Source organism: Chiloscyllium plagiosum, unplaced genomic scaffold (genome assembly GCF_037043375.1).
Source record: "Chiloscyllium plagiosum isolate Xiang-an unplaced genomic scaffold, Cpla_swu_hap1 HiC_scaffold_30, whole genome shotgun sequence".
Classification (NCBI taxonomy): domain Eukaryota; kingdom Metazoa; phylum Chordata; class Chondrichthyes; order Orectolobiformes; family Hemiscylliidae; genus Chiloscyllium; species Chiloscyllium plagiosum.
Window position 1 is genome coordinate 45,938,970 of NW_028270168.1, and position 229,803 is coordinate 46,168,772.

The following is a 229,803-nucleotide window of genomic DNA, read 5'->3' on the forward strand; positions in this document are numbered from 1 at the left end:
CAATTAGTGAAGGGTAATTTTGGCTAGGACTGATTAGTCCTCCAATTCTTGTCTTTTGTCAATCCCCCAACTTTCTTCTCTATCAGCTGTCCATGCCCCAAGCTCTGCAATTCCTTTCCCAAAACACTGACACCCACCTACAAAACCTTCCTTTTTTTTTTTAAACACTCTTTAGGCCACCTGTTACATTTGTCTCCATTTCAGTTTTTGTTTGATTACACATCTATTGAGTTTTCTCCTTTAAATATTCTGAATAATGCAAAACTTTATTGTATTTGCAGCAATATAGTGAATAGAGATAACATCCTACATTTGATTCAACATTTGAAAATTGTACAACTCTCATTGCTTACTCTGTTGAATGTCAAGTGCAGTGATACATATACATTCTGTTTTTGATATATAGTAACATTCCTGTATTTTTTCAAATCTGGTAAGATGCATTTTTTCCCATTTGACCACTGAGCAGTTGCCATTGCTCACAGAAGGTGTCAAACCAGTGACAAAGATAGAGTGCTGTTAAGCATAAAATGTATTTGCATGATCTACTACTGTTGGCTAGCTTACTGTGAAGAGCAACAGTGTGTGCGAGCCTCTCCTGCTAGATTATAACCTCTGCATACCAATACCAACTGCAGTGCTTCCTCATGGCGTAAGAAGGTAACCAGACACCCTGCGTCCTTGGCAGAAAGGCAGAGAATCTTGGAGAAACCTTGGTCCCAGACATGAGATATGCATGTCCCCTGGCATGTGGCATAACCTGGAATGTGGAGGAGGTGCCGGCTGTGGATGAAATTGGAGCCACTCCCACGTAGGTCAAGTTTGAGAGAGTCAAAGGCCAGGTGTGAGTCCTATAAGTGGCTGTATTCCAGTAGCCTCCAGATGCTCGGCAGATCTCTGTCTCCAATCCTGTCCAGTCTGTGTAGCCAAATCACAGATTTCCCTTCTTCCTAACCTACTACTGACCATCCCCTCACCTTTTCATACAGCATGAACAAATCAGATTTCTACTTCTCGAGGTTCCAAGGAATATAGAACTCAAAATATTTTTTTCTTTTTCCACAGATAGTGCCAGATCTGCTGAGCTTTTGCAATTTCTATTTCATTTCCAGATCACGAGCATCCACAGTAGCTTACTTAAGAAATTAAAGGACATCAACCAACAGCAATTTTCAAAGCCGTGACCCCTATTACGGAGAAGGTGGCATTATCATGATATGAAATGGACTATTGATTTTCAAATTTCGTCATCTGACTTTAGTGTCTGGGTCATCCACGGACTGAAATTAAGTTAAAAATAAATAGATACTGACTTAAAATGGCCACAGCAATCAACTGGTTAGCTAACCACTGTGAAATCATTGAGGAGTAAGCAACATCATCTGAGCTGAAATTTAATTTTAAACAATGACACTGAAACTAGTCCATCCAGTCAGCTGAGAAGAATCATAAAATCCCTACAGTGCAGATAGAGGCCACTCAGCCCATTGAATCTGCACTGCCCCTCCAAAGGGCATCCCACCCTATACCTGTAACCCGCCATTACCATAGTTAACCCACCTAGCCTGCATATCCCTGAATATTTGCAGATCAATTTAGAATGGCCAAGGGACCTAACTGCCACATCTTTGGACTGTGTGAGGAAACTGGAGCACCTGGCGGATATCTATACAGACCGTTGCCTGAGACTGTTCTGGTCACCCTATTATAGGAAAGATGTGGATGCTTTGGAGAGGGTTCAGAGGAAGTTTACCAGGATGCTGCCTGGAATGGAGGGCTTATTTTACGAAGAGAGGTTGACTGAGCTCAGACTTTTTCATTGGAAAAAAGGAAGAGAGGGGACCTAATTGAGGTGTACAAGATAATGAGAGGCATAGATAGAGTTGATAGCCAGAGACTTTTTTCCAGGGCAGAAATTGTTAACACGAGGGGTCATAGTTTTAAGCTGTTTGGCAGAAAGTATAGAGGGATGTCAGAGGCGGGTTCTTTATGCAGAGAGTTGTGGGAGCATGGAATGCGTTGCCAGCAGCAGTTGTGGAAGTGAGGTCATTGGGGATATTTAGGAGACTGCTGGACATGCATATGGTCACAGAAATTTGAGGGTTCATACATTAGGTTTACCTTACATGAGGATCAATGGTCGGCACAACATCGTGGGCTGAAAGGTCTGTTCTGTGCTGTACTGTTCTATGTTCTATGTCTATGTTCGATGAACCTGGGTCCCTGCTAACAACTGTGCCACCATGCAGCCGTGAAGATTAGTTTCACAATTATCAATGTTGCAAACACTAAACTCAGACATTGGAATAAAGTAAGCATCTTTATTTCAGGAAGCTCTTTTGGCCGAGCAGGGGAAATATATTTATAACTTCATCCAGCTGGAGAAAATGGTCTCTTGGCCCCTCAAGAAAGAATCATGCCTAGTGACATAACTGATAAAAAAAAGAAACATCTGAACAAGGAGAACTCAAGGGACAACTGAAGTATTCACTACTGCTGAGGCTACAAGATATAAATTAAACATGGTCTCAGATTAAACTGTATATCTCAAGGCCACCTTGAGGACTGTAAACCGTATTCCTTTTGCCCTGAACATGATCCCTTTTTAACTCTGGGCTTGTGTATCCATGTCTTTCTTAACATTTTCAGTGTTGGCAAAACATTAAACTGCTTTTTCTGTCACTGAAGAGACCCTTATAACTGGCTTCTTACTGATACACCCTTCTTCACTTGGTTGTAAGCTCATGAATAAGGGCAGGTGCACAATAACATCACGATCTGTAAGTTCTTCAAGCCACACATCCTGACTTTGAACCGTAATTGCTGGTTGGTCACGGCGCTGGATTAAACTCCTGGAACTCCCTTCCTGTTAGCACTGACAGTACACCTATTACCCAAGGACGATAGTGTTTTAAGAAGCAGCAGCTTAGCATAACCTTCTCCAGAACGATTAAGAATGGACAATAAACACTAACCTAGCATGTGATGCTCACATCTCATGAATGAACCAAAATGATTTGGTAGATGATCTACAAAAGGTGTAAGGTTACTCTCACTGAATGGTCACTGAATCATACAATACAGAGGACGCCATTTGGCCAAGTGGGTCTGCAAAATTAACAGTGTTTATCCATAGCAACTGCAAATGTATTAAGCCAAAGTCCATCCTGGAAAGTATTTATAAAGTTGTTATCTTTGTCTGTTCAGATTCCTTTCCAGACAACTTTTACTTTCGGACAGTGGGCCAGTTGAAAGCTTATTTAATATTTTTGCCTTTTGTTTGGTTAAATTAACAGGTGACAAAATTTGAAATCGAGAAACATTATGCTTCCCTGCCAAACTGCAGATGGGATAGAGCAGTTTCTAAAACCAGATAGAAAAGATGCATTTCATCCCAGTCAAATTCTAAAGGTCATACTGAGGGTAAATTGCATCACAATAGCAACCAATCCATGTGATATTTATGCTCCACTCAAGCTTCCTTCCATCATTCCTTATGGAAATCTATTATCATAACTGTTTATGATCATCCTCCCGATGTGCTTATCCAGCTTCCCCAACGTCTGTCCTGTTTCCTTCAGTCACTCTCTGGAGTAGTGAATTCTATTCTGTATGATGAAGAGACTTAGTCTGAATTCTCAGTTGGATTTACTGGTGACTTTTGTATTCCTGGCCTACAGTAATGGTCCGCCCAATGTGGCAACTTTTTATTTCTATCCATGCCATCAAAAAATTTCAGGACTTATGAATTATGTCATTCTTCCACCTTTGCTGAAGAGAAAGGGGACACAATTTTTCAATATTTTCCTGATATGTTTACCCATGAATTTCTGGTATCATCCTTGTAAAAGTTTTCTGCACCTTGCAGTGCCTCTGTATGCATTTTGAAAATTACTGATCTAGCATGATGTCAAGTTTAATGCCCTCTGCTAAGGTGTATTTGGTAGAGGACTCCTTTAATCAGTTGGCAGGGTGATGAGTAGGTGCTCTGCTGCCTTCCCATTTGCACCTATGATAGGAAGGCTGGTGGATGTCCTTCTCACCATTGAAGGCCAAAAGCAGACAATACCAAGCTGAGAGCATCAACCAGTTTCTCTGGTATTCATCCAGCAGCAGGTTAGGAATTGCTATGAGGGCAGCATGACAAGTAAGCCGAATTGGGATTGCTTGCAGGTTCCTAGGGGCTGGGGTTTTGGGCCTGGTACAAAAGCTTAAGTGCTTAATTGAGGGATCCAATTAAGGGGGATGTGGGAGGGCATGGAGAACAACCTCCAATCTCCATCCTGCCCTCTCCCACCTGTGGTCTGGAATCCATAATGATGCGAGGCGTTGTGTGGTATTACATGAGAAAAGTCTGTCAGCTGGGTGCCCTTCCTCCCCTCTACTCCCATCTTACCGTAGTCCAGTTAAATGATTGAGTGGCATTTAATTTAACAGCCTTCCTGAAAAGAGACAATACAGACTCCTGATGGTGTCCAAGACCCCTGCTGCTTCTGTTAAATTCTGTCCCGTGTTTGTTGAATGAAAGTGATTAAATGGCTGATGGTGGTAAAAGTTGGATTGGTGATGAGGGACAAAACAAAAACAGATAAAACATGCAATTGTTTAATACTTAATGTTAGGTTTCACCTCAAACCTCAAGACTATAATCACCAAAATGTGCTTACAGAGCAAAATAATGCATAACATCAGGATACCTGTGTTTATTCAAGTTGTGATGTTGACAAGTTATATAGTATTAAAAATGATGAAGCCTTCTATCAATGTATAAATAATTTTAATAAATCACATACATACAAAAGTAACAATTTTGCACTACATAACAGATTATTAAATAGTTGGTCCAGCAATGTGCTAGGTCTTGCTGACATACACATTGTTATGCAATGATTCATTTTGATACATACTGCATCATAAATTTTCAGCATAGACAGAAAGGATGGCCAAACATAATCATGACAACAAAATCAGCAAAAGGTATGGTGTTTCTACAAGATTTTTGCTGCTGAAATTTCTTCAAATTGCACATACTTTGATAGGAGTTTAAATAATTAAGCACCTCCTGCTTACCCCATGCTTTTATTTTCCACGCAGTAAAGGGGTGCAATGGCCTCTGCAACAGGTCTCTCTATTAATGTTGACAGATAAGACAAGTCACATTGTTAACCCTTCTACCCCTTTCCTTGACAGATGAAGCACTGTGCTTTGTGAACACATACTCGAGTCCATCAGTTACAGCTAATACAAGCCTTACCTAGAAAGTGATGCTCGAGTACCCAATGGGTTGCTTGGTCAACATTTGCTCTACAGAATTACTTTGAATGTCACTTTAAAATCCTAGATGCTGCTGGATTGAAAAGGCTGCTCGTGATGTTCTCATGCTGCCTGGAGCTTGGGGTCTGTTTATTCTGGCCTCACTCCATATTATGATTAACTACAAGGGAGAAATCTTTGCTCTTTATTTTAAACAGTACCATACCTGTATCCTTTCTTCACTGTGGTGGTCGGTATTTCAGCCCATACATCACCATATCAGTTTCATACAATAATAAACTATTAATATGTATGCTCTGGAGGGATTCCTGATTTATCCTGAATGTTGATTATTTTTGAGCATAGAGATGCCCAATTAATTAAAATTTGTGTCACTGCCTGTGGTCAGGGCGTGTTATGCTGAATTGGATGTAAATGTGAAAGTCTGCATCGCAACTGCGATCGTGACACTGCCAACTGAGGTAAAGAACATGCAAAATATTAATGTGTCTCAGTCAATGACTTAGCACTAGTTTCCAAGATAGCTTTAACTATGCTAAAATGCAATACCTTCTGAGTTGTTCTGAAGCTTACAAATGATCATTATGCATGGTAAGGTTTATAGTTTCAAGAGATAATTTCAAAGATGGGAGGAGCAGGTTCAACAGTATTTCTATAGTCGAGTAGTGGTATACTTTTAAGGGCATAATGTTACACATACAGGAAAAATATATACACACAACCACCAGCTGTACCCCTATATAGATCAGAATCCAATTAACTAAAATGGAGCCAAGATGATGGAAACCAATAACAGGGCTAAAACAGGTGGATGCACAGGATTCAAGATCCAGTGAAATGGAGAGATTATAGAGTATGGGTATTGTAGAAGTTGAGCAGTTGCATCCAGACAGGGTTTAATTGTATTGATATGAATTTTAAACTGAAGGCATTAGGGTCATGCGAACTGTGATCAGTCAGTAAAGGCAGATGTAGTCATAAGCAGAACTTGATATAGGAAAATTCAGGGAAGATCCAGGCCACAAACATAGTTAACTTTGTTTTGAGGATGAGACATCCCAAGTAGACTGAGGTAGGCCACAAGCAAGACTATCAGTTTAGCTCAAAGCTGCAAGAATTCTGGGTAAATTTACAGATCACGTGTGTAAACAAGTAAATGCTTGTGCACTACCAGGAATGTTTCTTCTTACAAAGAATTTCTAATTTTCATAAAGAGGAGTGGAGGCAAAAATACCACAACTAATGACAAATAAACTGGACAATGGAATAAATGGACTTATGGTTCAGTCTGGATAAACTAAGATAATCCAAATTGCTTTCATGTTGCCTGGAATTGTTTAATGATGCCATTGAATCAGTATTCAAACTCAAATCTATTATTTGAATATTTTTACATTCCAACTCTGAGCTATCAAGCCAGAATCTGTTCCACCATACCGCCTGCTGTTACAGCATGGATTCAAAGACTGCAGTTGAAAATAACTATTATGTGAAATAGATGCTTTATGAAATTTAAATACTTTCAGCACCATGTTAGAATTCTCAAATAACAAATGCACTACCAAAATATGAACCTGGAAATCCAAGACATCTGTATATTAAAAGACAGACTGCACACAACCTAAAATCAACCAAATTTCCAGTTGACTCAATTGGTGACCAGTTTATTTAAAGTGTGCGTGTTTAAGCTGAGTGGAAACACTCAGCAATTAGCATCAGCCCTCTGTCAAAGTGGAAGAGTGGAAAGATTGTTTTTCATATCGCCGTACAGTTTTAAAGAAGTACAGTTGAGGTGTAGTGTAGGGACGTTACTTCAAGCCTCAAATGCTACTCAGTGCCCCTTCTCTGTGATGTTGCTGTGGGAAGCTGTTCAGCTACTCCATGAGAGAAAGAGAAAGAAATGGGAGAAACTATATAACGAGTAAGGAGTTATATTGTAGCCACTGTGAGATGTCTCCTGACAGCTTGTCAAGAGCAATATTGTATCAGTAGCTTGGGAGTGGGCATCATTTGATATCCTCACTGCTCTACTGGCTTCAGGAGCTAATGGTTCTCAAGTGAGTCCTGAGGAGATATGGTTAGCAAGGGGCAAAAGTGTTAACTTCCCTCAGCCGGATAACAAAATGGAATAGGACAACAGTAAAGAACAATATCTTGGAGGAATCCCCTGAGTTTTGGCCAACATGTAAAATCAGTCAATACCAGAAAAGACTTATTATACAATAAATGCTTCAAACTTCTGTTCACGGGAAAGACTGAAATTACTTGACACTGTAAAGCATGCACAATGGCTTGATTCTGCTTTTGTGTAGATGAATTGGTTTTGAGTGAGTTAAAATTTGGCCCATAAATTGGAAAAATAAAATGGAAATTACACCATCAAACTAATTAAAAGGGGTAAAAAAAATGGACTGGCATGGAAAGATAGTGTAATAATAAGAGTTATTACAGTGAATTTAAGATTTAAGAATACACATGAACCAAACATGAAATGGAATAAATCAACTCAATCCTGCCACATGCAAGTTCAGTACAAGATTAACAAATTCACCCAAACATACAGATTTAATGCTAGGATAACCACTGCACCTGATGACACCAGAATTTAGGTGTTGAATTACAAGTATTTAAAATACCTTATCTTTTATTCAGTGCTTATTAGCTCTGACAGTAGTTGCTATGTTACAAAGATAAATAAGTTTATCCAGGAGTCCTGATCTAACTCATCTTAGCAAACCTTTGATCAGGACTAAGGAAAGAAAAGCTTTCGTATATACACAAATCCCTTTTATAACTCTTAACTCTAAAAGAATCAATGAAACACATTTTGTGGCCTGAGATCTGTGAATGCTCCATATTACTCCATCAGTTTCTCTTTCAGTCACTGAGAAATTCTCTGCTCTGATTATTCACTTTGTTTAAACACAGAAAATGTTTTGCATAAGTCTGGTTCCATTTTTCACTCTGTGAATGGGTCTGTGTACTTGGATAGACATATTGTCAAATGAATTCTACCCTGGTATTAGTAGCTTGAAATAACATCTATCATTGCAGTATTTTGTCAACTCATAAGGTAACAAATCATATTTGTTGCATGGGGGCAACTTCTTCTGGCTGACATTCAATCCACAAAGACTATCATTCTGTTAACTTTGTAAATATCTTACAAATGTGAATTGTCCACCAAATGCAGTAACCAGTACACTGGGTTAGACCAATTTTATGCAAATTTTTGACAACTTCAGAAATTAAAACTGAACATTTTTGTTCGTCAAGTTCTGTCATCAGATACCTAATCCTTCTATCTTTCTTACAGAGATGCTTCTGGGAAATAATTGTCAGAAAGCAGCTCCTTGAAGGCAGTCTCCCAATTCTCTCCCTCTCACAGTCAAAATTGGCTTTTGTTCATCTGAAGAGCACTCCCTAAACTCTATATTGCTATATTTATCTGCTACCTTTAGAAAATACACCTGGCTACAGACTATGCAAGATGAGAGGTTTTAATTACATCATGAAGGAAGAGCAGAATAGAACAGAGTAGGCAGTGGTTTGGTCACTTCATCACTACAGACAGCGTTGTTGATACAACTCCAGATTCAGTCAGCTCGACAAGTTGAGACTGCCTGAAAAGACTAAATGATAGGCAATTACATTTGAACTATATAGGAAGCAGTTACTTGAATTCCCCAAATACTTTCTGTGCTTAAATAAGTTAAGTACTGCCTTTGTAATGAGAACATATAGCAAATGGCATGCACTATTTGCCTCATATGGGCAGGGACAGACTAAGTGGTGAGCACAAAGCAGAGTCAACACTTTGTGCTCTGAAAAAGGGTCGCTGGACCCAAAAAGTTAACTCTGATTTCTCTCCACAGATGCTGCCAGACCTGCTGAGCTTTTTCAGCAATTTCTGTTTTTGTTTCTGATTTCCAGCAGTTCTGGGTTTTCTTGGAATTTTTTGTTAAATAGTGACTGTGTTTCCAAAAAATAAAAAAAACTGTGTGCTCGCAAAATTGTCAGTTCCCTGAACCTGATGCAAGACAAAATACAATATCTAAAGCACTGTAGCTATAAAATGGAGGTGACAAGAATGACTCCAGCTTTGAATCTTTAACCACACGAAGATAATTAGATTACAAGTACGTAGAATCTTCTTAAAATTGCTTGTATAACTCTTAAGATATTTACCTTTATACAAAAATACTCTTGACTGAAATTGTACAATTTTATTGAAAAGTATAAAATAAACACTATGTTGGCTGGGTCAGGCTGCTTCAGTTAACAATCCTTCCATGTCATCAAATGTGCAATGAACAACTGTGCTGCCTTCTTATTCTCAATAACATTATCCTGATTTGTGGCATTGGGAGGTGGTCTCAGCAAGAGTGTTCCAAAGATGCTTGCTGTGAAGAGAGGAAAAAGGAGCGTGTGAAGTTCCAATTACAAACTGGAATCCTGAATCTTAACATCATGTGAAGAGTGCAGCACAGAATCCAGAGGTACCTTTTTAAAAACTGTAAATTACTTATATACAAAAAGATATTCATCTATATCTGATGCATTCTAACATTTCCTAAAGATCTTTTATTCCTATCATTCAGTCTCTCTCAGGTGGATGAAAAAGATCCCATTTTACTATTCTGATAAAGGGCAGGAGGACTGAAGTTGCTACAATGTCCCGGCCAATATTTATCCCTCAATTAACATTAAAAGGATACATTATCTGGTCATTATGACAGTGCAGTTTTCTAAGTTATAACAGTGACCGCATTTCAAAAGTATTTTATGTGATGTCCTGAATAACATGCTATATAAATATAACAAACATGGAGCATGCTGGAAACATCTGTGGAAAGATAAATACTGTTAACATTTCAAGTCTGGTTTGATTCTACTTCAGAACATATAAACGCAAGCCTTTTGTTTCTTTTACAGCATCCACTGTACTGCTCCAGGATCTGGTGCACACTTCAGTGCTGGAACTGCAAACGTGAAATTTAATAGATATTTCCTTCACTTAAATATTGCAAAGTCTGAAGCCATTGTTTTTGGTTCCCACTCAACTCCATTCTCTTGTCCCAACCTTGATGTCACATTTGATTCTGAGCTGAGCTTCTGACCTCATGAGCAGCATCTCTAGGATGGGTTATTTCCACCTCTGTTGCATCTTGACTTCACCTGCCTCAACTCATCCAATGCAGGAACCCTCATTCATGCTGCTGTGACCTCCAGCTCAACTATTCCAACACAATCCAGGCTGGTCTCTGACATTGTACACTCAATAAACATGAGGTCATCCAAAATTTTTGTTGGCCATGTACTAACTCACAGCAAGTCCTGTTCTCCTGTTGCCTCTATGTTTGCTAATCTACAATGGTTCCCACTTAACTGTTCCAATCCCATTTTCCAACAGTTATGCCACAACCTTGTATGCCTTGGCTTTGTAAATGCACATCTAAATATTTCTAAATTGTTGAGGGTTTTTGCCTCTCTCAGCCTTTCAGGCAGAGGATTCCAGATTCCCACCACCCTCTGGGAGAACAAGTTTTCCTCACATCTCCCATAAACCTCTGCCCCTCACCTTATATCTATGCCCCCTGAACAAAGATCCCTCCATCAAGGGGAAAAGTTTCTTCCTGTCTACTCTGTCTAAACTCGTTAATTTTACTCGGTCACGTCCCCTCTCATGTTGTAGCACCTAAGACAAATAACAAAGGAAATCTATGTAGTCTTTACACACAAGTTGTGAATCAACCTAATGCATGAAGCAAATGAAATGTCTTTGGTTTGTATAAACACAAAGCTGCGGATGCTGGAAATCTGAAAAAACAGTGATTGCTGGAGAAAAAGAACGGGTCTGGCAGCACGGGTAAAGAAAGAAAAGTTAACATTTCAAGTTACATATCAAAATATTAACGCTGCTTTTTCTCTTTAGATGCTGCCAGACCTGCTGTGCTTCTCCAGCACTCTGCTCTTGTCTTTGACAACAAGGCATTATACAAATCAATGTCAGGAACGACTTTACACACTGTAACAAGAACAGTACAGCACAGGAACAGGACCTTCAGCCCACCTACCCTGCACCAACACAGGATGCTCTTCCAAATTAAAAACCCCATGTCTCTGTGAGGTCCATATCTCTCTATTTCCTGCCTTATCTGCCTTAACCACCTCTTCTAGCAGCAGATTCCAGGCACTTACCACTGTCTGTGTTAAAAAAAAATGCCTCTCACATCTTCTTTATACTTTCCCCATTTTACCTTAAACCTATGACCCCAAGTAATTGACATTTCTACACTGGGGAAAAAGACTCCCACTATCCATTCTACTCATGCCTCTCATAATCTTGTAAACTTCCATCAGACCACCCCTGAGCCTCCAACATTCAAGTGAAAACAAACCAAGTTTGTCCAATCTCTCCTCACAGCCAGGCAACATCCTGGCAAACTTTTTTCCGTACCTCTCCAAAGTGTCCACATCCTTCTGGTAGTGTGGTGACCAGAACCGTGTCCAATATTCCCAACTGTGACCTGATTAAAATTCTATACAGCTGCAACATGACTTGCCAATCTGTGCCTTGACCGATGAAGGTAAGCATGCCATGAGCCTTACTGACCACCTTAGCTGATTGTGAACTTCAGTGATTCAGTGCCAGTGTTGCTTTGCAAGCAAGATAAAGTTATGTGTCATAACAACACCTTTAATGAAATGTTATGAATGCTTCACAGGAGTGTTACAGGACAAAGTATGACACTGAGTCACAGAAAGAAATATTAAGTCAGATTATCCAAAATCTGATTAAAGGGATGTTTTAAAGTGTGTCTTAAAGGAGGAATCTACTAGACAGACTAAGATTTGCAATGAAGGAATTTCAAAACTTGTGGTCTAAACAGTTAAAATCATGGCCATCAATGTTGGAGCAATGATGAATGGGAATATGCGAGAGGTCAGAATGAGACAATCACAGATATGTTGGTAGGTTGTAGGCCTGTCCAAGATAGGGAGGGATGAGATCATGCTGCTATTTGTAAACAATGAGAATTTTCGAATCAAGGGCCTTTTTTCCTGTGCTGCAGGTCTCTATGACTCTATATCAATTGATCAATGCCCCAATGGCTGTCAAAATTTCACATTCAATATCTCTTCACTTTATAACTTTCTCTGACCTTAATTTATTTAATTTGTATCACGTGTCCTTTGCAAAATTCCCCAGCACAACTACTAGTTACTGTCTTCAATGAAAGGATCACCCTGAGGATTTTGAAGAGGCATTTGATTTCACTGATATGTAACATGTCAGAACTGGGCTTGTCCAACAAACAGGCTAGCTTTTAAAAAGATATTAGTTATACAATGGAAGCCAAATTTACCAGAGAAGAATGACAATAGAAACAACTTTAAAGAGGTGTTGATTTACGTGGGCAATATCATATTTCTGAAGATAGAGATCCCATATTATATAGAGGCTTCACAAACTCCAGATCGTGATCCCTACTAGGTATTTGAGTCAAGATGTTTGTGTTTTGAGCTGTATAGCAGTAATGACAGAAGTGGCCTAAAAGGCAGATCTGTAAAGATTCTGCAAATAAAGCCTGTGAAATGTAGATGCTCATTTCTACTGGTCAAAACATCTGCAGTTTAAACAATTCTCACCACACTGAGCTCCTCCTCCAGCTGCAGAGACTAACTTACTTTCATCCCCAGCTGCTGAACTGCACTACACCCGCTCAGGTCACAGTCTAAGGTATTTAAACGAGGTCATGTTTTGAAAAAGTTTGGGATGCCCTGCATTACAGATCACAGCAAGATGGGACAAGAAACATGGTGGCTAATTGCTCTCACTGTTCCAAGTGTCACAATTTCATTGCTTCAAATTTTATAGATTACTTTGAAGTGCACTTTTCATTATGACAACACAGTCATCTTTTAGGCAGATTTATATAACACGGGTCCAACTCATCCATGCCAACCAGATATCCCAAACTGCTCTAGTCCCATATCCCTCCAAACCTTTCCTATCCATATACCCATCCATGCCTTTTAAATGATACAATTGTACTAGCTTCCACCACTTCCTCTGGCCACTCATTCCATGAGAGAAAGTGAGGGCTGCAGATGCTGGAGATCAGAGCTGAAAATGTGTTGCTGGAAAAGCGCAGCAGGTCAGGCAGCATCCAAGGAACAGAAGAATCGACTTATGCCCGAAACTTCGATTCTCCTGTTCCATGGATGCTGCCTGACCTGCTGCGCTTTTCCAGCAACACATTTTCAGCACCCTCTCATTCCATACACACATCACCCACTGCATGAAAAAGTTACCCCTCAGATCCCTTTTAAATCTTTCCCCTCTCACCCTAAATCTAAGCCCTTTCAGTTTGGACTTCCCTAACCTAGTAAAAAGACCTTGACTATTTATCCAATCTATGCTCCTAATGCCTTCTATAAGGTCACCCCTCAGCCTACAGAGAAAACAGCCCCAACCTATTCAGCCTCTCCCTATAACTCAAACCCTCCAATCTTGCCAACATCCTTGTAAATCTTTTCTGAATCTTTTCAAGTTTAACAACATCTTTCTGATAGTAGGGAAACCAGAATTGAACACAATATTCTAAAAGTAGCCAAACCAATGCATCATAAACATTAACCTGGACACTGATGGGAGCTGCCTGTACCTTGCTAAACATCCTGATGAAATAGATCAAGTGGGCAGGGTTTCAGTTCAAAGGGTGCTAACATTTTGAAGAGGTCTGATACTTGGAAAGGAGGAAATTATTTCTGCCCATTGCAGAGTCAATGACAAACTGGCACTAAGAGTAAGGAGAGGAATTCGGAGAAATTGTAGCGGGTGTAGTGCAGTTCAGCAACTGGGGATGAGGGTAAGTTAGTCTCTGCAGCTGGAGGAGGAGCTCAGTGTGGTGAGAATTGTTTAAACTGCAGATTTTTTGTCCAGTAGAAATAAGCATCTACATTTCACAGGCTTTATTTACAGAAACTTTACAGAATTATCTTTTAGGCCACTTCTGTCATTACTGCCATTGAGCATTTTTGCCACAGCCAAGTGATTGAGGCAGATTCCAATTCATTAGATTAGATTTCCTACAGTGTGGAAACAGGCCTTCGGCCCAACCAGTCCACACCGAACATCCGAAGAATAACCCACCCAGATCCATTTCCATCTGACTAACACACCTAACACTATGGGCAATTTAGCATGGCCAATTCACCTGACCTGCACATTTTTGGACTGTGGGAGGAAACTGGAGCACCTGGAGGAAGCCCACGCAGACACGGGAAGAATGTGCAAACTCCACACAGATAGTCGCCTGAGGGTGGAATTGAACCTGGGATCCTGGTGTTGTGAGGCTGCAGTGCTAACCACTGAGCCACCGTGCCGCCCTAGATATGTATCTGAAAAATCAACTTATATTTATACAGTGTCTTTAACAGAGGACAATATCCCAAAGTACTTCACAGGAGCATAATGAGACAGAAACTAACACTGCAACATGTACTAGTAACGGACTAGTATTCCACAGACCAAGGTCTGGCAACATTCAAATTCCACTGGGAGTGGCTGGGAAAATCGGAATTCAATGAATCACTACTTTTTAATGGAAAATTTCCCAAGTAGTCAGCAGTAGGTTTTAGCTCAGTCTCACTTTATCAGTCACCATTCATTCAAGTATTTTACTACAAATGAAACTCACAGAGGTCCTCCTGAGAAGCTTACTCAAATACTAGATGAATGCAGGCATTTTATCTTTTTTTGGAATTCTCACTTCCTTTCAAATAAGATTGAACTGACTCAATTTCAAGTATTATATCTGTCATTTCGAGAATTGAGTGTTCCCTTTTTGTGCCATTAAGATGTCACTTTTAAATATTAAGAAGCACTGTGCAGTTGGATAGAATATAAAATTCTAGTGGATAACATACAAGTTAGTGTCAGTGTTAAAGCATCACTCAACAGAGACCTACATTAGATCTTGATAAGTCAAATAAAAGTGAACTGAAGGAAAATGCATCTCAAGGGCAGATTGAGAAAACGTTCAGATGCCATGATATTCAGATAAACTTTATGACTTACAAATTGCATATCATTTCCGGAAACACACTTTTATTGCTGATATAGGCACTTTAAATTTGTGATCGAAACCACTCTATACTTGTGTTTCTTGTTCATTTACAGAAAATAATACACTGACTAATACGTATACAATTAGAAATCAAAATGACACCAAGATCAGCTAGACCAGCAAGTCAAAAAGTCCCTTCAGTCGAAGGTCAGTAACATCTTAGCAGACCCCAGAATCAATTATATGTTCACTGTTCAGTAAAATCTATCTGGAATCTAAAACCATTAGAAAAATGTTGCCCCTCAAAATTCAATGCTGTATCCATTTTTCATGCTTCAACCAACAAATAAACTTAAAATTCTGCAGCCAGGAAATGTGCAGACATTTCTGGCATCAAATGCACTGCACATGAATAGGGAGGTTTGGAGGGATATGGCCCAGGAGCAGGCAGGTGGGATTAGTTTAGTTTGGGATTATGATTGGCGTGGACTGGTTAGATCAAAAGACCCGTTTCCATGCTGTATGACTCTATAACTCTGTACTGGATAAGGGACATATACATTTGACTGGTATGCACATAGGGGACATTTGTTGTTCTGATGAAGGGCATATGCCCGAAATGTCGCTTCTTCTGCTCCTCGGATGCTGCCTGACCTGCTGTACTTTTCCAGCACCACACTCTCGACTCTGATCTCCAGCATCTGCAGTCCTCATTTCCTCCCTTCCGACATTTGTGGTTCTGCCATCTCAAATTGGAGTGTTATGCAGGATCTACTTTCAATTTTGGAAGGCCTCTGCATTTTACACCCCATATGACAAACTCAAAGCACAAGTTATAGATTTGGAGAATCATACAACATGTCCATGCCAACCAAGTTTTCCAAACAAAATTAGTCACATTTGCCTGCATTTGGCCCGTTTCCCGTCAAACCTTTCCTATTAATGTAACTGTTCAAATGTCTTTTAAATGTTGTAATTGTACCTGCATTTACCACTTGGATCTCTGGTGCTGTGAGGCAGCAGTGCTAACCAAGTCCCAGAAACATTCTTGGAAATCTTTTCTGAACTCTCTCCAATTTAATAATATCTTTTCTATAGCAGGGCAACCAGAACTACACACAGTTCCTGATCAATGTTCCGTACGTCATCAACAGGACAATGCGCTGACCAGCAGGAAGGGACTGTTGATGACCAGAATTGAAAGAACACACATTGCTCCCCACAGGCAATGATTACCTCCTTCTTTAGAGGCCGCAATTTCCCTTCCCACGTGGTTAAAGATGCCCTCCAACACATCTCGTCCACATCCCGCACCTGCGCCCTCAGACCCCGCCCCTACAACCGTAACAAGGACAGAACGCCCCTGGTGCTCACCTTCCACCCTACCAACCTTCGCATAAACCAAATCATCCACTGACATTTCCGCCACCTCCAAACAGACCCCAGGGATATATTTCTCTCCCCACACCTTTCCGCCCTCAGCAAAGACCATTCCCTCCGTGACTACCTGGTCAGGTCCATGCCCCCCTACAACCCACCCTCCCATCCTGGCACCTTCCCCTGCCACCGCAGGAATTGCAAAACCTGCGCCCACACCTCCTCCCTCACCTCCATCCAAGGCCCTAAAGGAGCCTTCCACATCCATCAAAGTTTTACCTGCACACCCACCGATCTCATTTATTGTATCCGATGCTCCCGATTGGGGAGACTGGACGCCTCCTAGCAGAGCGCTTTAGGGAACATCTCCAGGACACCCTCACCAATCAACCACACCGCTCTGTGGCCCAACATTTCAACTCCCCCTCCCACTCTGCCGAGGACATGGAGGTCCAGGGCCTCCTTCACCGCTGCTCCCTCACCACCAGATGCCTGGAGGAAGAACGCCTCATCTTCCCCCTCGGAACACTTCAACTCCAGGGCATCAATGTGGACTTCAACAGTTTCCTCATTTCCCCTTCCCCCACCTCACCCCAGTTCCAAACTTCCAGCTCAGCACTGTCCCCATGACTTGTCCTACCTGCCTATCTTCTTTTCCACCTACCCACTCCACCTTCCCCCTCCCGACCTAACACCTTCATCCCCTCCCCCACTCACCTATTGTACTCTATGCTACTTTCTCCCCCCCCCCCCCCCCCCCTCACTTATCTTCGGGGTCTCTGTCTGTATTCCTGATGAAGGACGTTTGCCCGAAATGTCGATTTTACTGCTCCTCGGATGCTGCCTGAACTGCTGTGCTCTTCCAGCACCACTAATCCAGAATCCGGTTTCCAGCATCTACAGTCATTGTTTTTACCTCCTACCCTCCCACACCTATCTGAGATTTATTGAATGGCCAGCAGGGGGCACAATCCACATTTCGATTTCCTGTCAATTCTGTGCAGCCTCAAGAAAATGAGGCAAGAAGTTCAAAAATGGGAACACGTCAGTTGTCAATATTTAGATGCAGTTATCTTTCCAAATACAGTAATTTCACAGTCAATACATCCGTTTGATTCTCAACATTTAATTCTCCAATTCTGATTTGATCAGTTTTCCCCTGGGAACTTATAGCAATTGATCTTGAGAGGAACCTTTTCACTTACCAAGTGTAGGCACATCAAGGTTGTTGTGAACAGCATTTTTCAGAAGGTCTTGGAGGAAAGCCATTAAGTAATTGAACACATTCTTATGGACTTGAGGTAGCATGGCAACAACCTTCAGGAGGAAAAGGTAAAGAAATGTAGAACAAAGATGATGGGTATAATGCACTCACAGTTTACCAAAAGTACAAAATTATTCTTTGCGATCAGTTTACAGATGGAAGATTAATGCATCAACAATAAAAATGCATTTATAGAGCCCGCGCAACATTGAAAAGCATTCCTAGGTGTGTGTGCGTTTGGTGGTGGTGGGGGCCAAATGTGGATGCCAATATTTACAGGATAGTTAGAAGAGATTGGGGAAAATTTAGTAAGATGACTGTGCAATTCCACTACTAAGGTTTTAAAGAGAAAAATATTCATGCTTCTGCTTCAAAAATTTTTAAATTGAAAAACTTAAGTTAAATTTGAAAAATCCCTTAAACATGAAAATCACAGCAGACGGTCTCTTATGCTGGGCTGGTTCAAAGCCTAACAATTTTATTAACAATTGGACAATGAGTTATTTTGAACGGTGAGAATTCAAATCTTCTCGGAAAATAAGAGACAGAAAAGCACATCCACAAAATTAACTTATTTGGTTAGGCAATAGCCCAACATGATTTAGCACAGCAGCCATTTTGTTTTGGTTGTGATAAAGGCAAGTTGTGAAAATCATTTTGTGCATAACCCTCAAAGAAGTTCTCAGACAGCATCAGAGGAGTTTTTGGCCAAGGGAGCTCAAGGAACAAGGCCTTCAAGAATAACTGCTGTTCAGATGGAAGAGTCCAGGCAATCTGCAAGTGCCATAATCACAGAAACAGTGAAGAATAATAAAACCTTTTCTCTCTTACCCCAAATCCTGCTGAATTCACCTGTATAGCCAAATGCTGACTACTCAACTACAGAGGTCAATGTATCTTCAGAATATGAATTCAGGTTTAAATGTGTTTGCTTCAGAAAGGGAAACTTGAACAAGTAACAGGCCTTCAATGTTCTTCAAAACTAACCTTGCTTTTATTTCTAAAGTATCCTTTATCATTACCTCCCTTTCATCTTTCAATGTGTACATTTAGTTAATAATTTTATTACGTTTAAGTGAATAACAATAGCAATTATTTTGTAATAAATTAATCTTCATCTTGTTGAATACTAAAACTTTTTCGCTTGTTATTTCTACATTGAACCACTCAAAAATTTAAAAGGGATGACAAATGAACTTTTTATAATTCTTTGCTCATGAAATACTGTTAGGATATGTCTGGTTTATTATTGTGACATTAATAAAAGGATGGATATTGACAATATTTCGGAAGCAGGAGAGAAAGCTAAGAGATGCAAGAACTTTATAATGAACTCTGAGATAGCGTGGCAGAGGCAAATGAATGCAGTAAGGGCAAAAGCTGGTGAAGGGATGCCCAGAAACCAAAGTCTAAGCACTGGGAGTATTCAGGGTGTTACACTTGAAGAGCTGATGGAGATAGGTCAGAAAAGGCTGTGGAGGGGAAAACAATTACTTAAAATTCAATCTTAGGTTATGAGAAACTAGTGTAAGGTATCAAAGTCGAGGGTGATGATTCAGTGAGCAGAAAATGGGACAGGGAAGTTTTGAACAATTTTACTTCTTTTTTTGTCCCTACAGTGTGGAAACAGGCCCTTCAGCCAAACAAGTTCACACTGACCCTCCAAAGAGTCAACCCAAACCCATTCCCTTATCCAGTACTCTACATTTACCCCTAACTAATGCACATAACCAACAAATCCCTGAACACTTTTGGCAATTTAGCATGGCCAATTCACCTAACCTGCACATCTTTGGATTGTAGGAGGAAATCCACACAGACATGGGGAGAATATGCAAACTCCACACAGACATTTGCCCGAGGCTAGAATTGAACCTGGCTCCCTGGCACTGTTAGGCAGCAGTACCAACCACTGAGCCACCATATGAGTGATCTTGCTCGAAATTGTGGCATTACATCCTTTTTGTTCTCGGCGTTCTACCACAGGAAGTAAATTTTGTCTACATACCCGATTAAATCCTTTAATCACATTGTTTACAATTCAACAATGTGGAAAATTGCACATTTACTGACGAAACATTTACTATCTCTCTGTATGTGCCAAGTGAAACTCCAACTATTACCCTTCAGCTGATTACAATAAAACACAATCAATATACAATAAAGCTGTAGGCACACAGCCACCTCTAAGCCATACCATTTGGACTTGGAAATGATTAATGTTCTTTCATTGCCCATTGTTCAAAATCCCGAAACTCGTCCCTAACAGAATAGTGCATTCATCACAGGGGACTGAAGCAGTTCAAGGAGGTGGCTCACCACCACTTTTGAAAGGGAATTAGAGATGGTTAATAAATGCTGGCCTTGACAACAATAGCCACATTCCATAAACAAATAAAAATACTTCCATAGATTCATCCCTTGTACTTCAATATTCATGTGAACATAGGACTCACCTATGCCACAGCCCTCATTACTTCATCATTTTAGCCCCAGTATCATTCCTGTGAATCTATATTGCAGCCTCTTCATGGTCAATATAAAGTTTTAATGAAGTCCAGTGTCCAGAACTGAAACAGTACTCTGAACAGGATAAAAAAAAACAGTTCTGTATAACTACGATTTCAAGCCCCCTGCATTGCAGTCTTCTTCAGTTAAACAGCAATGTGCCATTCACCTTTTTAATTCTTTTTTTTCCTCTCGACTTGTTTGTGTTATCGGTACTTTAATCCAGAAATCTCTCTGGTCCCCCACAGCAGCTCAGAACCGAGTACACATTTCATTTTAAACTCTCTTTCCCACAGTTCTGCCCATTCACATAGTCTATCAAAGTCCCCTTCTGTACTGTGTATGTTTAAGAAAGGAAATGGAACTTGAGACCCAGATTGTCTACTAAAGGATCCTAACTGAAAGAAGTCTCCAGAAGGCCAAGAAGATATTTGTCTGTTTTATAGATTTCGAGAAAGTTTTTGACAGAGTACCCTATGATAATTCAGATTTTTAAAGACAGATGAGATACCAAGGTAAGATACCAGAATTATTGGAATTTTGTGTTGGGAATACTGAACAGAAATGAATGCATAACAAACAGGAGCAAGTTTAGACCAGACAGCTCCCTGAGTCTCTTTGACCATTTAATACAATCACAACCGTTCACGGACATTCTCTCCTTTCTTTTCACATTGCCCATATCCTTTGATACCCAAATTGAATAAAAATCCATTAACCTTCGCATTAAATATATTCAATTGTGGAGCATCCACAACCGTTGGGAATAAAGAATTCCAAAGATTCACAATGCTTGAAGTGTCCTACATGATACACAACTTCACAACCTCCTTGCTTTTATACACTATTTATAAAAGATCCTGTGCGCCTTGGAACTACTTTTGCAACTTGCCTGCCATCCACAATTCACTGCAATGTCAGATGCAAGTTGTTAGAGGGAATCCTGAGGGAAAGGATTTATATGTATTTGGAAAGGCAAGGACTGATTAGGGATAGTCAACATGGCTTTGTGCGTGAGAAATCATGTCTCACAAACTTGATTTGAGTTTTTTTAAAGAAGTAACAGAGGATAAATGAGGGCAGAGTGGTGGACCTGATCTATATGGACTTCCGTAAGATTCCTCATGCTAGACTGATTAGCAAGGTTAGATCACATGGAATACAGGGAGAACTAGCCATTTGGATACAGAACTGCTCTAAGGTAGAAGACAGAGCGTAGTGGTAGAGAGTTGCTTTGCAGACTGAAGGCCTGTGACCAGTGGTGTGTCACAAGGATGGGTGCTGGTCCACTGCTTTTCATCACTTATATAAATGATTTGGATGTGAGCATAAGAGGTTTAGTTAGTAAGTTTACGAATTACACCAAAAAGTGGAGGTGTAGTGGACTGCATAGAAGGTTACCTCAGAGTACAACAGGATCTTGATCAGATGGGCCAATGGGCTGAGGAGTGGCAGATGGAGTTTAATTTAGATAAATGTGAGGTGCTGCATTTTGGAAAGGCAAATCAGGGCAGGACTTATACACTTAATGGTAAGGTCGTGGGAAGTGTTGCTGAACAAAGAGACCTTACACTGCAGGCTCTTAGTTCCTTGAAAATGGAGTCTCAGGATAGGATAGTGGAGAAAGCATTCAGCATGCTTTCCTTTATTGGTCATAGCATTGAGTATCATAGTATCATAGATCGTAGAATCCCTACACTGTGGAAATAGACCCTTCGGCCTAGCAAGTCCACACCAACCCTTTGAAGAGTAACTCACCCAGACCTACTCCCTCACATTCCCCCTGACTATTGACCTAACCTACACATCCCTGAATATTATGGACAATTCAGCATGGCTAATTCAACAAACCTGCACATCTCTGGGAGGAAACCCACGCAGACACAGGACGAATGTGCAAACCCCACACAGTCACCCAAGGCTGGAATCGAACCTGGGTCCCTGGCGCTGTGAGGCAGCAGTGCTAACCACTGAGCCACTGTGTCATCCCTTTTTTTTTGAACAATTTATTTTTTCCATTGGTCACAGTTATTACATTTAATAATAAAGAGCCCAGATCCCAGCCTTTGGTACAATTTAAGACAAATCACTGTTTCTCTTTCCTCCTGCTACTGTAGGAAAAATAGGCAAGATACAATTATTAACAGCACCAAACTAAACTTGCTCCCTGCTATCAGTTCAGTTGCTCTCCCCCAGGGTGAGCCTGTCAAACAGGTACTCTCCCAGGCCATTTTCAGGGGCTCCCAGGCTCTTCAGGTTGGTGATGTGATTTCCCAGCTTCTCGATCATCTTCACTTGCTCATCCCAGTAGTGCCTCTCCAGCAAGTCACAAAGGTGAGGGTCCATGTGGTCAGAGAAGAGTTTGTGCAGATCCAACAGACTGTGGGTCACATCCTCCTCCGTCTGCTGAGCTCTCAAAAGTTCTGAGTATAGTTCAGTTCAGTTCTAGAGTACAGGAGTTGGGAGGTCATGTTGCAGCTGTACAGAACGTTGGTTAGGCCAGTTTTGGAATATTGTGTGCAATTCTGGTCTCCTTCCTATTGGAAGAATGTTGTGAAACTTGAAAGGGTTCAGAAAAGATTCACAAGGATGTTGGCAAGGTCGGGGGGTTTGAGATATACGGAGAAGCTGAATAGGGTGGTGCTGTTTTCCCTGGAGCATCAGAAGCTGAGGTGTGACCTTATAGAGGTTTATAAAATCATGAGGGGCATGGATAGGGTAAATAGACAAGGTCCTTTTCCTGGGTTGGGAGAGTCCAGAACTAGAGGGCATAAGTTTAGGGTGAGAAGGGAAAAGATTTAAAATGGACCTAAGGGGCAAGTTTTTCACGCAAAAGGTGGTGCATGTATGGAATGAGCTGCCAGAGAAAGCGCTGGAAGTTGGTACAATTACAACATTTCAAAGATATCTGGATGGGAACATGAATAGGAAGGCTTTAGAGGGATATAGACCATCTGCTGGCAAATGGGAAGAAATTAATTTGGGATATCTGGCTGGCATGGACAAGTTGGACCAAAGGATCTTTTTCTGTGCTATATATTTCTATGATTCTATCTGTATAGGAGGTTTATGTGATTGCAATCCTCTGATTTTCATAGAATTACCTCAAATAATCACACTGGGAATACAAGCAATCTGATTGTGCCTTAAAGCAATGGATTATGCTCTTTACCTGTTTGCTGAGAGTGTAGTTGCACGAACTCTCCAAACATTTCTTGTAGAATTTGTAAGGGATGACTGGTTCTGGAAGGGCATCCAGAAAGAGCAATAGTGCTTCAGTTACAGAATGGTTACTGCCAGCTGTAAACACAAGTTAAAGAAAAATGCAAAGTACTTTCTTCTACACAGAAAAATATATTCATCAGCTCACTGCAGGAATGATGTTAAGCAGGGAAAGGGGAAGTTAAAAAGTATCACTGTAAGAAAATGACTGGATTTCCTTCCAATCTAATAGTACAAACAGAAGTTAAACATGAACTGATCCAGGATTTTCACCAGTAAGTTTGCACTGGTGTCTCTTCATTGCATTTTGTTACTAAAAATGCTGGAATTGCAATTGTTTTTTGTGCAATGGTCATCCTGAAGGTCTACTCAAGCAGCATTATGCGTAATGATCATCGCCACATATCCCTCCCACAACCCCTCGAAAGGAGATGAATATTATGAAGAATACTCCTCCCTTCCACACATACCTCACTCTGTATTTTGTGTTAATGGAGTACAGAACATAACCAATATTATTCTAACATGAACTCTTAAATGTGCTTGTACGAAATTGCTCTATAGACTTCTTTTTTAAATAAAAGCTGTAACTAATCTAAAATAATGCAGTTCAAGACTGGCTTTAGGTAGCGTGAAGTGGAATTTACTACAAGTGTGCTGAACAGTGATGGTCAGATAAGTATAAACTAATTGCAAAGTAAGCAATTCTAATGAAATATTTTGTATTTCTCCTCAAGGCATCTCAATGCACCTCACAACTAATAATTAGTTTTGAAGACTAATTATTAGTTTTGAAGCTGTTTCATGACAAAACAAAGGTCCTGAATCTCCAGATCTGTGCTACACTTCCAAGAGATCTCGATATGCAGCTTTCATGGTTCATGTGCTGTCTGATTCTCTGAAAACCAGAAAATCTGGCCTGCTCTGCCTGTGTATAAACACAAATATGCTGCTTTTGTCAAAGTCAGATGCTGACAGCAGCGAAGCAAAACAGCTGCTGTCTTGTCATAGAGCGATACACAAGTTTCAAGTTGGAAGTGATCATTCAAGCCATCGTGCCTTGGCTGGTTCTTTGCTCGAGTACAGGAACTGGTGTGAGAAACCGCATGCACGATGGTATTGAAGCTCAGAGACATGAAAAAATTAATCTGTTCAAAGAGAGTTTTGTGGCAGCATTCCTCTTGGATCATTAACAAATTACAGATCATATTCGGTTATCATGAGATACATAAAGTTAATTTTCATTAGTTCTGTTTTTTTCAACTGCCTCATGATTTGCGACTAATTCTGATAGAGAAGTACAGAATAAGACAGCACAAAAAGAAAAAAAAAATTGTTTGGAAGAGTTACCCACTTTGTCTCTCTTTCTAAACTTTCTCTTTAAGTATTTACCCAATTTCCTCTTCAAATTTAGAAGTGAATTTTCTACTGCCTTTTCAGGCAATGCATTTCAGAATGGAGCAACTTTTTAAAAAAATCTCATCTCATTTCTAGTTCTTCAGTGTTCAATCTGCATCAACTATCACCAAACCTTCTGCAAAGGAAAAGATCTCTTGAATTGCTCCATAAATACTATTCATGTTGTGAACATTTTTACTAAATCTTCCTAGGGTTAACCAAAATATATCAACTTGGGCTGAGCTAATGATTACTCAATGTTTTGCACAACCCCTCTTTTAAGCTAAGTACCCTGCACAATTTTTCAAACTTCTTTACAAACTTTCCTTATTGCATTCATGTTTTGTGTACTAACAAGCCCTGGTTTCTCTGCTTCTGAACTCTGTTTAAAATCATATCATTGACAGTCATTATGAGGCACAATTTATAATTCAGTTACAATTTAGCAAGGATACGGAGAAAGTCTGGGATTCCAGTATCTAAACAGTCTCGTATTTCCTCAAATTCTGACTTCAGTCCTGGCTGTTGGAACAGATCATCCTGCAAATAACAAATCCATGAAGAGCAGGGTGAAAAGGGGCAGGGAAATAGAGACTGAGACTCATAGTTTGGAATTGGTTACTATTGCTATAAACATGTTTTTCTGACAAGACCTGGAGTGAAGCATTTCGGTGCAAGTGGTCAACCAACATCCAGAGTTCTTTAGGCATGTCAAATGGCTCCTCATTTGCAAAGATATCAAAAGATCTATTCTCCTTGACCATTCTTTCCTGCAAAGTAAACAAATTCATGTTAAAAATTTAACACTATGGAGATAAAGTACATTTTTCATCTACCCAGGAATAATGGCATTTTCTCTCTTTTTCGGATATGGCAAAAAGCAGCTTTCATCATTCACTGTAAGATTTGGCTGGTATACAGCACACGTGGTGTGCTACCCTTATACTGCTCTCATCGGCTGACATAACTTAAGATAACAAAACCATTCTTTTTTCCAGTTAAAATATCTTCTTAAATCCTTTTCCTTTATCTCCTCCATCTTTACCTCCAACAGTAACTCTGAGGGCCTCATAGATAGCCATCTTTGTTACGTTGCTCCTTTCCACGAGCACAACTGGCCAAAATTTCCTGAAAGCTCCCCACTGTCCTAGCTTTGACCTTGCATCTTTCTCTTGGTTATTGCTCATCTGCCCTCATGCCCTCTCCCAGCTCATCCTTAAAATGTGTAGTCACCTCCCAAACTCAGTCTAATCTTTCCTGGAACTCCACTTTGTATCTCACCAATCAGGTTTCCACTGTCCCTCACTACATGGATACAGCTCTAACAAATTAATAATGACATTCTGTTTGTGATTTTCAACCAGTTTGCTATGGTAGGCTGTTTTACTGTGAGATCTGTCCAAGAGTGCTGTGGAATTTTGTTCAAAGGTAATGAAAATCAATGTAAACAAACATCGTTTCATCTGAAACAATATTCTATCTAATTAAAATTATAAAACATAAAATCCATGAAAATTAACATATTTTTCTAATCAACCTGTTCAGAGATGTTATTACACACCTCCAAAGCTGGTAGGACTTGAACCTGCGTCTTCCCGTCCAGCCTTAGGGACACTACGCCACATGATGATCCCAGATAAGGGACATAGTGTCAGAGAGACGTACACCTTGGAAATAGACCTTTCGGTCCAACTCACCCATGCCGACCAGATATCCTAGCCTAATCTAGTTCCATTTGCCAGCACTTGGCCCATATCCCTCTAAACCCTTCCTATTCATGTACCCATCCAGATGCCTTTTAAATAGAGTCATAGAGATGTACAGCATAGAAACAGACCTTTCGGTCCAACCTGTCCATGCCGACCAGATATCCCAACCCAGTCTAGTCCCACCTGCCAGTACCTGGCCCATATACCTGCAAACCCTTCCTATTCATATACCCATTCAAATACCTCTTAGATGTTGCAATTGTACCAGCCTCCACCACTTCCTCTGGCAGCTCACTCCATGCACGTACCACCCTCTGGGTGAAAAGGTTGCCCCTTAGGTCTCTTTTATATCTTTCCCCTCTCACCATAAACCATTGCCCTCTAGTTCTGGACTCCCCAACCTTAGAGAAAAGATTTTGTCTATTTACCCTATCCATGCACCTCATAATTTTGTAAACCTCTATAAGGTCACCCCCTCAGCCTCCAACGCTCCAGGGAAAACAGCCCCAGCCTGTTCAGCATCTCCCTATAGCTCAAATCCTTCCTCCCTGGCAACATCCTTGTAAATCTTTTCTGAACCTTTTCAAGTTTCACAACATCTTTCCGATAGGAAGGAGACCAGAACTGCACGCAATATTCCAACAGTGGTCTAACCAATGTCCTGTACAGCCGCAACATGACCTCCCAACTCTTGTACTCAATACTCTGACCAATAAAAGAAAGCATACCAAACGCCTTCTTCGCTATCCTATCTACCTGTGACTCCACTTTCAAGGAGCTATGAACCTGCACTCCAAGGTCTCTTTGTTCAGCTCCCTAGGACCTTACCATTAAGTGTATAAGTCCTGCTAAGATTTGCTTTCCCAAAATGCAGCACCTTGCATTTATCTGAATTAAACTCCATCCGCCACTTTTCAGCCCATTGGCCCATCTGGTCCAGATCCTGTTGTAATCTGAGGTCCAATACACCTCCAATTTTGGTGTCACTTGCAAACTTACTAACTCTATTCCTGTTGAAGGGCTTTTGCCGAAACGTCGATTTTTCTGCTCCTCGGATGCTGCCTAACCTGCTGTGCTTTTCCAGGTACTAACTGTACCTCTTATTCTTGCATCTAAATCATTTATGTAAATGACAAAAAGTAGGGGACGCAGCACCAATCCTTGTGACACTCCACTGGTCACAGGCCTCCAGTCTGAAAAACAACCCTCCACCACCACTCTGTCTTCTACCAGTACTGTATCCACATGGATAGTTCTCCCTGTATTCCGTGAGATCTAACCTTGCTAATCAGTCTCCCATGGGGAACCTTGTTGAACGTCTTACTGAAGTCCATATAGATCACATCTACTGCTCTGCCCTCATCAATCCTCTTTGTTACTTCTTCAAAAAACTCAATCAAGTTCGTGAGACTTGATTTCCCATGCACAAAGCCATGTTGACTATCCCTAATCAGTCCTTGCCTTTCCAAATACATTTCCACTCTGTCCCTTAGGATTTCCTCCAACAACTTGCCCACCACCGACATCAGGCTCACTGGTCTATAGTTCCCTGGCTTGTCCGTACCACCCTTCTTAAACAGTGGCACCATGTTAGCCAACCTCCAATATTCCGGCACCTCACCTGTGACTATCGATGATACAAATATCTCAGCAAGAGGCCCAGCAATCACTTCTCTAGCTTCCCACAGAGTTCTAGGATACACCTGATCAGGTCTTGGGGATTTATCCACGTTTATGCATTTCAAGACATCCAGCACTTCCTCCTCTGTAATACGGACATTTTGCAAGGTGTCACCATCTATTTCCCTACAGTCTATATCTTCCATATCCATTTCCATAGTAAATACTGATGCAAAATATTCGTTTATCATTTCCCCCATTTTCCATGACTCCACACAAAGGCCCTCCCCCAAGTCCCTCCTCCCTACCTTTTATCTTAGCCTGCTGGACAAACTTTCCTCATTCCTGAAGAAGGGCTTATGCCCGAAACGTCGATTCTCCTGTTCCCTGGATGCTGCCTGACCTGCTGCGCTTTTCCAGCAACACATTTCCAGCTCTGATCTCCAGCATCTGCAGACCTCATTTTCTCCTCCACACAAAGACAGCCTAGCTGATCTTTGAGGGGCCCTATTCTCTCCCTAGTTACCCTTTTGCTCTTAATGTATTTGTAAAAACCCTTTGGATTCTCCTTAATTCTATTTGCCAAAGCTATCTTTATGTCCCCTCTTTGCCCTCCTGACTTCCCTTTTAAGTATATTCCTAGTTCCTTTATACTCTTCTAAGGATTCACTCGATCTATCCTGTCTATACCTGACATATGCTTCCTTCTTTTTCTTAACCAAACCCTCAATTTCTTTAGTCATCCAGCATTCCCTATACCTACTAGCCTTTCCTTTCACCCTGACAGGAATATACTTTCTCTGGATTCTTGTTATCTTATTTCTGAAGGCTTTCCATTTTCCAGCCGTCCCTTTACCTGTGAACATCTGCCCCAAATCAGCTTTCAAAAGTTCTTGCCTAATACCGTCAAAATTTGCCTTTCTCCAATTTAGAACTTCAACTTTTAGATCTGGTCTATCCTTTTCCATCACTATTTTAAATCTAATAGAATTACGGTCGCTGGCCCCAAAGTGCTCCCCCACTGACACCTCAGTCACCTGCACTGCAATTGTACCAGCCTCCACCACATCCTCTGGCAGCTCATTCCATATATGTACCACCCTCTGCATGAAGAGGTTGCCCTATAAGTCTCTTTTATATCTCTCCCCCTCACCCTAAACCTAAGCCCTCTAGGTGTGGATTGCCCCCAACCCAGGGAAAAGACTTTGTCCATTTACCCTATCCATGCTCATGATTTAATAAACCTATATAAGGTCACCCCTCAGCCTCCGAAGCTCCAGGGAAAACAGCCCCAGCCTAATCAGCCTCTCTCTGTAGCTCAAATCCTCCAACCCTGGCAACATCCTTGTAAATCTTTTCTGAACCCTTTCAAGTTTGACAACATCCTTCTGAAAGGAAGGAGACCAGAACTGCAGGCAACATTCCAAAAGTGGCCTAACCAATGACCTGTACAGCCACAACATGACCTCCCAAATCCTGTTTTCAATACTCTGACCAATAAAGAAAAGCATACCAAATGCCTTCTTCACTATCCTATTTACACACGTCACTATTTTCAAAGAACTATAAACCTGCACTCCGAGGTCTCTTTGTTACAGCAACATTCCCTAGGACCTTACCATTAAGTGTATATCCTGCTAAGATTTTGCTTTTCCAAAATGTAGCACCTCGCATTTATCTAAATTAAACTCTATCGGCACTCCTCAGCCCATTGGCCCATCTGATCAAGATCTTGCTGTACTGTGAGGTAACCTTCTTCGCTGTCCACTACACCTCCAATTTAGGTGTCATCTGCAAACTTACTAACTATAGCCCCTATATTCACATCCAAATCATTTATATAAATGATGAAAAGTAGAGGACCCAGCACTGACCCTTGTGGCACTCCACTGGTCATAGGCCTACAGTCTGACATTACAAAAATTACTATTTTTCAAAAAGTACTATATTGAGTACAAAGTAGTATGAAACACCCTTACCGCCCAATATCACCTTTCTCCTGTAGTTTGTCAACACGGAGGTAAATGGGACTCACTAGCTGTAATACAGGACACTGTGTGATGTGAAACCTCTAGAAGGTAGGTTTTTATACAAAGGCAATTCAATCCAGACTTCTGTTTCTGGCAGTTCTGGAAGTTCCAATTTTACTGCAGTTTGTTTTTATCTTCCTAATTTCTGCCATATAATGCTGACCCATATCTCAGTAATTCAGAAATAAAGCTGTTCAGATGATAGAAGAAACTATTAATATTAATAGATAATACCAAAATAAACCTTTTTCGACTGAATTTTGCTAGCCGTATGTTGATACTGAAGCTGTTGAGTTACCAGCCCACTTGAATCCAGCAGCTCATGACGGCAAGCTACTTTATAAATTGTTGGCCATGCTGCCACCTACCATACGCTGAGGTAGGTCTCTTTTTGGTTGCAGGACTTCCAGGTTGCAAGATTCAGCCCAAAGTTTCTGAATATTTTACTCTGCATCCTCACACTTCCTTTTCCTTTTTTTTCCTGTTTGCCCAAATTAAATCTTAATTCTGAGAAACACAACATAATTTAGCTTTTCCATAACCTCTTTCTTGATGTTTGGCCCTTTGAAACTATACTTACTTCTTTGCCTGACTGTACATTAAACTTACAGGCACTAACCATATTGTGGAAGACCACCTCTGGTGGTCAGGTTTTAGCAAATTAAGGTTCAGGAAGTGAATTATTGGTGTAGCCAGTTAAAAGTCAGACTATTATAATTTCTGAGAGACCAAGATGAAAGCATGCTCTCTGAATTAAAGAAATGAAACTGCAAGAATAACAAAATATCTGGCCCAAGCGTTTCTATAATTATCGTGCTTACAAAGTGCTTTTCATGTCCTAAGAACAACTAAGACACCTCACAATCATTGTGACACTGTTCTCATTTGGCTATAAATTCTGTGTCTTATGATCTTATTCTCCACAACCACCTGATGAAGGAGCAGTGCTCCGAAAGCTAATGTTTCCAAGTAAGCCTGTTGGACCGTAACCTGGTGTTGTGTGATTTTTAATTTTGTCCACCCCAGTCCAACACTGGCACCTCCAAGTCATCACAATTATTAAAGTACTTTTAAAATGCTTTTTGTGTCACTATGTAATGAAATATGTCAGCTGATGTGAAGGGCAAGGACCCGCATAAACCAATCGTAATAAATAATATTATTATTTATAATAAGATATCGACTGCTCCATTCTCCACAATCAAACCATAAAGTTGTGCTCCTTCTCCCAGCTTACAAGCATACACTGAAGTGTAAGGATCTGGTACAGAAAATTGTATAGTGCTGGTCTGAGGTAATGGATGAGCTCCTACGTGACTGCTTTGTGTGGATGGACTGGTACAGGTTCAAGAACACTGTGGCCAATCTAAAAGAGTATCCCACTACCACCACAGACTTCATCATTAAGTGTGTAGAGGACTGCATACTGAAGAAGTTAATCCAAGTGTTCCCCAACCGGAAACCACGGATGAGCCGAAAGAACCTTCCCTACGGAAGTCCAGGTCTGAGGCATTCAAGTCAAGTAACCCTGACCTATACAGGAAATCTAGGTATGGTCTTCACAAAACCATCAGGTACGCCAACAAATAGTACCAGACTAAACTAGGGTCCCAGGTTAACTAGTGAGAGAAAGTGAGGGCTGCAGATGCTGGAGATCAGAGCTGAAAATGTGTTGCTGGAAAAGCGCAACAGGTCAGACAGCATCCAAGGAACAGGAGAATCGACGTTTCGGGCATAAGCCCTTCTTCAGGCTTATGCCCGAAACGTCGATTCTCCTGTTCCTTGGATGCTGCCTGACCTGCTGCGCTTTTCCAGCAACACATTTTCATCCCAGGTTAACTACACAAAGTAGCAGCCTGAAAACAATACATCCCTTCCCATTGGGCTCGATGTATTCTTTGCTTGTTTTGAACAGAAGGTCAGTGAAATGATGTCACCTGCCCTGATGGCCTCAGGTGCACCTGTACCCACAATCACTGCCACAGATGCCAGGTTGACCTTCTTGAGAATGAACCCATGGAAAGCAACTAGCCTGGATAGAGTCCCCAGTCAATGCATCAGATCCTGCACAGATCAACTGGTGGTAGTATATGCAGACAACTTTAACCTCTCCTTACTATGATGTGAGGTTCCCACCTGCTTTAAAAAGGCCACTATCATCCCGGTGCTAAAAACAAAGGCACACATCAACTCCAGCCTCCAAGATTGCCTTGATCCACTACAATTTGCCAACCATTACAAAAGGTCCATGGCATATGCCATCTCCCTGGCTCTACACTCATCCCTGGAACAGCCAGATAACAATCTGTCCCTCAATGTCAGCAAATAAAGGAGTTGACTGCAGGAAGCAGAGTGGAGGACATGGCCCTATCTGTATCAATGGTGTTGAGGTGGAGGTAGTTGAAAGCTTTAAGTTCCTTGGAGTAAATGTCCCCAACTGTCCTGGTCCCTCCATATCAATGTTAAAGTTAAGAAAGAACACAAAATACTTCTACTCCCTCAGAAGGCTAAGGAAATTCAGCAGGTCCCCAGTGACTCTGACCAATTTTTATAGATGAACCATATAAAGCATCCTATCCACATGCATCATAGCTTGGTATGGCAACTGCTCTGTGCAAGACTGCAAAAAATTACACAGCATTGTGAACACAGCCCAGTCCAACATGAAAGACAGCTGACCTTCCATTGACTCCATCTGTACTTACTTCTGTTCGGGAAAGCAGCCAACATCATCAAAGACCCCTCCCAGCCCAATTATACTTTCTCCCACCCTCTTCCCTCAGGCAGAAGATTTAAAAATTTGAAAACACGTACCAATTTAAGAATAGCTGCTTCCTCACTGTTATCAGATTTATGAATGGACTTCTCATATATTAGAGTTGATCTTTGCACCTTCTCTGTAGCTGTAACACTATTTTCTGGATTCTGTTCTATTACCCTGATGTACTTATGTTGTAAGATTTGTCTGGTTAGCACACAAAACAATGCTTTTCACTATTTCTCAGTGTGTGACAATCATAAATCAAATTATGTTATTTATTTTGGCAATGTACTGGTTAAAGATTAAGTGTTAAGAGTGTTATGCTGTTCTTCAAGTAATTATGCAGAATCGTGTCCATCCACCTCAAGGAAGGTTAATGAGTGTCTAACTTTGTTTCATTTCACAAATATACCATATACATTAAAAAAAACTTTATACATAAACATAGTCACTGAAGCAGGAGAAAGTGAGGACTGCAGATGCTGGGGATCAGAACTTAAAAATGTGTTGCTGGAAAAGCGCGGGTCAGGCAGCATCAAAGGAGAAGGAGAATCGACGTTTCGGGCATAAGCCCTTCTTGAAGGGCTTATGCCCGAAACGTCGATTCTCCTTCTCCTTTGATGCTGCCTGACCTGTGCTTTTCCAGCAACACATTTTTAAGCATAGTAACTGAAGCAGCTCAGTTCTGCACAGTCTTTGCATATGGAGAAAAAAACAAATATTAGAATTTTACTTGCCTGACAGTTCCACAAACTCAAAGGCATTTCTGACTTACGCAAGATAGTATTTACATATATTTGAGGCACTGGGAGGGTCCGATAACTGAACAAAGCCCCATTGTACCTTAGCCAAAAGACCTTAGATGGTAGTCATAGAGTCCTTATAGCACAGAGACAGGCCCTTTGGCCCAAACGTGTCCATGCCGACAAAAATGTATATTCACGCTAACCCATCTCCCCACACTTGGTCCATGTCCTTCTAAACACTTCCTATCCATGCATTTGTCCAAATACCTTTGAAATATTGTTAAGGTACCTGCCTCAACTACTTCCATTGGCAGCTCATTCCATATGTGTACCATCCTTTGTAAAAAAATTGCCCCATAGGCCCCCTTTTATTCTTTCCACTCTAACTTTAAACTGACGCCCTCCAGTCCTCAATTCCCCATTCCTGGGAAAAAGATTGAATGCATTAACCCTTTCCATGCCTCTCATGATCTTATATACCTCTGTAAGGTTGCCCCTCAGTCTCCAATGCCCTAAAGAAACAGGCCCTACCTTGTGCAACCTCTCCCTATAACTCAGACCATTGAGTCCTGGCAATATCCTTTTAAATTTCTTCTGCACTCTCTCCAATTTAATAACATCCTTCCTATAACAAAGTGATCAAAACTGAACACAATATTCCAAGTGCAGCCTCATCAACATCCTGTATAGCTGTGTCATAACTTCCCAACTTCTATACTCAAGTGCCCTGATGGATGAAGGCCAGTGTGCCTAAAGACTTCTTCACTGCTCTGTCTACCTGTGACTCTACATTTAGAGAACTGTGAACATGAACTCCAAGATTTCTCTGTTCCAGTACACTCCCAAAGGCCTTACCATTCATCATGAAACTCCTACCTTGATTTGACTTTCCAAAATGCAACACCTCACACTTATTTATATTAAACTTCATTTGCCATTTCTCTGCCCACTTGTTTCTGATAGTCTGCTCAGGGAGCCACCCAACAGGATCCCTCAGTTCCTCCTCGCAGGATCTTGTTGCGATTTCTGATAATCTTCCCTACTGTCCAAAATACCGCCTATTTTAGTGTCATCAGCAAACTTGAAACTTTATTGCTGGAACAGCACAGCAGGTCAGGCAGCATCCAGGGAACAGGAGATTCGACGTTTCGGGCACAGGCCCTTCTTCAGGAATGAGCAGAGAGTGTTCAGCAGGAGAAGATAAAAGGTAGGGAGGAGGGACTTGGAGGAGGGGCGTTGGAAATGTGATAGGTGGAAAGAGGTCAAGGTGAGGGTGATAGGTCGGAGTAGGATGGAGGCGGAGAGGTCAAGAAGAAGACTGCAGGTCAGGAAGGCGGTGCCGAGCTGGAGGGATTCGGCTGAGACAAGGTGGGGGGAGGGGGGATGAAGAAACTGGTGAAGTCCAAGTTCATCCCCTGTGGTTGGAGGGTTCCCAGTCGGAAGATAAGATGCTCCTCCTCCGACCGTCGCGTTGTTGTGGTTTGGCGGTGGATGAGTCCAATGACCTGCATATCCTCGGTGGAGTGGGAGGGGGAGTTGAAATGCTGTGCTACAGGGTGGTTGGGTTGGTTCGTCCGGGTGGCCCAGAGGTGCTCTCTGAATCGCTCCGCAAGTAGGCGGCCTGTCTCCCCAATATAGAGGAGGCCACACCGGCTGCAGCGGATGCAGTAGATGATGTGGGTGGAGGTGCAGGTGAATCTGTGGCGGATATGGAAGTTTCCTCCTCATCAGCAAACTTACCAATCATACCTTGCACATTCTCATCCAAATCATTGACATAGATAACAAACAGTACTGGGCCCAAAACTGACCCCTGAAGCACTCCACTAGTCACAGGCCTCCAGTCCAACAAGCATCCTTCCACTATTACCCTCTGCTTCCTACCAGCAAGCCAATTTTGTATTCAATTTGCTAGCTCACCCTAGATTTTATGTGATCTAACCTTCCAGAGCAGCCTACCATGGGGAACCTTATCAAAGGCCGTACTGAAATCTATATACACTAAGTTTATGGTCCTGCCCTCATCAACCTTCTTGGTCACTTCATTAAAGAACTCTTAACAAAGAGTCAGGTATGATCTCGCACCCACAAAGCCACACTGACTACTCCTAATCAAACCCTGTCTTTCCAAATGTATGTATATCTTATTCCTGAGAATCTTTTCAAATAACTTACCCACTACAGATGTTAGGATTATTGGTCTATAGTTCTCAGGATTTTCTTTGCAGTACTTCTTGAATATTGGCACAACATTCGCTACTCTCCAGTCTTCCGGGACCTCAACCATGGCTAACGATGATGCAAAAATATCAGCCAGAGCCCCCACAATTTCTTCTCTAGCCTCTTGCAGTGGTCTTTCCCAACTTTCCACTAGTGGCAGCTGTCCCAAGTTTTAGTGCGTCCCTCAGCACATAGTCCTTGACTTCGGAATGTGCAACACTGAGTCAAGGTCAATCCCTTGCACAGGAAAACCAACAAATGTTGGGCAGACCAAAGACCGTCTTTCACCAAATTGACGGTCCTCCAGGCGCAGTCTATTTTTGTCTCAGTGTGTCCCAGGGAACAGACTATAGAGCACTGAGTTGTGCATCACAGACTTTATCAGGACGAACATTGCATTTCTCTTCAGACTTCCTTTACAAAGGTATATTCCAGCAGAACATGTGTGACATTCTCTACCTTCCCTCAGCTGCTTTGAGGGCAGTATGCGGTGGCAAAGAGAGTCCAGGCATGCATGAAGGATCTCACACGTTATGCCTTTCTCATCACCAGCCAACCTATGTCTTGGTGCTTGTTGGGAAGTTCTAGTGATGAAGTATTCTGTCAAATGTTTCTGACAGTCTGCTCAGGGAGCCACCCAACAGGATCCCTCTGTTCCTCCTCGCAGGATCTCAAGGACGCTATGGGTGTCCTGATGGACTTGTGGTCAAAGGTGTTTTTCTTTGCAAGTTTCTCCATGAAGGACAGATGACACAGAATGATCCAACTATTTGGAGTGTTTCGCAGTGCTGAGGCCACTCCCATCCTTCACAACACTAAGGATCGGTAGAATCTCAGTACGTAATGACACTTGGTGTTTGTGTACCAAGTTCCTACTCACAGCTTGATGCAGCCACACACAAAGGTGGCCATTAGGATGACAGCGATATTGGGTACATCTTCTCCCCCTTCCTTATCCAGAGCTTTGATGCTCTCAAACAGCATAGCATTCACTCAAGTGAGTGTCATCCAAAAATACATACCCCAATCCTGGAGTACTACTTGACTCAAAAACCTCATGGGTGTGGAAACAACGAGAGCCTATCACAGATATTAAAACAGAGCAAACAAGTAAATATCGTGCCACTTTCCATAACAGTTTTAGAAGCAAAGCGACTTCCATCACTGTAGTTGCTTTAGAATAACAAGCTCATTTTCTCACCAGCTCCTCTATTCTTTCAGGTTTCACTTCTCGGATTGGCTCCTTCATGTAACAAAGTGCTTGTAACGAGGATCCAAAGCAACTTGGGAGGTAATTCCCACAAATGGCCACGAAGTAGTCCTTTCCTCGTTGCAGATGCAAGATTAAAATATCGTCAATGCGGTCGGTTCCCATATTTAATGAGAGTGCAGTAAATTTATTCACATACACTTCTAATTCAATTTCTACTCTTTCCCCTGCAAAGAAATGTAAAACCATGTTGATCAGTTGTTTCAAACCAACCCAAAACCAAATAATCTTCATCTGATTACTACAAGAAATGACTCATTTAATTTGAAGAGAATTTCAAGACAACATTCTTCTGTACCTTTGTAACAAATTGAATTATTGTGGCTGTTATCGACAAAAATTGAATTACAAATATATTTCAACTGAGGAAATTAGGGAACAAGTGCTGATTTGTGACAATGATGAGATAAGTGACTCTTAAGCAACTGTATGTCCAAGGATTGAATGAATTCAATCCTATAATTAAGAAAGGGAACTGTATTTAAAAGTTGAAAAGGAAGATGTTGCAGGCCCATGATTAAGAGCCAGGAAATTGCTGACTGGTTACATCTCTCAAAAGAGTCACCACAGACTAAACATCTTCTTTCTATACTGTATCATTCTAATCTCAACTCTCTCCTTTCTGGATTTCCAGGAAATACGCATGTGCTTTTTTCATATGTTTAATGTGGTAGTCTCACTATTAAGCAACTTATCCTGCCCACGGCATATTACGGCTGTGGAGCTGGTTGTTTTAGTGGAAGCTAATTTCTGGCAATCCCCTTGTAAAATGTAGCCCATGATTTCACACTAATTGTATGTATGATTCATTCTACTGAGTGTGAGAACTTGCCTCATACCCTGCCTTGAAAATCAACGTGAAACAACAACAGGTTAATTCAGTCTGGTACACAGTAGCAAATATTTTTCATTTTTTAAGTTTTTCTCATAAATATGAAATAAAATATGGCTCAACGTTCAAAAGGGATGCATCAAAAGACAGGACTTACCCTCACTCAAAATCCCCTTATTCGGTGTAGCACTGAACCATGGTTTGCAGTACGAAGGCTCATCCAGCTTGGTGATGAATTCAAACTGACAGGGAACTAGTCCAGTGTTTGCAACTGTGAGTGTTTGAACCTGAAGCTGCATGAACTTCACATTCTCAAAATGAAACTGAGAAAAAGAAAACATCACAATATGCTGTAAACAAGAACGGAATCTTATATCATCTTTAGTTTTTGTAAATACTGTATACATGTCTATCAGATTTCATTAAAGTCGTAATGAGACAAAACGAACAGTAAAAACACTAATGTGAAAAGACAATGTTAGTCTTAACCTGCTCCATGCAAGATATCTGATCTCTGGCATCCAAACATTCCAGGGAAAGGTAATATTACCCACCCCAATAGGAAGTGAATCTCATTGTCTTGACAGTCAGGGTATGATCCCCAGAGTGAAATGTATTATGATGTGGAAGAATATGAACTCAGCTCCTCCTTCAACACACGCTTACCCATTCAAGAGTCATTCAGATTTTCAGAAGAGAGAAAACCTGGAAGGTGAGTGGTGTCCATCAACCAGTTTCTTCCTAAAATCTAGGTGGAAAATTGCCAGACTCTCAAAAAATCTGGTTCCTTTGTCTGTTTCCTGTGGTCAATGCTGTTTTTCTCACAGTTCTCCTGAACAACTTTTAAGATACAGTGTAAGACCAGGAGAAATTCCAAGTCAACATTTTACTATTTGCACACTTTTTGTAAACATCAGTGAAACAAATCTGCTTTACTTTTTGTATTTGGACAGCAAATGTGATCAGATTCCAGAATTTATGAAAAATGAACGATCAGGTTTGATGTTGATGGCTCTCCAAGATTCCAGGCTCACGATCCACCTGTTCCAGAGGTGTGCATTAACATCTCTGAACAGGTTGATTAGAAAATGTCTTTATGGGCTCCAGCAGTTCAAGATGGCAGCTCACCACCACTTTCTCAAGGGCATCTCGAATAGGTAATAAATGCTGGACCAGCCAGAAACATCCTGTGAATGAATAAAAATTAAGTGCTGGGCCCTATAAATCATGAATGGTTTGATTTCAGTCCTTGATCTGTCCTATGTCGTAGAGCTCAGTCAAAGAGACTATGGATAAGCTTTAAAGCAGGGGATAGGATTTCAAAATAAGCGGGCTCCTATTTAAGTCAGAAATAAAGAGGAATTGCTTCTTTGAAAGGGTCGCTCATCTTTGGAATTCTCTTCTCCAAAACACAAAGTCTTTGGACATAATAACGGCCAAGTTGGACAAATTTCTGAATAACGAGGATCTCAATGCACGGTGGCTCAGTGATTAGCACTGCTGTCTCACAGCACCGGGGTCCCAGTTTAGATTCCAACCTCGGGCAACTTTTGTCTACTAACTCTATCCATGCCATTCATGATTTTATATATCTCTATAAAAGGTCACCCTCTCAGCCTCCGATGCTCCAGGGAAAACAGCCCAAGTCTATTCAGTCTCCCCTGCAGCTCAAACCCTTCAACCATGGCAATATCCTTATAAGTCTTTTCTGAACCATTTCAAGCTTCACAACATCGTTCCTATACTGGTGCTACATTTCATTAATATATACCTGACTTAATCACAACAGCCACTGATCACTGAAATTACACTCATTGTAACACTTGGAAGAAATAACGTGCAACCTGTTAACTGGCTGCTCACCATGAAGGAGATCTCCATTTGTCAGCTACTATGGTTATGAAGGTTGGACAAAAGGAAGGCCAGCCAGGAAAGCACAGCTGTAATCAGGTTTACAGATGACCGAGGTGGATGGCACGGTGGCACAGTGGTTAGCACTGCTGCCTCACAGCGCCAGAGACCCGGGTTCAATTCCCGCCACAGGCGACTCTGTGTGGAGTTTGCACATTCTCCCAGTGTCTGCGTGGGTTTCCTCTGGGCGCTCTGGTTTCCTCCCACAGTCCAAAGATGTGCAGGTTAGGTGGTTTGGGGGGGGGTTCGTCTTCGGAGGGTCGGTGTGGACTTGTTGGGCTGAAGAGCCTGTTTGCACACTGTAGGTAATCTAATCTAATCAATGATCAAGGTGGAGAGGTTGAAAAGTGGAGTTGAGGCCACAATCAGATCTGCCATAATGGAGGAGCAAACTTGAGGGAGTGGCTTGGTCGTATTTCTTACCTGCCTTATTAGTAAATTCAAAGACACTTCAGTCAAATGCTCAGAATGAGTCCCAAAACCCTCACTTCAGGAGATATCCTCCAACAGCATCTTGGTTTCTCACAAGCAGGTGATTCAGTGCCATTCCGGAAGAATTACATCAAATTCAAAATGCCATAAATCACAGCACGGTGGCTCAGTGGTTAGCACTGCCACCTCACTGCGCCAGGGACCCAGGTTCAATTTCATCCTCAGGCGACTGTCCATGTGGAATTTGCACATTCTCCCAGTGTCTGCGTGTGTTTCCTCCTTGTGCTTCGGTTTCTCCCACAATTCAAAGATGTGGAGGTTAGGTGGATTGGTCATGCTAATTTGCCAGTTGTATCCAGGGATGGGCAAATTAGGTGGGTTAGCCATCAGTATTGCAGGGTTACAAGGTTAGGGAGGGAGGTGGATCTACGTGGGATGCTTTTTGGAGTGTCAACGTGAGCTTGAGGGGCTGAATAGCCTGCTCTCACACTGTTAGCTACTTTAAAGCTAGTCGGCAGTGGTCCATCTCAATTTGGCTGTTCTGATTAAAGAAAAAAAGACTTCAACTATATTTGGCTAGTTAAGTGCAAGTTTGGTGCAAATGAAAAGGGTGATCAAATCTACGATCAAATTTGTTTGGCAGTAACACAAGTTTGTTCGAAGTAACAATATTTAAATGTTACATTGGAAAATTATGATGTCATTAAGTTGTCTACGAAGCCTGCAGTTTCACCTCATGGACAGATCCTTGATTCCTGTAGCAAGCAATTACTGCCCAAGGTGAACTGAAATGACAATTGCACATCATGGTGGATTCAGAAAGATGTATGACTCTAACAGATAACAGAACGTCTTACCTCTGTTTTGGACAAGGATACTGAAGGAATAGAATCATTCTCCATCCTGTCTAAATGACGAACAATATTTTCATATGTCTTTTTGAATAATTCTTCATTGACCACCTTTATCTGTAATTAAAAAAGACTGTGCTTAAGATCCAAACACCAGAAAGTTCTACTTTAAAAGAACCTGGAAATTTGCTTATATCAAAGCAAAACAATGTGCGATACTGAACATCTGATGCGAAAACAAATAGAAAACGTTGGAAAGAACTTAGTAGGTCAGGCAACAAAGTTAATGTTTCGAGGCAATGCCCTGCCATCACATCTGATGAAACAATGCTTTGATATTAATCAGTCGATGACGAGTGGAATAGGTTGTGAGGAGTGGACAGAATTGATAAATGAAAAACAGGGGAATGCAGTCACAATCTATATCTTTCATTGATGTTTTTATGGCACTGGATCGTAAACCATGTGAGCATCCTACCGTTCACAAAGGACATTCATCAATATGATTAAATAAGGTTCCAAAAGCACATTTGGGAGTCTGATCTAAATTTAATAGTTGTCAAATGTATTTTCAAGGATGATGGCTAGGGGCACTGCTGATTCCGGATGTAAAGTACCATTTGCAGCATAGCCAGGCGAACAGGAGCAAGAGCATCTCAACCCCCTCAGGAAACCGTCGGACTCACTTCTTTTGAAAACAAGCTCCCTTCCGCAATCACTGACCCTCATGCTCAATCTGTAGCTCTCTTCCCTCTGGATTATGGGACCATACCCATCTCTGCTCTCAGCATTTGCAGCTTTTAATTGTAAACTATTCCTGCTTAATCATTGCTGAAAGCTACTCCAAAATTATAAATATCCATAATAGAAATCACAATTAATAAGAAGGGCTTGATTCAATGCTGTGGCAGAGAATGGATTCAATTAACGTGGCAACATCAAACGTGACTTAATTGGAGTGATGGGCGGTTCCTCATCTACTACTCTCTTACTCAGTTAAGTAACCCTCAACCTCCTAATAGGCTTTGGGGAAAGGCATTATGTTCTAATCAGAGTGACAAGGTGAAGGAATGTTATTCCCATTCATGACTGCATTATTTATGATATTCCCTTCAACATCGTGACCCCTACCATTTTCTCAGGATATATACTAATTTGAAAACAAAGGCTGCACCTCAGGTTGCAATCAGACAGTATCTTGACCACACTGCTTAGTTCCTGACAAATCACAAATCTAGCCATCTGAATGAGGGATAGCGTTTTGTTTGTACTAACATGTCCCACAACAGTTTGAAATGCTATTGTCTTTGAAAGCAAAAATCAAATCTCTACAATGTAAAATTTAAAGTGAGGTTCTAAAGTAGGGTTGGAGATCTAAAGAATCCCTAAAATGTTTGTTAACCAGGTTTCACACAGTATTCAATGTCTACGCCGCATATTGTCTAATGCCAGTATGCTGTCCTCCTCCTGTGTGCAATCTCAATCTACATCTGTTTATTCCTGTTGCACTAGTCTGGGTTGGTGCTGTGAATTTAGTGTTGGGAAGACGTAGAAGAAATCACTTCAAACTGCCACACTGTGAGAACTTTGAGAAACAGTGAAACCCAATTGATATCAGCAATAATGCAAACAAGATCAATTTAGCATTATTCCTTTCACGCCAGCAAGTTCAGCAGCTCCATTTTTAAGTTTTCTTTTTAATTCCAAAATGCTTGGAGTTTCAGTTCACTCTGTCTAATTAATTTAGACAACCATTGAGTCTTATAATGCTTGATCATTTAAAAAGACTATTTGACATTTAAGCAAGCATGCAACTCCATCTGACAATTTCTCTTTACACAGATAACCAAGAACTAGGTCTGAACAAGATTAAGTGTATTAAAATGTTTCCATACCCCAGCTAGAAAGATTGCGCTAACTGGTTTATGGTCACTGATTTTCAAAGCCATGTGACTGCGATATTCCAATTGCTTGATGTTGTTTCCTTTCCAAAGGATTCGATCGCACCATGCGGGAACTCGACATTTCTCACTAAGTAGTAAATAAGACAACATATTGGTATAAAGCATTACAGACACTCTGCCTGTCCCTGAGTAGCCTTTTCACATACACACAAAACTGATGATGCATTCAGTTAAGCCCTAGAAGTAATTAATTATTGATTCATAGCCTCACCTGAATTTGTTGATCTGAGTCAAGTATTTAGAATAATCGAGTTATAGCAGTCATTCACAAGAAAGGAGAGAAATTGATAAGGCTACTCTGTCCTGATTGTATTTATTCATTTTATTTAGTGGTATGTGGGTGGGGTAACTTATGTTAGGGATTCACGTTTGCTCCTTTCAAATCTCATCTACCTCATAAAACATCCAGACAGAATGATTAAAAAATACTCCAAAAGAACAGCAGACAAGTCAATTAGCCTCGTGGTTAGTATGGTGTTATTCTGAACTACATCAGTGTGAATATGATTCCTATTTCAACTGAGATGGACTTGTGATCTGCCTCCTTGCTCTGCCCCAACAGTGGAAGGCAATGGCAATCCAACACTGAGAAACTGATACAGGGTGAAGCATTAGCAGATAATGAGGTTTCTTTTCCAGCCTGAGCCAAAAGCCTGCTCAGACAGTGAGTCAAGAACCTGCCTTTGTGGCAGGCCATTGAGGGAATGAAGTACATCTGAACTCTATCTCCTTGACATAATCACAACCTGTTAAGTAGGAACACACTGAAACTATCCTGTTGGATTGGGAGCTGTGCATTTATAGTCTGTATCTTTGTAAAAATATAAGCTTTATAAAGAGGTATAAAGATGATCTCCAATCTATCCTTTACCATCTGGCTTTCTGGAGTATAAAACTAAGCAGCATCAAGTAACTCCAGTGAAATATCCATATAGACATGTCATGCAAGAATGAGATTGGAATCAATTATCATGCTTTCCACGGTTGAATGTTACATTTACCAGCTTGCCAACAACCAAAATTTAGGTTCTTTTGCTTCTTTACTTCTTCAACCTCCGTGAAAAGTCTACTCAAAATTCAACTTTTAGACTGATCTTTAGCCACCACTGCTGAACCCTGTCAGCTTCTCTTCCTCTTACTGTTCCTTTGTAATGTGTCATGAAATAACGTGTTGTGTTGTTGGTGCTCTATAAGTGCAATTATTTAATTGTTCTCGAATCATAAAATCATAGAGTCATTCAGCACAGAAACTGACCCTTCAGTCCAACCAGTCAATGCCAAACATAATCCCAAATTAAACTAGTCCCACCTGTCTGCTCCTGGCCCATATTCCTCCAAACCTTTCCCATTCGTGTATCTATCCTAGTGGCTTTTAAACTTTGTAATTGTACTCGCGTTCACCACTTCCTCAGGAAGTTAATTCCACACGCGAACCACCTACTGCGTAAAAATATTTGCCTCATGTCTTTTTTAAATCTCTCTCCTCTCACCTTAATAATGTATCCCCTAGTCTTGAAATCCCCCATCCTAGAGAAAAGACAACTATCATTAACTCTATCCATACTTCTCATTATTTTATAAACTTCTATCAGATCAACTCTCAACCTCCTACACTCTAGCGAAAAAAAGTCACAGCCTTTCTTTATAACTTAAACATTCCATATTCGGCAACATCCTGGTGAATCTCTTCTGAACATGTTCAAGCTTGCTAGTATCCTTCCTATAATTGAGCAAATAGAACTGGACACAATATTCCAGAAGAGGCCTCATCAAAATGTCCTGTACAACCTCAACATAACTTCCCAACTCCTACATTCAAAGGACTGAGTAATGAAGGTAAGTGTGCCAAACACGTTTTTTCACCATGTTGTCAAGAATGTGATGCAAACTTCAAAGAATAATGTACCTGAAGCCCTAGGTCCTCCTGTTCTACAACACTAACCAAGGCCCTTTCATTGCATAGGCCCTACACTGTTTGTTGTACCAAAATGCAATATGTTGCATTTATCACAACTCCATCTGCCATTTTTCAGCTCATTGACCCATTTGATCAAGATCCCTTTGAAATTTTAGAAAACCTTCTTCGCTATTTACAATGTCACCAATTTTGGTATCATCCACAAACTTACTATAAATGCCCTCTGTATTCTCATCCAAATCATTTACATGAAGGATGCAGTAAAGTCAGGAGTGGACAGCATTTATTGTGGAATTGTATCCCAAGAGAAACTGGTAATCTGTATTTATAACTATCTAGTTGACCGTGATTGGACAATGTTTCAAGAAAACATCTGCCAGATCCAACATTGAAAAATTATTCATAATAAAAAGCCCAAGGGGCCAGTTACCTTGTGTCCCAATTATCAGAGCCAATATCGTATTTGTAGGTTGGCTGAAAGTTGATAGGTCCTTCCATGAATCCTTGAAATACACCCGATTCCTCCATATGTTTTGATAGCTATGCAACAATAGTTGAAGTGCTTATTGGTTCAATATTTACTGCTGCGTGACAACAACTGCACAATGTGTTATATCATAAATTAGTATTTTTGTTACATCACCTAATTTTCATTTATGAACTTTAGGTCTTGATTAATCACCCTGATTCAGCCGCTAAAACAGAATTCAAATATGATGGGTTAGACCATAAGTAGGCCCTTTAGTTCATTGAGTCAGCTCTGCCATCCAATGAGATAATATTCAACTCCACTTTCCTGCCTTTTCCCCTTTGATTCCTCTAATTACAAATTTGTCCTTCTCAGCTTTGAATATGCCTGATGAGCCAACCTCAACAGCCCTCTGCAGAAAAGAATTCTACAGATTCATTACATTCTAAGACAAATTCTACTGCATCCCTGTCATAAATGGATGACCTCTTTGTCGGAGATTATACCCTTCGGTCACAGACTTCCACACAACTGCAATCAACCTTTCCACATCTATCCTGTCAAGCCCCTGAAGAACCTTGTACGTTTCAACAAGTTCATCTGTTATTCTTCCACATCGCAATGAGCACAGGCCTAATCGACTCAACTGTTCTTCATAAACAATCCCTTAATGCTTGATACCAATCTAGTGAACATTCTCCAGACTGCCTCCTGTGCCACTATATCCTATCCTTAGATCAAAGGAGCAAATCTGTTCATACTACTGCAACTATGGTCTGACTAGCACCTTGTATAGTGTTAGCAAAACCTCTCCACTTTATACATCATTCCACTTGAAATAAAAGCGAACATCCCCTATTATCCACAGAACTTGGATGCTACTTTTCTGCAATTTATGGACACGGACTCTCAATTCCATCTGTTCCAAGCATTCTGCAGTATTTCACCATTTAAATAATACTCAGATCCTCTACTATTCGAGCTAAAATGCACAACCTGAAATTTCCCCGCATTATATTCCATCGGCCAAGTTTTTGTCCACTCACAACCTGTCTCCTCGAAATATGGAGTGATATATTGTGAGATTTTGTTTAAGTGAATCTTGGAAGAATGAGAGGGGAAAAGGTATGAAATAAGTCAAAGCTACCAGACCCTACCAAATCTACTTCTGCCATGACCATCTACAAGCTATCATCAGCTGAAGCAATCATCTTAACCTTATTAGTTTTTGTGATCTGCTCCCAAGTATTGGTCAAACCTTGCAACATAGATAATCATTTCCTCATATGCTCTTGATGCATCTTACTTTAACTAGAATGACTATGGAGTCAAGAGGTGTTTGTACCATGAGAATAGATTGCTTGCAAGTGGCAATAGATTACAGGTTGGCACCATGCAGTGCCCACCAGAATTAACCAGGTAGGTTAACTTTAATTGAGTTAAAATTTAAAAATAATGATGCTTTGCACATGTAAACATAGTATTTTTTTGTCAACTCTTTTTTAAACAGGCAATTTGCGACAGTGCACTTGTACCATTAGAGTGCTGACTGTTTCTCTCTGCATGAAATGTTCTACATTAATTTCCCCTAATCTCCAAGTCTCCCTAACATTCATCCCATAAGTAACTGTTTACCACATTCATCTGATCATTTTGGTCTACACTTGTCCAATAAAATTTCCAAACTCATTTTCAACAAAATATATAACAAAGTGGTTTTTGAATGACTATTGCTGACAATCTGTTACACATTCACTATTCTGCAGGGTGGAGGGAGAGGTATACTTCTTGTAATTTGTAGTTTTGCTGGAAATTGGTTTTGAATGTATGGCCTCCGGTATTGTGCTTCTAGCACAAAACATTAGTATTTACATCCAAACCTTTCAACATTTTGAAGAACACTCCACCCTGCTCCTTCTCAGGCACCTGGATAAATTGACAAGTTCAGTTTTACGAATGACTCCACATAGCCTCAAGCACGAATCTTGCAATTATCCTAGTTGCTTTTCTTAAAACTAAATAATTTGTTAACTGACAGCAGGCAAGCATTTCCCTTTTAATGGTAATTTCTGTCTTTTTGGATCTGAGCTAAACAGCAATAGAAACCTATGGAGACAACATTCTTCCAGTGGGTCAGAAGTTATTACAGTCCTAGGAGTGATAAGTCAATGTAATTTTTATCTTACCTGATCATACTTGAAGAGTTTCTGATAATCCTTCAATGCTATTAGCTTTTTAATTACTTCTACGTCTGGATGACATATTCTGTAGTTCAGATCTCCAAGCCAAATTATCATGCTTTACATAAAGAGATGGAAGAGAAAAAAGTAGTAAACATGACATAATTTATATTTTAAAATCTTCTTTTTCCCAAATCATAGTTTCGTTTAGAGCAAGGTTCTTTTAGTACAGACTTCAAGATACTTACCCTGTCAGTTCAACACAGAAATTTGATTATCAATGCAAATGTCCAAGTGCCAGAAGGGTACTTGATGATGGAAAAGATGGCTGATGTTATCATCAACATTGCCATGGGGACTGTCTAGTGGGGCTAACTGATTTATCATAACAAGGGAATTAATTAAGTACAGACTCAATGTCCCACTACTTTTTGTCCCTTCAAGAATTTTCAGGTAAGGCGAAGCTCCCTCCATTTTGCTTCACCCTTAAGTAATAAAAGGACGAATATAAAAAATGGTTATTCCCCATGTTAACAATTTCAAGCTTACATTCTACAAAGGACCAAATCTTCTGAGAGAAATACACAGCTCTAGTGGGTTTTTACATCACCAGTAATTCAAAGGTTTGGACTAATGATATAATGACAGATGGGAGAGGGGTCCTTGTGGTGCACTTGTGGTGCTCCTACCTCTGAGCCTGAAAACCTGGATTCAAGTTCCATTTGCTCCAGAAGTGTGTAATAACATTTCTAAAATGGTTAATTAATAATATCATTCTTCTTAAAAAGTAAGTACAAATAAACTATTTTGTTTAGTCCCAAACCCAGTAAATTCACGGCACGTTTGTTGTTGCAAGACCGGATGATACTGAATGTTCTATCCCGGCTGGGAATGAAGGGAATTTAATTGGGGTAGTGAATGGTGGGTGGTGATACTGACACCTTCCCACCTTTGCCCCAATTAAGTCCGAGCACGGAAGGATCATGGATGGCCTTATCGCACTGAAACCCTTAACTGGGCAATTAGTTCATATTGCTGCCTTTGGTATTCAACCAGTAGCTGGCAGGGCGCTTGCTATGTGGAAACTACTGGGAGCTACTTAAAGTAGGGTTACTATTCCTGCTTTCTTACTCAAATGTGCATTTCTCCATGTATCAAACTATCAGCCAGGGCGTTCCAGGTTTCCACAACTTCGGATGAAACAATTTCACTTCAAACTGAATCTATGCTGCCCAGGATATTGAGTTCTTGAAACATGCCTTTCTCATCCACCTTGTCTTAGCACCCAAAAATTTTACAACATTGAATTAAATCTCTCAACAACCTCCTTTGTTCCAAAGAAAACAACCGAACTCTATATGATCTCTTCACCGCTAATATTCTCTTCTCCAGACAAGATACTCATAAATCTCCTCAATACTCATCCTTCCTGTAATTGAGCAGCTTCTTATGAGCAGATCTGGCCGCTGCACCTTAGGAAGGACATAATGGCACTGCAGGGAGTACAATGTAGATTTACAAAGATTTGGGCTTCAGGGGTTATGAGGAGGGATTATACAAATTAGGCCTGTTTTCTCTAGAATTGACAAGGTTAAGGGGTGATCTAATTGAAGTCTTCAAGGTATTAACAAAAAAAGACAGGGTAGATAAAGATAAAATATTTCCAATTGTTGGAGATTCCAGAACTAGCAATCATAGTCTGAGAATTATGGCGAGAGCATTCAGGAGAGATGTTAAGAAGCGCTTCAGCACACAAAGGTTTGGAGATATTTGGAACTCTCTTCCACATACAACAGTAGATGCTAGATCATTCGTTAATTTTAAATCTGAGATCGAAAAAGCTTTGTTAAGAAAGTATTAGGGGTTATGAGTCAAAGAAAGGTATATGGATCTAAGTCACAGATCAGTCATGATCCTATTGAATGGTAGAACAGACTTGTGGGCTGAATGGCCTACTTCTAATCCTATGTTCTTATAATAGGCTGACAGAACTGGATGCAGTATTCTCGCTGTAGCCCATCTTGCTGTCTATGCCTGGGCTAATAAAGAAAAGGTATCTGTATTGCCTTCTTAATCACCTTGTCCATCTGCCCTGCCTTCTCAAGGGATCTGTGCATACCAGTATTCAACCACTTATTCAGTTTTACTCTGCCACGTTTACCAAAATACCTTTGTCACTATACTTCAGACTGAGTTTCATCTGCTACTTTACTGCCCACTTGATCAGTCCATGATATCTTGACACTGACTAACTTTTTCTTCAACATTATGAACTGTATAGCCAATTGTGAGTCACTCAAAAATTTAATAATTCCTCCAACATATCAGTTTAAGTCATTCATATGTACCACAAAAAGCATGGGACCTGGAACTGAACCCTCTGGAAGCTAGGCAGAAATAGCCCTCCAACCCAAAAACACCTGTTAGCCCTTGTTTCCTCTCACACAGCCGTATTTGCAGTCAACATGCCATTTGTGTTGGATTCCATGACTTACTTTTCTGACCAGTGTGAGCTTGTCAAAAGGCTCGTTAAAATTCAGGTACATGTATCAAATGTACTATTTTCCATCAGACCTTCCTGGTACCTCCTCAATCAAATTAGTCAAATACATCCTTTCCTTAACCTCTGAGGTAAGGTGACCAGTCTTTACTTCCTTTGTAAACAACCATACAACTGGGCAACATTAACAGCTCCTTCAGCACCATGACTGCAGCTATAGATGATTGGAAAATGCTGATCAGAGCCTCTAAAATTCCTTCTACTTTTCTTTGTAGGGTTTGATAGGTGTTTTATCTACTTTCAAATAAACTGCTTCCTCTTTTATTATGTTTACTCCTTATAACATTTCACATTCTCTTCAACTACAACATATGCTTCATTCTCCTCTTTTCTGAAGACAGATGCAAAGTATTCACTGAGAACCGCACCATATCTTCCATCTCCACATACAGGCCTTACGTCCTGTCTTCTATTATTCTCTGATAAAAGATTTTTGGTGTTTACTTCAATTTAATTGCAAATATTTTTTATTGCTCTTTTATAGGTTTCCTGATTGTCTTTCCAACTTTCTCTGCACTTTCAATACTCTTCTAGTACAGTAACTCACTGCGCGCCTTGGAGAAGGAAGTAGTAAGTGGGTGGTCAGGAAAGGAATACAATCAGGAATAGCAAGTGAAGGCTATATAGTGAAAACCTCAGTAAAGATATTTTTCACCGAAAACTGCACAGAAAAGTTTTAAAAGAAAGCTGCATAAGTTCCAGTGCAAAATAACCCTAAAAATGTAAATCCAAATACAGCGAGCAGGCCAGCCTAGTTATATCCATGAAGTCAAAGTGGAATCACATTGAATTAAGCAATTTAAAATGGGGAGCTTATTGTATTGAGTTGTTGACATTTGACAAGAATTCCACCTTTGTGTCTTTTCCTATTTTCTAGGTTCTTCAACATCAAACAGATCTAGATTTGGAATCCAATCCTTCTTTTTTCTGGGGCCACATTTGTTCTGAAAACTATTTCCTTTCACAGCTCTGACAATGATTTATGTTCCAGTAGCTGTTTCTACTAGCTGTATCTTACAGGTACTGGAAGGAAATTGGCATTTCCCAGTGAAATTGGCTTTTCCCAAATGGCATCTTAATCCTAGTTTATCTTTGTCCTTTTACATAATAAAAATGCTCTCTCAAACACCTATTTCATATGCCGAGTTTCAATCCTAAAAACTAAATCCAGAACTGTTCTTCACACAATGGCGGTATATATTGGTGCAAAATAGCTCCCCAGAAAATATTTTAGGAATTTTACGTCTTCGTCCCTTTTTACACTGGGTTATCTCTGTTGGTATTAAAGCGATTGAAAACTCCCTCCAATTACTGTCTATGTACTAGTTCTTCTATCTCTCTCTGGTTATTTAAGAGTCAACAGGGTAATGTATTTATGGTTTCGCTACGAACTTCAGATAAAGAAACTCTCTCTTGGGGTATGTGCTCTGAATGCATTTCCCATAAGCCTAAGGGGATTTGATCAATTAAAATGCCATCAACTGAGTACAGCAAAGTACAGTGGATACTGGAGATCTGACATAAAAACAGCAAGCGTTGTTGAAACTCAGCAGATTTCGCAGCATCTATGGAGAGAGAAGTCTGATATGACTTCTTCAGAAGCATTCGAGCACTGCCAATGCAGTCCTTCTTCAGATTAATAAAGTCAACACGGATTTTATTGAATGTGCCATATTCCTGGTTTTTACAAATCATTTCCACATCAATTGGTATAAAAAAACCTCAGACCCATAAACTGGACGGGCTGATTGTTATCGTCGGGTGTGTGGTGCTGGAAAAGCACAGCTGGTCAGGCAGCATCTGAAGAGTAGGAAAATCGATGTTTCGGGCAAAAACCCTTCCTGATGAAGGGATTTTGCCCAAAATGTCGATTTTCCTGCTCCTCGGATGATGCCTGACCTGCAGTGCTTTTCAGGCACCACACTCTCAACTCTAACAGAAAATGGGGGAGATACTAAATGAATATTTTGCATCAGTATTTACTGTGGAAAAGGATATGGAAGATATAGACTGTAGGGAAATAGATGGTGACATCTTGCAAAATGTCCAGATTACAGAGGAGGAAGTGCTGGATGTCTTGAAACGGTTAAAGGTAGATAAATCCCCAGGACCTGATCAGGTGTACCCGAGAACTCTGTGGGAAGCTAGAGAAGTGATTGCTGGGCCTCTTGCTGAGATATTTGTATTATTGATAGTCACAGGTGAGGTGCCGGAAGACTGGAGGTTGGCAAACGTGGTACCACTGTTTAAGAAGGGCGGTAAGGACAAGTCAGGGAACTATAGACCGGTGAGCCTGACCTCAGTGGTGGGCAAGTTGTAGAGGGAATCCTGAGGGACAGGATGTACATGCATTTGGAAAGGCAAGAACTGATTAGGGATAGTTAACATGGCTTTGTGTGTGGGAAATCATGTCTCACAAACTTGATTGAGTTTTTTGAAGAAGTAACAAAGAAGATTAATGAGGGCAGAGCAGTAGATGTGATCTATATGGACTTCAGTAAGGCGTTCGACAAGGTTCCCCATGGGAGACTGATTAGCAAGGTTAGATCTCATGGAATACAGGGAGAACTAGCCATTTGGATACAGAACTGGCTCAAAGGTAGAAGACAGAGGGTGGTGGTGGAGGGTTGTTTTTCAGACTGGAGGCCTGTGACCAGTGGAGTGCCACAAGGATCGGTGCTGGGCCCTCTACTTTTTGTCATTTACATAAATGATTTGGATGCGAGCATAAGAGGTACAGTTAGTAAGTTTGCAGATGACACCAAAATTGGAGGTGTAGTGGACAGTGAAGAGGGTTACCTCAGATTACAACAGGATCTGGACCAGATGGGCCAATGGAGATGGAGTTTAATTCAGATAAATGCAAGGTGCTGCATTTTGGGAAAGCAAATCTTAGAAGGACTTATATACTTAATGGTAAGGTCCTAGGGAGTGTTGCTGAACAAAGAGACCTTGGAGTGCAGGTTCATAGCTCCTTGAAAGTGGAGTCGCAGGTTGATAGCATAGTGAAGAAGGCGTTTGGTATGCTTTCCTTTATTGGTCAGAGCATTCAGTACAGGAATTGGGAGGTCATGTTGCGGCTGTACAGGACATTGGTTAGGCCACTGTTGGAATATCACGTGCAATTCTGGTCTCCTTCCTATCGGAAAGATGTTGTGAAACTTGAAAGGGTTCAGAAAAGATTTACAAGGATGTTGCCAGGGTTGGAGGATTTGAGCTACAGGGAGAGGCTGAACAGGCTGGGGCTGTTTTCCCTGGAGCGTCGGAGGCTGAGGGGTGACCTTATAGAGGTTTACAAAATTATGAGGGGCACGGATAGGATAAATAGACAAAGTCTTTTCCCTGTGGTCTGGGAGTCCAGAACTGGAGGGCATATGTTTAGGGTGAGACAGGCAAGATATTAAAGAGACCCAAGGGGCAACTTTTTCACGCAGAGAGTTGCATGTGTATGGAATGAGCTGCCAGAGTAAGTGGTGGAGGCTGGTACAATTGCAACATTTAAGAGGCATTTGGATGGGTATATGAATAGGAAGGGTTTGGAGGGATATGGGCCGGGTGCTGGCAGGTGGGACTAGATTGAGTTGGGATATCTGGTCGGCATGGATGGGTTGGACCAAAGGGTCTGTTTCCGTGCTGTACGTTTCTATGACTCTATGACTCTAATCTCCAGCATCTGCAGTGCTCACTTTCGCTGGGCTGATTGTTATGTCAAAGACAGTCATATAAAGCAATGCTTGATAGATAAACAGGCTCCTTGAGAACAATTGCAAAGTATAAGGTATTTCAGGCAGCAGCTGCTTAAAGAACTACATCCTATGCAAAGTTTCAGAAGTATAACCCACCGATACTGGAGACTTACTCATGTTTCAAGATTGTGAGAGAGGTTAGTGGCAGAGTGGATTGAATAAAACGCATTCTGGTACAGATGTCTTTGTAATCTTGATTCCGCCTATCACATTCTTCAGTATGAGCTGCAAGGTGTGAGTTAACGATACACAAGGTGGTGTTATGAAATTGAAACCTTATGCTTACTCCGCCTTTGTTACCCTAGGAGGGAAAAACAGGAAGACAACTTTTATGAGAAAGTTTAAGAAACATTAAACAAAAAATCACACAGGACTTCACTAAGGATCAGAATTGTTGGAGAAATGTGTTAATGGTATATACTGTCATTAATGTCCAAATTTGAGAGATTCAGGGCTATACTGTGAGTTTCTAATAACCAAGTTCCTGGTCAATTTGTGCTTGATCTATCATCTGTTTCACACAAATGGAATGCGACTTTATCCTCTGGATTATTTTCTTATTGGAAACATAATGGATCTGCCATTGTACTCACCATTGAAAGATATCTTTCAGTAATAGAACACGTCTCATCAGTAATAGAACACGTATCTTCTTAGTATTGTGATAATTGTTAATGTCAATCAAACTGCTGTACATCTCGATGACTCTATGACCTCATAAATTGTTCTAAGATGTTAAGTATAGTATCGAACTTTACATTACATTCTTACATTTCCTCTCACTCTTATCTATATGAATCCAATCTTCCTTAGCCTCTACTTCTCTTGTTGTAGAGAGTTAAACTTTTGCCACCATATTTCTTTCTGTTAATCCTGTTTCTCAATCCTTAAATGTCAGTGGATAGTTAAATAGATTATTGTTCACCAAGGTCTCGGAGACTCCATTGGCCTTGAACAGCATGGAAGACTGATGTTCCCATGCAAGTTGACCTCGTTAAAATTACCGTATGTACACAGCTGAGCAAAAAATTTCAATTTACATAATTCGCCTGAACATAAGCAAAAAGGAATCAAAGGACTACTGTCCTCACTGCAGCATTATCAGCTGGCATATCCATCAAGTTTTACAGGGCAAATTTATCAAGCCAGAAGATTCAGAACTAAAAATGGCAGGCCGCAAAATGTTCCACTCCAGCATAATCTGGTAGCATTTCTGAGATCATCATTCCTGCCTGTTCTTTGTCTTTCAATTCACAGTCAGAGTACCATCAAACTTCAATGATCTGCACTTATCCATGAGACTCCGTGTTGATGGTGGGAGGTCAGCTCAGAGCTATTACCTCTTTCATTCTCACTTCTGGCAGAAGTAAGGATCCTTTCCTTCAGATGAAAAGAGCAAAAGTATTCATTATTAAACATACTTTGCTATCCCAATGTCTCAAGGGCATTGATTCAGTGACAAGCTGAGTTGATGTAGACTAGGACACTGAGATTTGATTCTCAGTCTGCGCTGAGGTGCTTCCTATCATTGGCTTGTTATGGAATTGGCACCATAACAAAACTCTCTGCTGTTTCCACTCTTAATCACTACTCACTGTTTTTGTTGGGTGCAGACGCAAGTGAATATTTTCTAAGTAATGACCAGTGTGATGTCTATTTGTAACTGAATAACCATCTGACAATCGCCATCAAACCCAACACATCAGTTGCCAATTTGGGGAGTCCCTGGCCCATCTAGCCATTCCCCAATAAAGTCAGCTTTGAGGGGAGAATGAGGCATATCAGAAGACAAAATTGGTGAGCAATTAATTTATATCAGAGATTGGTAGCACCATTATAGTGGCCACTGAAATCAAGGGGTAACAGGTAGCATGAGCTCTTACAGTTCCAGAGTTAGTGCAGCAACCTCCTTGAGCTGGTTAGTGCTTATGCCTGAAACGTCTGCACCTTGGATGCTGCCTGACCTGCTGTGTTTTTCCAGCACCACACAGTTGATTCTGATCTCCAGCATCTGCAGTCCTCACTTTCTCCTACAACAAATACTGTTAAAAGGTATACCATTTACTCCAAATAACTGAGCACAGCCACTGGAGATTTACATACATATAAATGTGACAAAAAAATAAATAAATGCTGATATCATTATTTGCATATGAGAACATAAGAACTAGGAGCAGAAGTAGGCCATCCAACCCTTCGAGCCTGCTCCACCATTCAATACGATCATGGCTAAACTTTTCGTGGCTTCAGCTCCACTTACCTGTGCTCTCACAGTAACCCTTAATTCCTTTATTTTTCAAAAAAAAACTAACTTAGCTTTAAAAGCATTTACTGAAGTAGCATCAACTACCTCACTGGGCAAGGAATTCCACAGAGAAACAACCCTCTGGGTGAAGTAGTTGCTTCTCAATTCAGTCCTAAATCTGCTCCCCCTAATTTTGAGGCAATGCCCTCTTATCCTAGCTTCACCTGCCAGTGGAAACATCCTCTCCAATTCTATCTTATCCACTCCCTTCATAATTTTATATGTTTCTACAAGATCCCCCTCATTCTTCTGAATTTCAATGAATGAAATCCCAATCTATTCAGTTTCTCCTCATAAGCCAACCCCCTCAACTCCTGAATCAACCTCCTCTGCACCCCCTCCAGTGCCAGTACATCCTTTCTCAAGTAAGGAGACCAAAACTGCACACAGTAGTCCTGGTGTGGCCTCGCCAGCACCTTGTACAGCCGCAACGTAACCTCCTTGCTTTTAAACTGCATTCCTTTAGCAATGAAGGACAAAATTCCATTTGCCGTCCAAATTACTTGTTGTACCTGCATACCAACCTTCTGTGATTCATGCACAAGGACACCAGGTCCCTCCGCATAGCAGCATGCTGCAACTTTTTACCGTTCAAGTGATTATCAAGTAATAATCTTTTTTATTGTTACTCCGACCTAAATGTATGACTCCACATTTATTAATATTGTATTCCATCTGCCAGACCTTTACCCACTCACTCAACGTATCTATGTTCCTCTGCAAAGTTTCTCAGTCCTCTGCACACTTTGCTCTGCCACTCATCTTAGTGTCATCTGCAAACTTCGACACTGTACACGTGGTCCCCAAACTCCAAATCATCGAAATAAATTGTAAATAATTGCGGTCCCACCACTGTTCCTTGAGGCACACCACTAGTCACTGATTCCCAGCCAGAATAGCACTCATTTATCTCCACTCTTTGCTTCCCGTTAGTCAACCAATCCTCTATCCATGCTAATACTCTACCCCTAACTCAATGCATTCTTATCTTATGCAGCAGCATTTTGTACGGTGCCCTGTTCAAGGCCTTTTCAAAATCTATGTCCAATTGAGTTTTCATATTTTATTCTACAACTACTGTACATGAAGGCACAGTACAGTAGACCAATGTAGATCTTCTCATGTTGAAACTTTATTGCTGGAACAGCACAGCAGGTCAGGCAGCATCCAGGGAACAGGAGATTCGACGTTTCTGGCACAGGCCCTTCTTCAGGAATCATTCCTGAAGAAGGGCCTGTGCCCGAAACGTCGAATCTCCTGTTCCCTGGATGCTGCCTGACCTGCTGTGCTGTTCCAGCAATAAAGTTTCAACTTTGATCTCCAGCATCTGCAGACCTCACTTTCTCCTCCTAGATCTTCTCATGACCAACATCTGAGGTGCCTGAATGTCGATTCTCCTGCTCCTTGGATGCTGCCTGACCTGCTGCGCCTTTCCAGCAACACATTTTCAGCTCTGATCTCCAGCATCTGCAGTCCTCACTTTCTCCTAGAAGATTTTAACCTACTGCGAATCCTCTTACAAGGATGCCTTCCTTGAAGAAGCTCTCTTCCTCCCTCAGATGAAATGCATCCAATGATAGTGAAGGAAATAAGAGTGGAAATTGCAGAGGCACTGAACATAATAAGATGATAAGACAGAGGAGCAGAGGTATGTCTTCCAATCTTCCTTGGATTCACAGATGGTGTCAGAGAATTGCAAACATTAGGCCCTTGTTGGGGGAAAAGAAAAAGTTTGTGGGCACAGGGGCCCAAGTGGAGATCAGGCATTTTAACAGATGTGTTGTACGTGGACTTCCAAAAGATATTCAATACTGTGCCACCTAACAGACCTGTGAGGGTAGTGTTTCATGCACAAGAACACCCAGTTATATCTTTCCAACCTGAAAAGACCCATTAATCCTGACTTTCTGTCTTCTTTGTGGTAATCTATCTTCAATCCCATGGACGAGTTGGACCAAAGGGTCTGTTTCCATGCTGTACATCTCTATATTCTATGACCACATCCACTGGGTCCCCACTGTCCACCTTGCTCGAAATGTCTGCTTCAAATTCCAAAAGATTTGTCAAGGATGATCTGCCCTTCATGAACCCATGCTGCATCTGTCCAACAGGACAATTTTTGTGAGATGCCTTGCTATTTCTTCCTTGATAATAGACTTAAGCATCTTCTCCACTACAGACGTTAAGCTAACTGGTCTATAATTCCCTATCTTTTGTCTACCTCCCTTTTTAAACAGTGGCATCACATTTGCTGTTTTTCAAATTGCTGAGACTGCTCCAGTATCCAGCGAATTTTGGAAAATTACTGCCAGTGCACCTGCTATTTCTCCTGCCATTTCTTTTAATACCCTGGGATGCATTCCATCAGGGCCAGGAGACTTACCAATCCTTAGCTCCATTAGCTTTCCCAACACTAGTTTTTCCGTAATAATGATTGTTTCCAGGTCCTCACCTACCTTCGCCTCTTTGTCACTTACTGGCATGTTATTAGAGTCCTCCACTGTGAAGACTGACACAAAATACCTGTTCAATGCCACGGCCATTTCATCATATCCCAGAACTAAATGCCCCTTCTCATTCTCAAAAGGACTAACATTTACTTTAGCCACTCTTTGTCATTTCATATACTGATAGAAACGTTTGCTATCTGTCTTTATATTCTGCACTAGTTTTTTTCTCATGTTCTATCTGACTTTTCTTTATAGCTCTTTTTGTGGCTTTCTATTGACCTTCAAAGTTTTCCCAATCTTCTAGTTTCATGCTGTTTTTGGCCACTTCGTATGCTTTCTCTTTCAATTTGATAGCCTCTCTTATTTCCTTAGACACCCATGGCAGATTACCCCTTTTCTTACAGTTCTTCCTTTTCACTGGAATATATTTTGGCCGAGCACTTTGAAAAAATTCTTTGAAAGTCCTCCACTGTTCGTTAACTGTCCCACCATAAAATCTTTGTTTCCAGTCTACTTTAGCCAAGTCATCCCTCATCCTATTGTAGTCCCCCTTGTTCAAGCACAGGACCGTGGTATTGGATTTTATCTTCACATTCTCTTTCTGTATTCTAAATCCAACCATACGGTGATCACTCCTTCCAACAGGATCCCTAACTATAAGGTCATTAATTATTCCTGTCTCATTATACAGGACCAGATCTAGGATAGCTTGCTCCCTTGTCGGTTCCGTTACATACTGTTCAAGAAAACTATCATGGATACGCTCAACAAACTTCCCCTCAAGAATACCCTGACTGAGCTGATTCGACTAATCTACATGTAGATTAAAACTCCCCTATAATAATAGCTGTACTATTTTTACAGGCAATAGTTATTTCTTTTCTATTGCCCGTCCCAATGTGATATTATTATTTGGTGGCTGATAGACTACGCTTATCAATGACTTTTTCTTCTTAGAATTTCTAACTTCCACCCAAATGGATTCAATCTTATTCTCCATAGTACCTCTATCAGCCTCGCACTGAAGTGGTCCTTGAATATCAGCTACACCACTTCCCTTACCTTTCTGTCTGTTCTTCTGAATAGTATGATACCCCTGGATATTTAACTCCCAGTTGTGACCATTCTATAACCATGTCTCAGTAATGACTACTAAATCATATTCATTCACGATGATTTGTGCCGTTAACTCATCAACCTTGCGACAAAAGGAATGAGCATTCAGGTAAAGTGCCTTTATGCTAGCTTTCTTACCGTCATGATTCACAACATCTCTAATATCTCCTGAGTTATCCTTCCTTTTTACTTCTTTCATATTCTGCCTTGAACTTAAACCCTCCTCCATACATGCTAACCTGCTGCTGACTTTTTATTTATCATATTTCCTGTCGCTTTCCTTTCCCCCCCCCCCCCCCCCCCGACTAAGAGCAGTACTAGCAGAGTTCCAGATTTCAGGCGAGTCCTGGGGATTGTACATGGAAATAGAGAATTTAATCTCAGTTTTAATAGTGTCCAAATCACCCTCTACCATGAAAATCTGGCCCAGGAAGGACAATCATTTAGCTAAATGGATTGTATACCCCTCAGTTAACAAGTAGATATTTATTACTGCCTCACATATATTAAATAAAGGTATAGAACTGCTAGAGTAACAGACAACTGCTGAACCAGGAGTAGCAGAATACTGGAAAATATGATTTTAGGGTTGTTGTGGTTCTGTTCGCCGAGCTGGAAGTTTTTGTTGCAAACGTTTCGTCCCCTGGCTAGGCGACATCATCAGTGCTTGGGAGCCTCCTGCGAAGCGCTTCTTTGATGTTTCCTCCGGTGTTTATAGTGGTCTGTCCACTATAAACACCGGAGGAAACATCAAAGAAGCGCTTCGCATGAGGCTCCCAAGCACTGATGATGTCGCCTAGCCAGGGGACGAAACGTTTGCAACAAAAACTTCCAGCTCGGCGAACAGAACCACAACAACGAGCACCCGAGCTACAAATCTTCGCACAAACTTTGATGATTTTAGGGTGGCCATCATGCGTTTTGAATGACTGAGGATCAAATCACTCACAACCTACACCACACAGTAAGTTAATTCTCTTTCATCATTTCTACACTCCTTTGAAGTTGTATTATTAAATTCAGAGGCAATAGAAAGTAAAATTAGCAAAATTATCACTACAAACTATAAAGCAACTATAAAACAAGCAACAAAAAATTCGAAAGCAAGGACTAAAAATGGATCATATTTCAGCCTTCATTCACTTTAGAGTTTATTATAATAGAGCTATGAACGTCAATGAAACAAATAAATAGTTACACAATAATTATGCTGTACAAAACAGCAAAAAAGTTCTTTTTAAAAATAAAGCTAATTTAAATCAAGTGCAACTTATAAATCTGAGTTATGAGTCAACAAAAAAGGGGAAATTGGAGTCTGTTTTAATTTATACATTTCACATTAATATCACAGGAACAAATACACCCAGCAAGGAATGCTGTATCTAAATGAGAAGTCTACCACTCCATGAAACAGCCTGAAATTGTATTAGTGTAGTGTAGCTTTAAACCCAGGCAAGAATTGATTTCCCTGGAGGGCAAGGATCATTACAAGTTGCAATCTGCAAAGCCTGAATGGATTTCTTCAAAATCAATGGGACTAACAACGTGGGCTGCACAGGCAACAGTCTACGGCTGTGGCAATGGCAGCATCTACCCACTGGCCTATCACAGGAATCAAAGCAGTCAGTCAATGTAGTAATGCTGTGAAGTAGCACAGGTAAACGATCCTTTATCTGAAGTTCCAAAATCCAAAAAGCTCCGAAATCCGAAGATTTTTTGTCAAGTTGTTTTTCTCATTAACAAGGTTGTTTGGTGTGCAAACAGTTAACCCAAGTCGACACCCATTCGAAGTGTGTCACTCAGATGCGATGTCGGGGGGGGGGGGGGGGGCGTGGCCCAGCCATGGCAGACCTGGATTCTCTCTCAAGACCTGTTTCACTTTGTGAGTCATGCTCTTCCGGTAAGGCTGTTAAAAGTTTCACCATCAAACTGTCACTTATTCTGAAATTCGAAAAATTCCGAATTCCGAAAAACAGCTGGTCCTGACGATTTCGGATAAAGGATCACCTGTATTATACAAGTAGTTAGCCTAATTAATGTAACTTTGTTCAATCTGTGGCATTTCTTATTTCCAGCCACACTTAAGAAATCCCTGAATAACAGACACCCTGAAGCATACCCACTATCAACATTCCTTTAGTTTGAGCAAGGGAAAGCGGAGTGGAATGATTCATCTGCAGAGGACCCATTCACTGTTGTTTGTCATTTATAAAAACAATTTGGATGGGAATATCGGAGGCATGGTTAATAAGTTTGCAGAGAACACCAAAACTGGACAGTGAAGAAGGTTATCTAAGACTACAAAGAGACATTGATCAACTGCGTCAATGGGCTGAGGAGTGGCAGATAGAGTTTAATTTAGATAAATGTGAGATGTTACATTTCGGTAAGATAAACCAGTTAATGGTAGGGCCCTGGGGAGGGTTGTCGAATACAGAAATTTAAGGGCTCAGGTACACTATTCCTTGAAAGTGGTGTCACGGGTAGACAGGGTGGTGAAGAAGACATTTGGCACACTTGTCTTCATTGATCAGAGCATTAAGTATCAGAGGTGGGATATCATGTTGCAGCTGTAAGGCACTGGTGAGGCCACTTTTCGAATAATGTGTATACTTCTGGTCACCCTGCTTTAAGAAGGATGTTATTAAAATGGATCTGGCGCAGAAAAGATTTACAAGGATGTTACCACGACTGAAGGGTTGGAGTTATAAGAGGCTGGAGAGGCTGGAACTTTGTTCTCTGTAGCATAGAAAGTTGAGGGATGACCCTTATTGAGAGACATCGATAAGGTGAATAGCCAAGGTCTTCTCATTAGGGTAACAGAGTCCAAAACTAGAGGGTACTGGTTTAAGGTGAGAGGAGAAAGATTTAAAAGGGACTTGTATACACAGGGTGTTGCGTATATGGAATGAACTTGCCAGAGGAAGTGGTAGAGGTTGGTACAATTACATTTAAAAGCCATTTGGACAGGAACACGAATAGAAAATGGGCCTAAAGCAAGCAAATGGGACTAGTTTAGTTTGGGAAACCTGGTTGGCATGAGCGAGTTGGACTGAAGGGTCTGTTTCAGTGCTACATGACTCTATGGCTGGAAAGAAATGGTAGAGACCATTATGTCCATTGTTCCCCTTGTTTTTTGGCTTCCCTGGGAGGGTCTATTCAGCCCCATGTCTTTAATAATGTCAGGTTTCTCCCTGAATGAGGTGGGAGGAGTATTCCTGACCTCCTATCTCTTTTATTACCCATTCCTAACCAGTCACCCAAGACAGATGGGCAGCTCGTGGTCAATGTGGTTTGACATCCTGTATCTGTGTGCAGAATTAGATTCTTCATTCATCAATGTACTCATAATAACTGAGACATCCATCAACTGGTGAGAAGATTCCAATGCTATACAGCTTCAGGGGAAGGGCAGGTAAACTAGTCTTGACATTATACATAATCTATTCTGCAAAGGAGCGTCTTCGCTAATATTAATGTAAATCATTCAATTGATATTCTAAATGAGTACACAAAGCAATATAAGCTTCTAATTAAAACTAAAAATGCATATTAATATATTATCCAATTAAAGGTACATTTGAAATTTCAAACATTTTTTTCTGCATCAGTTCATTTGCAGTTCTGCTGTGAAATAAAAAAAATACCAGATTGACAGATAAATTATTAGCCATGTTATACTGCATCATGTGACTGTGAAGCAGGTATGGCATTTTCCTGTACCAGCCACAAATAAACCTGCCTTCTACATCTGAAAGGCAGTGGACAGCCTGTTTCTCACTGCCACCTGCTGGCAGGAAGAGTTACAGGTTCTACTCCTGCAAGCAAATACTTTTCACTGAGTGTCCTGCAGTTTCTAAAAGACTGTTATCACCATTATTTTTTATCTTCATACAACAATGCCTGTAAAGTTAAAGTAAATAAGTGGAACTTCCTGTTATATGTCTCTAAATATTACATTGGCACGATAACTGAACTGCAATGTTGTTAAAGCACGATGAATAAAGCACTACTTATAACCATGTCCACCTGAGCAGGGCAACAAATATGTACCGTGCTTTTGTTAACTGGTCTTATTGTGCTAAAATATACTTCCGCTTTACATTTCCGAGGAATAGTAAGAACAGGAAGTTTCATAATTGTTAAGGCCCAGAGTACTTTTCGTTTTAAAAAGAAACCCCGAAGAACTCCAGATGCTGGAAACCAGAAACAGTAACAGAAATTGCTGAGAAAACTCAGCAGGTCTGGCAACATCTACGGAGAGAAAGCAGATTCAGTGTTTCAGGTCCTGTGAGTCTTCAGAACTGAAAAACTCCAGTTCCGAAGGGTCATTAGACCCGAAACTCTGCTCTCTCTCTCTCCACTGATGCTGCCAGGCCTGCTGAGTTTTCCCTGCAATTTCTGTGTTTATTTCTTAACTTGCATTATTTTCTCTACATGACTGTCTGTAACTTGACTAGTCTCAACACTCCCAATAGTGAACAGTTAAAATATATTCAGCACTTATAGGCCTTGATACAGAGAAACACAACTAGAGGTAACACAGTGTATCCCTTGACACAAGAATAGGCTCTACTTGAGTGAAATTATATGTAAGATGCACAATTGGACATTGCTATAATGGTGATACTCTAGTTTCTTAAAAATAATCATGTTCATTATGAAATTATATTTTTCCTCTGACAACTTATTTTCAGACTTCTCTCCTGTAGAACTGCCCTGCCCATGGAAACAAATCTTTTCAAAACTCACTACCATGGAAACAAGCTAAAAACTGGTCTCAAGCTTCGGGTCAAGATTATAGGATCAAGAGAAGGCTGTTCACTCTTCTAACCTGTTAATCAGTTGGTGGTTAATTTGAATATCAATCTCAATTATGTTCCATATCCCTTGAACAAAGATCTATTGATCTCAACTCTGAAAATCTCAATTCTTCTTCAGCCGCATACATCCACCTACCAGAGTTCTGGATTTCCACAAGTCTCTCTGAGAAAAAGTGTTTCTTGATATCTCACCTCAATGATTCGCAATTATTCCCCACTGCTCATAGTTCTTCTACAAGAGGAAATAGTTTATCTGTATCTGCTCTCTTCAATTCTTTCATTATTGTAAAGACCTTGATTAGTGGTGCATCTTAGCCTTCTGAACTCAAAGGAATCATAGAATCCCTACAGTGCGGAAAGAGGCTATTTGGCCCATTGTGTCTACACCGACACTCCGAAGAGCATCCCACCCAGACCCAGCTCCCACCCTATCCCTGTAACCCCACGTAACATCATGTTAACAAAAATGATTATGAGAACAGATTGCCAAAAATTAAGTCCAGGTATCATTCTAGCAAATTTGTGCTGTATCCTCCTCAAAGTCAATATATCTTTTTTGATATTTGGAGCCCAAAACTAAAAACATTTCCAGGGAAGTATATGCTTGCACTGGAGGTGTTAGAGTGAAGGTTCAAGGATGAGTGGTTATCCTATGAAGAAAGGATGAGTAAATTGTGCCTGTGTACTCTTTGGAATATAGAAGAATGAGAGGTAATTTCATTAAAACATACAGGATTATGAATGGGTTAAAGGTCAACTTAAAAGTTGTTTTCCCAGCTGGGAAATGTCAAACACAGCATCTTGGTCAAGGGGACTAAGACAAGGAAAAACAAGCTCAAATTTTGAGGATTGTGAATGTTTGTAATTCTCTATCTCAGGTATTATTGATGCTTCGTCGTTGTATACATTTAAGAATAAAAGAAAAGACCTCCATTTTCACTTTTCTCGGGTCTGACCAAAGTTCTGTATAACTGAATACAGTACCCCATTGTATACTAATTACCTTTAACAAAGGTCTGACATCTACAATTTTGGCAAATTGTGTTTTACATGAAGAATTGTTACCCTCACAATCTACTTGAGTTCTGAGAAATTGTACCACTCATTCACCGAAAAGACAATAAACTGTCCTAGCATTTTTTTCAGTCTTCCTTACCATTCTTCCCATGATGCCTGTTCCCACTGTCTCCACTTCTACTTCAGTTACATAGGCAGCATGTTCTTTCTTCACAAGCAACATGAGCATCATTCCAACCAACCGGACAAGCTTGATCTGAAATTAAAATTCTCTTTTACAGGGGTTTCAAATGTAGACATTTATGATGCTGAGCATAAGGACAAGGTAAAACACAGCAGGGCGTATGGCTACTATTTAACTGCTTCACCAGAATGCAGGCCTTTATATGTCATATTTGTCAAACCTAGAGTTTAATTAAATCCCTTTTAGCTGTTCTCAGCAATGCTTGTGTCACGAGGCCGCAGGAGTAGAAACTAACTCCATTATATTTCACGATTGTAATTATTACTGCTGCAAGTGCGCCTAAGGACAGTAAAGAACTAGGTAGGGATTGGGCTGAATAAGGGTTCCACTGTTTATTTTATATCAATATAGTGTAGTGCAGATTTTTTTTAACATGTAATCTGAAGCCCTGGACTATTAGAAAAAGAAGACGCATTCATAATGTTTCACAACTACCAGTTTGCTCAAACTGTTCTGCCAACAGTTAAGTATCTTTTGAAGTGTAGTCGCTGCTCTTAAGATAATATAGGAAACATGGTCAATAAGTGCTCAGCAAAATTCCACAAATGTTTTTATTACCAGATAACCTGTTTTATTAATGCTAATTCATAAAAGTCATAGAATCCTTCAGTGTAGAAACAGACCATTTGGCCTATGAAGTCCACACCGACCCTCTGAAGAGTAACCCAACCAGGCCCATTCCCTGACCCTATTATTCTACATTTACCCCTGACTAATGCACCTCATCCACACATCCCTGAATACTATGGATAATTTAGCATGACCAATTCACTAACCGACACATCTTTGGATTGTGGGAGGAAACCGGAGCACCCGGAGGAAGCCCACACAGACACGGGGAGAATGTGCAAACTCCACACAGACATTCGCCCGAGGATGGAACTGAACCCGGGTCCCTGGCGCTGTGAAGCAGCAATGCTAACCACTAGGCCACCCAAAAATAAGGGCTCACCTGGGGTTAAGTATTGGGGAATACACCAGGGATAAATCCCATTCTCCAAAATAGAGCCATTGGATTGTGTTACATCCATCCAAGCAGGATGATGAAAAATGGCATTTCTAATACTGTTTCTTTGGTATAGCACTGGAACATCAGTTTTGACTCTTGTGCCCAAGCCCTGGAGGGTAGCTTAAACCCTGAACTGCATAATTTAGACACATCAACTGAACAACAGCTGACACAACAATTATAGAGAAAATAAATTAAAATTTGGCCATGAATGTTTGAAAACTTGCATCCAGTTTAAAATACATGGAATTCAATGAAAACTGGCTAAGTGACTATCGGATTATTATAAAAACTCAGGATGATTCAATAATACCCTGGAAGAACTTACCATTCTTACCATCTGACTCCGGTTCCACATCAACATGGTTGACTAAAAATTACCCTTCAAAGTAGTTTAGCAAGCCCTTACTGAAGAAGTGTCATACTGAACTTAGAACATAGAACAATACAGCACAGAACAGGCCCTTCGGCCCACGATGTTGTGCTGAACATTTGTCCGAGCTTAAGCACCCATCCATGTACCTATCCAATTGCCGCTTAAAGGTCACCAAAGATTCTGACTCTACCATTCCCACAGGCAGCGCATTCCATGCCCCCACCACTCTCTGGGTAAAGAACCCACCCCTGACATCTCCCCTATACCTTCCACCCTTCACCTTAAATTTATGTCCCCTTGTAACACTCTGTTGTACCCGGGGAAAAAGTTTCTGACTGTCTACTCTATCTATTCCTCTGATCATCTTATAAACCTCTATCAAGTCACCTCTCATCCTTCGCCGTTCCAACGAGAAAAGGCCTAGCACTCTCAACCTATCCTCGTACGACCTATTCTCCATTCCAGGCAACATCCTGGTAAATCTTCTCTGCACCCTCTCCAAAGCTTCCACATCTTTCCTAAAGTGGGGTGACCAGAATTGCACACAGTACTCCAAATGTGGCCTAACCAAAGTCCTGTACAGTTGCAACATCACTTCACGACTCTTGAATTCAATCCCTCTGCTAATGAACGCTAATACACCATAGGCCTTCTTACAAGCTCTATCCACCTGAGTGGCAACTTTCAAAGATCTATGAACATAGACCCCAAGATCCCTCTGTTCCTCCACCTCACTAAGAACCCTACCGTTAACCCTGTATTCCGCATTCTTATTTGTCTTTCCAAAATGGACAACCTCACACTTGGCAGGGTTGAACTCCATCTGCCACTCCTCAGCCCAGCTCTGCATCATATCTAAGTCCCTTCGTAGCCGACAACAGCCCTCCTCACTATCCACAACTCCACCAATCTTTGTATCATCTGCAAATTTACTGACCCACCCTTCGACTCCCTCATCCAAACTTGAAATGCTAAATTTGTTTCCCTCTCTACAAATGCTGTCAGACCTGTTGGTTTTCTTCGGCTTTCTTTGTGTTTGTTAGCAGAGGAACACCACATCTTCACAACTGCACCCCCATTAACACTCCCCAGCTACAGGATTCTGATCAGGGAAATATGTTAAAAATCAGTTATTTCCTTTCAGGTTGTCATGGCAAAAGCTTCAGACCCTATCAGTTTTCCTTCGAAGTTGAAACAAAATGCTTGCAGTTCCCAAGTCCTCAAATTGTATATCAGACTTAAAATTGAGGTAACCAAGTACAGTTCTCTATTGTTTCAGGCATTTCATTACCATCAGCATATGGCTGATGTTATAAAAATATTGGAGCTTAAATTGTGATAAAGTAATCAAGACTTTTAGGAAGAGATGGAGTGCTGGCTCAACCATATCAAGCAAAGAATATTGAAACCAATTCTCTATTACCAAATACAAAACAAAACAATAGTAACATTAGGGCACTATATTAGGAGGGTTAAAAGCCTTTGGCAAACAGGATTAGGGAAAATCCCAAGATGTTTTATACATACATAAAGAATAAGAAAAGGTAGGTCCACTCAAGGACAAAGGAAGGAATTTATACGTGGAGTCAAAGGAAGTGGGTCAAAGGATATTCACAAAGGAGAAGGACTGCAGGAGGGGTATGTTGATATTATTGGGCATGTCAATATAAAAAAAAGGTGTCAGGTGTTTTAAAATGATTAAGGTAAACAAGTCCTGAGGATATAATGGGATCTCTAAGATCTGAGAATGCTGAGGCAGATAAGTGAGAAAATTGTTGGGGCCTTGTATGAAATCTTTAATCACAGATCATAGAAATCATCTTGTATCCTCTTTAGTCACAGGAGAGGTCCCAGATAACTGGAGAAGAGCCAATGTTGTTCTTTTTTTTAATGAAGGGCAACAGGCATAATCCAGGAAATCACAGGCTGGTGACCCTTCTGTCAATGTTAGGGAAATTATTGAGAAGATTCTCAGGGATAAGAATTACTCAGATTTGGAAAAATATGGACTTATTAATGACAGGCAACATGGCTTTCTGTCAGAAAGATAGTGTCTCATAACCTTGGTTGAGTTTTTTGTGGAAGTGACAAAGATGATTGATAAGGGCAGGACATAAATGCTGTCTATATGGACTTCAGCAAGGCCTCTGACAAGATCCCTCATGGCAGGCGAATACAAGAGGTGAAGTCACATGGGATTTGCGATGAACTGGTAAGATGGATATAGAACTGGCTTAGTCATAGAAGAAAGAGTAGCGGTGGAACGGTACTTTTCTGACAGGAGATCTATGAATAGTGGTGTTGTGCAGGGATCAGTGCTGGGTCCCCTATTGTTTGTAATATATATAAATGATCTGGAGGAGAATGTGAGGCGGTCTGATTCGTAAGTTTGCAAATGACACAAAGGTTGGAGCTGCAGATAGTGAAGAGGATTGACAGAGAATACAACAGGATATAGAAAGGTTGGAAACTTGGGTGGAGAAATTGCAGATGCAGTTTAATCTGGACAAATGCAAGGTGATGCATTTTGGAAGACCTAATGACAGGAGGGAAGTGTACTGTAAATGGCAGAACCCTTAGTAGCATCAACAAAGAGAGGGATGCAGGCAAACAGGTCCACATTTTCCTGGAAGTGGCAACACAAGTGGATAAGTTGGTCAAGAAGCATATGGCATGCTTGCCTTCACCGTTCGAGATATAAATATGGGCAAGTCATATTGCAGCTGTATAGAACTTTAGTTGGGCCACTTTTGGAATATAATGCAGAGTTCTGGTTAACACACTATAAGAAGGATGTGGTGACCTTAGAGAAGGTACAGAAATGGTTAACAGGATGTTGCCTGATTTGGAAGGTATTAGCTATGAGGAGAAATTGGACAAGCTTGCTTTGTTTTCACTTCAATGTCAAAGGATGAAGGTGACCTGATACAAGTTTACAAAATCATGAGAAGCATGGATAGACTGCCAAGTTGGAGTCTTTTTCCCAGGATAGAAATGTCCTAGCTACTATCAATTCTGAGGAAGGGTCACCGGACCAAAACGTTAACTCTGATTTCACAGATGCTGCCAGACCTGTCGAGCCTTTCCAACAACTTCTGTTTTTATTTCTGATTTACAGCATCCGCAGTTGTTTCGGTCTTTATTAATAAACAACAATTACGAGGAGAAATAGGTTTATGGTAAAAGAGGGTAGGTTTAAAAGAGATATGAGAAACAATTTTTTTTGTACAGAGGGCACTAAGTGCCTGAAATGCACTGCAGAGGAAAACGCAATCCAATAGTACAAGACTTCTTGAAAGAAAATGAATAGGTAGGGAATAGAGAGATACGGACTGCATACAAGCAAAAGGCTTTTGGTTTAGAAAAGCATCATGTGTCACCAGCACAGTCTTGGTGGGCTGAAGGGCCTTCTCCTGTGTTGTACTGATCTTTGCTCTTATAACAAGGAGGCTGTGATGTAAATACTCTTACCCTGTAACAAGTGCAGTACCATTGTAGCAAAAAAAAATACAGGAAAGAATTTAAAGATGGGAATAAGGCACAAGCATAGGCGGACTCAGTAGCTCTAACATCATGATTTGGGGAAAGACATACTATACATTAGATTTAAGGCAATCTTATCCTCCTGCACACACATTTAATTTTGTTTCTTATTTCCTGAAGCTGCACTTAATTCAATATTGTTTGCAGCCTTCCAGTGCATTTTTCACTGGTGAGCCTTGACAAAATGACCAGGATTTTCCACGTCACAATGGTCAGATGATCATGGTTGGGGAAAAGCAATTTCTCAAAGTGTGCTTTTGGCAAGCCACAGAAGCAGTAAAATATATGCGAGCTGTCTGACCAAGGGGCCATTATCACCAGATCAAATCCTGTTCTCACCCAATATCCGCTTATTTTGCTGTTGGACTGGGAGTAAGAAGTCTTTAATAATTTTGTTTCTCAATCCTGGTTCACAGTTTAATTCTGCTGTCTCAAAATTGCCCTGGGTGACACCAACTAACTGAAAAGAATTCAAGATCAAACCTATACAATTTAATGCTGGTTAGATCACTTTAAGAGGGATGCAACAAAAATGCAATATACTTACCTTTGCATATGCAGCTGAAGGATGAAGACTTTCAGAAACTGCTATGAACCACTCCTCCTCCCTTGGTGTCTCATTAAAAAGGAATGTTTCTTTACTGAGGTCAATTTCCTGAAAACTTTTAAAAGCAAATAAATTTTGATTAGCCTGCTCTTAATCAGAAGTACGTCTGGAAATACAATTCAGACACAATTATTTGAAATGGATTTGGATCGTAAACTATTAACAAGGCTTCAATTTTCATGAGCTTATAATTCTTCAATTATAGCTGAGATGCAAATATCATTATGAGTTCACATGTTCTGGGCTTGCTACATTTGAGTTTTTAAAGCGATGCCGATAATGCTTGTAAAACAGCACTGTGCATGGAAGCAGCATTCATACAACAGTACACGGCAAATTGGCATACTTCAGAGAGTTGCAGGTGCTGAGTCAATTGATTATATTCAAGACTGACAACGTTTCTGGATACCAAGGGAATCAAGGGATATTGGGAAAGTGTTTGAAGTGTAGCTAATCAGCAACGATCTTAATGAATGTTGGGATTGGCCCAAGGGGCCAACTGTTCCCACAACTATTTTTAGTGTTCTTAAAAACTGTTCATGTTAGTGCAAAGTTTTGGAGTTGAGGTGATTCACAGCTTTCAGCAACAAGACAATATCAACTATCAATATTGCATTATTTTGAGTTGCTTGAACAGAATTCACTCTTTTAAAAAAAAAGTTATTTTTGACTCATAGTACACAGGAAGTCATTCAGCTACCACATGTGTGCGTTCTCTACAAGAGCCACTTCCCTGTTTTCTTCTCTATATAATCCAGTAAAAACCTATCCTTTTTAAATATATAACGAATTCGCAAGAGGCTCTTGTGGCACAATGGTAGTGTCCCTGTCTCTGAGCCAGGAGAATTGTGCTCACATTCTCCAAACGTGAGAGACAACATGTCTGAACTAGTTGAGTAAAGATATTTATAACTAGTTCACTTTTGTTTCCACCACCCCTTCAGGGAGTGCACTCCAGTTCTTCATGCAAGCAAAAGGAAATGCTTCTCTTGCAGTGCCTGTTTAGCAACTAGTTCTGTGCACATTGATTCTAAGTCAATGTTTCTAGTATATGTATTAAAATTCAGCAGGCAAAAATTCTTCATCCACCGTCTTTCCAAGTCTGGACAATTTAGACTAGTTTGGAGCAGTGTGTCATTTACACTTCAATAATGGTATTTTGTTTATATACTGAATGATTTAAAAATAAGGAGAAGTGACTCCAAGTTCTCACATTTATTACTAAACATAGTATGAACAAACATTGAGTTGTGTTGTCAGAGACGTACCCAACACAGTAGATATCAGGTGGTTCAGAATCAGAGCTCAGCCAAGGCCTCAGATCCTCCTTAGGAGACTTGCCATTCACATTGTACGTCCCTGCAAAAATCCTACATGACATAAAATACTGTTTTTCAATATGAAATGCAGAATTAGAGCAATGCAAAAGGTGCAGACATAATTTCTAGTCTATTTTATTGTTGCATAATTCATTTGTTGGTTGGGCAAAATGATGCCAATTCCCCAAACGGAAGGAAATCAGTTGTAAGTAATGTAACTTACAGCTTGTCATTGTCAACACACAAGACATATACCTTACTCTATAATTAGTCTTAAATGCATACATTTTTAAAAATGCACACCTAATGCATGAGGTACACTCTGGTAGACCTATTTTGGAAGGCTCCAGCTTAAGCAGTACATGGCTTGTCCCTGCTTTTTCCTTGAGCTTGCTTAGTGGAATGAGTGGCATATGTCGGAAACTCAATGAATCTGGTTGTGTACATCGAGAGCTCACATAAGTAACAGTAATGATATCTCAGCTTCAAGGTCAAAACCAAGTGAAGGTGCAGATAAATTGAAGAAAACAGTGATCTTCTAGTTTCCTCATCAGTCTCAATTTTTTATAAACTGACTGACATTTGATAAGCACATAAATACTGGATGAGCTACAGCTCGTGCTGTGGACTTAAGATGCATACAGTTTAGGGGGGATTAAAAAAGATGCTTCATTTGAAAAAGCTGCCCTTGAGTGATCGACAAGCTGATTTTCTAACTGTTGCTTGATAATGCAAGTGTTTGGAAATAGACTGACCCACTATAGGGATAAGGAGTAATGATCCCCACAACTAGGACAAGTGATTGGCATGAGAAGATTGGAAAGGGACTGCGCTCATAGCGAGGGCTGGAAACCCCAAGACAGAGAATGGTTGAGGTGAAGATTGCAGATTTGCATCTGTTTGGTGCTGTAGGGTATTTACAATCAACATTTAAAGAGCTTATGCTGTGCTCCTATTTCTCGAGATAAAACTGGTTCCAACAATATAGTTGTGCATTTAAACTAACCTGTAGTTTCTGATGTAAGTGTATTTCTCTTCTTGCTTCAGCAACTCTGATTTGATCAGATTGTCCCGCAGGCCAAATTGTGGCATCGTGAGGATTTGGGCTTTGCTTGTTGGCAAGATGTCAGCTTTGCGGATCTTGTCATCAGTTATGTCAGGTTTCATTTTCTCAGGCCTTGAAACACAAATAAAATACTTTTGCCCTCTTATGTACATCAAGGCACGGCAAATTAACATTGAAGTGCAATGATGAATCTACACAGAGCCTATGAAACCACAGTTGGAATTCTTGTACCATTCCAGACTCCACACTATTGGAACTAAGTTGTGATAAGAGAGAAAATACAGCATATAAAGATGTTCTGTGATATGGGGAAATACAGATTTAACAAAATATTTGAAAGATTGAGGCTTTTAACTTGAACAGCGGAAATGAGGGGCTGGCACAGAGTAGGTACAAATGGGCTATTCTCAGTCATGGAACAAGGTTATGAAATTTAATTGCAACAGATTACAGCTGGGGACTGAAGAATTATTTTGCATACACAACATTGTGAGATGGTGAAATGAATGCTAAATCAAGGTGGGAAAGTTTCCTAAAAGAAAAAAGGGAACAAAGGGACATAGAAGCACAAGAGGCTCATGGAATTATTAATACGGAACAGAAACATCACCACAGCCTGGCTGGCCTGCTTGCACATTGGAATTCCATTTAATCTCCTCTAGCAATAGCAATGGATAAACAGATGGATGATAATGGAATAGTCTCGGTTAGATGGGCTCTAGATTGTTGCGCCAATCTGTAAAACCATCGAGAGCCGAAGAGCCTGTACTGTGCTGTACTGTTCTATGTCCTATACATCTCTTGCCTCTCATGAGTTCATTCCTGATGATCACATGATGGCTGTGACTGAGATATGGGAAAAGAGGCAATGACAACTTTCCTATAATTGGAGAAAAGCCCTTCTCAAACTGCTGTGTTAGTGTAGCACTCATCTGGGAATCACATCTTCATCCGTCTCCTTACACCTTAGACAACTTTCCATCTTATTCCACTCTTCACAACTTGCATTTAAAATACTTGTTTCATCTTGCCAATGCAAATACTCCAAATTCCTCCAAGATGCTTTGTCTCCACTGCCTCTGTACTGCATGACTTTGTGTTGTCTGTGATTTCAAGCCATCATCTTAATTCTCTGGTTCTCACTCTAACTTTAGCACTCTTCTTTCCTCCCTAAACCGCTCCTTTTATATAAAAGTCTCCCATCCCTTCAAACTCATCACCTCACACCTCATTACCCTTACCATAAATACTGCTATAATTAACTTTCTGATCGTTCATTGGATCACCTTCCACTCAATTTCCCCTGCCCAGCCCATTTCTTTTCTGTGTCCCACCCTGGAAAAATCAGTCAGAAAGTTTTTCTTTCAAGTAAACCTCTACATAGAAAGAAATGGTTTTTGCCCTGAGGTGAGTGAGTGAGTAACTGCTTTGAATTATTTAGAGGGATAAATATTTTGACTTCAATATTAGTGATTACTATGTTAACCAGTTATTGCATACTCACTGGATATGCCTTGCTTTGACAATAAACCAATGATTACATTAGAGAATAGAGATTCGAGGAATAGGGAGAGAGAACAATTAAATGCGTGGCTTCAGGGATGGTGCAGGAGGGAGGGGTTCCAGTTTTTGGATAACTGGGGTTCTTTCTGGGGACGGTGGGACCTCTATAAACAGGATGGTCTACACCTGAACCTGAGGGGAACCAGTATCCTTGGGGGGAGGTTTGCTAGTGCTCTTGGGGGGGGTTTAAACTAACTCGGCAGGGGCATGGGAACCCAGATTGTAGCTTCAGGGTGCAGGGCCTGGAGTGTAGGGAGGTGAGGAACATGGCATCAATTTCCAAGGAGGGTGCCTGTAAACAGGGAAGTGGCTTGAAGTGTGTATACTTCAATGCAAGAAGTATACGAAATAAGGTAGGTGAACTTGCAGCGTTGGTTGGTACCTGGGACTTCGATGTTGTGGCTATTACGGAGACATGGCTAGAACAGGGACAGGATTGGCTGTTGCAGGTTCCGGGATTTAAATGTTTTAGTAGGGTCAGAGGTGGGGGTAAAAGAGGGGGAGGTGTGGCATTGCTTGTCAAAGATAGTATTACAGCGGTGGAAAGGACGATGGATGAGGACTTGCCATCTGAGGTAGTTTGGGCTGAGGTTAGGAACAGGAAAGGTGAGGTCACCCTGTTAGGAGTCTTTTACAGGCCTCCTAATAGTCCTAGAATCATTGAAGAAAGGATTGGGAAGGTGATTCAGGAGATGAGTGACAGTAATAGGGTGGTTGTTATGGGGGACTTTAACTTTCCTGATATTGATTGGGAAAGCTATAGCTCAAGTTCGTTAGATGGGTCAGTGTTTGTTCAATGTGTGCAGGAGAGTTTCCTGACACAATATGTAGACAGGCCAACAAGAGGTGAGGCCATACTGGATTTGGTTCTGGGTAACGAACCAGGCCAGGTGTTAGAATTAGAGGTAGGTGAGCACTTTGGGGATAGTGACCATAATTCGGTGATTTTTACACTCGTGATGGAGAGGGATAAGTGTGTACTACAGGGCAAGAATTATAGCTGGGGTAAGGGAAATTATGATGCGGTGAGGCATGACTTAGGATGTGTGGCTTGGAAAAGTAGACTCCAAGGCAAGAGTGTAAATGATATGTGGAACTTGTTCAAGGGGCAACTATTGAGTGTCCTTGATAATTATGTACCTGTCAGGCAGGAAGGAAAGGGTCGTGCGAGGGAGCCGTGGTTTAATAAGGAATTGGAATCCCTTGTTAAATGGAAGAGGGCAGCCTATCTCAAGATGAGACGTGAAGGTTCAATTGGGGCGATTGAGAGTTATAGGGTAGCCAGGAAGGACCTGAAGAGAGAGCTAAAAGCAGCAAGGAGGGGACATGAAAGGTCCTTAGTAGATAGGATTAGGGAAAACCCTAAGGCTTTCTATAGGTATGTTAGGAATAAAAGAATGACTAGGGTAGGAATAGGTCCAGTCAAGGATAGTAGGGGGAAGTTGCGTGTGGAGGCGGAAGAGATTGGGGAGACACTGAATGAATACTTTTCTTCAGTATTCACTCAGGAACAGGGCATTGTTGTCGATGAGAATACTGAGGCACAAATAAGTAGAATGGATGGCTTTGAGGTATGTAGAGAAGAGGTGTTGGAAATCCTGGAAAAGGTGAAAATAGATAAGTCCCCTGGGCCTGATGGCATTTATCCTAGGATTCTCTGGGAAGCAAGGGAGGAGATTGCAGAGCCATTGGCCTTGATTTTTATGTCCTCTTTGTCTACAGGAGTAGTCCCAGAAGACTGGAGGATAGCAAATGTGGTTCCCTTGTTCAAAAAGGGGAGTAGGGATAGCCCTAGTAACTATAGGCCGGTGAGTCTCACTTCTGTTGTGGGCAAAGTCTTAGAGAGAATTGTAAGGGATAGGATTTATGCACATCTAGATAGGAATAATGTGATCAAGGATAGTCAGCATGGTTTTGTGAAGGGCAAGTCGTGCCTCACAAACCTTATTGAATTCTTTGAAAAGGTGACGAAGGAGGTTGATGAGGGGAAAGCGGTAGATGTGGTATATATGGATTTTAGTAAGGCGTTTGATAAGGTTCCCCATGGTAGGCTACTGCAGAAAATACGGAGATATGGCATTGAGGGTGAGTTGGAGGTTTGGATTAGGAATTGGCTGGATGGAAGAAGACAGAGGGTAGTAGTTGATGGCAAAGTTTCTTCATGGAGTGCCGTCACTAGCGGTGTTCCGCAAGGATCTGTTTTGGGACCATTGCTGTTTGTCATTTTTATAAATGACCTGGAAGAGGGGTTAGAAGGTTGGGTGAGCAAGTTTGCGGATGATACGAAAGTCGGAGGAGTTGTTGACAGTGAGGAAGCATGTGGCAGGTTACAGCAGGATATAGAGAAGCTGCAGAGCTGGGCAGAAAGGTGGCAGATGGAATTCAATGTAGCTAAGTGCGAGGTGATTCACTTTGGGAAGAATAACAAAAAGATGGGGTACTGGGCTAATGGTCGGATACTTGGTAGTGTGGATGAGCAGAGGGATCTTGGTGTCCATGTACACAGATCTCTGAAAGTTGCCACCCAGGTAAATAGTGCGGTGAGGAAGGCATATGGCGTACTGGCTTTTATTGGTAGAGGAATTGAGTTCCGGAGTCCTGAGGTCATGATGCAGTTGTATAAGACTCTGGTACGGCCGCATCTGGAATATTGTGTGCAGTTTTGGTCGCCATACTATAGGAAGGATGTGGAGGCATTGGAACGGGTGCAGAGGAGGTTTACCAGGATGTTGCCTGGTATGGAAGGAAAATCGTATGAGGAAAGACTGAGGCACTTGGGGCTGTTTTCACTAGAGAAAAGAAGGTTTAGGGGTGACTTGATTGAGGTGTACAAGATGATTAGGGGGTTAGATAGGGTCGACAGTATGAACCTTTTCCCGCGTATTGAGTCGGGTATTACAAGGGGGCATAGCTTTAAATTAAGGGGGCGTAGATATAGGACTGATGTTAGGGGTAGGTTCTTCACTCAGCGAGTCGTTAGTTCATGGAATGCCCTGCCAGTAACAGTGGTGGACTCTCCCTCTTTATGGGCATTTAAGAGGGCATTGGATAGGTATATGGAGGATAGTGGGTTAGTGTAGTTTAGGTGGGCTTGGATCGGCGCAACATCGAGGGCCCAAGGGCCTGTACTGCGCTGTATTCTTCTATGTTCTATGTTCTATGTAGAACTGGTTGACAGACCTTTTTATTCAAAACTTGAGATAGAAAATGGATTTAATTGGCCAAAATGGACATGTAGAAACAATAATTTTATCTTGTGATGTGTGAAGTAGTGGGCGAATGCAACAGAGCATTCCTCTAGCCTTAGTCATAACAACATGCCTTGCTAAACTCCCATATTCTACCCTCTGCAAACTTGATACACAAATTTTTACTGCTCGGACCCTGCATACTCACCACTCTTGTGTTTGCCAACTACATGGAAGTGTTGCTTAAATATGAACCAGTTACAGAATTAATTTTGATGTTTTCAAATCACTTCAAGGCCTCACCCCTCTATGTGCCTGGAACCTCCTTCCTCCTGAACCTCCAATCTGTGAACTTTGCAAATTCCAACCTACTGCGCATTTTCATTTTTAATCACTGTTGACAGACATGCCTAGACCCTAAGCTCTGGAATGGCCTCTTGTCTTACTGTCTCCTTTTTCCTCATTTAAGACACTTCATAAAACCTGACCACTTTTGATCATCGAACCTAATATTTCCTTGCATGACTCAATTTTGTTGAATCATGTACTTTGAATCATCTGGGGTTGTTTTATTAGGTGCTGTATAAATGAAATTCTTCTTGTCAAAAGCAAGTAAATGGGACTGGTAAAAATTAAGGTAAGACCATGATTCAGACCTTAGTCTTGTAATAATACTAGTAATTGAACCGCAGAATATATGAAAGACCATCTTATTCGTATAATAACTTGGTAACTTTCTCCAAGGTCACGTCAAAGCGAAAGGCAATTGAAGGATAATTTGAATACATTACTTGTTAAAAGTAATGTGTCAGTGAATGCAGTAACTGATGTAACAGGCTTTCAGGAACACTCATAGACCTCACTGTAGACAACTTTAAAGGTCCATCATGCCACTTTGGTAGAGGGAAGGAATTGCAGTTATGTGCCTTTCACAATCTCACAAAGTCATTACAGCTAATTAAGTACTTTTGAAATCTCACCCATGTCGCAACAAAGAAAAATGCACCAGCCAATCTAAGGACAGAAAATCCCACAAACAGTAATAAGATAATCACCATGTAAAGCTGCTTGTTGAGTAATAAACTGTCTAAAGAAGTATCATTTGGTTTCAAAAACCTGCTCCTTTCAAATAACAAAAATAGTCTATTCAAACTGTAGGATATACCCAACCTATTTGTCATAGGTGAAAGCTCTACAAATATTTTCATTTGCCAAATGCAAGTCAATCCCTGAATATTCAGTCATTTCTACACTTCAGTGACTCAATAGCCCAGTAGGCGCCTATGCTGAAATCCAAGCAAATAATTGATTTAAAGCACTCATAATGGGTACCTATCGGGTTCATTTTTAAAACACAGGTTAAAAACTACTGTGAAAACATTGCAAGCTGTCTTCATTATGAAAAGAAAGCAAAAGATTATCAGGCCATTTCCTGTAGTGTGTGGGGCACAGTACTAAAAGTGAAAATCAGTTAAATTAGTATTGTCAATACACATTTCACGATACACTAATCATTTGAATAACATGTTGCACATTTCTGCCACACGTACATATATAAGTTGCAGATAAATTTTAATGAAACAAGCTTTGATGTGCAATCTTTCAGTAAAATGATGTTAAACATTTACCTGTTGTTACCAGTTAGAATTCCCTGACAAAATCTTCTACAAGAAATGCCTTCTTTAATATTCCCCGAAAGAATATTTGCCTCTGCAAAGGCTGAGAACTTAGCTATTTCAAAATGGGAAGCCCCGCCTTGTCTGGAATATCTTCATCAGCATTGCCAGTGCAGAGTAGGTTATAGAACAGGACAACTTTGCAATATTTAAATTGACACAGCAGATGTGACCAAAAGAGAGTTGCAATGCAGGTTTTTGTATGTTGTTTTTAACTTCTGCCATACATGGCAAGGTGACACCCTCAACTGTCATCCTTCCTTGCACAATTTTTACAAAAAATAAACAGGAAGAAAAAGTACTAAATGGAGAAAAAAACACCTCACTGCAATTACAATATGTCAAGTAAACAAATCAGATCAGTATTTCAGAACAAGTTAAAAATTAAACTTTCAAGAGAAAGCAACATAAATATCTTAATCATATTCAAACCCACAGACTCTTATTTGTTCTTACATACTTTGTTGCAGGAGGATGTGCAGAGCAACTAGTGGAGGCATCAGAGCATGTTTCTAGGTCAGAGGAATATCTATGAAGAGCAGTAAAATGCAATTAAAATAATGCATTTGCTTAATGTTACAGCTCACACTTTACAAAATACGGAATACTGTACAATGCTGATCATAATTGTATTAAATTAATTATTTTGTTTACAGGTTAACCATGGCATTATCCAATTTGGTTACCATTAAAACATATAAAGTATCAATATGCCAATACCCTAACAAGCTAACCTCTGGACATAGATATTCAAAAAATCTGCCCTCTTACCAAAGAGAAAGAGAGAGAGAGACAGAAAAAGAGAGAAAATGAGAGACAGAAAGAGAGAGAGAGAGAGAGATGATGAATGGTCCTTTCCATCCTGCTGCCCTTAGCATAGAGTCATAGAAATGTACAGCATGGAAACTTCGGTCCAATGCCGACCAGATATCCCATCCTAATCTAGTTCCATTTGCCACCACTTGGTCCATATCCCTCTCAATCCTTCCTATTCATATACCCATCCAGATGCCTTTTAAATGCTGTAATTGTACCAGCCTCCAGCACTTTATGTATTTTAACACACTGCAGCTCAAAAAATGAAAGGGCTGTTATCAGGGTCAATTTCCTGAACTTAAGAGATTTTCTGTGCCATTAAGTCACAAATATAGTATTTCCCTATTTACGAATGTCTGACAAATGCAAACTCATATAGGGGTATAATGTTAAAGATCTGTTACTAATGTTAAAGGTCTATAATTATAGCCAAACACTTTATATTGCCCTGCATTGTGTTCTGACTAGTGTACAAAATTGACTTGCATATTACTTCAAGAATAGAACCTGTTCACAACTTGGGGACTGCCCGTACTCTATCTTGCTGCTTCAAGAAGCAACAGTGCCTTGCACAGCTCAACAACTTGCATCAGTTAACTTTCAAGTTTCAAAACACTCCTGGTTTTTCAGAAATAGCAATCCAACTTCTATTTGAGAGTATAATATGCATGCTCTCTTCCACAATTATACTAATTCAATAATCATAGTGTACAGTATCACATATCTTACTTTTCTGCAGTTGAGTCACAGCCATCTTCATACATGCAACTGTCCCTTTCTTTACCGCCATGTTTGATTGCTAGCAGATCAGAATCGCCTGGAATCAAACATAAAATGCATGGTGACATAAAAAAAAGCAAATAGAATGGTTCAGTAAGTTGTGACTGACTGAGCTAGCCGAGTCCTAAGTAAATGGTTGCTGAACTAAATTTGCAGCAGGTATTCAGGAATTCAACTGGAGGGGAAAACCCCAACTGACCTCACCCTCAGTAATCTACCTTTCCCAGATGCATTTGTCCATGACAACAGCAGTAAGGCATAACACTACACACTCCATGTGGAGATAAGGTGCCATCTTCACATTGAGGGCACCCTCCATTATGTTGTGTGATGATATGACTATGCTCAATGTAACAGCCTTTGAACAGATCAAGCAACTCAAAGCCAGGCATCCACAAGATGCTGTAGGCTATCAGCAACAAGAGAATTGTATTCAGTTGCAATTTGTAACGTCATGGTCTGGCATTTTCGCCACTCTGACAGTACTATCAAATAGGGAGATCAATCCTATTTCAATGTAAAATGCAGAACGGCATGTCAGGAACAGCTGTAGATATACTTATAAATGAGGTGTATACCTGAGAAAGGTACAATATAGACGAAGAAATATGAAATAGATTTAAGTGATTCCACAACAACAGAACAGATCTAATTACTTGTGGTTAAACTGAAGTCTTGCTACATCCAGTCATAAATGGCAGTGTACAATTAACAACTCACGGGAGGAGGAGGCTCCACAAATAGCAAGGGTGAAGCATTTGCATCTACCTTCAACCAGAAGGCAAATAGATGATCTATCTCAGCCTCCTCCAGAGGTCAGCTTCACAGATGCCTGTTATTAGCCAATTTGATTCATTCACGTGACATCAAGAAATGGGTGGAGGCAATGGATACTGAAAAGATCCCTGACAACAGTCTGGTATTAGTACTAATGACTCTAGCCACACTGCTCCAGTACAGTTTCAACACTGGCATCAATCCGACAATGTGGAAAGTTTTTTTTTAGATTAGATTAGATTACTTACAGTGTGGAAACAGGCCCTTCGGTCCAACAAGTCCACACCGACCCGCCGAAGCGTATACCACCCAGACCCATACTCCTACACTTACCCCTAACCCCTAACACTACGGGCAATTTAGCATGGTCAATTCACCTAACCTGCACATTTTTGGATTGTGGGAGGAAACCGGAGCACCCGGAGGAAACCTACGCAGAGAATGTGCAAACTCCACACAGAGTCGCCTGAGGCGAGAATTGAACCCGGGTCTCTGGCGCTGTGAGGCAGCAGTGCCAACCACTGTGCCACCGTGCCGCCCACAATTATTGAGGTACATTCAGTACACAAAATGTCAGACAAATCCAACCCTATCAATTACTGCCCTCTCAGTCTACTCTTGATCATCAACAATGAGTTGGAAAGGATCATTGATATTGTTATCAAGCAGAAATTCTAAAGGAATAATCTGCCCAATTAGTTTGAGGTCTATCAGAGTCACTCACTCCTGACCTCATTTACAGCCACGGTCCAAATACAGACAAAAGTGAATTCCAGCGCTAAGGTGAGAGTGACTGCACTGGGCATCAAAGCTGCATTTATCCTATCAAAACAGGATACAAAGGGAATTGAGGGGGAAAAAATACATGCAACAGTTGAAGTCATACTGAGCACAAAGGGAGATGGATGTGATTGTGGTCAATCATCTCTCCAGGACATCTCTCCAGGAATTCCACAAAAGTTGTGCTCTGGGTCCAATCACCATAGCCTTCCCTTCATCATAAGGTCAGAAGTGGAGCTACTGAAGCAAGCTAATCCCGTATGCAAGATGTAGACAATATCCAGATGCTGAGACACAGCAATTAACACTACTGCCACACAATTGCCAGGTAATGATAATTTCCAACAAAGAGAATCTAACCCTCATCCTTGATATTCAATGGCATTATCAAGACTGAATACCATATCATCATCTTGACCAGAAACTGAACTGGACCAGTCATTTTTTTTTAGATTAGATTACTTACAGTGTGGAAACAGGCCCTTCAGCGCAACAAGTCCACACCGACCCTCTGAAAAGCAACCCACCCAGACCCATTCCCCTACATTTACCCTTTCACCTAACACTATGGACAATTTAGCATGGCCAATTCACCTAACCTGCACATCTTTGGACTGTGGGAGGAAACCGGAGCACCCGGAGGAAACCCATGCAGACACAGGGAGGATGTGCAAACTCCACACAGACAGTTGCCGAGGCGGAAATTGAACCTGGGTCTTTGGTGCTGTGAGGCAGCAGTGCTAACCACTGTGCCACCGTGCCGCCCATTTCATTGCAATAGCTACCAAAGCAGGTTGTAGGCTCGGAATTCTGAGTGAGTAACTTGCTTCCTGTGCCCCCCAATGCATGCACAACATCTACAAGACAAAAGTCAGGAGTGATGGACTACATTCCATATGCTTGAACAGGGGCAACTCAGACCACACTCATGAAGCTGGACATATACAGAACAAAGCAGCCCACCTGAAAGGTATCCCACCCACAAACTTCACCATTCATTCTCTTCATCACTGACACACTATGGTTGCAATGTCTACCATGTACAAGATGCATTATAACTACACACCTCTGCTCATTTGACAGCACTTTCTAAAACACAAGGTGAAGGGTAACAGCTGCATTGGGAAACGAACTGGAAGTTCCCCTCCAGTCCACACACCATGGAACTACGTCACTGATCCTTCACGTCACTGGGCCAACATTCTGAAACTCCCCTTCCAACAGTACTGTTGGAGTTCCCACACCTTATGGACTCAGTGGTTCAAGAAGGCAGCTCATCACCACCTTTTCCAGCGAAACTAGGGGTGGGCAACAAATGCTATGCCCACATCCCATTAATGAATTAAACAAACAGTGTTAGCAATTGCTTCAATTCTTCAGAGACACATCGGAAAATTTATAATGGGTGCAGCAGAAGGGAAAACAAAAAGTGATTACAACAGCACTGGCAATATGGAACAAGTAGCTGAGAAACTCAAATGAGGAACCTGCTATGGAACCCTGATATTAATAAACAAGCAGGGGATGCTGAACTGCAAAAGGCATCAGTAGCCACCTTCACCCTGTTCTCATCTGGCATTCTCACAACATTCTGCATACCCAAATCAATTGTTGGCCATCAGAAAGGGACACTGGAATCCTCTCCAAGTCCAGGACACTGAAATGTATGGGACAAATGCATAAACCTCACCAGAGGGAGCTCTGAAAATAAATGCATCTTATTTGAATATTTGTAAATTAGAAGCAGGAAAAACAAATCAATGAACAAGAAAGCTATTGGATTATTGTAAAAATGTAAACAGTTCTCTTAAACCCTTCAGGGAAGTGAACCTTCTAAAGGACAACACAGATGGCCTCCTTCTTCAAGGACTGCAATTTCCCCCGCGACGTGGTCGACGGTGCCCTCCACCGCATCTCCTCCACTTCCCGCTCCTCCGCCCTTGAGCCCCGCCCCTCCAACCGCCACCAGGACAGAACCCCACTGGTCCTCACCTACCACCCCACCAATCTCCATGTACAGCGCATCATCCGCCGTCACTTCCGCCACCTCCAAACAGACCCCAGCACCAAGGATATACTTCCCTCCCCTCCCCTATCAGCTTTCCGTAGAGACCACTCCCTCCGCGACTCCCTTGTCAGATCCACACCCCCCACCGACCCAACCTCCACTCCCGGCACCTTTCCTTGCAACCGCAGGAGGTGCAACACTTGCGCCCACACCTCCCCCCTAACTTCTCTCCAAGGCCCCAAAGGAAACTTCCATATCCGCCACAGATTCACCTGCACCTCCACCCACATCATCTACTGCATCCGCTGCAGCCGGTGTGGCCTCCTCTATATTGGGGAGACAGGCCGCCTACTTGCGGAGCGATTCAGAGAGCACCTCTGGGCCACCCGGACGAACCAACCCAACCACCCTGTAGCACAGCATTTCAACTCCCCCTCCCACTCCACCGAGGATATGCAGGTCATTGGACTCATCCACCGCCAAACCACAACAACGCGACGGTCGGAGGAGGAGCGTCTTATCTTCCGACTGGGAACCCTCCAACCACAGGGGATGAACTTGGACTTCACCAGTTTCTTCATCCCCCCTCCCCCCACCTTGGCTCAGCCGAATCCCTCCAGCCCGGCACCGCCTTCCTGACCTGCTGTCTTCTTCTTGACCTCTCCGCCTCCATCCTACTCCGACCTATCACCCTCACCTTGACCTCTTTCCACCTATCACATTTCCAACCCCCCTCCTCCAAGTCCCTCCTCCCTACCTTTTATCTTCTCCTGCTGAACACTCTCTGCTCATTCCTGAAGAAGGGCCTGTGCCCGAAACGTCGAATCTCCTGTTCCCTGGATGCTGCCTGACCTGCTGTGCTGTTCCAGCAATAAAGTTTCAACTTTGATCTCCAGCATCTGCAGACCTCACTTTCCCTTCTAAAGGATTGGAAATGATTGCAAAATGGAATGCTATTTCACTCAAGTGGCCATTTAGTACCACAGACATTGACTAATTTAACAAGTTCAAAGACAATAGAGCAAAATTAAATCAATGACTCAGGCTAATGAAGTAACTTAGGACAGGAATAAACAAAAACAAAATTTTCAGCAGCTCAGTACTTACTGGGAGCAGCAATGGCAGCAATGGCGGTGATGGCAGCAGCAGCAGCAGTGGCAGCAACACCAGCAGAAAAATACGTACAAAGTATTGTTGAATGAATAGGTGGCGCACAGGCAGGGCTAGATAGCAGTAGGAAAGCACTATTATTAGTTAAGGACCGGGAGTGACCCGCCAACACAGGAGTAAAGCTATTTCTATGCAAAATGATAGCAAGGGGAATATTAGAAGCTCAGATGTAACATATAATGCTATATTTTGCAGAATGCATCACTACTAAATATATTACAGTACTGATACGTATGGTCTATTGAATATTAATTTCCAACATCTGGTTGTTAGACTTTATACTTTTCTGGAACTAAAATGGTTTCAAAAGGAAAATAACATAAATCTAAAATGGCCACAATGGTCCTCTGAGTACAGATTGAGGCAAACATTGGATGACCACGATGGAATAAATGGAGCTATCCACACTAGAAGTACCATTTTCATTGAAAGACACTGAAAGCAGGCATCTGAGTTACCATCAAGAAGCTTGCATGTCTTATTTAGCTCACACTTGTATGATAATTTTACATGTTGAGAAATGAAAGATTTACCTTCCAATTCACCAACTTGCAAAGACAATGGTGGGAGATTCTGAAATACACAGGAAACTGTATTTCAGCAGCTGCTTTTGAGCAGCAGAACAGAAAGAAACATGAAATTGTGCCAAGAACTGGAACTCTCGCCCTATATCTCTCATTATCTTGGAATTCGGCAACTGGTGAAATAATAACCTTGGAAAACAACCAATCACCAACAACTCAATCACATCTACAGATTCCCCTACTGCTGAGGACACAGGTCAACTATTAACATAGAACATAACAGCGCAGTACAGGCCCTTCGGCCCTCGATGTTGCACCGCCCTGTCATACTAATCTGAAGCCCATCCCACCTACACTATTCCATGTACATCCATATGCCTGTCCAATGACGACTTAAATGCACTTAAACTTGGCGAATCTACTACCGTTGCAGGCAAAGCATTCCATACCCATACTACTTTGAGTAAAGAAACTACCTCTGACATCTGTCTTATACCCATCTCCTCTCACTTTAAAGTTGTGTCCCCTCCTGTTTGCCGTCCCCATACTTGGAAAAAGCTCTCCCTGTCCACCCTATCTAACCCTCTGATTATCTTGTATGTCTCTATTAAGTCACCTCTCAATCTTCTTCTCTCTAACGAGAACAGCCTCAAGGCCCTCAGCCTTTCCTCATAAGACGTTCCTTCCATACCAGGCAACATCCTAGTAAATCTCCTCTGCACCCTTTCCAAAGCTTCCACATCCTTCTGATAATGCAGTGACCAGAACTATACACAATGCTCCAAGTGTGGCCATACCAGAGCTTTGTACAGCTGCAGCATAACCTCCTGGTTCTGGAACTCAATCCCTCTATTAATAAAGGCCAAAACACTGTATGCCTTCTTAACAACCCTGTCAATCTGGGTGGCAACTTTCAGGGATCTGTGTACATGGATACCGAGATGTCTCTGCTCATCTGCACTCCCAAGAATCTTACCGTTAGCCCAGTACTTTGCATTCCGATTACTCCGTCCAAAGTGTATCACCTCACACTTGTCCACATTAAACTCCATTTGACACCTCTCAGCCCAGCACTGCATTCTATCTATGTCTCTCTATAACCTACTACATCCTTCGTCGCTATCCACAACTCCACCGACCTTAGTGTCGTCCGCAAATTTATTAGCCCACCCTTCTAAGCCCTCATCCAGGTCATTTATAAAAATGACAAACAGAAGTGGACCCAACACCGACCCTTGCGGTACGCCGCTAGTAACTGGACACCAAGATGAACATGTACCATCAACTACAACCCTCTGTTTTCTTTCAGCAAGCCAATTACTGATCCAAACTGTTATCCCTTTCCTCTGCATTTTGTATAATAGCCTACTGTGGGGAACCTTATCAAACACCTTGCTGAAATCCATATACACCACATCAACCGGTTTACTCTCATCTATCTGTTTGGTCACTTTGTTAAAAAACTCAATAAGATTCGTTAGGCACGACCTACCCTTCACAGAACCGTGCTGACTGTCCCTGATCAGATTATTCTTTTTTAGATGGTTATAAATCCTATCTCTTATAACCTTTTCCAACACTTTACCAACAACTGAAGTGAGACTCACTGGTCTGTAATTACCAGGGCTGTCTCTACTACCTGTTTTGAACAAGGGAACCACATTTGCTATCCTCCAGTCCTCAGGCGCTATTCCTGTAGACAATGATGATTTGAAGATCAATGCCAAAGGCTCAGCAATCTCCTCCCTGGCTTCCCAGAGGATCGTCGGATAGATCCCATCCGGCCCAAGGGACTTGTCTATTTTCACACTCTGCAGTATTTCTAATACCTCTTCCTTGTGAACCTCAATCTCTTCTAGTCTAGATGCAAGTATCTCTGTATCTTCCTCACCAACATTTTCATTTTCTATAGTGAACACTGTTGAAAAATATTTATTTAGTGCTTTCCCCTATCTCCTCTGACTCCACACACAACTTCCCACTATTATCTTTGATTGGCCCTAATTTAACTCTCGTCATTCTTTTATTCCTGACATACCTATGGAAAGCCTTAGGGTTAACCCTGATCCTATCCGCCAACAACTTCTCATGTCTCCTCCTGGCTCTTCTGAGCTCTCTTTTTAGATCTTTCCTGACGTCCTTGTAACCCTCAAGCACCCTGAGTTTTCACATTTTGTCCTAACATAAGCCTCCTTCTTCTTGTTGACCAGGGATTCCACTTCCTTAGTAAACCACGGCTCACGGATTCTATATCTTCCTCTCTGCCTGACAGGTACATATCTAGGACATGTACCTGTCCTATCTAGGACACACAGGAGCATTTCCTTGAATAAGCTCCACATTTTTAATGTGCTCATCCCCTGCAGTTTCCTTCCCCATTCTACGCTTCCTAAATCTTTCCTAACTGCATCGTAATTTCCCTTCCCCCAGCTGTAACCCTTGCTCGGTGGAGTACACCTATCCCTTTCCATCACTAAAGTAAACCTGACAGAATTGTGATCGCTGTCTCCAAAGTGCTCACCTACTTCCAAATCTAACACCTGGCCAGGCTCGTTACCCAGTACTAAATCTAAAGTGGCTTCGCCCCTTGTAGGCCTGTCTACATACTGTGTCAGGAAGCCCTCCTGCACACACTGGACAAAAACTGACCCATCTATAGTACTTGTACTGTAGTGATCCCAGTCAATATTTGGATAGCTAAGTCCCCATGACAACTACCCTGCCTCTCTCACTCCTATCGAGAATCATCTTTGCTATCCATTCCTCTACATCTCTGGGACTATTCGGAGGCCTATAGAAAACTCCCAGCATGGTGACTTTTTCTTTCCTGTTTCTAACCTCAGCCCATACTACCTCAGTTAACGAGTCCCCAAACATCCTTTCTACAACTGCAATATTGTCACTGATCAACAATGCCACACCTCCCCCTCTTTTACCATCTTCTCTGTTCTTACTGAAACATCTGAATCCCGGAACCTGCAACAGCCTAATCTATCCATGTCTCTGTATTGGCCACAACATCGAAGTCCCATATTAAATATTGTAGTCTCAGGTTATGAATGGAACAACTTAAGGGCTCCAAAGACTTAAACTGTGTAAACATTATTCCCCCTAGCTAGAGCAGACATTTTCCCTTTTAACCTCATTTGTGCTTGTGTGTGCCCAATTTTTAAATATTTTTAAAATTTTTATTATTATTTCTCAGGTAGTAACAAAACTAAACTTCCTCTTTCTTTCACTCAAGGGAACCTTGGTAATTGGCTTCTCCATTTTCTAGCAAACTACATTTTAATGAAGTGTGATAAATCGATGCTAAATGGAAATATTTGTGTGACCGATCAAGAAGTATTAAAAAGGGAACAAAATCCCTCTCCTCAGCTAGTTGTGACAGATTCTTCAACAGTGAATATTAATGGATTGGTTGCATTTGGGCGCAATAAACACAAGAATTTGTGTATGGCTGATCAATCCTTGTTTCGGAACTGCGCAGCAAAATTTTTCAACAAACTCGATATAGAAATTAAAACCTCATCAATATTGCTGATACTAAAAATAGTGACATTAACAGTTTAGCAGAGGGATAAATTTTGCAACTGAGTTTGCATCAATTTAAAAAAAAGAGTGCTTGTGTGTAAAGCCAGAAGACAAGTATGCAGAGGTTACATTACAGCTTTTAAAATGGATTGGTTAGACCGCACTGGGAATGCTACATTTAACTCTGGTCACCACAACATGGTAAGACCTGTGGTGCACGAGCAAACAGTTAATAGCTAGCAGCAATGTTGCCCTAATCAGTATAAATGTGCAAACTGCTCTTGGCCTGTGGGCTGAAGTGAGAATCACAACCACCTCTTTCCTCCCCCAATGGACATTGTAAAATTTGTTCGTAACTAAACAATAAAATGCAAGTTTACATAATTAACATCCTGGAAAATTCTTTAACATTCTGTATAGTCATTTCCTGTGTCAAAAGCATTGCTATAATTCTTAATCCGTCCCTCCCATATATCCTCTTGATCCATAAAAATTCCAGAATTTTGACCTTAGTATTTTCCATATCACTTTATATTCACATACATCAACCGTTCAAGACCCGCCAAATTATGCATTTGCATCTGAAAGTTTGGAGAATTCCTTGTTATATTGTAAAACTGAGGAATTGGTATAAACTGAAAAGCAGAAAAATCGCCTAATTCATCATTTAGAATATTTACAGCAACATTCTATTTGAGATGATCACACTATTTCAGGTGATCACCAGGAAACAATGCGTCCTTGCCGAATAATTAAATCACTTCAGAAATATGGTGAATGGAAACAACAGGACTCACCCACTCCCACAGGAGAAAGTAAACATCATGATTATTAAAAACAAGTTTCTGAAAATTCAAATCCAATTACTAAACAAAACAGCTGGTGGGTTTATATGATTTCATTCTTATCCACCCTCTGTCTGATCTCAGTATTACTGGGCTCAGGTGCAGCAGATGACGCTAGCCTGTAGAGTTCAAACTAATTCCAAGTACCTCTTTCTAGGAAGTGACTGTATCCAGGCAACTATATAAATGACCCTGCTTTTCACAGTCTTGTTGTCTGGAAGAGGTTTACTTGCATCCTTCAACTCACACCTGCAGAGAGAACGTGGAGCAGATTCCAAATCAAAGTGTTTAATGCTGTGTCGATCAATGCTATTAGTGACACAGTCTGCTGTAGATCAGATCACCACATGCTGTGAGGCACATTAACATTAGACATTAACATTTGGAAGGCCCACCAGTGAAGGATGAATAGCATACATGTAATTAGAAAGATGTTCCACTGTTCCTCTTAATTTTTCACTAGGAGAAAAAGGGTGCAGAAGACCTTGGCAGAGCCTTTCTTTCCATGGTGAATGGGGTCATGTCAGAGTAGAGTGATTAGAATCCGAGATTAATGGGAGAAGGGTAAAAATTACAAAGGCTCAGGCCATAGTGATCCTTGGATCTGGAACGCCGGAGGTTTGCAAATAAAAAGGAATGGAATAAACCTAACAGCTACAGGCTCATCAATTTATTCTGAGGTTGGAAGACTTTTTAAGAGACAATACTCCAGTACAAAATTGCTCAACACTTGGAAAATTATGGACAGATAAATGAAGATCACTCTGAATCTGTAAAACATAAACCATGTTTGACTAACATTTTCAGAATTTAATGTAAATGCACGCATTGATTTTGATAGCATGACTATTATTTAAAACCACATTCAACATGCCAACAAAGCGCAATTTTCGCAGCAGTGGCGGGGGCGGTGAGAGTGAGAACGGGGGGTTGCCAGGAAGGTAAATTAATCCTTTAAAAACTTACCTTGTGAAAAGGCAAAGCACATGCTGAGCAAGACCAGACATGGGACACTGAGTCAGTAAGGTAATATATTTGGACAGTTGCTTTATCCAAAACACTACTTAGGTAGTGTCTCTCACCCATCTTCCTCCTCTAACCAAAGAAAAAGGTTCAATGTGCCAACTCGATAAGGTTACTGGTCTTTTTTCCAATAGTCTCTTTGGGAATTTAGAACAGTGGGATTGGATGTTATAGCAGTTGCATGCTCCTCCTGTAGAATGTGGGAGTTAAGGGTCACCACTAGTGTCCCTGCTGACTTCATCTGCAGGAAGTACACCCAACTCCAGCTCCTCGGAAACCGCATTAAGGAACTGGAGCTGGAGCTGGATGAACTTTGGATCATTCGGGAGGCTGAGGGGATAATTGAGAGGAGTTATAGGGAGGTAGGTACACCTCAGGTACAGGAAAAAGGTGGATGGGTTACAGTCAGCGGACGGAAAGGGAACAGGCAGACGGTGCAGGGATCCCCTGTGGCCGTTTCCCCCCAATAATAAGTGTATTGTTTTGGATACTGTTGGGGGAAGCGGCGGGGGGAGCCTACAGGGGAAAGCCATAGTAGCCAGGTCTCTGGCACTGAGCCTTGTTCTGTGGCTCACAAAGGAAGTGGGGGAAAATAGAAAAGTGCTAGTGTCAGAAATTCAATTGTTAGAGGAACGGACAGGAGATTCTGTGGTCACGAACGGGACTCCCGGAAGGTATGTTGCCTCCCAGATGCCAGGGTCCGGGATGTCTCTGATCACATCTGCAAGATTCTGAAGGGGGAGAGTGAGCAGCCAGAAATCGCGGTGCACATTGGCAGCAATGACATAGCCAGAAAAAGGGATGAGGATCTAAAAAGTGATTTCAGGGAGTTAGTTTGGAAGCTAAAAAGCAGGAAAAGCAGAGGAGTAATTTCAGGATTACTACCAGTGCCACGTGCATGTGAGGCGAGGAACAGGGAGCGAGTGCAGCTAAACGCATGGCTACAGAGCTGATGCAGGAGGGAGGGCTTCAGGTACGTAGATCATTGGGGTACCTTCTGGGCAAGGTAGGACCTGTAGGTGAAGGATAGGTTGCACTTAAACTGGAGGGGCACTAATGTCCTGGGCGGGTGATTTCCTAGAGCACTCATTTGGCAGGGGGATGGCAACCAGAGCTACAGATCAGAGGAGAGGGTAGATGTTGAATAGGCAGAAATAAAATGCAGAGAGTCTGTCAGGAAGGATACACAGTTGATAGGGCAAAGGCATGCGTTAAAGTATATCTGTTTCAATGCAAGGAGTATCAGGAATAAGAGTGATGATCTTAGAACTACGATGTTGTTGTCATAATGGAGATACAGATTTCACAGGGCCAGGAATAATTGCTGGATGTTCCAGGGTTTAGATCTTTTAAAAAGAACAAGGAGGGGAGGAAAGAGAAAATGTGAGAGTGCATCATAGCTGCAAAAAAGGTTGTTGAGGAGGGTTTGTCTACTGAGTCAATGTGGGTGGAAATCAGTAACAGGAAAGGAGCAGTCACTTTATTAGGTGTTTTCTATAGACTCCCAATAGCAGCAGAGAGATGGAAGAACAGATTGGACAGCAGATGTAACAGAGTTGTTGTTATGGGTGACTTCAACTTCCCCAATATTGATTGGAACCTCCTTTACGCAGATGGTCTGGATGGAGCCGATTTTGTCAGGTGCATCCAGGAAGGATTCCTGACTCAATATGTATGTAGGCCAGCTAGGGGTGTGTGGCCATATTGGATTTGGTGCGAGGCAACGAGCCAGGCCAGGTTCAGATCTCCCAGTAGGAGAGCATTTTGGTGACAGTGACCACAACTGCCTCCACAGTCATGGAGAGAGATAGGAGCAGACAGTATGGGAGTGTATTTAATTGGGGGAGGGGAAATCATACTGCTATTAGAAAGGAGCTGGGAACAACTGTTCTACGGGAAATGCACAACAGAAATGTGGAGGCTGTTTAAGGAGCACTTGTTGCGAGTGTTGGATAACTTTGACCCACTGAGACAGGCAAGGAATGGTAATGTGAAGGAGCCTTGGATGACAAGCGCAGAGGAGCTTCTTGTCAAGACGAAGAAGGAAGCTTACTTAGTGTTGAAGAAGCAAGGATCTAGCACAATTTAGAGGATTACAGGGCAGCTAGGAAAGAACATAAAAATGGACTAAGGAGAGCTAGGAGGGGGCACAAAAAAAACCTTGGTGGGAAGGATTAGAAAAAACACAAAGACATTCTACACTTACGTGAGGAATTAGAGAACGATCAGAGAGAGGGTAGGCCGATTAGGGATAGTGAAGTCTGAAGAGGTTAGGGAGGCCCTAAATGGGTTTTTTGCTTCAGTATTCACTAGAGATGGGGACCTTGTTGATAGTGAGAACACCGTGGACCAGGTTAATAGGCTTGAACAGATTCATATTAAGAAAGTGGGTGTGCTCGAAATTCTGAGAAGCATCAAGATAGATAAGGTCGCAGGGCAAGACCAGATATATTCAAAGTTACTATGGGAAGCGAGGAATGAGATTGCTGCGCCTCTGATGGTGATCTTTGCATCCTCACTTGCCACAGGAGTAGTACTGGATGATTGGAGAGAGACAAATATTGTTCCTCTGTTCAAGAAAGGGAATAGGGAAATCCCTGGGAATTACAGACCAGTTAGTCTGACATCTGTGATAAGCAAGGTACTGGAAAGGATTCTGAGAGATAGGATTTATGACTATTTGGGAAAACATAGCTGGTTAAAGATAGTCAGCATGGCTTTGCGAGGGACAGGTCATGAATGGATCCAAGGAGCAGGAGAATCGACGTTTCGGGCATGAGCCCTTCTTCAGGCTCTGCAGTCCTCACTTTCTCCGAGGGACAGGTCATGCCTCACAAGCCTTACCGAGTTCTTCAGGGACGTGACAAGACAAATTGACAAAGGTTGAGCAGTGGATGTGGTGTATATGGATTACAGTAAGGCATTTGATAAGTTTCCCATGGTAGGTTCATTCAGAAAATTAGGAGGTATGGGACACAGGGAAATTTGGCTGTCTGAAAGAAGACACGAGCAGTTGTGGATGGAAAGTATTCCGCCTGGAGATCGGTGACCAGTGGTGTCCCGGAGGAATCTGTTCTTGGGCCTCTGCTCTTCGTAGTTTTTGTAAGTGTACTCGGATGAAGAAGTGGAAGGGTGGATTAGTAAGTTTGCCAATGACACAAAGGTCAGTGGTGTTGTAGACAGTGTTGAGGGCTGTTGCAGCCTGCAACATGACATTGACAGGATGCAGAACTGGGCTGAGAAGTGGCAGATGGAGTTCAACCTGGATAAATGCAAAATTATTCATTTTGGAAGGTTGAATTAGAATGCTGAATAAAAGGTTAAAGACAGGATTCTTGACAGTGTGGAGGAACAGTGGCATCGTGAGGTCCATGTACATCAATCCCTCAAAGTTGCCACCCAAGCTGATAGGGTGGTTAAGAAGGCATATGGTATTTTGACTTTCATTAACAGGGGGACTGAGTTTAAGTGCTGCGAGGTTTTTCTGCAGCTCTATAAAACCCTGGTTAGACCGCACTTGGAATATTGTGTCCAGTTCTGGTCACCTCATTATACGAAGGATGTAGATGCTTCAGAGAGGATGCAGAGGAGGCTTACCAGGATGCTGCCTGGATTGGAGAGTTTGTCTTATGAAGAGCGGTTGAGTGAGCTCAGACTTTTCACACTTGAGAGAAGAAGGAAGAGACGTGACTTGATAGAGGTGTACAAGGTAATGAGAGGCATAGGTAGAGTAGATCGCCAGAGACTTTTCCCCAGGGCAGAAATGACTGTCACGGGGGGTCATAATTTTAAAGTGATTGGAGGAAGGTATAGGGGAGATGTCAGAGGTAGGTTCTTTATACAGAATGGTGGGTTCATGGAATGCACTGCCAGCAGTGGTAGTAGAGTCAGAGACATTAGGGACATTGAAGCAACTGCTGGACAAGCACATGGACAGAAGTAAATTGAGAGGTGTGTAGATTAGGTTGATCTTAGAATAAGATAAATGCTAGGCACAACATCGTGGGCTAAAGAGCCTGTACTGTGCTGTTCTGTTCTATGTTCAATGTTCTAAAGATGATTGCTATAATCACGGAAATAGATTTAGTAACTTTCCAGAAACTTCTCAAAAGTCACAGTCAGCTAACTGGACGAACCAACTCTTCAGATAACTCCTGATAGGACTGAAGAGCAAACTACAGTTATGAAATGTGATAGAAAAAGCCTCCAAAAAAAAGATTTAGAAATTCAACTTAACCCTATCCTGTAAGAAGCATTAATGACTTCCCACTTAAACCTCTGGTGTGTGCTACTTATCCCGAATGCAGGATTTTGTCTCAATGGCAACACGTTCCAAACCCTCCTACTCCTTCCAAGGAGGCTTGGTCACTTAACTCCCAATGTGCTGAACCCAACTGTCTTTTAACCATACAGTTTGTAACAGCAGTCAGTTGAGGGGTAAAAATTGGTTATGTACAACATCTACTGACAATATGAAAATGACTAACTCTGGTTTACAAAGGAAAATACTTTTTGCTTGTAAAAAGCAGCCACCAAACTTTAAAACATTTTAGCAACATTCCTCATACGGCCCTTTAAAGAAATTGTAAAGAGGAGAAACTGTCCATAACTCCTCAATTGCCAATTGGCCAATTCCAGACTGCTAACCAGAGACAGGAATAATAGTAAAAAAAAGCTTAGGGCTCTTTATCTGAATGCACACAGCATTTGTCACAAGAATATGAGTTGATGGCACAAATATAAATAAATTAATATGACTTGCTTGTTATTTTGGATACATGCTTACTGTACAACCAAAATGGTTAACTCAATATTCAAGGCTATTCAATATTCCAGCTGGAAATGTGTTGCTGGAAAAGCGCAGCAGGTCAGGCAGCATCCAGGGAACAGGAGAATCGACGTTTCGGGCTTATGCCCGAAACGTCGATTCTCCTGTTCCCTGGATGCTGCCTGACCTGCTGCGCTTTTCCAGCAACACATTTCCAGCTCTGATCTCCAGTATCTGCAGACCTCACTTTCTCCTATTCAATATTCCAGAAGAATAGGCAAAAGGAGAAAGAATTGTATAGTTTTGTAAATAAGGAGTTTATCAATACAACAGTGAATAATGCTATCGGTAAAAGAGATCATTATGTGGAATGTTATGGGAAAGAAGTCATGGGTGGGAGTTGGCTATTGGTCGACAAAGAATTGCCTCACTGCTGGACAAAGTTTAATTCAGGAAAGAATGGAGGTAGGTAAGAACAGCACTGCAATTGTCATAGGTGATTTTAATCTGGATACTGACTGGACAAATCAGTTGGGCAAAGCTGATGTGAAAAAAAAACTAGAATGCATCAAGGATTGCTTCTTAGAGCATTATGTTGCAGAACCTACTTGGGAACACGCTACCTTAGACTCAGTAATGTGTAATTAGGATTAATTAAAGATCCCAAAGATAAGGATCTTCTGGGGCGGTGGGGGGGGGGGGGGGGCAGTTTGCAAATACAACGTAGTTGAATGTCAAATTCAGTTTCAGGGACTGCAACTTAGTTTCAAACCAAAATCCTCAACTTTAATAAGGCAATTACAGATAAATGAAGAAACATTCTAAACTGAGCTAGAAAACAGACTAAAAACAAAGTCTGCAAAGGAGCATTCTTCAGCAGATATTTCATAATGGTTAGCAAAATTGTATTTCAGTCAAAAAGAACTCAGTCAGAAGGATGAAACATGCATGGTTGACAAAGGCAATCAAGTCGAGTATCCAAACAAAAGTAAAGCATACAAATCGGCACAAATTGGTACTGGACTAGAGGATTGGGATTTTATTTTCGGAATCAGCAGTGGATGACTAAAATGTAACAAAGGGGAGAATGCTGATTATGAAAGTGAATTGTCAAGAAATATAACAAATAACAAGTGCTAACATGAGTATAAAAAAAGAAAGTAGCTAAATTAAGTGCGACACCCTTGGGAGGATGTAACTGGAGAATTAATAATGGTACACAGGGAAATGGCAGATAATTTAAGCCAACATTTTACATGCTCTTTACAATGGAGAAAAGTATGAATGTCCCAAAGAGGCTAGCAAAGTGCTAATGGGAGGGAAAATCTCTATCACAAGGGACAAACTATTTGACAAACTAATGAAACTGGAAAAAGACAAGTTGTCAGGACCTTCTGGTCTGCACCCAAGGGTTTTAAAGGCTAGTGGAGGCATTAATTGAAATATTCCAAACCTCACTGGATTCTGGGAGGATTCCAGCAGATTAGAAAACTGCTAATGTGATGCTCTTGAAGGGACGGAGACAGAAAGTAGGAAACTCAACATCAGTTAGCTCAACATCTGTCATTGGGGATAATTAAGGAAGAAATAGTAGGCCATTTAGCAAAGCTTAACACAATCAAACAGAATCAACATGGTTTAATAAAAGGGAAAGTTTAGGACTTGGTCTGTGTGTGTGGCTTTCCTGTATACTCTTGTAGTGAATTCTCCGTCTGGTGTTCTCTGTACCATCACGTCTAGGAATGGGAGTTGGCTATCCTTTTCTTCTTCTCTCGTGAATCGGATTCCTGTGAGTGTGGCGTTGATGATCCGGTGTGTTTTTTCTATTTCCGTGTATTTAATGATTACAAACGTGTCATCGACATATCTGACCCAGAGTTTGGGTTGAACTATGAAAGTAACCACCCCAACACACACAAACGAAGCTGCATCAGGACACTATTCAAAAGGGCCACAACACACTGCAGTACACCAGGACTGCAAAAAGAAGAGGAACACCTAGATAAGGTATTCGCCAAAAACGGATACCTGCGCAACTTCATCAGCAGATGCCTAAGAGAAAGACCACGGAACGAGGACATACCACAACCAAAAGGACTAGCCACACTACCATACATCAGGAGCATCTCGGAACTGACTGCCAGACTACTGCGACCCCTAGGACTCATAACGGCACACAAACCAACAGCCACGCTCAGACAACAACTCACCAGAACGAAGGACCCGATATCCAACATGAGCAAGACGAATGTAGTGTACAAAATACCATGCAAGGACTGCACTAAACACTATATAGGACAAACAGGAAGACAGCTAACAATCCGCATACATGAACATCAACTAGCCACGAAACGACACGACCAGCTATCCTTAGTAGCCACACACGCAGACAACAAGCAACATGAATTCGACTGGGACAACACTACTATCATAGGGCAAGCCAGACAGAGAACAGCCAGGGAATTCCTAGAGGCATGGCATTCATCTACAAACTCCATCAACAAACACATCGACCTGGACCCAATATACCGGCCACTACAGCGGACAGCTGAAACTGACAACCGGAAGCGGCAGGGACAGACCACTATAAACACCGGAGGAAACATCAAAGAAGCGCTTCGCAGGAGGCTCCCAAGCACTGATGATGTCACCTAGCCAGGGGACGAAACGTTTGCAACAAAAACTTCCAGCACGGCGAACAGAACCACAACAACGAGCACCCGAGCTACAAATCTTCGCACAAACTTTGAATATTTGGATTTTCAGAGGACATTTGATAAGGTGCTGCTCAAAAGATTATTGCTCAAGATAGGAGCTCACAGTATTGGGGATAATGTTCAGCATGAATTGAGGATCGGTTGATACACAGAAGACGGAAGTGGGATGAATGGGAATTTTTCAGGTTAAAAAGTGTCAACTAGCACAGTGTCAAAAGGATATGTTCCAGGGCCACATTTATTTACTGTACATATTAATGACATGGAGGAGGGGCCAGAATACAACGCATCCAAATTTTCTGAAGATACAAAAACAAGGCATGTTGTGATGAAAAGGAATCTGCAAAGGGATACAGAGAGTTTGACTGAGTGGACTTGGCAGATAGAGTTTAATCCAGGACAGTATGAAGTCATGCATTTTGCTGGGAAGAATTAAAAGGCAGACTATTACTTAAATAAGGAGACTGCAAACAGAAAGTGCACCACAGAGGGTGTTCTTGTGTATATAACACAAAAAGGTTAATATGGAGGTGCAGCAAGTAATTAAGGTGTCAAATGGAATTTTAGCCTTTAGTGTTGAGAGGTTGGAGTTTAAAAATGGGGAAATCTTGTGATAACTGTACATGGCATTAGTGGCACTGCATTTGGCTTAATGTATCAAGGTTTGGCCATTGTATTTAAAAGAAGGATATACTGACATTGGAGGTTGTTCAAAAGAGATTCACTAGGCTAGTTCCTGGGATGAAGAGTTTGACTTATCAGGAATGGCAAAACAGCTTAGGATAAGGAGTGATTCTTGGAGCAGGGGGGGAAGGATTACCAGCGTAAATGTAGAGAAATTGTTTCCACCGGTGAGCTATAGTTACAGAATAAGGGGATACTCATTTAAAACTCAGGTTGGAAGAATTTTTTTCTCCAACAGTGTAGTGAATGTCTCGAATTCTCTACACAGAAAATTGGGAAGGCGAGATCACTGAACTATTTAAAGAGGAGGTAGACAGATTTTTGAAATATCAATTTAAAAACGGCTATGCTGAGCTGGCACAAAAGAGGAGATGAGGCCTGGTAGATCATTCATGATGGAATTTTCTTCCATACTCAAATCCTTTTGAAATGAATACAAATTTACAGGTCTCATTTGCTTGTTGCCATTTGTGCTAGCTTTCAGTCATTCACAGACAAGGACATCCAGATCCCTTTGGACGCTTATACTTTGCAACTTTTCATTATTTCAAAATTATTCTAACTTTCGGTTTCCTTTTTGACTAAAATGAATAACATCACACTTATTCACATATATTCCAATTACCATGTTTTAGCCCATTCACTTCGCCTAACCAAGCGGATCCCTCTTGAATCCTCCTTGCACCTTCCTCACAACTTATGTTCCCATTGTGGCCAGATGGGCGGCACAAAATGATGGATTTCAATAAATGACACATGCTGGGAAATTGAAACAAGCATTGGCCAAAAATGTGACTGTGCTCAAAAACTCTGGAATAACATGCTGTAGAATCCAGTCAGGCTGCAGTTACAGACAGACACTACACAACTGATCAGCAGCTACAAAGAGTACAATATACATTTGAATTTGAATGGAATGGAATAGACCTGAATGCCATCTCCAGGACAATCGGATACATCAAGTTGTTTACCAGAACACTGGGGAACCTCATACCCTTATTTGGAGAGGGCTACCTGACCTACCTGTGCCGAACATCTTTAGGAATGGAGGCCCAAGGACCACCCTGCCATCGACATGACAACGCCTAGTTGGGTCCAATTAATCAGGGTGATTGAGACCTGATTGATCTATTGGTGGATACTGAAGGCCCTCTCAAAAGGGCATGAAAACATCTACGCAGAAGAATCGCCACAACCGTACCCTCATGGGCAGTAACGCGAGACCAACCACTGTGAAGAGACCACTGGGAGAAGACGATCAGACAATCATCGCTACATGGATCAAGGCCAAGGTCTAGTGTGGTGGTATATGATCATTCAGAGTTAAATTGAAGTACAAGATAGTTGATTAGATTTAGTGTAAATTGTTAGTTTGTAGAGTCTTTTGTTATCATAATATTAATTGTGTTAAGTAAATAAATATTATTGCTTATTACTATTAAGAGTCGACTCAGTTTCTTTGCTAGATGCAAGAGTTAAAACACACTGTGTGGTAGGTGTAACAGCAACAAGTTTGACCAACATGATTTCCCTTTAACAAATTCATGTTTACTTTGTCCAATTTTTAATTATTTTTCTGTATGTCCAATTATCAAACATTTCTAATACATTCCAACATTTTTCCTAATATGGACATGAAAGCAAAAAGTCTGCAAGTCCTCGGCTCTCCCTATTTCTCCCTTTTTAATTAGTGAGATTGCATTTGAAATCTGAAAAGCAAGGACATTGATAAACTTATATCCCTCAATTGTTTTGTACTTAGTTTGTCGGTAATTTAGTAATCTCTTTAGCCTATTCAATTTGCTCTCTCCTCGTATTCTTTTGCAAGTGACTGTGGTGCAAAATATCCCTCTATCAAACATGTCCAAGTGTGTGAAAATAAAACCTACGTCTGGTTTAACATTGCAATAGTGCTGTTGTAGTTTTTGCGAAGTCAGAGTCCACAATTCGAAGGGGTGAGAAACCCATGCAGACACATGGCGAATGTGCAAACTCCACACAGACTGTTGCCCGAGGCTGGAATCGAACCAGAGTCCCTGGCGCTGCTAACCACTGAGCCAAATGCCGGCCATTTCCTTTCTCTTTAGCGGTTTTCCCACCACCAAATCACCGTGACTGTTTTTAAAAACTACTAAACATCACTTTCGCTTTGTTTAAAACACTCTATACTACTCTTTTCACCTGAGTTTTTTCACCAAACTATTAGTTTAAACCACTACTCTTTTCACCAAACTATTAGTTTAAACTCCTGGGGACCACTCTCCCCTTTCCTTTAATGGTGTTGGTCATAGGTTGGTTCAGGTGAAATCCATCCAAACAGCATAGGTCCTCCTGTCCCAATATTGATAACACTGCCTGATGAAACGGTGACAGTTTCCCATAGCGCTCTTCAACCACACATTCAATTCCTTACTCTGTTTATTGCTACTCCAATTATCATGTGGGTTTCAGTTATAAACCAGATATCGTAACACTTATGATGTTGTGCTTTAAGTTAGCTCCTGGTTCCTAGCATTCCCAAGCCTGGACCATTTTCCTCTTCTTTCCAAAGTCATTGAGCCCAAAACAGACCATCAGAACTGGATTCTCTCCTTCCCACTCAAAATTTTCCTCTGGACACAAGGAAAATCCTGAAACTACCAAACTGGAAGCAGAATCTTAGGAATAACTTGATTTGATGCAAAAAGAAAATCTACATCCCTATCTATTCTGTCTCAAACCTCCACCACATCACTATTCACTCCCAGCCAATCCCCCAAATTTGAATGGCCTCCTGTATTATAGTGAGGAGAAAGTGAGGTCTGCAGATGCTGGAGATCAGAGCTGAAAATGTGTTGCTGGAACAGCGCAGCAGGTCAGGAGATTTCCTGTTCCCTGGATGCTGCCTGACCTGCTGCGCTGTTCCAGCAACACATTTTCAGCTCCTGTATTATAGTGCCTGGGGCGAGTCCATGTAAAAAGTTATATCCAAACAGATTTAGATAATAAGAACCCAATCCTGGGTTCCTCAATCAGGCATTAATTAACCAGCTTCCCCTTCACAACTCAGAGTTCAATCTGACAGAGGTTGGGCTTCCCATGTGGCAAGTGCCCTGCCAGCAGCAGTGATGTGAACTAATTGCCCGGTTCAGGGTTTCAATTGTTGGCAGTGCAGTAAGGCTGTCCATAATCCTTCCTTGCTAGGACTTAATCAGGGCAGGAAGTTGACAGGGGTCACTATCCACCATACACTGTTCCACCTTCATTCCCACCTTGGGTAGAGCATTCACTATCATCCTGTCTTGCAACAACATACATGCACCATGAACCAAATGAGTTTGAGGATAGAAAAAATAGTTTACTTACACTTCCATTTTTTAACAAGGGTGATTTCAAGATTGTGTATCTGGTGCAGGAAACAGCCAATAATCTTGTTTGTCTAGCAAAACCAATCTGTTTTTTTCCAGCACAATGTGAGAAGAGACATCAAGAGAAACTGAGCTAAAAGAATCCAAGGCTCTTGGCAATCACTTAAAATTAACCCCTCCACCTCAGAAAAGTCATCACTCAGCTCTATCATTAATCAAAGAACTTATGCTAACAAGACAGTTTTGAAGTTAGCTTGGTCAAAAGCCAAATCATTATATTTGGCTAATAATCTTTATGGTAGTGTGAATATTCTTCGAGCTTGACAGCATAATGTGTTTTTCCTAAACATCTTAGAGAGCCTGGGAAAAGACAGAAAGAGATAGCTTGCTCCTTTCCATTCAAAGATAAGCCACACAGCTGCAGAGTGTGACCTTGGATGGGAGAAATTTGCACATAAACTCACATCTTGGATAAGACCAGTATTACATTGAAAAATGTTTGTCAAAAAGGTCAACGTGTGGAGAAGGTGGTCAAGATAGTCAAAGAAAAAGAGGTTAATGATGTTAAAAGCCTACAATTTGAAGATTACCTGCTCTATATCCCACCATTTCCTCTCCCACACCTTACCCTAGTTCCAACCTGCCAGCTCAGCACCATCCTCATGACCTGTACCACCTGTCAATCTTCCTTCGCACCTATCTGCTCCATCCTCCTCTCTGACATCACTTTTACCACCACCTCCATCCACCTATTGCACTCTCAGCTACCTTCTCCCCAGCCCCACCCCCTCCTCCCATTTATCTTTCCACCTCGATGGCTCCCAGCCTCGTTCCTGATGAAAGGCTCCGGCCTGAAACGTCAATTTTCCTGCTCCTTGGATGCTGCCTGACCTGCTGTGCTTTTCCAGCAACACACTCTGAACTCTGATCTCCAGCATCTGCAGACCTTACTGTCACCTGCTCCACTTTCTACCTCAGTGAAGAATTCTGTCATGTTACGGCCATATTTTCCTACAGGATCTCTCAACAAGATTGTTAATTAACCCTCTCTCACTGCACAAAACACAATCTGAGTTGTGAGGGAGTTGAACATCATATCTTCTATACACTGGCTTTAAAAACCTGGGCCTGTGCCCGAAACGTCGAATCTCCTGTTCACTGGATGCTGCCTGACCTGCTGTGCTGTTCCAGCAATAAAGTTTCAACTTTGATCTCCAGCATCTGCAGACCTCACTTTCTCCTTTAAAAACCTGTCTTGTTTACACTCCAGGAATGTATGTGCCTCAGTATGGTAGTGGTAAGCATGGTATGCCAAGATTCAATTCAGATTAAAGTTATACCATGATTAGTGCAGCAGACCTGTTGCACTCATCTCTAATTTCCTGTTTAATGCCAACCCTACCTCACCACATCTGATTGCTGGTCTATAAACAACCCTCACCCCTGTGTTTTCTTAGCTCCACCTAGACTGATTCTTTTGCCAATATCCTTTTTTACAATTACACTGATTTAATTTTTTCCTAACCTCACCTCCCATTCTGCTTTTCTGTCCTTCCTAAAGAATGAATACGCTTGGATGTTCATTTCCCAGCCTTGGTCATTCCCATAACCATGTGTCTGTAATCGCGATCAAGTATTGATTGTATATTGTGTATTTATGTGCACTGTTAATTTGTCTGCCTTATTCAAAATACTCAGTGATTTCAGATATAGTACCATTAGATTTGCGTTTTTCATATTATTACAACTTTTTTATAGCCCAGCCCTATTTGCAGATAGCCCTTGTTTCCTTTGCCTTTCACTTTTGCTTTCTACTTTTCTATCTTTCATTTCCATTTTTGTTCCCTCACTGTTGTCTCGCACTTAGGTTCCCAACCTGTCAGTCTGGTTTAAAACCTTCCCCCCATTACACCACAGAAGAGCCCTACAAGAATATTGGTCCAAGTCAGATTTGAGTTCAACCCATCCAGCTTCTACAGGACCATTTTCACAAGAACTGGTCCTAATGCTCAAGAATCTAAATCCCTCCCACCTATATCATCCATCCAGCCACAGGTCTATTCAGTGTATTCTCTTATTCATGATCTCACTAGTATGTGTCACTGGCAGTAATCCTGAGATTCTTACAATTGAGGTCCTCTTTTTAATTTATTTCCTGGCTCCCAAATTCTCTTTGCAGGAGCCCATCCCTATTTTAACATGTACCATTGGTACCTCCCTCTCTCTTTCGAATATTGTGAAGATGCTGAGTGACATCCTTCACCCTGGCACCAAGGAGGCAAAAGCACACCCAGTTCTGTTTCCTAATGATCAAATTCCCCATCGCCTATTGCTATCCCACTCTTTTCTTTCTCTTCACCCTCCTCCCCAGTGCAGTTTTGCCATCCCTGATGCTATGGACTTGACTTGCACTGCATTCCCCTGATAAACCACTTCCCTTAACAATATCCAAAACTGAAGATGTGGAGGTGTCGGTGTTGGACTGGGGTGGACAAAGTTAAAACATCACACATCAGGTCATAGTCCAACAGGTTTATTTGGAAGTACTAGCTTTCAGAGCACTGCACCTTCATCAGGTACCTTTGTCCAAAACTGAAGAGAGAGATAGCCCTAGGGTACTCCTCCATTACCTGCCTGGAGCTTTTACTATATGGTGGTCACTCGTTCCATTTCTGCCTGTGCAATTTCTAAGCTGTGATGTGACCACCTCACTGTAAACTGCACTGTCCACAAAGATCTCAACTTGCAGATATTCCTTAATGACTCCAGGCACTGCTCAAGATTCGATATGCGGAGTTCCAGTAGTCTCAACTGAAGAAGCCCCTTGTATATGTGGTCACCCTGGTCAATAGAGCATCCTACACATCCTACACAGGAAAAGCATTCTACTGGGTCAAGCTGCCTTGTCATGAATGACTCCAAAATTATTCCATTTTCATTTACTTTCTCAAGTTTTAGGAATATTAACCAAATACCAGGAATCTTTCCTTTACCCTCGATCATGGGGTCCACACCTCACCTTTTCCTCTCCTAAGCAGCAACTGCACTGATGTCAAAACATAATCCTCCTGGAAGCACCACCACATAAATTTCATCTTTGCTTCTTCATACTCATTGTTTGATGTGCTGTAACTGACTGCATTTTTGTTCAAATAGATTCATAAGAGTATTAGAGATAGGAGTATGGAGCCTCTTAAACCTGCTTTGCCATTCAACATGATTATATCTGATCATCTCCTTCATCTCCACTTTCCATTTCCACTCTCATTACCTCTGGATTTCCTGGGAGATCAAAATGTTGTCTATCTCAGCCTCAAAGTTATACAATGATAGAACATCCAAGACATTCTGGGGCTGATAAGTTAAAAGGTTCCTAACCTTTGAAGGAAGGCATTTCTCCTCATCTCAGCCTTCAATGATCAACACCTTATCTGAAGGCTCACTCCCATGTACAAGATTCTGCAGCCAAGGGAAACAATGTGTTGAAAAAAAAATTAATTCAGGGAATCAGAGCATTGCTGGCTAGGTCAGCATTTATTGCCTATTCCAAAAGGGCAGTTAAGAGTCAACCACATTGTTGAGAGTCACATGTAGGCCTGCCCAAGTATGGATTGCTGTCTCCTTCTCTTAAAAAAAAATTTAGTGAACCAGATGGGTTTTTCCAACAATGGAATCATGGCCATCATTAAACTCTTACTTCCAAACCTTTCTTTTCCATCTGCCATGGTGGGATTCAAACTGGGTTCCCAAAATATTAGCTGGATCTCTGGAATTAGTCCAGAATTAGTACCACTAGTCCACTGCCTCTCCTTGAAGTGAAAGCCCTTCAGAATTTGAATATTTTAAATAAGATCATCTCTCATTCTTCTGAACTTTCTTCTGAACAATTTATTCAGCCTGCAATCACAGCTCAAGCCTCTCTTCCCAGAACCCAAGCCAGTTAGTATTTGCTGTATTACTTCAAGTCAAATGTATCCTTCCTTGCACAGAGTACTCCAGGTTTGTCTCACCAAAGCTCCATACAAATACAGCAAGACTTACTTTTCCTTGTATTCCTACACTCATGGAATAAAAGCCAATGTACCAGACAAAGGATATTTTATATTTTCCTATTGTCAGAGGCATACACAAGGCACAAACTTGAAACAGGAAGCCACGTGTTGGAGGATGAAAAGGAAAGGTAGATGTTGATGAACATTGGGGCATGGATATCTTGCAGAAGGGTTACAAAAGGAAATGGTGTCCAAATAATTAATAAAATCTTTTATTCTGTTCTGAATCGATACAGGCATTGTGCAGTTAGAATGCAACCATGAATCACAACCAGATCATGGGAGACAATTGATTTAAAATGGAAGTTTGGGGTACTCTGACACTGAACATGCTGACAATACTGGGTGCCTTGGCAATTCCCATGCTCAAATTTCTGTACCATCATATCATTTACATTCTAAAGTCTTTGAATTCATAAAATACATTTGACTGTTTTGTTCTCTCTTGAACTCTCCAGAATTCCAAGTCAACTAATTATTTCTAACATAGGGCTGTTTCAAAGATAAGTTTCCTTAAAATGTGAATGATCTTCTAATGATCCTTACTAGATTGGGATAAACTATCCATTCATAAAAATGACCTGCAAAATATAAATAATCCACACAAAAGGCATCTTAGAAATAATTTAGTCATATTTAGACCTTCCTCATGCCAAAGGTCTAAATATTTCTTATGTTTTAAGAAATATAAGAAAATGAAGCTGCCGGCTTAAGCACAACGGAATTCCACAAACAACCATGATGCTAGTCATCAGATAACCTGCTTATGTCGGGTGAAGTCCAAAAGGAAAACAGAAGAACTGCTCTGCTCTTCTTTAGTTTTACATCTCACCTGACAATGGCACACACAGAACTGCATGAGCTACCATCCCAGATAATATGTTCAAGTCTGTGCAATGGAACTTGATGCGCTGACTCCTTCCTATCAGAAAGATGTGAAACTTGAAAGGGTTCAGAAATGATTTGCAAGGATGTTGCCAGGGTTGGAGGATTTGAGCTATAGGGAGAGGCTGAACAGGCTGGGGCTGTTTTCCCTGGAGTGTCGGAGGCTGGGAGTGACCTTATGGAGGTTTACAAAATTATAAGGGGCATGGATAGAATAAATAGACAAAGTCTTTTCCCTGGGGTGGGAGGGTCGAACTAGAGGGCATAGGTTTAGGGTGAGAGGGAAAAGATATAAAAGAGACCTAAGGGGCAACATTTTCACACAGAGGGTGGTATGTGTAAGGAATGAACTGCCAGAGGAAGTGGTAGAGACTGGTACAATTGCAACATTTAAGAGGCACTTGGATGGATATATGAATGGGAAGGGTTTGGAGGGAAATGGGCTGTGTGCTGGCAGGCAGGACTAGATTGGGTTGGGACATCTGGTCGGCATGGACGGGTTGGATTGAAGGGTCTGTTTCTGTGCTGTACATCTCTATGACTCAAAAGCAAGAGTACTATCATTCAGCAAAGTCTAGATTTTCATTGTGTACACATTTGCTATTCCTATGTGTCATTTTACAGAAGATCTGTCATTATGAACTAACTAGGATGAGAAGGCTTGTCAGTTAGTAAATGAAATGGGATGGGGCCTGATGGTCTACATCCCAGGGTACTGAAGGAGGTGGCTCGAGAAATCGTGGATGCGTTGGTGATTATTTTCCACAGTTCGATAGATTCGGGATCAGTTCCTGCGGATTGGAGGGTGGCTAACGTTGTACCACTTTTTAAGAAAGGTGGGAGAGAGAAAGCAGGAAATTATAGACCAGTTAGTCTGACCTCAGTGGTGGGAAAGATGCTGGAGTCTATTATAAAGGATGAAATTACGCCACATCTGGATAGTAGTAACAGGATAGGTCAGAGTCAGCATGGATTTAAGAAGGGGAAATCATGCTTGACTAATCTTCTGGAATTTTTTTGAGGATGTAACTCTGAAGATGGATGAGGGAGATCCAGTAGATGTAGTGTACCTGGACTTTCAGAAAAATTTTGATAAAGTCCCACATAGGAGGTTAGTGAGCAAAATTAGGGCACATGGTATCGGGGGCAAAGTACTAACTTGGATTGAAAGTTGGTTGGCTGATAGGAAACAAAGAGTAGTGATAAACGGCTCCCTTTCGGAATGGCAGGCAGTGACCAGTGGGGTACCACAGGGATCAGTACTGGGACCGCAGATTTTTACAATATATATTAATGATATAGAAGATGGTATTAATAGTAACATTAGCAAATTTGCTGATGATACGAAGCTGGGTGGCAGGGTGAAATGTGAGGAGGATGTTAGGAGATTACAGGGTGACCTGGACAAGTTGGGTGAGTGCTCAGATGCATGGCAGATGCAGTTTAATGTGGATAAATGTATGGTTATCCACTTTGGTGGCAAGAACAGGAAGGCAGATTACTACCTAAATGGAATCAATTTAGGTAAAGGGGCAGTACAGAGAGATCTGGGTGTTCTTGTACACCAGTCAATGAAGGTAAGCATGCAGGTACAGCAGGTAGTGAAGAAGGCTAATAGCATGCTGGCCTTCATAACAAGAGGGATTGAGTATAGAAGCAAAGGGGTTCTTTCTGCAGCTGTACAGGGCCCTGGTGAGACCACACCTGAAGTACTGTGTGCAGCTCTTGTCTCCAAATTTGAGGAAAGACATTTTGGCTATTGAGGGAGTGCAGCGTAGGTTCACGAGGTCAATTCCTGGAATGGCGGGACTACCTTACGCTGAAAGACTGGAGCGACTGGGCTTGTATACCCTTGAGTTTAGAAGACTGAGAGGGGATCTGATTGAGACATATAAGATTATTAAAGGATTGGACACTCTGGAGGCAGGAAACATGTTTCCGCTGATGGGTGAGTGCCGAACCACAGGACACAACTTAAAAATACGGGGTAGACCATTTAGGACAGAGATGAGGAGAAACTTCTTCACCCAGAGAGTGGTGGCTGTGTGGAATGCTCTGCCTCAGAGGGCAGTGGAGGCCCAGTCTCTGGATTCATTTAAGAAAGAGTTGGATAGCGCTCTCAAGGATTGTGGAATCAAGGGTTATGGAGATGGCAGGAACAGGATACTGATTAAGGATAATCAGCCATTATCATATTGAATGGTGGTGCAGGCTCGAAGGGCAAAATGGACTACTCCTGTATCTATTGTCTATTGCCAAAGTACTTATGTTCCTAAGAATGTTTACGTTCCTGACTACCATTTCAGAGTTCAGTAAGGCCTTAACAAGTCAATTACAGGATAATAATCCCTTGCTTCAAAATGATGAGAGCATTTTCACTTGAAAGTACCCAGCACAAATGTTAAAAACAGAATGACTCATGATTGGTTTATATCTGTTAAGACATAGGAGCAGCATTCAACCACTCATGTCTGCTCTGGTTGATCCCAGTCCTTTTTAAAAGGAAAATGGGGACTAACTAACTATTGTATTTTGTCTGCACATGCTGACATCCTCCTTCTTGGGCAAGAAGGCTCTTACCTGGCTTAATGCTAAACGTAAATGACATTTCCAGAGTAGTTTTGTTACTTAGCTAATGAATCATTGAATTGAGTAAACAGTCCAGTGGATTTCCGTTTTCACATGTATATGAAAAATGTGAAACTGGAACCATTCAAGCAGTATGCATGGAAAGTTTCTTTGTGAATACCAATAGAAAGAGTAAACATCTCAGGAAATGAGCTCAGATATCGCAGCATAAATCAACCACAGAAACAAACTGGAAGCAAGTGAGATATCCTGCATTTAGCATAAATATTAAGTTTTATGATCAACTTTATGGAAGCAATCATCAAAAAACTTTGGTGCAGCTATCAATTATTTTCCCTTTGCTCTTGAGCACAGCATAAAGTCTGAATGACTCAACAATAACTGATACTCAAGCAGATTATAGAGAAAAGGAAATTGACCACAGATAAATTCAGAGTTTAAGCACACTGTTGCAACATTACTCAGTCACAAGAGTCCTTGATGCAGAGCCCCGATTGCAAAAAATGTTCTATCTCTGACACTAGCCATTTAACAGGTATTGGTAAGGGGTCTTCATTTGGTGCACATTGCTGATGGGTGTTGAGGCTAATCCTTGACAGGTAGGTTCTGACATACTTCTAAGCTCACTGCTTAACTAAGTATAGTTTTATCAGGTGAAAATGTGTTATGCATACCAACTCCCTTCATAGGCAGTTACCCAGAGAAACGTCAAAAATGTACACAACTGAAGACTACTTCTTCAAATAGAAGGCACACTCCTTCAAAAAGACCAGGAGCAGCTGATCAAGCAGAAACATCAAGTATTCAGAGGATAGAGGCAGCAAATTTGAACATTGGTCAATGTTGTAAAATTTAGTCCAAAGATGTGTAGATTAGGGTGAATTGGCCATGCTAAATTGCCCATGGTATTCAGGGATATGTAGGTTAGGTACATTTGTCAGGGATAAATGTCGGGGAGTAGGCCTGGGTGGGTTACTCTTCAGAGGGTCGGTGTGGACTTGTTGGGCCGAAGGGCCTGTTTCCACACTGTAGGGATTCTGATTCTAATTCTAATTCTAAATAATTGTAAAAAGGTTCAGTTGTAATACAGCCTTACTCAAATTATTCTTGTATACCTGTAAATGGTAAAGGAATTATAGCTCATAGATCTCGAATGTCTAATCATGTTGATATTGCCTGACTATAGTCTATCCGAAAATCTACATAGAAGTCCCAGAATTCTAACCATTCTATACACTATAATATGAGGCGTGTTGCAGTTCACCTGCCTGACTGTATAATAAACTCCATCAAGAAACTTGGAGCAAAGATCTGTCATGTGTCTGCACATGTACAGTTTATAAGGCTGTAGCAATCACTCAATTTGAGAGTCTGATAGTGGTAGAAACCAGTTTGCATTCATTTAGCAGCTGACTTTAAGCATGTAGCTGCAATTTGGCATTACTACAATTATGCAAAAACTCTACATTTGCCTGGTGACGTAAGCTTCAATTCCAGTTTCCACATAAATGTTTTGAGTGAAGATTGCCACACACAGCACGAATGAAACTGCTGTGGTTTCTAAAGTATCCAACAATTCCAACAAACACCAAGAACCTTTTTTTTAAGGTTAATGCGATGCTAATACTGCAGCCAAGATTTAGGATGCATTGCCTCCACCACCAATGCTCAGTAGCAGCCATGTGTACTATTTGCAAGATGCACTGCAGGAATTCACCAAAGGTCATTAGACAGCACCTTCCTAACCCATGACCACTTCCATCCAGAAGGACAAGGGCAGCAGATACAGGGCCACCTACAACACCACCATCTATAAGTTGCCCTCCAAGCAACTCAGCATTCTGATTTAGAAAGATACCGCCATTCCTTCACTGTTGCTGGGTTAAAATCCTGCAATTTCTTCCCTAACAGCATTGTGAGTTAACCCACAGTGCATGGATTGCAGCAGTTCAAGAAAGTAGCTCAGCACCACCTTCTGAAGGGCAACTGGGGACAGGCAATAAATTCTGGCCAGCCAGCAATAACCATGTCTCAGAAGGGAATTAAATAATTATATGCAAAGCAACCTGTCCAATGCTTATAAGATCAGAACTCAATTCTGATCAGAACCCGATTCCGCTCATTATCATTGATGAAAAAATGATATAATAATTGAACTGCTAAAAATATTTGCCAATTTATATAAAGAGTCTGGAAATATTCTGCATAAGACCAACCCTAGGTTACACCACATTCCAATGCTATCAGTCACTTAATACAAGTTCTGGATGAAAATGTGACGAACTTTTGGAACACCAACTTCACCTCACTGCCAAAGAGATTTAAGCTAGTGCCAGCTACAAGTACCCCACCCTTCCCTAGATGTCTTGGAGCAATGTAGAGAAGAGACAACAGACATGGTAATTTGCATCAGAGGCCCAAATGCTACTCAAGGTTTAAAAGAGGAAAATTAATCTGAGTTTTAAACCTAAATGGAATTGTTTGTCCCTCTAATCCACAGATAAAGCTGGCTTCATGCAATGGCCAAACGCTCAAGGATTTAAGGTTTCAGTGTGTTTGGAGGAGGGGGATCTGCAGTGGAATTGAAGTGTAATGATACTAAAGTTCAACAATTTGCTGGTCTGATATTTGCTTGTAAAATTGAGTATACTTTATACTTAAACCCTGATATAATTTAGAAGAGAAGCCATTGTATGACTGCATTAATTTGAAGATGATTAAATGATACTATGTTATCATTCAAACATCCCAAATATTATTGAATATCAATTAGACTAGATTCCCTACAGAGTGGAAACAGGCCCTTCGGCCCAACAAGTCCAAACCAACCCTCCGAAGAGTAACCCATCCAGACCCATTTCCCTCCAACTAATGCACCTAACACTATGAGCAATTTAGCATGGCCAATTCACCTGACCTGCACATCTTTGGACGATGTGAGGAAACTGGAGCACCCGGAGGAAACCCACACAGACACAGGGAGAATGTACAAACTCCACACAGTTGCCCAAGGCTGGAATCGAACCTGAGACCCTGGTGCTGAGAGGCAGCAGTGCTAACCACTGAGCAACCGTGACGCCCCTTTAAATTATTTAAATTTTTCTTGCATGTAAATGTAATCACACTCTAATCAGAATGATCTAATGTAATCATTTGGACAATTAATTCACACATGGTCAATACATGAAATTAATCAATTCACAGAAGATTGTAAATCATCGCAGAAAATGCTTTAGTTGGCTTAGCCAAGGAGGTTGCCTCACACACACAAAATATACAGTACAAAATAATTTCAGATTGTCAGCTTAAGTGTGACAGATTGGTGAGATGCAAATCTGCTTTATGACCGGTGCAGAGACCCACACTGTACTTTGGAATTAGTGCCTTGCTAGATTAATGTCCTTCTTCAAAAGCTTCCAAAAGAAACCAAATATCTTCACATTATTTCTTCTTAATCATTGCAAGCTCCTCCATGGTGGGTTAACTGAAACGCTGGGTGTGATTGGGATGGAGATATGAAAAGTTCCATGTTTGTAGTAGTATTAGGAGCCTAGCTCTTGCCCTTCCCCATGAGCACAGCCTCACAGGATGGTCAAAGGCTCTTGACCAACAAAAACATTTTGAAAAACTGAGCACAGGATTGAAATATCACATTTCTATTCAAAGTTCATTAATGGGATATAGGTGTCACTGGCTAGATCAGTATTTATTGCCCATCCATAACTGTCCAGTGCTGTTACATTTACATAAATGTGTTGTCACCAGCAGCATCTCCTTTGTACAAATACTGAACTGAGTGAAGTCGCATCCACGTGGAACAAAAGATTTCAGCAGAAATATTGTTTAATGCTGGTGATGGAGGTGGTTGGGGAGTAGGGTGGGGGTGTGCAGCTCATTCAGTTCATTTGATGGTCAGTGTGTGGATCACATTAATGACAACAACATGGGATTTAATCTCGCGATTCCACCACCACATCCCATGCAGGCTGGAGCCTACTTTCCACCTTATAAAACACATCAATTTATATTTCAAGTTAATGAGCAAGCTCTATAAATGTACATCCCCCAACTTCACTCTTATGCTTTAGCTCAGTAGGAGGCTTGAAATTTATGAGGCAGCCAGGCCTTTTAGGAAAGGTAAGACTACATTATCTCCAACTGATGCCAATTAGAAAATGTTGTCTGCAGTTGTTTTTCAAATTAGGGGGTTTATCATTCTTTGTGGCCTTCGAAATATCAGCTTACTTTGAACAAACTGGGACTTGTGCTTTCAAGAGCTTAGGTCCACCTATGGTCCAAAAGGCATTCCTTAAAAGGGTTTGCTGTGTTAAAATGATATCCAGTCAGTCAATTAGTTAAGCATGAAACTAGACTTGAACACTTTTCTTAACAATAGTCTTAATTTCTCAATGCAGCATCACATATGCCAGCTTTCAACTGAATATCCTTTTGTTTTCAGTAGTTCTGCCTTCACAGGTTCTCAATTGGAAATGCTCTTTGCTTGCGTAGCTTAACTGCAGAATTTATCATACCATGAACAAACAACAGGCCACAAAGAATTAGATACACAAATATAAAGGAGTTGAATTTTTGAAGGTAAAGTCATTATAGCTAAAGCAATAGGAGTCCAATGTTCGTTGTGTAGGTGTTAAGTTTCTTTGCCGGAAACAATCAAAAATAGCACCCCCAGCAAACCACACAAGCAAAACATACTTTAAATGAAAAGGAAATGCTTGCATTTGGGTGGTTACTAGTGTTTTTTGAGAGATAATTCAACAGTCTCCACATCAAGATACTTTCAAAATGCAGCAAATGTCCTTCGGCAGCAATAGTGACCACATTTATATACAAAACTTCCAGCAACAGCTCCTAAAACAAACTAATGAGTGATTAGTCCTTGGTGATTTTGGTTGACAGGCCAATGCCTTTCACAATGAAATAATGCAATGAAGAACTTGCAGTCCATCCGAAAATGTGCCACTTCTTCCAAAGACTGATGTCTGCAACAATGCAACACTCTTCACATGTCCTAGTATAGAGTTAAAACCTTCACTATGGGACTTAGTACAACCAATTAAACCAAGTTAAAACTGTTCCAAAATAATAGATAAATTAACAACTTAAAAGATTACCTAAATTCCTTCCCAGGAGCAGAAGTTGACATAAAGCCTGTTTTGTCACTCAGCAAGATCATGGTTGGTCTTTTCACATTTTCCCTCCTTGAAGGGAAAAATCCACCCCCAATATCAGAATTCTCACACAGTAGTGAAGCAAAACCTCTTCAAGAAAGTGTGAGCAATGAAAGTATTACCTGACTTTTCAGGACATATTCTCTAGTCCTGGGACATGCAAGGCAATTATCCACAGCAAAAACTCCACCTCTTCAATTCATACTTCACAATTCCTCTCTCCTCTCTCTCTGCTCCCTGAAATAACACCATCGCATGTAGTCAAGGAGAATGGTACAAGTACATTTAAGGAGGAAGATAAGGCCATTTTATTTGATTTGCTGCACTTTCATCATCTCACATAATTGGAAGAATACTGATGATGATGCAAGCTCAAGACAGAGAAATGAATAAAAAAATGTTGATAGGGTTAAATGAAGTGTGGCAAAAGGAGGCACAAAGCGACAAATAGTCACTTAGGAAAAGGAAACGAAAGAATGGCACGAAAGATGAACCATGTTTAGGAATTTAGATGAGCCATTTCCTGTCAATCTTTCTGCAAACTGATGGGAAGGGAAGGCCTCTGAAGCCTAATGACTCAAGCAATATCAAAATCAATAGCTAAAAATCAGATGCCAATTTGAACAAATATTCATAGTTAAATAAATGAAAAACATTGCTCATTAGGCCTCAGCAATATCTCACAGGGCCAAAGGATTTAATTGGTTATTAATTTCTGTGCAGCTTACGGAATTTCAATGAGAAGATGAGTTAAGCGTTGCCACCAAATGACCATATAACTTGACCATATAACCATATAATTGTATCAATTTTACATGCTTTCAGGTAATAAACACTAAATAAATGCCAGATGTAAATTAATTTCAATGCAACTGTAGAAATGCTTTTCCAAGTGTAGAAATTCTATTTTCACTGAAGTCTTCCTTTGTGTGTCATCACAAGCACTGTCAAATCTTTATCTGTGTCAAAATATCTACATTTTCAACTCTATTCTCAAAGAGTTGGAGACAACAAACCAAACTATAATAGATATCATCTACAAGGACAAAGAGAAAGTTATTTCTTACATTCTGTTGATCCTAATATCATCCATTTCTATTTATGTGCAAATGAATTCCAAAATAAAAACCTGCAGCTGATGTCAAAGTGCAGTCCCTGCCTACAGATTGCCAATAACCCACAAGATAAACAAAAGCCTTCCACAGCTAAAGTTGCTGTTTCTTCAATGCACTCTGACAGAACAAGGTTCCACCATTGACAATTAATAGCAGATGGGACATCTCAAGACTGAACCTTACTGATGATGAGATACAAAGAATTACACAGAATGAGCCATCTTGAGTGTATTGTTCACAACACAAAAATCAGCCAATAGTGAGTGTAAATCAAAAATAAAATTAGGATTTTGATGTTGTTTGGCTTAGAAAAGATGAAGAGCAGTCTGTCTTTCTCATCCTCATTAATGATGAATCTGAATGTAGTCATGTCTCCACACATATTTTCGTGTTGTTAAAGTGTGTACCATAATGGCTTTATTAGAACCTCTTCTAAGATGTGACACCTTGCTGGGAACTGGTGTTGTGACTAAAAGCAGAAAATGACTGCAGGGAGAAAGGATTCCAGTTTGCAACAAAGTGTCATTTAGTTCCACTGAGGAATAAGTAACTCACCAGGAGTAAATATTTTTCCACACAGCTCCTCACCTGAGAACTTAGAGTAGGTATGTGCTTAACATCACTTTCTGGAACATAAAGGTTGCTTGCAAACTGCAAGAAGTATGAAACTGTTTTTATTAGGAAAATCAAATGACTGAGAAGTAAAATAAAAACAGTGAATGGAAGGTGTAATTTGAAGGCTGTATCCCAATGTATGCACAAATATGAAGAAAGTTCAGTATCATCCTTAATTCTTATTTATTCACTCATAGGACGTGGGTAATGTTGATTGATGTGGTTCCAATCAAGCAGGCTACTTTGAATGGTATTAAGCTTCTTGATTGAGGTTGGAGCTGCGCTTATCCAGGCAAGAGGGAAGTATTCCATCACACTCCTCACTCATGCCTTGTAGATGATGGATAGGCTTTGGGGAGTCAGGAGGTAAGATATTTCCTGGAGTATTCCTGGCCTCTGACCTGCTCATGTACCACTGTGTTTATGTGGCGACTCCAGATGAGTTTCTGGTTAATGGTAATCCCCAGGGTGTTGATAGTGGGGGATTCAGAGATGGCAATGCCACTGAATATCAAGGCACAGTGGTAAGATTGTCTCTTACTGATGATAGTTACTGCCTGGCATTTGTGTATGAACATCACTTGCCACTCTTCATCCTAGCCTGGATATTTTCCAGGTCTTTTTGCATTTGAATATGACTGCTTCAGAACCTTCAGAGGAGTCATGAGTGGTGCTGAACATGTGATTAATCAATGAACATCCCCACTTCTAATCTTATGTTGGAAGGAAGGTCATTGATGAAGCAACTGAAGATGGTTGTGCCTAGGAGAATTCCCTGAGGAACTCCTTTGTAGGATGACTTACCTCGAACAAACACGACCATCTTCCTAGGTACCAGGTATAATTCCATACAGCAGTGTTTTCTCTCTGATTTCTATGGATTCCAATTTAGCCAGGGCTCTTTGATGCCAGACTTGTCAAATGTCAAGTCTCATCTCATCTCACCTCTGGAACTCAACTCTTTTGTGCATGTTTGAACCAACGCTGTAATGAGGATATGAGCTAACTGGCCATGGCGGAACCCAAACTGGATGCCAGTGAGCAAGTTATTGCTGAGCAAATGCCATTTCATAGCATTGTTGATGACACTCCCTCACTTTACTGATGATCGAGAGGAGCCTGACAGAGAGGTAATTGACTAGATTGGATTTGTATTGCTTTTTGTGGACAGCACATATCTGGGCAATTTGCCACAATACAGGGCGGATGACAGTGTTGTAGCTGTGGAACAGCTTGGCAAAGGGTGCAGGAGAAGTCTTTAGTACTACTGCTGGAATGTGTCAGGACCCAAAAGTTTTGCAGTTTCCAGGTGTACCTAGCTACTTCCTGATATTGTGAAAGAATTAACTTGCTCTGCTGACCCGCAGGAAATTGGATGTCCCAAGGCTCGGGTGGGATGCCTCTGACTTAGATAAATTTTAAGAAATTACATGCCATTTCCTTACTATTCAGAGCTATTTACATTTCCATCCCCTATTCAAAAATTAATAAGAACATTACAGTTGGAATTCCACTACTTCCCTATCGTTACAAAAAAAAATTCATATTAGATCTGGCCATTAAGGAATGATTTGCATTACACTGTTTTTGGAATGTGGTCAGTGCATTGTCTTGACTAGCATGTGATTGTGAGGGAGTTGCTGGGGGTTGTCTTGAGTGGCATGTGACTGTGAGGGGGATGGCTGGGAGCTTTCTTGTGGGCATTACTTACTGTGACATAAAGATTGTGTATAAAGGAAGGATTGTTTCCTTTGTTCAGAGAGTTTCCATGGACATGCTTCCCAACCATAGCGAAGTGTGTTCAGGGTTCTCTAAAGCTTGTGTTGTACTGTAATGAATAAAATTTTGCTTGTTCACAGAGGTTGGTGTGTTGCAGTTGCATCAAGTGTATAAGGAGCTCAGTGTAAAAAGAACTTAACAATATCACTTGGAGTGAAACAAATTGGCTGAAGACTGGCACCTGTGACATTTGGGTTCACTGGAGGGTAACGAGATGATTCATCCACTCAGCACTTCTGGCTGAAGATTCACAAGTGATTTGTATCCTGATATGTGGAGAATACATATAGTGAATACAAGACATTAGAAAGTGGGCCTATGTATTGATCAGGTTTCAGTTCGATGGTACGAGTATGAGAAACATTCATTCAGGCATCAAGCAACCGATGCGATCTGTGTCTTCCTGATGAATGTAAAGACTTACATATTAAATGACGTCATTTTAGCAGCCTCCAAAATGGCTGCAATATGATAGACAAGATATGCATACATATAACAAGCTTGCTGTCTGTTGTTGTGGTTGTAACAAGGTCAGCCAACTATCACAGAATAGGAGTTCCCTGATTGGGGCTGTTAACCTGGTCCAACTAGGGAGTCCTGGCTGACTGACATAAACAGAAGTGTCAGACATCTTGTTCACTCTGAGAGCTGGCTCTGAGGGAGCTGGATCAGTGACAAGGACTCTCTACATGTAAATAAAGGGTGACTGGGTGATGGGATATCTACCTCTGTCGAGTTATTTCATGTCATCTGTCATATTGGCAGCCAAACATTTTTAATAATTAGTCTACTGGACCCCATGCAAGAAATAGATATTTGGCCTTTTACATTTGCAAATCAGGGCTAAAAAATTAGTTAGCCTTGAGATAGTTCGCACTCAATCATCTCATGAGATGCCACCATTACCTCTCAGACTAGTTGCCTCACCCAATCATTCCCGCTCCCTCATGCTTCAAATGTGAGCAGGTAACAGATGTTTTGGAAATGGCCCTGTACAAAACTGGCCAACAGACACAGAGCAAATGTTTGCCTGTCAAGCATGAGAAAACAGGCAGCAAGAACATACCAGTCTGTTTTATGGATATAATAGAACACAGGGAATGTTTAAAGTCCAACTGCTGCTTTCTATTCATCCCACTGCAATAAAATAAATCTCATGCTAAAGAAACATTAAACAACCATACAACTGAACAGGTAACAGGTTAAATTTCATAATAATGTTATCACTGGAGAGTGGTAGACAAGTGAACAAAATAGATAAATGTCAAAAGCACTAAATTCTCTCTTATTTAAATCACAAATTTTAATCGTCCTGCAGTATAGCTAATACACAGGAAAGTACAAACTTATATAACACTCATGTTTTAACTCATGTTTCACATGAGTAAAAACACTGCAAAAGAAAAAGCAGCAAAAGGCACTAGACCTCGTTGAAATTAATTGTAAGTTTTCATTTCAGTTTGTTGAAACCATCACACATTTTTGACTAAGCTGTTCTTTCTTCAGAGAGTGCTTTGGAAATGTTTAATCTGATTTCTGTGAAGTATCATCTATGAAAATTCAAATCATAAAGAATTTATTTTAGCCAGCATTAACATTCATTCTCCAAGAGTTTGAAAGTGATCCTTACTTGCCCATTTTCAGGGGTTTGGAAAATGGGGAAAGTGGGTGAGGGCATTATGAATTTGCACTTACATTTACTGCAATAGCAAATGAAACTTTTTAGGTGTCATGTAATCACCCTGAGACTGAAGTTTTCCAACTTTTTAGTATATTCTGCAGAAACAGGCTTGAACATTTTAAAAAAATTCCTTCTAGAAAGCCCCATTCAATTAGAGGCAATGCTCATGAATAGAGTTTCCCTATCACGAAACTAACATTAGATACTGTGTGCTCAATGAGCAAATCACTTGATAACTTGAAACCTCAGAAGTACAAACCATGATACCGGCTCTGTAAAAAGGGGAAACGTTTCTACCTGAAAGTGGTGCAGTTTCCCTGGACATTTCACAGGTCTGATTGCATTCTGCCGTCAGCTCCTTAACAAGTTCCTGCTTATACAAAGGCTCTATGACATCACTGCATTCATTTTACAGGCGATACTAGTCAATCACTGAGCCACTCATCTACCTCAATCCCAAGTGCACAAGACAAAATCAAACACACACACACTTAATTAAATGAGGCAAGTTATTGGAAATTGATCATTTTCAAACTCTGCCTTCTTTTTGCTAACACAACTTAAGAACTTAGTCAAATAGTGAATTAATCTCCAATACTCCCTTTCAGATAATGGGAATGTAAGTTTTATGCTTACAAATGCATAATATATCATACTTAAACACCCACTACTGTCACTACATTCAGACACTGCTGACAAGGAGATTTTTTAACACAGAGATATCAAGATCAGACAGATGGAAAGATCATTCTGAGTTCATAAGGAAGCAAAGGAAAACCTTGACTTTGTCTAAGTACCCATGACAGATCCACAGCAAGTGTGAGATGCCTTTGAGAGAAAAGAGAAGAAATAGGAATGGAGGTAATTATTTGTCAATTGTGATCTTATCTCTCTTCATCAGCTCCCTGACAACAGAGCTCTAATCCTGCTGTCAGAATAAAGAAAGCTAGTTTTAGCAACAAAAGTTACCAAGGACCTATTGTGATACATCCTAGGATATTAAAAATAGCTACAGAAATAGCAGATGCACTGATAGATATCTCCCAAGGCAAATGGACTGTAGCCCTTTATGACTAAGATCATAGAGTACAAAAATAGGGAGGTCTTGCTAATACAATCAAAAACACTCGTCAGACCACACCTGGAACACTGTAAACAGCTTTGGCATACCAATATTGACCAAAGAAGGATCACTAGGATGATCCCAAGTATGAGGGAATTTGTTTATGAGAAGATTGGGCTTGCACTCAGCAGGAATTTAGATGAATGAGAGGAGACTTTATTGAAACATGCAAGATTCTTAGGGAGATTGGTGGGTTGTTTCCTTCTGTGGGAGAGTCTGGACCAGATGGTAGAATCATGGAGACGAGGAGGACTTTTTTCCTCTCTCAAAGGATAGTGAATTTGTGGAATTCTTTCCTGCAGAGGCCTGTTGAGGCTGAGTTATTAAGAATATTCAAGGCTAAGAAAGACAGATTAACAGTAAGGGCATCAAGGGTTATGGGATAAAGGCAGGAAAATGGAGTTGAGGATTATCAGGTCATGATCTCATTGATAGCTGAGCGGAGTCCATGGTTTAAATGAGCTACCTTTGCTCCTTTTACAGTTTTATATCAGTTTACCCTGGAAAGCACTACACTGAATGATTTAAGTGAAATTTGATTAAGTACTTAATGCAGAGATAAAGACATTTAAAATCTTTCATTCAAATGTTGGAAATAAATCAAAACATTGAGTATACGAGTTGGGATATCATGTTGCAGCTGTACAAGACATTGATGGGAGCACTTTTAGAACACTGGGTACAATTCTGGTCACCCTGCTAGAGGAAGAATGTTGTTAAACTGGAAAGTGTACAGAAAATATTTACAACGATATTGCCGGGACTGGAAAGTTTGAGTTATAACGAGAGACTGGATAGGCTGGAACCTTTTTCCCTGGAGCACTGAAAATTGAGGGGTGATCTTATCAAAGTTCATAAAATCATGAAAGGCACAGATGAGGTAAGTAGCCAAGGTCTTTTACCCAGTGTAGGGGGGTCCAAAATTAGAGGCCGAAGGTTAAAGGTGAGAGGAGAAAGATTTAAAAGGGAACCCAAGGGGTTTTTCTATATTCTGTAATTTTCTGTACTATTTATCCAGGTTTCCAGCAGCTTTAGTATTTTGCTTTTTTATCCATTATGGGAAGTCTACACTCAAGATTCAGTCCTTCAGTTTTTTCATCAATAGAGTAGCACTTGGAGAGTTGCAATGTCTCTAATGCAAATGCTGATTGGCGATTTATTTTAATATGTCAGTCAACGTTAGTTTATTACATACAGGAGAAAGTGAGGACTGCAGATGCTGGAGATCAGAGCTGAAAATGTGTTGCTGGAAAAACACAGCAGGTCAGGCAGCAGCCAAGGAAAGGAGAATCGACGTTTCGGGCATAAGCCCGAAGAAGGGCTTGAAGAAGGGCTGAAGAACATTCCTGAAGAAAGGCTTATGCCCGAAACGTCGATTCTCCGGTTCCTTGGATGCTGCCTGACCTGCTGCGCTTTTCCAGCAACACATTTTCAGCTTTATTACATCCAAACCATTTGAACTTTAAACAGCATATACACTATCCTTCTTAGGCTGCCTCATAAATTATACTGCTGGAAACTGCTTAAAGACTTCACATATGTATCAAATACATAGGTGAAAAAGTCCTTAAGATAAAGAACTCAAAAGGGGAGAGTGAAGTTTTTACAAATGGTAAAATATTTCTTCAGGGACAAACATGCCAAAGAGGGTACCTTTAATTTTAAACAAAATACTCCAAGCTGAACACAAGGCCTGATTTCTGTCAAGGTACTCATCACTGCAATAAAAGCATTTTCATGGCTCAAGAAACTAAATGAAAATTATGAAAATATTCTTAAACTAACTTTTGAGTACTTTATACTTTACTTAGCTGCATTCTGTTGTGCTGTTGATGGACTTCAGTAATCTTCACATACACTTTCATTTTTCTTAAATCACTGTCTTTCATCTAGTCTTCTGTTATATTTTCCATCACCTATGTCTTAACATAATTCCTTTCCTAAGTCCTCCATTTATTGCGAGCTCATGTATCTCTGTTACCATTTCTAAATGCTTTTTTAAAGTATGAGAGCTTGTCAATTTGTTGGCAGTCTTAAACTTGGCTACCAGCCTTAAATTTCAGCCATTTCCAGAATAAATGCTTAACACTAATTTAGGGCACATCATTAACATAGTAGGCTATCACTTTTTTTTTTCTAAAACTGACTGTGAAAGATTATTACATATAGGTATTAGATTCACCCTTGTCAATATAAATACGGTATAAATTGGATAACCATAGATTTTGGACAGATCAAATAGCTGCACCTACACCTAAATGAAACTCCAAAGACTATGTAGCAAATGCAGTAAAGTTAAACTTGTAATCTGATCCACATAAGAACATCTGCACATCACTCTGTTGGATTAGTCCTCCCTTGCTAATTGGGGTTAATTGACTGTACATGCATATAAATCATCTGTTTATAGGATAAAGTAACTGGGATAGAACTTGACTTTGTCCAAGAGTGCGAAATGGGTAATTACTGGTCAGCAGTCTTTATAAATCTCTACCTCTAAACAACATAAAAAGCAAGCGAGATGCCAAACAATCTGCTGCCTTGCTTTCATAAATATTTCAGATTAATGCACTAAGTCAAGATCAAATCCAGTAAAATAAAATAAATTTATATTCTGCCAGAAAAACAACAGCCTAATTATTTGATATTTCTTTCAATTTGCTCAGGTCTTGACACAAAAGACACACAAAAACACGAAAGCACAGGACTTGGGTGCAGGAGTAAGCAATTTGTTCCTTTGAGCCTACACTGCCATAATTTGGTAAAATATTGGTTAACAGTTGAGAGTTCTAAAATGGAAATGATCGAGTAAAAAAAGGAGAGAATCAGCCATTACAAAACTAACGAGGAAAATTGCAAAACTCCACTAGCAAAACAAAATGTATCTGCTTTTAAAATTAGACATAACATTGTGGAAATTGGGATTTACAAGTCACTAACAGCTTTACAAATAAAAAGAATTCCTTAATAGGGTAACTTGTAGTTCAGTTATTTGCTTCACCTTTACCTGAATGGATAGCTGAAGAGCATCTTCAACTTTGATTTGAGAATAGGTAGCTTGAATGAGCATTATATGATGCTATAAAGTCACAATGATGGTATGTGATATCATAATGGTGTCCAACACATTGCCAGGGAGACAAAAGGTACCATCAAGTGTGTTGGATGTACAAATTTAAAAAGTATCATAATTTTAAAATAATGTAATCCAATCACTGTAACAATACTCAGTGCCTGGATTTGACAATGCCACACTGTTCCAAGTTCCAGTCCAAGAAATCCACAAAAGTAGACAGACTGTGGAATTCACAGCCACAAAAACATTGTTGAACAATAAGTGTTCTTTTAAAATTGAATTAGATAATTGGTTTAAGCAAAAAGAAATATCTAAGGGTGTGCAGACAGTAGTCAGCATGTGCAAAAAGAGTAACATTGCAGATGCGATGTATCAAGCAGCAGAATTCTGTGAAGTAACCTTCTATTATTCTAATACTTCCAGACTCAATGCATCTTCCATAATCCAAACACAAGCCTTCCTCCATGAAATACAGAAACTAACTGATCTCAGCTGTTTGATCAAGTGTCCTCAATTTCATATAGTATGTATTTGATTTGTCGTGTCAGATTTACTCTGAAAATATGTAACTATAATTCAATACTAAGCATCACTGAATGTCATCAACTAGTACAATTCTGGGCAGCAAAACATAATTCAGCATACAGCTCAGGAAACTCTCAAATCCAATCCTTAATCCAAGTTAAAAGATTTCAGCTAGAAATGGTATTCAGAGAACTCTAATCAACAACAGAATCTCTAGGTTATGTGGAGTTATGTCAGCTGGAGCTTAAATTCCTGATTATATCAGGGAACAGGATAATCAAAGTTGATGCTCTCCTGCACTTGAAAAACCTATTTACTCGGAATCTAGACTCAATGTACCCATTCACAATGGGATGATACTGGAAACACAATCAGCCCTTTCAAAATAGGATGCGGGAAAGTTAGCAGAAACATAGTAAAGTTTGAAAGGACTTTTCCGCTTATTTTATGGATAATCTTCTTACCTTTTTGGCTAGTCGAGGATGAAGGACAATTTGCATGTTCCATCCGCAGGGATCTGTGCAACTGGAAACCTTTCTTTTGTCTATACTTCGATAGCCATAAAAATTGAGGTGGGAATCCTCCAGATACAGCTTGATTGAGTAACTCTATAAGAAACAAACACCTGAGTAAAGCACTGGACATTCTTTCAGTCTCTATTGTTAGGCATTTTGTCTCATAAAAGTGAAATTTTATATTCTACAATATACCCTGCACACCTCCATCAGTACTTAGCAATAATTTGAAGGTTGTATTTCTGGGTTAGTAGAAATACAGATGAATGGTTTAATGATCTGGAAAGAAGTGTTTAATTTCCATCAAAACATCTGGGGAATTTAAATTCAATTAATTAAATAAAAAGCTCATATCAGTCATAGTGCCAAGATTGCTGTAAAAATACACCAAGTTTATGGCCAATCGTTACATTTTATGGTTGAGGGCAGAGCAGTACAATGGCAGAATATGAAACTGGATAATGAGGCAGTAACTGACTACTATCCTGGACTTCTGATTGCAATACTAATTGATAACAAACACGTATTTTCTTGCTTCTCAGAAGGAATTTATTTTCATTTGCTTTTTGGTGCAATCCAAAACATTAAAAACTTTTTATTTCTTTGTTCATGGCACCACTAATATTGAAGATCTGTCTTTTTAAAAACACATTAATTGTCTAAGACTAAAAATCAGCACAGACAACATCTGCTGATTGCAGAAATCTGTCATTGGAGATTGGGTTCTCCTTGTTCAAAGACAACTAGTCTAAATGAAATAGTTTCACAAATGGTGGCCAGACTCTGCAACTGAGTCAAGAAAGTAAACTATTTGAAAACTGCACCAATACAGTTGAGTTGATAATACCTGCATTTGAATATCACACACATGCATTTTCAAGCAGAAAACCTCTGGATGAAAATCAGGAGCAAGAATCACAGCAAATTTCTTGCGACCCATGAAAAAGATGTTATCTACTTGGACTTCAAGAAGACCGTTGACAAAGTGCCACACAGGAGGCTACAGAGTACGATAAGAGCCTATGATGTCAGAGGCAAGGTACTAGCATGGATAGAAGCTTGGCTGTCTGGCAGAAGGCTGAGAGTGGGAATAAAAGGATCCTTCTCAGGATGGCAGATGGTGACAAGTGGTGTTCTGCGAGGCTCAGTGTTGGGTCAACTTTTCACTTTACACATTAATGCATTGAGGTCATTCTGGCTAGGTTTGCAGATGTTACAAAGATAGAGAGAGGGTCAGGTAGCATTGAGGAGGCAGGGAGGCTACTAAAGGATTTGGACAGGTTAGGAGAGTGGTCAAAGAAGTGGCAGATGGAGTACAATGTGGGAAAGTGTGAGGTCATGCACTTTGGTAGGAAGAATAGAGGCAGAGACTATTTTCTAAATGGGGAGAAAATTCAGAAGTCTGAAGTCAAAGCAACTCGGAAGTTCTAGTGCAGGATTCTGTCAAGGTAAACTTGCAGGTTGAGTCAGGAGTTAGGAAGGTAAATGCAATGTTGGCATTTATTTTGAGAGGACTAGATATAAAAGCAGGGATGTATTTCCGAGGGTCTCTAAGGCTCTGGTCAGACCGCATTTGGACTATTGTGTACAGTTTCGAACCCCATATCTCAGGAAGGATGCGCTGGCCCCAGTGCATGTTCAGTGGAGGTTCACAAGAATGGTCCGAGGAATTTAAAGCTTAACATATGAGGAACGTTTGAGGACTCTGGGTTAATAATTGATGGAGTTTGGAAGGATGAGGGAGGGAATCTAATTCAAACATACAGAATACAGAATGGCCTGGACAGAGTGGTTGATGGGAAGATGTTTCCATTGGTAGGAGAGTCTAGGACCTGAGAGCACAGCCTTAGATTAAAGGGAAGACCTTTTAGAACAGAGAGAAGGAAAAACTTCTTCAGGCAGACAGTGATGAATCCATGGAATTCATTGGAGGCCAGGTCATTGAGTATATTTAAGACCGAGATAGATAGGTTCTTGAGTATCAAGGGGATCAATAGTTATGGAGAGAAAGTGAGAGAATGGGGTTGAGAAACAAATCAGCCATTATTGAATGGCAGAGCAGACCCAACGGGCTGAATGGCCTAATTTCTACTCCTATGTCTTATGGTCGTAATACTGAGGCCAACTGTTAATGATGGTATCAAAATCTTCAGCAGCGAGCTGGAAATACATCAAGACAGAGGATGGGAAAAAGTTGTGGCTGTGAAGAGATGTTCCTTTTTTGAGGTATTAGAGGTGTGGCAGGTGATTTCCTGCAGTAATTACTGTTTTATAAGCTGTTGCATTGCTTTGGAATTTTAGGGAAAAAAGATCAAATCATCAGCACTTTAAAAAGGAGGAAGAGAGACAAAGGCAGTGACCACATGGTCAGAGAAAGAAACTGACACTGTTGTCTGACACAGCAGTGAATATGGCGCAAAAACAATGACTGCAGATGCTGGAAACCAGATTCTGGATTAGTTGTGCTGGAAGAGCACAGCAGTTCAGGCAGCATCCAAGGAGCTTCGAAATCGACGTTTCAGGCAAAAGCCCTTCATCAGAAATAAAGGCAGTGAGCCTGGAGCATGGAGAGATAGGCTAGAGGAGGGTGGGGGTGGGGGTGGGGAGAAAGTACCATAGAGTACAATGGGTGAGTGGGGGAGGGGATGAAGGTGATAGGTCAGGGAGGAGAGGGTGGAGTGGATAGGTGGAAAAGGAGATAGGCAGGTAGGACAAGTCCGGACAAGTCATGGGGACAGTGGTGAGCTGGAAGTTTAGAACTAGGGTGAGGTGGGGGAAGGGGAAATGAGGAAACTGTTGAAGTCCACATTGATGTCCTGGGGTTGAAGTGTTCCGAGGCGGAAGATAAGGCGTTCTTCCTCCAGGTGTCTGGTGGTGAGGGAGCGGCGGTGAAGGAGGCCCAGGACCTCCATGTCCTCGGCAGAGTGGGAGGGGGAGTTGAAATGTTGGGCCACGGGGCGGTGTGGTTGATTGGTGCAGGTTTCCGGAGATGTTCCCTAAAGCGCTCTGCTAGGAGGCGCCCAGTCACTGTTGAGAATTCATACTCTCAACAAACAGTATTTCAATTCCATCTCAAACATCAAAAACTGTAAATACAACAAACTTTTATCCATCCCCCTCCATAACCAGCACTCCTCAAACACTCCAGAAGATTCCCCTGGCCTCGGAACCTATTCCGCCATTAGCCATGCGGATGATGCAGCTGATTGATGATATCACTTCCGCCCCCATCATGGCCACTCCCACAACCACTTCCACCCCTCACAATTCCTCATGCATCACACGTGACATCACTTCCACCCCTCACATCATCGCTGATGCCACATGCTCAGTGACGTCCGACACCCCAACTGCCGTTGTCACCACCACTTCCGCCCCCACCAGCGCCACTCACCTACATTCTGCTTACTTGCCCCCCATAGACCCCACTGTCACTATCCCCACCTCCCAGAACCCCGAGGGGAATACTACCCCTGCTCATGACTCCATCCCCATTCCCCCCACCATCACACCCACTCCAGTTCCAGGTTCCGCCCCCACTCCCAGCTCTACACCCACACCAGATCCCAGCTCCCAGCCCTGCCGGGTTTTCACCATCCCTCCAGAACTTCCCCTCACTGAGGACGAACGATCAGTCCTCAGCAAAGGACTCACCTTCATCCCCCTCCGTCCACGCATCAATGAATTTAATACATGCATTGACGTCGAACAATTCTTCCTTCGCCTCCGCCTCCGAGCTTACTTTCACAATCAGGACTCCCGCCCACTTTCCGAGGACCCCTTCGCCCACCTCCAACACACTGCATCCACCTGGACACCCCACGCTGACCTATTACCTGCCCTTGACCTCTTCATTTCCAACTGCCGCCGGGACATTAACCGCCTCAACCTGTCTACCTCCCTCCCCCACTCCAATCTCTCACCCTCACAACGCGCAGCCCTCCAATCCCTCTGCCACAATCCCAATCTCACCATCAAGTCAGCGGATAAAGGAGGCGCAGTGGTAGTCTGGCGCACTGACCTCTACACCGCTGAAGCCAAACGTCAACTCGAGGACACCTCTTCCTACTGCCCCCTCAACCATGACCCCACCCCCCATCACCAATCCATCATCTCCCAGACCATACAGAACCTCATCACCTCAGGAGATCTCCCACCCACAGCTTCCAACCTCATAGTCCAGGAACCCCGCACTGCCCGGTTCTACCTCCTTCCCAAGATCCACAAGCCTGACCCCCTGGCCAACCCATTGCCTCAGCATGCTCCTGCCCCACTGAACTCAGCTCTACCTACCTCGACACTGTCCTATCCCCCCTAGTCCAGGAACTCCCCACATACGTTCGAGACACCACCCATGCCCTCCACCTCCTCCAAGACTTCCGTTTCCCCGGCCCCCAACGCCTCATCTTCACCATGGATATCCAATCCCTCTACACCTCCATCCGCCATGACCAGGGCCTCCAAGCCCTCCGTTTTTTCCTCTCCAGACGTCCCCAACAATAACCTTCCACCGACACTCTCATTCGTTTGGCTGAACTGGTCCTCACCCTTAACAATTTCTCCTTTGAATCCTCCCACTTCCTCCAGACCAAAGGGGTAGCCATGGGCACATGTATGGGCCCCAGCTATGCCTGTCTCTTTGTTGGCTACGTAGAGCAGTCGATCTTCCGTAATTACACCAGCACCACTCCCCACCTCTTCCTCCGCTAAATTGATGATTGCATTGGCGCCACCTCGTGCTCCCGCGAGGAGGTTGAGCAATTCATCAACTTCACCAACACATTCCACCCTGACCTTAAATTTACCCTGACTTTAAATCTGACACCTCCCTCCCCTTCCTGGAACTCTCCATCTCCATTAATGATGACCGACTTGACACTGACATTTTCTATAAACCTCATCACCTCCCACAGCTACCTGGATTACACCTCTTCCCACCCTACCTCTTGCAAAAATGCCATCCCGTATTCCCAATTCCTCCGCCTCCGCCGGATCTGCTCCCAGGAGGACCAGTTCCACCACAGAACACACCAGATGGCCTCCTTCTTTAGAGACCGCAATTTCCCTTCCCACGTGGTTAAAGATGCCCTCCAACGCATCTCATCTACATCCCACACCTCCGCCCTCAGACCCCACCCCTCCAACCGTAACAAGGACAGAACGCCCCTGGTGCTCACCTTCGCATAAACCAAATTATCTGCCAACATTTCCGCCACCTCCAAACAGACTCCACCACCAGGGATATATTTCCCTCCCCACCCCTTTCCACCTTCCGCAAAGACCGTTCCCTACATGACTACCTGGTCAGGTCCACGCCCCCCTACAACCCACCCTCCCATCCTGGCACTTTCCCCTGCCACCGCAGGAACTGTAAAACCTGCGCCCACACCTCCTCCCTCACCTCTATCCAAGGCCCTAAAGGAGCCTTCCACATCCAAAGTTTTACCTGCACATCCACTAATATCATTTATTGTATCCGTTGCTCCCAATGCGGTCTCCTCTACATTGGGGAGACTGGGCGCCTCCTAACAGAGCGCTTAAGGGAACATCTCCGTACACCCGCACCAATCAACCACACCACCCCGTGGCCCAACATTTCAACTCCCCCTCCCACTCTGCCGAGGACATGGAGGTCCTGGGCCTCCTTCACCGCCGCTCCCTCACCACCGGACGCCTGGAGGAAGAACGCCTTATCTTCCGCCTCGGAACACTTCAACCCTAGGGCATCAATGTGGACTTCAACAGTTTCTTCATTTCCCCTTTCCCCCACCTCACCCTAGTTCTAAACTTGCAGCTCACCGCTGTCCCCATGACTTGTCTGGACTTGTCCTACCTGCCTATCTCCTTTTCCACCTATCCACTCCACCCTCTCCTCCCTGACCTATCACCTTCATCCCCTCCCCCACTTACCCATTGTACTCTATGCTACTTTCTCCCCACCCCCACCCTCCTCTAGCCTATCTCTCCACGCTCCAGGTTCACTGCCTTTGTTCCTGATGAAGGGCTTTTGCCTGAAACGTCGATTTCGAAGCTCCTTGGATGCTGCCTGAACTGCTGTGCTCTTCCAGCACCACTAATCCAGCAGCAGTGAATATGCACAGCTATTGCCTTTGCTGTCAGAGTTCAAGTATCTCTATCAAGTATCAAATTGCATGGATCGGTTGGAGCGGCAGTTACATGCAAGGAGGAATTTACAGGAACTAGGGAGTGTGATGGATGGCATTTATTGGAAGGGAGAAAAACCAAAGATACAATCAGATAGATGGGTTACCACCAGGAAAGGTAGGACAAGGAGGCAGATTAGATTAGATTAGATTAGATTACTTACAGTGTGGAAACAGGCCCTTCGGCCCAACAAGTCCACACCGACCCGCCGAAGCGCAACCCACCCATACCCCTATATTTACCCCTTTACCTAACACTACGGGCAATTTAGCATGGCCAATTCACCTGACCCGCACATCTTTGGACTGTGGGAGGAAACCGGAGCACCCGGAGGAAACCCACGCAGACACGGGGAGAACGTGCAAACTCCACACAGTCAGTCGCCTGAGTCGGGAACTGAACCCGGGTCTCTGGCGCTGTGAGGCAGCAGTGCAGGAGTCTCCTGTGACTATCCCCATTTCAAACAAGTACGCTGTTTTTGGAAAATATAGGGGGTGATGGACTCTCAGGGAATGTTGCACAAACAGCCAAGTCTCTGATATAGAGACTGGCCTTAATGTAACGAAGGATATGTCAGGTTCCACACGATCATTTGTGATAGGGGACTCTCTCGTCAGAGGCACAGACAGACCTTTCATCGGCTGACAGTGAAAAATCACAATGGTGTGCTGCCTCCCTGGTGCCAGGATCAAGGATATCTCGGAAGGTGTGCAGAATATTCTCAAAGGTCATTGTACACCACATTGGAACTAATGACATAGGAAGGGAAAAGGATGATATTCTAAAGGGAGAATATAGAAAGTTAGACAGGAATTTGGAAAAAAGGTCTTCAAGGGTAGTAATATCTGGATTCCTTCCTGGTACGACAAGCTAGTGAGGGTCGGAATAGGAGGATAGAGCAGGTGAATTCGTGGCTGAGGAGTTGGTGCAAGGGAGAAGGATTCACATTTTTGGATCATTGGAATCTCTTCTGGGATAAAAGTGACCTGTGTAAGAAGAACGAATTGCACCTGAATTTGAAGGGGACTATTTACTGGCAGGGAGATTTGTTAGAGCTACTTGGGAGATAGCAAGGAAAGAGATCAGTCTGAGGCTGATACAATTGAGAAAGGGAGCAAGTCGAACTGTCAGGGCAGTTAGGAACAAAGCAGAGAATGAGGAAGGACTGATAAATTAAAATACATTTATTTCAAAGCAAGAGGCCTGACAGGGAAGACCCCTTGTTAGGAACATGGGACTGAGATATCATAGCAATTACAGAAACATGGCTCAGGGATGGACAGGACTGGCAGCTGGTACAATGCTACACGAAGGATAGAAAGGGGAGCAAGAGAGGAGGGGATGTGACATTTCTGGTAAGGGATAGCGATACAGTTGTACTAAGGGAGGATATTCCCGAAAATTCCCAGGGAAGTTATTTGGGTGGAACTGAGAAATAAGAAAAGGATAATCACCTTATTGGGCTTATAGAACCCCCCCCCTCCACCCCAGTCCTCCTCCAACAGTCAATGGGAAATTGAGAAACAAACCTGTAAGATCTCAGTTATCTGTAAGAATAACAGAGTGGTTAGGTAGGGGATTTAACTTTCCAAAGAGTAGACTTGGACTGCCGCAATGCTAAGGGTTTAAACGGAGAAGAATTTGTTAGGTGTGTACAAGAAAATTTTCTCATGCAGTATGTGGATGTACCTACAAGAGAAGGTGCAAAACTTGACCTACTCTTGGGAAATAAGTAAGGCAAGTCACCGAGGTGTCAGTGGGGGAGCAATTAGGGGCCAGCGACCATAATTCTAGTAGTTTGAAAATAGTGATGTAAAAGGACAGAACGGATCTAAAAGTTAAAGCTTTAAATTGGAGAAAGGCCAATTTTGGCGGTCTTAGACAAGAACTTTCAAAACTTGATTGGGACTGGATGTTCACAGGTAAAGGGTCAGCTGGAAAATGGGAAGCCTTCAAAAATGAGATAATAAGAGTCCAGAGACAGTATGTTCCTGTTAGGGTGAAAGGCAAGGCTGGTAGGTACAGGGAATGCTGCATGACTAGAGAAATTGGGATTTTGGTCAAGAAAATGAAGGATGCTTATGTCAGATATAGACAACAAAGAGCGAGTGAATTTGTAAAAGAGTATAAAGGCAGTAGGAGTATACTTAAGAGAGAAAGCAGGAGGGCAAAAACAGGCATCGAGATAGCTTTGGTAAATAGAATTAAGGGGAATCCAAAGTGATTTTATGAATATTTTAAGGACAAAAGGGTAACCAGGGAGAGAATAGGGCTGCTCAAAGATCAACAGACAGCCTATGTTAGAACCGCAGGTGAGGGGGAGATACTAAATGAGTATTTTGCATCAGTGTATACTGTGGAGAAGGATATGGAAGATATAGAATGTGGGGAATAGATGGTGACATCTTGAAAATTGTCCACATTATAGAGGCAGTGGTGCTAGATGTCGTAAAATACATAAAGGTGGATAAATCCCCAAGACCTGATCAGATGTACCCTAGAACTCTGTGGGAAGCTAGGGAAGTGATTGTTGGTCCCTTGCTGAGGTATTTGTAGCATTGATAATCACAGGTAAGTTGCTGGAAAACTGGAGGTTGGCTAACGGGCTACCACTATTTAAGAAAGATGGTGAGGAAAAGCCAGGGAACTATAGACTGGTGAGCCTGACATCGGAGGTGGGCAAGTTGTTGGAGGGAATCCTGAGGGACAGGATGTACATGTATTTTGGAAAGGCACGGACTGATTAGGGATAGTCATGTGCATGGGAAATCATGTGTCACTAACTGGATTCAGTTTTCTGAAGAAGTAATGAAGAGAACTGATGAGGAAAGAGCAGTGGACATGTTCTATATGGACTTCAGTAAGGCTTTTGACAAGGTTTCTCATAGTAGACTGGTTAGCAAGGTTAGAGCACATGGAGTACAGGTAGACCTAGCCATTTGGATTCGCAATTGGCTCAAAGGTAGAAGACAGAGGACGGAGGATGGAGGATTGCCCTTCAGACTGGAGGCCTGTGATCAGTGGTGCGCCATAAAGATCAGTGCTGTATCCAATGGTTTTCATCACTTATGTAAATGGTTTGGATGTGAACATAGGAGGTATAGTTACTAAGTTTGCAGAGAACACTAAAATTGGAGGTGCAGTGGACAGCAAAGAAGGTTACCTCAAAGTGCAACAGGATCTTGACCAAATGGGCTAATGAGCTGAGAAGTGGCAGATGGTGTTTCATCAAGATAAATGCGAGGTGCTACATTTGAAAGGCAATTCAGGGCAGGACTTATACACTGAATGGTAAGGTCCAGGGGAGTGTTGCTGAACAAAGAGACCTTGGACTGCAGATTGATAGTTCCTTGAAAGTGGAGTCACGTTAGATAGAATAGTCAAGAAGATGTTTGCTATGCTCTCCTGTATTGGTCAGTGCAATGAGAAGAGGAGTTGGGAGATCATGTTGCACCCGTACAGGACATTGGTAAAGCCACTTATGAAATGTTGTGTGCAATTCTGTTCTCCCTGGTAAAAAAGAATGTTGTGAAACTTGAAAGCGTTCAGAAAAGATTTACAAGGATGTTGCTCGAGTTGGAAGGTTTGACCTTTAGGAAGAGGCTGAATAGGCTGGAACTATTTTCCCTAGAGTATCTGAGGCTGAGGGGTGGACTTCGAGATTTATAACATCATGACGGCCATGGATTGGTACAATTACAGCACTTAAAAGGCATCTGGATGGGTATATGAATAGGGTTTAGAAGGATATAGGCCAAGTACTGGCAAATGGGACTAAATTAGGTTGGGATAGCTGGTCAGCATGGACGAGTTGGACCGAAGGGTGTTTCTGACTCTTTATCTACAACTTTCCTTGTATTTGCACATTACCAATCATATCAAATTCTAAGGTTCTTGAGAGAAGCACTATAAAATAAATCCAAATTAATTCAAGCAGTTTTTCTTGAATTTCATGAACCACTGGATACCAGACAACATCTATTGTTGATATGTTTCACCAACATATTTCCCTCAGTCTGTATGATAGAGATCACAACCCAGATCTTAGAATGCTGCATCAGCGGTAACTACTATCAACGTAGCTATACAAATGTAGACTACAAGAGCAGGTTAGAGGTTAGGAATCCCGTGACAATTAATTCAACTCTTTACTTCTCAAATCCCACACCACTATCCACAAAGTACATGTCAGGAGGATGATGGAAACTCATGACTTGCCTGGATGGTGAACTTCAAGAACTCTCAAGAAGTTTGATACTATCCAAGATAAAGCAGTCCACTTGGCTGGCATCCCATTCATCACCTTCACCCCCTCTGCCAGTACATGCAATGGCAACAATGTGTAAGATATACAAGGCTTCTTTAACAGCATCTTCCAAAACATAAACTTTACCACAAATAAATAGGCAGCAGAAGTTTGGGAACTTTCCAAGCCACACACCATCCTGACTTGGAACAATGTCATTCACTGTCAATGCATCAAAATTCTGAAACACCATTCAGCACCATGTAGACTGTGGAGGTTCAAAGATTACCAAAGGCAATTAGCGCTGGGCAACAAATGCTAGCTTACCAGCAGTATTTACATCCATCTTTTTAACATTTTTGAAAATATGCCTGCAGACACATTCAATTTGCCTTTGAAGGCAGTAGTAGCAGATATTGTCAACTGTTCATGCATTATCATCTGTGAACTATAATAAGTTACAAGTTATTTGACAATGCTGGGAAAGGAGGTATAGCTTAAAACTATTTATCCATACATGCACTATTTCCAGTACCCCAACTGTGATTAGGATATTGTTCCTTCCACAATTAAGTTTAACAGTAGTGTCCCCAAACTCTATCCAAAAATACAGATAAGCAACCAGCTGACCATGGTAAAACCTTGCGCTTTTATTATCCACTTGAGCAAGTATCACAACGAACAACACATTTATCGTTAAGCTGTGGAACATTAGAAGAGGTGGTGAACATTTAGCCCTTTTGCAATTCAACAAAAGATCATGATTATCTGTCACCTAATTCCATATACCGATTTTGTCCCAAATTCCTTAATACATGTGGTTAACAAAAATCAACCAATGACAGATTCAAAACGAACAAGTGATCATGCCTCAACTACTGTTTGTGGCAAATACAGTGTAAAGGGCACTGTGTATAACAGGAACACAATTGCTCAAGAATCTCTGAGTTACTGACAGTGCCTCTGATGTGTTAATTCAGTTCCCTCACAGTGGCCAACCACAAAGCAGAAACATACTGGCTATATGTGACCAAAGACATTTGCTACAAATCAGCCCCAAAGCATCCACAAAAGCATCGAATTCAACTGCTAGTCTTATTGTTGATAGATCGGTGTACACTGGGTACATTCTCCAAATGATTGCTCCACATAATGCTACCTGTGCCACAAATAAACATGCTGCATTTCAAACTAGTTAATACCAATACTCACCACTGCCATTTCTGTGTTCCTTATACATTTGAGAGCCTTTCGGTCCAATTTAACAATTCTTAGCCAACAGAGTGGCTCCTTGTTTGGTTAGCTAGAGGCTCAGAAAAGAATGCACAGCTGGGTACAAGTTGAGAAAATCATCTGTGCTTAAATAAGCATGAGAAATATCACCAGTATGATACTACCACAGACGCCGTGAGAGCTGTGAAAATCTAACTGGCTGCAGCACGCAACTGCATAACTTAATTTCAGCAGAACTCTCTCCGGGGGGAGGGGAGAAGGAAGTGCAAACTTATTACAATCATAATTCAAGTTACTTCAGACCCTTGCTCTGAACAAGGAACTGAATTCAATATTCTAAACAAAAAATACACAAAAGAGATAAAGTATACTGTCCTAATCTTGGTCACTTTACATCTATGATTAATTTGAACTAAAATATGCAGAACAAACTTCTTCGATATTACATTTTAAAAAGAGCCAGTTTTTGTACTAGGTCTTGTTTAAACTGAACCAAGCTTTTGTGAGCTAATTTCTGGTGAATACACTTGGAAATTACAAATAATCCTGTTGACTATGACACTAAACAAGGAGCCCATTTGTGATGGGAACTGTTGGCAAGGTTTCCCAGTAGTTAACCGAGAGAAAGTTTGACCTATCTAATAGATGTTTAGAGGTTTATTCAATTATAACCTGGAAAGGGTGGATTAACACATGAGAAGTTGGACAGACAAGGCTTGCAACTGCTCGAGTTTGGAAGACTGAGAGGCAACTTGATTGAAATGTTTCAGATTCCAAAGGGTCTTGACAGGGTGGATGTGGAAAGGATGTTTCCTCTTGTGGAAGAATCAAACTCAGGGCTCACTGTTGACAAATAAGGAGTTGCCTATTTAAAGCAGTGATGAGGAGAATCTTTTTCTGACAAAGAATTGCAAAGTCTTTGGAGCTTTCTCCCTCAAAAGGCATTGGAAATATTTTTAGTATTGATCATTTTTAGCATATTTTCTTAATAAGGGGGTGAACGGTTACAAGGATTGGCAGGAACATGCAGTAATGATATCAACCCTGACCCTTCTGAATGGCAGACCAGGTTTGAGGGAGAGAGTGGCCTACAACTGTTCCCAATTCACATGCCTGTACGTACTGGATTAGGCAAGCAGTATGACAAGTTTGAAAAGGGATCAGAAGAAGCAGTTATGAGATAGAAATGGATTTCATCAATATACATGTGGAAAAGAACACTGTATTTTTGGATATTGCCAAGAGGCAGAATGCAGATGAGATATGAGGAAGTCCAAGATAAATCCCTGGAGGGTCATAGCAGAAAGAGAAGTCAGTGTTGTTGATTATAGTAAAAATTTAACTTGTTTAATTTATGCCTTTGTAACACTAGACATGACTATTCCAATGTGCCACTGGCTATCCTGCAACATTCTACCATCTATAAACTAGTGCAAAGTTTTTCTGCCAGTGTCCTTGCTCCTGCCAAGTCCCATTCACCATTTATCCCTGTGTGCTTGACATACACTAACTTCTTGTCAAGCAATTCTTGGATTTTCAAATTCTCATCTTCAATTTCCAATTCATGCCTGGCCTGGCCCATCCTTACCGCTTGTTGTCTCCACCAAGTTAACAACGCTCCAAGATAGGTGCACACCTCTGATTCTGGCTGCTTGATCATCTTTGAAATTATTATTCCAATGACCACGCTGAAGGGTAAAAGGAAGTTCCTTCTTTAAGCCTCTCCACTTCTTAAGACCGTCATTCAAACCGAGCACACTGACGGATCTTTTTGCCAACTTCCCTAATATCGTCTTCTGCAGCTTCGTGACAAATTTTGCTTCATAACACTCCTGTAACGGGACTTGAGAGGTCTTATCCTATTATAAATGTTTTATAGATCCAAAGCTACTGTTCATTTCAAATATTTGTTTGAGAAGGCAATGTGCCACCCTTGCAGATCTGGGCTATATGGGACTCCAACTCCACACAAATGGTTGACAATTAACATCTTAGCAAATGACTTCAATTATAACCACTGAGAAATTTCAACAACCAGGAAAACTTAACCAAGTCATGCACCAATTTAGGGTGTAGGTTTGCTCGCTGAGCTGTAGGTTTGATATCCAGACGTTTCATTACCTGGCTAGGTAACATCATCAGTGGCAACCTCCAAGTGAAGCGAAGCTATTGTCTCCTGCTTTCTATTTATATCTTTCTCCTGGATGGGGTTCCTGGGGTTTGTGGTGATGTCATTTCCTGTTCATTTTCTGAGGGGTTGATAGATTGCATCTAGATCTATGTGTTTGTTTATGGCGCTGTGGTTGGAGTGCCAGGCCTCTAGGAATTCTCTGGCATACACCAATCTGCATTAAGATCAAAAAGCAAGCAAGAACAGAGCATAAAGCTCAATGTTCAATTCTCAACTCGTGTTCAGTTACCCAATTCCAAGAATAGCAAAACTAAATACACCAATGCCTAAGATTTGAAATAAGATCAGAAAACATCAGCAAGTCAGGCAGTGAAGAAGGAAATATGAAAACAGAGTTAATATTTCAGGTCAATTCAATTCAGAATGCTACACTTGCTGCTCAACGTGTGGTCTCCTCTACAATGGGGATTGTCGAAAGGCTCTCAAACGCAGGCTGGGTGATCAATTTGACTAACACCTCAGTTTAGTCAATTAGTGCAGCATTATGACCCTGGGCTTCTGGTCACTTGCCATTTTAATTCTCCACTGAACTCATCTCTGCCCTCTACATCTCAATTGAAATATGAGGAAGAGATCCTCATCTTAGGATTGGCCATTTCATAGGGTCATACAGCATGGAAACAGACCCTGCGGTCTGACTAATCCACGTCAACCATGTTCTAAACCATAGTCCCACCTGCCAGCGCTTGACCCATATCCCTCCAAACCTTTCCTATTCATGAACTTATCCAAATGTCTTGTAAACATTGTAATTGTACCTGTGTCTGTCACTTCCTCTGGCACTTCATTCCACACATGAACCACTTTCTTTGTAAAACAGTTGTCCCTCATGTCATTTTGAAATATCTCACTTCTCACCTTAAAAATATGCCCCTTTGTTTTGAACTGCCCCATCTTAGGGAAAAGACTCTATCATTCACCTTATCGACACCCCTCAAGATTTTGTAAACTTCTACACGGTTGCCCCTCAACCTCCCATGCTCCAGTGAATAAAGTCCCAGCTTATCCATTCTATTTTTATATCTCAAACCCTCTATTCCTGACAACATCCTGGTAAATCTTTTCTGAACGCACTCCAGTTTAATAATATCCTTCCTATAACAGGAAGACCAGAACCGCACATACTACTCCAGAAGAGACCTCACCAATGTCCAATATGACATCCTAACTCCTATACTCAAACATCTGAGAAATGAAGTCAAGTGTGCTAACCACCCTGTTGGCCTGTGATGCAAATTTTAACAAATTATGTACCTGGGCCCGCCCATTAATTGCTTAAGTCCAGTCCTTGTTTGCATAAACAAAATGCAATGACTTACATTTATACAAATTAAACTCCATCTGCCACTCCTCAGCCCATCAACCAAATTGATCAAGATCTCTTTGTACTCTTAGATGGCCTTCTTCACTGACCACACCATCAATTTTTGGTGTCAACAGCGAATTTACTAACCATACCTCCTATACAGTCATCCAAATCATTTATATAAATGACAAACAAAAGTAGCCCCAGTACCAATCCCTGTGGAACACTGCTGATTACAGGCCTTCAGCACCACCCTCTGTCTCCTCTGTTGTAGTACAAAGTATATTGATTACAAAAGTTTAAAACTTACACACCCTTCAAATGATTGTTCTATACAGGAACAAACCAAGCTTTTTTTTATGTTCAAACAATTTTTTATAAATTGAAGGAACAATACAGAGCTCACTTCAATGTGTTTTATAGTGTTGAAGCCTAATCATTCTCTCTCCATGTCTCTCTCACATCAGTTCTCTTACATCATCCTAATGGGAGTTGTCGACATAGTCCAAAATATTAAACCCTCACAAACTCTAATGCTACAGAACCTAAATTAACCTTTAGACTTTGTTTTATACTTCTTACCTTTAAACAACAACAATTCTGTCCTTGCAGTTTTTAGATTTTAGATTACTTAGAGTGTGGAAACAGGCCCTTCGGCCCAACAAGTCCACACCGACCCGCCGAAGCGCAACCCACCCAGACCATTGCCCTACATTTACCCCTGCACCTAACACTATCGTGTAATTTAGCATGGCCAATCCACCTAACCTGCACATTTTTGGACTGTGGGAGGAAACCGGAGCACCCAGAGGAAACCCATGCAGACACGGGGAGAATGTGCATACTCCACACAGTCGCCTGAGGCGGGAATTGAACCTGGGTCTCTGGTGCTGTGAGGCAGCAGCACGAACCACTGTGCCACCGTGCCGCCCACTATCCCCATTATGGATGTTTCCCAGGTTATTAAGTTGCAGTCCCAATCAGAGACAGCCAAATGTTTGATCAGCCAGGACTGAGTACCTACTTTGACACTAAGGCAGTGACTACATTTGGAAAAGTATTTCATTGGCTATAAAGCACTATGAGATGTTATGAGATTGTGAAAAGCACTATATGAACTTGCTTTTAACACTGGAATATCAATTATTTGCCATTACAGGTGAGTACTTTTCTACATACAAATATCTTGATACTGTTTCTCAATTTGGTAACATAATTCATCATGCTGGGTCATGAAGGAATTTTTTTCTTCCCTTTTTCAGAAACAGCATCCTTAAATCCGACACTGGAAGAACTGCTTTTATTTACTTATTTCCTGATTATTTGCAACTTTTCCCCCTGATTTTATTCAATTTCAGCATTCAATATTTGAGTCCAAAGACTTCAAATCACAATTATTGCTAGTTTTTTTTTTCAGATAGCAGTTGCTGCTAAGAGTATGCTCTCTGTCTGTTCTAGTATCAGTCCCTGAAAGGTCATGATTGAGAACAGTCTATGGTTATGCTTGGCAAGGTGCTGCAGTAGCTTGCTGTTGCCTTCTGCAGATGATTGACCATGCATCTCTCCTGCTCCTATCACCAGCTTATGTTGGGAAGAATTTACAAGTTAGTACTTCCCCTATTAGTCCATAAGACCATAAGACATAGGAGCAGAAATTAGGCTATTTGGCCCATCAAGTCTGCCATTCAATCATGGCTGATAGATTTTGCAACCCATTTTCCTGCTTTCTCCGTGCAACCTTTGATTCCCTTGGCAATCAAAACTCGACGTACATCTATTTTAAATATACACAATGACTTGGCTTCAACAGCCTTCTGTGCTAATGAATTCCACAGATTCACCACTCTTTGGCTAAAGACATTTCTCCTTATCTCCATTCTAAAAAGGTCTTCCCTTTAATCTAAGGCTGATCCCTCAGGTCCTCATTTCTCCTGCCAATGGAAACATCTTCCCAACATCCACTCTGTCCAGACCATTCAATACTCTGAAAGTTTTAATCAGATCCCCCCTCATCCTTCTAAGCTCATTCAAGTATAGACCCAGAATCCTCGGAGAGGCTGAACAGGCTGGGGCTGTTTTCCCTGGAGCGTTGGAGGCTGAGGGGTGACCTTATAAAGATTTACAAAATTATGAGGGGCATGGATAGGATAAATAGACAAAGTCTTTTCTCTGGGGTGGGGGAGTCCAGAACTAGAGGGCATAGGTTTAGGGTGAGAGGGGAAAGATATAAGAGACCTAAGGGGTAACTTTTTCACACAGAGGGTGGCACGTGTATGGAATGAGCTGCCAGAGGAAGTGGTGGAGGCTGGTACAATTGCAACATTTAAGAGGCATTTGGATGGGTTTATGAATAGGAAGGGTTTAGAGGGATATGGGCCGAGTGCTGGCAAGTGGGACTAGATTGGGTTGGGGTATCTGGTCGGCATGGACGGGTTGGACCGAAGGGTCTGTTTCCATGCTGTACATCTCTATAACTCTATGTTAAGCCTTTCATTCCTGGATCATTCTTATTAACATCCTCTGGATCCGCTCTAGGCCCAGTACATCCTTCCTGAGGTATGGGACCCAAAAATGTTTGCAGTAGTCCAAATGTGGTCTGACCAGAGCCTTATAATGCCTCAGAAGTACATCTCTAATTTTATATACTAGTCCTCTCGTGATGAATGACATCATTGTACTGCCTTCCTAACTAACAACTCAACCTGCAAGTTTACCTTAAGAGAAACCTGGACTAGAACTCCCAAGTCCTTTTGCTCTTCAGATTTCTGAATTTTCTCCCCATTTAGAAAATAGTCCATACCTCTAATCTTCCTACTAAAGTGCATGACCTCACACTTTCCCATGTTGTATTTCATCTACCACTTCTTTGCCCATTCTCCTAACCTGTCTAAATCTTTTTGCAGCCTCCCCACTTCCATGTTGTGAACACACCTTCCTTTACCATCAATTCCAGAGCTTTTGCCTCAGAGGCAGAGATGCTGCCCACTGCATATAAAGTTTTGATAAGTATTCAAACTTTGTCACAAACTGTTTCTCTTCCCATATTTTACTCGTCCCATTACTAGCCTCTTCAGACTTGCATCATTATCACCCCTTTTGTCATTTCACCAATTCTGCCTTTCATTCAATCACAGACCTTCCTTTTTGTTCTTTCCTCCCTCTATCCCAATTCTGTGTTTTTGTATTTGCCTAAAATCAGTTACATCTTTAACCTTCCAAAGATCTGACTAAAGACCAGGTTATCTCGGATTCTCTCCCTCAAATCCACTGATTTGTTTAGAATACCTATCATTTTTTGTTTTTATTTCAGTCGAGAAATACTTATGCTACAACTATTGTGCATTTTAAGCAAATGTTTTCAAATGAATGCTCTTTGAGATATGGCTGCATTTAGAGCTACTAATATAAGTTATAATCAAATAAGGTCTGCTTCTGTCATTGCAAGAAACTACAAACATGCTCTCTGCACATGACCATTTTAATCCAAAAATGCATGGGCTTCACAAACAAGCCACCTTAAGACGACAAGAGCCCATCTGAAAGGTCGAACTGGATACAAAGGGCTTCTTTGATAAATGTTTAATTGCATTGCTTGTTCATACAAACTCAAGATCAACAGTTGAGCTAAATTTATGCCTATAATCCAACAATATGAATTGCCAAAATAGTGTTCAGAAATGTTTAGAAGGTCTAAAATCTCTAATCCTCAACACTCTGATTGCAGCTTGCTTTATTTTCTTGAATCCTCCATTCAACAGCCACTGTTAGGTCTTTAATATCATAATCATTTTAGGAGTGACTGTTCCCTTGTGAACTAAAATTTAGATAAATGTATCTCCATTCCAACAGCTTTCAGAACCAGAAATCTTTTCAGATTCACTAAACTGAACAAGTTAATCTATCTCACGAAACTCAGGATCAAGTCAAATATATCGAGACACTCTACACAATCGTACCACTCAGAATTGTACAACTTTAATCGCAATACATTTTCAGGAGCCGATAAGTAAGCAAGACATTTCAGACTGCACATAAAGCTGTTATATTATTTGCACTAATATATAAATAAAAATTCCCAAGTCAATCAAATATAAATAATGCTTTAAGCACCAGATGTTAACCAATAGTATTTTATAATTAGACAGACTGGATTCATAGTCATACAGTATGGAAACTGACTTGTTGTATTGACGGGTCTATGTCAACCATGAAACTAGCCCCACTTATTTCTCATAATTAACTAACATTTCTACATAGGAGGTACATTTAATTTTTTCAAATGCCCGCTTCAGGAATGTCAGTGGGTGTATTACTAAGTAATGATGATTAAGAAGCTTGTAGCTGTGATTTTCCAGTTTCTGCGCCAAGTGCAATGGCTTTCCTAGTTTGCTATGAGACACAAAATGTTTCGATACACAGACAGGAGTTGCAGCTTATTGCTATTCTCTAACTGACCTTGAGGATGGTTAATGAGTTGCCTGTTTGAATCATTGCACTTGTGATACACGTACCAAGCTTCTGGCATGTTCCAGCATGTTAACCCTTTGACAATGAAGCAACAGTGATAATAGTTCCAAATCAAAATAATGTGTAGCTTAAATAGTAACTTAAAGGTGGCAGTGTTACCATGAGTCTGCTGACCTCTTTCTAGATGATAGAGCTCACAGGTTTGTTAAGTGCTGTGACAAGAGAATTAGAGAGCTGTTACAGTGCAGCACGTTAAGGGTACTCACTGAAGTCGCATTCTACCTGTGGTGGAAGACTGAATGTTTGATTTGCAGATGACAATCTTGCAAATGATGGCCCTTTAAGAATAAACCTGCATATGGTTATGAGGTAATAGTGATCAGTTAATGCTCATTGCCACAGATATACAAGTGCTGTTTTTCACCAGTAGGGATAGTTGGTTAGGAAGGAGAGAGAACAGGCTGGTGTATAAGCTATGAGATGTAAATAAACATGGTAGGCGGCAAACAGGCAGACTACTCCCACTTCTTGCTTCAGTAACTGGATGAACAATAGTTCAACAATGGATAGATGCCAATCAAGCAAGGTGTTTGTCCTTGAAGGTACTGAACCATCCAAGTTATGAATCCATAACATACAATCTGACTAGGTGAAATTCTTATCTACTTTTAAACCCCTAAATACACACACACGCATTTGTTGTACTTCATCACTAACAGTTAAAATCAGTTTTCCATAACGAAGTTGCCAGCATCAGTGGTGAGTAAGAACAACTAACAGATAGTAGGCTGATTTTTAATGCTGTTTTCATAAATGAATTTTCTCCCCAGACCCTTGTTGAAGGTCGATTTTTGGTGAGCTGCCAGTCCTTCAGTGCTGACAAACCTTCAATGCTTGCCAAAGTGCCCTCCTACATTCCTAATTTTAGGCAGCAGGCTACATGAACAAAATCCAATCCTCTTAAGCTCAATGTTCACAAGCACAGTTTTTTTAAACCATGATGATCAAGACCAAAGCAACAGGCTTAACTGTGGTATCCATGGGTGTCTCTAACTCAGAAACACAAACCAGAAATTGAAATTGGCATCATTTGCTCCAACTATAAATTAATGAGTTTCATTTGAGTCATGATGATATGGTGTTTTCTTGGAGTGCCGTGCCAGTTTCAACATTATAGTCAAGACACAAGCAAAGATTCCTAAACAGAAAGGACCTCTATTCAAGTTGGTTAGAGCAATGAGGTTTGTGGGAGAGGCCATGGAAGATTTGAAATTAAAGATCAAAATGACAAAAATCAAGAAACAGCTTAACAGCAAGTCAATGCAGATTAGTGAGCACAGTAACAATAAATGACAACTTACAATTATATAATACAATGACACACTTGTAAAATACAAAAGCCCAGGGGCAAGGCCTCAGAAGTTAATGATGTAATCAAAGTATACCAAGTCTCCAATTTACCTGTCTGATGGAATGAGGTGAGTAAACAAGATTGACCTGGTTCGCATACTTAACAGGAATTATTGTTAATTACAAATAGATAAGTTACAGCCACAGGTAAATAAAACTATGAACCAGTGATACATAGTCTGAGTGGTTGAAATTCTAAACTTTTAAACCCTGCTCCCTCTTACACCCACCCACCCATATATACATTATATACACACACATTGGTGTTTTGAGTGGAGGAAAGAAACTGAGAAACACAATTCAATAGCATCAGTGCGCAGAGTTGAATGAACAATTCCATTTGTTTCTCAAGACCTTTTGCTCTTCAATCCCTATGTCTAGGGAGGAGGCACAATGAGACTGATACATTAATTACAAAGTCTCTTATTTACTGGTTAAAGGTAACTGCTTACATCATCTGGTGATGGAAAGTAACTGGCTTTCTTCAGGCTTTCAGTGCTTCCAGCTCAGACAGATAGAGATACAGAACTACTGCCTCTACTATAAACACTCAAGCTGTTCACCTGCCCAGAAGCGAATCAGGAGCTGTTGTCAGGTTGAAAACCTCCAGCATCCACACCGTTATATTTGCTCAAACCAAATCTGGTTGCAATTACCTAAGAGCAAGAGTAGGCTATTTATTCCCTCAACTTTGCCCCACTATTCAACAAGACCATGGCTGCTCTTCCCCAGTCCTCAACTTCTCTTTTGTCCTAGTTCAGCACAGCCCTCAAATCCTCAATATTTCAAATACCTATCTATCTTTGCGAGTTTTGAGAAGATTTGTAGCTCAGTTTGAGGTTCTGGATGTAGGTTTGCTCGCTAAGCTGGAAGGTTCTTTTTCAGATATTTTGTCACCATACTAGATAATGTCTTCAGTGAGCCTCCGGTTGAAATACTAGTGGTGTAGCCCACTTTCTATTTATATGGTTGGGATTCCTTGGGTTGGTGATGTAGTTTCCTGTGGTGATGTCATTTTCTGTTCTTTTTCTCAGGGGATGGTGAATGGGATCCAAGTCAATGTGTTTGTTGATAAGAGTTCCGGTTAAAATGCCATGTTTCTTGGAATTCTCATGCATGTCTCTGTTTGGCTTGTCCTAAGATGGATGAGTTGTCCCAGTCAAAATGGTGTCCTTCCTCATCTGCATGTAAATGATGAGAGTGGGTCATGTCGTTTTGTGGCTAGCTGATGTTCATGTATCCTGGTAGCTATTTTTCTGTCTGTTTTTCTAATGTAGCGTTTGTTATAGTTCTTGCAAGGTATTTTGTAAATGACACTAGTTTTGCTTGTTGTCTGTATATTCCCAAAAGCATGGCATTCCAACCGGAACTCTATCAACAAAATGCATTGACTTGGATCCCATTTACCATCCCCTGAGAAAAAGAACAGGAAATGACATCACCATAGGAAATGCCGTCACCACAGGAAATGACATCACCAACCCAAGGAAACCAACACAGAAATAGAAAACGGGCTACACCACCAGTGCTTCAACTGGAGGCTCATTGAAGATGTTATTTAGTATGGTAACGAAATGTCTGAAAACGAACCTTCAAGCTCAGCAAGCAAACCTACACCCAGAGCCTACCTATTTACACATTCTTTACCTAACTTCAGTGAACTAGCCTCCACAATTCTCGAGGGTAGAGAATTCCAGATAACAACCCCTTTGGAAAAGAAATTCCTTCTCATTTCAGTTTTAAATGAGTGTCCTCTTATTGCATAAATATGTCACCTAGTTCAACGTTCCTCCACAAGTGGAGACATCCACCCTGACAAACTCATTCATAATCTTGTGTGTTTTGTCAGCCAAATTATTCTCTGCACACACTATGGTACCTTGCTGTCTTACCTCAACTCTCCTACTGCAAGCAAAGCACCAGTATAAATACAACTCACAATAAGTTAATTGAGTCATAGAACCTTACAGACACACAGCATGGAAACAGACCTTTTGGTCCAACTCATCCATGCCGACCAGATATCCTAAATTATTATAGTCCCATTTGCTAGCACTTGGCCCATATCCCTCTAAACCCTTCCTATTTGTATACTCATCTGGATGCCTTTTAAATGTTGTAATTGTACCAGCCTCCACCACTTCCTCTGGCAGCTCTTTCTACACATGCACCACTCTCTGGGTGAAAAAGTTGTCCCTTAGGTCCCTTTTAAATCTTTCACTCTCACCCTAAACCTAGCCCTCTAGTTCTAGACTCTCCCACTCCAGGGAAAAAACATTGTCTATTTTACTTATTCATGCTCATCATTTTAAAAACCTCTATAAGGTCACCAGTCAACCTCTGTCGCTCCAGGGAAAACAGCCCCAGCCTTATCAGCTTCAGCCTATAGCTCATCCTGGCAACATCTTTGAAAATCTTTTCTGAACTCTTTCAGGTTTCACAACATCTTTCCGATAGGAGGGAGTCCAGAACTGCACACAATATTCTGTAAGTGGCTGAACCAATGTCCTCTACAGTTGCAATGTGACTTCCCAACTTCTGTACTCGGTGCTCTGACCAATAAAAGAAAGCATACCAAACGCCTTCTTCACTATCCTATCTACAGAATCTCTACAGTGCACAAAGAAGCCATTCAGCCACTGAGTCCACACTGACCCTCCAAACAGCATCCACCCATACCCAACAACTCCCACCCTATCCCTACAACCTTGCATTTATGATGACTAGTCCACCTAGCCTGCACATCCCTAGACACGACAGGGCAATTTAGCATGGCCATCCACCTCACCTGCACATGGGGGACTGTGGGAGGAAACCAGAGTACATGCTGAAACCTACACGGATATAGGGAGAACATGCAAACTCCACACAAACAGCCACCCAAGGCTGAAATTAAACCTGGGTCCCCTGGCACTGAGACGGAGTTCAAACTACTGAGCCACTATGCCACCCATCAACTTATTCCATTATCTTGTTTCCAAAAGTGCAGCAATTCATTCCACAATACTCAGTTAAAGAACAGCTCTTTCCCCTTATAATACAGAATCAAAAAGTAAAATTTAAAATGTATAGTCTTTATAATTTCAATTTAGAGGTCACAAAATGTCCCAAAGCACTTCACAATATTATCAAACAAAATGACAGGTTTTGATTAACAGGACTAAGTATGAGTTAAGACATAGAGAGCAGAGTTTTGGATTACCTCAGGTTTACAAAGGAAATAGAATGAGGAAGATCAGTCAAACGTGTGCTGGAATAATTAGGCAATGTAAGTATGAATGGGGGTTTCAACAACAAATAACCTGCAATAGGGCAGTTGGACAATCCATTTTGGAGGTCTAAATCGGTCTTAGTGATGTTGCAGATAGGAGGTCCGGAGCTCATTTCAAAATCAAATATGACACCAAGATTGTGATAGATTGGCTTAATCTCAAATTAACTGTCAACAAGAGGAGAGTCAGGAATCAAGGAATTGATTGGGAGAGGAGACTGAAAGTGTTAGCTTCGGTCTTCTCAATATTTGATCAGAGGAAATGTCAGCTCATCCAGTACTGCAGGTGAGGCAAGCAGCCTGATGGGTTAGCAACAAAGGAGGAGCCAATAAAACCAGTGTGGTAAAGGCTGGATATCATCAGCATACATGTAAAAGCAAACACTCTCTTGTGTGGGAGCAATAAGAGAAGCAATTGCAGGTGTTTCTTTGGCTTGGATCAGACAGCTGAGAAACAGAACCCGAGGATTTTATATCATCTGAAGGCCAGTCCTGATACAAGGTCACACAACAAATTGCAACGTCAATACGAATTCACACATTCCTGACTTTAATGACTCCATCACCAGCTGCCGTGTCTTTAGCTACATAAGCCCTGAACTGTAGAATTCTCAACCTCACTACTTCTCTCTCTTCCCCTTAGCCTGAATTTGGGTCACTTCTCCTAATAGATCCTTGCATGAGTTGGTGCCTAACTTTATTTTATAAAATCCTTGAAGACATTTGAATTTTCATGATATTAAATGCAAATATAAATGATGTTGCAGTTGTTCTTCATGAAGAAACATTTCCCATGATTTTTATTTCTGATGCTTAGGCCACAAAATAAATGTACTCATCGAATTCAACTTCACAATGAGACATGAATGCATTTGCGATTGGTAGTAAACTACCAGTTTGTGTGACTGATGCTAGCGCTCAGATATGTGAACTCAACTTAAACAAGAACAAGTTTAAAAACTATCTTACATGAAAACTGTTGTTGTACCAATTCTCTGAGCCTGGGTGGAAAAACTTATCAAAAAATAAAGAACTGCAGATGCTGGAAATCAGAAACAAAAACAGAAATTGCTGGACAAAATCCAAGCTGGTCTGGCAGCATCTGTGGAGAAAAAGCTGTGGAAAGAAAATCTTATTTTGGCTCTGTCTTCCTCACAGTATTACATTGTACCTATACCATTGAATGCATTTTTTTAAATGCCAGGAACACAATAATGTTTTAGATTTGACTATGGTACAGAAACACACAATGACACAGCACAGTCGGTGGCCATTTGTCTCATTACCACTGTGCCAGTTCTTGGAAAAAATATTATTCATTGCATTCCTATCCTCTTCACTCAGTGCTCACTAATTCTCTTCTCTCGAGCACTTATCCAATTCCAGCATGAATGTTACCATTTGTAATTTGTTTCCACCACTCTTTCACAGAGCACATTCATGATCACAACAACTTGCTTAGCAACAATTTAGCCCTCGCATCAACTATGGCTCTTTGCCAATTATCTATGCTCTCTGTTTACTAGTTATTCTACTAATAGAAACAATTTCTGCTTAATTATCCAATCAAAACACTTCAAGGTTCTGATTACACCTTATCTGTTCCAAGAAGCACATCACCAGCTCCTCGGGTTGTCCATGTAACTGAAATCTTTCAGCCCTGACACCATCCCATGGCTAGGTGACACTTTTGCTGGATTATTATTCCAAAAATCAATTATGTTCCGGGGACACAGGTTCAAATTGCATCACAGGAGGTGGTGGAATCTGAATTAAATAAAAATACCTAGAATTAAGAATCTACTAATGACCATGAAAGCATTGCCAATTGTCAGAAAAACCCATCTGGCTCACTAATGTCCTACAGGGAAGGAAATCTGCCATCCTCACCTGGTGTGGTCTACTTGTGATTCCAGAACCACAGCAATGTGGTTGACTCTCAATTGCCCTCTGAAATGGCCAAGCAAACCATTTAGCTGTACCAATTACTACAAAGTCTCAAAGCAAATCAGAGCAGGACTTATACACTTAATGGTAAGGTCCTGGGGAGTGTTGCTGAACAAAGAGAACTTAGAGTGCAGGTTCATAGTTCCTTGAAAGTGGAATCGCAGGTAGATAGGATAGTGAAGAAGGCATTTGGTATGCTTTTCTTTATTGGTCAGAGCACTGAGTATAGGAGTTGGGAGGTTATGTCACAGCTGTACAGGACATTGCTTTGGCACTTATGCAATATTCTGTGCAATTCTGTTCTTCCTATCAGAAGGATGTTGTGAAACTTGAAAGGGTTCAGAAAAGATGTACAAGAATATTGCCAGGGTTGAAGGATTTGAGCTATTGGGAAAGGCTGAATAGGCTGGAACGTCAGAGGCCGAGGGGTGACCTTACAGAGGGTTATAAAATCATGAAGGGCATGGATAGGATAAATAGACAAGGTCTTTCCCTGGGGTGGGGGAGTCCAGAATTTGAGGACATAAATTTAGGGTGAGAGAGGAAAAATTTAAAACGGAACCTAAGGGGCAACTTTTCCACGCAGTGGGTGATGTGTGTATGGAATGAGTTGCCAGAGGAATTGATGGAGGCTGGTACAATTACAACATTTAAAAGGCATCTGAATGGGTATAAAAATAGGAAGAGTTTAGAGGGATATGGGCTAAGTGCTGGCAAATGGGACTAAATTAGGTTAGGATATCTGATCGGCATGGACGAGTTAGACCCAAGGGTCTGTTTCCGTGCTGTACATCTCCATGACTCTAAATGAGAATCAGACGGATCACACAGGCAACGGAAAATACAACAGCAGAAGCAACCCTGTCGACCCTGCAAAGTACTCCCTTCTAACATCTGGATGCTAATGCCAACATTGGGACAGCTGTCTCACAGACTAGTCAAGCAACACAGTCACTCTCACAGAATCATACTTTACAAACAATGTCCCATAAACCACTATTCACTAGATTTGTCCTATCATACCGACAGGATAGACTAAGTACAGCTGGTGACACAGTGGTCTATCTTCTGAAGAGAGGTGTCTTGCAAGTCCTCAACATTGACTCCGGATTCAATGAAATCTCATGGCTTCAGGTTAAATATGGGCAAAGAAACTTCCTGATTATTAGATACCACGCTCCCTTGGCTGATGAAAGTTGGAGGAAGCACTGAAGATGGCAAGTGCACAAAACATACTCTGGGGATTAGGGGATTTTAATGTCCACCACCAAAAATGGCAGCAGTACAACTGATCCAGCTGGTCAGATTCTAAAAAACATAGCTGCTAGACTGGGTCTGCAGCAGATGGTGAGGGGACCAACAAGAGGGAAAAAAACATATTCATTCTTACCAATTTTCAGCTGCAGTTGCATCTGTCTGGCAAGATTAGCCACCACACAGTCCTTGTGGAGACAAGGTCCCACTTTCACATTGAGAATAACTTCCATCGTATAGTATGGTACCATCACCATGCTAAATGGAACAAACTTCAAACAGACAAGCAACTCAAGACCAGGCACTGATTATGGCTGTGTGTCATTAACAGCAGTAGAGTTGTACTACAACACAATCTGGAACCTCATATCCTGACTTATCCAACACTCAACCATTACCATCAAGCCAAGGGAATAACCCTGGTTCAATAGAGAGTGCAGGAAGGCATGCTAGGAGCAGCACCAGGCAGAGCCAAAAATGAGGTGTCAACTTGGTCAAGCTGCCAACAAGATTATTTGTATGACAAACAGGACAAGCAGCAAGTGATAGCGTTAAGATCAGATCAAAATTCTGCAATTCAGCAACATCCAGTCCTGAAAAGTGGTGGAAAATGAAACGGCTCACTGGAGGAGGAGGCTCCACAAATATCATCATTTCCAATGATGGAAGAGCTCTTCTATTAAGAAGGCAAACGGTGTGTTAGTTTTTATTAGTAGAGGGATCAAGTTTCGGAACCATAAGGTCATGCTGCAGCTGTACAAAACTCTGGTGCAGCCGCACTTGGGAGTATTACATGCAGGTAAAAACAATGACTGCAGATGCTGGAAACCAGATTCTGGATTAGTGGTGCTGGAAGAGCACAGCAGTTCAGGCAGCATCCAAGGAGCTTCGAAATCGACGTTTCGAGCAAAAGCCCTTCATCAGTGAGCCTGGAGCGTGGAGAGATAAGCTAGAGGAGGGTGGGGGTGGGGAGAAAGTAGCATAGAATACAATGGGTGAGTGAGGGAGGGGATGAAGGGGATAGGTCAGGGAGGAGAGGGTGGAGTGGATAGGTGGAAAAGAAGATAGGCAGGTACAACAAGTCCGGACAAGTCATGGGGACAGTGCTGAGCTGGAAGTTTAGAACTAGGGTGAGGTGGGGGAGGGGAAATGAGGAAACTGAAGTCCACATTGATGCCCTGGAGTTGAAGTGTTCCGAGGCGGAAAATGAGGCGTTCTTCCTCCAGGCGTCTGGTGGTGAGGGAGCAGCGGTGAAGGAGGCCCAGGACCTCCATGTCTTCGGCAGAGTGGGAGGGGGAGTTGAAATGTTGGGCCACGGGGCGGTGTGGTTGATTGGTGCGGGTATCCCGGAGATGTTCCCTTAAGCGCTCTGCTAGGAGGCACCCAGTCTCCCCAGTGTAGAGGAGACCGCATCGGAAGCAATGGATACAATAAATGATATTAGTGGATGTGCAAGTAAAACTTTGATGGATGTGGAAGGCTCCTTTAGGGCCTTGGATAGAGGTGAGGGAGGAGGTGTGGGCGCAGGTTTTACAGTTCCTGCGGTGGCAGGGGAAAGTGCCAGGATGGGAGGGTGGGTTGTAGGGGGGCGTGGACCTGACCAGGTAGTCATGGAGGGAACGGTCTTTGCGGAAGGTGGAAAGGGGTGGGGAGGGAAATATATCCCTAGTGGTGGGGTCTGTTTGGAGGTGGCGGAAATGTCGGCGGATGATTTGGTTTATGCGAAGGTTGGTCGGGTGGAAAGTGAGCACCAGGGGCGTTCTGTCCTTGTTACGGTTGGAGGGGTGGGGTCTGAGGGCGGAGGTGCGTTGGAGGGCATCTTTAACCACGTGGGAAGGGAAATTGCGGTCTCTAAAGAAGGAGGCCATCTGGTGTGTTCTCTGGTGGAACTGGTCCTCCTGGGAGCAGATCCAGCGGAGGCAGAGGAATTGGGAATATGGGATGGCATTTTTGCAAGAGGTAGGGTGGGAAGAGGTGTAATCCAGGTAGCTGTGGGAGTCGGTGGGTTTATAAAAAATGTCAGTGTCCAGTTGGTCGTCATTAATGGAGATGGAGAGTTCCAGGAAGGGGAGGGAGGTGTCAGAGATGGTCCAGGTATTACATGCAGTTCTAGTCACCGCATTATAGGAAGGATGTGGAAGCTTTGAAAAAGTTCAGAGGAGATCTATTAGCATGTTGCCTGGTATGGAGGGAAGGTCTTAGAAGGAAAGGTTGAGGGACTTGAGGCTGTTTTCGTTACAGAGAAGAAGGTTGAGAGATGAGTTAATTGAGACATAAGATAATCAGAGGGATAGTTCAGGTGGACAGTGAGAGCCTTTTTCCTAGAATGGTGATGGCTAGCACGATGGATCATAGCTTCAAATTGAGGGTGATGGATATATGACAGATGTCAGAGGTAGTTTCTTTACTCAGAGAGTAATACAGGCTTGGAACGCACTGCCTGCAATAGTTGTAGACTCACCAACTTTAAGGGCATTTAAATGGTCACTGGTTAGGCATATGGACGAGAATGGAATAGTGTAGGTTAGATAGGACTCAGATTGGTTTCACAGGGTGGTGCAACATTGATGGCTGAAGGGCCTGTACTGCACTGTAATGTTCTATATCTATAGCCCAGCAGATCAGATCAAATGATAAGGCTGAAGCATTTGCAGAAATTTTGAGCCAGAAATGCTGAGTGAATGATTCATCTCCGTCTCCTCCAATAGTCCCAGCATGACAGATACCAGTCTTCCGTTAATTCAATTCACTCTATGTGATATCAAGAAACAGTGGATACTGGATACTGCAAGGGCTACAGCCCCTGACAACATTCCAACGATAGTCCTGAAAACTGGGCTCCAGGACTTGCTGCTCCCCTAACCACGCTGTTCCAGTAAATTACAACACTGGAATCTACTCGACAATGTTGAAAATTGCCCAGGTATGTCCTATACATAAAAAGCAGGACAAATCAAACCAGCCAATTATCAGCCCATCATTCTCCTCTCGATCATCAGCAAAGTGATGGAAGGTGTCATCAAGCAACACCTATTCAGCAATCGCCTGCTGAGCAATAACCTGCTCAGTGATGCCCAGTTTGGGTTCCATCAAGTCCCCTCAGCTCCTGATCTCATTATAGCCTTGGTGCAAACATGGACAAAAAAGCTAAATTCCAGAGGTGAGATGAGAGTGATAGCACTTGACGTCAAGACTGTATTCAACCGAGGGTAGCATCAAGGTGCCCTAGCAAAGCTGGAATCAGCGGGTACTGAGGTCAAACTCTCTGCTGGTTGCAGTCACATCTATCACATAGGAAGATGGCCGTGGCTGTTGGAGGTCAGTCATCTCAGCTCCAGGTCATCTGAGCAGGAGTTCCTCAGTGTAGTGTCCTTAGCCCAACCACCTTCAGCTGCTTCATCAATGACATTCCTTCCATCATAAGGTCAGAAATAGGAATGGTCGCTGATAATTGCACAATGTTCAGCACTCTTTGCGACTTCTCAGATACTGAAGCAGTCCATGTTCAAATGCAACAAGATCTAGACAATATTCAGGCTTGGACTCACAAGAAGGAAGTAACATTCATGCCACACAAATGCCAGGCTACAACCACTACCAATAAGAGATAATCTAACCACTGCTCCATGACATTCAACGGTGTTCCCAAAACTGAATTACCCACTAACAACATCCTGGAGGTTACCATTCACCAGAAACTGAACTGGTCTTGCCACATAAACATAGTGGCTGCAAGAGCAGGTCAGAGACTAGGAATAATGCGCAAGTAACTTACCTCCTGATTCCCCAAAGTCTGTCCATCATCCACGGGACACAAATCAGGAGTGTGATGGAATACTTTCTACTTGCCTAGATGGGTACAGCTCCAAAAACACTCAAGAAGTTTAACATGACCCAGAACAAAGCAGCTTGCTTGATTGGCACTACGTTCCCAAGCATCCACTCCCTCCACCACCAATGCTCAGTTGCAGCAGTGTGTACCATGGTCAAAATGTACTGTAGAAATTCACCAAAGATCCTCAAACAGCAACTTCTAAACCCATGGCCACTTCCATTTAGAAGGACAAGGGCAGCAGATACATGGGAACACCAACATATTCAGGTTCCCCTCCAAGTCACTCATCATTCTGTCTTACAAATATATTGAGATTCTTTCAGCATTGCCTGGTCAAAATCCTGGAATTGCCTCCCGAAGGGCTTTACGGTTAACCCTAAAGCAGGTGGACTGCAGCAGTTTAAGGAAGCAGTTCACCATCACCTTCTCAAGGGCAACTAAGGATGGTCAATAAATGCTGGTCCAGCCAGTCATACCCACATCCCACAAATGAATGAAACAAAAATCTCAGTTCCACCAAAGCATCCTTTCTGAAACACTGGTGCCAATTGTAAAGAAATTAATAGGTCATCAAGGATATAGAAAATGAGGGTATTTGGAAATTGGTGAAAGCAAACTGCCATCTGAAGAGAAATTAGTGTTCAGCTCTCAGAAAAAGCACCATGTAATTAATTAATAAAGGTACCGCGACACTCTTAGCTAATATTCTAGACAGCCATGACTTGGAGGTGCCGGAGTTGGACTAGGGTGACCAAAGTTGAAAATTACACAATATCAGATTATTGTCCAACATGTTTATTCGGAAGCACTAGCTTTCGGAGCACCACTCCTTCATCAGGTGGTTGTGACAGCAGAATTCACAAAGAGAACATTCCTGACAGAAGAACTGACACAAGAATTTGACAGAGAGAGGCATTCCTGAAAGAAGATCAGCAGAGAGGGCTAGGTTCATTCCAGATGATGTATCCTAGCAATAATATTGAGAGATTAAATTCTATTGTTTTATTATATAAGTGAGACTTCTATTTATTGAAACAGCATACCATTAGGATTTTATTTTATTATGGAATAGTTAGTAATTAAAGGGGAATTGTTTGGTTTGTTCGTGGTTCTGTTAATTTGTTCACTGTTGGAGTTAGATAAATAAACTGTTACTTGCTGATTACAGAGTAAATGAAAGGGCTTCATTTCAGTTTACCACTCCATTATAACAGATTGGGGGGGGGGGTGAGAGGTAGGTTGTACCACTTTTCACATTTCCTTAAAAGATTATAAGGCGAGACGAGCCTCCCTTTTAGCTATCAGAGGGAGGGTCGACTTCCACTTTATAACAGTTTCTTTCTCCCTTTTTGAATAAAGATGTTACATTTTCAGTTTTATGATTCTCTATGACTTTTCCAAATCTAAGGATTTTTGGAAGATTACGATCAATGCATTCACTATCTCTCTACTAACTTCCTTTAAAATCCAATGATACAACCCATCCAGGTAACTTATCATCCTTTCGACCTATTATTTTTCTATTACTTTTAACCTTGAGATAGCAATTGCATCAGCCCTTGACCACCCACCTTCCTAATCCTTTCTCCCTTGATTATTTATATTTTCCGAATGCTATTTTTGTACTCTCTCATGAAGATTGGTACAAAGCAATTATTCAACAGATCTGTTATTTTCTGGTTCCCCATAATAATTTTCCCAGCCTCATCTTCAAAGGGGCCAATGATCACTGTTCCTTTTATTATATTTAAAGAAGCTCTAACTGTCCATTTTTATATTATTTGCTCATATGCCCTCATAGTTTATTCTTCTTCTTCATCTTTTTTAAAATATATTTTTATTGGAAAAATAGATATTTTAATATTACACCAAGTACAAAACAATACAAAAAAAACACAAGTAAAAAACCCTCAACCCACTCTCATGTACAAACGTATAAACATATATTGAAAAATATAGAATTACAAAAAACCCAAACTGGCTATTTAATTAAATAGATAAATAATAGCCAACAACAGACTAATAGATAGTAATAACTCAGCCCAGCCAAACAAAACGCTCACACGTTCACAGTTCCTCCTCCCTGGATATTGAACTCATAAAACACAATTGTTATGGCTATATAAAAGTGTGGCAGATAAGTCTGTCCAAAAAGGGCTGCCATGTCTTATAAAAATTCTCAGTTTTGTAGTGTACCATATTTGTGAGAAAATCCAAGGGAATATGCTCCATAACAATCTTCCGCCAACCCGACAGGCCTGGGGGTTTTCGGATATCCAACCTAGCAAGCTATTCTTTCTTGCACAGAATGGGAGAATATTGAAAAGTTTTTTCTTTTGTGCATCTGCAGGGAATACAGTGGGCAGGTCCAGAAAGAGAGAGAGAGTCCTTCTCCACCCTTACGCCCAAAATTCTCTCCATCTCACCGCCACAGCACTCCAATATATTTGAAGCCTGTCACGAGACCAGAAATAATGGGTAAGAGTGCCTGTACAGACCTTGAACTTGGGACAAGCTCCCTTGATCACCCATAGTCAGTTTACCCCTTTCTGACAAACCTTCTTTGCTGCCATTTCCTAGCTCCCCATTCTTCCGCCGTACCTTAAAGAACTTCAGAAAGTTAATCACTTATAATGTGTCTCCAGCAAACTCATGCTCGCTTTCATTAATTAACACTTTCTCCCCAAAAGCCAAATAAGTTTGTCTCAGATTACTGCCTCTAAAAGCTTTACCATCAACAATTGGCTGTCTTCCATGTAGAGGTTGGATTTACTCATCTTTCCTTTGTTAAATGGGGGTTCAACATATATAAAACCGTAAAACCTCCTCCATGTCATTATAATATTCTGACATGGGCACCCACAATGACTTCATTTTAGGATACATCCTCTCAGCACTGAGTGTTATTTCTACTTTGTGTGCCACAAACATTTCATGATTTGGAGATGCCGGTGTTGGACTGGGGTGTACAAAGTTAAAAATCACACAACACCAGGTTATAGTCCAACAGGTTTAATTGGAAGCACACTAGCTTTCGAAAGCTAGTGCTTCCAATTAAACCTGTTGGACTATAACCTGGTGTTGTGTGATTTTTAACTTTGTACAAACATTTCAAAGTACCTTGTATTTATGTATTTCTATGCTGTCCAATTTTTTTGATATTCTTCTTTTCTGAGACATTGTATCTCTCTACAGTGAAGAAGAGGATGCTGCCAAAGTGCACATTTCATAGTCAGCCATGCTGTTTGTCTCTACAAGATCTCCTTTTCGGGCCCTACCCTTCCTTTAACTACCTTTTTAATGTTTAGTTGTTTGCACAGAACATCAGGATTTCATTTTACCCACAGATGTATTCTCATATTCTCCGTTTATTGTGCTCATTTTTTTTGTATGTCCTTCTGCACTTTCTGTGAACCTTTCATTTGTTATATGTTTTATTTCTATGTCTTTACTATCTATTAACCTTTGCACCATTCATCATCCAGGAAGCACCAGTTTTGATTGCCCATTTTTTCTTTCTCATTATAATTAGTCTACTCTGTATCTTAAAATTCTGCTCTTTGAAGCCCCCCCACACTGTTCAACTGTTTTGACCATAATCTTTTAATTCTATTCTATCTATGCCTTTTTAATTCACTTGAGTTCGCCCTCTTCCAAATCAATCAATCATTCTTTATCACAATTTGTCTTTATCCCACCACTCAGTGGCAAAGCCTGCAGGTTTGGATGAATATCAAAATCAGAAGTAAATTTTCAGAAAGAGAACTGAACATGACACCACAAAAACTTTCCACCAATGTTCAACGTGATGAAACCATCCTGGAACAAACCCATAAGGCCCACTTCCTGCTCCTTGCGGGTCCGCATTGTACCAGGTGTAGTGCCATGCAAAACCCTACTGATTATAGACCCACTCATCCTGCTTTCATTTATGTTCTCTTCCACTTATGATGTTGACCTTAATGGTTCAGAAGCATAGCAAACATTTCCTTACCTTCACATGCTTTATTGGCTTCCTGTAGGAAGATCTTGGCCTGTGATCCAAAGGGAAGCTGAAGTTCTAGATCAACATCTCTTGATATTATTTTGACTGTAGTATCAGAACCTGTAGAGTATCAATATGCCACTCAGAACAGTGTTACAGTTAGTTATATAAAACAGTGTGCGTGCAAGCCGAGCTATCTAATATGCACTGTAGCCAATATTAAACCATCATAAACAAAAAAGATAATGCATCATAAGATTTGCTTCAGATTAAGGCACAAAGCTTGCTTTATTCTTTATCGGCAATCCCGTCTACATTTCAAAGCATCACTTTGCAAATTGAAACAAAATTGCCTAAAATGTTCTAGTATATTTCACGCACCATATTTAAATGGGAGAAATTTACCCACTTTCTTAAACCAATATTTGGATAAAAATCTCAAGTATTTTGATGATTGTCATGGAAAAAGGTATATGCAGGGCAAAACTTTCTCAATGAACTGGAGATATTTTTGCAGTTTAAAAATCTAAAATATATACCATAAGGAACAACTTTTAACTTTTCAAACTTGTCATTCAAAACATCAGAACTCCATATAAATAAGCATATTCAACAAAAAACAGCTACAAGTATGAATGCAACATTCCAGATGTAACACTAACATTTTAATGTCTCTTGCCCCAGTGAAATGAAAATGAAATAAAGACACCGTTATCAGTGTCTGATACTGACACCCAGTGGCACAAATTCTGATGGAAACCTACTTAACTATTTGTACCTCTAACACCAGCATTGGTTGAGCAAAGGACAACCTTAAACATTGGATTTTCTCTAATATCAAATACAATTTGCCCTAGAAACCCAATTTAGACATAGGTATTTAAAACAGAAAATTTCTGTTTGGTACTGAGGGTTCAAGGAATTCTGAAGTGGATCATTTTACTGGGTAATTAAAAATATGATCACACAGTTCAGCAACTTGAAAAATTAATGAATTAAAAAATCCGAGAAAAAGTACAAAGTAAAATCTAAAAGGTCCTTCATAAAGCTTGAAAACTCGACAAATTGCTTCAAACTGATGGTAAACAATGACTTCGTGGATACTGAGCCCCACTCCAACCCAGAATCAAAAAAGCAATTCGAAAAATATTGAGTCCCAATAAATTGCAGTACATTAACATTTTCATGGGAGCAAATTATATACATTGTTGTGGTTCTGTTCGCCGAGCTGGGAATTTGTGTTGCAGATGTTTTGTCCCCTGTCTAGGTCACATCCTCAGTGCTTGGGAGCCTCCTGTGAAGCGCTTCTGTGATGTTTCCTCCGGCATTTATAGTACCATTATAAATGCCGGAGGAAACATCGCAGAAGCGCTTCACAGGAGGCTCCCAAGCACTGAGGATGTCACCTAGACAGGGGACGAAACGTCTACAACACAAATTCCCAGCTCGGCGAACAGAACCACAACAACGAGCACCCGAGCTACAAATCTTCTCACAGACTTTGAAATTATATACATGGACCATACACAGATAATCAAGGAACCAGTTACAAAAATGAATGGAGACTAACACCATTATGCATCAACACAAAAGAGGTGAAAATCCCATTGCTTAGAAGTGAAAGATCTCTTCATAATAACATTAATAAGAAAATGTCCTGGTCTTGTATTTTTATGCACATGACTCTACATGATGAACCACCACCTTTAATACCAAAAACATTATGATTCCAGCTGATGCTAATACTGAAGAAATCAGATTCCAGAGTGACACCAGGTTTGACAGATCGTAAGTTTAATTTTTGAAGCTGGTTATTATGGTGAGGTTGTTAGTTACTGAAACATATTCACATTAGGCTGAAAATTTTCAAGCTTTAAGGTGCAAAGTAACTGGGATGGTTTCCACTTACCACCACCAATGCTGTGTTATTGGTACAAATAGTTAAGTAGGTTTCCATCAGAATTTAACAAAAGAACACAAGTCTATTATGTAAAAGCCCAAAAAAGGTATATAATAGAAGATATGTCAGAAAAATCTATATAAACAGCAAACAAAGTTTCAACTCATTTCCCAGCAAAATCTTTTAGACATTTAATCCCACAGAAGTATCAAACTATCTCTTTTACTTAACAGACTCTTTCTATTTTCCTCCTGGGACTAGTTCAACAGCTTTACAACTTCAGTCCAATTCTACTGACTTAAACCTCTTTCCAAGTTCTGCCAAGTTGAAAATTTCTAGACAAATTATTACAGCCTGGAGACTTCACTAACTAACAACTTTTGCTAGAGGTGAATTGTTCTCCTGAAGTGAAAACTTATTCTTCTGCTAGGAGGAAGCTTCCCTTCTAAACTGAACCCTTGATTCCTCTAAACTGATCAAAACTAAACTAATAGTGACAGGTCTTTTCCATATGTTGTAACCTCAACAATATAAATATGCCCTCATTAACATGACAGATATCCTGATAGCCACCTAACCAAGGTCCATGATTTCTTAGAAATAATGTACTCAAGTCACTTTTCCAAATTGCTTTTGACTTCACAAAAAACTTCCGCCAGAATCAAACTGCCTCTAATTTTTAAAAATATATAAATTTGCAAATGATAAATACATATTTATCTCAAAAGCCACTGCAAAATATTTGTAAGTCACATCTTGGAGATCAAGTCTGCAGCAGAGATGTACTAAGTACTTACTGTGCCAAATCTCAAACAAAACCGTGTGAGGTTTTACTTAGTATCTACTGAAAGGCAATACAGTTGAAATATTTAAGAACTGCACAGTGCAATCATGCCATGGACTGCAACATTTCAAGGGGAAAGCCCACTAATGCCTTCTCAAGGCAACTGGGGTGAAGACTGAAACACGGCTTTGTCAAATCTACCGCATCCACAAAACAATAAAGAACAGTACTCACACAATATTGGCTTTGTCGTAGTACGCAGTTATTCTTACTTTTTTTAAAAAAGAAGCCCAGGTGTAAAACATGCTTTGGAAGACTGAATATCAAGTGTTTTTAAAAAGTTATAAAAATAATTGTCAAATACACATGCACAAGGGTAAAGGTTTAGCGAATGGTAACTGTCCATAAGTTCAGTCAGGACTTGGCAGTGTTAGGAAGGACATGGAGAACTGGATTGAAGTCAAAGTGGCTAGTAGGAGCTGATGGACAGCATGTGCTTCTGCATGCTTCACATTTCCAACTTGTTTTTACTTCTTGCATTAATGTGCTGCAATCTTCTACTGTCCAGTATGTTCTAACTCACAGTGGAAAAATTATTCAGCTTTTTCCTTGGTATGAGCTGCTGAATGACTAAAATTCAATGCTCTTACACTAAAGGTTGCGTAAGTTCAGAACTTCATTATCTGATATCTCATAAGTCAACATAGCAGTTATCGAAAGCTCCCTAGCAGAGGGAAAGGCATGTCAACTTTTCAAATGCGTAAAAGCACTGCTGCTAAGTCCCATTCTCCCTGAAGTTGCCTCTGTCCTCTCTTTGACTCCAAAATATGTCAACATTCTACAAATTCTTGAACAGTCTGGGAAACATTTTGTCCTGTCCAACAAATCAAAACTTAGACCTGAGGTTCTTCCCCTCCCTGGGACTGTTTAAAGATACTCAGCAATTTGCCATCACAAAGGAAGTGGTGTAACTAGCTCGGCTGTAAGTTCATTAGTAAGCGTTTGTGGTCAAGTTAGTTTCTTGTAGGAAGTTGAATGAATGTGGCCAGTTTCGCAGTAACACTGCCAAAGCTCTAGAAGTTAGCTGCTCACCACAAATGATAACTTCACAAACCCCATGACCTTTAGCAAAGGCCTCTTCGTATGATTGCTAGACTATTAATCCAGAGACCCAGATACTGTTCTGGTACCTGGGTTCAAATCCTAACATGCTCGATTGTAGAATTAAACAACAAAAATCTGCAATTAAGATGATCATGAAACCATTGCTGACTGTCAAGAAAAACCCATCTGATCTCCTTCCTTTAGGGAAGGAAACTGCCTTCCTGACCTGGTCTAGCCTACATGTGATTCCAGACCCACAGCAATGTAATTGACTCTTAACTGTTCTCTAGGCAATTAGGGATGGGAAGGAAATGCTGGCCCAGCTAGCGATACCCACATCCCATGAATGAGTTTTTAAAAATACAACATTTTGCATTCAGTCCTGGTCATAATCATTTCTGATCATTTTTGATCCACATTAGCTCCAACTCCCATAATGCCTTCAATTTAAAATCCTGAATCTCACTTTCAAATCCCTTCATGTCCTGCCTTACCCCAACTGTACAGTCTCTTACAAAACACTAATTGCTGAACTCTGTATTCTTTTGACCTAATCTTGCAGGCAATTCCCCACGATAAATGGCTGTACTTTCAGCCAGCCCCACACTTGAGGATTTCCTTTGTACATTCTTCACTTCCCTTCTCCATTAACATCTTGTCATCCATCTCCTTGACATTTCAAATGTCCTTCCGAATACCTCCTTCCTTTGATGCAGCTTTCTGTTTATTTTTAAATTATACCTTCATGAAGGAGCTTAAAACATTTTCTTGTCTTAAAGGGACTGTACGTATTAATTTGTAAATTTTGATATATATGCATGACTTAATTAAAACAAAGAAGACTTACCTATGACATGTGATTCCTGAAACACTGAAAAGCAAATGGAAAAAAAATCAGAACATTTACATTACACATAGCTAAATATGATTGGTATATTTATTCATTTAGATGCAACATGTATAAAGTTAAAGAGGACTGATAACAGGCATTGGATCAGAACATTTCCTGCATCTTACCTCAGTTGATGGATTATTTAAAACGAACAGCACAGGGCAGGTCATTCAATCCCAACTTGTCCACGTCAGTGCTTATGCTTCACAAATTCCTACTCCCACCTTACTATATTTCACCCTCATGTGCTTATCTAACTTCTCGTTAAATGCATCTGTACTGTTACAACTACTTATGTGGCAAAAATAATGACCTCATTTCTGAATTCCTCAATGGATTTATTAGTGACTACCTCATATTCAATCGCTCCTCATTTGTACCATCTCATAAATTACTAATCAGAAGCAGCTAGCACTGTAATGACCCATGTCCTTTGGGAAGAGCCTGTATTTGGTTTTCGTGCATTGTCCGCTTTAAGACCAATATGATTTAGGGAACATTTTGAAAGTGGGTTAACTAGTTCTCCGTTTATCAGACCATTAGGCTCCAAGGAATGTTTATGTAACCTGAAGTTTCAATACAAATGAACAACTAAAGAAGCAAAGAGTAACGAAAACTTAATTGCAGTGTGATTGGGTTTCACACCATGATCCTGTTTGGCAGTTAAGAACATAGAATTCATGAAAATCTTCCTTGTGTGAAGCATGTATTTGGCAATACCACAGAGACACTATGGGTGTCATACAGTTGAAAAATACAAGGGGCTAAAGATAGAAAGGGCAAGGGATTGTGGATTGGATAATATCTGCTTCAATGTTGCCAGAGCCCACTAGTCCATTTAAAGGGTTTTCTGAAAGGAGTCTCTGGGGATTCTGTACCTTCATGAACCAAGTAAGGGAGGGCTGTGGATATGTGCCTTGTTAGTGATAACTTTTTTTTATTTCCTAATCAACCTATTCAAAGATGTCATCACACACCTCTGGAGCAGACAGGACTTGAACCTGGGCCTCCTGGTCCACTAGTCAGTGGGAACTGATCCAGGGCCATCAAATGGAATACAGTTGCTAGTTAAGGAAACTCAAGAGCTGAAGTGATATAATGGGAATTGAGAGATCCTACAAAACAGAAGCTGAGTTGGAAAAACGGAGAGATTGCCTTGGTGCCACACCTGTGGAAGGACTTGTAACTATGTGAGGTATGTCTTTGCGTATCTATTACTTAACATGAAATGTGTCTTTTTTATTTGAGCTAACATTCTCCTGTTTATGTTTGCATTACATTGTTTTCAAGTGGTTTGCTACAGTAAACGTTTCAAAAAGTAAAATCCTGTCCATCAGTTTTTTTGTTAGCTTTATGGAGATCCCTTTCTTTCAAAATTTACTGGTCTCAACTTTAAAAGCACAGGTTTTCAAAAGGAAAGACATGTTTGACCAAGGTTTAAAAATGCTTAAGAAATAATTAGAATAAAAATGAAAGAAATGAATTGGAAATTTATGCCAAACGTAACAATATATTAGGTAAAGCAGAATGTGATCACAAGAATAAAGATAGTTGTTAGGTTGTAACACAAGTTTGGGAATGAAAAAGTGAATGATGTTCTAAAGGACTGCTTTTCCTTATTGTAAACATAGAACTATCTGGCTAGGTTGAGTAGAAAAGCACAAAATGGAATTCAATCTGGAAACATGCATAGGAATGCAGCTGAGGAAAACAAACAATGCAAGAGAATATACAATAATAAATAGCATTCTAAACATATTAAGAAATAAAGAAGCCCAGGAGAGCATGTGCCAGATATTCACTATCGAGGTAATTTCCCAACTCAGCAGATCCTTTTGGTTTAACGAATTCCATTTTATCTAATGCTAACTGTGAGGACTGGTGTGTGTGATTGAGTTGGGCCTGCCAAACCCAGAAGCAGATTCAATGTGGCCACAGAGACAGGTGATTGCCAAGGCAATCTGGTTAGAAGGAATATCCTGATCCTTCAGGAATACACTCCAATTGTTTTAGAATCTGTTAGGCCCTCTATCCTCACTTCTTATTCACCTCCCCATGCCAACTCATGCCTCACGACCCACTCACATGCCGCTTCCCAACCTCTCATTACCCTCTCTTAGTCCATATCACCTCCATAGATACTCATTCATTGTCCACCATGAGCAAACCTCAAGAACCATGTGATGAGAAAAAGAAACTTCCAACAATGTAATGTAGACTTCAATCCTACACAATGGCAGTGAAATTACACCCATTAAAGACATCTATTCAAAGTTCTTGGATTTCCAATAGTTAATTGATTATTCGAAACAAACTTCTATTCAGATGACACAAAGACAGCTAATCCTTTAGCAGCCTCTTGAAAAACTTTCAATCCAAGTGTGAATGCAGAACACTCCAATAAAATAATCGTATTGTCTGAAACTCAGCCAAGCATTCATCCTGACAGAATAATAGCCATTGGGGAAATGTTAACAAAGAAGTCAACTGAAACTGCAGGAACATACATTTTTTTTCATCTACACCTGATGACCCAACAATCAAAGCAGTCCAGTAAAGGATCATTTTTATTAAACCTCTCACTTACGGAGAGTTTTCATATTTATCAATCAATAGATTATATAGTTATACTGACCTTTCATACCTTTCAAGAGCATTTACATCTAACCCATCAATTTGTAATTTCCATATTGCAAGTTAAAGGCCCTTTAACAGTCCTAAAGGGGTTTGTTTGAACTTATCACAAAGTTAAAATGGCCCTGGTGAATTCAGATTTCCATCCAAAGTGGGGCAGGGTCTGTTCTATTCTCGAGGCTAATAGAAACAGAAATGAGGCAGCAATTCCACATTTGTGATTCCCCTGAGATTTTTAAAAGTCTGGCCCTAGGTCTCCAGATCCTGAAAACAGGAAGATAGATTGTTAAGGAGGACAAAAGATATTTGAAATTCCTTCCCTTATTGACCATGATCTAGAATATAGAGTATATGGGCAGGGTGTTTTTGCCAAGACAAGGTCGACCACAGACAGTTCACTGCATGCAGTTTCATTAACACATTAGAGAAGAATATGATCGCACCAAAGAGGGCACTGAAAACTTCCACAAGGATGTTGCCAGGAATAAAGATTTGTTCACTGCAGCCAAATTGGACAGACTGGGTTTAGATTGGAATAATGGAGGCTCCAGCAGAAAAAAAATTAATGTGGCCCTCAATGGAGTGTTTAGGAAACACGTATTTCTGTTATCAGAGAGATCAATAACCAGAGGGCAAAAATCTAAAGTAATTGACAGAAAGATCATAAGGGTGTTGAGGAGTAATATTTTTATGCAGATGAGTCAATGATCTGGAACTTACTGACTGAAAGAATGAAAGAGGCATAGAGGTGGCATAGCTAGGGTTACAATCTAATGGACTGAATGTGTGCTAGGACTGGTAGTTTTCTTCTATTATAGCATAGGAGATACAGTTAGTAAGTTTACAGATGACACCAAAATTGGAGGGGTAGTGGACAGCGAAGACGGATACCTCGGATTATAACAGGATCTTGACCAGATGGGCCAATGGGCTGAGAAGTAGCAGATAGAGTTTAATTCAGATAAATGCGAGGTGCAGCATTTTGGGAAAAAAGAGACCTTGGAATGCAGGTTCATAGCTCCTTGAAAGTGGAGTTGCAGGTAAATAGGATAGTGAAGGCGGCATTTGGTATGCTTTCCTTATTGGTCAGAGTATTGAGTAAAGGAATTGGGAGGTCATGTTGCGGCTGTACTGGACATTGGTCAGGCCACTGTTGGAATATTGCGTGCAATTCTGGTCTTATCGGAAAGATGTGAAACTTGAAAGGGTTCAGAAAAGATTTACAAGGATGTTGCCAGGGTTGGAGGATTTGAGCTATAGGGAGAGGTTGAACAGGCTGGGGCTGTTTTCCCTGGAGCTTCGGAGGCTGGGGGGTGACCTTATAGAGGTTTACAAAATTATGAGGGGCATGGATAGGGTAAATAGGCAAAGTCTTTTCCCTGGGGTCGGGAAGTCCAGAACTAGAGGGCATAGGTTTAGGGTGAGAGGGTAAAGATATAAAAGAGACCTAAGGGGCAACTTTCTCACGCAGAGGGTGGTACATGTATGGAATGAGCTGCCAGAGGATGTGGTGGAGGCTGGTACAATTGCAACATTTAAGAGGCATTTGGATAGGTATATGAATAGGAAGGGTTTGGAGGGATATGGGCCGGGTGCTGGCAGGTGGGACTAGATTGGGTTGGGATATCTGGTCGGCATGGACGGGTTGGACCGAAGTGTCTGTTTGCATGCTCTACATCTTTATGACTCTATGACAGACACAATGGGTGAATGACCTCTTTCTGTGTCTTAAATCTTTCTATATATTTAGTAGGGGCATTATGGGCAAGTGTTTTGATTGGCATGATGTGACTATTGGTGTCCTGCAAAAATCAGTATAAGGGCCTGAACTATCCATCCATTTACTAATGTCTTAGATGGTGGAAAAGAAGGTTACACCCCAAAGTATTCTGATGACAATGACGGGCAGCACTGTAAGTGTGTGACTGGAAAAATAGCAATCATGATTGGTTAGGAGCTGGTTAACTCAGTTGGTCAGATGGCTAGCCTGTGCTTGAAAATAATACCATTAATGTGGGTTTGAATGTTCTTCTAGCTGAGACAGATTTGGTACCTGTCACCTGAGGGTAGAAAAGAATGATAAACCACCACTTACAAAAACCACTGAGCAAAATGCTCAAGATGAGTAGACATTGAACCAAGGAACAGCCTTCAGGCAAAGCTTGACCGATGCCGGCAAATGTATGATCATCCACTTCAGACATAAAAAGATTATGACAGAATACTTTCTAAATAGTAAAAGGTTGACAACAGAGGAATCCAAAAAGACATGAGAGTGTAGAATTACTGATCATTCAAATGTCTGAATAGGTTCAGAAGATAATGAAAATATCTAATGGCATTCTAGCTTTTAAATCAAAAGAGTAAAAGTTATACTTCCCAAGTACCACACTGAAAGTACTGTTAGCAGTTCTCAGAGGCTCAAGGTTATATTGCCCTTGGAATTGGTGTAATGTAGATTTTTCAGAATGATAACTGGACTCCGAATATCAAAAAATGAAAACTGATTGCACAAAGTAGTTTCGTATCCCTTGAAATTCAATAGGTTGGTGATTTTCTCCAGGTTTTCAATATATTATGACTCTAAATATTAATGAAGAAGAAATAGTATATACAAAAGCTATTCCTGCTAGTCTCGAACAAAACACCCAGTCTCAAAATTGGAGCCGAATATTTCAACAGCAAGACAAGAAAACATTTCTACTTATAAAGAATGATACAAGTTGCTCTCCTGGAAATGATACAAGTTGCTCTCCTAGTTGATACTAGGTCAAATATTAATTTTAAAACTGAGAATTTCATGAAGCTAAGGTATGAACAGGTATGAGGTAAACTTTGCTACATGGGCCTAAGTAACAAATCAGCCATGATCTCAGAGAGCATGCTAATGAGAGTGATTATGGCATATTGCACAAGCATGATCATTGTGTCATTCTGATTTAACTGGATGCAGTATCACTGATTATACAGTGATGACACCAACCTATCTTTTATTTCTCTTTAACTGCATTGCTGACAGAACAACCCCATCAGGGGCTTAAGTTAACAATGTTTTCGCCTTTAATCACATAACTAATAACAAAACGGTAAAAGTAACTGAGATAGAAAGCAAAGATGCCATACAAAAACAATAAAAATATCATCACTACTTTAAATACAAAATCCTCACTGGAAATATCACTCGTCATCACAGACATCCCTTTTTTATTCAAAGTAACGGCTCCTTCAAGGTGTGGAGTCATCTATTGTTGCAAGGTGACTTTGAATTCTGATTGCAGACCTGTGTGGCTTTCAATGAGCATTACCTGATTTTGTTGGGACTGTGAGTTCTTTCTCACTTGCCATTTGCCCTTGGCTCTCTGTATCTGTTGCTGATCAAAGAAAACATACCACTATTTGCTTTCAGTCCCCAGCTAATATTTTCTGAGCACTTCTCTCCCAGTCTGGTAGACAAAGCAAATTTTCTGAGTTTTCTCTCCAAGGGATCCTTAAACCAGAACCTCAGTACACCTCAGCTGAGTTTAAGTTGTGAACAGGAGATCACTTTCGAGATTTTATCATCGTTCGTATGTACGACATGTCCAATCATTTGAACTGGGGTTGGATGAGGACTGCTTCAATTCCAGACATTTCTACTCTTTAAAATACTTAAGTGTTAAACACCTTGTCCTCTCTTTTGATGCCCATGAAATTCCAAATGCCTCTCATGGAGAAATTATCCATCTGTCTAATAAGTCTGGAATCAATTGTCCATGTCTCTCAGACATATAGCATGATAATTATCATCACAGATTTGTACACAGCAAGGTTTGTTCAAAGTTTTATACCTTATTTCATCTGCATTCTCTTGTGTAAAATTGGTAATGTTGAGATTGCTGTCAATTCTAATTAGCATTTTATTCATTCAGGTATTTCTGGAGCGTCGAGATAAAGTTATCTACAGCCTTCAGGGTTATGTCATTGATAGTTGTTGTATGTTGGGTTTGGTCAGAATTTGGTGACAATTGGTGTAGTACCTTTGTCTTCCTTAAGCTGATGGTTAGCCCATCGCCATCGACACAGAAAACATGGCAGCAAGGAATAGACTGAAAAGCATAAGTGTCACTACATACCTCTGCACCATACAATTTGTTCTGAGAAAAGGGTCAGCCCACTCACCAGAGTCAGTGACACGGGCCATCATTTCATCATGTTTGCTGCATCCAATTTACAGCTCAACCAGACCTTCTGAATTTGACCAAGACTTTCCACAAGGACTCTCTAATTACCAGGTCAAAGGCCTTCATCAGGCCAACAAAGGCACTACTGTCGGCTGCTCTCAAAATTTCTCTTCTATTTCCCAAAATGTTGCAAGTGTTTTCACCTTTACTTGAAATCATTTTGATCTTCTGCCATTACATGTGTGTCCTTTGGTTTTAGAAACTTTACTCAAATCTCATAAGTAGCAAGATTCCTTCCTGGTTGCCACACAGAGATTTTTGTCATTTGTCTCTTTTCAAGTGAACAATTGTGAACTCAGAAGGGATTGTTTGATGATCCCACTTTTTATGATTCAAATGTCTGATGGATCCGGGTGCCGGAATTTGTATATGTCTCCTGGGCTCCTATCTGATCCTGGAGCTTTACTTGAGGGTCAGGATCTGATACTTTTTCAACCTCCATAAGTAGGGACTTTTTTTCTCCCAGATTTCATTTGGACAGTGTGCATATTACTAAAATTGAGATTATCATATTCTCGTCAAGGATAAAGTGCCCAAGAGGCTGTTAATTTAAACAGAACATTTGCCAAGTGCTGAAGTTAATTATTTTGTATAAGCCTTATTCATGTTTCAAACTATTTCAACATTGGGTGCATTGAAACCAGGTGTCAAAACAGTTGAACTGCAGACAGTGTGACCAAGTGTAATTTCCTAAGAGATGAATTCCAAGCACTAACTTGCCCATTTGAGTAAAGCTTCTAGTAGGAGTGAAATACTCACCCTCAAGCGGGTCATAAAGTTGGGTCACTTACACACATTATCCAGTATTGTATCGAGAATCACAAAAGCTGCAAGTCAATACCTTCTTCAATGATTAAATCTTCTGACACAGGCACTATTTCTTGCAATGAAACATCCTCTGGGATAATTGCCATTCTTCTGTGAGTGTACATGAAAATCCTAAAGGAAATAACATGAAACAGTTTGTTTCAAGAAAGACCGAAACAGTAAACGGACAAAACGGTTTTAAAATTCATTACCAGGATGTGGGCATCACTTATAACTTTGCCATTTAGGGTCCATCCTAAGCTACTTGACTTCGGGTCATAGAGGAGAAAGTGAGGACTGCAGATGCTGGAGATCAGAGTTGAAAAGTGTGGCACTGGAAAAGCACAGCAGGTCAGGCAGCATATGAGCAGCATGTCACATTCCTATTTAAGAACTTATGCCTGAAATGTTAGTTCCCTTGCAGCTCAAATGCTGCCTGACCTGCTGTGCTTTTCCAACACAACACGTTTTGATTTATTCAAAGAGTCATACAGCAGGGAAACAGACCTTTCAGTACAACTCGTCCATGTCAACCAATTTTCCCAAACTAAACTAGTCACACTGCACATCCATCTACCATTTTATCCAACAGTTCATTCCAAATACAAACCACCCTCTGTGTAAAAACATTGCCCCTCAGGTCCCTTTCAAATATTTCTCTTAAAATGTATACCTTTATTTTGAACTCTTTGCTCTTCACCTTATCTGAGTCCCTCATGATTTTATAAACATATATAAGGTCACCCCTCAGCCTCCTGGGTTCCGGTAAAAAAACTTTGCCATATAACTCACCCTCCAGTTCCAGGAACATCCAGGTCAATCTTTTCTGAACCCTCTCCAATTTAATAACTTACTTCTTATGGCAGGGCAACCAGAATTGTACACAGTGCTCCAAAACTGGCCTCACCAACGTCCTGTACAACCTCAACATGATGTCCTAACTCCTATATACAATGCATTGAACAATGTAGGCAAGCATGCTAAACACCTTCTTAACCACCCTGTCTACCTGCCATGCTAATTTCAAAGAACTACGTACTTGAACCGCTATGTCTCTCTGTTCGACAACACTATCCAGGGCCCTACCATCAACTATATAAGTCCTGTTCTTATTCATTTCACCAAAATGCAATACTTAGCATTTATTGAAATTAAACTCCATCTGCCACTCCTCAGCATACTGGCCCAATTAATCAAGATTGATCAGTAGTTTGAGACAACAGAGGAGCTTGCTAAGCCTTTTTAGAAGGAAGCTAAGAGTCAACAACATTGATGTGCAACTGGATCATGCTTAAGCTGGCTGGGGTGAGGCCAGGTAGGATTTCTTCCACAAAGGACATTACTTGAGTCTTAATGACAATTGGCAGCTTTTTGGTCACTTTTATTAAGTTCAGCTTTTTAAAAAAGTTTCAGATTTTTATTATAAATTGAAATCAAAACATTAAACTGCCACAATGAAATGTAGACCTGCAAAATTTAGATAATCTGCTCCGACGATAAGTTGTTCAAACTTCTGGAATACTCATCCATAGTATAAACACCAGCCTAACTAGAATAATGCTACCTGAGATCAATCTTTGCTCAAACAATCGAAAAGCAGTCACACCTCCCTGCAATAAAATGTCAGTTTGCAGGTGATGGAAACAGCTTTTAAGTAAAACATATCATCAAAACATATTGCAATCCCATTGCAGATGGAGACTTTTAGTATTAAGGAAACTATCAAATATTTGGGACATGATCTTCAAATCACCTCTTCTGTTAGAAGTCCAGATATGTTTTAAAAGAAAACAACTATTTAAAATGTATTTATTTTGTAAAAGCCTACTTTTTGATGGTAATCTTTTTGTCAGTATCTTGCATTTGGCAAAGCTATCCCTAAGTGAATAGAGCTTGCAACCTTCATTTTTACACCTTTTGCTGTATTGTATTAAGGAGCACCATAGAACAGGGCTTGGCTGAATTATTATATTTGACTTTATTCTAAGCATCAGCATGAAATAATCTGAGAGTTGATATTTGTATTACTTACAATATTGGAACAAGAAATTCAATATAAACCACGGCCCAGAAATTATGAAATTTTTGATAGCTATCTGTTACACTTTGCGTCACCACCCCTCTGAATCTCACCTCAACACAGCATTCAGCAGAGCCAAAGATGAAACATGGAAATCCTGAAGTTGCAATTGCTCACTCAGTGTTCTGTTCCAGGTTGCAGTGTGGATCCCTAACCTCAGCCAGTCATCAATGTGTAAAATCTCGCAAAAACAATTTTTTTTCTGCTCTCATATTACTGTGAAAAACCCCATAAAATTTTAAATGTTCTTCAGTGGCTTCAATAATGAGGCTTCTAACTGAAATCTGAGCAATGACTGCTTCTGAGTAACCAATCTGGCTCCAAAAATACATAATATTTTATATTATATACTGATAAAAATCTCAATTAAAATTGTCATAATTTGAAATAATTAAAGCAAGTTTTCTTCATATGAGCTTCTTTCTTCAACTTATTTATGCCTACCGCTGTCTAAATTTTATAACAGGTGCCTCGAATATGAGTGCATTTTCATTTCCTAACCTCCTGTGAGTGTAGCTTGAACAAAGTGATGGAATTACTACAGTTTCATATTAACTCCCCATGAAACAATTACTTTAATTACATATTGAGAAAGTTCATATTCTCACTACAGAAATCATGACATTGGTGCAGCTTTCTTTGAGGTCAGCAGCAAGTACCATTTTACTTTGTCATTGATCATAAAATCAAGACCACTGTCTTTAAGGGTAAAGAATTACATTACTAACATTGACAAGATTTGAAGAATATAATTCATCCCAGTTTGCAGACCATGATTGCAGACCAAAGAATAAATGAGATCCCAGAATTGACAGCTACTTAATCTGTTAGATGTCAATTCGAGGAACACACTGGCAAAGCTGGCGTTTTTCTCAGTGAAGTTTGAGGAAGACTTGACACACGAGCTCAAAATCTGGACAGAGTAAATGGAGAAAAACAGCTTCCATTGACAGAAGGGCACCATTTAAAGGGATTGGCAAAGGAACCCAAAGAAACAGGAGGAAAACATTTTTTATGCAGCAAGTCGTTTGGATCCAGAATGCACTGCCGGAGTGTTTGGTGGAAGCAGATTCAACCATGATTATCAGAAGAGAAGTAGGTAATTAACTGAAGATAATACATTATTATGAAAAAAGGAGGGCAGTGGTATCAGCAGAATTGTTTTCAGGATGCCTACAAAGGATTGGATGGGCTGACTGGCTATAGCATAGAAAGAAGCAATTCGAGAAATCTGTGTGCAGGATATTAAAGTGAAACCTTTTCCCAATGTTGAAAAAGCATGTATAGTATGATTATGAGAACGGTTAGAGGACTGTTTCTATCTCCATATGTTAATCTCAAATCTTAAAATTTTAAAAATCCTTTAGCAGGATGTGTCGCTGCTACTTTAAGTTAGTATTTATGACCCATCCCTAATTGCACTTTCAAAGTTGCTGTTGAGCACTGCTGTTCATGAGGGGTAGGTCCATCCACAATGTTGGAAGGGAATTCCAGGTTTTTGATCCAGTGATGGTGAAGGAACAGTGATATAGTTCCAGGTCAGGATCAGGTAGGAGACGAACTTGCAGGTGATGGTATTCCCATCCATCTGTGCCCTTGTGGTGGTAAGGATTGTGGTGTGGAAAGTGTTGTCAAAGAGCCCTGACGAGTTGTTCAGTGCGTCTTGTTGATGGTACACACTGTTACCAAGATGTGATGGTGGTTCAAGGAATGAATGCTGAAGGCAGTGGATAGGGTATTATTCATGCGGCCTGCTTCGTCCTGAATCAAATTCCTTGACTGTAGTTGGAGCTGCACTCATCTGGGCAAGTGAATATTCATTATATTCATAACTTGTGTCTTGTGGGCAGGCTTTGGGGAGTTGGGAGAACTCCTAACACCTGAACTGCTCTTGTAGCCACAGTATTGACATGGCTGGGCCAGTTCAGTTTCTGGACAATGGTAATCCCCAGGAAGTTGATCAGGGGGATTCATCAATGGTCATGTCATTAAATGCCAAGGCAAAGTGGCTAAATATTTTATTGAAGATGGTCATTACCTGGCATTCACGAGAGGGCATGTTACTTGCCACTTATCAGCTCAAGACGGGGTGTTGTCCATGTATTTTTGCACAAGGACATGGACTGCTTTAGTTGAATTACTCACTTATGACGTGATGCAAGGCAGTTTAGCTATAATATGCCATTTATTATTAACATTGAAATATTCCACTGATGAATCAATAAGATTTTTGAAACAGTCACCTCTAAAGCCACAACTACTACTATTAAGAAGGACAAGGGTAGCCAATACATCGGAACACCACTGTCTGCAAATTCTTCTCCAAGCCACTCAACATCCTGACTTTGAAATATATTGCATTTCCTTCAGTTACATTGGGTCAAATTTCTCGAACTTCCTCCTGACTGACGTTGTGGATCTACCTACACCAAATGGATTGCAATGGTACAAGACAGCTCACCATCATCTGGCAATAAATGTTAGCCCAGCCCGCATCGCTGTGTAAATTTAAAAGTATTTTTAATTCTTAACATTGGTGCTACTTAACATCAAGACTGACAACAAAACTTTAAATGTTTAAAAACAGAAACTTACGCATACTCGCCACTGCACTCCACAAGTCCGATAATACGGCTTTCAATCGATTCTCCATGTTGCATTATGCCTTGTACCGCATACAAAAAATGCTAAGGAACAAACAGAACTGCTGAAAGTCCAGTGAGTGGTATGCTTGACAAATTAACAAAGTCCTGGCAACAGTGCACTTTAAACAGCTGATAATCTGCATATTCTTGATCCTCCCATTCCAGTGCAACTTTTCCCAATATTGATGTTAGATGGAAGAAACAGAATAAGGCAAGATATATCCATAAAATCTGGTATGACAAATTTGGGCTTATCAATACAGGCAGACTACCTCACTTGAAGTCAGAATTAAATAAGAATTCAAAAGCAAGTACCTGCAGTCATTTACTTGACTGTCATTTAAACATGCCAGGGAGGGACAGAAAAAGCACATCCTGAGGTGATGCTAAAAACAAATATCACACATTGCATATGCTACTGTACTGCACACAAATAGAAGGCTGCCTCTATTTACAGACAACACTAATATGTTTGGGTACTATCTAGTGAGTGTTCTGTCAGAACATAGGAGCTTGGGTACCAACTATTTAAAAGTATATATTAATGACTTGAGGAGTTGAGGATAACATAGTCATGTGTGCTAACAGTACAAACCTAAGTGGTAAAACAAATGAAAAGGTAGTCTGAAGAGCCTGTACAGTCAAGTCGGCTGTGTGCGCAATAACATGGCAGATGGCATATGATGTGGCAAGTTAATCATGGTGAGAAGGGTAAAATGCAGAATATTTTTTGATTAATGAGGAATTGGAAAATGTTTCCATTCAGGGAGCACCAGAGAGTCCCAGTACATAATTCACAGAAGGCAGGCATTTAGGAAATGTACATCTTTCTTAAATATTATGAGGATTTCAGTCTTTATCACACTTGAAGGCTGTGAATTCTTTATTCCCACCACCTTCTGAGTGAAAAAGCTTTTTCTCATATCTTTTCTAAACCTTTTCCGCAAAACCTTAAATCTATGTCCCCTAGACATTGATCCCTCCACCAACAAAAACATTCATTTGTTTTTAACCTCTCTACGCCTCATAATTTTATACATCTCAAATACACACACATTCTCTCTCTCTCTCCAAGCAAAATGATCACAGCTTATCCAATCTCTCTTCACAACTTAATTCCTCAATCCCAGGCAATATCCTTGTAAATCTCCTCTGCACCTTCTCCACTATTTTCACTACCATCCTGTAATTTGGATTCCAGAACCATGCACAATACTCCAGATGTGGCCGAACCAACTTTTTATACAGTTCTATCATAAGCTCCCTGCTCATAAACTCTATGCCACAGCTAATAAAGGCAGGTATTCATAAGAGGCACAGTTAGTAAGTTTGCAGATGATACTAAAATTGGAGGTGTAGTGGACAGCGAAGAGGGTTAGCTCAGATTACAACAGGATCTGGACCAGATGGGCCAATGGGCTGAGAAGTGGCAGATGGAGTTCAATTCAGATAAATGAGAGGCGCTGCATTTTGGGAAAGCAAATCTTAGCAGGACTTATACATTTAAGGGTCAGGTCCTAGAGAGTGTTGCTGAACAAAGAGACCTTGGAATGCAGGTTCATAGCTCCTTGAAAGTGGAGTCGCAAGTAGATAGGATAGTGAAGAAGGCATTTGGTATGCTTTCCTTTATTGGTCAGAGTATTGAGTACAGGAGTTGGGAGGTCATGTTGCGGCTGTACAGGACATTGGTCAGGCCACTGTTGGAATATTGCTTGCAATTCTGGTCTCCTTCCTATTGGAAAGATGTTGTAAAACTTGAAAGGGTTCAGAAAAGATTTACAAGGATGTTGCCAGGGTTGGAGGATCTGAGCTACAGGGAGAGGCTGAACAGGTTGGGGCTGTTTTCCCTGGAGCGTCGGAGGCTGAGGGGTGACCTTATAGAGATTTACAAAATTATGAGGGGCATGGATAGGGTAAATAGGCAAAGTCTTTTCCCTGGGGTCAGGGAGTCCAGCAGTAGAGGGCATAGGTTTAGGGTGAGAGGGGAAAGATATAAAAGAGACCTAAGGGGCAACTTTTTCACGCGGAGGGTGGTACATGTATGGAATGAGCTGTCAGAGGATGTGGTGGAGGCTGGTACAATTGCAACATTTAAGAGGCATTTGGATGGGTATATGAATAGGAAGGGTTTGGAGGGATATGGGCCGGGTGCTGGCAGGTGGGACTAGATTGGGTTAGGATATCTGGTCGGCACGGATGGGTTGGACCGAAGGGTCTATTTCCATGCTGTACATCTCTATGACTCTAAGTACTTTGTCCACCTAGCTTGCCACCTTAAGAGACTTGTTGTCATGCAGACCAAAGTCCAAACCAAAACCAACCCTTGGGGAACTCCACCACACGTCTTCCACCAGCCCAAACAATATCCATTAACTCTTTGTTTCCTATCCCTTGGCCTTTTTCTTATCCATGTGGCTACTGATTCACTTAGTAAATGAGCTATAACTTTCCTCATAAATCTGTTGCATGGCATTATATCTAACGCCTTTTAGAAGTCCATGTACATCACATCAACAACAACCCTCACCAACTCTCTCTGTTATCTCTTCAAAAAGCATCATCAAATTAGTTAAATACAATATTCCCTTAAGATATCCATGCTGGCTCTTCTGAATGAAAATACATTTTCCACTTATTTTCTATCCCAAATAATTGGTTCAGGAAATGACCCCACCACTGAAGTTAAACTAACTGATCGATAATTCGGACAAGGGTGCAACATGTGCGATTCACTAGTCATCTGGCACCATCCCAAAGCCAGAGAGAATTGAAAGATACTTACCAGTGCTCTACAATTTCCACTCTCACTTCCTTAGATATCCTTGGATTCATTTCAATGGTGCTTTATCAATTTTAATCATCAACAGACTAACCAACTCCTTCTGTTTATCAGTTTTAAACCCCTCCAGCACCAAGGTTTTAACTTCTTTTGTAAAGGTAGATGCAGAGTATTCTTTTAACACCTTAGCCAACATGAAAATCCAACTTATGATCCTTAATCCTCCTTTTACCATCCATTTTCTATTTTTGTGCCAACAGTCTTTAAGACTTCCCTTCACTTTGGCTGCTAGTTTTTTTTTCATAATCCTTTATTGTTATTCTTATTTGCTGTATTATGTCCCTTTTGAACCTTTTGCATTCAGCTTAGTTTTCAAATGTATTTTTGACCTGACACTTGTTTTGATTTCACTTGTTCTTTTTCATCTTAAACTCCAACTCATTTATTATTCAGGGAGCTCTGGGTCTGTTTGCCTGCAGGTCAATACAAGGCTTCACCTAAAAGTCTACGTGAAGTATTCTTACCTAAGGAAGGCTATTACCCTAAAGGCAGTGTGATCACGGTTGACTGGACCAATTCTAAGGATGAATGGATTTTCCATTGAAAAAGGTTAAGTAAACTAGGCTTACATTAGATGGACTTTAGAGTTGACCTAATTGCAGCACATAAAACTCAAAGATTTCACAGGATGGATATTTAAAAATGCTTTTACTGGCTCAGGAATCTGGAACACAGGGTTACGGACTCAGAATGTAGAATTGACCATCTCGGACTGAGGAGAAATTTCTTCACCAAAAGAGTTCTTGCAAATTCTCTAGACCAGAGATATGGATGCTCAGTTATTGGATGGTAAATTAAACAAGATAAAGGTAATCAGATTTGGGGGTATTAAGAATATCATGGAATATGGCAATTGTGTGGGAAGATGGAGTGGAGGTATATCAGCTGTGATCTTGTTAAATGGTGAAACAGGCTCAATGAGCTAAATTGTCTACGCAAAGATTGCATCTATTTGTGTCCCGAATCCTAATTAGAACAATAAGCAATGGAGTGAGTTTCTTGAGAGATTAAATCAACAAGGAACTAGAAGTTGGAAAATTGCATAAGAAACATCTAAAAGCAAGGTATGCGTTATAATTTATTCAAAGTTTGGGAGAAGAATTGTAGCTCGGGTGCTTGTTGTTGTGGTTCGGTTCGCCGAGCTGGGAATTTGTGTAGCAGATGTTTTGTCCCCTGTCTAGGTGACATCCTCAGTGCTTGGGAGCCTCCTGTGAAGTGCTTCTGTGTTGTTTCCTCCGGCATTTATAGTGGTTTGTCTCTGCTGCTTCCGGTTGTCAGTTCCAGCTGTCCGCTGCAGTGGCCGGTATATTGGGTCCAGGTCGATGTGTTTGTTGATAGAATCTATGGATGAGTGCCATGCCTCTAGGAATTCCCTGGCTGTTCTCTGTTTGACTTGTCCTATAATAGTAGTTATATCTTCCATATCCGCCACAGATTCACCTGTACCTCCACACATATCATCTATTGCATCCTTTGCACCCGATGTGGCCTCCTCTATATTGGGGAGACGGGCCGCCTACTTGCGGAGCGTTTCAGGGAACACCTCTGGGACACCCGGACCAACCAACCCAACCACCCTGTAGCTCAACATTTCAATTCCCCCTCCCACTCCACCAAGGATATGCAGGTCTTTGGACTCCTCCATCGACAGACCACAGCAAAACGACGGTTGGAGGAAGAACGCCTCATCTTCCGGCTAGGAACCCTCCAACCACAAGGGATGAACTCGGATTTCACCAGTTTCCTCATTTCCCCTCCCCCCAGCCTGTCTCAGTCAAATCCATCAAATTCAGCACTGCCTTCCTAACCTGCAATCTTCTTCCCGACCTCTCCGCCCCCACCCCAGTCTGACCTATCACCCTCACCTTGACCTCTTTCCACCTATCACATTTCCGATTCCCCTCCCCCAAGTCCCTCCTCCCTATCTTTTATCTTAGCCTGCTGGACCAACTTTCCTCATTCCTGAAGGAGGGCTAATGCCCGAAACGTCGATTCTCCTGTTCCCTAGATGCTGCCTGACCTGCTGCGCTTTTCCAGCAACACATTTCCATCTCTGATCTCCAGCATCTGCAGACCTCACTTTCTCCTATAATAGTAGTGTTGTCGCAGTCGAACTCACGTTGCTTGTCATCTGAGTGTGTGGCTACTAAGGATAGCTGGTCGTGTCGTTTCGTGGCTAGTTGGTGTTCATGGATACGGATCGTTAGTGTCTTCCTGTTTGTCCTATGTAGTGTTTTGTTCCGTCCTTGCATGGGATTTTGTACACTACATTGGTTTTGCTCATGCTGGGTATCGGGTCCTTTGTCCTGGTGAGTTGTTGTCTGAGAGTGGCTGTTGGTTGGTGTCTGTTATAAGTCCTAGTGGTCGCAGTAGTCTGGCTGTCAGTTCATAAATGTTCTTGATGTATGGTAACGTGGCTCGTCCTTTGGGTTGTGGCATGTCCTCATTCCGTTGTCTTTTCCTTAGGCATCTGTTGATGAAATTGCGGGGGTATCCATTTTTGGCGAATACATTGTAGAGGTGTTCTTCTTCCTCTTTTTGCAGTTCTGGTGTACTGCAGTGTGTTGTGGCCCTTTGGAACAGTGTCTTGATGCAACTTCTTTTGTGTGTGTTGGGGTGGTTGCTTTCGTAGTTCAGGACTTGGTCTGTGCATGTGGCTTTCCTGTATACCTTTGTGGTGAATTCTCCGCTCGGTGTTCTCTGTACCATCACGTCCAGGAATGGGAGTTGGTTGTCCTTTTCTTCCTCTCTATTGAATCTGATTCCTGTGAGTGTGGCGTTGATGATCTGGTGTGTGTTTTGATGATCCGGAAAATATAATTTATTTACACCAAGATTTCACCTTTATGACTTGGATTAGTGTAACAATTATTAGCTGAGATGTTGCATTCTTGGAATGGTTAGGCCAGGTCTTGCTTGGTCTGACAACTTCATTGCACCACTACTCTCAAACTTCTCATGAAGACTTGCAACGGCAGATGGTAAATCACCGGTTCTAACCATCTAACACCATTCTGAGGAAGGATCACTCAAGCCGAAATGTTAACTCCGATTTCTCTGCACAGATGCTGCCAGACTGTTGAGCTTTTCCAGCAACTTCTAACAATACTCAAGTAAACAGAAACGCGCACACTCCTACAGACACACACTCCCACATGCACCTTCTTACAGACTTAAACCCCTTTACACTCATTTTTATATATATATAACCCCCCCAACCCAGACAGACAGACACACACACACGCACATATACATTTGTAGGGTGAATTTGTACTTGCAGAATTACATTGTACTTTGTTCAAAAACTGCATGAATCCATGTATATCTCCGTTAACTCATTTTTTTAAGGTAGAATCAGTCTAAACATTATGGCACAGACAGGGAATACAGGGGCCTAACATCTTCAACATCTTATCAGGCTGACATCAATTGTTACAGCGAACCTGAGAATGTAACTTTTAAAAAAAAGTTTTGTGATTTACATATGAAAGAAGTGAAACTATCATAGTCATTCTAACAGATGAGAGACTTAACAAACAAGCAAGCTATTTTTCAATGTATAATTTCAGCTACATCACACTGTAAACTTTTGCTATAAATTCTGTGTCTTACAATTGTATCCTCCACAATCACCTGATGAATGAGCGGCGCTTCAAAAACTAGTGCTTCCAATTAAACCTGTTGGGCTGTAACCTGGTGTTGTGTGATTTTTAACAATTAAACAAAAGCGCCCTAATCCCACAAATAAAAGCAGTCAGAAAGGCTCTCCAACCCAACATGTGAGCCACCTCCCAACACACTGTAACTTTGCTGGAGTCTGTGCCTGCTCCCTCAGGGAAACATTAGTTTAAAGGAGGGGCTGGAGACTCTCGAGGCCGTCCCCTTCCCCCACGACCACGTACTCCATCCCCGCTCCAGCTAAAACTCGAGGTCGAGGTCCCTGCTGGACAAAGGCCCGGACGGCCCCGGGTTAGTCCTGAAGGATACTGTTAGGCAGCAGTGCCCTGGGGCCAGCGTCTCCTGCAGCACACCCGACTGGTCCATGGCAACCGGGGGAAGTGTTCCTCCTGCTCCCTGGCAACCGCCGGCTCCCTGGCAACGGCACGTGCCCCGGGCTCCTGCCGATGCTGCTGCAATGCCCTCCCTGGAACGGTGCAAGGTTCCTCTCTCCCCGGCTGGCTTCGGTTCCTGCCTTTTCTCCTTCGCCTCTGTCGTCTGTACTTTTCCACCCGGTTGGTCCGCGACTCCCTAGATTCGCAATCGCCGCCCCCGTTATTCCTTTAAAGTCATTTATTTTTGCTCCGCTATTTTGATTTTGTTTGTTCCGCTCACTTTGTTTTGCAATGCCTCTTTTTTTCTCTCTTTACAATTCCGTTGCAATCTTTCCCGTATCCTCCCACTCTGCTTTTTTTTTCAAAAGAAACGCTGATCATCGGACCCTGTCTCCACCCTCTGCCGCTGACAATCCGCAGACAGCTCAGGAGATTGCCACGTTTGATTCCAAATGTCAAAGTCTCTGCTTCCCTTGCTGGGCGAATAGCTGGAATTTGGAGTTCAGTTCCCTAAATCTTTGCAAATTCCAAAAATATCCCATCGCATTCCATTCACAGTTTGCGTTAAAGAGTACCCTGTGGTAAAAATGTTATGATATTGCTTGCAGATGTAAAGTTTTAAAGAGGAAGGATCGACAGGATTTCGACGCCAGCTTGTCTCAATTTGTGGTGGGGTGGGAATAAACACCAGTCCGTGTCGCGTTCAGACAAGATAGAGAAGGTCTGGAACGAATTACTTGGCCTCGATTGGGGAAAGGGGACACTAATCTGTGTGCCACTGGGTTTAGAAAATGAAAGAGCCGCAAATGTTGCTAGTGGTCACGGTTTAGTGGGTCCAAATCTTCTGAAATGATAAACACAACCAAAGGACTCCATTCTAGCTGTGCTGGCAATGCCAGGCCTTCAGGAATAACTCATGAAATCTCACTCCTCTAACCTTTCCCCAAAGCCCTACAAATATTTTCTCCTTAGATAATTTTCCTATTCTCTTTTAAAAGCCTCTGTAATACTCAGGTAATGCATTTCAGATCTTCAATACTCGCTGCATGAAATAATTTTCTATGCATCATTTTTGTTTTGTTTCTCGTAGAGTCTTAAAGATGTACAGCATGGAAACAGATCCTTTGGTCCAACTCACACATGCCTACCAGATATCCCAACCCAATCTAGTCCCACCTGCCAGCACCCGGCCATATCCCTCCAAACCCTTCCTATTCATATACTCATCCAGATGCCTTTTAAATGTTGTAATTGTACCAGCCTCCACCACTTCCTCTGGCAGCCCATTCTACATACGCACCACCTTCTGCATGAAAACTTGCCCCTTAGGTCTCTTTTATATCTTTCCCTTCTCACCCTAAATCTATGCCCTGTAGTTCTGAACTCCCCCAACGCAGGGAAAAAACCTTATTTATTTACCATATCCATGCTCATGATTTTATAAATCTCTCTAAGGTCACCCCTCAGCTTCCAACACTCCAGGGAAAACAGCCCTAGCCAATTCAGCCTCTCCCTATAGCTCAAATCCTCCAACCCTGGCAACATCATTCTGAACCCTTTCAAGTTTCACAACATCCTTCCGATAGGAAGGAGACCAGAATTGCAAGCAATATTCCAAAAGTGGCCTAACCAATGTCCTGTACAGCTGCAACTTGACCTCCCAACTCATGTACTCAATACACTGACCAATAAAGGAAAGCAGATCAAACACCTTCTTCATTATCTTATCTACCTGTGATTCCACTTTCAAGGTGCTATGAACCTGCACTCAAGGTTTTTGTTTAGCAACACTCCCTAGGACTTTACCATTAAGTGTATAAGTCCTGCTAAGATTTGCTTTCCCAAAATGCAACACCTCGCATTTATCTGAATTAAACTCCATCTGCCACTTCTCAGTCCATTGGCCCATCTGATCAAGATCCCGTTGTAATCTGAGGTAACCTTCTTTACTGTCCACTATGCCTCCAATTTTGGTGTCATCAGCATAACTATACCTCTTTTGCTCACATCCAAATCATTTATATAAATGAGGAAAAGTAGTGGACCCAGCACCAATCCTTGTGGCACTCCACTGGTCACAGTCCTCCAGTCTGCAAACAACCCTTCACCACCACCCTCTGTCTCCTACCTTTGAGTCAGTTCTGTATCCAAATGGTGAATTCTTCCTGTATTCCGTGAGATCTAACCTTGCTAACTAGTCTCCCATGAGGAACCTTGTCAAATGCCTTACTGAGGTCCATATTGATCATGTCTATCACTCTTCCCTCATTAATCCTCTTTGTTACTTCTTCAAAAAACTCAATCAAGTTTTGTGAGACAGGATCTCCCACGCACAAAGCCAAGTTGACTATCACTAATTAGTCCTTTCCAAATGCATGTACATCCTGTCCCTCAGGGTTCCCTCCAACGACTTGCCTACCACCAATGTCAGGCTCACTTGTCTGTAATTCCCTGGCTTGTCCTTACCACCTTCCTTAAATAGTGGCACCACGTAAGCCAACCTCCAGTCTTCCGGCACCTCACCTGTGACTATTGATGATACAAATATCTCAGTAAGAGGCCCATCAATCACTTCCCTAGCTTCCCACAGAGTTCTTGGGTACACCTGATCAGGTCTTGGGGATTTATCCATTTTTATGCACTTCAAGACATCCAACACTTCCTCCTCTGTAATATGGACATTTTTCAAGATGTCACCATCTATTTCCCTACAATATATGTGTTCCATGTCCTTTTCCAAAGTAAACACTGATGCAAAATACTCGTTTAGTATCTCCCCCATCAGGAATGGACCCGGACCACAGAACAGGCCATCACCATAGGACAGAACAGGACCACAAACCGCAAAAAAAAGCACTAAAAGAAAAAATGGACAAACTAACACACAACAGAGAGGACGCCACAACACAAACCTGGGTTAGAAACCTCTCCCACAGACAGCTCACAGGCACGGAAAGAACAATACTGGTCAAGGGACTCAACTATAACCACAGGGATGCCAAGACAGCAGATTTCCTAGCAGCACTAGAATGCACACTCAGGAACAATGGACTGACAGAATAGACACAACAAACAGTGAGACAAAGTATCGTACCCCTGATAACAAGGAAAAGACAAACACACAACCTCAACACCAAGGAGAGGGAAGCACTAAAAACACTAAGAAATGATAAGAACATAATCATACTACCAGCAGACAAAGGCAGAATGACAGTCATCCTGGACAAAGCAGAGTATATCCAGAAAGCGCAACAACTACTTGCAGATACCAACACCTACCAAAAGAGGGAGTTTGACCCCACCCCACAGCTCACCAATAGGATAAACAACACACTGAGGAACCTACAAAAAAACGGACAGATAACCAGGTCTGACCTACACAGAATGAAACCTGAAAGCAACACCACCCCCAGATTCTATGGACTACCTAAAGTGCACAAACCAGACATCCCACTCAGACCCATCGTATCGCTACCAGGGACACCATCACACAAACTGGCTAAAGAACTACAACAGAAACTGAAACACCTGATCCGCGGATCCAGACACTCTATACAGTCAATACAGGAATTCTTGGACATCATCAGAAATATACACATAGACAAGGAAGAAACTATGGTCTCATTCGATGTAACGGCACTGTTCACCTCTATCGACAAAGCCCGAGCCAGAGAAACAATAACCAACCTGCTGGACATACAGAACAGACAACAAGACGGGGAACCTATCAACAAAGGCTGCATACTCAAACTACTGGACCTGTGCCTCACAACACACTTCACATTCAACAACCAAATATATGAACAAATCAACGGCACATCCATGGGCTCACCCATCTCTGGACTCATAGCAGAAGCTGTAATGCAAAGATTAGAACAAACATAGAACATAGAAAAGTACAGCACAGAACAGGCCCTTCGGCACACGATGTTGTGCCGAGGATTATTCCTAATCTAAAATAAAATAACCTAACCTACGCACCCCTCAATTCACTGCTGACCATGTGCATGTCCAACAGTCACTTAAATGTCCCTAATGACTCTGCTTCCACCACCACCGCTACTGGCAACGCATTTCACGCATTCACAACTTTCTGTGTAAAGAACCTTCCTCTGACATCTCTATACCTTCCTCCTAATATCTTCAAACTATGACCCCCTCATGCCACTGATATTACCTTGTATGTAGGCTGAAACAAAATAAAAACTATACAGTATGGTTCAATAAGGAATGATCAGGATTAAATAAAAAGCATAAAACATCTGAAAAGTATGGATGCACAACAGATGCTAAACTCCTATTCATGTACGGTCCTCAGCAAGTTAAGATTACCAGTGTGGACATTAATCCAGCAGCCAGCTCTATAACACTATTCTTGCCAGGAATAGCCATTTCAGGAGTGTGAGTGCTCCAGCTCATGGTTATGCTCTGGAACACATGCTTAATCAGGCCATTCAAGCCAACAACTCCATATACAAAATTTCCTCAATGATTTATGGTGCCCCAGATCGGTGCCTGGCCATTTTGCTCCGATTTACTTAGAACAAGGCTATAAAATTAAAGGAGAAAGTGAGGTCTGCAGATGCTGGAGATCAGAGCTGAAATGTGTTGCTGCGTTCTTTACGCAGAAAGTCCTGAAGAAGGGCTTATGCCCGATACGTCGATTCTCCTTGTTCCCTGGATGCTGCCTGACCTGCTGCGCTTTTCCAGCAACACATTTTCAGCTATAAAATTAAAGGGCTCAGTGTTATTTATGGGATGCATAACTCGGTCACTGTGGTGCAGAGTCTGGAACATTCTTATAACAACTCTGAAAGGGAGAGAATCTTCACAACTCCATCCAATACAATCGCATCAGGGAGGCAGAAGGAGCAAGAGAAGCCTGTTCTTGCAACTAACAGGAAATTAGATTAGATTCCTTACAGTGTGGAAACAGGCCCTTTGGCCCAACCAGTCTACACCGACCCTCCGAAGAGTATTCCACCCAGATCCATTTCCCTCACACTATGGGCAATTTAGAATAGCCAATTCACCTGATCTGCACATCTTTTGGATTCAGTCTTACCACAAATTCAACCCAAACTCTGGGTCAGATATGTGGATGACACCTTTGTAATCATTAAAAACTCAGAAATAGAAAACACACACCAGATCATCAACACCACACTCACAGGAATCCGATTCACTAGAGAGGAAGAAAAGGACAACCAACTCCCATTCCTAGACGTGATGTTACAGAGAACACCGAATGGAGATTTCACCACAAGGTATACAGGAAAGCCACACACACAGACCAAGTCCTGAACTACGAAAGCAACCACCCCAACACACACAAAAGAGGTTGCATCAAGACACTGTTCCAAAGGGCCACAATACACTGCAGTACACCAGAACTGCAAAAAGAGGAAGAAGAACACTACAATGTATTCGCCAAAAATGGATACCCCCACAATTTCATCAACAGATGCCTAAGGGAAAGACAACGGAATGAGGACATGCCACAACCCAAAGGACTAGCCACGTTACCATACATCAAGAACATTTCTGAACTGACAGCCAGACTACTGCGACCACTAGGACTCATAACAGCACACAAACCAACAGCCACTCTCAGACAACAACTCACCAGGACAAAGGACCCGATACCCAGCATGAGCAAAACCAATGTAGTGTACAAAATCCCATGCAAGGACGGAACAAAACACTACATAGGACAAACAGGAAGACAGCTAATGATCCGTATCCATGAACACCAACTAGCCATGAAACGACATGACCAGCTATCCTTAGTAGCCACACACACAGATGACAAGCAACATGAGTTCGACTGGGACAACACTACTATTATAGGACAAGCCAAACACAGAACAGCCAGGGAATTCCTAGAGGCATGGCACTCATCCACAGATTCTATCAACAAACACCCTGACCTGGACCCAATATACCGGCCACTGCAGCGGACAGCTAGAACTGACAATTGGAAGCGGCAGAGACAAACCACTATAAATGCCGGAGGAAACATCACAGAAGCGCTTCACAGGAGGCTCCCAAGCACTGAGGATATCACCTAGACAGGGGACGAAACGTCTGCAACACAAATTCCCAGCTCGGCGAACAGAACCACAACATCTCCCCCATCTCCAGCGGCTCCGCCAGTCATCTTAAATCTGTGCCCTCTGGTTCTTGAACCAGTTCAACCACAGAACACACCAGATAGCCTCCTTCTATCAAGACCATAATTTCTCTTCCCCCGTGGTTAAAGATGCCCTCCAACGCATCTCATACACGTGTCGTACCTCCGCCCTCAAACCCCACACCTCGAACCGCAACAAGGACAGAACAGTCCTGGTCCCCACTACTGGAGATATATTTCCCTCCCCACCCCTATCCGCTTTCCGCAAAGACCATTCCCTCTGTGACTACCTGGTCAGGTCCACGTGCCCCAACAACCCACCACCCCCCCACCGGCTTTTTCCCCTGCCACCACAGGAATTGCAAAACCTCTGCCCACACCTCCTCTCTCACCTCCATCCACGGGCCCAAAGGAGCCTTCCACATCCATTAAAGTTTCACCTGCACATCCACAAATATCATTTATTGTATCCGTTGCTCCCGATGCGGTCTCCTTTACAATGGGGAGATTGGACGTTTTCTCGCAGAGCGCTTTAGGGACCATCTCCGGAACACCCGCACCAATTAACCCCACTGCCCTGTGGCCCAACATTTCAACTCCCCCTCCCACTCTGCCGAGGACATGCAGGTCCTGGGCCTCCTCCATCGCCACTCCCTCACCACCCAGTGCCTGGAGGAAGAACGCCTCATCTTCCGCCTCAGAACACTTCAATCCCATGGCATCAATATGGACTTCACCAGTTTCCTCATTTCCCTTCCCCCCACCTTACCCCAGTTCCAACCTTCCAGCTTAGCACCATTCTCATGACCTGTCCTACCTGCCAATTTTCCTTCCCACCAATCCGCTCCACTCTCATCTCCGACCTATCACCATTATCCCCACCTCCATCCACCTATTGCACTCTCAGCTACCTTCTCCCGAGCCCCACCCCCCTCCCATTTATCTCTCCACCCCAGAGGCTCCCAGCCTCATTCCAGATAAAGGGCTCCTGCCCGAAACATCGATTTTCCTGCTCCTCAGATGCTGCCTGACCTGCTGTGCTTTTCCAGCACCATTCTAATTTTGACTCTGATCTCCAGCATCCGCAGTCCTCACTTTCACCTTCTTGAACTTTCTGCCAATGGAAACAGTTTCTCCCGATCAACTCTGTTCAGACCACTCATGATTTTGAAAAGCTCTATGAAACACTAAAATAGAACAGCAGATGCTGCAGAAACCGAAATTTCTGGAAAAACTCAGCAGGTCTGGCAGCATCTGAGGGAAGAAAGTGTATCCCAGGTTCAATTCCAGCCTTGGGCGTCTGTCTGGTTGGAGTTTGCACATTCTCCCTGTGTCTATGTGGGTTTCCTCCGGGTGCTCCGGTTTCCTCCCACAGTCCAAAGATGTGCAGGTCAGGTGATTTGGCCATGCTAAATTGCCCATAGTGTTAGGTGCATTAGTTAGAGGGGAATGGATCTGGGTGGGTTACCCTTCGGAGGGTTGCTGTGGACTGGTTGCGCCGAAGAGCCTGTTTCCACACTGTAGGGAATCTAATCTAATCTAATCTAATCTTAATATTTACAGTCTAGTGACTTAGAATTGTTCAGAACTGATCAGAACTGTTAGCAGCTAGGAAAAAGAGAAATCCAGAGCAGAATCAGCTTACCAAGCTAACTCTCTGTAGGAAAGCTGGACTTGAGCTCATGAGGTAGGTGAATCTGGAGTCTCATGAATCTATGGTACGTGGAAAAGAGAGCAAGTTAACTGGCATGAGCATTTGTTGGCGAAACATGTGTGAGTAGCTCTTGAGAGAGTTTTGAAGCTAGATGTTCAAAAGTGAAGAATCCTTTGTACAGTACACAGTTTTAATGCGATTTGGTGACCCACAGTATGTGCAAGATAGGGGACTCTGCGACCCCCCATCAGGCACTCTGCTTCCCTTCCCAAGAACAAAGACACGGAGGAGCTCGTCCAAAACTATTTATTCAATTCTGCAGAACCGGGTGTTACCTCAATGGCTTCCCACGAGGCACACACACAGATTGTAATCCCCGCACGTTATATACATGTAGGAGTGGGCGGGGCCTTCTACTGTCTCAGCCAATCAGTGTTAAAGTTCCCCACTGTCCTCCTGATGTATGAGATTATTTGGTTATTCACCCAGCCAATCAGTGTTCGAGTTCCCCGCTTCTCCCTTATATGGATGATGACGTACAGCCGTGGTTGTGGGCGGTCCCTCAGCCACGAGGAAAGCTGTTTCCATTGTTCCATTCATGAAAATCTGGGGGAGTGTCTGCTCGTGCTTACTACAAGGTAGAGAAGACTAAAATGGTGGCTTTGTACTTACTATGTGCTTACTACAGCAGTTAATGATTTAAAAATTACACCACCCCCTACAAGTATCACTGACATCTGAGGGAATTGCTGAGAAATCTGAGGGATCTGCCTTTACCATACCTGCTATTTGATGTGCTCTGAGGACTGTAGGACTACAACTTGTCTGTTGCCCATATTTACCATATGTTAATTATAGATGTTAGACTGGAAATTTTCAATATATATGTGTCAATAACTTATTTTACTCTTCAATTTTGTGTTGTAAAGTTTATTTTTGTTTGTTCAAAAGTGTGGAATCTTGGGACTTTGTTCTCTTAGCAGCTGTGGTCTGAAACTACCTTCCTTCTAAGTGTTTTTTCCCCACTGTGTGGATCTCTGAGATCTCCTCTGGTTCCTATCACTCAACCAATTTGTAATCCATGTTGCTACTGTTACTTTCATTGCATGGACGCTAACCTTGCTGACTAGCCTTTAATGTAGTACTTTATCAAATCCCTTTTGGAACTCATGTACACCACATCAACTGCATTACCTTCATTAGCCTCCCTTTTATATCATCATAAAACAATGCCCCCTTAACAAACCTGTACTATCATTTCTCACTTTATCCTAATGTGTACTAATTTTGTTCAGATTTATTGTTTCTGCAAACTTCCCTACTCCTGAAGCTAAATTGACTGGTCCTTTCTTGAGCAAGAATTTAACCTTTAGGACACAGAATTTATGGAAAAAGATCAGTGTCATATAACTGATGCGATATATTGAACAAACCTAGATCAATAACATGCTTGTATAAGATGTAAGAAGAAGGATGAGAATTTTACAGTCAAGACATTGCTTGAGAGAATCATACTCCGTAAGTCCCTGCCGGTCATGGGGTAGTGAGCCTTGCTGCAATTTTAGACATGGACAGCTGATGTTTGGATAATCTCAAGTTCTCAGATGTTGAAATGTGCAAGACCAGCTAGGCGAATTGATAAGATTAATTAATGCACCAATAGCTGCAATGAATGAGTGTTTGTCAAAATAAAGGCCAGTTTATGGGTTTATGTCATCACGTGTGACATGACACCAAGTCTCAATCTTGTCATGGTAGTGGCAAAAATGGTCTATCAATTTTCGACTTTCATCTTCTGATTTTATTCCCTGAGATTTTCATAACTGAAATGGTTTCAAGAAAAGAAAACCACTGACATAAGTTGGCCGCAATGGTCACCTGATAGTTTGAGCCAGTTCCTGAAGTCATAAAAAAAACAGTCTGAGCTAAACTTGACATTGTTATTAAAAGGCATTGAAACTCAGATCTGTTTCTTCTGTTTGATTTATGCCTTTCTGCAAGTTTTACATATTAAGATGAAAGTCATCTGCAGTTTCTTTTGAGTTTGAAAAAGCAGTGAAACCAAACATAGGAATATACAGTCCAACAGCATTTCCAGCAACAGCTTTTTGGACAAAAGAAGTAGGAAAAGCACTAAAGACTATCTCTGTCTATGCATTTTCCAGAAAAAAATGGAACATTGGAAGACATACTGCTGAGGATACATGTCATGAATTGAATAACTAAGGTCTCAAATTAAAAGCTAGCACCTCAAGTATCCTAGGACTTGTTAAATTGCCTATTCTTGATCTTCCTTTTTGTACTAGATACTCTTCCCTTTTTAAAGATTTTATCTGTGTTTACGTATTGTTTGATGTGTTATCATTTTTGTTTAAGATATGGAAGTAAATAAATTCCTCCCTCTTTCATTCAAGAAGACCTTGCAACTGGCTTCTTAATTTTGACCAGTATGATGTTTTATTTGAAGTGTGATCTAGCTGCATGCTTAAAAAAAGTTAAAAATCTTTGTTGCTACTCATCCAGTTGTAAAACTGTATGTAATGGATTACAAATAATGCATGTGAAGTTGGTGTAGGAGGGATTGAGGGAGGCATTGGCTTTGTGCCATGTTTGCTTGCCCAGAAGACACCTGACTTTGTTCTCTTCTCATCTAGAAATTGTTTGATGATAAAAACTTTTCCATTTAGGCCTATCTGAGGTTTTTTTTTCACTGTGTGCTGGGATCCAGTTTGCAAGCTCAGACTGACTCTCAGATTGTCTTTATGTCTCAGTTTGAGACGTCCTATGTTGTGGGTTCTCATGTTGAGCTAAATTTAGAACATTGACTTTCATATGAGCAAGCGTTGAAAAGTGTGACGCTGGAAAAGCACAGCAGGTCAGGCAGCATCCAAGGAGAAGGAGAATCGACATTTTGGGCATAAGCCCATCATCAGATATGTGGAGGGGGAGGGGGGCTGAGAGATAAATCGGGGGTTGGGGTTGGGCTGGGCTGGGGAGGAAGGTAGCTAGGAAGGCGATAAGTAGATGTGAGTGGGGGAATAATTGTGATAGGTCGGTTGGGAGGGTGGAGCGGTTAGGTGGAAAGAAAGATGGACAGGTAGAATAAGTTAAGAGTTAGAGGGTTGAAGCTGGAATGAGGTGGAAGGAGGGAAGATTTGGAAACTAGTGAAGTTGACATTGATGTTGTGTGGTTGAAGGGTCCCAAGGTGGAAGATGAGGTGTTCTTCCTCTAGTTGTCAGGTGGCTTTGATTTGGCGGTGGAACAGGCCCAGGGTTTGCATGTCCTTGAGGGAGTTGAAGTCAGCCACAGGGTGGTGGGGTTCTTTAGTGCATGTGTCCTAGAGATATTCCCTAAAACATGCTGCGAGTTGGCGTCCTATCTCCCCAACGTAGAGGAGACCACATCAACAGCAATGGACACAATAGATGAGGTGGATGCATGTCGGATGTGATAAGATCCTTTGGGGTATTGGACGGAGATGAGGGGGGAATGTGTGGGTGCAGGTTTTACACCTTGTGCAACGACAAGGCAAAGTGCTGGGTTTGGAGGGTGTGTTGTTCGGGGGTGTTGGGTGATGGTTCAGGCGGCAATCACAGAAGCAGTATAGTCGATGGTTGCTGTGGTGACTTTGGCGGCAGGGGGCTAAAGTGACATCATTATTTGCGTCAGTAGTGCTGGCTGTAGTGGCCGCATGGATATTTGCATCCAACTGGTTCCACAGGTTGGGGAAAGGGCCTGGAGTGGTTGAGGAATCATGGGTTTGGAGGTAAATTTGAGAGAGTTTGGTGTACTTACATTTGTAAGAGCAAACTGCCTGTCTGGCCCAGTGAGCCTGACCTCTGATTAGCATGTTCCCAGTTATAGGTATACAGCACTTGACAAGAGCCACAGTTTGGTAATTTTGTCCTGTCACCTGATGTTACAATAGATCTCAGGTGGTAAAGTTGGAATGCTTCTGGTTATTTTGTGAGAAGTTGATAGATTGTTCAAGCCTAAGCACCTTTGAAGAAGATATAAAAAGTACTGTCTGGTCAAGTTGTTTGAAAAGCACAGCAGGTCAGGCAGCATCCAAGGAGCTGGAGAATCGACGTTTTGGCAATAAGCCCTAAAGGGTTTATGCCTGAAACGTCAATTCTCCTGCTCCTCAGATGCTGCCTGACTTGTTGTGCTTTTCCAGCACCACACTCTCTGCTCTGATCTCCAGCATCTGCAATCCTTATCTTCCCCTGCTTGGTAGACTTGTTTCTTTTCAATGAGACAAACTCCATGCTGTTCGCATAGTCTTATAAGTGACCCTGCGAAACGTTGAGCTTTTGTCAGACAGTGGTTGATTTCACCATCCTGCAAAGTGTTGTTGTATTACATTGTGTAATGTTGAAGGATGCATTAAACTACATCCAATCTGTGATGTCATACTGGCTTGGATGAGTAGAACATCTTGGGATTTGTACCCAAAGATTTTCTCATAGTCTTAATAACAATGTCTAAGGGACTAATATTTTTAATCAACCTGTATGGACACATTATGACACATGTCTGGGGCAGGTGGGACTTAAATCTAGATATTATAGATCAGAAGTAGAGACATTGCCACGAAAAACACCACAAGAGTCCAGATAGATAGATATATTTTAATTAACATTTTCAGGCATTTAACAGGCATTTAACAGGTATCTGGAACAGGTGAGACTTGAACGTGTGCCTTCTGACCCAGTGCCTTCTGACACCACAACAGTCCTTTCTAATAAACTATTGAATGATGTACTTAATTGTGATCATGTGAGAAACAAGAGTCCCTTCTTAGTAAGAGTTAAAAATGATTGATCCTCTGCCAATTAGGACCTTGGGCCCAGTCAAAGGGAAGAGAATTTGTGGCAGCATCCTACTACCAACAACTACCACATACTCCTGTGTCCTGTTTAGATTAGATTCCTTACAGTATGGAAACTGGCCCTTCAGCCCAACAAGTCCACACTGACCCTCCAAAGAGTAACCCACCCAGACCCATTTTCCAACCCTATATTTACCCCTGACTAATGCACCTAATACTATGGGCAATTTAGCATGGCCAATTCACCTGACCTGCACATCTTCTTCAGGAGAAGCACCCAGAGGAAACCCACGCAGACACGGGGAGAATGTGCAAACTCCACACAAACAGGTGCCCCATGGTGGGACTTGAACCGGGGTCCCTGATGCTGTGAGGCAGCAGTGCTAACCGCAGAGCCACGGTTCTTTCTGTAAATATTGGAATGTGACTGGAGAATAAAGCAAACAGGGCTGGAGCCATAAAATTAGATATAGATTCAAAAATATAGTAGCAGAATTAGACCATCTGGCCGATCAAACTGCTCTACCATTCGATCATAACTGATATGTTTCTAGCTCCATTCTCTTGCTTTCTCCCCATAACCCTTGATACCATTACTAATAAAGAACCTATCTATAAATACACTCAGTGACTTGACCTCCACAGCCCACTGCTGCAATGAGGTCCACAGATTTACCACACTCTCACTGAAGAAATTCTGCCTCACCTCAGATCTAAAGGGTTGTCCCTCACTCTGAGACTATGCCCTTGGGCCCTCATCTCTCTAGGACTAGTCTCTCTGACTAGTGGAAACATCTCTACATCCACTCTAACCAGGCCTCTCAATATTTTATAAGTTTCAATCAGGTCACCTCTCATCCTTCTAAACTCCATGGAGTACGGACCCAGAGTTTTCAACTACTGTAAGCCTCCTCTGGGCTCCCTCCAGAGCTAGCACATCCTTCCTTCGATACAGGGCCCAAAACTGCTCACAATATTCCAAATGTGGTTTGACTAGACCTTATATAACCTCAGCAATACATCCCTGCTCTTGTATTCAAGTCCTCTCCAAATGAATATTAACATTTGCCTTCCTATGCCAGTCTCCTGAACCACGACTAAGTCCTTTTGCTCTTCATGTCCAAAGCCTTTCCCCATTTAGAAAATAGTCTACGCTTCTATTCTTCCAACAAAAGTGCATAATCTCACAATTTCCCACATTATATTTCATCAGCTATTTCTCGGCTTGTCCAAATCCTTCAGCACCTTCCCTGCCTTGTCAATAGAGTCATAGAGATGTACAGCACAGAAACAGAGCCTTCGATCCAACGTGTCCATGCCGACCAGATATCCCAACCCAATCAAGTCCCACCTGCCAGCACCTGGCCCACATCCCTCCAAATCCTTCCAGATGCCCTTTAAATGTTGCAATTGTATTAGCCTCCACCACTTCCTCTGGCAGCTCATTCCATACACGTATCACCCCCTGCGTGAAAAGGTTGCCCCTTAGGTCTCTTTTATATCTTTCCCCTCTCACTCTAAACCTATGTCCTCTAGTTCTGGACTCCCCCAGGGAAGAGACTTTGTCTATTTATCCTATCCATGCCCCTCATGATTTTATAAACCTCTATAAGGTCAACCATCAGCCTCCAAAGCTCCAGGGAAAACAGCCCCAGCCTACTCAGCCTCTCCCTATAGCTCAAATCCTCCAATCCTGGCAACATCCTTGTAAATCTTTTCTGAACCCTTTCAAGTTTCACAACATCCTTCCGATAGGAAGGAGACCAGCAGCAAAGAAGGCTACCTCAGATTACAATGGGATCTTGATCAGATGGGCCAATGGGCTGAGAAGTGGCAGATAGAGTTAATTTAGATAAATGAGAGGTGCTGTATTTTGGGAAAGCAAATCTTAGCAGGACTTATACACTTAATGGTAAAGTCCAAGGGAGTGTTGCTAAACAAAGAGACCTTGGAGTGCAGGTTCATAGTGCCCTAAAAGTGGAATCGCAGGTAGATAAGACAGTGAAGAAGGCATTTGGTATGCTTTCCCTTATTGGTCAGAGTATTGAATACAGGTGTTGGGAGGTCATGTTGCAGCTGTACAGGACATTGGTTAGACCACTTTTGGAATATTGCGTGCAATTCTGGTACTATCTGTTCCTCCACCTATCTTTGTGTCATCTGCAAAGTTAGCTACAATGCCTTCAGTTTATTCATCCAGAGCATTAATATATAATGTGAAAAGTTGTGGCCACAACACTGGCCTCTGCAGAACTCCACTAGTCACCAGCTGTCGTCCTTAAAAAGACTGTTTTATCCTCACTGTCTGCCTTCAGCCAGTCATCCAATCCTCTGTCCATGTCAGTATCACCATTGGCTCTTTTCTTATTTTACTGTGTGGCACCTTGTCAAAGCCTACTGTAAATCCAGATAGATCACATCCACTAGCTCTCCTTTGTCTAACTTGCTCATTAGCTGCTCAAAGAATTCTAACAGATTTGTCAGGCACGACCTCCTCTTGACAAAGTTGTGCTGACTCGGCCCTATTTTACCATGTACTCCACGATCCCAGTTTTAATAATGGACTCTAAAATTTTATCAGTGGCTGAGGTCAGGCTAACCAGCCTATAATTTCCCACATTATGCCTCCGTCTCTTCTGAAGCAGATGTTTTATATTAGCCACTTTCCAGACCTCTGGGATTCTTTCTGACTCCAGTGATTCCTGAAAGATGACCATAATATCTTTCCAATCTCAACTATCTCCTTCAGAATTCTGAGGTGCAGTCCATCCTGTCCAGATGGCTTATCACCTTTGGACCTTTTCAGTTTCCCCAGCATCACTCAGATGTCATTAGTGACAAATAGGGCATCAAATGAGATACCACATAGCATCACACCAGCCATTATGCCATCATATAATGGACAAATGATGCTGATTAATTTTCAGGACAGTTTTATTTATTCAGAACCTTCCACAGAGCTTCCTGGTTTCCAATGTCAAAATCCTTGGTGAAGTCTATTACACTATATATCCTGTTCACAGGACTTTTGTCGGATTTGATAGACTTCAACGATCACGTCGACTGTTCCTCAACTCCCACCAAAGCCACTCGGTAATACTGGATACAAAGACCTGATGAGATAAGTTAAAAACTGACCAAGAATAACTTTTGCAAGAACTTTATCCACTGTTGAAAGTGATGATATTCCTGATGATAGTCACTCACTTAATATCTTGTTACTATTTAAGTGTGTCAATACATTGCATTAATAGACCATAACACCATAAGATATATGAGTAGAAAGAGGCCATTGAGCCCCCTCCACCATTGAGCCCCCTCCACCAAGATCATGGCAGATTTAATAATCCACAACTCCACTTTCCTGCTTTTCCCTGACTGATTCCCTTGCTGATTAAAAATCACTCTCACAGTCTTGAAGTACTTAATGACCCAGCCTCAACAGTCCTCCAAAGTGAAAAATTCCACAGATTCACTATTCTCTGAAAGAAGAACTTCCTTCTCATCTGTGTCCTGACTAAGCCACTCCTTTCTCTGAAATTATGCCCTCTGGCCCTACACTCGTCCACAAGGGGAAGTAACTGTTCCTCATCTACTCTAGCCCCTAAGAATTTTGTACTTTCAATAATAAACTCTCTCATTCTTCTAAGCTCCAATGAATACTACCCAACCTACTCAATAATATCCTCACAAGAAAATTCTGCCAATACCAGGATCAATCTCATGAATCTTCGCTGGCCTTCCTCCGATGCCAGTGCAATAGTCCTTTGATAAAAAAATACAAAAACTGTTCACAGTATTCCAGCTGTGATCTGACACGTGGTGTGTATAAGTTTAGCAAGATTTCCCTATTTTTATACTCCATATGGCATGTTTTGTAATCTCAGCATGTATGAAAGTGTTTTGTTGCTCATGAAGAAATGTCACCTTTGCGATGAAAGAAAATGTTATAAGTTCTGTTTTCACATTAGATACTATCAGTGTTAGCATCACAATATTGACAGCATCACAATACTTGGCAACAATCTCCTATATGCACATGGAGTTTAGAACAAATGTGTTAATGAATGAAATGATAAACCTTAGTTGCCACAAACGTATATTTAAAATGAGGGATTGTTGTACTTTTCAATGAGATACAAACCACAATTCAGGAACAGAAGTAGGTCACTCCAGAGGAGCCTGCTCCACCATTTAATAAAATTATTGCTGATCTGATTACTACTTATCTCCTGATAACCTTTCACCCCTTTGATTTCATGATTCTATCTACCTTTCCCTTAAAAATAATAATTGAAGAAGAGAGTACTAAATACTCACCAGGAAACATAGAAATTCCTGAAGAACCTCAGCAGGCCTGGCAGCATCTGTCAAAGAGAAACACTTGGAGATTGGTGGTCAGAATACTGATGGTCAGAATACCCTCTGTCATCATCCATGATTTAGATTTAGATTCCCTACAGTGTGGAAACAGGCCCTTCGGCCCAACCAGTCCACACTGACCCTCCGAAAAGTAACCCACCCAGACCCACTTTCCCTCTGACAATGCACCGAACAGTATGGGCAATTTAGCATGGCCAATTCACCTGACCTGCACTTCTTTGTGATTGAGGGGGGAAACCGGAGCACCCGGAGGAAAGCTACGCAGACACGGGGAGAATGTGCAAACTCCACACAGACAGTTGCCCGACACTGGAATTGAACCTGGTGCTGTGAGGCAGCAGTGCTAACCACTGTGCTACCGTGCCACCCTATATGAATAAATAATTCCCCATCATCTCTACTTTATATGGACAACCGTTTATTTTTAAACATTTGCCCCAGTTCTAAATTCTTTTACAAGAGATAATATCCTTTCCATGTTCCACCCTGTCAAGTTCTGTAAGGATCTGATAAATTTCAATCAATCCACCTCTTTTCATCTGCAGCAGATACAAGCCTTGCCCCTCCAACTTTCATCATAAAACAATCCACCTATTTCAGGCATGAATATTTGAACTACATCCAATACACTTATATCCTTCCTTAAAGAATGAGACTAATGCTATCGAGCTATAAAATTAAAAATTTGAGTGCCTTATTCAACAGTTCATAAATAATGCTTGCTCCCCACATATAGAGTTCCTGCCAATCATCAAACAACGTATTAATGTTGCAAATGTTCAAACCATACCTCAAGTGCTTTTCGGTAGGAAATTAATAAATCTCAATGGAAAATTGTACTATCTTCATTCATCTCTTCTGTGTAAAGTAGTTTTTTGTTCTGTCTTGCCCTGTTGGAATGATTTCCATTTCATCTTTCAGAAAGTAAAGAAGTACGTGTTGGCAGGTTTTGATCCTGGGTCATAACATCACTAAACTAGATAAAGGAGAATGAAAGAACATTTTTATCACATCTTTCATAACTTTAGGATATTCCAAAATATTTCACAATCAATGAGGTACAAGTACGCAAATGTTTTATTAACCAGTAACTGTGGGACCAGGAGTATGCCAGTTGACTAACTATTCCAGTTGATCAAGAGATCACATAATCAATGTAAAAGCACACACAAAGTAATGGAAATGTAATGCAAGGGAATACACATCACTGTTACATTTTATTTCCAGCATAAATCAATTAAACAGTAATTTAACTTTGCCTTAAATAAAACTTACTGGCAGAGAGACTTCTCACTCATACTCTCAACTGACATCTCAGACATTGTGAAGATCATGACAATACAGTCACCTTCTGGTAGTTCAGGTATGAATTTTTTGTCAGTTTTTCAAGACAGCTGGTTCATCAGGTACCGGTTAAAACAAAGTTTGGTGTACTGTATTATGCTCAAACCCCAAACAAGGTTCCCTAATTTATTAGAGTTACAGATAGGATATCTCAATTTGTTACACTCCCTGGTAAGGAGGGACAAACTGGCTCCCTTCTTTATTCACCCACACCATCAGTTGGTTGCAATTAGATTGTCTTAAAAAGGAGCCTTCTCTGATGGATACCTTTCTCCCAAGCCACATGAACTTTGGTTTTAAAAGGAGCCAATTAAACCATGCTTTCTTGAGTTAGCAAAGACAAACAAGAGACAATAGACCATAGGCAATAGGTGCAGGAGTAGGCCATTCAGCCCTTCAAGCCAGCACCACCATTTATATGATCATGACAATCCTGTTCCTGCCTTATCGCCATAACCCTTGATTCCACTATCTCTAAAAGCTCTATTCATCTCTTTCTTGAAAGTATCCAGATACTTGGCCTCCACTGCCTTCTGGGGCAGAGCATTCCATATATCCACTACTCTCTGGGTGAAGAGGTTTCTCCTCAACTCTGTTCTAAATGGCTTACCCCTTATTTTTAAACTGTGTCCTCTGGCCCTGGACTCACCCATCAGTGGAAACATGCTTCCTGCCTCCAGAGTGTCCAATCCATTAATAATTTTATACGTCTCAACCTTTCAACATATGATAGTGCCGCTATCCCGGGAATTGACCTCGTGAACCTAAACTGTACTCCCTCAATAACCTGAATATCCTTCCTCAAATCTGGAGACTAAAACTGCACACAGTACTCCAGATGCGGTCTCACCAGGGCCCTGTACAGCTGCAGAAGGACCTCTTTGCTCCTATACTCAATTCCTCTTGTTATGAAGGCCAGCATGCCATTTGCTTTCTTCACTGCCTGCTGTACCTGCATGGTTGCTTTCATTGACTGATGTACAAGAACACCGAGATCGCGTTGTACTTCCCCTTTACCTAACTTGACTCCATTTAGATAGTAATCTGCCTTCCTGTTCTTGCCACCAAAGTGGCACATTAAACTGCATCTGCCATGCATTTGTCCACTCACCTAGCCTGTCCAATTCACCCTGTAATCTCATAACATCCTCCTCACATTTCACCCTGCCACCCAGCTTTGTGTCATCAGCAAATTTGCTAATATTACTTTTAATGCCTTCATCTATATCATTGATTACTAGAGAATTAGTAATACAACACATTTACACAGGCTCGAAATTATTTGTGAAGAACAGATAGTTGACTGTTGCGTCTGATGCAGTGGATGTTTAAGATCGCGTTGACGGTAATTGATTGGGATTCAAAATCCTTACTTGTGCAAGAAAATGCTGAAGAAGAGCCATGATGGACTCAAAATAGGCTGCCAGACCTGCTGAGCTTCTTCGAGTCATAGAATCACTCAGTATAGAAACAGACTTTTCGGCCCAACTCATTTACGTCAACCAGGTTTCCTAAACCGAACTAGTCCCATTTCATTTTCAGCACTTACTGTTTTTATTTCAGATTTCCAGCATCCACACTATTTTGCTTTCCCCTTAGATTTGCAGATGAGTTGAGATTCTATAGTTTCTTCTCAACAGTGACATAGTTACAGTATTCAAGATGAGACAGAGTATATTTGTTGTCATGTTTCGCTTTTTTCTGGCTAGCTGAGTTCGAGCATTAAGAGTGGAAGAGGAATTTACCTGCAACATATGGTTGACTAAAGATTAGAAAATTAATTCCAATGCAAACATTAAGTTCAGTCTCATATTAGTGTTTCGTCTCTCACTCAAATTGAAACAAAGAGCGCAGCTGTGACCACCTGAAGAAATGATATGAAAGTGCTAGTGTTGGACTGGGGTGGACACGGTCAGAAGTCACACAACAGCAGGTTACAGTCCAACAGGTTTATTTGAAATCATAAGCTTTTGGAGCGCTGCTCCTTCATCACTTGACAGAGGAGCAGAGTTTCGAAAGCTTGTGATTTCAAATAATCCTGTTGGACTATAACCTGCTGTCGTGTGACTTCTGACCTCACCTGAAGAAAGATCACAAGAACCGAAATATTAACTCTGCTTGCTCTGCAGATGCTGCCAGACCTGTTGAGTTTCTCCAACAACGTCTGTTTTTGTTTCAGCTCTGACCATATCTTTCTTTTGCCTTTCTGCCTTCTTCATTACTGATGAGGAGTTCATGAGTGGGAGCGTGCCTTCTTCAACCTTGCACGTTTTCAAAGGTGCAAAATATTTCTGCAGTCTTGATTTTATCCATGGATAGTATGTAGGGACAGGAGGAAAATTAACATTTCATAATTGATTTAGTTCAGTTATAATTGCACTATCAACGTATATTTATTGATTAATCTAATGTATTATTCTGCATAACTGTGATTAATGTTGATTTTAGTACTTCCATGTGACTCTGTTTAGCCTCACTCAACAAAGGAATGCGCCATGGGATAGTGACAATGGACAGAAAGCCCCTGATTAGCTCAGTCCCATTTCATAACTGTGAGAACATGCAAACTTCAAGCTTAAATAAGGAAGATTTAACATACCCCCAGCTGAATATCTCCTTCACAGCAACAAAGGAGGCAGAAAGATGTTGCTGAAAAGAAAGTTGTGGGCACAGCTGTCATCTTCATTTTTACTTGTTACAGAGATGAAACAATTATATGCAACAAAGCTTAACATTTGTATTAGAATTAACTTTGTAACAATGCAGCTTTGTAACCGGATAATCTTTTAGACTTTTATTACCAAGACTATGTATTGATTGAGTAAAAATATTTCATCACTTGAATTTTTTGCATACTCTACTTAACAATTTATTTAGATTAACATATACCATAGAATCCCTGCAGTGTGGAAGAAAACCATTCAGCCCATACTGCTCCTCTGAAGAGCATCCCACTCACTCACCTGACCCTGTAACCCAGCATTTCCTGTAGCTAATCCACTTAGCCTGTACAACCTTGGACATTACAGGAAATTTATCATAGCCAATCCACCTTACTTGCACATCTTTGGACTGTGGGACGAAACCGGTGCACCCAGAGGAAACTCACACAGACACAGAGGAATGTGCAAACTCAACACAGACAGTTGCCTGAGACTGGAATTGAAGCCAGTAAGGCAGCAGTGCTAACCACTGGGCCACCCGCCCAAGATTAGTACTTTATAATTTTCTGTATTAATTTTTTAAGGCTTTGAGGTTACAAGCAACCTTTTGCAGTCTTTTACCTTTCAAAAAAAACAGGTAATAAAACCACTTTCAATGCATTCAAACACTACAAAAACAGGTACAAAACTTTTACTAATTTGCCCCTCAGAAAGATCAAAGGCTTGATGACTGGTGGTAACGAAGGGTTGTTGCTGAAATAACTTAGCTGGGAGCATGTTAGCCTGATAATCTAATGGCTCCTGGTTCAAACAGTGAATGTTATTGGTTTCAGATCCATATTGGTCACCAAAGTAAGAAGACATATCATCATTTGAATGGCTACAAATTGAGAGAGGTACACACTCAACATAGTATCATTGAATCCCTATAGTGTGGAAGCAGATCTTTCAGCACATTGAGTCCAGACTGACCCTCCAAAGAGCATCCCATCCAGACCAAACCCCTGACCCCATAACCTTGCAATTTTACCATGCCTAAACCACCTAGCCTGCACATCCCTGGACACTATGAGCAATTTAGCATGTCTACTCCACCTAACCTGCACAACTTTGGACTGTGGGAGGAAATCAGGCACCAGAGGAAACCCGCACAGGCACAAGGAGTACAGGCAAACTCCACACAGTCACTGGAGGTTGGAATTCAACCCGAGTACCTGGGGTATGGAGGCAGTAGTGCCACCCACTAAGTCACTGTTGCTGCCCTGAGTTGATAAGACCTCTAAAACCATAAGAACAGAAATAGGCCATTCAGCCCCTCAAGCATGCTCTCCCATTCAAAAGGATCATGGCTGATCTGACATTCTTCATATTCACTGTCCTGCATTTCCCCATAACCCTTGATTCCATTACGGATTTAAAATCTGTCTATTCCAGCCTTAAATGCATGCAAGATCTCTACCCCCATGCATCTCTGTGGCAGGGAGTTTCAAAAACACACAACCCGTTAAGAGAAGAAAATCCTTGTCATCTTAGGCTTAAATTGGCACCCCTTTGGTCTGAGACTGTCCCATGAGGGGAAACATTCTTTCAGCTTTGAACCTGTCAAACCCCTTAAGAAACTTCTTTGTTTCAGTGAGATCACCTCTCAGTCTTCTAAACTCCCGTGAGTTGGATCCCAATTTGTTTAGCCTTTGCTCATCAGGCAATCCCTTCATACCAGGGATCATTCTCGTGAACCTTCTCTGAACTGTTTCCAATGAAACAATATCTTTTCTGAAATAAGGGGACCAAAACTGCTTACTGTGCTCTGAATGCAATCTCACTAGCACCTTGTACAGTTGCAGTGAGACTTTCCTACTCTGATACTCCAATATGCTTGAAATAAGGGCCAATATTTCATTAGCCTTCCTGATTATCTGCTGCACCAATGTGCTAGCTTTCTGTGTTTCACGCACAATTACCCCTTTCTATTCCAGCATTCTTCAGTTTTTTTCTCTAATTAAAATTCTGTTCATTTGTTCTCCCTCCCAAAATGAATAACTTCACATTTTTCCACATTATACACCATTTACCATAATGTTTTGCCCATTTACTTAACATGCCATTATCTTTTCTGACTGTAAGTAAGACTCTGAACTTCCGGTTACCTGCCACCTGAATACACCAACCTGGTCCCTGACTGATATTTCTGTGTCAAGCTTGCTGCAGTGCTCCGTGAAGCTCAGTGCCAGCTGGAAGAATAGCTCTTCATTTTGCACCTGGGAACACTACAGCCTTCTGGACTTAACATAGAGTTCAATAACTTTAGTGCTTGAGGTCACGTCCTTACCTCAACCCCCACACAGCAGGCCTCCTCATCACATGGACTGCTACCACATACAACCCATTGTCAGCTACTAGCAGCTATTCATTCCCCCAGACTGACCTGTAACCACTCCTCTGTCTATCCAACTGTGTTTCTCTCTCTTTGGGCTCTATCTCCACCTATCCTTTACTACCCTTCCCCACCACCCCCGCCACCCCGTATTTTGCATAAATATCAACCCTTTCCTAGTTACCATCAGTTCTGAGGAAGGGTCACTGGACCTGAAATGTTAACTCTGATTTCTCTCCACAGATGCTGCTCAGACCTGCTGAGCTTTTTTAGCAATTTCTGATTTTGTTTTTGTTCCATGTTGCTATGTATCTGATTTAACACAAAACTTCACCGATTAAGTGAGAATTGAGATGACGGGCTCAAGAATATCAAATATTTGGTTTTCACAACTTACATTTCTCTTTTCTAAAATAAATGTATAAAGGACATATCAAACTATCCTTTTACCTTGGAAAACACCATAAAATGACAATTAACAAAACATAATGGACAGTTGAAAGAACCAATCAGGAGATAATGGGAGTTGACATTAGTCAATATCCATCACCTTCAGAGCCAATTAGAGATTTATCATGCATCCCTTAAGTTAGCAATACTTATCACCTCACTGATGGCCAATCAGAGTGTAATAATGTCATTAGTCAGGCTGTGGGTTGTAGATTGGAAAGGATGAAGAAGCATTGATGTTCACTGACAAAGGCATGCATCAAATTTGATCGCGATGTTATCTTGCTGTCCAATCAGAAGCAGAAGACATTTGAGATATGGTAGAGAGAGAGAGACCAGAGTCCTAAGCTGAACTGGAAAGCAAGAGCTGCACTATGCTCAGAAAGTCACTGCCCTGCATTGATCAGTATTATTTAGAACTTAAATAGCATTTCCTGAGTTAGTGCACTAGACTGTGCAGCATGGCAAAATCCTGACCAATCAGAATTTACCTATTTGGGCTGAGCAATAAGATCAACAGTTATAGAAACAGAAATTGCAGGAAAAACTCAGCAGATCTGGCAGCAGAAAGCAGAATTAACATTTCAGGTCCAGTGACCCTTCTTTAGAACATTTCAGATGAAAGATCACGGGACCTCAATGTTAACTCTGCTTTCTCTCCACAGATGCTGCCAGACCTGCTGAGTTTTACAAACAATTTTGGTTTCTGATTTCCAACATCCATAGTTCTTTGGGTTTTTTTTTAGTTTAAGATTGACAGCTAATTGTTCTTGTTCAGTCACCTACCAGCCCAACCAATTAGCATCCTGTTCTCATGCTGTGTGAAATCATGTTGCTTTGTTCAAATCTATTTCTTATGTCCTGGTTCTGATGAGTGCAAGATAAAAAGCTTCTACTGTCCTTCACATGTTGTCACAGATATTGGAATATGCCAATCTACAATATTCAGTTGTGAACTGATCTTTTTACTGGAGGATCAGCACGTTTCGGGCAGACCAAAAAGCATCTTTCACAGAGTAGATGGATGTCATGCTGCAGATATTGTTTCTTTCGATATGTATCCTTGTGAATGTAAAGCACAGAGTCCTGGGATGTGGTGTTGCCCAGGAAGAAATTCAATGCGAGTCATGGCACTTTTTCCAGTAAATAAAAGTGAGATACTATAGATACTAGAAATCTTAAATACAAACAGAAAATGCTGGAAAAAGCTCAATGGGACTGTGAGCAATTGTGGAGAGAGAAATACAGTTAACATTTCAAGTCTGAAGACTATCTTTGGACTTAAACATTAACTCAGCACTTTTCTTGAGACTCACTCAAGTAGTTGCATGCTGATCTGTTTCCCTTGAGAGTACCGACAGAGGTGCTGAGAGTACAGGCATGTAGGAAGAAGGTGTTGGTTACCATCTTCCAAGTTACATCTTGGTTTGAATGCAGTGATCCATTCTGTTAAATGACTTTGAGACAGCCATCTGATAGGATCCAGTTCTTTTTTGCTCCTGTGGGGCCTTGTTACTTGTGGAATGCTCCCTGATGGACTTATGGTCTATGTTGCCTTTCTGTACAAATGTGTCCTTGGGGGATGGTGGTAGGTCATGAATGGAGTGTTGTGCAGCAATATGACCCAGATTCATCCTTTGTAATACTAGGGAGAGATAGAATCCCAGCATGAGGTGCATAGTTATAGTGACTAGTAAATGTCTTTTCCCTGTGGTAGGGGAGTTCAAACGTAGGCGACATAGGTTTAAGGTGAGAGGAGAAAAACTTAAAGGGGAGTTGAGGGGCAACTCCTTCATACAGATTGGTTCATATGTAGAATGAACTGCCAGAGGAACTGGTCGATATAGGTACTGTTATAACATTTAAAATAAATTTGGACAGGTACATGAACAGGAAAGGTTTAGAGAGAAATGGGCCAAAAACAGACAAATGGGACCAGTTCAGTTTGAGACAGAAGGGTGTATTTCCAAACTGTATGACTTTACAACTCTATGTAATGGCACCGTATGTTTGTATTAAACACTGCACCAGGATGAGGACAACAATGGTACATTGTTAGCACAACAAAGACTTAAACATTATGCCCCACTATCATGACCATTTCAATATCTAGATAGAACCGAAGACGGCTTAGGTAAGTACCACATACAAGCAGTGGGTCTGGGCCAGACCTACACCAAAAAGAGCAACACTGAGATCTCCTCACAGCTAATTCTAAGTTGATGGCAGTGATGGAGAGGAAGCTGTGCTCCCATATGCACAGTTCCTGTTTCATCATGTTTATACTTCCACTTTCCGATGCCCATTCTGGCTTCTCCCTGGCACCTTCAGGTGCTCTGACCTGATGGTGCAGAGGAAAAAGGATTGCTGAGCTCTTACTGTTTTGGTCCAAACATAGATTGAAGAGCTGAATTCAGTAGGTGAGGTGACAGTGACTGCTCCTGGCATCAAGATACCATTTGACCAAGTGTGGCTTCAAGAAGACATCATACAGTCAGTGGCAGTCAGGAGAAAACTCTGGTGGTTGGAGACGTATAGAGCTAAAAAGGAAAATGCATAACTTATGGAAGCCAATAATCTCAGTCCCAGGTTATCACTGCAGAAGTTAGTTGAGATCTTCATTAATACCTTTCCCTCCATTTTAAGGTCAAAAGTAAGGATATTTGCCAATGATTGCACAATGCTCAGCACCATTCACAACTCCACAAGTCATGAAACACAGCTTCAGTAACTTTCAGACTTGATATTATAATTGCCAATGAATGATTATGCAACACAAGTATCAGGCATTGACTATCTCCAATAGCATAGACCCTGATGTCTCCCCTTGTAACTCAATGGAACAACTATTAGTGAATCCCTTCCCACCAGCACCCAGGGCTTACTGTTGACCAGAAATTTAACTGGAATAACTTTGGTGAAAAGAACAGGTCAGATTCAGAGGCTGGCACTTTTGAGGTAACTGTTCCCAAAACCTGTCCACCATTGACTAAAGCTCAAGTCAGGAGTGTGATGGAATATTCTTCATATTTCTGGATGAATGCAGCTCCAATAACATTCAAACAACTCAACACCATCCAGGACAAAGCAGCCTGTTTGATTCACATCTCATTCATCACCCGCCACATTTACACCCTCCACCACCATAATTCAGGAGCAACAGAATGTACCATCTACATGCACTGCAACAACTCACCAAGCCTCCTTCAGCAACACCCCACAAACACATCACAACCACCTAAAAGGTCAAGGGAAGCAGATACATGGGAACACCGCCTTCGGCAAGTTCCCTCCAAGCCATTTACCATCTTGACTTGGAAATATATCACTATTCCTTCACTGTCACTGGTCAAAATCTCACAATTCTCTCCTTCACAGCACTGAGTATATCCCTACATCTCAAGGATTGCAAGACTTCAAGCAACAGTTCACCACTACCTTCCCAAAGACAAGCCAATAAATGCTGACCTAGCCAGCAAAGGCGACATCCATTAAAAGATTTGTCAGGAAGTCAGTGCATGAGAAGATGGTAAGCCAGAGTGGGACATAGGAGGGTCAGTTAGAAGAGATAGAAAGGACAGAAAGATTTGAATGTGAATAAAGAGGGTGTTGCAGTAACGGACAGTGCATCAAGTTGATGGGAGTTTGATAGTGAGTGGACAGTATTCCTATTTCAGTATAAAAATGTGATACATAAGAGCACTTAATATTTTGGAGCAAATCACTCAAAAAGAGTCAACAGGGAGAAACCTGAACATTAGGTCTTATTTAAAGTCATTAGTTTGGAGGATCAGCCACTTGGTGGCGACAAGTCTCATTTTCTTGTTTACACACGACAAAGTTAATTGAAGAACAGCTGTGCAGGTCAATAGGAAAATCCACGTCAAACACTTTTTGATAACACCATCTCACCTTCATGTTCAGTCCCTCCATGACCTTGTCCCTTCTACTGATATAACCTCTGAGACATCTGACAATCTTCTGAGATTTCTGCATTTGTTCAACTTTGCAGCTGTATTTTCTGTTGCCTTGGTCCTGTGCTCTAAACTTTATGTGTTTGGACTAGATTAGATTGGATTCCCTACAGTGTGGAAACAGGCCCTTCGGCCCAACCAGTCCACACCGACCCTCCGAAGAGTAACCCACCCAGACCCATTTCCCTACATTTACCCCTGACTAACGCATCTAACCTACACATCCCTAAACACTGTGGGCAATTTAACATGGCCAGTTCGCCTAACCTGCACATTTTTGGATTGTGGGAGAAAACTGGAGCACCCGGAGGAAACTCACCATCAACCACCTAAAACCCACCACCTTGACCAAACGTGGTCCGACAGAAATCGTGTGGTGCAGTGTGTAGCACCCCTATCTCTGAGCTAGGAACTCCAGGTTTGCATCCCAACCCGATGTTTGGTGGGTAAGGAAGGTGCCTTTAAATATAGAAACATAAATAAGCATATTAGGAAGACATAACATCAGAAATATTACTGCCAGGATGATTTGATTTCAGGGATGGGCCATCTGGCACATGGAGTTTGACATCTTAGAGAAAATAATTCTTAAGATAGATAATGTCTACCAAATTAGTTGGGAAATCAGAAACTAAATAAACTAAAGCATTTCTTAGTACAATTGGGAGTATAGCTAATGATGTTATAACCCATCAAGGGATAAGAGAAGCAACAGATACTGTTGAAGAAGTTTTCAAAGCTTTTGACAATTTTTGACCTCAGGACAAATAAAATTCTTGTAAGAGCAAGATTTAACTGAAAAGTTCAGCATCCAGTGGAATCTATTAATAATTCAAATAGCTGCCCATAGAAGGAAGATAATGAGACAGAATATTCCACATAAAAATAAAGCTTAAAATATTCCAGACTATGCCTTTTTAACTTGATACAAGGACAAGTGTCACTATTCTGGTAGATTATGAACAATGTTTAAAAAAACAACACTGTCAATAGCTGACAAAGTTACAAACACATGGGCCAAGAGGTTTAACACTTAAGATTAAAGGTATACTACAAGCAACCCTCCAGCACAAGTGGTATCAGAGAGCAGGGAACCTATGCTTCTCAATTAAAAATTCTCACTCTTTAATATGAATGTATGTGTGGAGCTCAATCGTCTTCAAATGGCAGAAGAAGTCAATCTAGTTAAAGACAAGATACGGTTGATCCAGGAGCAGTCACTCATGGAACATCAAGTCAAGGAAAGTTTGGTTAAGGAACCATGAATCAACCATCAAAGAACGATGGGACAATATTTCATAAGGAGTTCCTCACATTATGGCAGAACCCAGACAGAAAGCCAGGTCCATTGAGATTAGTTATGTCAGCGCAAGAAATTTATTTTATTCTGTAAGCAAGATGAAAATCTGAAACTATATTAGATTGGCAGAAATGTTTTTTACTGGAATCAACACTGAAGAGAGTACAGGCTGCAAGCATCAGCAAAGTTTGCAAGCAAACACTCACAATCAGATAGCCAAGAACAGTCTACTTGAATTAACTGTTGCGTCTTCACCTCAGGTAACTCAGAGTGTGACATAGCTTAGTGAACAATTAAATCTGAAAGATATAAATTTGAAGTCAGATGTTGCAACGATTCAGATGATGCAATTTCAAGTTGTCTTCTCAGGAAAAATCCTCAGTAAAAGCAACAAATGTCAAGCAAGAAGCAATCCTCAAACAGTGGATACATGATAGCTTAGCCAATACAGCAATCACTGAGGCTGAATGAAAGCATCAATCTAATCAAACTAGAGAGTCCACAGACCAACGCAAATTTACCAGCAGATCAAAAATAGAAATCTGCTGACACATTTCGAAGATGTGCTGTAACTCACCTGATGGAAGCCACCACGGAGAATGAAAGGCCAATATGTAATGATCCTGGACATCGTCAAGCAGAAATAGCCTGATTCAGGGATAGGAAAGTGCAATGAAGAAATTGCTTTTTTCAATAAAATGGTCATCATTTGTGAAGGGAATGCATGAGATTAAAATTCCTCCAGATGTTACCATGCACTAATAGCCTATTTCAGCAGCGAAGGGAATTTTAGGGATTCTAGGTTCTTCAGTTTGAAGGGAATCTCTGCCCTCCAGTTGCTAGTTACAGTTTCAAAGTAAACAGCCTTTAATCCAACAACCCACCAATCTTCCAAGTCTGGCGATAGTTGAAGTAGAGGGAATGAGGAGGGTTTGAGGATTGGGACTAGTGGCAATTACAGTAAGCTGGTCAGCTCCAGTTTGGTGGGGGGAGCGGGGGAAGGTTGGGTCCCTGTTGGGGGTCATATAGGGATCGGAGGGGGTGGTGCAAGGGATCTGGGGTGGTGTAGTTAAGCTAAGTATGCGGTCTATTAAATAGTCGCTCGGGAATTAGACTATGTATTTAATAGTCTAACTTTTCCCAAATAACTGTTTTACTTGATTTCAACAAAACCATCCAAAATCTCCGATCTAAAAACTTTGTGGGCATTCCAAGTGTAGAGGAATTGCCCAGCAAAAAATTCAACTTCCCAGCCAATTCCTTCAGAGTGTACTGTGATGGGCATTCCAGAGAGTTCACATGTACAACCCCCATCACACTGGAATAATAACAATCTGGCCAACTCAAAGTCAATGTCCATCATATCAATGTAGCTTGAACTTTGTTACTAACATGCAACTGCACTTCGTTCAAGGCAAGAACTTCTACTCGTGAGTTAGCATTATCTTCCCTTGCCAACTCAAATTCATGTACTCGCAACTCCCTCTTCCATTGCATGCTCCTTCATCTTCCTTTCTCACATCAACTGTCTCCTATTTTTCCATATCCCTGGTGGTGACATAGTAGTAATATCACTGGATTATTACTCCCAAACGCCAGGCCAATGCTTGAGGGACGTGAATTCAAATCCCACCAAAGAAGTTGGTGAAATTTGAAATTAATAAAATCTGGAATAAAGAGTTGTGTAACACTGTTAGTGGTTATAAGAATCCGTCTGGTTCACTCATGACTTCGGGGAAGGAAATCTGTTGTCCCCACATGTGACTCCTGACCACAGCAATGTGATTGACTCAACTACCTGCTGGACAATAAATGCTGGCCTAGCTGGTGATATCCACAAACAAATATAACTTAGTTTCTATCCTTTTTTTATAACTCAATCTTAGTTTTTGCCAACTCTGACTAACTGTGAACAATCATGAATAGAACAGAGTTTTTATCCCTCAAGATGGAGGTATTTCTCCAACTCTTCAAGGATCCTGCTACTCTTAGCCACTGACATTACATTAGTTGCCATGTGCTCTGCTAAAAGCTGTAATTCGTAATTTCAAATCTTTAATATCAAATCTTCTGCCTCAAGAAAGGCTGGAGCTCCAAGGTACCCGGGTTCATTGCCCAATAAGATTAAGTCAAAAAGAAAGCGAAACCTTCACAGATTCACAGAATAACCGAATTATTACGGTGCAGAAGGGTCCATTCAGCCTGCCATGCCTGTACCAGCTATCTTATCCAATACCAATTTCTTGCCTGTGCCAAATATCCCTGTATATATTTACTATACAAATAATTGCTGTCCAAACCCTTCTTGATTGCCTCAATTGATCCTGCTTCCAGCCAATACATTCCATACTCTAACAACTGGCTGGATGAAGAAGCTTTTTCTCACATCACCCTTGTTTTGTTTGCACCTTATTTTAAGTCAAGGCCATTTCTTTCTTGATTCTTTTACAACTGGGAACAGTTTCCATTTCATCCAACCTACTCATGCTTTTCAGATCTCCTCTCAGCTTTTTTCTCTCCAGACCTTAAAGCTTGATTGTTTAAGTCCTGGAAGATTGCAGTAAACACATTTCTGTTTCTGGTTTCACCCCCCCAGGTGGGGATTGCAGTAAACACATTTCTGTTTCTGGTTTCACACCCCCCCCCCCCCCCCCCACCCCCAGGTGTCCACGATATTGTTACAGTCTGGAATCCATAAACTAAAGCAGTTAGTTTATGATCACACCCCACAGTTCATGGGACGCAGACATCATTGCCTGGCCAGCATTTATTGCCCATCCATAGCTGCACTGTAAGTGAGTGAGTTGCTCAACCATTTCAAAGCCAGTTGAGAGTAAATGACATTTCTGCATGGAGCCACATGTAGGTCAGACCAGATAACAACAGCAGATATCCTTATCGAAAGGCATCAGTCAATCAACAATTGGCAGGTTACATGGTCCCACTGGGCTAATATCAGATTTTATTGAATTCAAATTTCACCATCTACCAATGTGGGATTCAAACTAACGTCCCCAGAACATTTACCTCGTGTTCTGGACTACTAGTCCATTGACATTACCACCGCACAACTGCTTCTCATGACCCAAATTTATTGAATTATCGCTCCCAGCCAACCACCCACCTCACCTCCCATGCAAGATGAAAGCTCCACACAAGATTTCACTTTGTGTAACTTTTACTTTATCATAAATTAAAGTCAAGGCAAATTAAACATAGATTAACTGGCAAATCATCATCAGTGCAGAATGTAAATGACACATGCAATATCAGATACCACAGAAGCTGTCTTATGGATAGAGAAGGCAGTTGACTATATAATCCTCATTTCAGTCTCATGGTTTGTCCAATGAATTAATCTCATTCAAAGCAATGATGGAATCAGAGAATGGATTAACCATTATTTCAGCTCCAGATTCCTGCTCAGTCTGTTCTGTTGGAAATGACTCAGTAGTGGTAGGGTGAATGGAAGGGAAAGAGGAATCTTCTTGAAGCTATTGCCAAAATCTCTTTCACTCAAGGAAATTCACTCATTTCTGTGCCATGTCCACAGATAAGGATGAGCATGTTGGCGTGCTGACGGCAGCATTGCCTGACACAATTGTGACTTGAAGCTGTTACAGGGTCAAAATTTTGAAACTCCCTTCCTAATTGCACTAAGGCACTGCCCCTACGCACAAAGACATGCTTTGGGGATGAACACTAAATACTTGCCTTGCCAACACCACCCACACTCCTTAAGTAAATGAAAATAAACAATGGTACGAACCTGTGTACTGGTTTGAATGGTTATTCTTTTCACTGTTCTCTTTCTACCCACCCCCTCACAAATTGTCATGTCTCCTATTTTTGACCTGTTGAGTTTCGTTTTTCGAACTGCCTTGCGGATGACTCACAGCTGAAATGGAACACCCACACCAGGGAGCGTGGCTGATAAAAAGTTTAAACAAAGTGAGAACTCAAAGTGGACAAAGTAAGACCTTAGAGGCCTTGCTGACATATCTCCAGCAACTTAGCTCTGTTCGTTCAAAATGTAGGTGGAGGTAGAATAAGTCCAGGATTTTCACTGACAGCTAAATATTTACACATTCTTGAGAATAGAGGATCATGTAGCTATGGCAGGGTTTCATAACTTTAGCCTAATATTCCATCTTTGATGCAAAGATTGAGGCAGTAATTACTGTCCTGAACTAAACAGGAGGGGGAATGAGCCTGGGATCATGCCCTGATCATTACCCAGGGACAGCTATTAATCTAACCATAGCACCTTTAGCATTGCAAAACGTCCCATGGTGTTTCAGTCAACATTTGGCACCACCGAATCTAAGGAGATATCCCGACAGGAGACCTAGAGCTTTGTTTTTCTTTCATTTATAACATATATTGTGGGCACCTCTAGCTCGAACCACATTGAGTGCACATTCCTTAACGAAGGCATTGGTAAGGTGCCCTGTTGAAGTGCTATAGCCCATCTGGTGCAGGTATGTGATGGGAGATTGAGAATTTTGAGCCACTGACAGTGAAAGAACAGTAATACATTTCCAAGGTGTGGGGTTTGCAGGAGAAAAATTCATTTGGTCTCCTTGTCTTTATAGGTGGTAGAGGTTGCGAATTTGGAAAGTATTGTCGTAGGAACCTTACGGAATTGCTGGAGTGCATCTTGTTACATACCACTGCCACTTTGTTTTCTGGATGGAGTGAACTTTTCAGCTAGAGCATGCGAATTTATCAAGAAGGTCACTTCATCCTGGATGGTGTAAAGCTTCCTGAGTGTTATTGAAGACACCCAAATCCAAGCAAATTGTGAGTATTCAATTACACTGCAGCCTCATACCTTTAGGATGGTAAACAAGACATGAACCTCTCATCATAAAATTCCTTACCTCTGACCTGCTCTTGTAGCAACAGTGTTTTATGACTGTTCTAGTTCAGTTTCTGGTTAAAAGTAAACCCCAAGATTTTATCATGGGGGAATTCAGCAATAATAATTTTAAGGGGGCGATGATTAGATTCTTTCTTGTTATAGATAGCCATTGCTTGGCATTTGTGTGGTGTGAATGTTATTTGCCACTTGTCAGCCTAAGTTTGGATATTTATAGACAAAAAAACTGCAGATGCTGGAATCCAAAGCGGACAAGCAGGAGCCTGGAAGAACATAGTAAGCCAGGCAGCACCCAGGTCCTGAAGAAGGGTTATATCCAAAATGTTGACTTCTCCACCTCCTGATGCTGCCTGGCTCGCTGTGTTCTTCCAGTCTCTTGATTGTCTAATAAGTCTGGATATTGTCCAGGTCTTGCTGCATTTGGATATGGACTGAGGAGTTGCAAATGGTGTTGTACAATGTGCAGTCATCAGTAAACATCCCCACTTCTGACCTTATGGTGGAGGGAAAGTCATTGTAGCTAAAGATGGTTGGACCTAGGACACCATTCTGAGGAGTTCCTGATGTCTGGGAACTGAAATGCTTGATCTGTAACAATTATAATCATCTTCCTTTGTGCTGGATGTGACTTCTGCTGTTGTATATGGATGCAAGAGACCAAAAGGGTAAGTGTTGGTTAATGGTAAGGATTTCAACCAGCAGAAAGATTCACCCCCATGCCCAGATTACCATTGACTCTGTTTTACTGAGACTCCTTGATGCTACACTTAGTTAAGTGCTGCCTTGATATCCAGGGCTGTCACTCTCACATTACATCTAGAATTCAGCTCTTTTGTCCATGTTTGAGGTCAGGAACTGATTGTCCTTGGTGGAGCACAAACTGAAAAACTATGAGCAGGTTACTGCCTGATAGCACTGTCAATAACACTTCCTATACTTTGCTGATTTTCAAAGGCAAGTTAAAACCATAGAATCATACAGTGTGGAAGCAGACCATTCGACACATTGAGTCCACACCGACCCTCTGAACAGCATCCCACCCAGACCCATCCCGCTCACCATCTCCCCCACTCCCCACCCCATCCCCAACCGCCAATCCCTAAAATCCTGTGTTTCCCAATGCACCCAACCTTCACATCCCTGGACACAATGGGCAATTAAGCATGGCCAGGTTGTTAGGCCTGGAATTGTCTGGGTTAGATTTGACATGCTTTTTTTGGGCAGGATGTACCTAGGCAGTTCTCTACAACTTATTTTGGAAGTCAGTGGCTGTAAAGGAACAGAAGAATACAGAGAAGATTAAAGAGATGGAAATACTTGAAAACAGGAATGGGAATTTTTAATTAAACCATGATTGGTGAATGGAACTGGTTATGATTTAAGATATGGGTAACTGAATATCGGACATACTCAAGTTTCTGGATTGTTAAAGATATGAGGACATCCATCTCAACCCCAACGCCAGTTTGTGGAGGAGTTCACTCAGAATGGCAACTGCAGCAAGGCACCATTGAGAGACCAGGACCAAAGGAATCACAGCTCAGGGTGAATCAATGCCCTTGTTGGGTAAAATTGGAGTCTTCACGTTGTAATCTGGTGAGACAGCTGTCAATACTTTATGTTTTGTATCGTGGACAAGTGAGAACCAAGTTCTTCAGCCATTCTCCCACTTCCATTATGGCGGCTAACTGAAGGACAACAGACAATCGACAATTGCTGTAGGAGTAGGCCATTCGGCCCTTCAAGCCTTCACCACCATTTATTATGATCATGGATGATCATCCACAGTCAGTCCCCATAACCCTTGATTCCACTATCTCTAAGGGCTTTATCCATATCTTTCTTGAAATTTTCCAGAGACTTGACCTCCACTATCTTCTGGGACAGAGCATTCAATACACACACCACTCTCTGGGTGAAGAAGTTTCTCCTCAACTCTGTTCTAAGTGGCCTACCCCTTATTGTTAAACTGTGTCCTCTGGTTCTGGACTCACCCATCAGCAGAAACATGCTTCCTGCCTCCAAAGTGTCCAGCCTTTTAGATTAGATTAGATTAGATTATCTACAGTGTGGAAACAGGCCCTTCGGCCCAACAAGTCCACATCGACTCTCTGAAAAGCAACCCACCCAGACCCATTCCCCTACATTTACCCCTGACTAATGCACCTAACACTAGGGGCAATTTAGCATGGCCAATTCACCTAACCTGCACATCTTTGGGCTGTGGGAGGAAACCGGAGCACCCGGAGGAAACCCACGCAGACACGGGGAGAATGTGCAAACTCCACACAGACAGTTGCCTGAGGCGGGAAATGAACCCGGGTCCCCCAGCCCATTAATAATTTTATACATCTCAATCAGATCCCCTCTCATCCTTCTAAACTCAAGTGTATACAAGCCCAGTCGCTCCAATCTTTCAACATATGATAGTCCCACTATTCCAGGAATTGACCTCGTGAACCTGCATTGCACTCCCTCAATAGCCAGAATGTCCTTCCTCAAACCTGGAGACTAAAACTGCACACAGTACTCCAGATGCGGTCTCACCAGGGCCCTGTACAGCTGCAGAAGGACCTCATTGCTCCTATACTCAATTCCTCTTATTATGAAGGCCAGCATGCCATTTGCTTTCTTCTCTGCCTGCTGTACCTGCATGGTTGCTTTCATTGACTAATGTACAAGAATACCTAGATCTCGTTGTACTTCTCCTTTACCTAACTTGACTCCATTTAGATAGTAATCTGCCTTCCTGTTCTTGCCACCAAAGTGGATAACCACACATTTATCCACATTAAACCGCATCTGCCATGCATCCATCCACTCACCTAGCCTGTCCAAGTCACCCTGTACTCTCATAACATCCTCCTCACATTTCACCCTGCCACTCAGCTTTATGTCATCAGCAAATTTGCTAATATTACTTTTAATGCCTTCATTTATATCATCGATGTATATTGATGTAAGGAGTTGAGAGCCTGTGAATTTCTTGGCTTGGCAATGCATCGAGAAAATCATACTCATGTAAAATTACAAAACAGAGAAGATTGGTCTGTCAAACTTGTTCCCCGAAATGTTTGTGATGCAACTTACAATCGTTACCTCCCAGTGTTCCATTCCCATTGTGATCTTACAGGAAAAGTGAATAAGAGGCAGATTATAAAAAACCTTTAGGCTAAATCAACAATAAGGAATCTGGGAAATCCCCCACACTGACTGGTTTCATGGTTCATTCAATAATCATATTGATGAGGTCTGACTGTGACAGTGCAAATTGTTTGAGTCTCCTGCTGGTGTCCACAGGCAGAAGGGAAATGTTAGCTCAGCCCAAGCCTACTTTGTTCAGATAAACCATATCAAGAGCTGGGCAGCATTGCAGGCTTTTTACCTATCCCTTGGAATTCTCCTGTGCCTGTGAGCCGTGAGCATTATGTCCTCACCCTTCACATCCAATCTCATGGATTAACACTGCCTTTTACAGTTTTCAAATGACTATATCATACATTCAAACTTTGAAATATTTTAGTTTCAAAAATATATTTTATTCCTAAAAAATATCATATATATATACATATATATATACACACACACACATAGTCACAATCACAGTCTGGTTCTATACAGTAGCATATCAAGGAAATAAACAAACATTGGAGTTTGACTCTATCCAGACAATCTGAAGGCATCGCTCATTTGAACAAGACTTCATTTGCATGCATTTGAGGGACCAGGATTGCTGCAGCAGGAGATTATTAAGTTACTCTTGTACTCTATGGCTGCAAATCTATGTAATTAGCTTTGGTTTCCTAAACTTTTTCCATTCAGACTTTTTTCTAATGTGTTTCTATTTTCCTTTTGCCTCAATGGGAGTGTTCTCATTTTGAAAATGCTGCATTCTTGAGTATCTCTTATTGGCTGACATCTGCAGTGCCATGTGGGAAAATGGGAGATTTATGAATGTCACCATGATTGATTTCCCAGCGTTGTTTTATAGGTGGAGTGCCATATTCCAACAGAGAGGCTATCTCTTCACCAAGGGCAGAAACACGTGTCATTCAGGGACCTCCACAGTTTAGAGTTTTCTTTGCGATAATTTGGTTCCCAGGCTTCACTGGGTCATTGAGGCAGTAGATACTGGGCAGAAGGAAAACGGCACAAAATGCCACTCATGGAGAGGAGATTAAAATGAGAGCCATTCTCTCCTGTTGAAATGGTTATCCAGTAACAGCAATGTTGGAGGTGACACCTTTCAGATGAGGCATTAAGCCAAGGCACCAATTGTCCTTTTAATTCCAAGGTACTGTATCTCCCCAGTGCCCTCACAATATTAATCCTTCAACCATAGTCACTATCCAGGACATTATCGCATTCTATGCGTGACAGCTTGTTGCGTATTTGTTGGCTAACAAGATTCCTACATTACAGCAGTGAATAAAGAACACTACAGCTCATCAAGACTGCACCGACACATGATACTTTTCTAAACTATAAATCTTTTGCCTCTCTGCAGTCCTTCTATTCCCTACCTATTCATGTACCTGTCAATAGCCTCTTAAATGTCGCACTTGTACACGCCTCCACCAGCTCCTTTGGCTGTGACATTCCAAGCTCTTACCATTCTTTGTGTAAAGATCTTGCCTCTCACATCTCCTTTAAACTTATGCCCTTTTAACCTAAACCTATGATCCCGTATAATTGTCACTTCTACCCTGGGAAAAAGACTCCAACTATCTATTCTATCCATGCTTCTCAAATTTTGTATGTAAACTTCTATCAGGTCATCCCTCAGACTCCGACCTTCAAGTGAAAACAAACCAAGTTTGTCTAATCTCTTCATAGCTAATATCCTCCAAATCAGGCAACATCTCGGTAAACTTTTTCTGTACCCTCTCCAAAGCCTCCATATTCTTCCGGTAGTGTGGTGACAAGAATTGTATGCAATACCCCAAATGTGGCCTAACTAAAGCCCTATACCAGGTAAAAACAATTCTGGATTAGTGGTGCTGGAAGAGCACAGCAGTTCAGGCAGCATCCAAGGAAAGCCCTATACCAGACAAGCCAATGTTTATACTCTATACTACGATCAATGAAGGCAAGCTTGCCATATGCCTTCTTGACCACATTATCCACTTGTGTTGTCAGTTTTAGGGAACTGTGGACCTCTACATCTAGATCCTTCTGAATGTTGATGCTGCTAAGGGTTCTGCCATTTCCTGTATACTTTCCTTCTGTGTTAGATCTTCCAAAATGCATCACCTTTCATTTGTCAAGATTAAACTTCACCTGCCATTTCTCCACCCAAATCTGCACCCTATCTATATCCTGCTGTATCCTCTAGCAATCCACCTCACCACCCGCAGCTCCCCCATTCTTTCCAACATTACTCTCTGTCTTCTATTACTAAGCCAATTTTGTATCTATTTTACCAGCTAACTGTCGATCCCATGTAACATCAGCTTTTGGATCAGTCCGCCATGAAGGACCTTGTCAAAGGCTTTGCTAAAGTCCATAGAGACAACATCTACCAACCTGCCCTAATCAATCGTATTTGTCACTTTAAAAGCCTCAATCAAGTTTATAAGATGCAACTTTCCCTGCAATTAGCCATGTTGTATATCGTTAATAAGCCCATATCTTTCAAAATGTGAGTAAATCCTATCCCTAAGAATCCATCTCTAATAATTTCCCTACCACTAACATAAGGGTCACCAGCCTGTATTTTCCCAGATTATCCCTGTTGCCCTTTTTAAACAAAGAAACAACGCTGGCTGTTCTCCAGTTTTTTTCGGATCTTTCTTGTGACTAAAGACAATACAATTTCTATGATCAATGGCTAAAGATTTCATACAAGGCCCCAGCAATTTCCTCACCTGCCTCCCTTAGTTTTCTGGGCTAGATTCCATCAGATCCTGTGAACTTGTCTACCTTAATGCTTCTTAAAACACCTAACACCTCCATTTTTATATTGACATGCCTTAATTATCAACATGCCTGTCGTGATTGTAAAGAGATCAGCCAGGTGCATATCATAGAATATGAGTTCCCTGATTGGGGCTGTTAATTTGATCCAATCAGAGAGCCCTGGCTGATAGATATAAACAGCAGTGTCAGACATCCTGTTCACTCTGAGAGAGCTGGATCGTATCAATGACTCTCCACGTTTAAATAAAGGGTGTCTTGGTGACAGAATATCGGCCACTGTGGAGTTATGGCAATACTTCTCCTGAGACTCATCATTCACCATGTCCTTCTCCTTCGTGAAAATCGATGCAAATGATTGGTTAAGGAGCTCACCCACATCCTCTGACTCCATGTATAAATTCTCTATTTTGTCCTTCACTGGGCCAATCCTTTCCCTAGCTTAGGCTCTTACTTCATACATATGTGTAAAATGCCTTGGGAGTTTCCTTAATCTTGTTTGCCAAAGTCATTTCATGGTCCCTTTCGGCTTGAGTTCTTTCCTGTTATCTTTATTTTCTTTGAGGCTCTGTCTGTCTTCAGTTTCCTAAACCTTTCACATACCTCCTTTTCCTGTTTGACTGAGCTCTCGATTTCTCTTGTCATCCAAGGTTCCCAAACCTTGCCATCCTTTTCCTTCATTTTCTTCAGAATATTTTAGTCCTGAACTCTAATCAACTGGCATTTAAAAGATTGACAAATGCCTGATGTGGATTTATCATCAAGCAGTTGCCACAGTCTGCATTCCTCAGTTCCTGACTATTATTGTTCTGGTTGCCTTTCTCCAATTTAGCACCCGAGCACTACACTAATCCTAATCCACCAGTAACTTAAAATTTACAGAATTATAGAGTCATAGAGTCATACAGCAAGAAACAGACCAACTTATCCATACCAACCAGATATCCTAAACCAATCTAGTCCCATTTGCCAGCATTTGGTCCACATCTCTCTAAACCCTTTCGATTTATATATCTATTCAGGTGTCTTTTAAACATTGTAACTGTATCTGCTTTTCCCACCTCTTCGTTCCATACACAGACCAACCTCTGAGTGAAAAAGTTATCCCTCAGATCCCTTTTAAATCTTTCCCCTCTCACCTTAAACTTATGCCCTATAGTTTCAGACACCTCTACCCTGAGAAAAAGACCTTGGCTAGTCACCATTTTTGTGCCCCTTGTGATTTTATAAACCTCTACTAGGTCACCCCTCAACCTCCAACGCTCCAGGGAAAATAGTGCCAGCCTATTCAGCCTCTCCTGATAGCTCAAATCCTCCAACACTGGCAAAATCCTTGCAAATCTTTGCTGAACCCTTTCAAGTTTAACAACATCTTTCCTAAAGCAGGTAGACCAGAATTGAATGCAGTATTCTAAAAACATCTTGGACACACCAAACAAACTTCACCCACCCACCCCATCCAAACCACTGGCACTAAGTGAGTCCCAGTCAATATAGCGGGAGTTAAAATCACCCACCACAATAACCCTGTTGTTTTTGACATTTGTCCATATTCTGTCCATATATTTTGTTCCTCTTTCACCTGCTGGCTGTGGGGAAGCCTGTAATATAACCCCAACACGTTTCCTATTCCTGAGCTCTGCCCAGAGAGTCTCATTGGATGACCCTTCCAACGTGTCCTCCCTCAATACAACTGTGACTAATCTTCGAAAAGTATTTAATTCTGGGGACATTGTGGCGTAGTGGTAATGTCACTGATTGTGTAATCTAGAAACCCCAGGCTGATGCTCAGTGAATATGGTTTAAGTTGTTGCTGGTGGAATTTAAATTAAATGTATGTAACGTGGATTTCATACTTAATGTCAGTGATCATTGATTACTGCAAAAACCTAGCTGGTTCACTAATTTTTATCTGATCTGGCCTATGTGTAAGTTCAGCAATGAGTGGCTGACTTTTAACTAGCCTGGGAAATGACAGAACAAGCTACTTAGCTTAAGGGGAAGGCAACTGTTAGCAATTCCCACACCCCCAAAGAAAAATGCTGGAGATCTTGAGGCTGTGAAAGGTGCTATATAAATAGAAGTCTTTCCTTCTTTTGTATGAGAGAGCTTCTTCCAGTCAGCAAATGGTATATTGGCCTAACTGTGAGATTCATAAGGGGAATATTGATAATATTGAAATAATGAATTGAAACTACAGGCCCCAGCCCCCTCAGTACTTTCCTGAGGTTTGAAATGCTGTGCTTATATCAGTAGAGAAAAAAAGTAATTGGCTGGGATTCACCAAATTTGTGCAGAAAGTGTTTTCTGCAATTCCACTGACAGGGTAGAAAAAAAACTGACTGCATGTAGAGCCAGGAAAACAAGGAAAGGTTCCTGGAGAAATGAGTCATCTCCTGATTGCAGCAGCCAAAACCCGTCAGCTCAATTGCACGTCATGAATACATGCCAAGACATTGAAGTCTGTCACATGAACACCAACAACACTGACATTGCCACTCTATACCAGAGACGTTCTAAGATTTAGAACATAGAACATAGAACATTACAGTGCAGTACAGGCCCCTCGACCCTCGATGCTACGCCGACCTGTGGAACCAATCTGAAGCCCATCTATCCTACGCTATTCTATTTTCATCCATATGTTTATCCAATGACGATTTAAATGCCCTTAAAGTTGACGAGACTACTACTGTTGCAGGCAGGGCATTCCACACCCCTACCACTCTCTGAGTAAAAAACTACCTCTGACATCTGTCCTATATCTATCACTCCTCAATTTAAAGCTATGTTCCCTCGTGCTAGCCATCACCATCCGAGGAAAAAGGCTCTCACTGTCGACCCTGTCTAACCCTCTAATTATCTTGTATGTCTCAATTAAGTCACCTCTCAACCTTCTTTTCTCTAATGAAAACATCCTCAAGTCCCTCAGTTTTTCTTCATAACACCTTCCCTCCAAACCAGGCAACATTCTAGTAAATCGCCTCTGAACCCTTTCCAAAGCTTCTACATCCTTCCTATCATGTGGTGACCAGAACTGTACACAATACTCAAGTGCACCCAGACCAGTGTTG

The 229,803-nt window shown here is 41.3% G+C and overlaps 1 protein-coding gene across 2 annotated transcripts; it reads right to left on the minus strand.

Annotated features, from left to right (window-relative positions):
* Positions 1 to 4,755: 4,755 nt before the first annotated feature.
* inpp5b (inositol polyphosphate-5-phosphatase B) lies at positions 4,756 to 187,148 on the minus strand. Of its 2 annotated transcripts, XM_087976910.1 has the most exons (24): positions 186,760 to 187,148; positions 179,884 to 179,975; positions 175,243 to 175,340; positions 167,503 to 167,526; positions 162,877 to 162,987; positions 127,507 to 127,650; positions 82,186 to 82,273; positions 81,101 to 81,169; positions 74,154 to 74,324; positions 73,097 to 73,198; positions 71,769 to 71,883; positions 66,189 to 66,305; positions 54,452 to 54,639; positions 48,039 to 48,150; positions 45,814 to 45,923; positions 43,397 to 43,532; positions 41,508 to 41,618; positions 38,465 to 38,630; positions 37,407 to 37,642; positions 25,773 to 25,889; positions 25,575 to 25,659; positions 23,672 to 23,799; positions 17,933 to 18,044; positions 4,756 to 9,677 (listed from the first exon to the last, which is right to left on the minus strand). In XM_087976910.1, exons 1-24 carry the CDS (start codon positions 186,814 to 186,816, stop codon positions 9,553 to 9,555), a joined length of 2,814 nt encoding a protein of 937 aa, XP_087833036.1. In that variant the 5' UTR covers positions 186,817 to 187,148; the 3' UTR covers positions 4,756 to 9,552. The 2 variants fall into 2 exon arrangements, with proteins under 2 accessions (XP_087833036.1, XP_043573838.2); XM_043717903.2 differs by lacking the exons at positions 162,877 to 162,987; positions 167,503 to 167,526; positions 175,243 to 175,340; positions 179,884 to 179,975; positions 186,760 to 187,148 and adding an exon at positions 139,181 to 139,338.
* Between the last annotated feature and the right edge of the window lie 42,655 nt (positions 187,149 to 229,803).

Excerpts from the sequence above, each read along its gene's own strand:
- inpp5b (XM_087976910.1), bottom strand. The coding sequence starts at position 186,816 with ATGGACCAGTCGGGTGTGCTGCAGGAGACGCTGGCCCCAGGGCACTGC. Across the intron at positions 54,640-66,188 it reads CAGGCATCATGGGAAGAATG|GGTAACAAAGGCGGAGTAAG; the intron begins GTAAGGAAGACT and ends TTTCCCTCCTAG. Across the intron at positions 25,660-25,772 it reads ACCGAAATGCTTCACTCCAG|GATGATCTGTTCCAACAGCC; the intron begins GTCTTGTCAGAA and ends TGTTATTTGCAG.